Here is a 283,910-nt window from a genome sequence, read left to right as displayed (position 1 = left end):
TAGATTCACCGTGTTGATTAGTACCTTGCCAGTTTATATGAGATTAATAAAGTAACAGCTCATACTTATTTGACAGAAGTCATTTATAGAGAAGATGTAGTTTCCTTTTGGGTACTTCTCTGCTCGTATCTTCCTGTGTTACAGTAGCTGGTGAGGCAGACCGGTTAACCCTGTTGCTTCCTTGCACTGTGTCTGTGACAGTGCACCATGCAGTTTGAGATGTGAGCTCAGAATTGCAGGTGTGATTTAAAGTGTGAATGTCTAAATGTGTGATAGACTAGAAACCATAACGGTTGAAAGATTGGATGCACTCTTGATCAGTGGTGTTAGGTGTCAGCTTTGTTTGCCCCCGAACAGGAGAAGGTCAAGTGATTAAGAAAGTGGGTCGATGGCTGTTAACATATGACAAATTACTGGCCAAATCATAAAAATAAATATGCTCTTTTACCCCTCAATTAATACATAAAAATGAAATAGCTATTCACAAGCCACTGAAGCAGGTGTAAACCAAAATGTGTTACCTAAATGTAGTTCTCTGCCCGCACACAACTTGGTTCCTAGGATTTCCAGCTTTGGGGCTTTGAAGATAAGAATGTGTGTCTTCAAGTATAACTTTTAAAAGCCCTCTTCTTTTAAATCACCTCCACTTTACCTTTTCATTGTAAATTCTCTTTATATTTACTTCTAATATGCATAGTTGCTGAAGTGAAACGAGAAAAAGAATAGACAAGTCTCCTTCTGTTGGAATTTCTGTTAGGTTACCAATGATTCTGTGATTTGTTGTACTCCCTGTTATTCATTCTAAGGCCATAGGAATATTTAGAATAGAAGTGAACAGAAGCTGTATGTACATGGTACAAATACACCTTTCAAGATAATTTGTGCTGTACATTAAACCCATCTCCCTGTGGGTGAACCTTGGGCAGTGTCTGGCAAGTGTCTTGCTCAAGGACACATCTGGTGCATGGGTTGGGATTTAATCCTGGCTTCTACATCCCAGCCTGACACGCTACCTATTGAGCCATTACAGTGACGATCATCTACGTAGATCTGATGAAAGAATCTATTTATGTAAATGAATTTGAGATGTAGAAACTAGGGACTGACTTGGTGTGATTGTGATGTGTGAGTGGAAAATGGTGCTTAAATAAAAATGTAGCTTGGATATTATGTCCATGTAAATATTTATTTTGTACCAGTGAACTCATTAGGGAGATTTTCTATATCGTAAAGACTTTTGGAAACAGATAAAGGCAGTGAGCACATAATTGGTTGAGCAGGCTTTAATTTACATCCTGCCTTTTATCCCCTGTGGCCTTTTCAGATTGAACTCTGATGATTCTCTTAAAGCTGTACCCCTGAAGGGAATTTAATGTTTCCATATGGTTCAGACCTGATCCACATGCTCTTTTCAGCAGCTTACACTAGTCACATTGAATGTACTTTTTTCCCCCTAATTTTTATTATTCATTATATCAAAATGTCAGTAAAAGTCATGTTTTGGACTTTTACTAAGGATGAAATACAGGTTCTAAATCCCTTTTTCCCCGCATCCTCATTCTTCCTCTGCCTTTTTTTTTTATTTCTCTTTGACAACATATTTATTTTACAAAGAACATAAATAAAAGGAATAATATAGAACATCTGGCCCATAGCCTACTATAACAGGCAGCAGAAGCTCAATTATACCAGTTTTTAAAGTAGTATCTAATTGACTGCAGTAATGTAATGTAATGTAGAAACATATAGCCTCCAGAAAGAAAAGTAATTCAGCAAAACTTTCACATTTCTTTAATGGTGCCATCTTTCGTCTTATATACTCTAATGTATGTGTGAGCACAAATGTGATTACATTTGAGTATGAGAGCCAAACAGTATTTATCTCATATTTGTAGGAGTTAGGATACATTTGATACCTTCTGCCAAGTCAATTTATGGCTGTGGATGCTCATTCAAGTGTAATTTCACTTACATACAATAGCACTGGAACCTTAGATTGAACCTCACAGGTCTGCAGGTACTTGGTTCAGACACATGATATGGATGATTTGTAAACTCACTCAGTCACATAACAACAAGTGGTTGCAGATGGAAAGCAGGCCATAACCCCCATCTCTGTTGAGAGGGAGCCACTGTCTTCTGATATGGTAAATAGCTGCTTACAGTATAAAGCGCTTTTCTTCAAATCGCTTTACAATGTTGCTTCTCATTCACCCATTCACACACACACTCACACATCGATGGCAGTGGCTTCCATGCAAGGTGCTCACCTGACTCACCTTGGGATTCAGTGTCTTGCCCAAGGACACTTCAACACGTAGCCAGGAGGGACTCCCTCGACAACTGCCTTAGCAACTGAGCTACAGCCACATACATGTGATATGTATGGGCTCTTTGAGCTTCATACTGGGTTCCAATTATGTGGACCTACAGGATCCATACACATCTGACACGTACATACTATATATGTGAAATTAATCATAAATTAGATGATGGATTTATCTTCATTCTGTTTGGATCTCAGAAGATCTCTTCAATTTCAAACATCCCACACTTCACATTTCATGAAACAGGTTTTCACGGTGCTGTACAGAAAATGTACTTTGTTTAATATCCTGAATCTATTTGAATCTGTGTTCACATGCTACACACTCACTGTGCTGACTGGCAGGCAGTCCCAGCTCTCCTGATCCAAATCTGCTCAGCAGAGGCAGTCCAGAAGGTGTCTCAGTTGCCTGACTGGAAGGATTAAAGACGCCATCAAAAAGTAATCTGAGATCTCTTCATTAAAGCTCCTCTGATAAAATGCAAAATTGGATGTAAGTTATGGAAGTTGAATGGATGAGAGAGCTTCTGAAAAGTTTAGAGGGAGTTGCACTAGCAGAAGAGTTGCACTAAATCACTGGAATCCTAATGTCTGTGGCATACAGTATTTACTCGCACAGTTAAATTGGTGACAGTGTGGCAGTCACAATAGTTTATGACAGGGAGACTTGGCCATCAAATCCCACAGTGTTATAGCCAGTGCAATGTGTTCAGGGAAGAAAAATCTTATAATGGAATGACAGAAGCAAAAACCAACTATTTTCCACAAATCATTTGCCTAAAAATGTCCTTTCTTCCAGTGCAGTAAATCGTAATACTTGGTCATTAACAACTGTCCTCCTAAAATGTATCACCTTGTTTATTTTAACAAATCTGCAAATCATTAACTTCATAAATCTGGATATTAATGTTGCCTTCATAAATGACATGATTGGTTCAGATAATATTAGTGGTGTGAGCTACATGTTTGTCGGGTTCCCAGTGAGTTTGATCAGTGCTGACAGCACTAAATTACATTTCTCACTTTGTCTATTTGTTCTTGCGCTGCCTGTCAAAGTAAATGGCTGAAACCCCTCATACTGCATGAACAGATCAATACAAATTGCATGCACAAACTAATAATTTAAGTGTTCCACAATTTTTTACCTACAACCAGAAATTATAACATTTCAAACATTCATACAACATGCAGTGTCTTAATAAGTAAGATTAAACTTAAAACTAAACTAAACTTAAATAATAAGATTAAACAAAAAAATATATGCTAGAAAAACAATTAGGTGTCTTTTACACGGAAATGAATATGAGACAGCAGAACTGTATTTCCTGTCTCCCCTTTTAGGTGAATTGAAGGCCACTGGTTGTGGCAATTCCCCTTCGTCATCCATCTGTAGTCTATATGTCTTCAAACTCTCCTTAACGGTTAACCTTTGTTGTGTACACATCCATTGGTTTATGGCAATTTCATACTTGAGGAAAAGTCTGATTGAGGACGTATTTTTGGAGGCTTAATGGCCACAGATGTGCCCCATAAATTGGCTTGTTGGATATTACTGAAAAAAAGTGAAAAATGCAGTTTTTCCTTGGCAACTAGATTATTATTATTATGTTATTATGATATTTATTATATATTTATTATTATACATTATGATTAATAAGAGTCATGTTCTCTGCTTGCCATGTGGGAGACTGTAATTTCACTGAGAAGCTGGGGGCCATCTGATGCTACTTTGTTTTCTTACTGGTTAGCTCTTACAAAAAAAGAGGTGGGTCCAACTTGAAGCGGTTCAAAAATGAAGTGCACCCATTTTCTCTAATTTGCTGTCCTAGAAGAAAGGACTGGTACTTCATGTTTTATTGAGAGAAAGAGAGACAAACTGTGTACTGGTCAACCAGAGAACACATCTGTCTGACTGCTTCAGAAAATAGGTCAGGCCTGCTGTCTGATTAGACACCATTTTGAAACCTTCCACATGCACTAATGTGCTGCCTGGGCAGAGTCTGGACTTGTTCACAAGTGAACACTGGCCAATAACCAAAGCAGATGCCCACAGACAATCGATCTGATTAGAGAACACACTGCTGTCCAAACAGCAGATGGATCAAAAGAAAGATACAGAAACTTCAGCTCCCTACAAAGCGGTGCATATGTTCAATAGATACACTGTTGTGAGCTCTTAATGCGTGAGAAATGTGTGTTTTCACATGACCTTTATACTGTATGTCTGGAAGTACTGTCAGCATTGTGTCCTAATTCGGCATTTTGTTACATGACCATGTTTACCCCACAAACTCGTCTGGAGCTCTCCTGAATAGACTTATCCCCTTTATCACACCCCATGTTTCTCTTCACCTCAATCGCATTACCATTTTCTGTAAAAGACTGTTGTATCTTATTATTCACTGGGGACTGAGCATAGGCTGTGCTTTGTACTCTCACCATGATAATGCAGTACAAATGCTAGACCTCAGAAGCGGTTACGTTTTCTTACACTATTGTTTTTAACAATTGTGCAGTGTAACAGTACCTGGCTGCCTAACCTTCCATTAGCTCTTGCTCATTAATCTGATAACTCCCACTCATTTGCAAACATAGTTTTGCCCCAGACAGCATAAAAGAATTGCATAAAGAATTACATTCAATCCACACAGGAAGAGCTAGTTTTCATCTGGTAGTGGATGTCTTTCCAAAAATCAAACAAAGGAAGGGAGTAAAGCTCTTTATTGCAAGTGTGCACAGTGTTTTTTTTTTTTTTTAGCTTGATAATCATACTCATTGTCAAATCTTTATGCTCATCTGCCAGTAAAACTATCTTCTTGCATTCTAACAAAAATCTTAACAGCACTGACAAAACAAAGCCTAGACATACACAATATTTTTCCAACTGAGTGGCAAATTCTCAGAGGTGTTAAATAACAGGACAACCTCTGCATGGCACCCAGATTTTTCTATCCATTCATGTTTTTACAACAGGAAAAAAAAGGCAGCAAAAATCAGCAAAAATGAAAAGTAAGAACAATTTGAGCTGCACTGACCCTTTCAGCTGCCTGCTTCCTTTGTAACGTTAATAAAAGTAACTACTGTTATTTCTTTCAGTTGTGTGTATTTGTGCCTGTATGTGTGACGCTGTATTCTTCTTCCCTGGTTCAATTAAACAACTTGTCAGACATCAGACATGGATCAACAGACATCAGATGACACACTTGCCATAAGCATGCTTTTGGCTACAGACAGCTAGAGGACTTTCATTTATTGGTTTGGTTTTTGATGTACTAATATAGTTCACTTTGCTACACTGAGCTTCAGGTTATGTTTGTGTCTACAATGTAGCACAGTATAGTATATAGCCGAGTATATGTATAAGATGAGTATGGGTGGAGAGTAGGGGTATTTGAATTTATGTAAACATAAAAGAAACAGTATACACTACATTGAAAATTTGTGCTTCTGTCCAATGCATCATGAACCCACATGACTGAAGAAACCAGGCTGTGAAGGATTCATAAAGATGGGAGAGGATACAAGAGCATCAATAGGCTGCTGTTGTAGCAGTGGTTAGGAGGCACAGGAGATGCCATGCAAACAATTACAAGATGGGCACATGTCACACTGACTGTTCAGACAGATTCCTGGACAGTTCAACAACCTCTACAGATGGAGACATTCATTGTCGTTGCCAAACTGCACTAACATGCTAAATCGGAATTTGCCAGGAGACATGAAAAGAAGCCTGATGAATTGGCAACATAATTATCGGTTCAGTGAAACAAAAATAAATGAGTTTGGATCCAACTGGGTTCAGCGTATTATGGTGTGAATCTGGCCGGGGCTGCAACAGTGACTGTCGTGTTCTGACTGAGACTGAGGTTTATATGAAAAGACAAATCAAAGTCTCAATGCACTTGGCTGGAGAGAGAATTTGTTAAAATTATCAGACTGCAAAGATCACAAAAGAGTCAAGACTGTGAACCCTGTGGCCTGGAGTATTTTGAAGCTGAACTATGTCCAGGAGGCTCTGTCGTCTAAGAGGTGCAGATACCCAAATTAAAATAATACTAATTATAGATTGCAATAAAGGTGATCAGCTGTTATTTAAACACGGGTCTTCCATTATAGTTTAATTTGTGTATTTTTAATTAACTTGAAATTTGTTATTTATATTTGATCTGTTTTTTTTTTTACAACACAGACGACTGTAAGGACTGCAGAAAGAAACAGCAGCGCTTCCATCCAAAAATGAAAAGTGCTTAAGCAATGTGCATAGTAAGTATGAAAATAGTAATACGTTCATTTGTGTCAAAGAAGGGTAATGTAGGAAAGAAAAATGCCTCCAGCAAGTGCAAGCAGGGTGTTTATAAGGAGTAGCTTCAGTGTGGAGATGGTGGAGAGCATGTCAAACAGACATTAAAAGCATCAACACTGCTACTTGCACCAGGGGGCACTGGAAATCTGTATGTGAAAAGACTAAAATATCTTTATAGTCACTTATCATCCAGGTACAATAAAGGGAGCAAAAAGTGATCTTTCTTCAGCAAGGGAATATTCACACAATCACAAATATTCACAGCTCGAATTATTTACTGTATGTGCTTCTACACTTTCAACAAACCACAGAAAATGTGAGTTGGACCTTTTTCATACAGTATGAAGAAATTACAAGGCTTCATTATAATATATATATATATATACAGTGTATTATAGTCTTGGTTATATTATACTAAGGGCACAATAACAAAAAAAAAAAAAGAAATTATAACTGATCATGCTTTTAAACATTCAAAATGAAAAACAAGTTGCACAAGGTTTTACGAAGTTACTCATTACTAATTTATTTTGCTTACAATCCAAAATTGGCCCCAGCCTAACTGAGAACAAAATTAAAACCCCAGTTTTTTATTTGAATAGTCACTTGATCCCATATAGAAGTTGCCTCTTACAGCTTCTCCACCCACCACTCCATCTTCCTTATCTTTGGTGTGCCTGCATATAGCCTGTATATTGGGCTTTCTTCATCCCCCATGTGCCACACTGGCTTTGGACATAAATTGTGAGGCACAGACTCATTTAGGTGTAATTGAAAGGGATACAGGACCACAGCTCACACTTCACTGTTGTGTTCAAATCCCATTTCCAGTAGATAATAGCTTGGATTGTTATGGAGACATTTGTGTTTTATGTATATCCAAATAAACATGTGCAGCCTATTTACAGTGGATGTTGCATCGGGTGCTTTCTGACTGTTCTTTACTCAACTCAATCACTGTACTACACTATGGCATGTTGTATCTGTATTTTCTGAATGGTCATGGTAAACTGCAACTGTTTGCTTTGCCATTATATAAATATATATGTAATAAATCAAATTCAGTAAGAAATTAAATATTAGGTTGGGGTTTTATAAACTCTGAATAAAAAATAGGAAATAATATATTGTACATATAAAATGACACCCAGTAATTAAACGTCAAGTCAATCAAACATCAACAGCAGTTCAGTGTACAAATGAATGAGCCTGGATAGTTGCAGCTCGTTATAGTTTATTGGGCTCATAGGTAACATAACCTAGGGCCATGTTTCATATTTTGAGAGCTCTAGGGCTTCTCTTTGCCCACCATGCGTAGCACCCACCTCTACCCTTTACCTTCCAGGTGTAAAGTCCATATGAACAATGAGTCCCCAAAACACATGGCAAGCTCATGTCACAAGTCAATGTTTTTTATTTCACAGTTTAGTCGGGATTGTGTTGCAGGAGTTTGCTGTGTTCATTAATTTCACTGCGTGTTTAAATTTGAGCATTTATTTTACATGTACATTAATTTATTGTCTATTGATTTTTATTTGCATGGTTTTGTTTTTTTGATCAGCTTCATCAGCTCATGGTTAAGGTTAGGGTATATTCACATTTCTGCATAAAGCAACTAGTATTTATTTTACTAAACTTATGAGGTAACATGTTATATTACTGCTTTACTCTGAGTAAGTAATATATATCACATAAAATGTTACTTTAATGACCTTGTCTGAGTTTTTTAGCCAGTTGAGCATTTTGAATCGTCTCAGTCCCATCAGTGTAAGAAATCATTCTGTTTGGTTTTTCAGCTTGGCAAATCAGTCAGAGCATTTACTCTCTGAGCTGACGTGGGGTGAAGATGGGGAGCAAATGCTGCTTAGTTTAGCTTTTCTATGAGTGTAGCCCTACGGCTCCCGCTTTCCCTTCCTCTCATGCAGGCACAATAAGCAAGTCCTAGTTGGCTTTTGGCTGCAGCCCTTGTGGCTTGTTGAACTGCTCCATGCAGCAAATGTCTTTGTCACTGCTAGTTCTTTGACGTTGGTTTGATGTGTCTCTGCCCTAAATCTGTGAGTATTGTTCCCTGACTCTAGCGCTTACTGTATGCTCTGTGGATATGTGTGTGTTGGCCTGTGGTCGTGTGTCTTTTTGAGAGAACTCTTGTCTTCTGAAGTGCGGAAGGATCCCTGTGTGTGGAGCGATGGCTTGAGACTGATTGGGTGAGCTGTGGCTGTGGAGTCAAACATGTGTTTGACCCAAAGGGCAATTTCATCTCTGCCATCTTCACCATAGTTGGTCTTCTCACAAAACTCCAAACTGGTTTTCACATCACCTAATTACCACCACACACTGGTAACAATCTAAGCCAACTCAAGCAAAAACAATGTAACATCTTGCTGCTTCATGACCGTTTGTGGTGTCAGTAGGTGGGTTGCTTGTATCCATAAATGTCACTAGAGCATGTTAATTACAAGTTTGGTTTTCACTGAGAATTAATTATCAAAGCATTTCAACAGCATTTCAGTCAAATAGTGGAGCTCAATACTCTGACCTTTGAACTTCATATCTGTGTGATATTTAATCTTTTTCTGAAATATAAGTGAAAGCCTAAAGGGTAATGTGTAGACATATTGATTTTTAACTACAAAGGGAAGAAAACAATGGCAATTGTGTTAAACTGTTTTGTGCTCTCTTAAAGCCCTCAGTGCTATTGTTATGTTGATTTTTTAAGAATACACAAAGGACAAATGTTGGGCCAAAGATACCTAATAAAATCATGAACTCTACATTAGCAACCAACACAGTTGTGTCATGGCCCAATATAATGGCAAAGACTGGAACAAAGAAAGCACAAAAAAAATGGCATGATTACATCTCTTGAACTTACATAACACTGTTGTCATTCATGAAGTAGGTCAGCGTTGAATCTTATTGTGCACAGTACCTTCAAGTCAGCAGCTGGCACAGTTTGGACAAAGTGGCTGTCACATAATCAGATTGAACTGAAAAAGGTTGGTCGATGATAACACCACCATTATAGTTTGCTACAGCAGTGTAATGGAAAACCTAAATTAAAGTCTCAGTCCAAACTTCCTTAGTTCAAGGCACCTTTATTAAATGCGTGGGAAACAGTACATCAGTACAAGCTTCAAAGAACAAATGAGTGAACAGGAAGTGTGTGTGTATATACGTGTGCGATTCTTATATAACTCACTCTCTTAGGTCTCACAACGTAGTCTGAGTCTTGAACACTACCAATATCTCTCTGAGGATAGAACTTTCAAACACACATTCATAATTAAAAACACACACCTTCGGCTGGTGTTCGACTCCTGAGAAATAAAGTGCCTCATCTCAGGTTAACTTGACTCGTGGTTTTCCAATCTCTGTACTACTACAAAAACAAAGCACCTCACACTTTCTGGCTGTGATTTACGCTCTCTCACAGTCTATCTACATACTGTAAGATGAAGAAATACGTTTGTTTAAATCAGGAGAGAAGTACATTTCCACTGGAGTGGTTCCAACATGTCCTCCTTTCACAGTGTCAGATGGTGACACAAATATCTTTTTTTTTTATCCTTTGGTTCCCTTTGGCATTACATTCCAGGAGCGCCACTATTTGACTATGGGATCAACAGCACTGATGTTGATGCTACAGGTCCAGTTGGCATCAGTATATGTATAATTGACGGCACAGGAAAGATTTGATATACACACAAAAAAATCAAATTTGTCAGGATCTTCACTTCCCCCTTCAGGCTTTTATTTTGCGCAACTCCTACTGCCGAATTGGTTCTGTGAGGGATCGTTCTCTATCGATTCTCTCTGTTGCCGACTATATGAATGACACTGAGGATAATGAGATTATGTATGGGCTGCCTTTCCATAAAGAATTAGGGATACAACAGACCCTTGTTACCATGTTATTTAAGGAGGACACTAACCTCGATATGTATATGTTAGATCACATGCATACGTTTAACCAAGTAATGTGAGATCCTGCCTACTGCCTGGTGTTTCAAACATGTGGCGCTCAGATGAGTGTTCACCATGTGCTCATGTAGTCAATCATTGATTTAATCAAGTGCTAAGGACCGCTCAAGTAGGAACCAAGTTAATATCACGAAAGGATTCTCATGTTTGTCCATGTTGTGAACCAAGTTAATGTCACAGAAGGATTTTCGTGTTGTGAGCCAAGTTAATTATCACGGCACGATTTTCCTGTGCACTCCTGTTTGTATCACGGGAGTGTTTAATTGGGACCCCAGAGTTGAAGGACCAATCTCTTTCTAAGTACCAGGCCTGTTTCTGTTCTACGGATCCAGACCACTGCACCTTCCAATGGGAATTTCCCACCACTGTTTCTACTGCCAAGACTATACTCCAGTTTACCCCACAATCACATGTCTTGCCTCCAGACTCTGCTCTTCTCCCCATTCACTCTAGTAGGTCTGGTTCATTCCATGCTCCATATCCCACAAGTCATTGCTGAGTCACTCACTCATGTATTCTCTCTCATAGACCAGAGCACAGCGCAATCTAGGAGGACCTACTACATCTCCATCCCGCTTTTGCCAACTACTGTATCTTCCTTTAATAAAACTTCTTAAAACTGAGCGGTTGTTTCTGGTGCATTATTGGTTCCAAACTTAAAGTTAAGGTAACATTAAGAGATAGCATGGGATTACACTAAGTCACAAAAATTTCAAGGTAAGATTAAGTTACAAGATAAATTACATAAAAAAAAAAAAAAGCTACAATCAGTGACGTCACACAGTATATTACTACATAAACCACATGTGCCACGTTGTGTTACGATCACTTCAATCACCGTGTATTGGTTCAACTGCACCGCAGTACAAAAGTTCAAGTCAACTGGATTATCAGTGGCAGCAATTGCGTTTATGTGGTCTGTACCTGAAATGCAGCAAGTAGTGAAGATAAATGTATACATTTTGCATGTACTGAGCACTTTTATTGGCATTTATTTTGTCAGCAGTGTGTCCTTAGATGTAAAACTATGCTGATGCCACCTGCCTCATATCTGTCTTTCCAGCAGACAAAGACAATTGCATTTCCACAGTTCGTCTTTTTAATTGACACACACAGTAATAATCATTTTAAAATCACACCTTTGACCCTGCAAGAAATCAATTTGCTCAAGTCGTCGCATATAGGTTAGATGGTTAGATGGTTAGATTTAAGTTGGTCAACAAGTCTTTTAAAATATGATTAAGGTAGTATGATTATGAATAAGGTGCACGTTTTGCTTAAATGTTACCCTCTGGTGTAGGAGTGATATACTGTAGGACACAGTCACTTCTGCTGGCTCACTTGTGAATGGAAAAGCCACTGTTACCAGGATTAATATGGACATTAAAGTGAATGCACCACAGTTAGGTCTTCTCTGAAGGGGCAGGTAATTTCACAACCTTTAATTTAAAGATATTAAAATGGAATGGTTTGAAATATTTCAGTATGTAATCACACCCGGTATTTATAGCAATTACATTTCATTGGTTGTACTTTTCTCTAGAGCTGTGATTCTTTGCCTGAAAAATGTAAAAACACAAGCCTGCCCAAGTAAAAACGTTTGAATGGCTTATTATTATTACTTTACCTTGATAACCTTTCATTGTTTCATGATTTGATCTTCCGTGAGGTAAAAATTAATGTTATGTTTGCATCTCTTACAAAGGGCACTTAAGTCAGAACATACATTTTTTAAATCTTAGTTCAAATTTAATTACATTTTCAAATAAAAGGTGTGGGTGCGTAGTTTGTGTCACTGAGTACAGCACGGAATCTGTGTGTGTATCTGTGTGTGTGTGAGTGAGTATGCGTGGGTCCACCTAGGGCTTATTTATAAATTTTTTCAGTCATTGAAATCCCATGAGCATCCACAGCTCCCTCAGTTGTACTTTATCAACAGCTCTAGCCCTTCTAGCTAATATTAACATGTGAGATCTGTAGTCTAATCTCCCTCAAGCCAAGTTAAATTGTCAAGAAAGACCTCACACACACATCATTTTCTGTGGAGCTGTTTACAAATCCTTTTTTTGATTTTAGAAAAAAAAAAACATAATGAAAACCCACCAATGCAGGAATTTTATAATTGATCTAACATGATACAAAATCAGTCTGGAGTCTAACAAACAGCCCTGTGCATCATTTTAAAAATCTTGCCTTAAACCAAACTTATCAACCAAAACTGATTATTTGGCATATAAAGTCATTAGTCTCTGGTAAATAAGAAAAAAATAATTCTGAGTGATATATCGCAATATAGAAATGCAGACGCAGGCAACAACATACATTATTCTCAAAATGATATCCCTGAAGGCTATTTCACCAAATGTATGCTGAAAGAGAGTCCAGTCTCCTGCGTTCTTAAACAAGATAAGCAGGTATAAAAAAACAGAGAGCTAAATATAGATAGTATATATATCTAGCCAAATTATAGTCCTAACTAAACATATCTATGTGTGTGTGCAGATTAAAAATAATATATTGTTACATGTAACAATGAAAATGGACAATATGAGAGGTGGTATAATAAACTATAAATATATAATAGAAAATCAGTAATATAAATGTGCAAAATGAACTCACTACATTTATCCATCCCACACGGGACATACTGTCTATCCATCCATTCATTATCTGTAAAGCGCTTGTCCTGTTCAGTGTCCTGTGGGTTTATCCCATTTGTCACTGGGGGAGAGGCGCTGTCCACCCTTCCATCCAAAATTGTCATAAAATAAAATTAAATGAAAGTCAACAAAGTTCAACATCAACAGGTTGTTTATGGAGATTTATTCCACTCAGAGATTAGAGGTGAAGGATAGAAGAACAGCATTATTCATTTAGGTGTAGATGTGAATTTCTAGCTTCCACACTACGTTACATTGCAAATTAATTCCTGAGTTGGTGTGGAAATATATAAAAAAACATTAATAGGAGTGTGAAGTGCCTTCTAATATCCCCCGTGGAGAGTTATATTGTGTTTTTGCTTTTTAATTCACTGAAGCCCCGCTTCTTGCCCTTAAGGACAAACAGCAATTTTTCAGGTGCTTTCAGCACGGCAACCAGTTTATGTTTGCAAATTGATTTCATTCAGCTGTAAAAACAGCTTTGATCTGTGAGAATGTCCTTCCTTTGTGATTTCATCCTATAATAATGCATCATTACACACATATTCACCAAAGTTATTTGGTGTTCTGTTAGAAGAGATTCATTTATCGCACTTTGTACCTTGAAACTAAGGAGATAAATACAACAACACTGAGGATATTCGGCTGAATGTAAATTTGAAGGCCCCCACTCTGGTGTTTTTCAATTATTGTGGTGTTTTTGTTCACTTTTGTGGCAGATTAGACTCATTCTCAAGATGACATAGGGCAGTCACCACACTGATTAAACAGAAAAAGTCTCAGGACATTAAATTGCTTCAGAAACTCATGCAAAGCCGCCACGTACTGGCAGCAGGCATCATACCTTAATCCCACATTAATCTTTGAAGCGGAGTTACTCACTGATTAATCTTAGGAGCTGTACATCATTCGGTATGTTATCTGTATCGTAACTGTGACTTTCAAAGCCCCAGCTGCAGAATGTTCCCCATGAAACGACAGGATTTCATTAAACAAAAACAAACTCATGTATGAGACATCTTATCAATTACGTCAAAGGTGTTACTGTACATTATATTATGCTTATGCTTTCTTGTCGAAAATCGTATTTATGAATCATCAAGCTTTTCATTCTTACAAAAGCAACATAACTGTATTTTCTTTTACACAGACTAATTCAGGAATTGATACGCATGCTTTCATTTGTAGGAAGTCTGACAGAGCATAAGCCATGAGCAGACCTATCGGGGGCAAAAGACATTAAACCTGTATTTCAGATCTTTGCAGGTCACTCACACTGGCTCCCAGCTTGGGGTTTCATCCTTGTTAAAATTCTTCTAAAAGTGTTACTTTTACTTACTTGTTTTCTCATGGTGCAGATTCTGATTGAACTACTAGTCTCTTGCTTATTTGAGACAAACTGCTGTTACTGCTCTTGAAAAAGCCAAATGCATTACTTCCTCTGACTCGTGGACAGTATGTCTCAGGATGTATTAAGAATTTTGATATTGAAAATAAATGCATTTGAAGATTGTTTGAAATGCTAATTGAATGAGAAGGAGTAAACATGGAGCATTTGGCCCAGCCAGTAACAGTATATTAATTAAAATGCTGACTGAAAAGTTTGAGTAAACATTTTTAATTTTATATTTAACATAGCTTGATATACATAACTTAATTGCATTGTTAGTGCAGAGTTCAACCAATGTATTTTTTTACAGCTGCTCTTTTTAAGTATAGCAGTCCACAAAGCCTATGCTACAGCAAACCTCAACCAGATGTGTTCCAAACAGGGGTGTTATACAATATGAATATGACTAATATACAGGGTTTGAAATGATGTGAAATGATAACTTGTTTTTCTTGCAGTAATAAACATATCAGACAACTTTGGTGACAGAAACAAAAGAGATAAACTCAATAACCTACTAATGTGAACTACTAAGATTTGATTTCTGTCTGGAATTAATGTCATTTGAATCAGATGAATGTTAGTCAATAACGTCCTGTACAACATCTTGTTGAAATAATTGGGCATGAATCATATGTTTTTGTAAATATGTTTTTTCTGGCAGCACTTTGCTGGAGTGGTTGGTGTTGCTGCCTCATAGGTAGAAGTTCCTTGTTATGAATCCACCTGCCGGCTGTGTCTTTTCTGTTTGTGTGTTCTCCCAGTGCTTTCCTATTTCCTCCTACAGTCCCGTATGTGTGAATGTGAGAATGGTTGTTTGTGTATGTCTCTCCGTATTGACCCTGAGATAGACTAGCAAGCTGTTCAGGGTGACAACTGAACGTTTGGCGATTGACAAACTAAAGGAAGAAATTGATGAATGATATGATAAACATAACAAATGCACAGCATGGCCCAACTGAGCAGTTAAAATCCAGTAATGCTCTATGGTATTTATAGAAATGCTTCTAGTTTTAGATTTTGAAAAACTATTGAGTTGACTTTGAAAGAGGGTTCATTGTTGGTACACAGATGACAAGGAGCTTCAGTCCCAAACACGGCTCAACTGGCTAGAGTTTCAAAAGGATGTGTGAATCTATGGGAAAGACACCAATAAAATGGGTCAGAAAATGTAGTAACCAGTGGACAATTGATAATTATGTTCCTCATGCTTGATGTGAAATGCATAAAAACAGAAGAGAAAATCTTCATCAGGTGACAGAATGTCAGTGCAGGAGATGCTTGTCTGAAGGAACCGTTCATTGACAATTTTGTGGAGATCGATATTATAGAAGGGTTGCAGTGAATAGAGTAATTCACTGTGCCCCCAGAGGCACTGGTCTAGAAAGATGTGGAGAAAAAAAAGCCAAGTGGTCAGATGAATCAGACTTTACCATTTTTCTCAACAAGTGAACAAGTGCATGTATGTTGAACACAAAGAGAACAATAAAGGCCTGATTGTGCTTGATCCCTACTGCAATAGGACTCCTATACCCTGAGGGACATTTTGGTGAAAGTCCACTTGTCCCCTTAGACGGAGGAGTCCCTGCAAATCAATACAAAGTTTTTCTCAAAGATCACCTTTATACTGTAAAGAAACCTTTTTATCCTGATGGCAGTGGTCTTTTTCACCATCCCTTGTTTATTTGTATGGCCAGTGTGTAAAGTGAAACATGGATAGCAGCAATATAGCAGTGACTATGAGGTCAGCTGTTAATGAGCGTGAAGGCCCAAAAAACAAGAAACAGTTCTGGTGTCCAATGGTTTTGGCAGACTAAACTTCATAGTACCTGCCAGAGGGGAGAAGCTGGAAGAGATTGTGTCCAGGGTCAAGTGGGGCGGGTCAGTGGTGATTTTCTTTGTCTGCCATCTGTCTCTAGATGTGTACAAGGCCTGGATACAGGGCAGAGGACTACCAGTGATTCTTTCCACACTTCTCACTGTCTGCTACAGTTTGTTCTTGTCCTGTCCGGTGGTTCCTCCTGAAATCCACTGTCATCTCCAAAGTCCTGAGCATGTTCAGATCCAGATTGTTTTGACAGCACCGAAAATGGGCAGCCAATCGACCTCCTGGCAGTGTACAGACCCATCTCGGATGTACCTTTGCTTTAGGAGCTTTTCAGTGGAGTCAAAAGGAGTAGAGGGAACAGGACTTATGCCTGGTGGTGTGCTGTCTTTCCCCAGCATTGCCTGCTGTGTCCTATTGGTTATGAAGCTGGGGATTCACTAACAAATGAAGGTGGGAGAGCTTGAGGAGAGGATTTCTGAAATGATGCTGTTGAACACTGAGCTAAAATTCACAAACAAAAGCAGTGCCTACTGTATGTCCCAGGGTCGTCCATGTGTTCGAGGACATTATGCAGCCCTTCATCAAGGATTTCGGAACCCCAGACGTCGCAGTGATCAGCCTGTAGTCATTTAGTAAGCTTTCTTAAAGACTGGCATTAGGATTGAACGTTTGAAGGTTGCAGGGACTTCACAAGTCTTGAAAATGTCATTCTGTGCCCCTGTTAAAAAAAAGTATAATTAAGAACCCTGATTAAATTCTGGCCTTCTCCTTCAGACCACATGCTGCATTTAGAGCATTTGCCAGTTTAACTGTGGAATGTTATTAGAATGAATGACTCGTGGATCAAGTCCAACTTAGGCCGCCAATTTGCATTCACTTATATTGAAAACAGGATGAGGAGATTGGACAGACCGGTTGAAGTGGAAGATATGTGTCTGCTTGCATTTCACTCACTACATTTTACTATAATAGTCTGTCACTGGTACCTCTGTCAATCAAATGTTATGCAATTCAGTATAAAATGGCTTTCTTAAGACAAATTCTCATCAAATACTCTAGTTTTTTGATGTGAAAATAGATATTATTTTATTCTGTGTTAGAAAATAGAGACATCAAAGTAACCAATTTAAGAAGAAGAATTGGGATGAACTAAACAATGGAAACATTTCACCTGAAAAGAAAAACGAGAAAGACTGTTGACACAGAGAGAGATACAAACAAGCAAGTGACAGAAAAATCCAGGTATTATATTGTAGCTGACCCTCTGATGTATGTGAGAATTACTGTTACCCACTTTGACATTGTACATCAACTAAAATCTAACAAAGGTGACAGATGCTCTCGGGGGATTTACAGCCACATAAACAGGGCCACCTCTAAGCTGGTTTACACTTTCAGGGCAAATTCTATCCACTGCTGATTATTCAAGATAGTTAGGAACTGTGCAATCGATGAGGACATTATCATTTTTACAGCTCAAACCAGAACACAGCGTCTCCCTCAGGATTTAAGCTTTCTCTTGATTTTCCTAAAATGTTGATTCTGCGCTGTTGTGATCCCTGTTAATGCACGCTCAACCTGAATAGTTAGTGTGTGTTTAAACTGCTTTGGCTAATATGACAGTAACTACGTCTGATATGTGCGTTTTTTACATTTTCATCTGCCAGGAAGTGCAAACGCTGATAGCTTCAAGCTTCCAGCTTCAAGGTGTGAACAGTAATTTTTTTAGGCCACAGCTTATGACAGAGCAGAACATATTATAGTAACAAGAGTTGCAAAGTGACCAGAGCTTAGAGGAGGAGAGGAGGTATTCTTCACTGTGAGCCTCTATATGATACTGTCTCACAGCTCATAATGAGCTGTCTAGAATCTTTATTCCATAGATGTTTAATATCTGTAAAACACAGAAATGTTTATGATGTGATAACAATGTAAATTAGATTTAAGAGGAGTGGATCCAGCTCTTATAATACAGTGCTAGTAGCCATCCGAACCTGCCTGCACTCACATCATGATATAGCCTTCATAAAACCAAAATCAAATCACATTCATGTAACACAGTAATGAAGTGTTACTTGACTTAGTGTTATGTTACCATTTCATATTTGTAATCAATTACATTAGTCATTAATGAAAAAGGTGACCTATGCAGTTAGTTGGCTCAATAGGTAGAGCATCAGGCTGGGAAGCAGAAGTCTCAGGCATTATTTTAGAGAGTAGAGGCAGACAAGGTAAGATTATTACCGTGTCTTCAGTACGTGACAAGTGAAACACACAGAGCTGAAAGAACGGATTTCTGCTGAACAACTAACTTGAGCAGCAACACTAACAGAGAAGAACAGAACAAAGAGAGGCAGATAAACAATCATCCCTGCTGCAGGGTTCATTAAGACTTATTCTCTTGCACGCAGTTAACCCAGTGGTTCATTGAGGGGGACAGCTAGATCATGCCCTTGTGGAAAAGTAGCACTGACTGTGTTTGGGGCTGCAGTTCAACAGCAAGCTTCTGTCACATTAAGACTTGTCACATGTTGCTTCCAGGGTCCATAAAACCAGAACGGCACATTCCACAGTGTCTGCAGAGGCTGGATGTTGGTTGTGCATCGTAAAGGAGGCGCTATGGATCTGCATGAGTCAGTTGTGTACTGGGCTCTGGGCAGATTTAAATGCATTTGTGAATCAACCCTTTTCAGATAGAAACTGTTCTGTTGCAGAACATGATCCTTGTGTTCTGAGTGAAGGATGTAGTTTTTGTATTTGACACAGTAAGACCAGTACTGGGCATGAATCTGGGCAAACAAAAAGCTTGACTTTCATATCTGAGATGAGGCTTCATCTCCTGGTCATGTATGTGGTGATGTTTATGCAACAATAAATTCTGAATTTCATTTAAAGAATAATAAAGTCAGCACATTGTGCATTGCGCTTCCTGTCATTGTTGACTTTTTTGATATTAAACCAAGACCACAGTCTTTCCCTGATCTTAACCAGAGGTTTTAAATCCCTGAACATGGCCTTGGAAAACAATGATTGTGATTTAGTTGCTATGAGCTGATACTGTAAGAATGATGAGATTCTGTCTTTTGTCTAACAGGAGGCTTAAAAACAACAAAACAGGTTTTGTTGCAGTCTTTTTGTATTTCGTTTTCATTTTTACAACTGGAGGATGTTGCTTGTTAAAACTGTGCTGTTGTTTGTTTTGCATGACTCAGCCTTACTGGCTTCATAAGCTGCAAACTTCCCTTTGATTAAACGATGGTTTAACCTACATTTACTAAAAGGAAAATGTTAGGGCAACAATAACAATCATCATATATTTTGATAAAAACAGAGAAGTGAGAACATTATTGGTTTTGAGTCTAGAAGTGCGTGTTTTTAATGGAATTTTCACACTCACACTCTCCTATTTCCCTCTTGCAGTGGCATCCAGCCTACAGTTTAAATGGAGCAGCCAGCTAACCAGCTGGGAGTCAGGATACACATCCACAGTCGTGCTATTTCTCAGTATGTGGATACTGGAGCTGCTGTTGCTGCTGTGCTCTACAAGCGAACTGACTGGCTGCTTGCCTGAGTGAGAACAGTGGTAGTTGCATAAGTAGGTTTTATGTGGGTAGAGGAGTCAGACGCAGATCCTCCTTTGTAATTCTGAGATGTCTAATGTGTAATGGTTTCTGACATCCCATTCGCTGTCTCTGGCAGCTTTTTAGTGATGAAGAGAGGACTTTTATTTAACTTTGTGGTTTTTGTGTTCAATCATCTGGTTCTGTATCCAGAACGTTGCGTAATAGACGAAGCATGAGATGTGTTCTTTTGTGTTTATTGGTTTGCGTCATTCCAAATATCACAAACATCAGAAAAAGGTTAATTATACTGGTGAAGACTTTGCTTTATAATTGACTTTGCGTAGGAGGGTTTGTGGCACTTTCAATTATTACAAAGTCTCAAAAACTAAACTAAAACACTGCTGAACAACCTAAGATGCTCATGCTCAAGGTTTCTGAGCAAATTGCCTGTTTTTCCACAGCCGTTAAACCTAAACAAGCCTCACTGGGCGTTTTGGGCCTTAAAACTGTGCTTGCTTTACATGGGTGCCATCTATTTTCCTAAACGGAATTTTCAATATTTAAATTGCCTTTCCATTTTCTCGTTTCACAGAGCAAAAATCATCGCACTGACCCGTCCATGACAGCGAGAGTGATTACCACCCAGGGAGTAGACAAACCGTGAAAAGTAGGTACTACAAAGTTTAAGAGAAATGGTCCTGTCAGAAGCTGCTAGCTCACTTCAAACTGTCCGAACAATTTGTTTTAAATTTTTACTTATGTGAAAAAAGTGATAGATTGAATTCAAGCCTCTACTACACACAGTGATATACCACTGGCACCTTCCAAAATTAATGTATGTATTTATTCATAGATGATCTTTTATTGCTGGCAGTCTCCTTCATTTGGACATGTAGTGCTTTAACAAAGGCTTCAGCTTAGCCATTCACTCATCTGGGCACTGAGGAAAATATATTTTACATTTTTGTTTTTAAAGTTGTTTGACTACATGATGTAAGTGGTAGCTAATTGGTGGTTATGTGCATCTTGGTTAAAGAGTAAGAATTTGGTTGATATTTAGTTTTCTTACACTCTTTAACAGTCTTGGATTAGCTTTATGTTATTAAAAAAATAATAATAATTCTTCCCAACTTCACTAAAAGCTATGTTGAAGCAGTGATTAAAATCTGTCCAAAATTTTGGACACTTTGATGTATGACTGTAACAAAGATGGTGATTTCCATTTAAAATGTGTGTTGCATACTGATGCACGCTAATAATGTAATCTGCCCACTTACAGCTCGTTTTACAATTTTTTTTAAATCCATTAACATATTTGGCCACCTCTTTTCAACATTGGACATCTTCATATTTAATTTCAAACTTAATGGAATCTGGGAATATGAGGGGATGTTAATTGTTGCCACTGAAGTGGAGATAATCATAACAGCTAATAGGAGGAGACAGTTGAAGTGAAAGAAGTAAAACAGAAATTAGACAAGAGAAATAATGAGTCATGTCTCAATGTGACTCTTTTCACTATGTTAGCATAGCAGCACCTTGTGACTGCTGCCTGGTTGGCAACTGTCATACTGGAACACAGAATCTTATTCTTCTATGTAAAAAGGGTAGAACTGTATGATTTGTCATGGTGTCATAATAACTGATGTTTATTTCTGTGAAAGTGAAGATTTTTCCTGGTTCATCATACAGTCCAATGTATTGTGTAAAACAGTTGTAAAGCTGTCTTTCAACTTGGTGTAGAAAAGTAGGAGAGTGGCGTCTGTTTCATCCACAGCTGTAAAGTAAGATGTGTGATGTGAGCAGATGGGTTAGGGTTATTTAAATTGTACAAATTCAATCATGGCACTAGTTTTAAGCAAAAGCTTTAATAGTTAGTCTAGCAATTAAGGTATTGACTTTAATGGTATTGAGTTAATGTCAATTTTTCAGATACAGTAAGGGAGCTTCTTGCTTTCTTTCTTGTTGTACTCCAAGTACAAACACTGGACACATTTGTTGTACTATGTTGTTATTTTCCAGCAAGTTGCATAACGTGTAACTTCAACACTAAAGTGGAAGTAAAGTATCTAAAGTATCTAAGTCATAATAACATTTCCAGATGCTAACGCATGATGCTTTCACACACACACACACACACTTGTGTCTGACAGTTTATTTCAGTGGGGTATTTTGTCTGTTATTATCTGTGACATTTCAGAGGGTTTACATTTTTGACAACTTGTCTGAAGACTCAGTGAACATGCACTGTAGTTTAAGATTAGCAGAGGAGGGTGCATTGATGCTAGTCACTGTAGAAGAATGGTGCCAAAAATGAAATCTAAACTAGTGATGTTGAAAATGTTGTGTGTAAAAAATAAAATGCCTGTGTGCTTTTGTGTGCACGCTTCTATGTGGGTGCTTCTTGGGTGTAGGGTACAAGTAAACAATTATCCTCCGGTGTTTTCCTTCTAGTCCAATCAAACCATAGACACATCATTTGTATGACCATGTCGATTCTCCCACTGTGTGCTTGTTATATCTGATTGTCTCTTGATATGCCCAAGTTGTTTTTCAGTGTGTAGTGGCATTAATGGCAGCGTGTGTTTTAGCAGATAACTATAATAACTGAGAGAAAAAGGGCAACGACTCATTTTACCCAGAATAAAACAGTAACACAAAAAAAACAACAACTGTGCTTTAAAACTAATGCTCTTGAGAAACTTTTCACCCAGGTTACTAGTTTGGCCTCATGTCAAGAAGTAGGAGATGAAACTTAATAGTTCACAGGTGTTCACATTGCTTTAATAGACGTATATAAAATATATATGTTGTTTCATGTATTCTGTTGTACTGCTGCTTTGTATTATTTTGTTTTCACTGAGTTTTGAGTTCCCATCCAAATGAATTGTGTCACCACTGCAAGGCTTTACCTTTATTGGAACACAACAGGGTCCTTCTGTGAAGTTCAGTTCAGTGGAGCACACCTCGGCAGAGCATCCTACAAGCGAGCATCCTAAAATAAAGGTGATGTACAGTGGGTTCAACAGTGTTTTTGTTTGTTTGTTTGTTTGTTTTGTGCTGCTGTTTTTGTTATTGAAGTTGTTGTGTAAAATAGCAGCCGACTTCCTGCTAGAAATCAGGCTGAGGAGAAAGGTGCTACCTGTTAACAATGAGCTAAATTAGGCTATACAGCTGTACTGAGCTATTAGTCTCAACTGAGACTAATTTCATTTTATAGAAATGTATTTGCTTCTTTACTATTTAATACACTCGGCCTATTTGATAGCTGTTTGATAAATTTCCCACCTGACAAGATTAGTTATTTGACATACTTACAATAAAAACAGATGTGTAGCTCCTCCTGAAGGAGCAGCTCAACAGTCAAAACACATTCCAGGGTTTAATAATAATAAATTATGACTAAATTATGACTACTAAATCCAGGTGCCTCAGGACAGTCTCCAGAGCGTTGAGTTACATTCATCTCTAATCAGTGGCTGATGTTCAAGAAAGACAACAAGTGAGTGCTGAAGTTTCTATTATTGTAAAAACAAGTTAACAGTAGAAAGAAATGAGTACAAATGTATTTATGTTGAATCTTTTGAAACAAAATCAACAGATTAAAAGCATCACAGACAAAACACACAGAAGCCCCCAAGCCCGCACTTGTACAATGCTTGAGACCATGACAAGGTTAGCAGCATCACAAACACTAGAAAACTGTTCTCTATTTTCAAATCACTTGTCTATTCTCCACCTCTCTCACTAAAGAAGACTTTAGCAGCTTCTTCATTTTCAAGGTGGCAGCTTTCAGCTGGTAGAAAACACTTTCCCAGGGTTCTCTACCAGATGGAGACTTCATCAAACAACGCATCACTCTCCTCACTCTTCACTTAGACTGAAAATGATACACTCACAGTTCGCCTCCGTTGCCATCCCACCACCTGTCCCCTGAACCTTATCCCCTGCACTCTCCTGGAAGCATTTTCAACCACACCAATCTCCTAATACATCAGTCACAGCGGCCACTTTGCCCCTCACATTTAAACAGCCCCAGGTTAGTCCACTGCTTAAGATACCAACCTTCCTGCCCTCCCTTGTGAACAATAACAGGCCTGTTTCTCTTCTGTAATTTCTGGCCAAGACCAATCTGGCTAAAGGAGTGCACATTCTCCAATACCTGTGGCCAAGTCCTCTTCCTAATCCTACTTGATCTGCCTGTACTCTCAGCTCCTGCATAACCGGGCAAGCCTTCAAGGTATAAGCAGGGGCAGGTATCAAGCACTCATTGCTTTTCCACAGGTGTCCCCCAGGGCTGACTTCTTGGCTATCTTCTCCTCCCCCGTTTATTCTACATCCGTGGGCTTTTTCATCAATTCTATGCCAATGACACACATCTCGTCTTGTACTTTCCACCAGATCATGCATTTCTGTGTCTCCCTGGCAGACCATACAGCAGAGGATCAGCCTCAAGTTAAGGTCTTCATTATTTATTACCGCAACGTCTGCCAGTAATGTGATCAACAAAGCTCGACTGCCTATATCTCTATCTTTTAGGCATGTACTCAACATCAGAGACATCAGACTTTATACCTTTCTATATATGCAACGCAACTTCTCATGCTGATGCTGATGCTGATATATCTTACTAAAGTGCCCTACAAAGAGAACCAGTTTGCAAAATGCTGGTATTAGCTTCCAGTGGCTGTCAGATAGGTTTAAAGCTTGAACATTAGCCTACTGAGCTGTAAACCCAATAGCCCCTTTCCACCTCAACAACATAATCCAGGTTTACAGTCCTTCTGGTCCACTCCATTCTGAAAACTAATGGCATCTGGAGGCCTCAACACTACACAGAAAGTGGTCCCACAACGGTGATCAACAATGTACAGCCAGCAGCATCCTTTGCAATACTCTGCAACTCTACAGCACAAAATCTAAATCTACAGTAAAATATCTCACAAAACTAAGAATTCTTCTTATAGCACTTTGCTTTCAACATCATCTCCTGGAATTTTGTGTTTTGCTTGTTTTGTATCTCATCTAAAGTTCCTTTTTTTATAAAAAAAAAACCTCAGTGTAAATCTAAGACAAATGGTGATGAAAAAAACAACACAATTTGCAAAAACACCAATTTTGAAATGCCGTCCTAATCCTAATTCAGTTGAATGAATTCATTTTGAATTTCATTTCATCAGTATTTCAACTCAAGCTAATTTAGGTTGGATGAATGGTGAGGCCTGCTGAACACTGGCTGAATGTACTGTAACATAGACCAAGAATGCACTGACTATGGCAGTATCAAATATCAACCCCGGGCCAAAGTAACCGGAAGCAGTTTACTTGTGATTTACCCCCGATTTTATTTAACTTATTGACAAAGATGGTTGGAATCAATAATGAGAAAACGTTTCAGGGGTTCTTCAGCTATCTTCAGAGCATTTATACATCAAACTGATAAAATGACTCAAAGCAAATTGTAATAAACAACAGTACATATTGATAAATGTGCAAAACCCACATTTAATGTGTGAGAGAGCAATGCTAATGCACGCAACAGTGAAAAGATAAGCATGTCTCACCCACTAGTGGAAATAAAGGACATTAGAAGAATTAAGACGAAGAGGAGAATTTTACGCCTCTCATGTATAGGAAATCTGTCTTGAAGTTATTGTTTTAGTGGCTTCACACGCTCAAAAAACAATTTTAGATATGCCACAAATAAACCGTTTTTAGCCTCTGAAGGAAATTGTCTGGATTCCATTTCTTTTGTTATGCAGAACAACAAGACAAAACATTTGTGCGTTCCAAATTTTCTCACATTCCCTATCACATTTACATTTATTCCTCCCCTTTGTTTGAAAACAATTTATTAATTATATCCAGGGGATTACCATGTCTAAGCTGGCATTTTGATGGCTTTTAAAGAACATTGATTTGCTCTGAGACAATAGTGCATCACTAAGTTTAGTTATGAGTCTTTCTGTCGGAGAGTTATGGTGAAAACTTGGTGTGACTATTGATTCATTCTGATAGAATGCTGACCAAGACAGACAATGTAAGTTTCAGAAACATAAAATCAAGTTAAATGAACAGATCTCCAACAATCTCCTGCTAGCACATGCAGTGTAAACATAATCATGAAATTATATTAAAAGGAGGAAATTATTTGCATAGAAATCTAGCGCTAAAGATTTAAATCTGCCCAAATAAACCAGTGATACATATGTGCATTTGGAATTGTATTGGTACATAAAAGCTTGAGTTTTAGGTACATTCAACATAAAAATGCTCTGTGAACAAAGAGCAGAATACGTAGTTGGAATCCTATTTACACACGAGATTTAAAAGTACAAAAATGACTTAATAATGCCAAATATATTAATGCCAATGGAAGAGAATTTAACAGATCAGAGAAAACCAAACTTCCTCATGAATCTCAGTGCCCCATAACATATGAGCCGGCAATTAGTGAGTGGTGGCCTATATGCTGCCTGATTGATGAATAAATTGAAAACAGGAGAGTGGAAAACAACTTGGCATTAGTTTTACATCACTGGTCTTTTACTTAATACATTTAGGTTTTTTTGCTTGTTGGTGTAGACTTCGCCTTGAATTCTGGCCTTCCATGCCTTTGTCTCAACTCCCACGTCTCCACGAAACTCCGTGTACTGGTGTAGAGGCAGTAAAGGCTTCACTGTGCTCGTCTCCGTAAAACCTTGTATTCTGCTTTGCTGGTTTGCTGCTCTGCTACCCGGAAATCCACATCCTGTCCACCTGGATTCCCCCTTCATCTCCTCTCTCTGCCTTCATTCCACCAACCGTTCAGCCTTTTGTTTGTTTGTAGGGTTCTTTAGTAGTATCAGTGTTAAATAAAGTTACTTCCTGCTTTAATGAAGCTTTTTTAAATTAAATTGTGAAAACACTCACATGAGATGCAAGTTAGTGAATAATCTGAAAACTATACTGTATTACTGATGATTTACTTTGAAGGTAGTAGAAGAGCTCATATGACAGACCTAACTGTCAACAATTACACAGTTGCCAAATACCTACTGCAGCTATATAAGTGAATAAATTACAATTTCAATAAAGTATGTGTTCATTAAAAATCTGGCTTCATTAATGTTCTGGTACAACTACATAATGTAGCATTGTATGTAAAATATTGTATGGAAGTTGATTTTGAACAACTGAAATAAGTTAAAGTTTAATCACTGTATGGATTATGTGATAATGCAACATTATTGAATACATTTAACATTACATTGATTAGTCCGTTTAGGATTTCGCAGAGGGTTTTGTGATCATTGCAGCCTAAAATGCCTGAGAGCTTTTTCAGATAACTTTGATGCAGGTTGTAATGTTGGGTATACAGAGTGTACAAGTGTCCCAGTTCATTTTGTTAAGGTTAGGAAAATTCTGTGTGAGTATGTGTATGTGCCTGTGTGTGTGTATATGTGTGTGTGTGTGTGTGTGTGTGTGTGTGTGTGTGTGTGTGTGTGTGTGTGTGTGTGTGTATGTGTGTGTGTGTGTGTGTGTGTGTGTGTGCATGTGTGTGTGTGCGTATCCACCACAATGGCTCTCTCAATGTGGGTCCCCTTCACTCACCCGCACTCCCACTCCCAACAATCTCCAAAACCTTTATACTTTTAGAACGTTTAAAGTTGTTCAGAGTTTGAAGTTGTTCACTATCACATAAAAGGAACAGTTCAGTGAAGGCGAAGGAGGTGAACAAAAATCACTGTAAATGTGTCATTTTCTAGATGGGTTGATTCTTTTTCTACAAAATAAGGGCAACAAAAAAAAGACTACAAAAACTTGCGTTTTGCCTTCAGTCTTGCAGTTTTCCATCATCATTTGCCATCAGTCACAGTGTGGCCCAGAGATGGTCTTTCATTAACTCTCTTCATTAAGATACAAGCTCAGTGCATGTAGTATTCTTGCTTGCCAGGTAATAATTTCAGTCATCCACAGTTTTATGTAGTCAGAACGAGATTTCCTCCTCAAAAGCCTGACGCTTGGGATTTTAATATTGGACATCAAAGATGATTTTTACTGGTGGCAGTGGGGCTCGTCACATCCTCTACACTCCTTTGTAAAAAGACTCAACTTCTGATTTTACTTCTGACCCAACTCAACTTTTATATGAAATGTGACCAGTGGTGGGTAACACAATACCATTTTTATAATATAGCAATTACATATATCAACTTACCTAATAACACTCAAACATAAGTGTCCTTCATCTTGCAGACTTGTTGGAGAATGTGTTTATCTTTGTTAAGGTCATCAAATATAATTCCTCTAAACTTACATAAGTTATATGCATGCTGTATCCATTAGCTCCGGATCACATATGCAGCTTTATTGATGCAACTGTCATGCTTAGACGGAGCAGCATAAATGAATCTCTCAGGGCTCTGGCTGGTTTGTAGTCAGACAAACCGTGCAGCCAGATTTCAATAATACATTGCCTGTAATAATCAAACTATATGCTCAAAGCTAAACCGAGCAGTAAATGTGGATAAATAGGGCTGCTGAATGTGTTTTAAAACTGGTCGCACAACCCTCTGAGGACACAAACACACACCTCAAAAACAGAAATAAATGTATAAATATATAAATCTACAGAGATGAACATGATTGTTTTGCTGCAGTATGCTGCAATGAGTGCAATTCACTGTAGGTCACAGGGGTATCCAAGGGCCCTAGAGAGTTTCAGAGCTGGCATGACCTCAGTGTGGGAAGGGCAGGGTGCACCAGCAGGTCAGAGCACTTGTTTTCTTACTGCTCACACCAAAGAGAGCAGACATAGTCTGCCTTGAGCAATCATTCATTTTCTTCATTTGTGTTTAGTTGCAAAAAAGAAAGTTCCCATTGAACTCTGTCTGAAACATCAGATGATGATGAGAAGCTATAATCATGCGTATTAGCTAAAAGCTTTATATTATGTTATCACTGTTCTTCTTGGGTCAATGAATAAAGTAGCCACAGTAATATCTGAGATTTCCATGACTACCCAGGAGAAGAGATGCTGCCCATATCAAATTGCACCAAAGTCCCCTTTCACTTTGATAAAACACTGACAGAATGCTAAATAAATAAATAAAATAAATCTCCTATTTGATAGCAGTCAATCTTCTGAGCTCAAATTAAAGTTACAAAGGTCACTAACACAATGGGACTGTAAAGTTATGTATAATTTAAATGCATTGCAAGCTCTACATTTACTGTAGCATTCATAATATATAAAAGCAGAGCTTATGATATGTAAACATGAAAAAACACTGGAAACACTATTCCTATAAAATTGTGATATCAGTGAAAGATAAAATTGTTTCTTTCTTATTAACTAATAAAATTAGTTGCTGAAAAAACATCTGCCACCCATTTATAAAACATTATCATCAACCAGTTTTATTTTAGGTGCTTGAAGATGATTTAAATAATTATCAGCCTAAAATAAAACGTGTTGCTCACTATTACTGTAGATATGAAGATGTCAGGTCTTTCGTGAAAATATTGAAACCGATTTCACAGTTTATTCTTCGAGCTGTGCCAATTGGCGATGGTCATATGAATCCATCTCTGTCAAAGCTGCAGGCAAATGATTCATCAAGAATTAATTTCTGCAATAGAAATGGACTGTTGTGACATTACTTGTCTCTAAAGAATTGGGTAAACAAATTATTTAATTAGAATAATAAATCACATTTGCCAGAACTGCTCACCCTTTATGTAATATTTCCTTTTGAGCTCTTTATCCCAGTGCAAGTGCAACAAGCTTTAAGTTGTGCTCGGAGACAGTAATCACTAACAAGTGCAGAGGACAAAGTGAAGCTGTGATCTGAAGGGCAAATATTATAAAGCAAATAAGCCATCAGAATTTTCAGGCTTTTTAAAATATAAGCAAATTAGTTGCTATATTGCAATAAATCTTTGCTTTTTTTAGTTGCTCACATTGAAAACAAGATAAACACAAATAGGAAATAGGAACTCTCCTGAGATTTGTTGTCCATTGAATATGCACCAAAACGAGGTCGAAAATAAAGCAGCCTACATGCATATTGTGACATGTTTGTTTCCAGCATGTGTCTCAGACATGCCTGTGAGAATACGGTGTATATTTTTAAATGTGCATTTTGTGCATTTGTTTGTTCTTGAAGGCACCTCACAACTCAAACTTAAAGAGTTTGAAGCCATTACAAAATAAACCTATTTATTATCAAGGGGTTTAATGCCATTAAATCGCACAAGTCTTCCAGCCTTTACTCCGAAAGGTTCAACCCATACTAAAGGAAACATTTGATGAAATAGAGTGCCCACATAGAGAGGCAACTGTCTGCTGAAATTCCCCCACTTTGCACCAAAATAGTGGATACAATCCCTTAGATTGGTGCAGAAATGCCAGCCAGTTGGCGTTGGTTGTTGTTAAAATCTTACTTTGTTGCTCCATACTGATTTGTTACTTAACTCAAATGTACGTTACCCATAGGAACATATGCATAGACGCAACATTGAATTTAACTGATTTGGTGATGATATGCAGCTTTGCGTCTCGATAAATCCTGGTACCAATGATGTATCATTTCTTACATCCTGTCTTGCAGAAATCAGAAACCCGATCCATTAATATAATGCAGCTTAATAATTCCAGATCTCCGGTAGTTATAATTACACTTTATGCACTAGCAGCTTTATTACTCTCTTGACAGCCAGTTGACTAAATTTGTCCAAGCCTGCATTGTCCAACTCCAACAGTTACACAAAATGAGTTCCATTTTCAAATTTGCAGATCTAGAAAAGGTCATTCAGGCTTTTATCTCCTTCGAACTGGACTACTGCAATACTCTTCACACAGGCATCAGCAGAGAAAATATTCAGTGACTGCAACTTATGCAAAACGCTGCTGCCAGGGTTTTAAAAGGCTCTAAGAGAAGTGATGACTTCACACCAATCCTTGCTACTCTCCACTAACTGCGAGTTATAGAATTGATTTTAAGATCTTGCTGCTAGTTTTTAAGGTCTGAACAGCCAAGCACCTGCGCACATCTTTGCCATGCTAAGTCTAAATGAGATCTTGTTATTGACCCCTGCATGAGGTCCTCTAATCGAGCCCTGATAATACAATAATCAATAGATCACTAAAGGGGACTGGGCCTTTGCTATCTGAGCCCCTGCCTGACGATATTAGGGATGTAAAATCTGTGCCATCCTTTAAATCTCTTTGTAATTACTAGTCATAAAGCAGTTTGTAACTTTGTTTTGAATGGTGCTATATAAATAAAATTATGATTATTACATACTCTTCTTTGTTGATCCATCCAACCACCCAGCCTGCTCCTAGCAAAGTTTTGTGTTGGTAAATGCAGGGTTTCTTTGCCTGTACAAATGACCAGTTCTATTTTAAAGGACAGTCTCATTAAACCTGTGCATGTTTGTGAAAGAGCATAAATATTTCAGTATTATTCATGTTTGTGCGCTTCCTCTATATGTAGTGATCTTATCAGAAATAAAGCGAGGCACTTCTCTGCTGCTAGTTAGTCTTGACTCAAATAGTAAACCTTGATAAGCACAGCGAGGATTTACATCTGTTGCAAATATCCGCTCTGCACTGATGGTTTTCACCACTAAATGACAGCAGTACATTTATGACTCACTCTGTCTGTCTGTGGCTTCCTGTAAAGATAGGTCATGTTCTGTTTCGCAGTCTTTAACCTCAGTCGTCTGTCTGTTGTATCTGTGTGAGCTAAATCCCTTACTGGATTCGACCTGATTGATCGTAATGAGTTTGGGGAGCTTGAACATGGCTGGAAGTGCACTGGGAACGACTTTCTGTCTCCTTCTCCTTGCCGCTATTACACAAGGTAATCCTGGACCACATGTTGCTCGTAGGGATATTTTCCATGGGTTTGAATTGTGTATAGGCTCCTGGTGAAAGCTCTATGAGTTTATCTGCCTGCTTCTAAACAGGCTGACGTTTGCATTTGCAAATTTGTCAAATTTTCATTCATTTGCTATGAAATTATCAAATTATCAAAGTGTTTAAAAGATGCAAGAGATTTGCCTGCTCCCTATTTTTGCTTCCAACACTGTGTTTGATGTTTTTGACAGGGTACGTGGATGATGAGGAGTCCAATTTTAAAACTATGGAAGCAGTAGTGGGCCAGAGCACTACGTTACCATGTATTTTAAAAAACAGGAGTTTTGTCAAGTTGGTCAGTGTTGAATGGGAAAAGGAAAATCGAGAAGATCGAGGCACAAAGCTTGCTGTGTTAAGCCCAAGTTTTGGTAAACACCTATTTACAACACATGTTTCTCTGATAAATGAAACCAGAGATGAAGGTAACGGCTTCCATCTACACTTTCCTCTTGTGAAGAAAAATGACAGTGGCATCTATATTTGTAACATTGCAACATTCCCGCTGGGCTCCCTCAGACGTGTAATAGAGCTAAAGGTCAAAGGTAAGAACATCCAAAGCCAATCCCACTCAACCAGATGAAGCAGTGCAGGAAGTATTTTGTACTTGGATAGAGGAGTACAACAACTTTCTGTACCTTACTGTCTATTGCACATAGCTTATGTTACTTTTGATTGCATCAGAGCACTTCCAATCTCAGCAGTTTCTTCCTACTGAGCAAATGTATGTAATAATTACAAGAAAGTATCTAAGAATCGTGTTTGCCATGAGACAACCCTGTGTTTGAAATGTTATTTGTCAGGTAGATCTGTGATGCAGATTGTATAAATGCTTACTTTTGTCTCAGCTGTAAGTCAACTGAAGGGAAGACTATCAGGAACTGCTAATGTGCATTGACTTTGAAACCGTGGTCCAGTAATCTTCAGTTGATGTCATCCTTTGTTATAATTTGTTTCATTTCACATACGCAAATGTTCTGTTCTTCTGCTGTGAAGATTTATTTTACTCACGCATTTTCTTTCTGTTAGATATTGATAAAATAGTGTGTGATGTGGAGGGCACTGTTGAGGTCCATAGTGGAGAAAATGTGATTATACGCTGCCAAGTCTTGCCTAATGCCCATTATAATTGGACCAAGGTAACAGAAACCTGATAAACAATTAAAAAAAAACCTTTCTGCCATTCTAATGAATTTCAATTATTTAATCATGTAAAATTCTACAGTATACTAAAATACACATTTTATATAAAATCCTGTTTTGCCCCAGGACAAGATGCTGGTCTCAGAAAAGGAATCTTTGGAGCTCTGGCAGGTGACAGATGTGCATGCAGGGGTTTATACACTGACTGTCAACACAGGAAATAATATTCTGCAAAGGGAGTTTAACATCAACGTACTAACAGTGACCACAAGCCAGACAGGTGAGCTTATCCATTTCTTGGATGCTGTTTCTCTCCTTGAATTGTTGGTAATCTCAGCATATCCTCAGGGCTGGATTAAAAATCCAGACGAGGCCCTGAGAGACTGAATGACTTAATAAACTGCACTGGATCCGAGCGCTGATACTTGACTTTTGTTATTATAGCGTAGCTGAGTCACTTACAATTTTGAATTAGCTGAAAGGTAACAAGAGAGAAGCCCTGAGATAGACTGGTGACCTGTCCAAGGTGCACCCTGCCTCTCGCTCGATGACAGCTGGGATAGGCTCCAGCTTTTTTCAGGCACCAATTTTGAAAGTCATGTGATAAGAATGTTCCAGTAACTGTAAAAGGAATTAGGAATGATTAAACAATTAATTGTTTGCTGCAAACCAAGTGGGTCATGGGATTAGGGTAAGAACTGAACGAAGCTGCATTTAAATGCTGGCCCCAGTTTTGAATTACCAAACAACCAAGCTGCATTTTATGTTCCCCCTCACTGGTGATCAGTGTTGTGCAGTAATATAATACTCTTTAGAGTAATGTAAAGGGTCAAAATTCCTAAACAGTAATAATATTGCAGTAAAAATTCAAGAAATGCTGCATTACCCTACTTGAAGGTGATTTGATATTTGTACTAGTGTAAATACCAGGTGCAGATAACAGTATTAGCAGTAATTACAAAGAGCAACAATAAGCTGCCAAACAGAAATATATATGAAAAACAATATGTGTTTATGACCACTGTTTACTGGATGTTTCCAACAGTTCACTGAATTAACATTTGGACTTTGGATTACAAAAAAGGTGCAGTGGCAGGTGAAAGGGAACCTGCCACTAGTGTAACGAACAATGCTTCAAACTGGCTGATTCCTGCAGAAGTGCTGCATGGTCATGAAGCCACTTACAGCCAGAGATAACTGCACCTATGGGATGCAACCCCCAACCCGTAAAGTCCCCTATGTCAATGACGGTTGTTTTAATGGCTGAGTAATTGAGTAATTCCTGAGTAATAAGTAATGTAACGTCACTGCTATTTTAAGAAATAATAGGTAAAGAGTAATTGATTATTCTGCCTGTGTAACTTCCTCTGTTGGTGATATAGCTTGGTATAGTGCAGGAAAGTCCACCCTGGTTGTGTGCTTTCTCTTCCTGCATACATATTTTCATGATGTGAAAAAAAAAAAAAAAAAAAACGTGAACCACACAGATGTCAAAAGTCACTTCCTGTTCTCCCAGTCTACATTCAAACCACAACCCCACAAACCTCTTAAGCAGAAACTCAACAGTGTCTGTGAATCTTGACATGGGGTGAGAGCACAGTCTGTTGGACAGACTGGAGCATTACAGACTTGTTGAAGGGTTAAAATCTGAGAAGAGCTTTTGAAATTACATCCCATTGCACCATTGGATTGAATTGAATGTGCTTGTAGAATTTGCCCCACACCTATGACTCAAAGTCTGTTAGCCCTATTTTACAGTGTTCATAAATGCCAACTCGTTGAATGTTTTTGTATCCATTACTGTCCACTATTTCTTATTGCATTACTTGCTGTCCATCGTCTTCATCCAGTTCATTAAGGTAATTTTTTTGGAACAAAATATATACAAAATATACATATAAAAAAGATAACTTGTTTTATGTGGGGCTTTGTGTTCGGATGTGCTGACTAGTGACCAGCTGTAGCAAGACGTTTCTGGTCCTGATAAAGTATTTAGTAACTAATAACTATTTACATAATAATTTGATGCTGCTAACACGTACAAACCGATGCCCATGTGATGGATGAGCTGTACTTTGTTCTACTGGGTAAGTTGAACAAGTGAGCGCTGTGGGGCTTCAAGGAAGGATGTTTGTCAAAGAAGGATTGTTGCAGGCAGCATTTCTACCTTCCTTCCTCCTTTACTTACCTTCCTTGTTGTGCTACTTTCAGATCTTGTGAAAGTGTCACCACAATCTAATGTAACCAGAGAGGGTTTGACCGACTCGGCAGACAGCAGCTTCACGACGTCACCACCCACGGGGCTACTGGCCACTGACACCAGCGTAACTTGGACCGTGCGCACAAGCCCTGATGTGACAGATGGTTTTTCCAGCCCCAACAATGTTACAGTCACAGCTGGAGATTATATAAGCTCTTTTACAAATGATACGGACCTTAGTGTCCCATCATCCCCTGCCACACACCCTGACCCCTATCACGTCCCCAACTCTACTGCATTAAGTTATGATAGCACAGTGTTTAGCCCAACATGGAACTTTTCCAGTGATGACACGAGGGACAAGTCCACGCCATATGCAGTGCATCCCAATGATGATTTCTCAGTCACACCAGAGGAGTTCAGCACCACGGGAAACCTTACAGAAACCTATGGAAATCTTTTAAAAAAAAAGGATCCTAATAACCCAAGAGACGTTGAAGGTAATAATTTCTTACTATTTGGAGATAATTGTTTTTCTTTATTTTTCTCCAGGATTGCGACATTTCAAGGAAGTAATCTTTAACTAGTATCGTGCCGTGCCCCCGCAAACAACAGGTCCAATCTAAAGGAGGGACATTTATGCAATCAGCCACTACAAGTTGGTTTCTAGCTGAAACCCTTTCCCTATTTTCCTTTCTCACCTGAAATTGGCTTTTTGGTGACTGCTTGACTTTAGTGATGCTCTCAGACTGTTTAGTGCGAATCATTGTGTCTGGGACTGCAAAAACTGTGGTTGGCGACTGTTGTGGTGTAATGAGGCAAGCAGGCGTACAACCAAAACATAAACAGAAACATTTTAATATAGGTTGTTTAGTTTAGTTATTAACTCGGACATAAAGAAAACATCATAAAGGATCTTAAAAAAGCTACAGCCGACTTCACCACCTGCATCTTCATGACATGTGGAGGCTTTATAAATTCTAGTTTTCCTTGCAGCCTCAGGCTAGATGCCTTTTCAAAGTAATAAACTCATTAACAAGAGAGTCAGCTTCGGGGTTGTTGCACGTCCAGCTGTGAGGGAGAACTGCAAGGCACACGGTTTAGCCTCAAGGCAAAGAGTTTCACATCGATGTTTTACATTTATTATCCATATTCATTTGGAGTCTTGTGGGTTTCACCAGGAAAAACCAATCAATGTCTTTGAAACGCATCTCAAGCTGTGGCTGTCCTCAAAAAAATGACACTTTCCCCATCTTTGATTTAAAACCTTAGATAATGCAAAGAGTCATCTGTGGGCGCTAATAATTATCCCAGTGGTGGCATTGATCGTCCTGGGCAGCATTGTCTACAGGAGATACGTCATAAAACAGAGGTAAAATTATACTTCCTCTTGGTAATAAATATGCACTGGATGACTTCCAAAGTCATGAAAACCATTGATACAGCTTTTGTGATAATTAAGACATGAGCTAGAGCTTAGTGTGACTAATTTTTGTCGCAATATCACATGTCAAAATTTGTGCTCTCCTCCATTTTCTGTAGGATGGATCTACCACCTCCGTTCAAACCCCCTCCTCCTCCAGTCAAGTATGTAGCTGTAGGACAAAGTGAGATTTCAGCAAAGTCTTACCCTGTTTCAAGATGTGAATCAGTGACATATCTTTACTGACTTTACACAAGGACAGTTGATAAATTACATACAGTACATGGAGTAATTCTTACAAACGTGTACAATTGTTTTGTGTTTTGTTTACATGCAAAATTACAAATGACTTTCAGTTGGGTTCACTACAGTTACCATCACAGGCAACTGTGAAAATGTGGGTTGTACATCAGGAGTGGGTTTGAGCCTATTGTGTATAAAATTATTTTCTTGCTCACTTTTACAGAAAATGTTTTACATGTCTTTTTTTTAAGAAATGCATTACTACTCATTATAAAGTTTGTAACATTTGAAAACAAAATATGATTTGACTCTGAATTGTCTCTAAACTAAAGTTTAGTTGACACTCTTGTAATATTACTGTATATTAATTCAAATACAGCATTCTACAGTATTTGTACAGTATATTAACAACAATGTACATAAACATGTGCAGTTAATTTACTACAAAATGTGCTGCTTCTATCATAAACCTGTGATTCTGACTTTTATCTCTTAAAGTAAATAATGTTGAATTCTAAAAATCTAGCGTTTACATTTTTAAGGATGTATTGTTTTTTTATGACTGCATTGTGTTAATTTCTGTCCTGAAATGGTATTACAAAATTTCGTTTTGCAGACAAATATAGATACAGTTTCCCCGCCCCCCCCCCCCCCCACACACACACACACACACACACACACACACAAACGACTACACATGAGAACAACACTTTGTTCTTCTCATTTTCCAACCACAGTAGCAAAACCACAGTGTACTGTGCTTATGCAAAATCCACAGCTCTAAAGCCTCGTGCACACAAAAAACATATATAATATTACAATGTCTATTGTATTATACTCAACATGTGATCATCATTCATGACACTGCCGGGACTCGCTTGCTGTTTTACTGCTAAGACTTGATTTGGGGCCAAGTTAGAACTTGGTTTGGGGGTTAATTTAAATAGATTTAGATATAAGAAGCAAAGGTAATCATAATAAATACATAGACACAATCAAACCTTTTCGAGTTGAGTGCTTTTTGTGCACATTTTTAAAGAGTTACACATTTTATTGAAATTAATACTTAAGCCATTGTTTTCTAATCTGTTTAACATTGTTCTGTATCTTACAGTGGTAATGAACCTGGGAGCCCAAAATGAGGTTAAATTGTTTCCTGTTTGTAACTGAAGAGCAGTCAGGTTTCAAAGCACAGGAGGGAGTCAACTAAGGAAAGTCTAAACACGGTGATACCCTGTAGCCTGAGAGCTATCGTGACAGGCAGATAGTCTGTTTTGTTCAAGACAGGTCGAATACAATGCATAAAAAAGGTAAATAGACCTTTTGAAATGTGTATGTACCCATTAATCTGACAGTGTACAAAGAGTATCCCCACTGTAAACAAACATGTTTCTAAAGCAAGTTATTTGGAAGATACAAGCAATAATGCATTGGGCTGACAATCATAACATTTATGTATTTAAGAGTATATTTAACTTTTTATTGCAGTTTAGAATCTATACATTGTATTGTTCTGTTCACAGCATGTGTGATTACCATGCCATTTGCAGCAGACTTTCAAACTATTTTTTAAATTTCACCTACAAACATATTATGTTATATTTACACCACAGCTGAGGTTACAGTAAGCAGAATGAATGTCCTATGAAATTCTTAATAACTGTTTACCTGAAATAGTTACGTGTCTCCTTTAAAGGTAAAGAGGTAAAGGAGGATTTCTAGAGTATTTCTAAAAACTCTATTTGATTATATTCTACAGTGTCACAAGGTGTGTGTCAGGTTTACAAGCCCACTTGGAAATGTATTGGCAAAACTTTCTAAAGCAATTGATGCACATTTGTCTCTCACAAGTACAAAAGTGATGACACATTGTTTAAATGTTAAATCTTTTATTATTGAGATGTACAGTGGGAATTTCTTAAGTCTGAAATACTACACACTAAGAATGTGATTCCAGAGAGATTTAGGGGCTTTAAGTTTTAACAATGAGTTTGTGTTTATCTTTTAGATTGTCAAATTAAATTAATAAGTCTGGTGCTGTTATCTCTGGCTATATTGATTTCCGTGAGTCTCAATGTCGTCTTCTGCTTCAGGCGAAGAGCCACTTTGTACAGAGGTATGATTATTTGTTCAGATTATTATATGTTTGCTATTTTACATGTAGTTATCTTAATTCCAAAACACAACGAAAACAACAAGCCATTAAATCATGTCCTCCATATTTGGTTCACACAGACACATGTGACTGCTGCTACTCACACAATATTAAAGGAGAAGGGTACGCTTTTTAATTTCTTTTTAAGAAAGATTTAAACATGTGTGGCAGCCCATTGTTACTTAATTAAATAATTTATAATAAGAAGTAATAGGTATTCCCATTACTAGTTCCATGTTCAGTCCTTTCTACAAATAGCCTCTTATTGTAAAAGAAATCTGTCAAATTGTTTCCTTATGTCTTGTTGAAGCCTGTCACGGGATGAATGGCAATATTTTCTTGATTTCAATTACCATGACAATCAGGAAAATCCCCACAATCATGAGCAACAGGAAAATCCAAACTATGGTAACATCTTGATAGAGAGAAGAGGTGAGCACAGCTCTACTGTCACAATTGGCATAACAACAATTATTCATTTTAAATTAATTCTCTTTTCCACATTATGTGATTTACAGTACAGTGTAGAATTGACAAACAGTGACTTTTATTTGTTCGGTTTCTTTCGGGGTTTGCTATGAGATGATGACCAAGCAACAACAAGAGGTCACATGAAGGTAGGGTGTTGTTTTATTATAATATTGTTGGGTGTAGTTTGGACACATGCACTGCTGTTACATACTCTGTAATTCTTGTTATTTAGCACCGTTATAACTCTGTGGTGCTAAGCTAATTGGTTTTTGTTGTCATTTGTTTTTGTTTTATTGAATATAGCTGATTTCCTTTTTGGATGAATTTAGTTGTTAAAACTTAAAACTTTGTACGAAAAAAGAAGTGATTTATGAGTTGTTTGTAGTACACTAAAAAATATTTTATTTAACCTATATCAAGGACTGTGTGTCGTGTGGTGTTGAAAGAGTCACATGCAGACCATTTGAACCAATGGTGACAACGGAAGCTAACACCATAAACACATTGTGGTCAATGAAGTAATGAACCAATTAAGCACAAACTGTTACACATATATATATGTGTATAAACACAACTTAACAACTTATGTGCTCACAACGTGAGCACATAAAACCACAAGTTTCCGATTGAGATGTAAAATGTTTTACTTGAACTGGGGCATGGTGCTGCAACATCTCTGCTACAGGAAACAACATTAGCACCTGTAAATGTATAACTATTTTTTTTCTGTTGTCTGAAACCAGCCTTCACATTGAGACCTGAATTATGCGTCACTGGATTTAAAGGTGGAAAAGAAATGGAAAAAGCCTCATTACCACCAAGGCCAGGCTCAGGAAGATCAGCTGCCTGCTCACTCACAACCTCCATTCATGATTTCTTAGAGGTGGATGGAGACATAGATGGTCCTCTTTCCTCCCAGAGACACCAGATAGACAAAATGATGGTAATAGGACTGCTTGTGCACAACTTTCAGATGATATTTAGAGTGGCACAGATCAATTCGGCAGTTTCAATCATCATAGTGACCAAAAAGATTAGATGCACATCATATTATTACTTTTTTGTTTGCATTCCCCCTTGATGAAATGGTTATTTTTTAGGGTGTTTTTGTTTTTTTAACTCAAGGATATATTATGTAGCACACTTGACAAAACACGCAGACAGGTTCTTGTGGTTTCTCTCTCTTTACTGCAAAATTCTCTCTCTTTACTGCAAAATTACAGACAACCAGTACACTGTTGTTAACATCGTTCTGTCTCGTGTCTCGTCTCAGCGCTATAAGACAGTGTGTCGGCGCTGCCTGTACACTCCCGACAGAAACGCTCGCTAAAGGGTATCTCCCTCTTGTGGCGCATATCGGTAACAACACTTATAAAAGCTCAATGTTGTCTGTGAGCAGAAGACTGAAGTGCAGATGTCTCAAAAAAAGGTAAACTAGCAAATCAAATGTGCCAAAAGAACAGTGTAGAATATGAACTAAGATACAATGGGGTTAAATAACAATATATGTGTTGGGGCTCTAACCTATTTTAATTCACTGCCCTCACAATTAGACCTGATAATGATGGAACATGGAGCATCAACTAACTAAGCCATAAAGCCTCTGCACAGAAACAGAATTTGTAGACGAATGTGCAAGAATAACACACGAGTGAAACATATGTATTTAACTATTTAATAATTATTTTTTGTCTATTGTTGTTGTTGTTGCTATTTGTGTGATGTATTGATGTTTTTTTATACTGAAACCTTGTTGGGTATTATTTTAAACTGAATTCCTGACCACCTAGAAAAACAAATAAAACCTATTGTCCATGTGCAAAAAAGAAAACTTTATTTTCAATATTCAGTAAGCTTCACAAGGTTGAGCAACTTCCGCTTTGACGCAAACAAGCTCCCTCACTGAAACAGAAGTGTATTTTTCTGTACAGAGGATGTAATAAACCTTAAGGATATAAAAAGGAAAAGGAAACGTTGTGTGTGACATTTAGATGTCAAGGGCCACGTGGAAATGTTTTCAATAGGTTCCAGAAGACAGGGAAAACATCAGATCACATAGGACACTAAAGGCTTGTCATTGTTTTGATGTCCTATACCATAGCAACAGATGTCCTATAGAAAGGTGTAGAGGGAAACACTTGCATCTGTTTCCATGCTGTAGTCAATGGCTGAGCTTCACTGGATAATATTCAATAAGTATATAAGTAAAGACATTTTATTTTCCATGTGGGCACATTGTATGTACATATCACTCAAAGAGGATTTTGTTTGTCTGATAATGGTCATTACCTTTGCGATTTACGGCACTGACTTAAAGCACCATGTCCCTTATTGCTTGTTTCTGTCTGTAGTCCCCACTAGAGAAGAATAAGTTCCTGTCCTTCAATCTGCTGAGGGACCTAAGCTCTGAATTAAACTTCCTGCAGCACACAAACCAGTTATTAGGCATTTTTCAATAGCTGACCATGACCCACCTGCCCTCTACGAATGGGTTTTTTTTCCCTCTCAGGAGTTTTGGATCTAACAGACATGTACATACAGAAGAGCGACACAAATAGTCAAACACAAATACCGCAAGTGAGCACAACAGTGACCTCACAGTGAGTAACAATCTCTTTATTGTTTATTGTTTATGAGCCCATCAGCTTGATTGGAGAGGATATTTACTTAGTAGCTTTGTGAGTCATTTTAAAAGGGAATTATTTTTATCTTGCTTAAACTTTGCCAAAGCATTTAGGTTTCCTGCAAAGGCAGATGGAAAATAATTTTCAGCTCAGTAATTTCAATAAGTAAAAGTTGTCTTATTCATTTCACATATCCCTTTGAAGGAAGTATTATACCATTGGTTCCATTGTCACATTTTCAGGTCTAGCTCTGTGTAGTCCTCCACCTGCTCACACACCTGTTCCTTCATCAGTTCTCTCAATACTTGAGCCTCTAAGAAATCATGAATGGAGGTTGTGAGTGAGCAGGCAGCTGATCTTCCTGAGCCTGGCCTTGGTGGTAATGAGGCTTTTCCATTTCTTTGCCACCTTTAAATCCAGTGACGCATAATTAAGGTCTCAATGTGAAGGCTGGTTTCAGACAATAGAGAAAAAATTGTTGAACCACAACAATGCAAACACAAAAAAACAGAAACCTGATAAAAAAATTCATGTTAAGCATCTCAATGCGGAGTTCCTTGGCCTCAGAATTGTTGTTAGATACATTGAAAGGCAACTTTTAGCTAAGCTACCTTTGGTTTGCAATGCATTTTTTAATGAACTTTTTCATGGATTCCAGAAGATTTTTCTACAGTGATGCTACATAAACTCTGCCGTGTCTTGCACAATTGATGTCCAGTATACAGCTGTGCCACAGTAAAAAGCCAAGCTCTTCTTCACACCCTATAAGATCCAGTCTTTAGAGCCAATAGCCATCCTGAGGTTACTATTCTAATTTGCCCACTTCTCCTACTTGTCTGTGGCATCCAAACCCAAGATCATTCACTTCAAAACTTTATTATTTACAGTTATTTGCAAATGTAGTACCCTTTTACTTTGAAATGGCAAAAAAGAGTAAAACTATCTTTTTTCATCAACATAATATTTAATGCATAATTAGTATATTAACTAGTATAAATGGTCATTCATCGGAAATTAAAGTTCAATTTTAATTGTCAAGGTAAAGGCAAACTTTTACACAAATTTAATTTTCATTATTTTACTAGAAGAAGCTGTTGAGGAGTGAGACGGCAAAAAGGTAAGAAAAAGAAAACTGGGGGAGTGGTCACCCATGACTGTAATCTAAATGTGTCCTGTGCTGATGGAAGATGAGGGGGCAATTATTTCTCATGTTGTATTTATTATCCTTGCGGCCAGAGTCATCACAGTTTCAATAGCAGAGAATTACCCTATTTTTAGGATACTTTCAATAACACCTCTGTAGAATGTGGTCATGATTCTTGCCTTTCTTCAGCATAGAAAGTGGAGGACGTGGACGGGCTGCTGGGTCTTCTTTGCTTGTGATGTGGTTTTCATGGTCCAGGACAGTGATCGGTGTGCACACCAGGAAATGGGTGCGGCTGACTCTCTCCACAGCAGAACCATGATTGGTTCATATGTGGTATTACAGATCCTACTGAAGTCAACCACAAGCTCTGCAGTTCATGATCAGTGGTGAAAATTTAATAAATGCCCTTTCTAGTACTGTACTGTACTTTGAGGTACTTTCTTTACTCAAATTTGTAGCAATATTGTACTTTTTACTACACTACCTTTATTTGACAGTCCCAGACCATCAGCCACAACAACATCACTTGAGTTACAGATTTCAGGGATACCACGTGTACAGGAAACCCGCTATTAGTTGCATTTGATTTTTTCGGTGGCCTCCATTTAATTCAAATTAGCTGTTCTATAGTAACATGAACATCAAAGCAAGAATTGAAGATACATATGTCGGATGAAAATCTTTCCAGCTAGTGTAGGCCAAAAACCTTGCAGTAAGAGAAGCAGAAGTTGTGTATTCTGAAATGTGACTCTACAGGTTAGTGCCAAGTACGTCATGAACACATTTATTGTTGTCCAGAGTCCAAATGTTTTGGACTTAAAAGTGCTAAGCTGTACCCACTTCTATTACCAAGGTTCTCAAAGCTTTAAAGGAGCTCTCTTTCCTCAGAGGAAAATACAGTGTAGGTCTCAATTTATAACAAAGGAATCCACATATTGTGAAAGAAATGAGGGTCAGTAACCCATGAAGACACCGTGAATGTGATCCCTGCCATGTGGCAAAAAGAGTCTCCAAAAAATGGAAACTAAAAATGGAAAGTTTTTTTGACCGTGTTTGTTTTTTAGGACAAATTATAATATTAGGCAAATCGGGATACCTGCTGTTTGGTCTGTTGCCACAACTGATGTTGCCACTGATGGTGCATGCTAATGAGAATTCAAAAAAGAGTCGAAACAATACAAAGCAACTGTTCTGACGATAACTCTGTTCATGTACTGCCTGCCTATAAAAATCTATGTGTGACAGGCAGAATATGAAAATGAATTTATTTCAGTCAACAGTCTTATTGGCTGTGAATTCCATGCACCAACTATTTTCTTACTTTTTGAGCAAAATGTCACCTTCTGGATCTTCAGCAGTTTGTTTATTAGTCAGAATGAGATGCCCTCAGTACTTAATGTACTGTACAGTATGTAAACATGTGTGGTAAATGTCTTTTATCCAAAGCTCTTTACAATGGTGGCAGTGGCTGCCATGCAAGGTGCTCAGCTGTCTTGCCCAAGGACACTTTGACATGTAGCCAGGAGCGACCAGGAGTCTAACCAATGATCCTTGGATACCAACTGAGCCGTACAGCCACCCCTGTGTGTAAACAGCAACAAACGAAGCTGCACAAATATCTGGAAAGAAGATTGGAAAAAGACAATGTAGGAGCACAAAACATTCAGCTAAATTCCATGGGATTATGAAAAACTGCCTACTGTTGTAAGGATCTGGACCTCGTTTCCGCTTCCTGCCCAGGACTTTTATTTTATGGCCACTTTTACCTGCTTCCCGCCTCATGTTTTGTTAATCATTCTGATTGTTTTCACCTGGTCCCTGGTTTATTTATCCCCAGCTCTCCCGGCAGTCCCCTGCCAGATGCTCCATTTAACTCCCGGACAGTGCACCTTGCTCCCTGGTTTGCCTGACATCTGTTTTTTGGATTCCCAATTCTTGTTTTTGAACTTTGTTGCCTGTTCCCTGTCTGAGGTTTGATTTATTTTGTTTTTTGATTCAGTTTCGTTATCTCTGCTATATATCCTCGTGTTCAATGTTTGCTACCTGTCATGTTTTTTTGTGTTAGGTTAACCCTTTAGCTTTTTGATTAATAAACTCCCTCTCACCGTCTCTTCACTTGGGTCCATCATTATACAAATTGTGACAATTTAACCTACTTTGACAGGAAAATAAGCTGCCTCTTGTAGCCCTGTGGATTTCAGCTGTACTTTATGTACTCCTGCATGTGTCAAAAAAGCCAGTCAGATTCATTGCTAAAATAATTACTAAAATACTATCTGAGCATTATTTGAAATAAAAATAAATCACATAACTATTTGTGGATAAATGTTTAATTCACGTTTAACAAAGATGCAACTGTGCCTTTAAGTGTCTACGTCATAGCAAGCCACCAATGAGGGATGACCCTGAGTTGCTAGGCAACAGGACTTGTACACAAACAACAACCTTGCACCTAGAAAACGACGTGCTCATTTGTAGATGCTACGTTCTTCACTAACTACAGGTCAAGTTAACTTTAACGGTAATCTATTCTCAACATTTCTACTTCCTGCTTAACTGTTGTTGCTCTTCCTGCAATGGCTGAAATCATGATGTGTGAGCCGCTCGAACTCTACAATCTCCTCAACCAGCGTAATTGTGTGTCAAGGCTGGCAGAGATCAATTACCTCTGCTTAATTGGTGAGAGATGGGATTGGGCTCAGCTAATTATTACAAGAAGCAGGAGTCTATGTGCCATTTAATAGGCCTTAGATTTCCTTGATCGGGCTGCTTTAATTAAATGTAACTTTATTTGTACTGAGTTTTTTTCTCTTGTAGATGCTCGTGAAACCCAAGATTATGACACAAGTCACATCGTAACAGCTAAAAATGTCAAAATGGTATGGATGTCACTGTATCTACAGTTTTGTCTTTTGTGTGTGTAAATTATAGAAGAATAAAAAAATGTCCCCTTTGATGCAAATATTTCTTTTCATGACTCTTTGCTTAGAGTGGCTGTAACCATTCTCAGCTATTTTGCTTGCTGTGTACTTTCAGAAATTTTTTTTGTGTTTTGGCCATATGCAAAGTGAAAAATTGGGATTATTTTGTTTCAAATATTACAACTTTCTGAACACTTTAGAATTCAAAAGGCACATTCCTCCTGCCAGAGTCTCTGGAGTTTGACACTATGCAGCATGTGGTGGTCTATGACAGCAACACAAGTTGTTTAGAGAAAAAAGGTAATAAGTGATTTAAGCAGTACACTAAAGAAAATGGGTAGTTTATTTTCAATTCTCCTGCTTTGCTCTGGTAGATAAAAGCTAGTACAAATAGTTTCTTGCAGGCAATGCACATTTGTGTGACAAATGTTTACAGATGTTTTCTGACTGTGATTGCAGGCAGGGCAGTTAAATGTGGCCGGGCCCTGGCTAAAGTTAGTCTCCATCCGATCTACATAGTGAGAGGAGGCTTTCAGAGGTTCTCTGCTCTGTACACTTTCTTACGGACTGAGAAAATCATCTACACAATCATGGTAAAACAAACTCTTGACTGGGTGCTATTTACACTCTTAATTAGGTGTGTGAAGGTTTATCTGACTTTCAGGTCCAGGTCTAGATGTTGATCACTAAGAACACAATCTTTGAGTCCAGTGAGTATAGTTACTACAGTGGATAGTGCTGGGTCAGCAATGTATTCATTCAAAATGATGCTGCTATCCAGCTTACTTCTCTGCTAACTACACTAAATGTGACCCTTACAAATAAGTTGTAAATGTACCTTGTCATTAGTCAGTCAGATAAAAAAGAGATAAGTAGCTAAAAATAGCCTGTCCCATAGTAAACATCTTTCACAAGGGGCATTTTATGTAGAGCGAGGACTTTGACTTTTGGTAATTCCAGTTGTTTTTGCTGATAATATGTTTACATAAGTAAGCTTTATGTAGGATTTTTACCTGGAAAGGAGAATGTATACTGCTGCATTGAATATTTACTTCAAAAGAATAAAAAATCCTTGTCCTGACACAAAGGTACAATACCAACGTCACCCCCTTGCATAAAACTATTCATTTCAATTAAATTGGTATTGAATTGAATCTGAAAAAAATAAATTTCTGCTTATAAATATAATTTGATATATTTCTGGAGTATCACAGGAGCTGGAAAACCTGAAGACTTATCCCGTGGAGATCATAGAGGGACTGCTGTATATGGGTGACCAAAACCAAGGCATGGACGCCACTATCCTCAAAGACCTGAAAATCAGTGTGATCATCAACATCTCACAGACTGACTCTCTGGAGTAAGGCAGAACCGAACATTGTAAACACTGTACCTAGAAAAACATTCTGATAAACGTGTCATTGCTGTTGAATTTGTTGAATTCCTTTTCTATTAGATCCATGAAGGGGAACAGGGTCATCCTGGACATCCCTGCGGCCGACTCCGTGTCGTCGGATTTATATTCAAGTTTTGAAAGGATTTGTAGTTTTATTGGTAAGACGCGCTTACACTTCCTAAAACTTTTTAAAATCTGTGCAAATGTATATTTGCTTTTTTTGTTATTATTGTCATAAATATAGCTTGTGTCAGACATATTGGCTTAGTGCAGAAGTTCACTAGAAACAATATCTCTATTTGGTTTACAGATTCACACATCAACATAGGCTCTCGTGTCCTGGTAGTTTCCAGGCAGGGCAGAAGTCGCTGCAGCACTGTAACTACTGCCTTTCTCATGCATCACCATAAACACACAGTGGAGGCAAGTGTGGTTCATTTAGTTTGACTTCAGAAAGGGCAGAATCCAGTGTGTAACCATAAAAATTGTAGTCCTAGTTTAGCTGAGTTTGAGTAGGTTGGAATTTTGAACAGTACCAATTGTTTCCCCTCCTTTGCCCGTCTTCACACTAACACCTAACCAACCACATCCTGACACCTGAAAGCTTGTGAATATGAACGATTACGTTATAATGCTAATGGTAATGATTTATTTCCAGGATGCCTGGAAGTACATGCTGAAATGTAAACCCAGCATGAGGCCAAACACTGGGTTTTTACAGCAGCTGTCTGACTGGGAGATTCACATCATGGGAACAAAAGTGACAGATATTTCTGAACCACATTTTTAACAGTGAAACACATTTAACTGTTTGAAGCCATAAGGCAGTTGGATTGATGTTTACATGCACCAATAACAGAGCCAATGATCCAAATAAGAAAAAGACAACTGGATATCTGTAGGTTTATTGCAGTGTTGCTCTTTAATAAAATCTATTATGTTGTTTTAAATACAGCTTGCATTTTTTGTTAATGGTAAATGGCCACTTATATAGTGCTTTTATCCAAAGCACTTAACAATGTTGCTTCTCATTCACCCATTCACACACCAACGGTGGTGGTGTTCACCTGACGGTTCGGTGTCTTTCCTAAGGAAACTCTGATACATAGCCAGGAGGGACCGGGAGTCGAAACACTGACCCTGCGACCCTGAGGATAAGTTGCATATACAGTGGTGTTAGTACCAGAGGAAGTGGAAAGTGACACCTTAAGGTTTGAATGTCTATTGCTGCTGTTAACTTTTGTGTCGCCGTTCTGGTTTTTATTTTGCACCTTGTTTAATTCTTTATTTCCACTTGGCCAATTAACAGTTAACGGTCACTGGTTAGGAACAGAAAGTGCAAAAATACTATAAGTGTAATAATGCTCAGAGCTCTTTATTAATCTTATCACTATTGTCCTTGTGGACTATTTACCTTTAATGGACTGCTGGTTTTCTTAATGTCCTTTTGTCTAAATGAAGGCACATTTTGTCAGGTCTTACTTAGGTTTCACTGTAAGATTATTTCAGTAGCATTTGCTGTCTTGGTCACAATTGTACAACTTTGATACTAAATGTGGTTACTGAGTAAGGCAAAGCATCTTATTTGCACATTTTTATTTAGGATTGAGTAGTAGAAGAGTAGTCTGGCTCGGAAAGGAGATGGGGAGACAAGTCAGGAGTGTGGTTGTACTGGCCTCTATTGGTAACTCCAGGTAAAGGCAGTGAAGGGAGGTGCAACAATCTGATGAGATGACCCAAAACACCTATAGAACAGGAAGTGGAGTGGAGGGCTACAAAATAAAGGTCAGAGAAACCGGAAGTGGAGGCGGAGACTGATCCAGTGTAAGTGACGGTGGTCAACTCTACCGTCCTTGTGCCAGGTAAGTCAAGAGTTTAGGGCATCAATGCATTGCTTCGAAGTGACCACAAGGTAGAAGCATTGTATTGTCATAGCTAACCCATGGATCTAATCTATTAAAACTTCTTATTATTTGGTGAAACATCATCACACTTGTTTCCAAAGCTTGTGTTACATGGACATGAACATGGCTTTCCAAAAGCATCATGTCTGATGGGCCTGCTGTCAGGTGCTGCAGGATTCCTGAGTGATGAGGAGGTGTTGAACTGGAGTGATTACTGGCCACATGCCAGTGGGTCAATCGTTAATTACGGACTCAAAGCATCATTTCAATGTGAGAGACGTGAGAACACCTGTATAAATAGATGAGCTGTCATGACATTTAGCAAATTATCTGTCAATTGGATAATTGATGATAAAAGTCAACATGAATCTTGCCCTGCCACAATTGCTGTTCAACTGCAGTGAAAAAGTCCTCAAGTAATACCTTGCAAAGAAGTATTGTAAGTTGTTGACAATGTTAGAGGGTTCTGTGTGAGTCTCTGCAATCAGCAATTATTACACTAAACAATCAAAATCAATAAGATATGATTAAATGTTCAGTTCAGTGTATTTGAAATCGATCAGAAGCAGATGTCCCCTTTACACGTACTTCTCTTATCCATGGTTTGTTTTTGGAAGACACTGATTATATACCGGTCTTTACTGAGACACATCTAATCTAGCTCTGCTGCAGTCTATTTAACTGGACTTCAGTTTACCAAAGAGGAAACTTGTTGAATAAAACTGAATAACACTTTTCAGTGTCCAAGTGCAAGCCCTCAGTGCCTTAACCCCCCCCCCCCCCCCCCCCCTAAAGAAAAACACACAATTTAAATTATTTAAGCACCACTATGGTGCAACATCAAAGTGCAGCAACCTACCATGATATTACTTAATAAAAAAATATATCAACATTTTGCTATGATATCTTTGGCTTTGTGGGGTTTTTCATTCAAACATCAACAATGTGGAGTTTCTACCAAAAAAATACATATTCCATGAAAGTTAAAGCACAATCTGAACCCTAATTCCTGTATAAACTAAATATGACGTACATTTCCCAGCTGGATTTAAAATCTGCACAGTTGGCCTCTAAATCTTAATGTACATTGAAAGACCTCATGTTTGTAAATTTGCATCCAGAAGTAGATTAGGAAGGAACTCCCATTCTGCTTCACTGTTTCTCACTGCGACCCTCTCAAGCAAACACTGTGTGTGAGTCGTTTGCATGGGTGCAGTTCCCCACAACCCTGCATTGCTTCCCTTCCTGATCCTATTCTCAGTTTCTCATCTTGATTGCCTTTGATTTCTCACATCTTCTCTATTTCATGTCACTCCTCTTTTTAGTATTTTTCTCCTTCTACTCTTGCACTAATTCTCTTGCTTCTTCACCTTCTTCACCCTTTGCTGCCTGAGGGTTTTGAGAAAAATGTTACATAATGCAATCAAAATTATCACAATGCATGCATTATGGAATGGGGAGATACAGCAGACATTACGGTATTTGATAAGGAATAAAAGAATTAAATTAACAATTACTTGCTTTGCAGATATAATAGGTCATTTTATTTTGTTCATGGTTTTGCCAATAAAGAAAAAAATACCAAAGATTTGGTATCAAGTAAATGGATTATTCAAATCAAACTAGCAGCAGAGCCCCTGCATCTAATCCACCCCCCCACACCTTTTCTATTTGAGCTCCAGCTTAACACTCCTCTCTTCCTCCCATTCTGCCTGCTCTGTGATCTCTCCCTCTCTCTGGTTTGGAGAATGGTTTTAAACTGTGCATCAGAAATATGGGAAAGCTCTATGGAATTTGAAAAAAAAAATCGGATTGATCTGACAACCTGTTCAGCTGATTGATCTCCTGTTTTGAGTTTAATGAATTAAAATCAAACACCCAACTGCCCCCATAGCAAAAATAAATAAATCTTGGTCAGGAGGATAACTTATAGTAGAAACCAAAAAGAGCCAAGGATCTGAGAATGCCTACTGGGTCAAAGTGAAAATGAAGGGCATAACTCTGCTATAAAATCATGAGGAGGGTATTAAAATCAACTCTAAACGTTAGAGCACTGAACAGATGCTGGATCAGGGTTAGGTAACAACAGATACACAGTACTAGAATGTGACTAGAAATGTATCTTATACACCATATTTCAGCAAATCAGATATGATTTTAATGCTCCTCTGCTTTGTTGTTATTTGCAGCTGTCAAATACGCAGTGAGTGGAACCTAATTGATTATTGTTCAAAGAGGAGGAAATAAACAATGTGGAAGAGGAGTTGGTTTTAACAAGGTTTTATCCACTCATTTAAACAACTTATAACTCTTGCTAAGTTGTGTTCCAGCCTTTCCCTCTTCTCTTAGACTCCCCCCCTCCCTTACCACCACATCGAGGTGTGCGTGCCAGTAAAGATTTATCTCATTTTCCTCTGCCTATTCCCTGCGCCACCTCCATGATTCTGTCTTTGATCTCAGCACAGTACTTGGTGCTTTAAGTGTACAAACACTGTGTTGGGTCTGCACGGTCCAATCTACGATGTTGTTTTAAATACAGCTCGCATTTTTTGTTAATGCACGGTCCTGCAAGTCCAATCAGCACACTGTCACCTACAGATGAGCAACAAACACAAGGCATATTTGCTCTAATTCTGTCTCTGACATTATATACATTTAATTGGTTATGTTAATTATGTTAATACATTTTAGGGCAATAACCCTATGGAATCAAACGAAATAAAAACAATCAAAAAAAGCAGCAGCTATGAGCATCTTTTAATGACAAACACACTGCCCTGTTAATTGGACCAGTATCCTTTATCTGTGGGGGCCATTTTTGGACTGTGGCCTATGATTCAGTTTGTGCAAAGTCCAGTCAAAGCGGGTGGAGGTGGGGGTCTAAACCCTTTCATCCTTAACCTGGGTAACTGGTGGCTGGGTTGCAGTCAGACTCTCTATCAGATCCAGCACATTCATGTGTCATTGATACTGTGTGAACTTAAGTACAAACTAACACAGAGACAGAGTCTTTTCATATTTTGAAGTTAATAAATGCTGTGTCTAGGGATTCTATAAATAATAAAGGTAATAGCATTGATTCAGCCAACTTTCATGCACCGCAGGTAAAGGCATCTAGGCATATGCACATATTTCCTCTTATTCCTCCTCTTATTCTGAAAAAAGTAGAGCACATATGTCGATCTTCTCATAAAGTTAGTTTTTGATGGTGGACAAACAATGTAGTAAATGTCAAGTATAATCAGAGAGGGTCACTGCTTTGCTTTCATATATAAATAAATATTAAATATAGTTGTTTTAAACATTCGTTTCATTTAAATCCATCCCAGCCTGTCGGGGGCTCGGATCCAGTGGAGGCCCTGTTTCTTCTTGTAGCCCTCCTGGCTCTGAGTGACACCAGGTTCAGCAGTCTCTCAAGCTCATCCCCAGAACCTGTCAAACTACTGGAGCTGAGCCCCCCCACGATCCTCCTGTGATCCCCTCCACTCCCCTGGCTGTAAGTCCCAAGCCATGAGGAGGTAGCAGTTGAGCAGGGTGCAGGTCAAGGCCTGGGGGGCTCAACGGGTATCCCTCATAGGCTCGTCTGGTTGGGGGTAGCGTGTCATAAAGGCTGCCCGATTCCTCATTTTGCTCCGGGTTATGGCTGCACTCTCGGTACTCCTCATAAACAGGAGAGTTGCTGTCTTCACAGCTGTCTTGACTGTGTAACGGCTGAAGGTCTCCGTGGTCCTTGTGCACCCCTATGTCTCTGCTTCTGTTGCCTGTGTTCTTTCCTTCCCCATCGTGTCTTGTCTTTTCTTTTCTGTCAAGGATCCCTTTTCGTTCCCACTCACCAGACTGATTCCTCTCCCAGTGGAAAGTCCTCCTGCTGCTCTCCCATCCTCGTTCTCGGCCCCTGTCACTGCTGTAACCCAGCACTCTGTAGTCCAGCTGGAGAGAACGTGTGCTGCCTCCTTGCTCGATGTTTGTCTGCGTGTCCCTGAGGTCATAATGGGATCCCAGCTCAGGTGAACGTAAACATGATGGTGACAACCACCTTGAAGTCTGGCTGAAAGACTCCCAGTTGTACTCTAAAAAGAAAGCGACAAAGACAGTCAGAAAGAATAAATTGTTTGAAACAAATTGGAATAGTCTTGATGACAAATAGCTATTTTTAATGGAACAACAAGTAGAAAGATGAGCTACTTAGAAGAGTTAAGATATTGTGTTAGGATACTGATCCTTTATTCCCTGGACAAACTATTGCTACTAAGCTGGAAGTTTGTTGTTCTCACTTGGATGTGTGTGTATGTTATTACCAGCCACTTCTTGCCATTTGAGCAAGAATGAGCAAGATTATGTGACTGAAAGGATCAGCTGGCAAGAGGCGCCACATCAATAGATGGCTCCACTTCTAAAACAACAGTCACTGTGGTCTTTATCCAAAGGCCGTAGGTGAGATGAATGCTGGGAAAAATGCTGCCGTGCATCAGTTACATGAGCGACTCATCTGAAGATCTTCACAACTGCAAAAGTCACTGCAGTTTCTAACTTTGTCCTGCTATAGCCCCAGCTGACTCAGAATGTAAAAAGGATATGGAATTTACTCCCACCTGCAAACTCCTTTAGTTAAAAGGGGGAAAAAAACAATTAATGAACTGCCTGTGTGGACACTCTGGGTTGTTGTGTGTTTTTCTATTTAGTTTTTCCTCTGCTTATTATCTCCTCCCCAGATCTCTTTTCATCTTATTAGAAATGTGTTGTTTGTGATTTGTATGTGTGTTTGTGTCTCTGATGCAGAGACTGGGCCAATGAAATACACTGAGACATACAATAAAGCCAGAGTGAAACTTGTGCTTGACGTGAGGACTCTTACATTAGACTTGTTATTAAATTAAAATGATATTAACAATTTATGTACATTAGGCACTTGTGTATGATTTGTCTGTGATGGAGAACTGTTGTATCTTTATTTTAAACTAATGAATTTCTTGATTTAAAAAATTAAAAAAAACTATAGACTGTTATTCGGTATCCAGTCCACTAATTCAGTCCAAATCCTTTCAGTCATCATTTAAACCCATTTTCCTTTAGCTTTCGACAAGGTTGAAAGGTTCAATTTCAGCCTTTTCAATGCCAAATAAAACTGAAATACAGCTTTTAAGGAAATTTCAATTACAAATTAAAAGTATTTAGTCATAAGCTTGTACAGGGCACATTATCCAAGGGATAGATCAAATCTATTCAAAGAATCATCTGATTTGCAGCTATAGGGTAAAAGAACAAACTCAGTCTTTTTTTTTTCATTTGATGATTCAATATGCCCATTACATTTTTGCTAGATTTCTTGATATAAGTGGGAATTGTATCCTCAACATGGTGCAAAGAATCATATCAATTTCCTGTGCCTCAATCTGTCACATTTAAACAACTCTAACTTGAAACAGCATCTAAACCACCAACGCTGAAATGTGGTCGATTAATTACCCATGCTGGGCAGCTGTTTATGGTATCAGCTAACCGTGTCGTAGATGTAGAATAAAATTAGCACGATGTCTGTAAAATGTTGAATGCCTCTGTTTTTACAGCTTTTTTTTCTGATGGTCTGCTCTCAGTCATCCACATCTCTGATGAAGGTTGTCAAGTCCCCCTCATCTTTCTCCCTTTGGTTCCGTTTGGAATTTTATAAGTAGGTTTGTAAACAACACAAAAGCGTGTTTCTTATGCCAAGGACCGTCCCTCTCGAAGAGGTAAATGTTGGAAAATGTTGTAGCTTCACTTTCAGTCTAATCTTAGCACTGTCTCTCAGATATTGTCACATATCCATATATCATGGACTAGTTGGTCAACTGAGAAAACAAGAGGAAACCCAGGTGATTTAACAAATATAGACAACGAGGGGGTAAATATAGGATACAACTACTGCCAGAAATTCAAAGGTGGAGCATGGTTAGGGATTAATGTACATGTGTTGGTTTGTGGGTGGACGTGGCCTAGGAAAGGACAGTGCTGCTTTAACTGTGTGCATGTATTTTAGTGATGGAGTTTGTCTTTTACCAAAACAAGTAAACAAAAAAAGTAGTCCAGTGAATTGAAGCCCTGTCCCAAACACAAAACTGCTCTTTGTGGGTCTGGGCTAGGAGTGTTGAAGCACCTAGGCATGCAGACTGCTCCTACAAACATTTGTGAAAGAATGGGCCGCTCTCAGGAGCTCAGTGAATTCCAGCGTGGCACTGTGATAGGATGCCACCTGTGCAACAAGTCCAGTCGTGAAATTTCCTCGCTACTAAGTGGGGGTTAATCAATAGGCCACTTCACTCATTTTTCCCATTGCTGTGAGGGAAATTAGAGTTGAGTTTTCTTGCCGACATGAGTTGAGTTTTCTTACAGACATGAGTTGGGTTTTCTTACAGCTCGACTGACAATTTCTGTTCTAAAAAAGAGCCAGAGATGGAGTGAATGTTAGGCCAAATTTAGTAAAAATGTTCACATTACCATCCAGCGTGGGAGTAATAAGGGAGTAATATTAAATTCTACAACATATTCTAACTTCCATGTAGCACAGAGGTTTTATGAGGAGTCCTCCTTCATGAACAGCTTCAATGTGCCCATAATTACATCTGTGACAAACGCATTTAACATTAGTGAGTGAACAGGAATCATTTTCATTGTGACTGTAACTCTACAACGCTGTGGTTGTTGAGAGACTGAGTTCAGAGCTCCGTTAGATCAGACGAGGGCACATCAGCCAGCGTGGCCCCTCATTCCCACTAATATAGAGGCTTCATGGCATAATTCGTACACACCAGTCTTTGTTCCCTTGTTTTCATTTGTCTTTTTTATGTCATATCACAGAGAGCCAAAAGAGACCCGTTAAATGAAACTAAGTTAACCAAAGGTTGAAGAAGGGATTCAGTTGATCACAGAGTTTTATGAATTCACACTGGAGACTGCTGTTTCTTCAAGTTGGATCTGGATCAAAATTGGAACCGGCTGTCAGAACCCATCCCTGTTGAGATCTCTGTCCTTCTCCTGCAGCTCTGCTCTGCTGCTACTACAGCTTTCACCTTGCTTTCACCTAATAACTTTTTATGGAGTTTGATCAGAAGCTGCACAACAAGTGCTGCATTTGATTTATAGCTGTTGTTTCTTAGCTGATCACAACTGAAACTATCTGATCACGTTACTGGTGTTTATACAAACTAGTGAAATAGACAGACTTGTGTTTCTCCCTGCTTCCTGACTCTTAGTGAATTTTTAACATGTTCCAATATTCTACACTAAACTCGTTGGACTCTGCGTGTTAAAAACTGTAAGATGGAGCAGAACGTTTTCTGTGGATTTTCTTTCCATTCTCCATGTTTTTGTAGCATCCTGACTTTCTCTCTTTCTATTCAGCAGTAACTCTAGAAAATATAAAATGTCCTTCAATTTAAAATCACACAGTAACAGAAGTCAAACATGCACAGTGTTAATTAATGTCATTAGAATTGAACTAGTTAATTTAGTAGAGATAACAGAGGTTCACAGCTGGAGTTCCAGACAACGTGATGAACTAAAGGCTGATCAAACACTGATCACTTTAGACTCAGTTAAGGTCTCAGAACTAACTACTTACATTCTCATCTTTCATTTGACAGGTGACTATTTCTGATCCGGCTGTGGTTTCTTTCCAGTTTCCTCTGATTAACTCTGTGCTCCATGACAGTGCCCCCTGCAGTGTTTGCAGCCTGTCAGCCTAATCTCCAAGGGTACGTTTCTTTTCAGTTGCTAGTCTGTATTAACAGAACACCTGGCTCTGAATCAGGGATGAACTGTTAGAAAAACGAGCGCTCATACAATCTGCTGGTGATCTCTGCTTTCATACTTTGTACTTCCTGTTCTGCATGGGTGAGCTTCTTGTGAATTCTTGTGGTGCACAACTCAAATAGACCAATCCAATCTGAATTGAAGACTTTTTAAGAACCTGCAGTCGCCCTGGTAAAGTCATGTTTCTGATTAGCTTTGTGTTACCTCTACCCTGTGGACTGATGGAGTATTGCAGTGGAAGTTGATGCGAACCTCTTCCTCAGATTATAACAGATAAATGATTGTAACAAACAAATGGCTCAGTTCTGTTGAACTAAACCCCATGCAATCAAAAATGTCTTCTTTAGTGGACTTTCTGAGGAGGTATAAAATAATCAGGCTTCTGCTTCTTCATTCCTATTGGTCTCTAAGCAGCTGATGCAGCCTCACACTTCTACTTTTGTTAATGGATGAAAAATGAGTCTAAGAAACCAAAACAATCATATGAAAACTAAACATGCTGGGGTGGTGGGAAGAGAATCAAATGTTCATTGACTGTAATGTTGAGAGATTTAAGAGAGAATAACAAAGGACAAAATCTGAACATCATCATTATGATGGAAAAGCATTTAGACGTATTTCTCAAATTGGGACAACAATTAAATGTTGACAATTAGGTTTTAACAAGGTTTTGACAAAGATTTTTTTATTAAAAACAAAGTCAGGATTTAAATGTCGAAAGTGGTGGAGCTTTGTGAAGGTTTTATTCAAACAGAAAATGTAAAGATTTTTTTTTTTATCTAAATATAAAAAAGCAAGAAAGATTTAAACAGAACCAAACCTGAAAATTCAAAATGTCTCAGCATGTGAAACAATGGAGAGTAAATCAGAGTTGATAAGATTCAGCTGATATTCAACCTTACAAAACTGTACAAAACTAAAACCAATTACTAAATGTATTACCATGTATTATACCATGTGTTATTACATCTGCTGTCAGTACACATCTCTACCAGCTCTACCTTTAGCATTAGTGATTTTTACACATTAATACATCAATATTTATTATCCAATACTACAATACAAACCATTTCTAAAGAAACTATTGATCATTTAAACCCCAACAGTCGCCTGCTGTGTTAACCTGCTGCTTCATTTTATCACATAGTGCTGGGATTGTATTTTCACTGCAGACTTGTTTTCGTGTACCTCAGTGTCAGAGTCAGCATCAAATACAAGTCCCACACTTTCAATATACAGGCGTATGTCCTCGTGAATAAAACAATGTTAGCTTATAGCTTCAGTTATTGTATCTGACTTGGTGGCGTTAGCTAATGTGCTCTGAACATAGCTCCTCATACTAACACAATAGCACAGTTAACATCGTCAGCATCTTTACTTGTATTTCATTTGTACATGAGTAGCGAGGTTCATGGCTATACTTCCAGTATATTGGACACAAGCACTGCATGTTTACAGCAGATTCTGAAATACATTGAAGATAGGGTTCCTAATGCATTTAACACATTGGCATCTGAAATGCTGCTGCCTCGAGGGGGATCACAGGCAATTTTATGCCAGCAGGAAATGATAAGTAAGGCACACAGGCCACAGCACAAGAAAAGAAAAGAAAACTTGCAAAAGATTTGTCTTTGATGTCAAAATTAAAATAATGAATTCATACACAGTTTGGAATAAATCTGTGTTTTAAAAAATGCAGCTTTACACAGTTTTACATTGTTAACACACTGGTCTCTAAAGTGTCAATTGTAGTTTTTCAGGACTGATCACATGATTAGGAATTCTCTCCAGTGTGAACACGCTGGTGCCGTTTTAGATTGCAATTCTGAGAGAAAAATTTTCCACACACACCACATCCATAAGGTTTATCTCCAGTATGAACATGCTGGTGCTGTTGTAGACTGCCTTTTTGACTGAAAGTTTTTCCACACAGACCACAACCATAAGGTTTATTTGCAGTATGAACATGCTGGTGCTGTTGTAGATTGCTTTTCTGACTGAAAGTTTTTCCACACAGACCACAACCATAAGGTTTATCTCCAGTATGAACATGCTGGTGCTGTTGTAGATTGCTTTTCTGACTGAAAGTTTTTCCACACAGACCACAACCATAAGGTTTATCTCCAGTATGAACATGCTGGTGCTGTTGTAGATTGCTTTTCTGACTGAAAGTTTTTCCACACAGACCACAACCATAAGGTTTATCTCCAGTATGAACACGCTGGTGCAGTTTTAGACTGTGTTTCTGAGTAAAGGTTTTTCCACATTCACCACATGAGACTCTATGATGAATCTTCAGTGTTGATAGTGCTGGGGAGACTTGATGAAGTTTATGTGTCTTTGTTTTTCTCCATTTCTAAAGTAACGGAAAGGGAAAAAGAGAATCAGATCTTGTGAGATAGTGGGCTGTATAAAACTAATAAATGTACTAGGGATGTCACAATAATTGAATTTCCAACTTCGATACCATACCTTTAAAACATAGATATTCGATACCACAACAAAGAATTTACAGTATGGGGGGAGTATGGTCCAATTATCTGCCCAAGCGATACAAGGGCCAAAGATTGTCTTTATAAGTTAAGAGGTGTCACTCAACTCTGAACAACCAGTGGACTAAGTGTCTGTGTAGGAGTTGTAGGCCAATGAATCAGGCCAATCTCTGACATTTCTGATGAATCAACATTGGCCATTTAACAAAAATGCCTGCAGACACATCTGCAGCAGACACTGCCAGCATTTCATTTACATATGAGACTGAAAACTAGAGTTTTTGTAAAACAATATTTGGGCACATCAGCGTTAGTAACTTAACCAGATACATTTTATTGGCACTTGAAGAAAGCAATGAGTAAGATCAGCACTTTAACACTGCAACCTCCAAAGTAAATCTGCACATGTCAAACTGTTTTTTATTCATCCCATTTATCAGTTCTTTCTCTGTTCAGATTTTGTATTTGATTACATCCAATTTGAAGTCTTGAAATGCATATTTTTCGGTCATTCTTACTCATTCTGTTGATCCTTCATCCTAAAGATATACTGAATGTTAATAAACAACATTGCTGTGGTTCTGAGTATTTATTTGTCACATTTGTGTCATGATCTACAGTCAAAATCAATGAGCTGTTCAACCTGTTACTCTTTGAAACCCTGTTAAATATCATTTTTTAAAATAATAATCTGAAATTATTTTTTAAGCTCAGGAGGGTTTCATCCATTGTCCTTTTATTAGTTTAAATAATAATATACACGATGAATTTGAGCAAATAAATACGAAATTGGTAAAGAAGTTTGTGACTATCGAAAAACAAGTGGGAGTTGCCTAAATTAATGTGAGTGAAGACTTATTTCAAATTAAATTAGTATTCAATGGGAATGTGACTTTCTTTCTTTAATGCTAAAGCAATTATTAGACAATACATTAAAATATACTTTTTTTAGGTTCCTGAGTATTCGTAACAGGGTTGCACCAACAAGAGTGAATAGAAATAAAAAAACTCAATATAAGTGCAAAATTATCTGAGCTAGACCCAAATTGTTTGATGGTTTAATACCTATTTATTCTTAATTCATAACAGAAAATCAAAAAGCATACATACTTATAAAAATAATTAAGCTACTATTCTAATATTATTTTATCAATGCTGACCTCCTGAGAGTTGGAACCGGAAAAGGAGCCTGCTTTGCTCCTTTTGGTGGCCTTGTTTCTCCAGTGCTCTGTGTCCTGGTTCTTCTTCTCCATCCCGGTTGTGTTGTGGTTCTGCTCTCACCAACAGATGTATTAGAAATATCCGCTGTCTCCAAAGTGGAGTTCGGATAAAGACTAACGTCACTAACGACACTTCCCCTGTCACATGTTGTAAAGATAAGCAGCAAGAGCAGATTTACAGCAACATCAAAAAGTAACAACTGCTCATAATAGTTACATATGAGACGCTGAATGCTTCCAAAACACGTGACTCTGTCCTGTCCTTGAATGTCTCTACAAAGTAGCTAAGGCTAAGGCTTCTTTATCCTGTTGTGTCCACCATTTCTTCTGCTTGTTGACTGGAAAACCTCCAGTATAAAGATAAAAAGTAGAAAGAAGCAAATTAGACTGACTTATACAGCACCATTGTCTCGACAGCAAAATTAACAAAGAACCAACTGTTACTCAGTTATCAGTTATTTCTCACTCTCATTCCAGCTGAACTATGCACCTCTAACCCCGTCTTTGTTGTCTTCATGCTCAACGTCAGAGGCCAATATGTGAAGGATAAATAACTTTAACACAGTAAATAAAATAAACAATTTCTTAAACAATGTTTATTATGTTGTTGATGGTTAGACACATGGTGTTTCAAAGCACAAACCTTGCAATTAACAACATGTAACTCTGTGCTGTTCATTATGACCTGGACGAATGTACTGAGTAAACAGTCCCAGGATTGGATCAGAGCACTGACAGCAAACAAATGGCGAATTTGTCCAAAACAGGGGACAAACAGGATAGGGTGTGATGTGAGGAGAGGACATAAAATATCTGAAATGGGTGATACTGGGACAGAGTCAGAAGACACGCTACTGTCCTCTGGGCATCTTTCAGGCTCAATTGTAAAATGTTTAATTGAACTATATTGAACAATCCCAGTAAGACACAGTAAATAAATTTAAGATTTTAACTTTTATGAAGTGAGGACTTATTACTGGATTATTCTCAAAATTTGTAAAAATACAGTAAAGTAGTTTTATCAGATGTTCTTGTTCCTGTTCCACAAATAATATTTTATAATACAAATTAACTTTAATGTGGTACTTCAGAACCACATTAAAGTCAATTTGTATAAAATTTTAAATTTGTTATAAATTGTATTTTATGTGATGCAAAAAGAGAGAGAGAAAAACATATTGGCGTCCCTGCTCTCTCAACATTTACAAACCTATATCTGTTTGTGGTGGCATAGATAAAATCGCAGATCAATTAAGCCATTATTAGTACAAATGGTATCAGAGAAGCAGGCCTGATTCCTTAAAATTGTGAACTTATCCTCACAGTTTAAATAATAAACAGGTGGTTAATGCTATAGAAAAACTGTATTCTCATCCTGGAAAAGCATGTTTTCTGACCCATTCTTCAAACCAAACTTCCTCCTTTGCTTGTGACGTTATTACTATGACTGCCAGAGGTGGCTAACTGTTAAGAATTATACTTTGTCGTTGATACACATAAACGTCGATATGGACCTACCCAAGGAGGGAATTATGGGTAACCGTAGGTCGCAAAGGCCTGCAGAGGCCCTGACGTGCAAACCTTCCTTACATGTTGTGCGGGGATATGCATTGAACAAGCTGATTGGATAATGTCGGGAGGCATAATGGAAAGAAAACTGAAAAATAGAAGAAGAAACTTAATAGTTCACAGATGTTCACATTGCCTGTCCGGTTTCTATATTATATATAATAATAAAATTGTTTTATATATTTAGTTTTTGTACTGCTGGTTTATTCAGACCTTCTTGTATTATTCTTTTTTCACTGTTTTTTGAGTTGCCAACCAAGTGAATTGTGTCACCCCTGAAAGGCTGCACTTTTATTGGAATGCAACAGGCTCCAACTTGAGTGTTATGAGTTGTGTATTTCCATATACGACTTTTTTTTCTAAAAAGGCAATTAAATAAGAGTTGTTGTCTCTAGATGTCTATCATATACCACCGTCATCTGAGCTATGATTGCAGACAACAAAGTAACTTTCTCTTGATATTGTAATTTCTTTCTCTTTGAAATTCAGTTCGGTAGAATATTGTGTTTTCAGTTAACATGAGGTTTAGTTCTGTGATTTAAATTTCTGCAGACATAGTATTGACCAGGCATATGTAGCACAAATCTGAACTAGACTTGCACCTTGCATCATGAGTCAATAGTGTTCAAAATAGATTTGTTTAGCGACTCTGACTGATTCCCAAAGACATCAGTTTCTTAGCGGGTACCTTGTATTTATTGTAAAATTTGGAGCTGTACTTCGACTTGTATAAATAAGTGGCGCATGCACTTGTAGTGAAATGCTTTTTAAACACAGTACTCGCACTTGTACTTGATTGAGGCAACTTTATAGCGTAATCTCCGGTATATGCTCAATCTGGACCAGAAGGGTGTAGTAATGGTCCTAGAACCCTGGCTGCTGACCGGCTTCTCAAACTAAAGAAGAAGAATGCTTGCTTACGCAGTGCGGCTACGCAGAGGACCTGTCGACTGGGAGGACCTACAAACATTATTGACGTTATCCGAACTGTACACAAGGGACATTTCTCTTCAAACCTGACGTGAATTATAGAACGGAGAATGGGAATAAGTATAAGTGGTGTTCTTGAAAATGAAAGAATAGCAGTTTCCACTGAACACCGACTTTTGCTTTTCAGCGGCGTAATCACGAGGAACTAGCTTCGGGGAAAGTAAGCAGGCTAGCAGTGAAGGCTAGCTTCGCAGCGAGGCTAGCTTGCTAGCAACACTGCTCGTGTTATTGTGGCCCCGCCACAAACCACCCAGCTAGCGTCTGTCGTATGCACAGAAGGAAAAAAATGGTAAAAACTGCTTTTGTCTTGTTTCATCACATTTACTCCGTTGTTCTAGTTTTACAGTTTAATACGCGTTGGGCTAGTTTGCCACGTTGTTGTCATATATATTGGAACTGTCAAAGGGCCAGATAACGTCGAATGTTAGCTAGCTTATCGCGCTACAAGGTTGACTGCTTCTGTCAACTGGCTGGCAGCGTTTATTTTATTATTTATTTTATTAATACCAAATTCCCATTATCTGTAGAACTTGGATTAAATAGCTAATGTTTAAATTAATTGTTGCTTCTCCAATACATTCTAAATTCCTGCTTAACCTCGTTTTGTGGAGAAGGATAAATCCACAAGTAACATTACAACTCAACAACTAGTCTGGCCTGCTGCTATATTTAACGATAAAGTATATGACTTGAAGAAAATAATTGGTTTGAAGAATATGGACATAGTCATGTACCGGCAGGTAGTTATACAGTCCATTAAGCTATTGAATCAATCTCGACGAGGAGAGGACACGTCTGTTCATGTTGTTGAACATTCAGCAATAAGCTATTTGCATACATTGTTCCTACTTCTATGCTGTAGCAAAAACCCTTTAAAACTTTAACCTAACAAAGGGGGTGAACAGATGGTAAAGATTGTTTCAGTTATTATTACAATAATTTTTGTTGGTTAAACAAGTAAAGTACCTGGAACGTTTCAATGCGCACAGTCCTATTTTCTGCCTGTAATGGACCCTTATCCCTTTAACTGTTGTCCGTTCGCATACATTGGATTATATGTGTGTAAAATATTAGTCATAATAAACTCTAATATTGTGACAGTATTAGTGTAAGCAGGCATTCCATCACGTATTGTTTTTAAAAATCAGAAACTAAAATGTAACGGCAAGAATCAGAAGTTCCATTAACATATTAGGCAAATAGCACTGCTAAAGACAAAACCCTAATGTAAACCTGTTATATTCATATTGTTGGGATTAAATTTACCCAGTGACTACACATCACATGCTAAATCATGAGGCACATCTAAACAACCTGAATCAGACAAAATGTAAATCAAAAAGCAACACCCAAGTTTTCTTTGTCAAACTCTGTTGGCGTATAGTCACAACCATTGAAAATCCACAAGCAGTCATCTGATCCTGGCTTGCCTAACCATTAATTTTTGCATAATTTGTTTTAGATTGATCTAAACCACCATTTCCCGAACGTCTGACATTCATGTGTTTCATCCAGAAAGATCTGACTTTAACTAGTTTGAATACACATACACTTTAAATTATTATCTGTATATGTCCTATTATTTACCATTTCTGTTATTATTTTATAAATATTGTGTGTTTGTCCTCATGCAGGTGTACCTCCTAAATCCTATAGAGAATTTGAGAAGCTACATTAACAATCGTCCACCTCTGGTCATTTTTATGATCAGCGTCAGTGCAGTGGCCATTGCCTTCCTGACCATTGGTTATTTCTTCAAGATTAAGGAGATCAAGTCTCCAGAGTTAACAGAGGTGAGGCTCATTTTTGCAGTTTCATAAAGAGGTAAAATTATGTGGTCTGCTGCTTAAGTATCTCTCAAATACCAGCATCGTGGTCACTGCTCATTCTAAATGTCACATCATGACCTTTGTGGTCTGCATTATGCCTCAAGAAGTCATTTGCTCATTATTTTGAGCCATGTTACATTAATGCTCGGACCTGTTCAGTTTAATCTATTCTCACCTAGTTCAGTCTACATTGCTCAAAGAAGCTTGCCTCACATGTGGCCCCCGTTTCCATCTGGCTCTAAAGTACACATGACGGTAAAGACTAAAACTGGAGAAACGAAAGTCAAATTATCGAATCCATGTATATACAAGTGTGAATATAGTGACTGTCCAGTTCACACAAAGAACCATTTCTCATAAATTTGAACAGGAGAGTTTGGGATTTTTCTGAGGGTCCTTTATGATATGCAAGGGGTTGGTCCCATGATCAATAAAGGCAGCCTTAGGTGGAAGTCAGTGGTTGTTTGGTAGCCCGGCTCAACTAATTGCGGTTGTTAAAATATTGAGCCAAACACTTGACTTTAGTGGCAGTGCTTGGCATTAAAAAACCCAAATCTTTCTCGTTCTAAATTTGGTATTGAGGATTTCAAGATTGTCAAGTTCCATTAGTAATTTATCTGTAGGTGCTCACTGTAGCTTCTATCTGCACATAGCTAAAGATTGTTTATGGAGTCGTATACTCCACTGTGTATGGAGTGCTGGTGCTGTGTCAAAGGTGGTTCCATCAGGTGTGTTTCCCCTTGTCCAGCTTAACCTGGACTTAACCATACCCTAGCACGCTTGTAAAGGAGGGAATACACACTTAGACCTAATTTAATCACCATTACTGCAGGTAAATTATAGTAAATACCAGATCAGACTCGGATACCAGATATTCAAGACATGCATACATTTCATCAATAATAATTTTTTAATTACTTCTTCAAAGACTTGATACTGAGTTAACCAGTATATGATTTTTATGTATAATCTTTTTACTGCAATAAACATAAGTGAAAATAGTTTACTAATTTGCATGCTTTAGTGCTATTGCTAGATTGGCTGCCTTTCTCTGGTCATATGACTCAGCCCTCTGCATGTCAAGTAAAAGATATTTGGTTAATCACAACAGATTGTACTGAAATAAAACATCCATACTCTCTTAGGACTGGAACACCTTTCTCCTGCGTTTCAATGAGCTGGACTTTTGTGTATCAGAGAATGAAACAATAAAGCACGGCTTGAACGAGTCAACCACACCCGAGAGCCTGGTGGTGACCAGTGGCCAGGCTCGTTCTAGCACCCAAGCTCCCCTCCTGCTAGAGGAATCGGGTCCAATCAACATCTCAGTCCCCATTACCCTCACACTGGACCCACAGCGGCCTTTTGGAGGGTACTCCCGTAATATCACCCACCTCTATGCCACAGTGTTGGGGCAGCAAGTTGGCCTATCTGGTAGGTTCGCTTTGTCCTCATTGCTAGGGTTAAATGGCTCTATAGTAAAGTGTGTTGGTATTTAAAAGGATGTCAGGCACAATTTACATTTTTGGAGCCTCCAGTGGATAATTATTTAACAATTGTCCAGACAAAATCCAAATTATTAAACACAATAATGCTGCACATTAAATAAAAAATGTGATAGAATAATTGCTCGCCAGCTTGTCCTGAAAATTGACAGCAGAGATTTAGCAGTTGGTCATCTGAAACTGACCTCCTGGCCTGTCTTACCTGTGCATCTAAGTTTTGTTGGCCTTTTGCTCTTACTAAACCGAACAACCACCATAAAACTGTTATGTTGCAGTCCACAGTGAAAACAGGAAGACCCTTATTTTTATCTTTTACATCAGGAAATTAACAGTCATTAACAATAAATTGTTGATAAAAATAGTTTAAAATATTCTCATCCCAAATAATAAGTGAAAAGGTTATATGTAAGGTGAGAAATGCATACAGTATAAAGTGTATATTACTGACTTAGACTGTTGGAGGGCTACTGTAGGTAGGTTATTCTTTTTCAGCGTAGGAGTTTGTCCTTTTGATTGGTTTTAACTTACATCAGCCTCTGATGACCTAAAACAGGTGACTTAAATGTAGTAAGCAAACAGTGGAGGCTTTGTGTAACATTAGGCTGGCTAGTGTTCCTGTAAGTTTCAGACTTTGCGTTTTCATACAGTAAAGTTAAAGTGAAGTGAAAATTATTCCAAGGGATGCCCTGATACAACTTTTTTTTCCCCTATACAGGTACTAAACTGTTGCGTTTCTAGTATAACTCGCTTGACAGTAAATCCATCACTTTACTGCACAGTTAAGCTAATAAGAGACACTGGCAGACACTGTTGGTCCAAATAGCAGTGGGAACACACCTGAAGACTAACTAAGACTCTTAAAAGAATGGACAGATTACACATAAGCATTGTTGCTGCCATCAGACTGTCACATTTCTCATCTCTTACAGTCTGGAAGAGGCACACAGCTGCAGGTGTGTCCTCATGATGACTGGAAGTTCTGAGTTAGACAAACCAAATTCTTTTATAACGGGAATTCTCAGGTGGTTTTCTGCCAAAACAAATGTGGTGGTAGGCAGTGTTTGTATGAACGGAGCAACATTCATTAAAAAGAACTTGACATCCATAGTTATTCTGTTACCTAGTGGCTGAACAAAATCAAAATTTTGCTTCTCTATGTTCAGTTTAGATTATATTCTTCAGGTAAAGTCAGACAGTTTGGCTTTTTAACAGCCCTACACACTATGTGGTTTCAGCCTTCAGCCTTTAAGGATGAAATACCTCCACTGTTTCAGAGAGTACTTTGACTCCTAGTCTGATAGATAACTTGTTGTTTCTGATTGTATCACATTTTATATACCAATCATTGGAAAAACACTTTCCAAAATACATTCTCTGGATTCAAGATCTTTCACTTCAGCTTTTTGTTGACAGCATATACCATTGTCTTTGAAGATGTTAAGGTGGATGAGAAAACTCAGGATGGAGCTATGCAAATTTTGTATTGCGCTGTGCAAATTGTCCTGTCTAAACTGCTCTGAGACAGTGGAGTAGCGTGTTCCTAGGAAGTAACTTTGCTGGTTGGAGACTTGCGAAATTAATTGCTGTTCAGATGTGAGTGGCAGTGGAGCAGGTCCGCCAGCTACGTAGTCTATGGTTCAGTCCACATGTTGAAATGTCCTTGAACAAGAAACTTATCAGCATTGTGTAGTACCCAAGCATAGACTGTACAAAAGGTTATATTTTATCTCCCCTTTGTTTGTGAGAATTGAACTTAATTTAGAAATTATTTTATGTTCAACTTTGCTAATGAGAACTGCAGTTATTGTTGCTCTGAGACTCATTGTTCATGGTTTGCTGGATGTAACCATCTATCCCCAGTCGCACCCAGGAGTCCACTCAGTTTGAATGATAATCTTCTAATCCCCTTTGCAGTTTAATAAATAGTGAATAAGCCTACAAAATCAGTATGTCATTCATGATTAGAGGAGTAGCTTGGTGTGACATAGCTTGCTGTGGCTCTCCCTGGTTTCTTGCCAGTCGGAGTTGTACTCGTGCTGTTTAGACTGTTATGGGCTCTAATAAATTCCTCATATTTTAGGAGGCACCTCTTTCTAGGTCTGTAAGCTAACAAGGAGTTATAACTATGTCAACTTATCAAGTTTGAGAAATATTAATTGTGGTCATTTTGTGTGACTGGAAAATTCGAGAATTTGCAAGTCCATGAGTGAGGTGTTTTTTTTTTTTTTGTTTTTTTTTAAGGATCTGTTTTGCTGTCTTTGTATTTTAACATGTTTTTACGTGTAGGCCGGGAGGCCCATGAAGAAATAAACATCACTTTCACCCTGCCCGTATCCTGGAACTCAGACGACTGTGTGCTGCATGGCCACTGTGAGCAGGTGGTGTTCAGCACTTGCATGACCATCACAGCGGCCAGCAATATCTTCCCAGTCACAGTGTGAGTTGGACTGCCTCCCTGTTTCATGGAAAAGCACTTTATATCTCTCCCTAGAGCTGGGGGAATCTGAAATTAAATGCAATATGCCACTGTTATTATGGTCTTTTTTTGATCTCGTTAGGATATGACTATTAATGCATCCTTATAATTTAAGGAGTTACAATAGTTGGTGTTATGGTCTCTGAGAATGAGTGTGAAAATGCATAAAAAAGCAAAGCATATTTTAAGTATTGCACTAGCAGAATGTAACATTACAGATTGTAAAGCCCTCTTGCTCTGTTGGCAGCCAGCGAAGTATCTTAGTTGGATCATCTCCTATTCTGTATTGAGCTCCAAACAAGGCTATAGTTAAACTGCTAACCAAACAAGGTTAGCAGTCATTGACATTTACCAATTAAACATCAACATTAACTTAAGTCATCTTTGTAGCTGTTGATTCTAAAGTGATTTTGTGAATACTGCAAATCACCAAGACCTCTAACACCCTTCACAGATGAGCAGTAACTTATCTCCTCATTCTGTAAATGTATATTATCACTGCAGCCAAAATGGAAACAGAGATCTGTCAGCAGTGCCATATAGCTTTGTCAGATGTGACTTTGTTATTGGCAGTTTGTCATTGCTTTTAGAGTCAACCACCTCTCAGAATGCCACACAGTCGTTTCCCCGTTTCAGTGTAAAGTACTATAGGGCATTAGCTGTCTTAGACACTGCTTGTGCTCTTTTTAGACATCTGGAGGCCTAAATGTTAACAGCATAATGTGGAAACTAACGTGTATAAACAATTATCTAGAATTATCATCAGTATATAGTTTTTCATTTTATTGTTAAACATAGTCCATTGCAGGTAATTTTTGCATCTATGAAACCTTTAAACACTCCAATAACAACACAAACAATCGCATGAATAAATGAAGAGAATTGCATAAATGAATATAGTTTACTACTAGTACTTTCATTACCAACAGAATGTAAGCACCTCTACAACACCTGCCAATTCCTATCTTTGTTTTTGTTAGCAGGCAGCCACCCCACTGCATGCCAGAGACATACACCAATGCCACATCCTGGTACAAGGTGTTCACCACGGTCCGTGACTCAGACACCAAGTACAGTCAGGACTACAACCCCTTCTGGTGTTACAAAGGAGCAATTGGCAAGGTTTACCACGCACTCAACCCGAAGCTTACGGTCATCGTTCCAGATGTGAGTTACATCTTCCTTTTTTCACACAGTTTTTTTTTTTTTTTTATTTTATTTTTTTGCCTTGAAATTCAAAGTAGGGTATTACTGCAAAATACACAAAAACTGAGAGCTACTTCTTTGGTACCGATTAATGTGAAGGGCTACTAGTTTAATACGCACTTTTGAAATAACAAGTTTGCTCAATTTACTGTTAATTATATGTTAATATTAATAATTATTAAATTAATTATATTCATCTATGTGAAGACACAGATCATGTTAATATCTGTTCATGTTATATCACAGTTACTTAAAGAGAGCCTACCAAAAATGTTTTTTTATAGAAACATATAGAAAAGAAACAAACATAGTAAAGCATTAATTTTTTTTTTGGGCACCTAACATATAAATCAACGTGTAATAGATAAACAATGGAATCCAAACAAAACAAGAGAGTTGGAATAATGTTCATTTAATTTTGACAAGGCTTTTATTTTAACATTTCTCACCAGGATGACCGTTCCCTCATCAACTTGCATCTGATGCACACTAGCTACTTCCTGTTTGTCATGGTCATCACTATGTTCTGCTATGCAGTAATCAAGGGTCGACCTGGCAAAGTACGACAAACCAACCTTGACTTCTGCCCTGAGAAGGTACAACCGACACCAGCAGTGCTATATGACGTGAACAGGTAGTTTAAGCCAAAAATCAACTGACCTTTGATTGGTCAAAGACACAATCTAATCACACATAAAATATATTTGGCATTATATGTGACGTCCTGGGAAGCACAGTGGTGCACTGGGTGGTGCTGCTGCTCACAGCTAGAAGGTCCCTGGTTTATATCTACCTCCTGGCTGTACCCTTTCTATGTAGAGTTTGCATGTTCTCCTCGCGCTTGCGTGAATACATACATGTTAGGTTGATTAGTGACTCTAAATTGCCAATAGGTGTGAAGGTTATCGTAAATTGTATTTGTTGCTGTGACTGTGTTTACATGCACCTAAGTAACCGGAGTACCCAGAAATCAGCTTTCTCTGGTGATTGGGAAATGGTGTTTACATGCATTTAAGAAACCTGGTTACTGGAAATCTCTGCTTGCATGCAGCAGAAAAGTAACCTGATTTCTCCTCCACCTTGGATTTATTTTGGAAGCCAGGTGCACAGATTTGAACTATACAGTGACAGAAAACGCTGCTTTCTGACTTTTCTTTTTTGTGTGTGTGCATGTCACTGCAGTGTGGCAGTGCAGGGGGCAAGAAAGGAAAAAAAAGAGGGGAGAGACAGCTGATCTACAACAGGAACTCTGACTTTAGAAAATCGCTGAGGGAAAGTGCCTTATTTAGACTTCTTCTAGGCACTTTGGGTTAGTTGCATTATATGTCTGACCTTAGTTAGACTTTGTTTTAAAGTGGCTGTCCAGGGTTTACCTCACCTGTTGCCCAATAAAAGCTAGGGTAGGCTCCACCTGCTGTTACCATGATGTACAGGATAGGTGGTTAAAGGCAATGGATTGATTGTGTAGAGATTAGAGACTATATGGAAATGTATTGATGGTTTAAAAAAAAAAAAAGTCTTTGAGGACATTGTTATGTGCTCCTGAAGGTATTGCTTTATGCCTGGTCCCATCTTTTTCCATGGGTAAAGGAGGATTGTGCTCTTTGGTCTTATTGTTCATTGTAGTACAACACTACATGCATCACATTATCACAGCCACTGCAGAAGGAGCCAGCTCAGACTCAGAGGTTAGGGATTAAAAATTTCAGAAAGCTTTTTTCTTTTATTTTATTTTTTAAATCAGCATCCAACTTTTGACCTAATCAGTCCAAACAAATAGTTTTGTAAGCAGCTTTTGTAACCACACAGCAAAGTATACAGTGTTTAGATTAAAGCAGTAGGGGGTGGAGCCAATCTTAAATTCTGTGCAATTTAGCATCATTATTTGACACTTTGGCAAATTGCAATTCTGTACCTCACAGTGGTTATAATAGTCAGAAATCTTATTAAACTTGTTTTTTTTTTTCTTATATCTTGCCTTCATGCCATTGTATTGCTTCTGTCTATGTTAACAGTTTTTGTGGTGATGCACAGTACAAGTGTTTTGTAAGGTGTAGTAATCTGCAGTAATCTGTGTCATGAGGAAGCTGCGCTAAATCACTTTTTTCTGTTGCAGGTGGCATTGTCAGAGGGTTAAAACGGCATCAGAAAGATCTGTCAGAACGTATCTGTAACATGGACAAACTCGAAGGAAGAGAAGAAGTTAAAAAAAAATACAAGTTGCCTAATTAAGAATCTGGAATTACAATAAGGGACACAAAATCTCTCTGAATGCGTTACTCTTGCAATGTTGGGTTTCTCCAACCAAAGATAAACAAGTGCCTGTATCTATGTTGTAAATATTTGTAAGAAGTCGGATATTCTGTGCAAAACCTTTTTTTTTGTTATTTTGCCTGAGCCCCCTTGTGCCATGTCAGAAGATGCAGTACAAAAACAAAGCATAAGACCAGATCAAAGATTGACATAGCTACTGTACTAGTAGTCACTCTCATTTCATTAGGCAAGACAGCAAAAAATAACATATATTTTCAAAAAGCAGAAATGGGTTGACATTTCTAACAGATTACATATGAACTTTTGTTTTTTCACCCATGATGAAAGAGAGCATGTTGTTTAGTCGCTATGAGAGATGTTTAAGTGAACTAAATATGCTCGAATACCGGGCTTAAGATGGGTGGGGTACAGTTATAAGAACATTTACATTATAACAGGGAAGAGAAAGAATGTAGCACTTTTCTGCTCCAAATAATTTAATAGTCGAATCAAAGTTTGGATTTTCCTTAAAGTTCCTTTAACAGTAACCTTTGCACATTTGAAATATGATTGAAAATTGAGTAAAAAAACAAAAACAAACCCAGATTAAATAATGTTCTTTTTCCTTAAGTCTGCAGTGTCAGTAAACCTAGTTAAGTGTTGATTATTGTGCTGTGCACATTAATATCAGGATAGAATCAATATTCCTGTAATTTCGGTTTCTGTTCTTAATACTTTTCATTAAATTCCTTAGCAGTTAAGATGCAGAAATTCCTCTTCCTTGTGTTTAAACTATTTTTTTATTTTTTAGTTTTGTTTGTCCTTTCGGCTTATCCTGTGAGTTTAAACCATTTATCACATTTATAAAAGGGTTTTTTTGCTTTTTTCCCCCTCTCTGCTTCTTTGTCTTTCACCTGCCTCCTCTTTTATGAAGCTAAACATCTTGCCTTACCTACACTATAAAATGACTGACTTGCTTGCTTAGATTAAGCAGGGAGATGATTTTTATCTTTCCAACATTTTGTTGCCTGTTCCCTCTTCCACTGTCATCCTTCTGTGTTGTTGTATTACTTTGAGATGAGCCTGTGGTTTGAAATTAAATGTGTGATCTTTGTCCTGTTAATGTAAATATCAGATTTTACAGTGCTTTGAAATTGCTTGTGCATTTATTTTAAGCAGATCAATGAGTTGCACATATTCAAGTGTTTGCATAGTTGCAGCACCTTTGACTTCTTGCACATTTTGTGTGATTTTTCTTTTACTACCCTTTCGGTCCCATGAAGATATTTGTTTAAGATCACTTTAAATGTTGAAATACATTGTAATGATTAAACAATACAAATTTATTTGTGGTACAACAAAATGTACAGAAATTCACTTGATCTGTGCGTGTGTGATTGAGTTTGAGAAATGTTTAGATAAATGGCGGCTTTAGACTGTCTCTGACTGAAGACTCTGAAATGTTGTGTTAAGAGACCGAACATCTGGATACTTCTATGCATATTGGGACTTTGAAGCCTATATTGACTTGACTAGGCGCAGAAATTAAACAAGCTCACCTTCTTTGACATCCATGTACAAAATGAGACACAATTGGGTTGTGTCTTAACTGTAGCTTTAAGGTTGAAATTTTGGCTCTTACAGTGGTTATCTAATTCATATTTTACAAGCATGGCTGACTTTGACAATCATCAATTTTATGTCTATTGCAGTGCAGATTATATTTTTAAGCTAGGAAAAAAAAAACAGCACTCTAAATAACTTAAGTAAAGTGTCGTAAGCCGTTGTCTTGAAACAAATGTCAGATTTATCACATTTGTCTTAACTTGTGTAAAATCCTTCATTTCCTAAGAAGACTTGCTTAGTTTACCTTTACAGTCTTAAAGGAATATTAGAAAATAATCAAAGTCTGCCTGTAATTTCTTTTGACTTTTTAAAAAGGCAATTATTGATAGATTTTACTTACCTCTGTCATATTTCTGTTCCAATTCTTGATGCACCTGTTGAATGTACTTATTTTTTTAATAAGAAGCATAATCTAATCTGATGCAAGAATTCCAATTGATTTTTGTAGAAAACCCTTTTTGTTTTGTTGTCAGTTTGAAAGGCAATACTTGAATTGTGTTTGAGTGGTATTGATATAAGGTTTTTTTTCTTGTGGCAGACATGAATCTTGTCACATTGTAGTATCACACACACTTTGTACATTTATTGTTAATTTTTTGTGTGTGTGTGTTGACGGGTGAGTGAAAGGTGTTGCGTTTTGGTCCTAATTGTTGTGATATCTTTTTTTTTTTTTTCACCACATTGAGTGATGCTAGGACAAGTCTTCCTAATTCAGGCGTGAATGATAGTAGAGCATGAATCTATTGCTTTTACTATCACCGTCTCTGCTGTGATCGTTGTGGACTGATGCAGTTTTTGGAAGATCTGGCAGCTCTTACTGGACGTTTGGAGATTTTGGGTGGGAAACAGGCATGGTTTGGCGAAATACAAGTTGTGATTGGAGCATGTCATATAATTACCATATTGTCATAATTGATGTTTACTTGTGTCTTATCCCTCATTGTTTAATATACTGTTATCATTTTTGGTTAGAATTGCATCTCTGATTGCAAAATGCCTTAACATTATCTAGATGTTTCACTTATCACATATTGTATTGGCTTTTCAGACTCAAATCCAAACCCAGAACTCGTGTCATCGTTTCCAAACTACAAGAAGCTCAAATGACCATGATTGTAAGGTGAAATGGATCTTTGAGGAGAAGGTGCTTGCTGTCTTAGTATGAATCTACTCCACTGTATTCTTAAGGACTGAAGTAAAAACAGTGGAGCCACATTCTCCTTAGTTGCAACGTCCACCCCTTTGTTTTTGGGTTTACGTCAAGCAAAACACATTCTTCAATATGAGGTTGCCATTTCACCTTGTTATCCTTTATTAGCAGCGCTTACAGGCAAATTAAGCCAACTCTGTGCCTTCTGCACTATCCAGCTGCATCCTCTTCCCTGTACATACAGTAGATAGAACCATAGGTTTAATGTGACTAGGATGTTATTCAAACCCTTTTCCTCTCCCGTGGAACTGCTGTAAATGAATACAAAGTTAAATAAACTGTCTCTAAAGTTCAATCTCAGTTTGTTCCTGACCTTCCTTCTATCCATTGCCATAGTTCTTATCTTTGTTTTTGTGTTTTTCTCTACACAGAGATTTATGCTGTGCCAGTGGAAATAAAGTAATTTGCTGGCACTGGAAGTCAAATACTGTGCAAATATTTTGTACTGAAACTGGGAAGCGATGAGATAAATCACATGTTTTTGCTAATTTTATTCAGACACAAATAAATAGTGATACTGTATCACACACCAACACTGGCTCACCAATGTGTATTTTAGTCTACATGTTTTGGACAACAGGAAGATCAAACTATAGAGGATGCTTGTAATGGATTTATCATTTATGGTTTGATACTATTAAGTTAAAAGCGTTGAAACTCCGGATCTCGAAAGCAATTCTCAAGCCAGTAGTTTTTACATCAGGATTTGAGTTTCAATCACATTGTGTAGTTGGAAGAAATGTTAAATGTTCCTCACACAAACTATCAGTGTGACTCAAAGGGCAAATATGGAAGCAGGGCAAAATTACCAAGCAGGCCTAACCACTGCAGACCTTGATGAAGAAAGGTCAAAACAGACCTGGGGACCCAAAACCCCCACGCGAATCCATCTGCCTCTGTGGCAGGCCCTGAAAGAGTGACTAGGGTGAGGGTCTCTCCCAGAATGTTTCAATCAGAACTGGAGGTGAACTACAGGCAATTATCATCACAGTGGTCATGTAAATGCCATAAAAGAAACTTCAGACACAAGCAAACTAAAAACACCAGAATTATTCTTTAAGAAAGAGCCAAGCAGGCAGAAGATCAAACGCTACACACGCTATTTAGCTTTTATAAAAACCAAGAGAGGAGTCATTTGCAACATCAAGTAGAATCCACTAAAACACCTGTGCAGGCAAGAGTAGCTAAAGATTATCCCATCTGACTGATTTATTCATATGATGGTGTGCAATTGGGTGTAATTTCAGAGCATGATATGTGACAATACAGCTTGTAGCTATGTGGGAGGAGGTAAAGAGGACCTGGAGGCAGCGAGGGAGGACATTAGGACCTTTATGCCAGACCAAGGCTGCTCTGTGAACCATTTTTTGTTACTTTTAAAAATGTATCAAACATCAAGCCAGCAGGCAGTGATTCACATAACTTGCACAAAGATAAGGGGAAAAGCCGTTAAGCCAAAGACTTGTAGGAGCCAAATATGTTATCAGTGTTGCTGTGCTGTCTTTAAACTGCTAATAATTTGAGCTGGTACAGTTTCAAAGATGGTACAGGCCACAACAGGCTAGTACAGGCCTGTAAGTAAAGGCAAATTGGCGTGTGTTGAATGTGCACAAACACAATAGCAAATAATTTAATAAGCCCTCTTTTTGGTTTGTAGAATAATCACATTAAATCTGCACTAATTATGTTCTTAAATTAGAAATGGATGTAGAAAAGAATATATAATATAAATGGTCCATTCGCAGCTGTAGACCTACAGAAACTTAATACCCTCAGCTCCATGCAGCCTTTGAGACTCTTTCAGCTCATTGCTTTGGTTTCCAAGTCCACACTTTGGTTCTTATCAGCAGCTAAACAGCTAGTATTAATAAATTGCAAATTCCAAAAATGAAAGGTAATGCTGCTTTGTCTCTGCTAGATGTGAAAATATGCAATTTTTGCAAATGTTAGCCCTAACACTTTTAAGAGGTGATACAATGTCGTTTTTTTTTTTTGTTTTCAGCTTATTACAAATAAAATCTTCCAACAGAGCCTTAACTACTTTAGGTAATATCGTTAATGTCTTCCCTGTGCCCCGTGGCTGAGATAATAGTGAGGAAGGTGATGAAGTGCAGCTAATCCGCATTCATGACCCGCATTAATTCTATGACATTGAAATATTCAAAATCTTAGTCTGATGAAATTTGATATAAACAGAGCGGGTAGATGGAAGAGAGGGAGCACTGCTTATACTAACCTGTGAAGCTCCAGTCTCCACCTGTGAAAGCTTTGGACAGGCAACCTGTTACTCTCAGTGAACAGGTCAGCAGTAATTCATCACTTTTGCACACACGCACACACACACACACACACACACACTGATTAGGATAATCAGTCTTCCAAGTGCTTATTGGAGGAAACACACTAGTCAGCCACAACTTTAATACCACCATGTGATTTTCCACTGCCGGCTCACTCATACTGCTGACTGAAACCTAAATTGAACTCAGTGTTGCTAATAACACCTGTGTTTACTCAGTAGGCACAGAACTCTACTAGGACAATATTTTCCTAAAGACATGATAGCACATTACACTATTCAATACATCACAATATACAAATACATTTGATATACTTACAGAGATGAATATTTGTTGTTTTAAGCTTTTGGTTACTTTTTAAAACCCACCTCACCAGGAACAACATCTGCCTAAATTGATGGAACAAAGATGATGTCAGATGTTTCAATCGTCATTTAATTTTTACTGGAATTACGGGTACATTTAGAATTGTGTGGAGGGAAAACTTCACCGTGTGAATACTAAAATTTCATCTGCTCGTTGAAGCGAAGTCTTTCAGTTTCACCACCAGAGGGCAGGGCTGACAGTCGTATAGATCAGGCAGAAGCCAACTGTTGCGAAGGGCTTCTGTACCTGTCTCTTAAATTTCCAATACACAGCTGGGACAGATGATGGAGCTATCACTGGCAGTGGGTGAAATGTTGCATTTCGTGTTTTGTCCAAAGAGTTAAAGCCTAATACCACTCTCCACCATTTTGGCACCCAATTAAATCCATGGGTGCAATTGGTTCCATGTAAAATCTGTTGTCATGTTTCCTTTGAGTCAATAGAAACATCTTAATCATATTTCTTTGATTACTGCAGTCTGGCCTCCAAATAGTTTTTCAGTGCTGAACCTTCAATACATGATTCTTGTGAAATGTGTGAGAGGTTTCTTTATTTTGTGTTTGTGTGCCAGAACTGTGTGCAGCTACAATTAATGGCAGAATTTCATGCGTCTGTATGGGCCATTATGAACAAGCATTTCTGAAAAGGTCACTCTTACGCTGAATTCCCGGGTGACGGGAGTGGCAGAGCCTCCTTGGAGCGCTTGTTAAGCGACCATTAATCAGATTTCTCCAGACATGGCATGCAATTTGGCAGACGTTGTTGATCCCTTTTTTTATGTGTGCTGCTGCTCTGAATAATAACAACAAAAACAAAGACGGATTTAGGAGCCTGTTGCGTACAAAGCTGCTTGTTAGTGGCCAGTAGCTAGGTGAAAGTCTTTTAGCAGAGGCAGTCGGGAGGATGTTGGCGTTAACACAGTCAGGTCCAGTGGATATTTACTTCTCTTTCTCTGCAGCTACATGCTTAAGGACACAACTGAAAAAACGATGGCAACAGCTCATTCACCAAATTGTTGTCAGGGAAAACAAGGTGCATTTGATCAAAATCATCAGGCCTACTGTCTCCTGTCTACTTTTTCAACTGACTATTTCTTCTTCTTGTCCTATATACCGACTGTTTACTTAACTTTACTTCTAACATTTGCTCTTTTTCACCTCCCTTTTGTTTGAACTTTGTCACAGTCAGTGATCAGAAATTTCCCAAAAACCTCCTTTTGTGGTACACACAGATATTCTTTGCCACATTAAAAAAAAAACATCTTGTTTTTCAGCACATCCACTGTGGGCATCTCTGACTGTCAACATGGTAATTTTGTCTTGCACAAGTGCTTTTTTCCTCATTTGGTAATTTCATGGTACATCCTGTCATCGTTTGCACTGAAATGAATGCTTGAGGGGAGAGAAAATACAAATTGGGTGACGCGGTGTAATTTTGGTGTCCCTCTTTTTTAGCGTAGCTGCAGATGTTGTGTGCATTAGGAGCAGCTTAACTTGGTAGAGACAAACAAACATGCACACACTGTACAGTTTGAATATGATTAAAGCGGTAAGAGTCTTTTGCATCAGTGATTTCTGGCCCACACTGTATCTGTCAGGATGTAAAGTACTTTTCTGGGCCGAGTAGATCTATGTAGTTGACAGGTAGTGTTCTATGTTCAACCTGATTTAAAAGTCACTTTTAAAATGCTGCAGCAAGTGAAATAGTCTCAAAATAAATGGACTGTTGGGCTGTTACCTGGTACTATATAAAAAATTTCTATAGTGCATTTTGGCAGTTGGAGTGGAGACATCCTCACGGTGACCTGATGAAAACAATCACATGCTGTAGTTCTGTACAAAACGTCTTTCTCTGCTCTACATTACTAAACCTCTACAGGATTCTGTAGATTTCCAATTACTGAATATTGGAAAATGTTTTGTTGTATGGATACAAATGCATAACTCAACCCATTCATTCACAGGAAATTTAACAGAATTGAATAGGAAACATTTTATAGATTTGGATATGTACACCTCATTATTTCTAATAAATGTAAACAGACATTTTTTCTATCATTCAGATGCTACAGTTCCAATGAGGCTGTGACATGCCATCAATATACAAAATGAAATTGTTTGGTGCCTCATTACCCACAGAAAACATGGTCACCACACAGTTTGTATTTTCCAGAGACTGTTTCAAAAAATAAAGTCAACTTCAGAGGGAAAATCATCTGCCCTGGGTGGCATATTTTGTGGGCGGTGTATTCAGATTTCAGATGTTATATATTGAAGCCTCTGGACCCCAACAATATTCATTTCCTTGCATGAGATCTGTGTCTCCATGACAAATCTGTCAATAATGCAGCGTTGACACAATGTCGGCAAAATAGGAAAAACAAATAAAACAATCCCTATTGGTGTTTACACATTATTCCAAGGTGGTTAGTCCCAACCTGTAGTCACAAAACATATTGTACATAGCCTAAATTACTTATTTTTGTTGTGCTATTATCTGAATCAGTTTGTTACTTACTCAAACTAGACACAAATAGACGTTATAGCTCTATAGTAAATGGATTCAATTTGTGTTGATATTAGACTTTACTCTGGCGCAGCAGCCAGTACTGGTGCATTTGCAGCCACAGTGCAAACAGATTGTTGACATATCTGTAGTTCTGAAACCTCTGACGGTAAAGTGAATGATTTTTGCCACTAGGTTGCTCATAATTACAATTTAAAATGATGTGACATGAGCCTAGTATCAGTGATACAACAAACATTTCTGCTATATCTCTGTGAAGCTCTCAGTGTGCTGACGCCCCTATCAGCAACATTTCCCCATAATAAAACACGACAAACTCTCACTTTTTTTGACAGTCACAACAAACAACTCCACTGCTTTGTTGTTGGATGTGAACATGGGTGTATAAATGATGAATTGTTTAAAATTGTTTAAATCATAACAATTTTATGAAGTCTATTAATTCTATTGAGATTTCTTGACTTTTCAGATATAAATAAACAGATCGAATGGACCTGACATGTCACTGTGTATCATACTACCTTCTTCACTTCTAAAGACAGCCAGAGTCCATTATATGACATGTCCTGTTAAGACAGAAATATGGAGAGCTCTGGCACACTGCTGGAAATAGGAAACCTATAACGGATCAAGGTCTTCAACTTGTAGTGAATTATCTTATGAAATACATACAACCACCTGTTAGTTCAGGTACGTGCTATGAATTTCCACTTTACAAAGCTGCAACTTTTTGCTAACAACACAGGGGGGAGCTGCATCATCTGAAGATGTTCTGTTTGTGAATGAGAAGTGATGACAGATCTGTTACAATGGTTACATCCTCTACAGGAAAACTGGGAGTTAAATAAGAAGTGTAAGGAGGTAGAGCACCTGCTGCCTTAGTATGCTTGGGAGAAATTGGTGTTGACATAATTTGAGTAAACAATATATTAATAAATAGCTTACAATTGTGGTTGTGTGCATCTTCAGCAAAAGGAATAATGTATGTTTTATAACATTCTTTAAATCCTGTAATTAATGTGATTAAACATATTTTTTTCCATTTGTGTAAATTTCTATTAAATAATCAGTGGATCAATTAACATAGTTGTACAATGAGAGGACAGGTGTAATTTTACATAATAGTCTCATGTAGCGCAGCTTTGCCTGAACTATGCACAATGGCTCAAATGTCGAAACATGTTTATTAAACAAGTGTGAAAGTGTACAGCATCGCAGACTTTCACTGCCACCTACAAAATTGCAACAGATGGTAAGCAATTAAGAAATGTGTGATAACATCAGGGTGCAAATTGGTACGTGGGGAAGTGGAAATAGTCTGCGCATTTAAACTGACAAGTTTGCATGAACAGAAGAATGAATGAATGTGTGTGTTGATTAATATCCAAGGGGAGTGAAAAGAGGTAAAATCAAGGTGTGGTGGTGAAAAACAGGCAGCAAGTCGCATTGGCATTAGATCATTTGAGGCACTGAGGGAGATTTAGCTGTGGGCATTTGCATCTTTTCTCTTTGGATTTGTTTTATTTTTTTTTTATTGTAAGTGGACATCTATAGGAAGTGTTCAGAAATGTAAGAAATAAACTGAAATCACTTCCTTAAATTTACAAAAACGCAAATGAAAAAGATCCTGAAGAGAAGAAGTCTGTAAGACTGTTTTTTAGTGCAAAAGCATACTGGAGGTGAAACACAAATACACATCATTTCATGGCTCATTGTCCAGGTTATCATCACACCAGTGGCACGCACACACGCGCACATAGGCACACACTTGCACGTGCGTGTGTCTGGCACAGTGCTGGATCTTCCATCCTAAAGACAGATGGATCGGGTTAATATCATAATTAAGCACCTCGGCCGACGGTTCCTGTTTACCGCTCGGTTGCTAGGCAGTGACATCAGCTGATCCCTCCCTCTTTTCTCTCTAATCCCTTCCCTCTCCCTCACACACACACACACACACACACACACACACACCACTCTCTCTCTCTCAGATAGGCAGCGCAGACGTGGGCACAGTGTGGGGGTATAGGAAGAGGAGAGAGCGGGAGGGTAGGTAGTAATGTGTGTGAGGCTGTCAGACAGAATGGTCTGGGTCTGAGGACAGCACGGGAAAACGCAGCAGCAGCTCCAGATCTTCTTGTTGACCAGTGTGGTGACATCCACGGATCACCTGGACCTGTCCACCCATCAGACACCCACCCAGGACAACACCCACCTCTACCAAGGAGGCAAAAGGAGGAGGACAAGGGGGTGGCTCTGTTTATCTTCTTTTTTTTTCTTTTCTCAGGTTTAGGTTTTGGCAGTAGGCTCTGGTCTGGACCGCATGCATGACACAACGCAAAGGCGAGAAACCCACCATCAGCATCCAGGAGCACATGGCCATTGACGTGTGCCCTGGCCCCATCCAACCCATCAAGCAGATCTCTGACTACTTCCCCCGTTATCCGCGGGGCCTTCCCCCTTCTGTACCCCACCAAGTGGGCCACACTGGGCCCCTGCGCTCTGCCCTCTCCACCTCTTTGGCCACCACCTCTGCCACAGCCGTTGCTGAAAGTGACCGCCCCAATGAGGACAACCCGGACCGGGCTTGTGCCGGAGCCTCTGCCTCCTTACAGGCCACCAAGAAAGATGAAGATCCTGATGTGGAGGGTTATGACTCAGATGACTCCAGTGAGTGATGATTTCCCCTGTTGTCGTCTCCGTCCTCCTGTTTGCCATGGTGTTTTCCAACATGTCTTCATGTGTGCATCTATCCCTTTTAGTTCTTCCTCTCCCTCTCCCTTTCTCTTATTACTGCATCTCCATTTTTGCCATCGGTTGCCAGGCATCCCTCCAGCCGTGTGGCTTTTTGGCTTTATCTGTCACCTTTTCTTCCCTCGGCTCCCCCGACCATCTCTTTCTGTTTCTGATTGCCTGGCTTTGGCTGTGTGTGTATGTGTTTTTGTGTGCGTACATGCATGTTGTGTGTCCCCATGTGTGTATCTATGTGCTGCAGCTAACTCTTTGCCTCTCAGTCGACAGCCAACTGTTGCTGCTGCATAGAATACAGCTCCCCCCTTCTCCTCCATCTCTACTCTCCTTCAACTGAATGGATGATATGTATGATTTTATTGAAGCAAATGACTGTATGTGGCTGTCAGCGAACATATGGGTGCATTTTTCATATTCCCAGTGTCTACAGGGTGCATTGTCTCATTCTCACCGGGCTGAATGATTCACGGCTTCTTGGTGAAGCTTTAAATTAGTCACAGTTTTGCGCTCAGTGGAGTTACTGCATCTGTACGCTCATCCACATGCTGTAGCACTTATTAGCAAGGCAGGCAAGTTGCAGTTATATGAGCATGTGGATTCTCTGTTTTTGTGTTTCCAAAGCATAAAGATGTGTGTGTGTGTGTCTCCGTCTGTCTTCAACACAGAAGGGAGGGTCCTTTCGAGAAAGCCTTTTCAGAATGTCATTCCTTTAATCTAACAGGTCTCAGAGGCTGAATTATAATGGAAATTAAAATCATACCGCACAGCTATTGGGGAAATAACACAGGGATTGAGTAAGATTTATACACCTTGCAAAGCCATTTTTACTTCAAGCACATATCTTCATGTACAGGTGATACAGCAGTTTGCACCAGCGCTGAGAAACCAAGTAAACATAGTTATGCTACTGACATCATTTTTACAAACCTTAGGATTTGTATGGGGATTCGCTGAAACGGTGAAGGCAACTGATTTGGTTGCTGCTGGACATGTTCTGTGCACACAACAGTGCAAATGCTTCCCAGCGTGTTTCTGTCAGACTCTAACTACCCCTTCCAGAGGTCTGTCGAGAGCTTTCCCTGCACAAGAGACTTGTGATTGCAGGTTAATGTGTGACAGCAGTGCAGCTCCTCCAAGAGTTAATCCATGCAGAGTGCCATGGGGGTGGGGGGGGGAGTTTAGTCCATCTCTAATCCAGAACTGGACTGGAGGGGGGATGGTACAGAGAAGGGGAGGCATGTCGGGCTGGCAGATGTTGCTCTATGACCTCTGCCAGGCAACCAGGATTTTGATCGGTGGGGAAAAGAGATGAAGAGATGCATTCTCCTAATTTGCAAAAGCTCCTCACTCAGTAAGAGACTTAATTTTTGTGTTAAAATATGACTTTATGAGGGTGAGGGTGTTTCCTCTTGAAGTATCTCTTGCAACATAGTTTTTTAAAAAGTTCATACTGATGCAGTGCACATTGTGTAGGAATTTTGTGTCTCTAAGATTAAAAGCTTACAGTTGACTCCGAATATAGCAGCAGCAGCAGCAGCAGAAGGTTTTTTGTTTGTTTGTTTGGTTCAAACAGTTGATCAATTCAGTCCAGAGAAAATCTTCTAAATCAGTGGAATCCATGTTTGTTTCTCCACATGTTATGATGTTTTATTCCTTTTAAACCTGACGGTTTATAATCGTGGTAGCTATTTGAACTGCCCAAGGTGCATGAAATATTGTGGTATAAATGTGGTTGGTTGGGATTATGCAACAGGTGTCGTGATGCTGTAATGTATCCTTGATGGTTATTAACTTACTTGTTTTTAAGGTCTCAGTCGAGGAACAGATACACTTACTTCATGCAAACACCAACCCACAGCTTCTCTACATCCTCTCTGCAAATAAGCCAGTTAGACATCAAACATCAGCCAGAGGATCATCTTAATAATTTGACAATCAACTAAACAGTCATCAGTGATGCAGGATAATTAAAATTCACCCCTGCACCACTATCACAAGAAAATGGGATGAGTTATCTATCATCTGACGCATCCGCATCCTCAACCAGCATTAACTACACCCTAACTTTTACTAAAGAAGGCAGGTAGTTAACCCATCAGCCACAACATTACCATTTGTCTTGATGGGAAGAATCTAATGCTGAACAAGATCGACAGGTGTCAGTTCACACGGTGCTTTGCAGCTTGCTCATTATGAGCTGTTTGGCCCAATAAGCAGCAAACTGCAAACAACATTAACACCATGTTCTGTTAATGTTGTGGCTGGTGTGTGTGTGTAAGATAAATACATAAATAACAAGTAGCTCTTTGTCTCTGATGCAACATCCCAAATGCTGCTGCTATGGAGTAGGTTGAAGCATATAAACAAAATGCTGCGGCCGTATCTGCAGTATTGTGTATGTGTGTGTTGTTGATTAAGGAAAAACATGACATAAAAAAACACTGAGAAATCTATTTAAAGTTATATTAGATGAAAATATATTTCTGATGTCGAGACTTTGTAAATTCAACAACTGAAAGAACATTGCTTACTTGAAATGTGCTTAAGTTAAAAAAAGGAAGTTTTAAATAAATGCTGGAATATGAACAAACATCGGGTACATGGTGTGCAGCACTGTAAAAGGATTTCTTCCTTCGGAAACAATATGAGTTGCACTGTTGAAGCATTTTCTGAAGGACACCTGAAAGTAAAGCTGTTTGAAAACACAGTTTGAAGAACGAGCTTATAAAACAGCAAAAAAAAAAACAGGCTTTCTAACTACTTCTATCACCTTCGCATGTGTGTGGGTTAGTAAGGTTTTGACCCCCTTGCGAGGCAGATGTGATAAGCTTGGCCTCATAATTGTGAGTCACATACTGAGGTGAAGTATTTTCTTCCTCCTGGCGAAGCAGCAAGCGGCGCTGTGGTCTGAGTGAAAAAAAACCCTCACTTTGAATTCATTTGGTCACCTTTTGTAAACTGCTTTATCATGTTCACTCTGTTCCTGACTAAAACTGGAGGAGAGAGAAACTTTCTCCTGCCTGCTGTTTGTGATTTAAAAGAGCCAGCGCTGCCCCAAATTGGGTGTTCATAGTCCCGTGGGACTTAATCCAGTGTGTGCATGCTACCTCCGGGGGAGTGAGGGAGGAGTTTTCTCCCTTATGAACCAAATCACAGAGGGACATTGCAACTCAGGCTACAAGCTCATTGCCTCCTCTGCATAACTGTAGAATGTTCTGATTTATTGTGACTCAAACTTGATTTTAATTGAAACCGAAAAGTGCATCACCCACCAAGTGTCCCAGCTCCCCTGTGATGGGTGGTAATGAAAACCAGTTGGACTTCCAGATTGCTGACACATCAATTAATAGCTGTTTGTAGTGTGTGTAAAGGGCCATGTCCCTGCCAGGGCCAGGAGAAATACCCAGTGTGACCCACATGACAGAGCGGGCGCTTGTGTTTTGTGAGCGATAAGCCTCCGAGCCATATGTGTTGACAGGACTAGTGTGGGGTTGGTTGGGGGGGGAAGAGTTGGTAACATATGCAAACACAGGTCTCCCCTGAGATGTCTCGCTCTGGCAGTAGTGCTGTCACCTCAGCACAAGAGTTGAGCTACAGTGTTTGCTTGTATTTGTCAGCCAGTGAGGAGAGATGCAGTCAGAGCAGACGTGTCTTAAACAAAGCAAAATAATCTGTTTGAAATGTGTAATTAACTCCACGAAACATTTAGTTGTTGTTACTTGGCGTTTGATACTTTGACTTACGTGAGATGAATGTAGATACAATTGTACAAACTGTTAAAAAGCAATGTGTTGTCAGCTTCAATGCAACAGTTGTCAGTGAAGTACTTCAGAAAAGGTTAACAGTACATTTACATGTGTTAAACATTAGCACAAACTTTAGAACTCTTATACCCTGAGGAAGTTTTCTGAAGTTCAGCAACACTCTCTAGCATTCTGCCATGTGGTGCCTTGTAGTTAATTAAGACATTTTCTAAATTGATTTACAAAAAACAGGGAATGTGAGTACTTCTTTGTAACCCTTGAATCTTCTCAACAGCCCTGTGAGAACACCTATCCATGAAAACTTTATGAAGTCAAAGAAAGAAATAGCAGCACCATTGTTGGGCAGAAGTGAAGAATACTTTAATATTTCCCTGTGCACCAACCCAATTTACGGTCGGAATAGGAAGATTAGTCACATATATTTCATATTTTCTGAGTAATGTCAGTGCAAGACCTGTGGCACCACATCAGAGACTAAGTTGCCAAAACCGTTCATGTTTCAACAGTGGGTGACCGCCGCTGATTCTTTTCATAACGTTTGGCATTCTTCTCAGTGATGAAGCATTTTCCAAAGTTAAAACTGATGCTGTTGCAGCGAAGGAGCGATGCTCACGTGTAGCTGTTAGCATAGCAAGCCGTGTATTTGGTATTTGACCAATGGGGTAACCTCATAAAAACCTCTGTGTTTTCCTTTAAGGCAGACAGAAAAATAGGAAGTGCATGTTGAACCATCTGTTGCCTCTCCCAGACCTAAAGCCATTTCCAGACCTTTGCAAAACAGAGGGCTGCATCAATCCACTTGAAAACCTCCCCTGAGTCTTATAATGCTTAGTTTAAGGTAAAGAGTGATTTCAGCACCACCATGCCCAGCATAGTAGAATCCTATTAAGAGACTATGTGCAAGCTGTCATGCAGTAGTAATGACTCACTGTAGTGTCCCATGTTTTCCTGTGACTAACCCAGCACTAACAAAGTGGGCCAGATTGTCAGCCTCTTCACATTATAGGTTATTATTAGTGGTGCTGTCTCTCAACAGGAGCCATTGAGTGTTTTAAGTTAGCGGCAGTTCTGCTTCATCTGATACAAACTGTGCCTCCGCCTTCCCTTCATCCCCGTAAGCACATTATGTAATGATAATGCCAGCTATTACACACAACCATTTGGGGTCTGTGATTGTCATCAGTGGGGGGATATTTTGTTTGTCTCTAGTTTGTCACATGTACACACCGAGGGAGTGTGTTTAAATACTGCTGGTGATACACAGGCTCTCAAAAGAGTCAGTATTTTAAAAAGCAAAATCCACCAGTTTGTTGCCAGCTTAAACCTCAGAGTGTCTCATGCCCCCTACTGAGAGGCCAAGGACTCACTCCATTTGCTTAAATTAAATCCTAGAGTCTAATCGCTCCTCTGCCCACCAAGTGATGAATCAAAACTTAACTAACTTAACCACAGTTTTATAGAGTGGGCACTCTGTCCACAGAGAGCTCAGATCACCAGTATTAGATTTTTAGCTTCTGATCTCTCGGGTGTGAGAGCATGATGGTGCTGTGTGCAGCTTAATGAGGCCACATTACAGGATATCTGGATATGAAAGCTGCCAAATTGCTACTACTGGCAGCCATTTACAGTTAAGGACATAGATATGCAAAGTACTTCATGTTCGTATTTGCAGTGCATTTCTTCAGGAATTACCTAAGGTTCATATTTAAATTGGTTAAGGTTGATAAAGTTGTAAATAATAAAAAAATAAATAAAAATATAAGCAGCAATTGTTGAAATTTTTGAATTTTGTTTTCAATTTATAAGTGTCACACTGGCAGCTGCTGGATCCAGAAAATTCCAAAATTCAGTAAAAGGGAGGACGTCTGGCTGAAGCTGAGGTTGGACAAGTTTAGTTGTTAAATTTTAACACCTGATTCATTTGCTGTATCAAGTCATTTTCATTATGGCAGCATAAGATTGTCACCTATAGCAAACAATTGCCCATAAACCCACAGCACACTACCTGCTCTGCACCAGTGAAGTCAGACAAAGTTAGCAAACTGGTTAAGAAGTCAGCATCAAGCTATTATTTGGCTGTACTTTACTGAAATGGGCCACTCCACCCAGCAAATGTTAGTCACTTAAAGTAAAAACCCTTTACCAGAGGAAAACCTACTAAAGTTATAATTGTCTATACCAAACTTTGTGGCAAAATTCTGCAGTAGTAACAAGCCAAAAAAGTTTAAACAAATTGACTTTCTAGTTATTTTCTCTTGGGCTTATGATCAGAAGGTCATTTTGTTATTCAGAACCCAACACTTGGTTGCTTCCTTTCTTTGCACTGTGTGCCTCCTGTTACTCCCAGAAAAGATGCTGAACTCGCGTTCTCTCAATGCTTCTGCTCCCCAGCTTAGCCCGATCAATAAAAGGTCTCTCCCTGCTATGCTTCTTTGGACTGTTGGAAGCCACAACTTAGTATTTTATTCTTTCAGTCTCTTCTACTGCTAGAGAGAGAATACAGTGAATAGTACACTATAGCTCTGCCATATAGGCTGCAATGCCTGGCCCCATAGTGGAGTGTTAGGATGAAAATACTTTCCCAGATCACCTGGATTAATACCAGCCTCACAGGAGGATTTCCTTGTGTAGGCGTTTTGTGTATTTCCTTTATTGTCGGCTAAAGTGGATTTGATTTCCTTGGGGTGGGAGTGTCTGTCTTGCCAGATGGCATCCAGACAACTGCAGGCTTAAAGATTATGTATGTAATCTCTATTAATACTATCCTATAGTTACAAACAAATGGCCCTGTCATGGTAAATTAATAGATAAAAAAAATGTGAATAGGATGTCACACAAGGTAAGTGAGCACAGAAGTTGTCCATCCAACTATGTATACCACTTAACCCGTAAGGGGTCATGAAGGGTCTAGAGCTGATCCCAGCTGTCACTGGGCAAGAGGCAGGGTGCAGCCTGGATCGATTACCGGTCCACAGGCAGCCATTCACACAGGCAATTGAGTGTCTCAAGTTAACCTAACTACGTGTCTTTGGACTGTGGGAGGAAACTGGTGGAAAGTCCCACAGGCACAGAACCGGGACCTTCTTTCTGTGTGGCGAGACTGCTGACCACTCTGCCACTCTGTCATCCAAGTAATAGAGGAGAAGCCATGGTGTTGTCAGCAAAATGTACATGATCCATCCATTAGGGAGCATGAATGTGCAGTCTTAAATCTGTCTCTTAGAAAGATTCAGAGAATTTATAGTCCTACAGCCACTATTCCCCTCAGTTACAAGTTTAGTTTCATAGAACACTTAGACAAATTAATACATAAGGCAAACTGCCATGTTTCCATCCTCTTTTCTGTGTGTTCCACCACTTGAGGGTTCACAGAAACCACCTGGCTGTTGACAAAGATCCGAGACTGACAACGGGATGGTCACATCCATTAATTTGAAACTCTGGGGCTTGTTGCCTAGACCAATGGCTTTTCTTAACCCTAACCACCTTTCTACTAAGGTCCATCTTCTGCTGAGATGAATAACTTCCAGATAATTTCCAATACTTCCTGCCAACGTCATTAGTCTGCCATCTTTGTCTGCAACCAGATACCGCTGGATTTGACTGGTGCTTTATTACATCTGTTCATTGTGCCCTCTTTTTCTGCACTGGTTTAATGTCAGGAGAATTAGTGCCACCAGCTGTTAATCTCCATGCATTCAAATCCTCTAATATTCGCAGCAGTGGATGGAAACATGCAACAACTACATTTTCTTTTGCTATAATTTCGGGAAACACGGCTAAAATTTGTGCTACATTTACTTACCTTACTGATGTGATCCCTATCAAGACTATGCTCTGCAGAATCTTTTTCAGTAAGTTGATGTTTTGACCTGAAGGTAGCTGAAAGCAAAGGGAAGTGAAAAGTACAAAATAGACAATTTTCATCCTCTGCAGTGCATGACTGAGCTCATTAAATGTGTGCCAAAAGTAAAAGTCCTACCACTTTGATTGAAATTGAGACTTATTATTATGACAGGAGGGGATTACAAAGGTAAAACTATGATAGAAATATCTTTAGCGGATTTCACCAAGGCCATAACCTGCCTCAGCTACAAGAAGAAGTGAAACAAATAATTCTCATATTGCGGAGTTTAACTGTCATATGGAGAATTAAAAGCCCAATTAGTATGCATGTTGTGCCTTCAATATAATTCGTTAAAATATCATTTCAGAGAAGCTTACATAAAGAGTAATGACTCGTCTGCTCCTGGCAGCCCCACATAGTAGCAGTACTTGAGTCATCTTTTTATGGTAACATGGATCTCAGAAAACCTAGAAGGTCAAAAATTAAATTTTTCTGTGGAAGTCCACTTTTATCACTAAATGTAGGGGCATTCCTCCAACCTCCATTTTGGGTGAAGAGGGAAAGGAGGAGTAGGTGTAACTGTAGCTCATAACCGATAAAAGGTTGGTTGGAGGTTCAAATTGGAGGTTCTTCAGTGTAAAATGTGTGTTAGAAGTATGTTTTAGTGCTTTATGTAGCTTTTAGAGCAGCGTTTACTGACAACTCGCATTTTGTCTACCCATGAAGCAGAAAAAGACTGTTAATGAGCCATGTGAAGACTCTCGGTAAGCCTCGACTTAATTGCTTTTACATTCTCACATGCATCTTGAAAAAATCACTTGAGCAATGGTTAAGTGCACCCTGTCCTTTAGTCACCAATGATGAATTCACACAGCGATGAGTGGTCTAAAAAAAGCACTGAAATGCACTATTAGTATTTGAACCTTACGTACATTCTTCTTTAACATCAAACACTGTATTTGATTATGGGACTATTCATCAATTAATTATAGATATTCTAACTGCACCTTTACATTAAGACGATTACACATCCTACATTCTGTATATCCGATTTTATTCTGACTTAAACTGGATGGATGGATGGAAGTCTATGATGGGCAGCTCCATACGTCGCACTTCACAAAGAGACTTTGAGGTGTCTGCATTACTGTTGCTTTCCTTTATGGACTCTAAAGTTTAATGTGATAATGAAGTATAGTACTTGAAGCCCTTGAATTATTCTTTAGTGCATTAACAGGAGCAGTCAGCTTGAGTGTGTGAGTCATTAAAAACGCATCAATAACCCTTTAAAATGTAAATCCCTAGTCTTGAGTGTAAACACTAAATTTGTAGTAGATCCGCTGTGGTACTGAGTGGATTTTTGATGGAACTTAGTGTTGTGTGTGGGGGGGACACTCCATAAAGAAATCTCTGGCTCTATACATTCATTTGCCAAATACAAAAAGCTCCATTACTGATGAAGGTCTACAACAATGCCACAATGCCATGTAAATTCTAATTTTTCCCTATTTGATCCCATTGCAATACTTTAGCCTCCAGACACCTTATTAGCTTCAATGATTTCAAGCTATGTTAAAGTATTTGGTGGTAAACAGCCATCACAGGGCCAAGGTGTGGTTGCACAGAGCTGTTTTTTTTTTTTTTTTATTGTGCTGACAACAACCGCAGTAGAGTAAGGATGGGGACAATGTAACTATTGTTTTGTGTCCCAGTGAGTTGGTACTTTACGTCCAAGTGCTGTCATTACAGGATGGCCCATGTTTTGACGGGAATGCAGGAAAAGAACAAAGTGTGTTGCATCAGGCACTCTGGGTTCTCAGAGGACAATCCGCCGTGACCTAGAACATCTGTGTAGTCTCACTCTTTTTAAATATTTCTAGTCAAAGAAAGCCAGGGAACAAGTGCATTTCCTCCAAAACGAAGGAGCCAAAGAAAATTTGTACAAAAACTTTTGCATTTAGTATTTGTATTTTACGATAAAAAAATTATAATGACATTATTAACATAATAAAACATTTATGTAACATTTTATTGTTGTTGTTGGAGCAGGTCCCTCTCAAATGTCTCTCTCTCACACACACAAAGAAATGAAAACAGAGATGAGATTATTATTGGAGTAGAAAAGTAGAAAAAAACAGAACAAAACACATTTGTATTTTTTTCTATTTAGTCTTTGCTTTTTGGTGTGAAATGTCAGATATAGTAAATGACTGTTTTAATCTATGATACATTTAACAGATAAATATAGTAATAAATGAAGTAAGTAATAAGTACATTAGGTAAAAAAAAAAGGACACAAATAATCAAAACAAAAACTAAAAGAGACGCTTATGTAAAGTACATTACTCATGTACTAACTTTCCACAGCTGCTTAAAAGTAAATTTTGTAAAAAAAAAAAAAGAAAGAAAGAAAGAAAGAAAAAAAAAACTTGCAGCTCATTTGCACTCTTTTAGCATTTGTTCTCATCCCACCAGGTAGAAATCATGTCTTACTAAATAGAACAGCAGAACACAAATCCCACACAGTGCTGCAGACAGTAATTCAGAAAACAGCTCCATCACACAATTTCCAAGAACTGATGCTGTGACTTTCAAAGGTTTGACTCCCTGCAGGTTTCTTTCTCTGTGTACTCTGACTCATGATGTCTCTGCAAGTCTCTTAGTTTATCTTCAACTGGTAGTTTTAAATCCACAGTAAATACACCTGCAAACAAAGCGGAAAGATTTTTTTTCTGTCTTAGGGATGCGCTTTTACCTAATAGCAATTATAAATAGAAACCCCTCAGTGTTCTGTTTTAAGTTGTGTGTGGATGAAAGTGGTTTAACTTTAAGCCAAATAAATACCACTTCTCACAGTGGTATTTAAATATGAGTCTTAGCAGAGAACCAGAGGAGTATTTACATAAAATAGAGCCAAAGTGGAAATGGGAATGCTGCCTCATATTCTGTAGGTGGAAAAAACTGACAAAAAGATAAAAATACATACAGGATGTGTATAACATTTTATAATATAAAATATGTCAAAGAGGATGGAAAACACTAGGCTAGAACATTTGTTATGGGGTTTTAGCCTGATTGCTATGCAAATGTTGTTGAACAAACTCTCATTTTCTCTTATATAAACCTTTTCATCGAAGAGAGGAGGACTAGAGAATTGTGTAATATGTTTTTTTATTTTACAGCCAGAGGGTTTCACTTTACAGTACAGGCCAAGTTACTGAAAAACAGACTCATCAGCAGAAATCAATATTTGTGGCAAGCACAGCGCTTAAGTGAGGTTACGTCTAGTTCCTGTAATGACATTAAAATGAAAAAACACACACACACACACAAGTGGGCAGCAAACATTCAATGACTCTGTAAAGAAAGGAGAGAAAAACTTTCATTTCCTACCCACCTGGGTCTTTCAAGGACCCTTATTACAGTCTAGGATAGACAAGTTTGTGTCATTGGTGATAACATACAGCAGAGGAGTGAGGAGTAATATATTTTATTACCCGGTGCTGTGTGTGCGTATAGCTCAAACCAACAAGCTGATTTATCTTGTAAGCAAATCAGAGTTCGGTTGAGTGTGCAGTGATTCTGGGAGAATATTTGATTGCAAGAACATGAAGTGTGATAAATAAAAACCTCACTCAGTCTGAAGCATTGAATTTAAGCCTGCCCTGAACAAGCGGGCCTTTGTTTGCTAACAGACATGCCAGGTGATGCCTTGCGAATGAGACTGGGCTGTCAGTCTGTATGAAGGTGAAAATGTGTCTGCCCTGGGTGCTGATTTCCTGAGGGCATCAGCCAATCAGAAAGCACTCTCTCTCTGACCTCACTGGCCGCCAGTCCCACTTACAGTAACTACAGTCATCCCTGTCAAACATCCCCTCACCCAAAATACAAATAAATAATAACAAATCTACAATCACCTGCATGTGATTCCACTATCACTACCACAATATCATTTGACTTTGCCTTGAAAATCTTATACATAACTGTTAAAAACAATTACATTTTATGTAACAATGGCTATGCTTTGAATGAGTCTAGCCAAATATTCTTGGTTTGTACCAGGATTAAACGAAGTACTTCGTTACCTTCTAATCTTTTTTGTGTCGGTCCTTCATGCTGCCTCTTGGTCAGATTGTTATTGTAAAAGACAATTGGTTCTCAATTAACTCACCTGGTTAAACAAAATAAATAAATAAACAAACAAACAAATAAATAAATAAACTTCATTACCATGGTTACAATGATGCACACTCACTTTGACTATAAAAAAAGAGAAACTACAACTCCCCACGAGTACTCAAATTGTTTGTAGTCGGACATTTTCACCTACCCTGACCCTTCTCCCTCTGTGGAGTTTGTCACTTTTATGTCACCTGGCCTGACCTGGTCCCTTAACAACTCTCACTGATCCTTTGCCATCATGGAAACAATTATTAACACCTGGTTGTGATTATGGAACCATCAAAGTTTGGTCATGTGGAGCTTCGTTAGGTTTAGGCACCAAAATCAACTAACAACTAATTGTCATTGTCATTATATTTCAGACGGGACTGCATATAGGACTGCAATGAATGAATGAATGCATTCACCGTGACCTCCTCCCCATGTGGACATTTTGGTTCTGTAATCACAGTACATCACCTATTACAGAGCAACACCTACCATAATTACTAGCACTATTGTAGCACATCCTGGGCCTCTTTTCTGTTGGTAATGCCTGTTATAGAAAATGGCACACTAATGGCCAGTTAAAAAAATCATTGTGCTTTGCAGCATAGCTTTGTTGTGAAACAGTTTTACTATCACTTATTAAGGTCGAACCTTCCGCCTGCACATCCACTGTGGAGATCACAGTTTCTCTGAAAAGCCCCATTTGTATAGATCTGAGTGCATTTTTGATCGAATCCTTCTGGCTCTAATGAGTCGGCAACACCTTTGTGAGTTGCCCCTTGATCACTCCAGAGACACCAACTAAGGTCCAAAAGTGGCACAACTGTGCCGTGCTGTTGTTTGACTGAGGTTTTAGGACCTGTGATCGTCCAGTTTCATTTCTGTTAGTGCGGTCATGTTTTGTTTTATTGAATTAATACAGGGAAACATAATTAAACCTTATTTGTCTTGTCTACAGATCAATGGCTTTCGGCTTGTCCCTTCAGGTGTTGACACAGTGGAACGTGTTCCGCACGTTGATTTGGAATTTGTTTTTATGCTAGATGCCCTTCCTGCCATAACCATCCCGTTTTATTCAGGCTTGGGACCGGCACCAAGGTTACCCTTGATGGCTGGGTGGGGCCACCCTGGTGGGGTGGGATTCAATCCTGTGGCCTTCTTTATCCCAACATGATGCATTGAGCCATCAGGCCCCCTCTTATTTGTCTTGTCTGGTGTTCCGATTATGTTGCCATATGAAAACAAAGAGAAAACAACGTGCACACATTACTAATATGGTTATAAAAGAAAAAAGGGTGTGGCTTTGCATTTCTCAGTGCTTTGTGTTTCAAAGGGGCTTGGTAAATGAAGAGATGAATCGATGAAATCATGAAATGTTTTTCTTGGTTTGTCAGAACACAGATTGTTTATATGCTGCGTTCTCTGACCCGCCCCCATGACCTTTACAGTTTTTATAGTTCGCAAATTAGGTAAGAAATGTGGATTAAGTCCTTTGGTATTCCATCAGCCAGCCAAACCTGATGCATGAGCCGCCTCACTACAGGAGGCTCAGTACAAGCAGGATTTCAGGAAAAGTCATGTACAGGCTGTGTGACATTTAAAATCAAAGCAAACAGACTCAGCAGCAGTATGCCAGGGCTTATTTCATAAAGGTAGAGTGATTGCCCAGAAGATTCATTTAACTAATTTAATTAATTTAGTATATTGTAAGGCATATTTAATGAAAGGGCATGCTGATTTTTGCTTAACATTATAAATTTAAATTTTGAGCATCATTTCTGATTAAATGCACATTTTATTTGTTAAATGTAGCAGATCAGTGTTCTTGTTCAAAATTAAGTTTAATTTATAAAATTGTAAAATGTAAATAGCCAATAGCTTAATATTGATATTTTATATTTTTCTTTGTCAAACAATTGACAAACGAACAACAGAGAGAAAATATGAGCAATGTTATAATCCCCTCTCATCCAGTTAATTGTCAGTTGGATTCATTTTTCTACTGACCAGTGTAAAAACAACTGTATAACAAATGCACGTCCCTTAAAATAGCTCAGTTTGATTTACCCGTTACCTTTCGTTAATAACATACAGTGTGATCCAGAGGTGGCACAGCCCATTTACTTTACATACCACTGGGTAGCTTGTAAATTTCTGATTTGGAAATATAACTATAAATATAATGTAGTTATTAAATAAGTGTCAAAGTATATTTCCTTATGTTATGTTATGTTATGTAATGTTATGTTGTAAAGTCAAAGTATGATGTAATAGAAAATGAAAAAGGTTGAGAATAAATACCTCAAAATATACTTAAGTACAGTACTTAAGTAACTGTAGTTACTTTCCAACCACTGGTGAAAGCAATAATCTCAGTACATTTAAGCGTGTCATATTAAAGTATGCCTGTCCTTATGGACCAGCAGAAGTGTTGCAATGTTTTCTGAAGTTTAAGTTTAGCTCTAAAATACAATTCCTGATCAGCCCTTGTTGATGAATGCTGGCTTAATAGTCTATTTAGACTAAAGAGTAACTGTATTGTGTGTGGTGCTGGTGGGTTACTACTGATGTATTGTGGAATCATCAGCTAGAAAGAACTCCCATGCCCTGGAAACCAGAAAGTCACTCATGCTTATGGATTATATCTTATCTCTGAAGCACTTATCAACCAATAATAAAGCTATTAGTTTCATTTTATAGACCCCTTGTTAGAGGGGCCTTATTAGAGAGTGGGACAGTATGACAAAACATGCAAAGAGGCAGGGAGGAAATCCCGTGTAACTCAGAGAACAAATACTATCTTCTAGCATCAAGCCAGCCTCTTCAATCAGGGACATGAAAAGGCAGAATGAGCATTTCACAGTGTGCAGCTCACTGTCTTGCTTGAACGCACTTCATGATGAAGCCCAGACTCTAAATGCTCTCACAGGGTTCATGTGTCTAAGGAATGTCTGTGTGCTGTGGCATTGTCTTGCTTTTATTGCTGCTATGGTGCCTGTGTTTATGTCATGTTTTTTTTAATCAATGAAAGTGCTATCTCACAGCCTGTTTTCCATCATTACTGGTGCTCAGTTTATGGTCGATATGTCCTGGGTGAGTGGATTTTTCAAACGAGAAACTACACGTTCTGCAATCTATACCCAATCTGTTCTTCGTTGAGCCTCACTGGCCCACTGAATTTCTTTCTGGCATTTTAGCTTCTTTTTCTGTAGTTCACTGTGTGAAGAAAGAGAGAGAGAGAGAGAGAGAGAGAGAGAGAGAGAGAGAGAGAGAGAGGGAGAGAGAACATTATGAGACAGAGACAAAGGAGTACATGGGGGAGGGGGCATGTAGCCAAGCCCTGGGAAGGACACAAACCAAGGATGTCATGTTTACATCCCCTCAGGCATCAGGAGTTAAAAAATATAACCCAGACCCCTTTTAAAAACCAAGGGCTAACATTGCACAGTCAGAAACCACATTTAACCGTGCGACACATCACATGGATAATGGTAAGATTATTTTTAAAACACTGACCTTACAATAAGAACATCGACTTACATTTTTATACCGTCAGGTGGTTTGTCAGTCCACCAGTTTGGACATTTACCACCAGCAGGTCTAATTGACACAAAATCGATACCCAGACATCTGTAATCACCGGATGATTAGTAAAATCCTAAATTAAGCCATAACGTTAATATTTTATGTCATATTAAATGTCTTGATGAACACTGGATTGATTGCCATGAACTTTAATACAGATATTTCGGGTCCCACGGGTGCGATAATTCAGTGATCCCTGAACTTTTCATCTAGTTCAGTGACATTGTGCAACCACCTGGTAAATTACTAATTTGTCCAATTCTCTTATTTATGAAAATTAATGACGTTACCATCAGCGTCAACTACACTTTCTGTTTAGTGCTAATTACCAAATGTCAGTGGCTTTGTTATATCAGCTAAACATCAGTATTTTAGAATTTACATGTGAGCATGTTAGTTGACTGACACTAGTCTTTAGTTAAAAGCACTGCTTTGCCTGAATATAGTCTCACAGAGCCACAGAGATACAGCTGTAGGCTTGTTTAAATACCTTCTGAACACATTTTTCTCTATTAGCTGACTTATATTACTGGGAGTCATTCTTATTTTATTCAAAACTTTTGGTATGTAATTTTTATATAATCAAAACAAATTCTAATCTTAAACTTGAATACCTTGAATAGTTGAAAAAAACATAAATGTGAAGTGCTTACATTTTTTTATTGTCTGGGGAAAACCTTGAATCGTCAACGTGCTTCTGGATGAGCAATTAGAAAACTGAACTTTTAGATTGAGAACAGTGACAAGAAGTTATCCCACATTTATGTGGGTTATCCCACATTTCAGAGTGTGTAGAACATAATGTGCGGTAAAACTGTCCATCTTTTTTGCTCCACCATTTTCTTAGCCATGATATCTGCCAAAATGTTGCCTTGGGCTGAAAGGGGTGCTATGTTAACACACACCTGCCTACTGTACGTGGTGACGCTATTTCAAATTCACTGGGTTGGACGAGAGGATAGAAATAAACTAGCTATATTGGCATTAACAGTTTGCATAAAACATAGCTTTTAAACTGATTTTACAGTTTTTTATCACAGCATTATTGACAGGAAGCAATAAGAGATGTCCTAAAAGGTAGTGTACAACATGTTGTAATTACTGAACTTGCAAGGTTCTTTTCTAAGCAAATATCAATTTTAATACTTGTGCGACATTCAGCCAATTAGACAACTGGTAGCTAGCTACCTGTCTAAAAATGATGCAATGAGATTGGATGAGGCTAGATTTCTTTTTAGCATCACAGAGTGCCTGTTCTCAAATAGAAACTATTTTTGACAGATTTGAAATATCAAGGACACTAGCATCCAGAGATCATATTACATTATATATATATTATATTATTTTCATTGTCTATTTAAGCTAAATCAAAGAACTGTATTATTAGCTAAAGGTGATGAAATTTAATGGCAACCGTGAAATGCTGGAGTGATTAACATTATACAGCCATTAGGGAATAAAACTTGTCAGTAGAAAGTGAATCGATGGCATTGCCCCCATGGATGGATTTCTGGCTGAGGCCCAGGTCTGAGAGGTCAAGGGGCCCCAGGGAGAGCCTGTCTGTTTGAAATAACTCAGCTAGAAGACACAAAATGATAAAGAGACACACAAAAACCTCAAAACGATGCAGCACAGCTAAAATATTATGAGCATGATCTAAAAATATCCAAAAGGTGCGAAAAACGACCAATAACAGAATAAAAACATTCACATGTAGACACGTGAATGGTCAAAAACAAAAATCAAATGACCACTAACACACAAAGCAACAAAAAACAGACACACAAAATAACAAAACACAGAAACCAAATGTCAAATGTCCACAAATGGCACAAATTGGAAAAATCAGACGCAAAATGTTCAAAAACAAACACAAACAGACTAAAGGATGCCATTTTCCTTTTATTCGTCCGTGCATTCAGCTTTTGACTTTTATCTCTTTAGCCACTTTTGTTGACGTAAGGACTGTAGTTCTTGTGATGTAATACATTAATTCTGCCATCACATTGACAGTTTGGTAACATGTAGGCTACTACCTCAGTACCACCATATGTGGAAACAAATCACTATGTGACTGCATTCTTATTGCTTTTTCTCTATCTCATGAGCACTTGCCAGAGCTGCCACAGCATCTTTTTATTTCATTTCCACTCCTGAGAATCTAATCCAGCAGTGTCCATCAGCGGCACATTTAATAACTGGTTTTTAGCATTTTCAGGTGTCATTCATTTTGTCATATTTACATATACATTACAAAGTATACAGTAAAGATTGTTAGTATAGAATGTTTCAAATGGTTTACAGTAAGAATATTTCGTATCACAGGTAGAGCTTCAGTCCAGGATGTGAGTCAGTACATCCACTTATGAACTCTACATGTTGTCAGAGATTGTATCTTATGGCGGGTTGTGCCTTTTCAGTGCAAATTCAATAAAGTGTGGCACTGATGGCTCCATCTTCACAGTGTAGGCTTGGTGAGCAGCAGCATCAGTCAAAAAGCACACAGAAGTAAGAAATGTGTCCAGAGGATAAAAGCAATTAGAGGTAACATTTTTTTTGTCATCTTGAATGACTCTGATTCTCTCTTTTGTTCATAGTGGAAGAATAATCTTTTACAAATCCCCTCCTGATTTCTCACTTTCTGGAAGATGAATTGTGCTATTAATTGGAATTGAAATGCCGAACATTCTAATGAGCCCCTGCATACATTTAGTTGCGTGTGCTCATTTTTCATGCTAAAGCGCTTTTTACATTTTAACCAAGTGGCCATTTCCAATTAATCCCAGGTCTCTTTGTAATTGGCTCCCACATCCAGACTGTCACATGAAAATACATAATTTATTTTCCATACTGTCCTCTTGCAGGCTCTTCTGTCATCTGCCAATAATTGACCACATATGGTTTATTACAAGTGAGGGGAAAAACAATTAATAATCATAAGTCATGCCCCCAGTTTTTCACCCCATTCCATTTGCTCCCTCAATGTTGTCACCCGCCATCAGATATGCAGGACTTATGTCAAAAGAGAGTTGATGATCTGATGGACCAAACTGCTTTTTTCCCACATTCATAAGCAAATTGAAAGCTTTTATGTCCTATAAATTTGCATCCGTCCTGGACTTGCAACGCAATCATGTTTGATCAAGTTGGGCCAACATTTAGACTGCATTAAGTTAGATAAAATTCTTTAAGTTCCTTCCCATTTACTTTGCATGTACAGCAACCATGCATCTGCACTCATATTAAAACAAACATAATAATACGCAATTAGATCCCATATGGGAGAAACTTTCTATTAGAGTCTACATGCATGAAAGAAAATACAATTCAGTTTGTGTATCTGTGGTGAAAATCTGGTACAGCTCTGCCGAAGCACTCAGCAGGCGTTTTCCTACTGGCTTATACAAAACAGTATCTGACCACAGGCTCCTGCTGGCTAACATAATGTAATCCGTCTGTCTCTTCCTCTCTATGCTATCAAGAAACAAAAAAGCTTCTTCCTCTCTTATTTGATAAGAAGATGTTAAAACAAGCAGTTATCTCTTTCTACATTACTGCACATACTCAATAAAGCACAGATGTCTCTTCCTTAAACTTATAGTCAAGAAATACTGAACAGCTCATAACGTAAATACAAGACCGATGGTTGATAGAGCAACAGGTTTACTAGACTGATGTTTAAAATAAATGCAGTTGTCCATGTATTCTGGGGTACCAAAATACTGTAGGTTGTCTAAAGCTCAGATCATCTACAGAAAATGTTGTGGTGTTTGATATAATCTCACTCAGTAATGGCAGACATTCTGAGCTGGACCTTGATAATCAAATGTATGCTTGGATAAAAAGGTGACATGTGAAACACACATCTGGACATGGGTACTTTTTGTTTCTTAGAGCAGACTGGACTTGCGTCCTCCACAATGGCAAACACTCTTCCCGTCATGAGCCATTTGGCTCTGTGCATCACTCATATCCCTTGTGGTTGGATGTGTGACTGAGGATGCTGAGTCTGAATTGAATCAAATGGAAATGAATTGGGAAAGCCAGCTAAATTATTATTAGCAGCTAGATTTGAGACTTCAAATTGAATTCCCAGGCGATGCCTGTGAATCATATGTCCACTGACTTTATTAATACAAGATTTGTATTTCACAATCATTACAAAATATAATGTAAAGTTAAAAATGGGCAATGTCATTTTAAAATCCAGATCTTCAGAAAAAGACAAAATTTTTTAATTTTCCTAATTTCCCAATTAATTTAATTACATCAGAAATATTTTTCAGACGAATAACCTGTCAACAAGCCATTTCACATGAGTATGAGAATAACTTTTGCTGTGTGAAAATTATTTATTTTTTGTCCCCAGTTCAATTTTTCCAGTTTTTTGTCAGCGACAGCTGATTTGGTAATACTAATAATACATTTAATTTATAAGGCACTTTTCATTTAACAACGAATCTCAAAGTGCTACAAGAGAAAGGAGCATAAAACATATAACCATTAATACTAAACAAACAGTTACAGTCTGTGGGGCCTTCAGATGTTCATGAAGGGAGTAGCACAGGCGGGGGGTGGCTGAGCAGAAAGCTTGATCTCCAACAGTCTGTAACTTAGTTCTGGGGGAATGTGTGGTATCTGTGGGCGCTTGTACAACAGAGATTGCGGGATGACGTTCGCTGAGTGATAAGCCCCTTGAGGTAGGCCGGGGCGTTGCCATGGATGCAATGATACAGTATGTTACTAACGCAATTTTATATTGAATTCTAGAAGAGACCGGGAGCCAAGGAAGGGACTTGAGGATAGGAGTGATATGCTCACATTTACCCACACTGATCAGGATCCTGGCAGCGCTGTTTTGTATGTGCTGGAGCTTTTGAAGACTCTTGCCAGGAATCGCGATGAGCAGTGCATTGCAATAGTCAAGCCTGGAAGATACAAAGGCATGGAAATGCTTTTCTGCATCAGATAGTATGAGAATGGGACAGAGTTTGGTGATGCGTTTGGATGCGGTGGAAAAAAGATGATGACTTACACAGATGTTTAATGTGGTTGTTAAATGTTAACTGTAGGTTGGTAACTGTAGCTGAGAGGGGAAAACCAGTATGGCTTCAGTTTTGAACTGTTTAATTGGAGGAAGTTGTGGCTCATCCATGCCTTTATTTCCTCCAGGTAATTGGTCAGGGTGGACAGGGGTGATGACAGTGATGAAGATGACAGGGCAGCAGGACTTTATATCCTACTGTTGCTAGGCAGAATACTCTTTACCTCTCCCGGCTGCTGCCTCCAGCTTTCTCCTTTTATGGTAACTTTTCCAACAAATGTTAAGCGTATAAGAATCTGGTGTAACTTGGAGACATCTCTGTGTGGCCAGTCTACCACATAGCTGACCTTGAGCACTTCTACAGACACTTATCAGAACAAAAACGTGTAAATGAAAGCAAGTGTCACAACATCCCTATGAAACATCCTGCATAAGTACAATGAGTACATTTTATCATTACAACTAAACAAAACAAATTATTCATACTTGATTTTCCATCACAGTCGGTCTTGATGTAAAGCTGTCTGTCATAAGCATAGCAATGGAAAGGGATTTCACAGAAAAACATTCAATGTGGTTAGATCTACAGGGGTAGATAGATGCATTAAAAGAACTCTCAAAATACATGAATGAGGTAAACCTGCTAACAAGTGAACCTGGGTGCATAGTGGAAATATGTCAAATGTGTTTGATTTACAGTAACGTCATCACACAGACTGATCACCCTCAGAGTTATTGTTTCATAGTGTTTTCAAATGCACAGTGGTGCACATGTGAGTTATTATTTATTTATCAAAATGCAATATTTTACCTCAGACACATGTCCAGGTGCTGTTGTAGATTGATTGGCTCCCTTGTTGTTTATTCGTATCATTTCTAATATGTAAAGACCAGGAATGCTGGCAGTCCTGTCAGGCTGGAGCGACAGTATATAGTAAAGTCTGCGGGTTCTGTACATAGGCCATGACAACATGCAATATTGAGCCTGTTTATTTTGTTTAACAACACAAATTTTAACTTTGACTGATGAGAAAGCATTCATTTGTTTTTTGAAGATATTTCACTTTCTTGATACATGATGGCAACAGATTCAAAGGATTATACCCTGTTGGGGAACCAGTGGTTCCCAAACGGGAGGGGGCACCTAAATGTAAACAGTGTTTGGTAGCCCTGCCACACCAATGCAGCTTCAAAGGCTCCAGGTACCAAAACATAGACGAGAAAATAAGATAAGGGCTTAAGCATATCTTGCTCTCGCTTTTACCAGCACGACAGTTGGTAATGAGGAGGGTCCACAGTGGGTTGTGTGTCTCAAAATATTAGCTTCTGATGTTATGAAGCAATTATAACGAAAAAAAAAACACGTTCTAATTGCCATGTGCCGTGCCCAGCAAAGTCAAAGTCACAGCTGAACTCACGTCTTATAAAGTAGCGTACAGAGTCGCACAATGCAAAAAACTGCACCTTATAGCTGAAGAATTAACACCGCCTGCCGCTACTGATATGGTTTCAACCATGATTGATGAACCAACATTAAAAAAATTAAGAACATCTGTTGAAAGCAAAGCTGTTACACAGTAAAACAGTACAATGTTCATAACTTGTTGTTAACCTCTATTTAAGATCCAAAATACCAAGTAATTCTGATAAATATATGTAAACTCACTGTGGAGTGATATTTTATTTTGGTTTTTCATAATTCTTCTGGGTTCTTTATAAATTGCAGGCAACATTTAAATAAAGATTTGCAATAAATTCTGTATGTACAGAAAATAGTAGAGCAACAGTAAAGGGGTCATTTAAGTCTGTAGGATATATCCTCTAGAAACCACGTACGCCATGTTGACATATTTCCTTGACCCCTTGGGACGACACATTTTAATGTTATAATGCCCTTCAACAAGCATTGGACTATGGTCCATTTTTTTGGAAACTTGAATTTATTCAGGAACACCTAGATCACATTCACACAGCTGTACTTCTATCCCTAGAAGCTGCCCAGTACAATGACACTCTGACCTGTAGAACAGTCTGGGTTTAGGGTCTCCCTCAAGGGTCCCACTGTGATGTTGATGATAGAGAAAACAAGTGCTGTATTTTCACTTGTCCCACACAGATTTTATCCTGCCAATCTGTGGGGCTGAAAAAAGACTTGCTTCTTTAACTTTTATTCACCATTTGCTCCACTTCCTATTAGTAGGTCATCATCATGTGATATTATGTGCTGCAATGCTGTTTGGCAGAAAAATACATGCTCATGTTTAGGGAAAGCTCATGGGTTGGGATAAAATGTAGAAACAACATTGAGTAACAAATTTAAACTGGACTTTTAACTAAAAGTCATGTGTTTTGTCACCCACCCAAGTATTCTGACCTCCTCCCCACAAAAACTTAAACATGATATGTTAAAAAATTTAATTCTAAATTTGATCACCAAATGCAACTCTGGCCCCAGTTATAATTACTATGGCTGATAGAAGTCAAGTATTTTTTTTTTTTTTCGACCAGTAAAGTGAATTAAATTTTGTCCATCAGAGTGTTGGTGTTGGTTCAGTCTGGACTAAAGTGAAGGACAGACTGAGTGACCACCTAAACAAACATTATTGCCATCCCCAGAGCAATGCTGAAAGCATTGGCTAAAACCACATAATCATGACACTATTGTCTCATAACTGTTAGTTAAAACAAAGACACATTTAATAATGTTGTTTCCTTCTATCACTTCTGCCTGTTTCTTCATTCAATATATCTTATTTTAAATCTGTTGTAAGGCTCATGTGTTTCTGAAGTGATTTTTTTTCCTTACCTCAGCAGCACGATGCCTGCTGAATGGAACATTACAGCTAAACAGAAACACCCATTTTTTTCTGGGTTATGAACGTGGATAACTAATTAACTTTATGATTTCTCCAGAGGAAGCTGATTTAAACCATCACTAATGGCATACTGAGCAGAAGAAAAGTTTCACATTTTGGTATAATAAGGCGTTTCAAACTGTGCCTCAAGCAGCAGAGGTTTGTGTATTATTCCAGTGTTAGCTGTGAAAACAGAATTATTTTAACTAGTTATTTTTTGAGCTTTTTATGTACTTAACTTCCATTATTGTTATATTATTATTGTTGAGGATGAATGAAAACTTCTTGCTCCATAGAAAGTAAACGCATGCAAAATGACATAGTGATATAGCCAGTAATGATTTGATATAGTCAGGGCCATTCAGGGAACAATCTATGAGTGATTAAACTTCTGGTCTGTTAAGCCTGTTAGTTAGAAGCAGTTTTGTCGTGGCTGCAGGGTACGGTCAGTTGTTTTCCTTGTCCCATAAAAATATTCTTTCATCTCAGATTTTGGTGTTATAGACCAACAAATCGACCGACAATAGTTCATCCAACCCAAAAAGCCCACTGATTTCAAACTCTTCCTTGTTGCTGATGTGTTTGACATTTTAAAACGAGCAAATAAAAATGCTATAAATTTGCTCAGTTCCTCCTCACGATTTCAGTGTGCTGAGACGATGAAAGTAGCATTAGTGACAAAAAGGGGGGGGCGAGGGCAATTCTGCAGGGGATTGCCATGATGCAAAGCATTAGCATGCAAACTATTAAGTAAGGAACCAAATACTCCTTTTAGGTTGCATCATCTCTGGGAAAAAAGTCAACAATCGGGGGAAAGGACACTTTTAGGCTTTAATTTGTCTTGAACATCTCACTGCATTAAGTCCTTTTTTTAACCAGGACTCGCATTTTATAACTGTGGCCTTGAGGAAGAAACACACTCTGTTGTTTTCAGGGCTGTGTGATGTGAACACTTGAAAGAGGTGGGAGAAAAAGAAGATTTTTAGCCTCGTTGTTTGCCTGGTACATTTCGTTGTTGAGTCAGAAGTCATTGACGCAAATGATTATTTTATTTTCAGGCTGAGGGGGTCAGAGAGAAGATGACACCTTTATTTTGTGGTATCATATGAAAAACATTAGTTCTGTTGCAGGGAAGACTTTACTTCTTACTGATTCAAGAATTAGATTTTAATCTTGAAATAATCTTTCAATAGGCCAGAGAAACGAGATTATTATGCCTTATATGACAACAGCAGCTCAGTCAAGCTAAACTAGTGAACGTGTTCAGTCTTTTTTCAAGTGAAAGATAATCATAATATCTATATTTTTCCAATACAACCATGGATGAAGTCCTTTTCCTGAAACATCAGTTTTGTTTTTTTTTGCTGAAAGCCCACTGGGGGCTTTGAAGCAAGTGGAATCTTGCAATTCTTCTTGCAAAGTCCCCACTGAGCCAACGTTTCCAAAGATTTGTCCAATTATCTGAAAGCCAAACTTGGATGGACAAGGGCCAATCAAATAATCAGTCTGAAGGACACTTGTGCACTTTAATTTTTGCCTGAGGATCACACCTATTGCCTTTTCAACATGAGAGACTTTCTGAAGGGGCAATTTCACATTTTATAACAGTGGCCTTGAGAGACACAGACATTCCTTTTGATGGGTATTTTTCAAGACTTGAGTGATGAAAAGCTGTGGTTGGCCTGTCAGCATACACACAGAGGATGTAGTGGCGACAGGTCCTATCATTTCACTATACATGACCGTTATACCATATTACACATTTACAGCCTGCCACTTTACAGCCCGTTTAGTTCCAATCTGATTAGTGCACAACTCAGGATTTGACCTCAACCCTGTCATCAAGAAAGATACACCGATCGATTGCCTGGAGATTAGAATGAGTTGGTTTTTAAATTGATCGGCCTTGACTGGAGACCGACCCATTAGTCTGAGATGTCAAATTTACATGTATAACAGTTTATGTTGCACACATAATGACAGCCTGTAATGTCACAGCCAGACACACAACATGTCATTGGTTTAGAAGTTTTTTACTGTGACACAAAGCCTGCAATTGTAATACATGTAAGGCCAAATTACAGTGAGTGAAAGAGCAGAGCCAGTCACAAGCCAGGACCCTCTGCCAACTTTTATCAACAGGGAAAAGACCAGTGCATTTACAAGGAAAATCATGGACACAGGTGACCAGCCATTTTCTGTAGTTGAGGATTCTGGTTTTAGAAATTTCATACAATAGCCGATCACACAATTCCATTACACAATGAATTTTTAGAAGTTGCAGTACCAGAATAAGTTTAAGGCATTTCACACCACGCAGCCTGTTGCAATGTTGTCCACTGCTTTCAGTACATGACAGCACTGAGGGATAATTCTGAGGTAGAGCAACTGCTGGCCAGGCCTTCATCTGCAGGTGCAGCATTACCTGTCTGAGTTGCCCATTAGCAGAAACAAACAAAGCTTTGACCTACTGAAGAATTCATCAAAATCATTTCCTTGCTCTTACTTTGCTTCACTTGCACAAACCTACCTCTCTGCCTGCGTACAAGCGTTGACAGTGAGCAGTCGTTTAGCTTGGCTGAACATGTGGTGGACGAGAGAAGAAACAGACTACCTGGTGATAGAGATGCTTGTTTCCGAAGAAACTTGTCATTAATGTTGAAGTGATTGCATTACGCCCAGACATGTGTTGACAAAGGTGCCCTGTTATATCCCTGTTTCTGTAACACGTTGCACCTATTTACATTTAGAAAAGTACAAATATCACACGTTTTACACATTTTCACATTTTTAGTTAGGGATTTGGATTAAGATTTTTTTTAATTTGTTTGAATAGGAGAAAGACCTATCCATTATCTTTAACCTCTTATTCTATTCAGGGTCGCTAGTGGCTAGAGCTTATCCCAGCTGTCATTGAGTGAGAGGTGGGGTACACCGTGGACAGGTCACGAGACTATCTGAGGGCCAACGCACAGAGAATATAAAGACAGACAACCTTCCAGAACACGTTCACACCCCGGTTAACAAGCATGTCTTGGACTGTGGGAGGAAACCTGTGTGAGCACGGGGAGACCTTCAAGCTGTGAGGTCTCAGCGCTAACTACGCTTACACCCTGCTGCTTGTGACAGAAGGAGAAGAACGTTTTAAAATTATTATAATTATTGATACTTTTTATTGCAATTAAAAGTTTGAATACAAAAATTTAAATGGTTTGTGTATGCCAACAACTATAGAAAATCAGAATCAGCCAAAATCGGAATTGGCATATGAAAAATAGGCAACAAAATTCCGACATGTAATAATCATGTTAATCAAACCTGACTGAACAACTGTTTCCATACAGATCAGTTTACAGTACATGGGTGTCTCACTCCCTCCTTTAAACTAATGGCCCAGGTAACATTAAGACTGTTGCAGAAAAGTTTCATTACAGTGATAATTATAGCTCTATAAATAACTAAACTCACTCACTGCCCACTGTATTATTAGCATTAACATAGCTGACATATTGGAATGGCAAAGCTGTATTATCATCATAATATCATTTTAAGTCACTTTTGTTTTGAAATGCCAAAATGCTTTTTCTTTTTTAAATTGTACAACAATATTTAAAAAATATAAAATCTAAGATTGCATACCCCATGTGATTAGTTCCTACCTGATTTTAGTTACTGCTTTTAAATTGTTCTCAGACATTCTGCAGCCTTTCTTAAGCGGGTACAAATATCAGCAGATCATGTTTATACACTTCCACAGACATTTATAAAATAATACCATGTGTACATATCATTTGAATAACCTTATGAAAATCATACTTCTGTCCTTTTGCGTACACACAGTTTCGGTGAGTCAACATTTTATGGGGGATACAGTATACTGTAGGCCACTGCCCAGCAGACGGTGCAGCAAGCTGTAACGAGAGCTTCACTGGTGTAGTTATGAGCCTTGTCACTGTTGTCATGAACATTTTCAACAGTTTTCTACACTTGTCCAACATGATAGAGAAAGTGTCTTTAGATAAGACACTGTGTAGCTGGTCTTTCGCCACAGGGAACAGTTGTACTGATCCTCTATATTGGGCTCCAAACAATATTGCATTATATACTGTAGTTATGAATATATATCACACGCGGATTATATAAACAATAATAACAGAGTCCACAGGAAGAAGATTGGAAGGGTTTTTAGAGGGTTATTAAACTTGCAGATATAAAATCTCTGCTGTATATTTTTCTTTCCTGTGAGTTGCTGATAAAACCTCAGCATAAGTGCATCAGTGTTTTCTCTTTATTGTCTACTCACCCCCCTTTTTACTTAATACAAAAACACATTGTTTGTCTTAATTATGTTGATTGTCATAGACCTATAATCCGCCTTTAAAAATCTGCCTACACAATGAAAGCAAGACAGAAGGGGTGACCAAAAATAACAGCCTAATATCACAACCTGATAGAAGGACTCACACAGTATACAAGTGGGACACAACATTTCGTATTTCTTTCTTGTTTCATCAAAGATTTTTAGATGTTAATTCAAATGGAATGGCGTTATGAATTCTTTAAGGCTTGTTGGAGCAGAATTTCTATTGGTGCTCATAAAAAAGCAGTAGCTCATTAACATTGATGGACACTCCTCTGTTGTTACATATGTTAGTGGCAGGATAAGATAAGAAATTGCTTTAGGATACTAAAATTGTATTTCATGCTACCTTTATCTGTCTACCGAGACACTGAATTATCCGTTCATTTTGAATATTAAAACCTCGTAAATTTACTACATTATAAATGTATTACTAGTTATGCTTCAGAAGAGGCAATCTACACTATCCAGTAGGACAGAAGGTGTCAATCATTGATACGTGTAACAATTAGATGTAGTAACGTTGACAGGAGCAAAAGTCACCATTGGTGACGTGGTAAAAAGAACGTCAAAGTCTGTGGGGGGGAGGAAGTGGATGAGTGGGACAACAAAATGAGAGACAGCAGTTTGTTTTCCATTTCAGATGATTGTTTTACTTTTTTTTTGAATTTTTACCCAAACCATGACTAATATTTCCCAAAACCTAGCCATGTTTTTTAATGTGCCTTAATGTGATGAGTAGTTTTAGTGCCTAAATCTGGCACACTCCACTTTTATTAGGGTAACCATGGCAATGTTTGACTATGAGCAACATGATCAACTGAGACTAGGAGGTGGAGTAGGGTCCTACTCACCCACATACTGTATGGACCGATTGTCAATAGAGTCATTGGGACAGTGAAGTGATAGCATTTGAAGCAGGTAAAATGATTTCATATAATGACACATTAAAGTACTGAATGTCTTTTTTACAGACCGCACAAATCTGCTGGTAAGAGAATGTTGATGACATCCAGGGTTGATTTTTTTGCTTTCATGCAGCATGTTGTTGCTGTGTGTTGGTGGGTTGGAGTCTGTGTTTTAACTTTCAATCATGAATCTGAAAAGCATTGCCAATGGAGGTCAGTAGAGTAGCTCATGGTCTCTGTATTTAGACTTTTTAGCTAAACAAAACAAAAGGAATGCAGGTAACCCACAGTAACCACTATAGAACGCTGAGCGCAAACTTCACGAAATGGTTTACAAACCCTATTAATTTCCTATAAATCACATGTCTTGTGCTTAGGTTAGTCAGTCATCATACACTTATTGCGTTAGGTGACAGTGACACAGCTTAATGGGCTGCTCACACAAAAAAGCCAAAAAGGTTCAGCCACACGACGTCAGTCATGTGTGCATCTGTATCAGTCAATGCTGATAACAGTCCCTGTAACTGCCCTGCCTGCTGACCTCTCTGCAGCTCGTGCAGTTACCTTAGGAGGCTGGGAGGGGGTGGAACTAAAACTACCAAGTCTGTTCTCGTTCCAGAGGTGTCAAATAGCGCAGCTTTGCCCAGTGTCCCACTTCTGCGTTGCATGGTGATACTTAAGCTACCGGTTTGTGTCCATGATTGATGCTCTGAGTTTTTAGTGTGACATAATGGACGCTTCAATATTTGACATCTAAAACAATAACATAGTATATAAAGTGAAAAAATCACATAGGGAGGAGGTGGAAGGGATGGTGATGTTATAACAAGACACAGGATTTTTCCACAGAGGATCAGGGTTCAACTGTAGTGCGCACATGGTTGCTATAGTAATGAATCATATGTGCTCTGCTGTCACTGTCGGTTGCATTTTGTATTTATGTAATTTATCTTGTAACGTAACCCTGAAGTTTTTGTGCCTAACCCTAACTCTAACTGTTTTTTAACCTTATCCCCCCAATTTGACGTTTAGGCAGCGGCAATATCTAATGCTGTGGGTTGACAATGTGTTGACACAACCTACTGATGCTGTCTTTACACATTCAAGGTAAACAGGTCACAGTGGCAACGTTTTTAAACACTTAATGTATAGAATAATTACAATCTAATTCTGCAGTGAGTTGGTAAAGGCTTGGGTGTGACCACACATACAACCTGCGACGATAAGTAAACTTGTCTGCTGTAAAAAAGTATTCAGCATCACCTGAGGCTAACAGAGCTTTTCTTGGGGTTCTACAAAGACCTTTTTTATTCAGTAAAATATTAATACGTTTGCAACAACAAACCCTCTTTATCACAAGAGGGTTTGATGAGAAACTGTGATTTCAGATGCTCTGCTAGTTATTTCATAAGATAACAGAACCTGTTAATATCATTGTTATCAGAAATTCATGCATTTCCCAGTTTTAACAAGGGAAAAATTGTCTCATTTGCTCGTGCTCTAACTCATTACTCTTCATACAGCAGGCAACCATTCGGGAAAAAAACAAGGTCACACAAGGATAACACAGTCCACCAAAACACATGTATTGTCACCCCCTCCCTAAATTCCCCCCTATTCTTGACAAGGGGCATCTGTAGGCCGGCTCAGTCTACCATGAGATGTTTTGATATTCAACCCAGGGATAAGAGCAAAATCACTTAAGTCATGTCTGACAGCAGGCTATTGATCTTGAGGCAATTTTACTCCTGCATCAGAAACGAACAGCCCGTCTAATTCGCCGTGTGACCAAATCCTATCGCTCCTGTGCATCTGTAATCTGCTGGATGGCTGGCAGATTGGCTGGAGGCTGAAAACCATATAGATGTGAATGCAGTTTTTGTCATTATCTTTTACAGCTGCTGGGCTGATACACTGAACATCTTCATTCCTTCATAAATCTCTGCTTTATGAGTTGACCCTTGGTGGATTCCACCTGCAGCAGTCAAACACACAACCTTTAGCTTTCTGATGTCTCATTTTTACTTAGGACCTTTAACTTCTGCCATGAAAGATTTATACAGCTTTCATTATTTTCACATCCATTTATCTGAAGGCTTTTTGTGATGTCAATTTAATCATTAGTCTAATGCGCAAACAACCTTCATAACTGAAATTGCTCTCAGCAATGGCTTGAGAAAGTCTAAATTAGAACTGTCTGTACATTAGTTGGTCTGAACCAGTTAAAATGTTACGTCCTATCTTCAGCCCCCATAAAGTCTTTCCTCGTCCTCGCTAAAGGACGAGAATACTGTAGCCTGCATCCAAAACAGGAAAAAGTGTCTGTCATCAGTCGGTGAACGAAGGCAGGTCACAGCCAGTTAAAACAGCGTCACTAATTATATCAGCAGAGTTGTTGTTGTGTTGTTTATTTGTAGATGCCTGCTAGCTGCTAATACAGTGGTGCAGTAAGCAGCCTGCAGGAGATTTCCATGCTGACTTGATGACAACCTCAATTACAGATCTCTTTTTTTTTTACCTGCCTCTTTTTTTACCAACTCTATCCATAACACTATGCTGTTCTTTTGAAACTTGTACATAGTCATAAAAAGCTGTGTTTATATTTGTGCATTCAAATGTGCATCACCAAAATAGATGATCCTCTAAGTAGCCAGAGAATGGGGAAAACCTACAGGTCAAGAAGTTCTGGTAGCTCCAAGGTTTATTTGTGCATGTGAAACTCTATGTACACACCAATGATTGCCCTTTACGAACAGCACTTCATGTTTAATTAAAGTAGCTTGCTGCTAATTATTAGTTAGTTAGATGTGAGTCCTCATCCTTCCTCTTAAATACTTAAATGAATTGCTCAATATACAATATGATACTCTAATGTGTATAAAGAGTATAATTACTTGTCATTGGAAAACTTCCCTTTTTTCTTCCACAACAAACCTCGAACTGTTTTTATCTGGTTTGATTGCTTATGTTTAAAGTTTTGCAACTCTGCAGGGATTTTGCACTAATGGCATGATTAGATGAGATGAACTGTGAAAAGACTAACAACAAATGAGGTACAGAACAGTGGCTAAGCCACTACATTTCCAAGACAAGAGAAACTCTTAGTCACAGACCCTAACTAAGGGTGTAAATTAAACAAATGTTTTATCGTCTCTGTGTTATGTTTGTTTCTTCAGTGATTATAAATATAACCTATAGTGAACTGAATTTCACATTAAAAAAAGAAGTTGGACTCAGTTGGGTTTGGAGGAGGAAATCCTCTCATAAATGTCATGTGAGAGCTGTATGGCTGAGGACATACAGGGAGGGATATTTTAGACAGAATGATCGACCATTGACAGTTGTGTGTAATGAGACACAGTAGGACAGTTGATATTTGAGAAACAAGACACTGCCTTTATAAAATCTGTCAGCCAGGTAGGAAGAAGGCCACTGTATATAGCACTTTGTCAGAAACCTCAGCATATGTAGGTATGTAAGAGTAGGTGGTGGTTTACTGAGAATGTGTAAGCAGCCTGAGAAATCCTGAAACTGTCACCGTCACAGCTGAAGAGATAAAAACCTGACTGAGCCAGTGCCACACATAAGTAAACGTACGGTAGTTTGTCGTGTGGAGTCATTGCTGTTTTATCTACAAATGTAGACTAAGTTTCAGTTTCTCCATTTTTAATCCATCTCTCAGCAGAAAAGGGGTTTAAATTAAGAACAGATTATGGCCATGGATATATTTATGTAAACAGAGTTATGATTGTGCCAGGACATCTTAGTTTTTTTTTTTTTTACATTTTAGAAAACCACAATTTTTATTACATTATTATTAAAAAGTTAACATCAAGAATAATCAGTAATCAGTTACATATCCCCTTCAAATGTATTTGGCAAAATAAATTTTTAATACAATTAACAGATTGACAGTCTGGCAAACATGCTTTTGAAACCCAACCTCCATAGACCTCTGGTCAAGGTAAGTTAGATAAGTCTAGCATATAGATATTGGAGTGAAGATAATAATTCCCAGTAGATTTTTTTTTTATATAATAGGAGGATTATCATTCAGTAACCAGTATGCAGCTAACAAACCGTCTTTCAAATTCAGTGTATATCAGCTGCAACCAACAGAAACGTTTTAGAAAATCCAGCAGCAAAAGCAATTAGAGTTTATCATTTATGCCTTTGAATTCTACATTAGAAAAAAACTTCCATTGGCAAAAAAATGAAAGCTTTGCTTGTTTGTTTAACGATCTGCCTCTTAGTTCTACCAGGTGACCTCTTGGAGGAGGGTGGGTTATAAAAAAATAAAAAAGATTTAAAGAGCGTTATGTTACTGTATGTAAAATTGTCTAACCTATTGATACACTTTTGCTGTGAGATTTATTTTCTGTGATTTCTTTCGGCCTTTAGATAAATTATATAAAAGATAAAAACTGTTGTTATATAATGTATTTTGTGCCAACAACAAATTGGATTCAGTGGCATTTAACACTTAAACTGTATATTGACTACGGTGCTGCAGCCTGTTGCATCCAAATCTTTATGCACCAAAAGCATCCATACAAATGTTTATGGAAATCTCTTGGAACATCCATGAAAATTAATAAATGTAATATTTGTCTCAATATTGTTGTCAGGGACAAAACAATTTCTTTGTTCATCTCTTTGCAACTCTTGACCCATACTAGACTTAAATCATTCCACAAACAATGACCACATGCAGCCACTGCACTCTACATTTTCTAATACAATTGTTTCCAGGCAAATGTATATCCCTCTGCCACAACCACCCATTTATTTTCCCCTTGATATTAAATCAAGTCTAGCTCAATGTGGTAAGCTATTTGATGGGGATACAGAATTGTCTGCCCCATCCATTCTCCAGCTTGCCCAGTTCCTAGCAACCAACAAGATTAGACTGTCTGTTTCGCAGTGGTTTGGAAAGACCCAGAGTGCAGGCAGATACCATAATCACATCATACAGACTTAATGCATGCATGAAAGCACACCAGATAAACACATACACAAACCCAACCAAACACACACACTACTGATAACTCAGTTATTCAAAAGAAGATCTGGATATGGACACAATTCACTGAAATAATCATTTTCATAAAAAAAAAAAAACCTGTAAACCCCTGTAACAATTTACTTTACTCCTAAATTTATATATAATTTATGTGAAGTATAATCCAGCAATAAACAATTGTGTTTGGTCAACGTACAATTTTAGATAAGCCTTTTTTCAAATACAAAAATATTGCTAAGGTGAACCAGTTGGCCCCACCCTTCCTTTTTTCCCCTTTGTTGCAAAAGTGCAAAAGCTTAAAACCATAGAATTCCACCACATCACAACATAACACAACAGACAAACAGTCACAGGCAACGTTCTGTAATTTGTGGCTCTGTGAGTAGAGCATTATTTATTTTGCAGCGTCTGGGCAGGTGATTTACTGCTAAGGCCTAGTCACAACAGACAGCGGCACAGGGAAATTCATCATTTGGTTCCAAAGGTTTGTTTTCATGGGGAATTATAGAGGCAATCAGGTAGGGGGGATGTGTGAGGAAAAGCTGCTCAAACACTGATTAAAGTTAGCTTTATAATTAGTACTTGGACACATGTCTTACCCATCGGTCTGCATGATATTTTATGGCCTTTGTTGCCGTCCTTCTCCCTCAAACGTCAAGGTCTAACATTTTCTGTGCAAAATTATTCATTCATGCATCCATCCATAAACATTGGGATACATATTTACTGTTGAACAGGGTGCTAAGATGCTCAGTTTCCCTTCTCGCATTTATGTATTTTATTAAAAGTTATTATCAGTTCAATCTTAAAATGGATAAAGAACTTAACTTAAAACCAGACTGCTGGCTAGGTCAGTAGATTACTTAATCATGTTGCCTCTCACTAACATGTCGTTCTGTCTTAGCTCATTTTTTCCTGTGATTAATGGTTCATTAGCTGTGTGTAGGAAGCCTTAGTTCTTGAAGGCATGTTTTTGATGAAGGCCTATAAATGCAAATAAACTTGTAATTAAAACCACCATCCAGTCAAGTGAGTGTTCAGACGTAGGTTCCCATCAACAACCCTCGCAGATACTACATCAGGGAGCCTGTTGTTCAATGGGGCAGCCAGGGAAATGACAGGGCTCAGCAACATTCAACCTGAAGAAACTCCAAGCTGAGCCCAGGATGTTGTAGCTGCAGGGACAACACGGCATAATGGACAATGACACGGACAGCGATGGTGAGATAAAAAAACAAGGCAGAGACAAAGCAACGTAATGAAAGATTGATGGGAGTACTGTCGAATAAGCTGATACACCACTAGGTAAAAACACCGTGTGAAAAGTGCCTGACAGAGAAAGGACAGACAGCTGCGCACACACACACACACACACACACAAAGAAGATATATTCTGCAATGCAAAATACAAAGTCGACTTTTTTCTTTTTTTAAATATGTGTGATGTTTATGTTGGATTTAGTTTTTTGTTCTGCTTATATTTGGCAGGTGTTATATGTTATACATACTGTACAATAGTAAAATCTGTTCTGTGTTTCCTGAAACAGCTACAATAGACACAGTTAGAAAGAAACAAAAAACTCATCACATGAAGATTCTAGATGCATTTGTCCCTGATCCACACTGACAAGGCGCCTGCTCTTTGTTCTGCTCCTACTGTATCTGCACAGACCTTAGTTGTGGTGACACAATACGTATCTAGGCAGGTGCTTCACACTGGCTGTGCAGCACTGATCAGACATAAAGATTAGGCACTGAATCAATCAATCATGCAGTGCTCCAGCACACAGGCTTGGCCTGTCTGCACTCTAATGCATCTTTCTATAGTTAAGGCCTGGCCAGAAAATTGGCACGGTGGATGTCATTATTTGGCACCAGAGGTTTGGTTACACAGGGACTGTTTGCGAGACTAGTTAGCTGAACAGGTTAGTCAGCCTCAGTGACTTTTAAGCAGCTAATCCCTCTTTGTGGTGGTGTTTAGGCCAGCCTGAATTCTCTCTTTTGTTTGTTTCTTTGTTTTGTAATAATTATTTTGTATTATTAGTATAGTAGGAACGTGACAAATAACTACATAAGCAGCGTGTTATGATCTGATGCTCCTATCTGACAAAATCTGTGGCTTCCAAACCATTTAATTTGGGCACTTTTAAGAAAAGATCATTAATTGAATCAAAACAAGTACTTAATTTCTCTTAGCGATAATTTGTACTCCTGACTAAAGACTAACACAATTGACCATGGTGCAAAAAGATGATGTAAATGGCTGCATATGGAAGCACTATTTTATACCCTGACCACTATAGTAAAACGCCAACTCGGGGATATCAAATCAACCCACTGTTGTATAATGGCAAAATCATATTTTATTACACAAACTGTGAAGTATAAGGCATAAATTGTAATTTACGGAAACTAAGAATTTAGTTTGGATTTTTAAAAATTATCCTGTTATCACGAGAAAACAAAGATAATTATTCCGTTATCACTAGATATTGGCATGAAAAGGAAATTATAGCATGGCTTTTCTCAGCTTCCCCAAAGGTCAGTACAGTCTGTTTCAGTTCATCAGATGTGTAACAGTACTAGCATTTTAAAATGCACTGTACTGTTCGGTCAAGCCTTTCTTACTAAAACTGATGGCAATATCATCAGGTGTGTTAACACCTGACTGGAGCGTAAGATGTGAAATTACTGTGAACCAACTTTACTCTAAATATTTACAGTCTTGTCAAGGTGATTTTTGGTAGACAATCAGAGTTGTTCAAGTCTCTAAATCACAGTCACAGTCACAGTATGGCAGTATGTCTTTAGGCTCTACTGCAATGCCATTAAGCTTGAAAGCTAAATGTAAATCCAGTGTTGGCCCCACCTCTGGATGTGTCGTAAGAATAATCAATCGTTTATTTCCAACTGTATGTATGTTTGGCTTTGAAGTCAGTAGAAAAACTGTGGGCTTTTATTTTCGTTCTGCCATTTCATTTGACCTCAAACGGAAGACATTGCTAGGAGAGCTGAAGCACGCTATCATATTTTCCCTATAGCCAAATATACTTTTTGGTGATTTTCTTTATGTTAAGCTTCTCATTACACATTTTGACATCAAAGACTTGCCCACAACCTACAGTGAAAAACATAACAGACAAATGAATCATCCATCATCAGTATCTGCTGTGTTGCTCTGTAACGTCAGGAGCTATTTTGCTTTGAAATAGTTTCAACAGTTTTATACAGTATGGACTATGTAAAATCTTTTTATACCTACAGCATTTTATATACACATTACTCAACTCTGTAATGTCAACAGGGTGCTATTACAACCTAAAATGAAACTCATAGGATATGCTGGGTTCAGCAAACATACATTTTCTCAGACTACAAAAGGCAAAAACAGCTTGTGTGTGCTGGGTGTGATTTATTATCAAAGAGTCTATTTTGACAGAATTTCGTATCACAGGCGAGGGGGGAGAAAAGGAAAAGCACTCTTACTGTCTAATCCAATGGGCTGCAACAGTGAATGTACAGCAGAGTGGAAAAGATAACTTCTCTCTGGGAGTCTGCCAGCCACAACTCCCAATCACCTCCTTCCTTCATCTTTGTTCTCTCAAAAGTGTGAATAAAAATGCTGTTTGCCCAGTAGCTAAACAATGTTTTTTCTGTTGCAGCTTATGCTGGAACTTTGACTTTTAACTTAAAAGCATGATGGACTGTCTACTTGCCAACATAAGTGGATTAACATAGTGTGTGACAACAGTATCATAGACATGTTGTACAGGCTAGTGTCTTCAAAGTCACCTTTTGTTCTAGCAAGCCGAAAGACAACCTGTCGGCTTAATCCTCCTAAAGGAATTGCTAGTTAAATTTTATTGAAAGACTGAAATACAGAGAAAGGCACAAAAAGACAGTTGATTGTTTCCCCAACAGGTGTTAATTTTAACCATAGATAAAATCCAACCAACAAATAAAAAATCAAAAGGAAATGTGTCTTTATAACAGAATTTGACGGTTTTATGTATAGTAGAATAACATAAAATAAATCAGCCTTTGCAAGTTTAGACTTAATGGTTTTTTAAATGTTTATGTTGTCTTCCAAATTCATTATCCTCTTTAAGTGTAGTAATTTATTTGTAGTTATATTAGTGAATGTAGTACTTTGGCTGATCTCTAGACTACTGCCAGAACTCATAATTTTTTTTCTGCTGTAGAGGTAAAATGATTTATAAGAAGAAAATAAAAATAAAATATTTATTGATTAATCTGCTAAATTGCATCCACCCAGTGTGAATACCTCACTGGGCAAAAAATATGGCGTGCCAAAGGTTTATGATGTTCACGTTCACAAATTGAAAAATGATCCAATTTATAAAATGGGGACAGTGTCTTGTCTACCAAGGTCTTACTGAAAATCAGAACAAGAACATTGGCTGACAATTTGTAAAAATATTAGTCAACTGTATAAAAAATGTAAAGAGCTGTGTATTTTTAAAGGACCCAAATAAACAAAAAGATTTTATTAAGAAAAAGCTAACAAATGGAAATTCATTCCAGGAGGAGGACAGGAAAATGCACTAACTAGTGACTAACTGAGCAAACAAGAAAGAAGGATAAACCGAAGTCGGGGTGAGCATGTACTAATCAACTGATGAGAAACAGTAAACCATATAACTAAACAAACACGGATTAACACACTAGGATAGATGGGATACTAACACAGAGACTGGCAAACAAATTACTAAGCAAAGTGTTTAAACAGAAACGGAAAATCAAATCTCACCCTGGAAAGTGGATAAAACAAACAGGGACAAGTGGACAACCAAACCAAATGCTAAACAAGCTGACAGACGGGAATAATACAAAGGACGAGACCTAAATAGTAGGACAGAAACTAACAAACTGAGATAGACAGAACAACAAACAGGTTTCTTTAGAACTAACACGGAGCTCACTGTCCATGAACACAGGTGAGTGATAACAGACAAACTGGCAGTAAACTGGGGGGAGAGCCAAGTTTGAATGAACTGGGGAACAGGTGAGTAATCACAGCCGGCGAGACCAAAACACTAGAAACAGAAAGTGAGGCTGAGGTGCTACAAAATAAATGTCCGTGACAGGAAGCGGAGAGAGAAAAGAAAACAAAGAATCATGACAAAAATTGTTTAAAGCTGTAGTTCATTAGTTTCACATCCAATTTAAGAATGTTCAGGTATCATATAACATGTTTGTAACATATTTTGTGTGACCAGTGTTATGATTTTTCTTTACAACATTCATTATTACAACAGCATTATTAAAGTTTTTTAGGGGTATTTATGGGCACTCACAGCATGTGCTGAAGGTTAGGCAAAGACAGTCAGTCGCTTTACACAAGTGTTTGTTAGCATTCTAGACAGAAACAGTCTTTTTCTAACCTTCACCACAGAGCTTTTCATGCTTAAGCTTAACCACAAACTGGACTCTGGAGTCAGACTTGGATCTGTGATGTGACAGTTGTACACTTTGTATGCCCAGTATCCAACCTTCTCTTTCAGCTTGCTTTTAGTTAGTAAAATGTACGTGACGATGTCTCTTCAAAAACATAGCAACGTCTGCACTTTAGTGGCATAGGAACGTAATTTGTGGAGCTGAGGAGGCTCATGTTACTCATTGAGCAATGGCTGTTGCCTCTGCAACGCTGCTTGAGTGTCGAGCTTTCTTTAATACAGCTAATGATCAGTGGTTGTGAGCAAAGACTATAGATTGTGTGTGTTTCTAGCCTGAGTTGTGTTGATGCTTTGACTACAGACAGAGTACTGAGTGAATTTGTCTTTTTGCAGCATAGCTAGTGTAGAGTATGTGCACATTTTGGTGGCATGACATCACTGCCACTCATTAAGGAATAGCCGCTGTTTCCTCTGGCAAATCTAGCAGTAATTCTCTGTTGAGCTCATTTGAGCCTTTAGTTGCAAATTTCTTAACTATCGTCCATGTGCCCCGTGGTACTGCACTGATCTCACTCATCTTCTCACACACTCACAGCAGTCGGATCCTCCCACTCAGAGATTTTAATGCTTGTTAGGTTCACTTTCAGTGGCACTGGATCACACTATGGCAAGACATTTTTCATAAATAAAGACAAAATCTGAAATGATTGATTAAGTATCCTGGCAGCCAGTTTTACTTAGAGCTGTCAACATTTTAGAAAAATGTAGAAAGAACAATGTATCATAACGACAGGACAATTAAATTAAGTTTGCTTTTCACACTCTACTCAACTTTATGTTTCAAGTGTTCAATCAGTGTATAAAATCAACAGATTCATTAAAATGAGCAATCCAGCCTCAACTTGGACTTGGTTTCCAATCAAAGAAAGAGTATTTTGGATTTGTCTGATTTATTATAACAAGATATCCAGGATACTTTGGATAATTGGTACTATTATCAGCCTCTATCTAAATGCATAATTAGCTGACCTTTGTTACAAACTTGCCTGCAGCTAAAATCCATGTGAAGTATTGATGGTGCTGGGTCTGAGCTTTGTCAAAACAACAGAAAAGCAATTTTAGAAAAAAAGACAGATTAAACAAGTCTTTACAGAGGTACTGTGTGATGTATGACAAAAACAAAGGCAACGGGAAATTTCACCCTGAGAAAGACAATGTGATCCAGAAAATGAATTTTTTTAAAAAGGCAGGGATATTATTTGTAGGAGACAGAATGTGGACAGGGTTTTTCTTTTTTTCATCACCTTGTACAGCCACCCAGCCACTTCACCTCTGTCCTACAAAATTTTCACCAGTTTGCACAAAAAAAAGAATATGCACAACTAGTAGAAAAATGCTACTGTTTCCTCAACATAATTGATGCTACAGTACAGATGGTGTTAACACAGCTCGTGACTTGAGGTTAAACTGGCATGAGTCAGAGTATCCGTGGTTGTGTGCTTCCATGGTCTGTATACAGTGAAGCGACGTAAGACGAAGAGCTGATACCTAGAGATTTGGCAATGGATGCGAAGTGAGACAGGAGACTTACAGGTTGACAGAGTTATTACTCCAAAAGGTGTGTGGTGATACATCCAGAGGTAACGGTACATTCAGTATTTGGATCAGAGAACATTACAAATTCAGCCATATAATTTATCTTCTGTAGACAGAAACCCTTCTGCTAGCTTTTTAGCTTAATGAAGAACATTGAAGTTTCCCACAGCGCTGTGAGGAAATAACCATTTAAATATTTTGTATACAGTCTGTAACACTGCTGTCTCATTTTGTTTTCCTAAAGTGATAGTTGGCAAAGATTGGACTTAATTATGTAAAAGGGACATGTAGACACTGTTCAAACACTGCATGATGATTAAGAAAGGAGCCTCAGTGGTGCAGGTCATTTATTATCCTCACAGTAGTGGCAGCACTAGTAGTAGTAGTAGATTTAACAAACAAGTGGATGAGAATAAAAACAACATACATTCTATGGTGTATTATTGTACCTCTGTGGCGAATAGAAGGCAATAAGGTCTTTAAAGAATAGGATGTAAATGCTATATATATGTAAATGCTTATATAGCACTTTTATCCAAAGCGCTTTACAATGTTGATTCCTGTTCACCCATTCACACACACACTCACACACACGACAGAGAATGTCATGCACGGTGCTCACCTGACCCACCGGGAGCAACTTGGGGTTCAGTGTCTTGTCTAAGTACACTTCGACATGTAGCCGGGATGTGGTCCATTGTCAACTGCCTTACCAACGGAGCTACAGTCGCCCCATCTGTGAGGAGGTGTAATGGGGTTCAGAGTTAAAACAAGTCAATTTTCTGCAGACTTTCAGTTCCGTGGCTTGGATTTTCATACAACTTTGTCAGTTCAAAAATTTGAACAAAGGGTGAGAAACAGCATTAGAAGTTTACTAGTTTGCTGATTAAAATATTTCTGCTCTTAAAGAAAGTACTGGGGAAGCTAATAATTAGGCTTTGTAGGAAACTAATGATATAAACTGCAAATGTTAGTGCTTTTCTTTAACGTCAGAAACATTCTGTTTATTGGCATTTTGCATTAAGAGTATTACTTATACTTTTCCATATTGATGACAGCACAGGTTTACATGATTTATGTGGTATGGTATGCTCTATAAAACTGAATATATATAAAATATATATGTACAATACCATACAATATCAAATTAATTAATTAAAACATGATCTTTAACACTGAGATACATAAAACTGATGCTAATATAGACATAACACAGGCAGTAATACAATCATAGATTCAAATTTGCTATCTGGCTCTGCCTGGCTGGGTTTACTCCAGGTGCTCTGGTTACTAGGGGTGATCCTAGACCCTGGGGGGAGCCAGCAAAGAAGCCCATTTAGGCCTCCCAATAGCAAGAAGAGGCCCCAGTTTTTGTTTTGGGGGTTTTTTTGGCAATGGCTGTGCACTGTAAGGTGCCTTTATGCAAGTTGTAGTTACCAATATACCAACTGAAGTAGCCATTGGGGGGGCCCTCTTTTCCAAAATTTGATCGGCTCCCGATTCCCCCCCCCCCCCCCCCCGCATCAAGTTTGTTTGACAGTAAAATTGAATATGGTAGTATGTAAAATGTAATTATGCCAGAATGGTAAATGTATTATGCTGCTAGTATAAGGAAGCACAGGAGACGCAATTAATATGCCTGTTGACTCAGGAAACACAATTATATTTGCTTACATCTGTGAAGGTGGCTTTGTTTATCACGCCTCGTAGTTACAACCTTGAATAAAAAGAATAGATAGCAATAGGAAATAATAAAACATGGTCCAGAATCACAACACAGTTCATAAGACACCACAAGTCAGAATCCTATTTTACCCTTCATCAGACATGAAATCAGCTCTGTGATCAAAAGCACGACAAATAATGTCTTTTAAAGAACCTGCCATTCCTTGTGATGTTTTCTGCTGGCTGCACATAATGGGATGCTGAAGCAAAGCCGGCAATCTACAGTAACTGTTCGTTCAACCACTACATAAGCAGACAAATTAACACGTGGGCAATTTGTTCCTTTACTACAGTAGTGTAAGGTGCCTGGTGAGATTTGCATAAACTGCACTGTACACTGTAAGTTTATACCAACTGTTTCATTTTTAGATTTTATTAGTCATCTAGCAAGTGAATCTCCAAACATTTGCCTGTATTACAATCTAATTACATTGTCCTGATGAATCAGTGTACAGACACTGCTGGACCATTTAGGCTGCAAGATGTTCAACATTTCTTGCCGAGCGGTAGATAAAAAACTAGTAAATATGATTGTTGACCTTCAAGAAGCATTCCTGCTGGTTATAGCAGGCATTTTAACACCAATGTCATGACCTCTGATATTTAGAGAATGTGAAGCTGACGTCACACCATGTTAACTGCTGCCAACTGTTGGGGGACTTGTGAGGATTCCCCTGTGTTTTTGGTTGGGGGTTGGAGCTGTGTTCTGATTTTGTCGCGATTGTGAAAAGTGTCGCTTTTCTGATCGGACTAGTGCAGCAGACAGCAGCAGACCACTTCATCTTTATCTTTCCCTTTCCATCAAATTTGAAAATTTTTTTGTACCATAAAAGATATGAAGTAACCCATTTTAACCATTGTAGCATGCACAGAAAAATAGACTGCATTGATTATAAGATGCTGCCCCTGTCCCCCAACAGTTACAGACAGTAACAGTCACATTCTCTGGGGTTAAGTGTGACACACATGAGAAACTCCCAGGTCAAACAAATTATTTTGTTGTCCTACCTTTTCTGGATGTACACACTTGTTAGCCATAGCAAATCAGTAGGTGTAGCTGAGGGCCAAAAACTGTTAGGTTGCTAAACAATGCTAAAACCAAACTAAATTAAAACTAAAGTGAATCCACAATACAAAGTTATTTATTAGAATTTATCAATTATTTTACATTTGTTTAGGGCATGCTCATTTGTTTTATTAAGTTTGCAGGATGCATTGCATTGCACCAAGTCTATGCAATTTGACTTGAAGCTACTGTAGTACGAATAGCACCCTAATTACACTTTCACTCCACCTGAATGAGCTCAAAAAGTAAGTGACGGTGGTTTTCACAGTGTGTTCCAGCAGACGCTTTGCTCAGCAGCTGCCTGTTGAGCAGCATTCAAAGTCAAAGAAAGATTTGCTTAACTGTAGTCAATTCATTTCACATCTCTGAATGAATATTTTTGCACAGAGAAAGTCAAAGGTGTGTGTGTGTGTGTGTGTTTGTGTATCAGAGATACAATGTACAGCATTACACTGTAGCATGAACCTGGTTCTCTGCTGGGAGGTGACTGTCTGGTCAGCCTCCCTCAGTGGGAATTGCCTGTGCAGTTTTTTTCCTGGGGGAAAGTAATGGAGCTGGTGTGGTGTGGCTTCACTGAGCATTGTGGTGGCCACTCTGACAGCAGTCATCACTCAGAAAACCTCTTGTTCCTGTCAGCTGCGTCTCCTCCATTAGATCTTTTAACAGTATAATGGCTGAGAAAGTGGACTATTACTATAAAAAGCCCCCATCACATGCAACAAATACTCACATCAAACACAAATGTGTGAATGTGTAATTTAAGCTGTTTCACTTCCCTTCACCTTTTCAAAGTAGTGGACGCCATTTTTCCCAAAGCCTTTTCAGTGCTTGTTTTTAGATCAGATATGTAATGACAGGTCAATTGATGCGTCTGTATTTAATCCGAGCCAAGACTTACTTCAGAATTTGTTCAGGTTAATGTAACCTTGAGTTTACTGTGCAATAGACGCTACTACTGCTACTCACTGTAGGATGTGGAGCTTTCCAACAGGCTTTTCAACTCACTTCTTTTTTTTAACTTTTAGTAAATCAACTCATAAAGAAGACTAGAAACTAAACGGATGCATATATTTAACTTTCATTTTTTGGTGGCTAATCAGAAAATCTGAAATAACTATTTCAAGGATTGAAAGTTGTAAACAAATTGACTAATTGGTTTATAGACATTCTGAACTATGTGATACACATTGTACAAACGAATTTGAATCAATGGCCTGCCCAACAAATGTTTCACCTTTAGATGTTCATGTCACCGCACAGGTTCAATTTATGATTTCCAAAAGGTGGTAAATGTGCCGCCTTCGTGATGTTGCTTCAAGCAATAACTGGGATAATGGGAAGTGAATTCCCTCAACACATGAATAACACATCAGGAAAATTATTTGTGCAAGAAATGATGACATTGTACACATTTTAACAACTTTACTTCCCCTGGAGGAAAAAAAAAATCACATCATCTTTGATTTTCTCTTTTGATAAGAGTTATTTTTATTACAAAAATCTTGCTATCAACACTGTTAAATAGCCACTTATAATTGATTTAGACCTACCACCTTTTTCCAGCGAGACACAGAAATCAGGCTGCACAGCAAGACTGGAATCTGACTGTGCTCCTGAATAAAGGACGTTTCTTTATTAAACTGCTATAGGGTTCCCAGCACTGTTGCACCTTATTGGGCTGCACCCGACAGCTATCCAGATGGCTCGTGCATCTGCAGTGAAAAATAGTTATAAGGTAGCATAAAATTGAATCTTACTCGTGCCCTAAATACAGATTTTAAAAATGGCAATGTTACAGTAAATTAAATAGTAATGTTGAGAAGTAGATCATAGCAGAACAAAGTATTTGTTGTTTGTTTCTCCTTAAATGCTTTTCTTAAGAATACTTCTGTTTATCATTCCTACATCAGTGTAAAAAAAACACATCTAATTAAACCTGTCAATTTCTTTTTAATGGGCAGGCGTGACACTCTATTTTACCCTTACCCATGCACAAAGACCCCGAGATACTTCCACTCCCTCTATTTGGGCAACAATTCATTACAAACTCGAAGAGAGCAATCTAATGTTTTCTTGCCAGAACCAACACCTAGAATTCCTTTTAACCTGATGATTATGCAGGAGGTCACCAAAACCATTATTCTCTGGGTAGCATTCATCTCCAAATTGCTGAAATCTGCCCAGCAGTTAAGACATTTTACTGTGGAGCTACTGCAACAGCCTTAGCTACGTACATCCTTAGTTCTTGCTGTTAGCAAGGCAAAAAGTCATTAGCCATGCTGCACTAACACATGTCTCTAGTTTTTCAAAGCATATCTGGTTTTAGGCTTAGGTTAAGTTGTGATCTACAGCCAGGGTCATCACTGGCCAGGGATTATGATTGGCTCAGGCAGGCTAAGGTAAAGTTCTCCATCAATCCATTATCTTAACCACTTATCCTGTTCTTGGTTGCGTGGGTGGGGGGCCTGGTGCCTTGGCAGGGTAACCCCTGGACAGGTCGCCAGTCTATCCCAGGGCACGTGGCAAAGTGCATTTTAAACTGTCACCTTGGCAACCAAACAACAAGGTATTATAAAACAATAACAACACAATAATTAATCATGTACCAGAACATCAGCAAACTGGGAGGCAAACTAAAGTGTGTACTGGAGGTGAATGAGTGAAACAGGTTCAGTCATTGTTAATGAGCTCAGCTTTCCCTGGAGAAACATTTATTCGCTGCTGTTCAGCAGACTCTGGGCTACACTGATCACAAATAGATACTTAATTTCAAATTTAACGCTGTGGAAGTTTGCCAACTATTGACACTGTGTCTTTTTAAGGGACACTAACTTTGATGGAGGTCCTAGTTATCTCCATCCCATCCTTAGAATTTAAGAATTAGCTTTACATAGCACATTCCGTTCATTCAAGCCAAAACTTTCTAGGTTTACAAAGGAAAACAGAATCTGAGAGTTTCTTGTCCCTTCTAATTTGAAATAAGAAAAATGATGACATAAGGGATTTTAGTTCACAGACACATGACCCATGTTTAAAAAATCAAGTGAAAGCTTAGTTTCTAAAAGAATACTTAAATATAAACGATGTCTTAATTTAGTCAGTTTATGTATTGTAATGATGGAGCTGCTCATCTTAAAGGTGCAATTTGGTGGCAAATAGACCTGCTTACAGTTCTTGTAGGTGTTTTCCCTTTCATCCAAAAGGCTTCATAAGGTTGTTTTCTACCTTGTGTCAGAATTAATGCCTCAGTATTGTCAGCTTAGAGCAGGACAACATATTTCCAGATTTGTGCCGGTTCTCCTGATGCCTACTATGATGCACCCAACAGATTGAGAAACATTCTGATGGAAATTCCCTTCACCATTTTTACTTTGTAAATATCAATTTCTTGTGTGTTTATTTTGATTTGGATTATTTGGGTTATAATTACTTGTCACTGCTAATAACACAGTGAGATTTCCCATTAGTGCTGTTTGGAGGGAGGCAGCACTGGAGCTCTTCTCTCCCAAGTGAGGGTGTTGAGTGCCACCAAGACGTCTTTTTCAGCAAGTAATTTTCCTCTCTCTCTCTCTCTCTCTCTCTCCTTTCTTTACAGCTACATTGGGCACTTTGGAATTCAGTTTGCAGTATGACCAGGAGAACAATGCACTGCACTGCACCATTAACAAAGCCAAGGTGAGCAACTGCAACGATGATGATGACAACAATTACATGTTTTGTTCAACATTTAAGTTCACATTACAATGATTAATCTGAATAATTGTTTTTTTTTTCTTTGAAAGACATTTAATCATGAATAGATTGTACAAACAACACCTCGTAACAAAGCAATAAAGAGCAGAACAATAGAAATGTTTCTATTATTTTTTTTTTTATTTAAAGATGAATATTTTTGTAGCAGCCTAATCATGTCAACCTACACATACTGGCAAAAAGGCAATTGAATAGCAACACATCCCACTGTTCTCTGTGAGGGAGATATTTACATCTATTTTCATCTCAGAAGACAATAATTATTTCTCAAGCATATTGCAAACAAACAGAGAGAATGTGGACCCAAGCAATGTGGATTCTAAGACAAAATCTGTAGGTTTTATATGAATCTGGAAACCTGGAAAAGTGGACAGCGATAACTGAACCAAGTCAGACTTTCAAAAAAAAAAAAAAGATCCAATAAGCAATGCATACTATATGACTCCATGTTTCCTGTGATGGGAAGAAGAGGTGGTTCTTATAGCCATGGCAGCCGTCAGCAGCTATAACTCTTCCTATCTGTCTGCTTGAAAAGAGGAGCCAGTCTTGGCAGGAGTGTTGGACGGCAAAGCAGGCAGCAGGCCATCTTGATTTATGGTGGTTATTTCCTATACTGTTCTGCCCCTGGACTTCAGCTGCTGCCTAGCCAAGCAAAATGCCTTTTCTCTCTTGGAAATTGCATATACCAATTTTCATGATTTACTTTGTTTACTAAATCCATTATTGCTCTTTCTAACCATGAGATTTTGTTGCTGTTTCTGCCAACCCTGCAGTTGCTTGACTGGAACTGACGTACTTCTGTTGAACATTTAAATAATGAGATCCTATTGATATTTGTTCACTGATGAATGGGATAAAGTTAAACACTGACTTCTGGGGAGAGTTGGCATTTAACAGCATTAACTCACCATTTTAACTCACCAGTTAAAAATAGTCTCCTCTTGACTGTATATGCCGTTATCTGAGCGGTTTACTTGATGTAAACTTCATCTTTGACAAAATAGACTAAATCCTGAGTGACACACATCCCTAATGAGACCATTTCAACCACCTCTGCTATAGCTAAAAATCATGAAAACCAATAAAAATTGGTTATGGGCAATTTAATGACCATGTGTCCCTTTTAAAACATGTCATTAAAACTAATTTGTACAGGACCTCTTAGCTTTTGCCTTTAAATAACTACATGTTTTTTTATGTTCAATTTCATTGACTGTGTGTTCTGATGATTACTGGATAGGACCCATTTTGACCGTGCTATGCTGAAAGCACACACAAGTTGAGTTCTCCAGCTTGATCCATCTGAGAGAAATCTTTTCTGCATCTTACTGCATCTTAACAGAGAGAAACCTTTTCTGCATCTTACTGCATCTTAACAGACAGAAACCTTTTCTGCATCTTACTGCATCTTAACACAGAGAAACCTTTTCTCATTCTTACTGCATCTTAACAGAGAGAAACCTTTCTGTATCTTACTGTATATATTTTAATGTGTCTCGGGCCCATAATTCCCCCTTTATTCACCCATCCATCAATTAAGCTGCCAATCAGGTTGTCAGCATTTTTATTTTTTCTCCTTTTTCTTTCTGCTCTATTATTACGAAGCTAATGATACACTATTTTCAGTTGCTTTGTGTATTTTATTTTTTAGTTATTTGGATGTTTTTAAAAGAAGGGATGAATAATTTACTGTTCCTTTATTATCGTAGACAAAAATAACAAAAGCCAGACTGAAATACGAAGGCACTATGTTGCCTACTGTACAGTAATTTCCAAATAAGTCACCCATTAATGTTTAATGTTGAACGAACTGGATGGTGGTAAAATCTCTTTTCATTTTTATTGTGTCTTACTAATGCATTTGACATACTGAATTTCCAATTGAAATTGGATGCTGTGGTGACGACTGCTTATTGTGGACTCTCATTTGCACTATTTAACTATCAACCTAGTCTCACATCAACTTGAACACAGTGACTCTCTGAACACACTGACTACTGCTCATTTCATGTACATAAGTATTGCCCGAAGCAGAACATGATGTTTCAAATGACACACTGCAATGTTAACAGTTGAAGTTGTGGAGACTTGTTCTCCTCTAAAGCATGGCTTGAAAGACCTTTAGATAAACTACAAAATATTGTATGTTGTTGGTTCACATTCACAGCAACACACTGTTTCCCTGAACCAGCACCAAATTAACAGGACAACAAGACAGTTTCGAAATTTTTAATTTAACCAGAGCTTACACTAGGTCTATGGTTAAGGGATTTCAATAAAATTAAAAGTTGCACATTTACACTATTGTTCAATGTAATAGATTCATATTTTTACTTTTATAGTAGATATTGTTTTCACTAGGAAAATGCTGTGGTAGAATTTCTTAAAGGTATGTACATGAAGTACTATATTGTACATGCTGTGCAATCTAGAAAAACTCAACCTTTGTAATGGGTAACACAAATGATTGTATCAGCTTTGTCAATATTAAATACATTGTTCAAACATTCACGGGGTACAAGGGGAAATCGATCCTCTACATGAACAAAAGTTAATTGAAGACAGGGGTTAGCAAACCTGAAATCCAATCAGTGAGACAAGATTAGATTGCTATTCACTAGAAGCATCTGCTGATGTTAACCATGTTCTGAAAAAAGAGATCTCAGGGGACCTATCACGAATTGTTGATTGCATCACGCTGAAAATCTTTGCCTTCAGATGTCACAGTGTAGGTATTCATCAGTCCACAGTCAGACAAACGGTCTTTAAATGGAGATTTAGTTTTGGGGCTATTTTCTTTAGAAGTGAGCGTCCAGCTAAGACGACCCAAAAAGCAGCCAGCAGATTGCTAAATTAGGTTAATTGCAATCGCTCAATGAAAAAATAATCAGCAGAGCCAAAAAGTTAAATTAATACTTGAACCTATTTATAGGTCCACTGTATGCAAATCAGGATGCATGAAGTATGGGCAATGCCATGAAGAAAGTTACTATTCTAAAAAAAAAAGTTTGCTAAAGAGCACCTTTATGTTTCAGCGGTACAGGGAGAATGTGTGGCAATGAAAATGATTATTGATGGCTAAATTATTTGGGAAGTACTTAGCATGATGTAGGATATAAACAGACCAAAGCATCATATCATCATGAAAACATGATACCAATAGTGAAATGTGGTGAGGGGAGCATCATTATTTAGGCTGCATAAAGCCTTGGAGAGTTTGTCAGGCCATCAGATGAAGAAAATTGTCCTTTTTGGTACCATCCACTCAGAGCTAAGATCTTTACTAAGCTAAAAATACTGACCTATGTCACTCACAATAAACACTCAATAATTATGGCAAAATTCCTTCTCGTTTGAAGGGCAGCTGCACCTGCTAGAGAAAAAACATTCACCTTTTTACTTTACTTGATGTAAAATAATTCTATTTTGCAGCATTTCAAATCTCACTAACACCCTGCCACTTTCTGTAGCTTTGGCTGCATCAGCTGAGTGAAGAAATCTTCATTCCTTTATGTGATAACATTGTAGGCAAAAGAAGGTAGTCCCCAGTATTGTACTTCAGTTCTACTGCTGGTGTTCTTAGAGATCGTTGTGCCTCACCACACCATCACACAACCATAAAACTATTAAAAGAGCAGGAGGCCCATTTGTATGGAAAGATGTGCTCTTTACACCTCTGCCATTGTTCTGTTACTGAGCTTCATAAGAGCTGAAAAATACCAAGCCAATTTATACCTTTAACCCTCTCTATTAAACAACTGCCAAATGTTGTAGTTCACTCACTCTAAATTTCAACACTCCCCCAAGCCTCACTGAACACTAGGAAGAACCTATTAGTCCCTGACAAGTGCTCTGTGTCAGCCTTCAATCTCCTGGAGCCCGGGAACAGAAGCTTGTAACACTTCGTTGACGTCAACATTACTGCTCCTAAGTGACTTTACTCACACCTGACTTTTCCAATTTCTTTTCTTAGCTGGTAACAGGTCATAGCAGAGCTGAGTCCTATTTTACATCTCCCAGTGTTCACATCTAATGGGTTTTTACTGCTGTTTGTTTATCATCTACAATGACCCGTTTTAACAGCAGTAAAGCAGGAACCCTGCCTGCTCACCGTTTAAAGATGAGCAACCTTCTCTGTTGCTTTAGCTCCTGTTTTTGTCCCCTGTTGCAGCATGACTTGACAATGATCTGTCTGTCAGCCTGTTTATATCAACAGTTTGGAGCAGTAAGATATTTCAACAACTGCTGGTGAAATCACTGTAGACAAGCATTAGTCACGATACTAATGCTTGTCTACTGTCAGAACACGTTTTGTTTTGTTCGTGTCCAGCACACACTTGTTGATTGTGTTTACTGGAAGTGGAAATTCTTTTTTTCTGTATAATATTTTATTAACCTCATTCCCTGAATGCTTATTAGCATGGCAAGTCGAGAAATACGATGAAGCATACTTCATCATATCCTTCTCAATCATCCCACACATAGTAAATAGCTACGTGTGTGCTGTTCAAAGGCAGCACCACCTCTATAGAAAGGTTTGCTGCCCATATCAGTGAATCAGACACTGTCTCCCTATTCAATTGCACATCCTCAGACCTGTTTATTCAGCACTGTCTACAGTACATCGTATCTTAACACTCTGCTGCAGTCTTTCATTCTCTTTCTTCTCCTACAGCCTGCCCTTTTGTTGCTCGATACACCCACACTCATGTGTGGGAGCAAACACACACGTACACACTGGCTCTGGTTTCTTAAAGATGTTTTGGCTCTTTTGTATGCATTATTCTTGTTTTTATCTGTTTTTGAACTTCTGCTTTTACATAAAAAGGCTTCATAAAACATCTTGCCTTCATCTGTAATCCCTGCATTAGAGTAAATGAAAGCACATTTGAAATATCTGCGAAATGCTTCATTGTTATTGTCCAACTTGCCACATTTTAGGTCTAAATATTGATGAAATGTCAAACAGATGTTTTCACAGGGCTTTTCACAAAGGATGAAGTGAGTAGCTGCTGGCTGCAGTGAAAATCAATTGTCATTCGTATCTTAACAGATAATACCGGTGCTGTCAAGCCTTGGACATAAAGTGTCTGAAAGATACAGTAAACAACAAATTACCAGTGCGGTTTGTGCAAAACCCAAAATGCCTTTTGTTTAGATAGTTAATTGTAAAAATTTAGGAATACCGGCTTAAAAGGAAAGGTAAATGTTTGGGGAACTATGCTCAGTATTAATGTTACGATTTATTGTCTTGTTAAGCACAGTACAAGAGTCAGCACCTAAAGACTAGGTGAGGTCTACAACAAATTGCCAGTTCATGCTTCGACTGTTTCTAACAGCTCTCACAGAGTCTTAGTCTTTGACAGTCTCTAAATGGACAGACACCTGATGAATGGACATTGCAATGCATGCTTTTATGTTCTGGCAGTGGAAAAACCTGCAAATACTGCTTGTATGGAATTCACACATTGTTCTTCTGTCAAAACAAATCTGGACAGACAGCAAGTGGCAGGTTTCAAAGATATCTGAATCACCATACAATCTGAAAAATGTGATCATTATTTACTTTATAAAACTGTGGCAACAGAGTAAAAAAATAATATAACTGAGTAGATTTTAAACAATAAAAGATTGGGTCAAATGTATTAAAGATGAGCTGATCTAATCAATATATATAGTAAATAAATTAACAAACTAAATCTGTTTACATTCTGTACCTAATATACATACTAAAATGTGTTTTTGTTTATTAAATACAATAAAAAAATTAAAAATCAAATGTATTTGCATTTTACACTATATACACTTTTATGTTTTCATTTACTATGTCAAGTAATATTTCAAGGCCTGAGTTTTTGTACACAGCTTTGACATATGTCTCTTTCAGCAACAAATGCATTATTTTCAACAACAGTCAGAGTCAGAAAGTGCTGTATTGCCTAAACTTCGTAATTCTTTCATTATGTCTGTGTGTTTGCTTTTGAAATGCAGCCCTGAGACAACCAGTTCAAACAGTTCAGATAAGAGATGTCTGAACAGAAGTTAGTGGGCTGACACAGGCCAGAAACAAGCAGGCAAAAACCTCAGTCAATCAAGATACAAAGGCAAGGAAAGGGACTAAAACTAAACTAAAAAGGAACTAAAATAAATAAATAAAATTAGTAACGAACAACTTAGATGGTGCAAACAATGTGAAAGAGCACAAGCAGTTGTGTGTTGGTATTTATAGTGTGGAGCTAACAAGGGAGAGGGAACAGGTGCACAGATGGGTTTTGGGGAGTCGGGTGACAGCGAAATGTGGAACTGGGTTTTCTACAGCATCTACGTTCTTCAGGCAGCCTAAGGCTCTTTGGATCTGTTAAACCTCTGATCTAAAGATCCATCATAGACAGCTTAACTTCAACGCTAATTTTAACGGCACAGTCTCATGAACATGTGACATTTATCAGGGTGACATGAATAATTTACTACAGGTTTGTCCAGTTAATATAGTTGAGTAAACCTGACTCATGCAAAAACACTTTTGTATAAAAATATGAACAAGGTTTTTTGCACAAGGGTAAAGAGCTAATCACTGAGCTTTTAAGGTGTTAGTAGCTGCATTTTGTCATGCCACACATGCTGTTTGCCCCCGCTTCAGTGTGAGCGAACGTCGACCACTAACTATATGTAAGTGTTAGCCGTGTTAAGGTTTTGTGTGTTGAAACTTGTGCTTCGGTTCGCGAATAGTGTTAAACTTATTTTGGCAAACAATAACTGTTGTCTGGCTGAAGTTCTCGGAATATTTTGAAGAAGGTTTTTGCAACTCAGACTAGTTTATAGTAACAAACCATAAACATGGACACTAACTGTAGTTTTAAACTCATTAATTAAAAGTCAAAATTTAGAGCACAAAACCGTTTCCAATTCAATGTGATGTTTCATTTTATGCAGTTAATATAAGTCACATAACAAGAGGTTAAAAGAAAATGTTTTAGCAGCTGTACAAAGTGACTACCTGTAATCAGAAGCTCATCACAACATTCACTCTAATTATATGTAGTATACATATTCTAACTACACACACATTTAACAAAATAAAAAACGACATAATGATAAAAACATCTAATGAACGCTATTCCAGATGCTTGGGATCTCAAAGAAACTTCCATCGTGACACCTAGTGGCACTTCTGTGTACTGTTTACGTTCTGAGAAACAAAGGCAGGTTTTAAATTAAAAAAAAATCAATGGATAAAGTTGTGGCTCAGAAGACAAAATCACCACGTTGTATTGTAGTTGAAAATACAGTTTTATTCCCAGTCTCAAATTGGGTTTGTGCTGCTTCTGCTTCAAGTTCACGGCATCCAGTAGGTGGCGCTTTCCGATCAGCTTGTGCTCATTGGCTGTTGCTGGTTTCTGTTTAATGAGCTCTTTTCATGCTACAGGATTTCCAGTCATAAATGTCATATTTTGGAATAATATTGGGTTCTAACTGGCCTCAGCCAATTGGAACTCAACTGATTTCATCTTTGGCCTAGTTTCATTGTAGGTGACCACCTAATTTATAGAGAATGATTTATGAATTGACTCTTGTATGTATCTCTTATGAACTGTCACTCACTCTTGTCATGATTCTAAGCCACTTGTTCAGTTAACCTCAAGAGTAGAATTAGTTTACGAGAGACTTGGCTTGTCTTTGAAACTCTTCCTTGTATAGTAAATCTTCGATCAAAAATGTCATGCTAGTATAAATTATCCTGTTTATGAAGACAAAAAGACTTCTCTATAAAACAAGGTGACTGTCCTCTTGTCTTTAATGTATCTAAACCAATATTTCATGTGAGATTATTATTAGAAATGTGATGTAGCCGTAGCCAGAAACAGCCGTAGACAGAAACAAATGAATTACAAAGTGTTTAATGAAGTTTACTTAAAAAAATGTTCAAACATTTTTTATATTTTCTTATTTTTTCAGACTGTTTCCACTGAAAGCATCCCAGATCTAAGCTGTTTAAACAAAACCATTTCTAAAAAAAACACAAACTGCTTGTATTTGTTTTTGTTTCTATCACCATTTCTTTGCCTTATTTTTATTTGCATGTAAAATTAACATCTTCATTTTTAAGTTCACATTATCAATGTTACTTTCCTTTTTCTCTTCCACCTTATTCTCTTTGCATGCTCTCATCGTTTCTTTATGTTGGTGCTTTATGTTTGGTGGAAAAACAGCTTCCTGTCCCCAGATACAAGAAGGTAAGACACTAAGTATACCCAATGCCCCTTACAAACCTGCTCAAATCCCAACCAGTCCCTGCCACTCAATAAGTCTTATCCAATCAATATCCAGACCCAGTAATCCCTGATTGAAACCATTGCATCCTCTGAGCTCCCTCTCATTAACATTGTGATTGGATTCCATTACAAAAAACAATGTGATGGTTCTTGCATATAACTGCTTTGGCTGTGTTGGTATGTTGCTCTCATTCTTTTTTGGTTGTATAGCAGTGCATATTGCAAATCATTTCCCATAAAGACAAGTTATCTGATTAAAATGGACAGTAAACTAAAACTGACGGGAGAAAAGCACGTGGTGATTGACTACGCTGGACCGAAAGGTCAACCAATTTACAGGAAGTATTGTAGAGGCACTCGTTTGTAATTAGGTGTTATTTATCTTTATGTTGAACCCACTTACCCTGAATCAAGCATCCCTTTCTTCTGCTTGGTTTTGCAAAAACTGCAGGTAATGCACACCTGAGATACAAACTTAATAATAAGAAAATCCTGACATGCAGTGTAAAATCAATCAATTCACTTAACTCAACTGAGAAGAAGTTAAACTGTGAGAGTTGTGCAAATTCTCTGGCACCAACTTGAAATAAAGACAGAATCATCAAACACTTTGTTCTTGAGCGTAACAAATTGATATTAGCAGCAGTTTATACATTCAAAATTGACTGATAGCTGTTGGCACAAACACTGTTAACCACAGTTGTACTGACACATCTCCACCACATGCCAAAATAATGCACTGTCAACATCATGACACGAGCTGTGTCACCAACCCCCACTACACTGTATGCCAACACTAGCAGTGTCTTAATTCAGGGGCCTCATACTTGGAATGACACAGTATATGAAGGCCATGCCCATGTAGACTACAAAGAACTGAAATGACACAGTGTGGTCTATAGAGAATTATCTATATCACCAACAGTCCCCGGTTGGATGTGGCCACCGTATCTGTTGAGCTGGTGGCTCCATTTACATTTGGTAAGTGCAGGCAGTGCGCCGTGCACTTCCTGGGCACCTCTTCCAACATGATTTTGAGAAGCAGTAGTAGTCATGTATTCACACCCTGTGGTTGTAGCTGGGTAGTCCCTGCAACACTTTCATCTAATACGTTGGAGTGACAACCACATAGTTATTAATACATTTTTCTTGATATCACTGTCATTGTCAATAACAGTATAGGCCTATTGTGAGACACTAGTTAGTATACAACATGTTGATATGTTCAACATTTGATCACAACTGCAGACAGTCAAACTGCAGCTTCAACTTTAAAAACATCTCTGAATAAAATTTTCCATTGCAGACATACACACTTATTGGCCACTTCATTAGGTACTCCTGTAAAATCTAATGCAATTCAATACAGGAGTTCTGTCATGAATTCTCCTTTACCAACGTTACAATTTCTCTAAAGTTTATAAGTTGGAACTGTCACATGAACTAACAGTAGATTAACGTTGTGTTCAAACCCAGGTTTTGGCCCTGCACTCTCAAACAGCTTTTGTCCAGCACAGCAGTTACAGCAATGAAAATGAAATATCTGGTTCTAATAGTTTGGTCCCCTCATTTATTCTTGTTTCTTTTAAATAGGGTGACCCAAATAGTGGACATGGTATGAGCTTTGTCAAATTACATGAATTGCAGTGGGACACAGATGCTGATGGTCTCTTGTTTTTGAGAAATTAGTGTTTCTGTAATCAAAACCGATAACACAGCAACTGTGTTGCATTCAGGTCTACTGAGCTAATGCAGCAACAGTGTAGTGACAAGCAAGTAACTTTTCACCAGCTGTTTAAATGCTAGTTTAGTTTGTCTGATTTACAACAAAGATCACAAATAAGCCAGCACAACCCCCACCACCTCCACCGCTTTCCTCCCTAAGGCTTTCAGGGTTAGCTCTGACATTTATTGGTGATGAATTAAACACACCTGCCAGCTTTCCATATTGCCTACTCGCCCCAGGATTGTTTCAAGTTGTCATGACCTCGGCACCTTCACTGGTCCCAGGTGGTATCTGAAGCCTTAACCCCTTCTTTAGCGTAACTGCAGATCAGCTGTAACTGGATGAGATCAATGCCTGTCTAATCCATCCTGTTATATGCAGCTCCCAGTGATTGATGTTTCCTCTACCTGCTTGTTACCTGGCCAGTCAGATATGATAATGAAGACATATGCCCTGGCTGGTGGAGTGGCTGATAGCCCTGTGGAAAATAAGGGACATATAGCTTAGAAAATATATATAGACTGTATTTATTCAAAGTAAGCTCGAATGTTTTAAGGCTTCATATAAAAATGAAAAAACCTGATTAATAAAAATAATAAAATAATACAGTGAAAAATTATAACAGCAATCAAAACTGGATGAATTATGACCAAAGACAAATAGCTATTGCGTTGATTTTACTGTGCCAATATCAGCAGCTGTGTCCACACTCCCATTAGAAAAAGCATTTTAGCTGAGGTTAGAGCAAAAGTGAACAAGTATAATTACCTGAACAAAATGATATAAAAGTTAAATTATGTTGTCAACATGTTTGCAATTTGGCATATGTATAAACTACAAACATATCCTCAGTACCTTTCACTGTTATATTTCCTTTAAAATGTATTTATATAAATTAGTTTTAGCCTATAAAAAGGAATACATTGTTGAGCAGAGTTAAGTGGTCATGACACTTCGGGGCACAGCCCTAGGACCCTAAAGGGGTTTGTTGTCAACTTTCCTAAATGAGTTCTGATCTTAATTTGATAAAATGCAGAAAAAGGGAAGTGATGACCCTAAGAATTCCTTAAGGTCCACATTGCAACATGCAGCTGCTGATGAGTGCGTGATTGATGAGGCACTTGTGATCGACACCATTGTTTTGACCATTTTGAAAAGACAGAGTTGTACCACTGCAGATAGTTTTATGGTTATGGATAACAAATTGAAATGACATTATATATACTAAAATTGTCACCTGTAAATGTTGTGTTGTGCTAAGGCACCTACAGACAATTTCAGAAATCTTATATTCATTAAAGGCCACATTGTGCAACATTGATTGAATAACTGACATCAACTTTGATGGATGTAGACCTGTCAACAGCATGTGTCATCCATGTTCTCTGCCAGTTGTTAAGTTAATAATAACTTAATAATTGAGGCCTTAATGTACCTGCAGAAGTGTTGTTTTTATGTTTGTATGGAAAACAATCCAAGAAGGAAGAGAATGTTGTCCACTATAAGAAGTCATATTTATTGAGTGATTTCCATGGAAAACAAATTATGATTAACAGTGATTTTAATACTATGTGAAATAATTCTAATAACTTTAATTTCTTTTTATTTCATTCAAACTAATCAGAGAACATCATTAATTTCTGCATTAAGTTTAGTTTCTATAAGTTTTGCAACTCTTCATTTACTCTTTATTTCCCCCCATTATAGTACTTAAAGAGCTATGCAAAGCGTAGCACAGAGTAAGAGAGTATAGAACAAGCTGGGAGAGGTAATGCTGGTTGGAGTAGAGTGGATTGATTTTAAGAAACAAATTGCGTAATGTAAATGTAAGTGAATAAAGTTGCATGTATGCTGTTTGTAGTGCTTGATTGCGAAATCAGTAGACAGGCACTGTTTCTATTCAATCTGATGTTTTCGGTTCAAATCCAGCTCCAAGCCAATACCACCACAGATGCCAGGCCCCACTACACCCAACACTTCCCCTAAAAGATGTCAAGGAAGCTCATAATGCCCAAAACAAAGAAAACTCAACTTCATTTCACAGTATTTACAAGCTGTTGTACGAGGGAGCCGTTATGAATGAGTATAGGAGAGATGGGAGGTGTGGAGACACTGGTGCATGGTCATTTATCTCCAGCCCTTGGTAATTATGATCAACTGAGTATTCACAGTGTGCTTGCGCAATCAGAAACAGGACGCAGCTGTCTGTTCTTCCCAATCCAACCCCACATAATGTGCACCTAAATGGAAGCTCAGGTGTTTGTAGAAGGCAGCAATCGAGGGAGATGAAGACAGCACATTAACCTCTCTAATCGTCTCCCATAGAGCCTCTCAATAACTGTATTCAAGCTTTACGGGAAAGACTGTCAAAGTTTTGACAGTATGGCTAAATATCAGCAAAACATTTCGGCCAGAAAAGTAACATTTGAACATTTAAAGGTGAATTTAATGGTTAGAAATCAAAGACATTACACCAGCAGTAGCAATTTGAGCACCAGGATAAGCCTTGATCTATTTTTTAGACTTCACATTTAGCAAGTTACAGTACAGTAAGTGAAAATTTTACATGTTTAGTTCACCCAGGCTGCTCCTCAGATGAGGAGAGAGAAAATAAGAAACATGATTGAAGAAAAAGGGTCACAGCTTGCACAGAGATTAGGGTTGCAAAGTGATTGTTGACTGTGCTGCATTGCTTCATTTTTACTAGGCACAGTAGACAACAGAGTCCCTCTGCCTCTTCCTTTTGTCTTGCTTTTGTCTTTGTAAATTGTCTTGCTGTAGGGAGGGCTACAAACATCACTAAACATTACTGTGCATTTTAATTTAACACAAGGGACAAGGTGGTAGCCACTTTAAAAATTATAACTTATTACAACAGGTTGTATTTTAATAATGCTAGTGGTTGACTGTATGGAGCTGGAGAATAAACATGGACTGGACACTACTCAGGGCTGGAAAACGTACTCCCACCTCACTCCCACCTCACCTGCATGTTTCTAAGTTATTTCACCACTTTTATTCAGAATGTTTGCTTAAATTGATACTTATGATTCTTAATCCTTTATTGGGAGGCAATACTTGTGCCTTAATTCAAATACAGTAAGTCAATAGTGCAACAACAAACTTCAGAGGGCACTGTACATAGACGTACTGTAAACAAGAAAGATCCAGAGAAAATACAACTCATCTAGTTAGGCTTACATTTGAAATGGATTTTGTTGTGTAGTTATCATGTCCAGTTGTCTCTTCAGTACGGACATTCGGTCTGACACACTTTTATTATCAAAATGTAACATGAGAGTCAGCTAAGACATTGCTGTTGCTGCAGCTCGTTTTTGTGCAGACAGGATCTAAAACTGTAGTGTGGCCTTTCGCTGTCAGTGCTGGGCTTTGCACCAAGCTCCTCCATGAAGTGTAACAACTGTAGGTGAATAGACTTCATGTTGGTTTTGTTTTGTTCTTTTGGGTCTATTACTGGAAGAATGATATACACAATAAGGAACAATTAAAATATTGCCACTGGTTATGATTTTTTTCTTCATGCTTTCTTTCAGTCATGTGAAATATTTGTTTTCCATGAAGACGTATTTTGAAATTACGAAGCCATGAGGGATTCAAGACTTATTGTTTGTTTATTTAGTTTTATTATTCACACGGTCAAAGTTTGCTGTGGGTGTTCCTATCTGTAAAATGTGGTCATATTTTAAAGCCAAACATTCACGACATTTCTTTCCCCCCACCAACACTCGGATTCACTGTATTACGCCCTCAGGTCAAGGTGGAAGTGTACACAGTACACTCCACAGTATGCAGAGATTATAATTTCAATATTACCTTAAACTTACTTTTTTACTTTATTAATGACACATTAATATAGATGAATGTGAACATGAACGTGTTGCTGCTTGCTTTACCTCCTCTACCTGTTCTGTCGACATATCCACACTCTGTAGCGTCATTCACAGCTCACAGAATCACCCACATCTTTTTGTGTTCTAAATAGTGTCTGTTCTTTGCAGCATCCTATTGTGATACATATAGTGTGATGTTCTGTTTCTGTTGACTAAATAAGGAAAGGGAGAACAAAAGAGAGCCTGCGTTACACACTGGAGCTGTTGTTTTGAATGAAGTGGGCCTTTAGCAGGCAGGAGTGGTTTGCTGAAAGGTTAGAGCTAAAATGCTTAGTTAATTAGTTTGTCAATGTAAATATTCATAACTGATTATTAAAAAAAGAAGTCATATTCACTTCCTCTTGTTCTTAAAATGTGATTACCTCCATTTTTCCATTACCTGCTGTTTTGTATCATTAGTCTTTTTATCAGATGAATTGAATTTTGCTTTAATAAGAGGGAACTCAATACTTACAAAACATAAATAGTCATTAGGGTGCTGGTTGGAAAGTTTGAATGGGTCAACATCTCATCTTATATTTGCATTAACTGCTGCAATTTAGATTTTTTAGGTGTGTTCAGTCCATCACACCCTCTCCCCCCAATACATATTAAGTGTTTCAGTTGGCTTTTGATTTGTATGTAGTCGTATTTTACTGCCATTCCATCTTTTTCACGTTCCTTTTTTTTGTTTTTTCCATGGTGTACCTCCCCCTCACTCGCTGCCTTCCTCCTTTCTTACTCACTATCCTTATATCTCTCTCTGTTTTACTCTTTCTCTTCCCCCCTCTCACAGAACAAAGTGTAAATTCACCTGGTACAAAGCATGCTTTCACACAAACACACACACACACACACAGAGACCTACAAACACTGTATACAACTACATACACGTTTGCTTTCTTTTGTTTTATGCCATGTCCTTTAATTTCCCCTTGTTGCAATTTTTAAAAAAGGCTGAGAAATCTCAATCCACCCTCATCTAAGATGTAATCTTCCAACTTCTGATTGACTGAACACACCTGCAGGTGAAACAAGCAGGACAGCAGCTGTAAAGGACCCAAAATGACATTCATATTTTTGTAGTTGATTCTGGCTTACAGCAATTTATCACATCAAACATCATCTCTTTGGCTTATGAAAAATCCTTGCACATTCAGGTGTCAAAAATTGCCACCTGACAGTGATGATACGATAATAAATAGCTTTCCTCAGCGGTGACTGGAAAACACGTTTGATCGTACACCAAATACAATTTAAACCTTTACCTGATCTCACCACGGCATGAGGTCAAAGAAAAGCAAACAAAAACTTTAAGTGCACTCTGTGCTGTATACGTGGATATTTTCCCCACATTTCAGTTTACGGTTCATTCGTGCTGAATTAGTCTGTATAGCCTATATTAAGGTCCTTTCATTTTACTTAGTGAGAACTCCAGTGGTGTTATTTTATTTGGTTATTGTATGAGTGACCTTTACATCCTGTTCCCTGGATGAGACTCATTGATTTGCTCTTCAGTGGAAGGTAGAACCTTTGTATTTTTTAGCTACAGCCTCAATTCACTACCATGTTTTTAATGGAGAGTCATTCCAGCTGAGGTGGTACCGTACTAAATGTTTCAAACATTCAATTTAACGATCTAAACAAATAAAGGAAACCAATGTGGTCGGGTAAAATAGAAAAAGGACAAAACTTCCGATGTTTTAAATGGATGTTAAAACATAGTTTTTGATATTATGATATTGCTTCAGATATTATCATTCCATTCAGTCGCCATTATCTGTTGTTCTTAGTATCATATGGGACAACCTTGTCCCTAAGACCTTTAAGGGGATAGTTAAAATAAAATGTTGTTTGGTTGAGACTGACATGCTTATAGTTAGGTTTGAGCACCACAACAAGTTGGTTAGACTTACTGCAGGGTAAAAATGCTTTGAGTACCAATAAATAAACAGCAATTACTAAAGTAAGACTGACTAATAGTTTGAAATGGAAAACAAACTGGTGTTCAAACTCTTTTTTACTCACTCGTCAATGTCGGCTTTGTGGCTTATGTTACATTATCCCTCCTCTCATGTTTACTACAATCACTGAATATTATAAAGTTTTAACTCAATAATTGTGATTTTTTATTGGTAGGTACCTAGTGAAACATGGCTATGGGTTTGATGATGACTAATAGCAACCATTGAATGGCATGTTAACATTCAAATCAGCTGTTTGTCTTACATCAGCCAAACAAATATTAAACTTAACTGGTCCTGAGCAAAGCTGTTTTGCTCTGTTGGTCAGGTACCAGCCATGCAGAATTTTCTGCAAAATAATATCCAAAGTAACAAGTTTAAAGTGCTCTAGTAATATGTTTATCTGTGTTTTTTTCCAAGGGGCTCAAACCGATGGACCACAATGGGCTGTCAGACCCCTATGTCAAGTTGCACCTACTGCCTGGTGCCAGTAAGGTATGTTAACTATTCATTCTGTGGTGCATTTTCGGCATTTCTGACTGTATCTCTAGTATCACGAAGAGCTCGTAAAGCTTTTATTTACATGAATTACCCATCTTAAGCTTGACTTATCGTCCTGCGTTGAATGGAGAGATGCATGTTAGGCCGATGCAGTACACAAGTAGTCTGCGGTTATGCAGTACCTTGGCTCTCATCATGAAGCTGTAAACCAGCTTTGATCTGCTCATTGTGCACTAGATGTGGACACACAGAGAGTTCTAACTTATCTTGGATAAGGGCTATTGAAGCTCTTATGGGTCTCTATACGTCAGACCCCAGTCATTACTTTTTAACTAACATGATACACAAAATACACAAATTAGTCACTGATAGAAATGTATCTTACATTTCAAGGACACAAATGATTCACTGGCTTCTTTCTAAAGGAAAGTGAATTCTTTAATTTGCTTCCATTTGACTGAGAGCCTTGAGGTTGATTTAATCCTTTCATTAAAGTTCTCTAATGCAGATCTTGTGAATGAGCGCATTCCACCAAAGCAGCTTATTGAAAGCTAAATCTATGTGATTATCCATCTACCTGACTCACATCACCCTTTCTTCTAAACCCTTTTCTAACTCATCTGATTTCTTCTTTTGATCTGAACTTTGTAATTATTTAATTCCCACTCCTGCCAACGTCAGCTTTGACTTCAGACCACTCTAATGTGTGCAGCCTGCCAGTTATTTAAGGCTGATTAAACTGGTATTTACTCATTGCAATTTTACAATTTACTGCTTAAAAAAATACCAAAAAAAATCCACTTTGAAGGAAAAAATGTGAATGAACAAAACAAAAACGAAAAAAAAAGATGCCCATGCCACTAAAAGAGTCAAGATTTTAATCCTCACCACAGTCCAGAAATAGTGTTGGATGGAGGAAATAATTAGGGGCATGGGCTCAAACATACAAAGCAACTATATTTAAGTGTAAGATTGATGGTAAGGTAGAAACATATATATATATATATAACAGAATGGAAATAGTGGGTTAATTAAAATGCGTTCGAAACAGTTTTTTTTTTTTTTATTATCACGATGATGGGCAAAGATGCTGCAAATATTGAGATATTCAAGAATGTTTGTGCTTGTCTGCATCTGCCATCTGTATGAAAACTGAATGCATAGCAACGCCTTCGCCTCATGGCAACAAGGTGTCTTATGACAGAGCTAAGGCCAATAAACAGGGGGCATTCTTCCACTTTCATAGGATGCATTTGCTGCTGTTTTGTGTATGTTTATTTATAATCCAATGCATGTAGTTTTATTAATTCATCAATTCATTCATTCATTATTTGTAACCGCTTATACTATTTAGGGTTGCTGGCGGGGGGCAAGGGCAGAAACTTGAGTCCCCAGATCTCTGGATGATGATTTCTTATTGTATGGTAACATGCAGAAACATTTTCCCTTAAACTGTCCTTCTTTTCAAATTACAGCAGGAGCCCTCAGCCATTTGTTTCACTCACAAAGGTCGGCACAGCCCCGGTCAAAGTTCAACAGATTTGGATAGTGGGAGCCACTCTGCTCACTAGACCGAAGACATTAGCATAAAACTGTTGTATCTCATCACATACACAATAGTGGAGGAGAGGAATACACAGGCTGTTGGAGTTGGAAGCAATAGCCATCGTGATCGACCATGCATATGCTACCCTTTATTAACTCTGCTACTTTGCCCACTGTAGGCTTAGACAGAGAAGGCACAGTGGCTTTTAGTGGGCCGATTATGTACAAAACTCTGTCTCTCTTAATATGTGACTGAAATAAATTACTGACTGTTTCCCGTGTGTAGACACTGATGTTGCTTTGTTGTGACACAACTAAGTTTCCCTGAAATTTAAAAATGGACTAATTAGCAGCAATGCAAAGTAAGATGAGTTGTAATTATTAGCATGAGAATGTGTAATTAGCCATTCAGTAAGTGAGAAAGCCCGGAGCCTGATGACTGTAATGAAACAGTAGCATAATATTTGTCTCAGAACACACTGAATATAGGCTCATAAAATAAATCGGCACTCCGCCTGCTGTTGCTCCTCCCTTATAATCCCTCCAGTTAAAGGAGCAATCCGTCAACTGTAGATATCATCTGTGATCATATCTGTCCAACAGATTGCTGTAGCACAAGATAGCTCAAAAACTAGCAACCAGACAGCTGTGTGGGGATTTGATCCTTGCAGCTAAGTCAGTGTGTTTCTACTGAAAGACTATTCACAGGCTATTGTTTCCTCAGTAAAAATCTACTGTAAACTGCCTATTTTATCTGAGATAATTTAGAGAATGTTTGTATGATCTTCCTACACCAGAGAATGTAAATAGTGGCAGCACTTTACATTATAGATCAGTAATAAAAGTAGTAATAGCAAGTCAGTAATAGTGGGATAATATTTTGGATATCAGATAATAGGTCAGTAACTTGGTGGTAAAAAGGTAATGGGGTAATAACTATGGCAACAACATAACCCCATCAATAATGTGGGTAGTATTTTGGTAATAACAATGGAACAGGTGTAAAATTATCACAATATAAAAATAATATCACAGTATTTCTTTAAGTAATAACTCATAACAGCTTGTCATAAGTAAAGGATAAATCAAGGTAATAGTAGATCAGAAACACATGGGTTACAATGTGGACATCAAGCAAAATTTGCCAAAGTAATTATCTGGAAATTGTTGGCGTAGTGTTGACATGATGGCCCAGATTACTATGAATACAGAATTAACTATATATACTATAAAATCCCCAAATATAATTTTAAAGTTGAAGCAATATTTCACACCAATCCAGAACCATATGCATGACACTAAAAAGAAACACAGATTACCGTGCAAGCCAAAACGCAGCACTGCTGTGGAGATTATTAAAAAGAAGCTTCTCGGCCATGACCAGTAAATGCTGCTATAAAACGCAACATGCATTTTTCTAACAAATATATCAAAATGAATTAATTCAGGTGCCTCATTGCTGTTTAAGGCACTGTGCCCCTCAACCATGAAGGTCAAGGTGTAGCTTGTATAAGTAATACCTTGTTTAAAATGTTGTGCTTGGCAGTTAAGCGGATTGTTGGCAGGATGGCGAAAAGCAAGAACAATGGGCATGAATGTCAATAAATCATAAAGGAATCTGGCTTTGACATGACAAGTAGTTAATTAAAGGGTTACTAAGCCTTGAATGGTTCAGAGCCACGAAACAACTGGTTTTATCAAAGCTTATGAAGGCAGCGATTTTAATGAATAATGAAGAGTGAACCTGCAGAAGAGATCGAGCTCTGTCTTATACACGTGTGATTAGATGGTATTAAGGCAGAAATAATTCACCACCTGTTCACAGATGGATCACCGTGCAACAAATGAGCAACCAGTATCACAAGTCGTTTCAGCTGCAGAGGCCAAACAGCCTCAGTCTCAAGTCCATTACTGCAGTATTTTTGCATGAACCTCTGAATCTCTGTTCTAACTAGTTTTAGTTTAAAAGGTCTCCAGTTCCTGTAGGAGATGGAGGGAGAGTGGGGCTGAATCGCATGCAGTACTTGTGTAGGAGGGACTTTTAGATATTTAGCTGCAGGTGCACACATTGCAGTTTTGTTCAGTAACCCAAATGAAATTACAGCAGGTCCATTTAAAAATATCTTTAACCCAGCCAACCAAAAACTCCTGGTCAATGACTAAAAGAGAGAGATTAATAAAAGACTGGGTAAAAATCTACATAGCGGGGGGGGGGAAATATCTTGACTTTTATTGCCCACTTAAGGATCAAGCTTTAGAAGTCCAAATGTTACCAACTGACCACAGGCATCACATTTTAGCACAGATCCTATTCCAATCTTCTAAAGTTTTTGTGGTTTATAATAGAAGGAAAAAGCGTAGCTTTTCATGGGCTAACTTAAATTCTCAGTTTAATTTCTCAGGCAAATGTTAGCTATTAAAATAAAGTTAAAACTTATTTATTATATTATTAGCCACTGATTGCATAACATTTTACCACCATCATATCACACAATTATTAGCCATTTCTTAGTTTTCCATAAAAATCTAAACTATTAAACGATATATGGTTTAAATTCTGCTATTACTGCTGTTTGCCAAAAACATCACTGAACGAGTCAATCACCTTTTGGTCCTGTGAAAACATTATCATTTTACAGTATTTAATCCCTTTCAGTAATTGACAGTTTAATCTGGAATAATTACAGGCATTTTATTGTGTTTGATTGTGGTCTGGTAGGAGATGAAAGTGTGATCTGGCTTTGCAGCAGAGCGTGAAACTTCACTTCTGATTACAGTGGAAGCAGAACTTATCACCTCTTTAGTGGGTCTTAATGAAGCTCTGAGACCGAGCCAAATGATTATTTTGAGATAGAGATGAGAGAATATCAGAGAAGAGAAAAGGTGACAGTAGTTGTTTTATTGGCAGCATTCTGCAAAGGCCTTTGTGAGGTCTCCTACTGAGACAGGAGGCAAAACCCCAGAATTCACATGCGTTACTGGACCATTTTGTTTCACTACGACTCAAATAATCCCTGTCCTTTCCATATAAATAAATGTCTTTTCTGCCTCTGTCCAAACTAAGAATAAAAATGCCGGGTGGTTGGCCACGACATCAGGACAGATAATTAATGCAGACCTCTTACATAAATGAATCCTTAACAACACTGAGTTTCCAAATGTCGGTACTTGATGTGTAAACTTGGGGACGAACGTAGAGAGAGACAGCTGGCTTTGTCCAAAATAGGAAAATACACTTGTTAGCATGTTCGACACATACTAATGAACCCCTATCTCACTAACTTAAAGAAATGTAAGAATGACGATTAAGTACGTGTTCTATTGTTAGGGTTAGCATAATCATACCAAACCTTCATCTGCCCAATGAATTAATCACACCCCGAAAAAGTTGTTTTCACATTTGTATATCTTGAATAAACAATTCAAATATTATTAGATCACAAATTAATGTCATATGATTCTTTCATCCAAAACAATGAATATATTGGAACAACTTTGTTGAATAGTCAACAACCAATATTAAAACTTTGGGGGCAAAATCAAATTTCAAACAGCAATGAAATTTCTGTTTTGAAGAAATAAAGTAACGAATTACTAACATAACTGTTATTTACTTTCAACGGTTTAGAGTCATTTAATGTCAAACCACATCAGCAAAGTTGCATTACTGTAAATGAATCTGTAAAACTAATTCAGTTAAAATTTACAGCTCTGTAATAATAGATGACATTAGAAATGGCTCTAAAAAAACCTGACTATTTGAAAGCTGTAATATCTCCACATTATCCTAAGACGGAAAGGTGCAATTGTCAATTGTCATCCTGTAATACAAACAGAATTGGACAGGCTGCTAGTTGGTAGTGTTTATAGAAAAAAGAAATAAATGTGGAAATTGAACTCTTAACTTCAGCTTACTGTAAGTAATAGCCCATATCTGGGCTATGGAGAGTTCAATTTCCTGATTAGGCAAAATTTGTCTGCTTTTATTTGATACAAATTAATCGATTCTTGAAGGCAAGGAAAGTGAACACAGAAAGAAAATGTAGTATCATGCAACAATGTCCATGACTGATGTCACCCAATCAGAATAATTTTATTACAACATTTTACTAATAGACATAATTTCAATTAATAAGTTCACTGTCTTATGCACTAATGTAAATACTGTTTCTGAGGCATTTTATTCGGAAAAAAAACATTTGTGATGTAGGAAAAAGGGATGGGGAAAGTTAATAATCAATGGAAAGCGTGCAATATTCACATTTAATAATTAAATTAAAATATAGAACAGAAATATAAAAGGGGGTTATCAGTCTTAAAAGCCACATCATTTTGAATGCTCTTAGTGTGTGTGTGTGTGTGTGTGTGTGTGTGTGTGTGTGTGTGTGTGTGTGTGTGTGTGTGTGTTTCTGTAGGTGTGCTTGTTTAACACCCTTCCTGTAGGAATCAACCACTGATTGAGGAAGAAACAATCAGCGAGAGCCCCGTTGCATGGATCCCTGCCATTAGACTTGCAAATACTCACACCTGCTAATTGATTAAATTCAACAGAATCACACGTCTTCACTTATGACTGATGATGAACACAGTATCATCATCCTCATCTTGTAAAGCTCAGCTCTGGCCTCTGAGGATTTCCCCGCACAAAATTGTACTGATAAAGATGAGACGCATGTCGCAGTAGTTTTCATCACCTCGCTAGATTAGGATTGATGTTACTCTGTAAAAGTAAGTGAGTGAAAATGTCACAGTATGTAACAGTCTGCTTTAATATTTTTTGATGCTGGTCTCCACTAGTCAGGTATTTAATAATTTATCATCAATTAATCACAAATTATCCTTTAATGTGATATGATAACATGATTGTTTCATTTTTTGGAACCTAAATTTACAATTTGTCTGCAGAGATTGTCCTGTGAAATATGAGAAAGTGTGTCATTTGCAGCATCCAAGAAAAATAAAGTTTATGTCATAAACATATGACATAAAATTATGTCTCTGACGCATCTAGGGGCTGTAGTCAACGTGATAACATAAACTTCTTTCCACCCACACGCCCCTAGATTTTTTTTTTCACATAAACGTATTGTTAACAAATCAGATGTTGACTGAAGTGCCATTATTTAAAGTGAATTATCCCAATTCAGACAATTCCATCTGTAGCTACCCAATATTTTCTGCAACTTTCTTTTATACAAACATAGCACCCTCTCCTTCAGTCATCAGATATACTTGCTGTTAACTACGCATATGCCTGTGCAAAACGGTCCCCTATTGTAGCCTGTGCTGATTTGGAGTTCCGGTTGTGCATGTTGTCAGAAAATCAAGCCAAGATAATGCCAATTTTCTTTGCTGTAAACTTCAACCTCTTCTTCTGAGTGACCCCATTGCTTCGGTTTATGTTGTGGAAAAGCAGAGGTTCAAACGAAAAGAATTGTAGTCGAGGAGGATGAGGCCTCAAGACTGCTCCCTTGTGGCTAACCTTCTACACAGACAAACCCAAACTATGCAAAGACGTGTGTGAATATTGATGCTAATGATGCTGCCCTGTGTACAGTGATAAAGATCAAGTATATGTTGGTCCCAAGAGTGTAATGCATGTAAAATCGGTCAACTTCCCCTTAAAGGTTCTCTATCAATGCTGGTTTTGCTTTAACCTATAATGCTTTGTCTGACTTACATCATTGTGTACGTTGGGGCTTTTGTAGGTAAAGCTACATTATGTAACTTTTCAAAAATATTTTTTAGTACAGATCTTGTCTGTACCTTATATTTTGGTGGAAATGTACTGTTCACACTTCCTGTGACGCAGTGTCACAGAACAACCTTGACAGTGGCACTGATTCATTCCTAAAGGCTCACTTTCGTAACCAGAGAAGGACAAAACAAAAGATACCTGGCATGTAAGATGCCATAAGCTTTGACACAGCATCAGTATTGGAAACCCTGGCTAATAAGCCTTATACTGCAGCAGCTTAATTTCCAATAGTTGCATGCTTTTTGCTTGTTTGCCTTTATTATTAACCTTGCAAAATATTAAATTAATTGGTTTTATGTTAAGTGAGATATTCACACATTGTTTTCAGTTTAATAATAAGTGACCAAGATCAATTTCATGTCTATGAGAAAGAGGTTGTAGTCAGGATGTGTTTAACTGAGTTCAGCAGAAAGACTACAATTGGTCCAATCTAGTGACACTACAGCTTATTAAACATAAAAGCATTTAGAGGTTGCGTGAACAACTGGAGTCTTGTCACAGTGAGGTTGCCGGGGTTGGTGTCATCATGTTTGTACAGAAACTGCAATAAAGACCTGTGCTCACCGACTATTTCTAAAAATGTGCACTTAAGCCAGAGAAAGACATTTCACAGAAATACTGAGTGGGTTGATAAACTATTGCGCGGCAAGACACTGTCTCAGCACATAACTCCCTGTATTTGATGTGAATCCTGTGTTATTCCATTACTGTTACATCATGGCTCATGCAAAAGATGTGTATTGTTTTATATGGTGAATTGAATGCCTGACAAAGGTCCGTGACTAGAACACCAAATTCTCATAAATGCTGTTGTAACAGAGACATAATTATAAATATCTTGGACTTGATGCACTCGCTGCATTTCTTTGATTATTACAGTCACTTTTCTGTAAATGCCGTCTGCTGTTACATCTCATTCCTGACAACATTCAATGTGCAGTAATGAGCTTGGTTTTCAATGTGCGTCAATTCATTTTTCACCAGGGCAAAAAGGTTTTGTATGTTCTCAAGGATATTTTTATTCAATAAATTACACCTGAAGGATGAGCTCTCTTGACCTGTAGGAGGGCAGCAGCAGTTAGTCAGTCAGAATGTCAATTCTGCTCCATAGTCAATTTCTCCATTTGTCTTTCAGGCCAATAAACTTAGAACCAAGACTCTGCACAACACACTCAACCCTGTCTGGAGCGAGACCCTGACCTACTATGGCATTACAGATGAGGATATGGTCCGAAAAACACTCAGGTACTATTAATTTTATGCCTTGTTCGTGCCCAGACAGAAGGGGAAGACAGGAAATGGAAGAGGGAAAAAAAGATGGGAATAAAAGAGGAAGGGAAGTGAAGATGGAAGGATGGGAAGAAAACAATATATAGGTAATAATATAAGAAATATGAATCCATTTGTTTAGGCAAGTTTTAGCCTAAGCAGTTGTGGATCTTTTTTGAAAGAGCTTGGAATTTTTAGGGAGCAGTGATGTTTGACAGTTTCTTTTCTTCCTGGTTCCTGAGTTAAATCACTTTATTACTGGCTTTATTTGGAAACAGACATTTAACACATAAATAACTGATGTTATTTGCCCTCTGTATTCCTATTCACTCCAATTTATGATGCACATTTGCATGCCAGGGTGAACCGGAGCGTGTGATAGCCTGACGGATCAGAATGGGAATAGTTGGGAAATCCCTTGTCTGTGTAATTTCCAAACTTGTTTGAGTAAAAGTACTTCCTGTTTTGTTAAACAACACCTGAGAACAGTCTAAAACCCAGAACAGAAATCTCAACTTCCTATGGTAAATGTGATATGGTTATGCAATGCAAGGGTTACTTCACTGTTCTTTGCTCACCTATTTTTACCAAAGTGCTAACGCTGTGCAATCAAGTGGTGAAAGTAGGTTATGTAATGATATGCATAATCAATTTGGTAGCTCGAGTGTACGTATATCTGGGCTGTTTGCGGTGGAGTTTTCTTTAGTTTTCAATTTCAGCCCAAGCATCTCAGTAACAACTGTGTGTGTGTGTGTGTGTGTGTGTGTGTGTGTGTGTGTGTGTGTGTGTGTGTGTGTGTGTGTGTGTGTGTGTGTGTGTGTGTGTGTGTGTGTGTGTCCAATGAATATTAAAGTGTTTAGTCCTACCTGTAGTTGTGCCACGGGGCTCATTATACCTAGTCCACCTGAATGTTAGCTATAAACAGAGATAAACAGATGGCAAAGTATGGTACTAATTGGCTGTAGTGGCCATTTTTAGGCAATTTCAGTCAACATTGTTCTGTTGGTCTGCCAGCTGTCTGCCAGACTGAAATATCTCAATAAGTATTAAGTGGAGTGAGCTGAAATTTTTAAACATTTATGTGTAAAATTCCAAAAGGATGCAGCCTGCTGACTTTTACAACCCAAATTCCAAAAAACTAGGGAAGATGTGATACATAAACAACATAAATAAGAACAGAATTGAACAAGATATAACCCTATTTTAAATGCATGGTAAGAAGAATGATAAATAAGAACAGAATGATTTGCAAATCTGATCAACCCATATTTTATTCACAATAGAACATAAACAACATATCAGAAACTGAGACATTTTACCATTTCATGGAAAATATTTGCTCATTTTGAATTTGATGGCAGCAACACATCTCAAGAAAGTTGGAAGAGGGGCAACAAAAGGCTGGGAAAGTAATTGCTGCAAATCAAAAACAAATGAAGGAGCATTTCACACCTAATTAGGTTAATTGGCAACAGGTCAGTAACATGACTGAGTATAAAGGGAGCATTGCAGAGAGGCAGAGCCTCTCGAATGTAAAGGTAGGCAGAGGTTCACCAATCTGCATCAAACAGTCCCAAAATAATTGTTCCTCAAAGTAAAATTGCAATTACTTTGAAGAGCCCACTAGTCCAGACCTTTCACCAATAGAAAACATTTGGTGCATCATAAAACAAACAAATCCAGTGACAAAAGCCCAGGACTGTTGAGCAGCTAGAATCCTACATAAGACAAGAATGGGTCTTGGTACATTCCTCTCCTAAAAGGCTCTTAATTCAAGTCCACACAGTATGGCTTCAGGTTTTACTTTCCAGAGTGGAGGAGATCTATATTATATTTACATTTAAAATGAAAATCAATTATTGCTGTAGGTCAAAGCTGCTTTCAGATGACTTTTGTCTTTGGTAAATGCAGACAGTATAAGCACTCACAGTGCAGACATAACATGATTCACACTTATGACTACATCAGGCTCAAACTCTTTGTTTCAAGTGCTCTTTTCTGCATAATCAGCCACCATATGGAGGAAAACTGGTACCCTTTCTGCACCCCATGACGATATATTATATTTATTTGCACAGTTGCTTGTTGAGATGCAGCATAATCAGAATAACAATGAAACTCAAGGGATAAAGAAATAACTTATCTGTCAAAACGACAGGTGGTGCTGAATTCCAATTTCAATTTACAGAAAAAAATGAGTGTTGTTTGGAAATGTAGAGGTCTTTGTAACCATGTAGTGTTTCTAAAAAAATAGTTCATTACAGTAGGGCACTGTTATGGGAATTCCTTTTGGTTTGACAAATGTCTATCAGAATCTGAGTGTGAGTGGTTTTCTATCTGTGTATGTCTCACTGTGTTGACCCTGAGATAGACTGGCCATTTAGCTTTAATGAAATGGAGATTTGTTTTTGGTAAAAAAAAACAAAAGTTGTGAAGAATGGTTTTCTTAGTAACCAAACTTTAAGCTGAGTGTCCCTTCATTTGTGTTGTATGACTGATCTGTGCTTCTCCTCTCAGGATTTCAGTGTGTGATGAGGACAAATTCCGCCACAATGAGTTCATCGGGGAAACACGAATTCCTCTCAAGAAGCTCAAGCCCAACCAAATCAAAAATTTCAACAACTGCCTGGAGAAACAGTTGCCTGTAAGTCATTTCTGCCACACACAGAAAGTACTTGTACTTTTTGAAGTTATTGTAAATATTTCATGTTGAGGTTTTTTTCACAGCTTAACTTCATGATCAACCGTCAGCAGTAGACAATGGTATTGCACATCATAGTTTATTTAGTATACTTTCTAAATTCTACAGTGGTTTACTCTTGTATTTACCATTCATTACTATATTATACCAAACTACCCTATACTCCAACATGTACTGTAGATTACCGAAACCGAGTATGTGATGTATTTTATACAACTCCTACAACTACATACCAAATAGTTCTACATCACTTTTCTATACTAAACTATGCTCTAATGTAGACTAACACATTTGTCCATATTGTACATATACGATATGTTTGCTTTAATATATACTACTTCTGTACACACCACCTTGAATACATTGATTGTTATTGCCCACTAATAGTCTGTTTTGTACCACATATCAAAACGACATCTTTACTCTGTGTTGCTTGATTAACCTAATTACAAACTAGTGTGTTTTTATAATAAATGTTAAACTAAAAAACCTACAATCAGGAAAGTAGTGTACAGGAAATTGGACAATAAAGAAACTACTTGAGCATGTGGCTGCCCTACAGTGTGTGAATAGCTCCATCAGTGCACTGAACTGTATTTTTCTCAAATTCCATTTGAGAATATAGTGTAAAACCATGAATTTTAAATACCCGTGGTTTATATTAACTATGAACAGATTTTTCACAGACAATTTATTTTTTAGAACTGATGATATGACATCAACTGATCCCTGTGACTTCCACACAGGAAGTGCAGGAGAGCAGGTGTGAGCTTCTTTGGAGACACTGCATAATACTAAAGAAAGAAACAATGCACAAAGAAACAACAGTATCCATAGGGATTCAATTTAAACCACATGACAGGTTAGAGCACTGGATTTTGAGCACATGAGTGCTATGCGGGAGTGGATTATGTGTTATGAGAGCATGGGAGTGGAGTGGAGTGTCATTGAACTGTGACTGAATATCCTTTTCAAATTGCCTACACAGTTTATGGTTTAAAAGAATAATACAGTGTAATTTTGGGCCATCCATATTTGGAATATGGAGCTCTTGTGCTTGGAGAGACAAATTCCTGTTGCTCCTCTCATATGCTTTGTTGTCAATGTGTGAAATAGCATCCAGAAATACAAAATACGCTCGTGTAAAACTGGTAGCAAACAGCCACGGTGCATTCACCATTCAAAGCCCTGATTTTGTCAAGGTTTATTTAATGTAAGTACATGCTCTGCTTTCAATATAACCCTGTTTTAAATGCATACGGTGGATATAATTTGTCGTGCGATGATTATAGAGTGCTGGTGCCAGCAGAAATCACAGACACAGTGTTGATGTTAAACCTTTTATTGCTATTTTTCGACATAAAATTGTGACTAGAGGGTAAAGCTGTGTAGTTTACAATTTGCAACATTACCTCCCTAAACTTTTGATAAACAAGTATTTCCATAGCTTCCACTATAAAAAAAAGCACATCATGACGATAGACACGCACAACATGCACATTTATAACTAAATCATTACCTTCCCCATCCAAATCAAAGCTAGAACTGCTTGGTTATGTGTTAACATCGTCTACAGTTCATGCTCCGTAATTCAAATTTTGCACATTCCTTTAGACAATTATAAAAATGGATGAGGTTTTAGTAGATTTGGTAGGTCAGAAAACTGGAGCATGCGCAAGCTTTGAGCCCAGCAAATGTTTGTTTTCAGCTAAACTGTCTTTTCTCTCTCAGCTTGGTTGTTTTGCTCTTTTGGGCCACCCTGCCTTAGGTCTCACCCTAGCAAGACAATTGGGCCATTTTCACATAGAAATGCTTCAAGGCAAAGTGTGGCTATAACTGGTGCAGGTTACAGAGAGCTCAAAGCAGGAAGCTTTCTGCTCTGCTTGCTCTTGACATAGCGGATAAGGAGTTCTCTCTGAGCACAGGATGCTTTTTTGCTGTGCTGGGAGGAATAGAGCACCAACCATTTAATCATTTCATCCAGCAGCTGGCAGTGCCTGTCTTATTGATAGTTTTGGCCCAACAGTGAAGCATTTCAACCGACTTGTCTGTCTCATAAACACTTCACTCAGCCAGCAAACCTGTGGAATGGACCTGTCCAAAGGTAGAAATATAGTTAAAGAAACACAGAAAATGCTGCTTTTTTTTTTACAATTTATTTTCTTATCAGTAAATCACCCAAGCACTCATGCCGGCAGCCGTGAACGAATATGGACCTGAAAGGCAAAAAACTATTCAATGTTAAACAGAAACAAGATAGTGCTTCTCTTGCCACAACAGATAGTCACCACCATGAAGATGAAGAGTCTACGCGTGTTGACATAAAGGCCTTGAAACGACAGAACAACTGCTCTGCTAATGTCACGCATGGTGCCTGGACAGTTGAGACTTTGCTAACACTGTGACCAATCACCCATGTCTATGTAATGGATGTGTCTGCCAGCCTTGACTTGGGATCTGCCCCTAGCACTGGCACCGGTAGACAGCAAGAGGGCTGAGCAGCAGTGCAAAAGCCAGCAGCCTAATCTGGCAATGAATCTTGGATCAGTGTCACTGTGTGATACATTTCTCCATTCCCTCAGCGCTGTTGGACAATGGCTTAACTGCGATGACCAGAATTTTGTTGCCCACCACGTTGCCAGTTTTAAAAATGGCAGGTTGTCATTCTTGTTTTGGATAGCACCATTTTGTTATTATCTTTGCAAGACAGTGTTTAAAGGCTATTATTTTTTATGCCATAGAGCACCATGTTATTCCAACCAACGGCCACATTTCCATAATATTCACAGTTACATTCATGATAAATAAAATGATAAATCCTCATTTTTCCTTCAGCACCACTATGATTCCCTTTTGTGCACAATGGAAATCTGTAAGTTCACTGTAACATTGATTTGATTTCTGCTCCTCTGAGACTGAAGAGCATCCTTCCTCTTGTGCCATGCTCAGTCATTGATAGAGTCATTTCTTTAATAGCACCCTCAGAGAAAACTTACAAACATAGTGGCCTGGGGCCTGTGTTGCACATCATAGCTGTGGGCCATAATAAGCACTGCACCATCCACAAACATTCACTCACATTGCATCCGAACACAAAAGATGAGGGACCATAATATTCTACAAGGGAGCCACAAAATCCCAGTTTAGCCTCTGAGCAGTCACCAGTTTCTCTTATCTGATTTACCTCCTGTGTTATCAGCATTGCTTTCTCTACTGTCCCTGTATTTGATGTGTTTGCGTATGAATGCCAGTGCCCACTGAGCAACAGTCTCTTCTCTTGCATCAGCACAATAGTCAGCGCCCCACTGCTCTCTGAGAGGTGTTGATCTGTGGGAACCTACTAGGACATTGGCAGGAGATGCATTTTGGCCTGGCTTCCTCACACACAGTTACAGCCTTATATCCTGGACTACCCACGCATTGTTTCAAAGACATGTAGTCATGACACGTGGCACAGGAGCTGGTAGTTTCTTTGGTTGGGCTGCTACCTCTGTGCTACTTTAGTGCCAGTCTGTGGAGCTGAAGCAGGTACTGGGAGTGATGTATACCTCACTTGATTATTTAGCACTGCACCAACATTAACTAAGAATGATGTTCAGACAGTCACATCAGAGGTGTCCGGTTGTACTGTGCCTTAAATTCAATTAATGGATATTCTCTAGCCAATCTTAATTGAGTTTCCCCCCCAGGCTATGGCCCAATTAGCTGGTAAATGTTAAGCAAACACTAATGCACAGCAGTGTGTTTATGTAAGTTGATTTAATGTTTGAGCAAATGGATGGAAAGAGGAAGAGGAGACAGAAAGCAGGGAGAGACTTTAATCTTTAAAGGGCAGAAGCCGTGCAGCTGGAGACAACTGTGTTTTATTACCAGATGATGATGTTACATCGCATTTGGTATATATTGTTTGTATGCCATCTAAACAATCTGTTGCTAGAGGAGGACGGTTAGCCAAGGTAATTGGATGGTCTACAAGTGTGAAATAGAGAAGAAGGCACTGAGTGCATTAATGATGTCTGAGCTAGTCAGGCAAACAGATCTAGATACCTTCCTAGCAGCCCGCGGTTTGTGCTTCCATACTCACTTTCTGTCTTGATACTGTTGTCTTCCTGTCAGCCCCTTGGTTTGTCAAACATTTGCAAGTGCATCTTGTTTAAGTGAGAAAAAAAGGCTGAGACAACAGTGTGAGGTCCTGAAAATGGCTAAACGACAGAAAAAGAGAAAGGACTGAATGCATAAACTGAGGAGGTGGCTGAAGTATGTTGGCATGCCAGACAAAAAGGATGGCTAGTCCACAAGTCCAGTGAGATGTCTTCTAAAAGTCATTTGTGATTCATGTGGAGAGAATCAGTTCCCTGGAGATATCTGATTAGTATCCTGCTGTGGACCCTGTTGCTGGATAACACTGTCTCCTACACGCAAAGACTGTGGAGGAGACAGAAGTCTGTGTGTGCACATGTTCTTTTTCCTGCCTGTTTTTTTTTTTTTTTTTATTTCTCTTACTCTTATATTTTGGTACCTAAGTTTGTAGCAGTGTTTGAATGCTGTGAGGACATGATTACTTGAAGCAGCAAACCAGATCATTAGTGTTCATTCATGTACATGGGGATACATTTGAAAGTAGTGTTAATGAGCTACAACCAGCTACTACCAGCTATTTTAAATAACATTTATAGATATTCGGTAATGTGTTATTTCTTCCTTTTGTGATAGATGACAGAGAACGTTTATCTGGAGCCCACCTTTGTTATGTGCCATTAATTAATATGTTCTGGTTAATCAATGGTTAACTGGTATTGACAAAGCCATCATGTCCTATTACTGATATGGTGCTGTATTTCATTTTTAATTTTTTGTCCTTTTGGCTTATACCGTGAGTTCAGGGTCGCCACAGTGTATCATTTTTGTCCTCATGTTGATTTGGCACAGTTTTTTTTTTTTTATGCCCTTCCTAACGCAACACCCTCTAATTTCTTTTTTTTACTGGGCTTGGGACAGGCCCTGCAAAGATAGGGACGGGGATGGGGATAGGTTCAGTGTCGTTCTGAGGGAAACCTTGTGGTCGCAAGGAGCGGTGCGTTAACCTCCAACCCTATGGTCGGCTACTCTACCAACTGAGCCACTGATGGTGCTGTATAACGAGGATACATGAATTATTCATTATTGTGCATATTTGCTACATATGTTTATTCCCAGAGCGAGGCCTATTAAAATAGTAATATTAATGACTAATGTTGCTACATAGTTTTGTGTCTACTACTAGCAGCACAGAACTAGGTGACTGGCACAGTCTTACATGTTTCACTACGAGACATTTTTAAAATGCAAATGTGAATCTGAATCAAATCTTCGGTTTGTTTTACCAACTTTACACATCAAAGACTGTGTACAGGTCTTAAGGACAATTGCTGCACATGTGTATAAAGCTTAGAGAGATATGCATAAAGTTCAACAAACCGCATAAAGTAAATGGTTAATGGTCTGCCTCCTGCAACACACTCACCCCAAAGTGATCACGGAAGTTTGAAAATAAAAACCTTCATAGACCCCTGATGAAAAATTCTTGGTTTTGTTTGATGATATAGTGGCTCAAGGCTATGTTGACCACTATTGGCATAACAATGTACTTTGTTGTAACAAAAAAAAATCAGCACGATGGTTTCAGGTCTAGCTTGGGCCTGGTAGCACCAAAGCCATAAATGTTCAAATCTTATTGGGCTATAGTGTACTGCAGCAAGTTATTATGATGGACTGATCATTGGTATTTTTGATTTGGATTATAATATTGCAAAAGCAAGAGTATTCCCACTTACGTTGTTCATAACAAAAATTTTCTTAAGTTGAGTTTTAAAACATTCTTCTACTGTAAAATTTGTCATAAATCAGACATACAGAGGCAGAATGAGACAGAAAAAGGGATGAATTTCAATTTGAAATACCAAATTGGGAGAAAAAAAAAATCCCATTCCTAGTGCCAACATTTTTACAGGCCTATGCACCCTTCAAGTAGCTTTTGATAAACCTAAAGTTGTTAAGCCTCTCTGAATTTGCCGTGCTGATATGGATGGTCTCATATGTGGTGGCAAATAAATGCTGAGTAATGGGAAAGACCCGTACATACTCACACAATCAGCAACTACTGGAATGTTGCAAGCAAATTGCATTTCTAAGTCATTGGTCATGGCAATGGGAAAAAAGAAAGCTCAGATAGCTTTTTAAAGAGTTGGGGTGTATTTCTGAAAAAAAGAGCCTTGTGCTTAACTATTGCTGTGGGGATACTATAACTGTGGGATAACTATAGCAGCTATTTATTCATGAAACAAACAACCACGAATGACTCACTTAGTCATAAAGTGGGCTACATTTTTTAAATGACATAGCCTGTCATGTCAATCAGTAGATATGAGAAAAAAAGTGGTGGAGTATAAATAAATATGGAATTTTTGTTTTTTTACACTTTTACACAAAATATATGAGCTTAAATGTTTTTTAAAACCTTCACCACTAATATTGTTATATTCAATACTTCAAATCCTATAAGGTAACACACCTTTTGAGTGTTCCACTATTTAGAAACCACAACAGCAAATGGAATCCATCTAGATTAAATTCTTTATTGATATGAGGAGAAAATGTTTAATATATATATATATAGATAGATAGATATATATGCAAGTTGCAAAAAGTTCATATGGAGCTGATTAGTGAAATCCCCAATAAAATCTCTGTTTGTTATCAGAGTATCCAACCTTGCAATACTATATAATATTAATATGAATTCAAGTATTTTATTACAATAAATTTTACAGAATTTATTGTAATAAAGAATTTTACAATCTTTGAAGAATTCTTTGCTTCTCTCGGATTGGTCAGAAAGGCACAGCTCACTCACACTTTTAGAATTAAAAATCTCTGCACTGCTGCCAGTGTTGTTCTGTGAGTCTGTGTCACAATGAGTTTCCACCACCACTCATCTCTTCATAAGATAAGTGTTGAAGCATATTTCTATTAATTATGTGTTTTAAAAAGGGTAAAAGAAAAGTCTTTGTGCCAAGTGAAATAATCTTTATTGGTATAAATGTTACATTTGACAATGTTAGATTTTGAAAGAAAAAACTCAAACAGTACAAACTGTGTGAATTATAATGTGAGTAGAGAATTATGAATGAAGGAGAAAATCATTTCTCTTACATTGTGGCCTACAAGCACATAAATATTTAGCAGAAACACAGCCAGAGGTTTCCTTCCTTCTAGTGAACCAGTTGAAATTTTTAGGCTGTAAAACACTGTTTAGCTTCTCTGTGTCTCACTGTGGGTGAGAAAAGTTGTAACTTTGCCTCTTGTGTCAGTTATTGTTGTGCTTTCAGTGTTTTTATCTGCTCATTCTTATCGTGGTTAAGGTCAATAAATATGTGTGCCAACTGTGGACTGAGGTGACTGGTGTTGATAGCACAGAGATTATCTGTCATGACTGATACAGATGCTGGAGATGAATCAGCTGAATTGGGGAAGCTGACATTTTCAGATGATTGTCTCCTTCTGGGCTTAAATTGAGCCTTGGCCATATCACATTTAATAGTAAATCATCCAAACAGACAAACATTTTTTAATTGATTTCATGTCGTGACCTGAATAGTTGCTTCTCTGGTCGGTGCGGTGCTCATCAGGAAGAAGGAGATGCGTGGTGTTTGGAATGAAAACAGGGACACATGTCATGTGTCAGTTCAGATGTTTATCTTGTCTCTAAAGAATATGGCCAATTAATTTTGATGAGGCTATTAACATCTACAACGGAGATGGCATCAGTCAGAGAATCAGTGTATGGCTGTCTGTCAAAAAGACAACGACTATAGGCTTTAAATAATATCAACTTTAACAAATCTCTTTTTTTGCATAAAAGTACTGAAAAGTTTTTTAATCTATGTTTAAGAAAGCAGTCTTCAGGTAATTGTTTTTTTTTGTCACGGTGGATTTATAGCATTGTGGAAATGAAAATATTACATATTTCCAAATGATGATGATGATGATCTATGGAAAACAGAACAAATGTAAAAATCTTGTCATTTTCTCCACTGCAGGTCAACAAAACAGAAGACAAGTCGCTGGAGGAACGAGGACGCATCATGATTTCTCTTAAGTATAACACCCAGAAGTCTTGCCTGGTAGTGGGCATCATACGCTGTGCTCACCTCGCTGCTATGGATGCCAATGGCTTCTCGGACCCCTATGTCAAAACGTTAGTATTGATTGCAAACACACAATGCAAAATACACTTGAACAGAATCCTATAAAAGTATAAATGACGGCACATGTGGTATATTTGTTTATGCAATACTGTAAAACCTTTAGCAATTGTTACAGCTTATTTACAACTTGGAACCACAAGAACACAAAATGACCACAAAAATAGCAAAATGTCAGCAGTGAAATTATATAAAAAAACGTTTTATTTTGTCCTGTCTTGGGTTAGGGGCCTTTTTCTGTTTCATAAAACATCCGTGGCTGTAGGCTTGGCATTGTTGCCCTCTGATTACAACTTGGATTATTCCTATTATAAGAGTAAGACTGTACTCATGTATAGCACAGTGTTCAGTACTTTAGTGAGTGCACTGAGGGAGCTTTGCAGTGATAAATGTTTTTCCATTAAAACATTTCATTTACAATTTATATCAAAAGTAAATAAAAAAGAAGATATTAACATAAGAAAATGTAGGAGTGAGGCTTTAAACATGCAATTTTCAGTTAACATTATGAAACAGCAACAGCAAATAAAATCACAGATAACTCGATTTTGTTAATATGGTGGCTTTCTGAAATATGAGAGTGGTGTGAAAAAAAACTTAAAAACTGCTGGAGTTAACTATAAATAAAAAGATACAAAATTAAATTGACAATGCACTTTCAGTGTGATTCTTGATCAATATTTCTCCTCAAAACATTAAATGCGCACTACTATTTTCAGTGATGCACTATAGGAGTGCTGAAATGGATTATGTGGCAGTGTTGATGTTTTAGCAGAAAAATAGGTACAGCAACCGTGGTTATCAGTAGCAGAAAAGACACCCAGCATGAGAGGCCATCCGCAGCGCTGCAATTTGAAGGAGAGTCCTATTTATCACACCTGAACATTTCCCAAGTCTTTCATCTGGCTGAGCAATGAAAGTGCAATTAATTTCCGACTCTGCTTCGCACACCTTGAGAACAAAAGCAACTTGTTCAGAGGAGAGAGACCGGCAACAATTTTCCAACAGTCGAGAAAATTTTCCTAAGGCTTGAAGGACATACTGGCAGATAATAGATTTACTGACTGGCTCCTGTGAGAGAGAATAAAAGAAATGTATACTCTGTCAGATAGACATGATTGGCTGCATGATTTTCCTCCCTTTTTCACCAGCCGATGTCTAGCACATCACGTCACAGCTGTCATCAAGTGGTTTGCTCTGTTGTGTTGGTAATGTTGGCAATATTTTTGAGATACATGCAGTATGAATGTAAAAACACGAACACAGTTGTCAGTGAGAGTAGAGCATGTCATGAGAAATAACAGATTAAATGTCCCACTTAATGACAAGTCAATGACAAGCTCTAATGCACAAATGCAGGAAATAAACAATTATAACATTTCTGCACAACTGCAATAGCTTAAACAATCAACTAACATACACAAAAAGAACATTGTTTTGTGCAATAGTATAATTTATTTATTTATTTTTTTGCCCCTTTTACTCTTAGCTTGTTTTGCCTGGGGGTCAGTAGTCTCATTACATGACAACAATTAGGTTCACTGCAACAGTATCCTCATCAAGAACAATTTCAGCCCCCACACCCTTGGGGTAAGTTTGTGAGCAATAACCCACTTAGCTTTCCTTTAAGTATCTGTGTTACCTTGGCAAATTGAAGCCTCTGTGGGTCCAGTAAGCACATAAAAGGAAAATGGGATGTGACAAGCTACTGTAATTGAAATATACCACATCAGAATGAGTGTTATTGCCCAAAACCGCTATTTGCCAAATGGACAGAGGCACTAAACAACATCCAGCATGCAGAGGCTGATATAAGTACAGGCTGCAATTTGCATCACTCATTAAGTCAAAGTATGCACACAGATACTGGCTGTACATTTATGAATACTAATAATCTGTTTTTAAAACAGACTCAGAGACTGCAAGCTGAAATACAGAAGTAAAAACATTGCTACAAATGTAAATGGTACACATTTGGGAATAATGACATATATTTTGCAACATACACTGAGTGCAGAGTATGTACATACTCTAATACAGTGGATCTGCAAATACTTAGTTTTTGTTAAAACAGTTATAGGGTGTTGTAAATTCACCTTGTGATCCTATGAAAGATGTTTCTACTGCTTTGTCAGCCTTAAATATGTATGAATCTGGGTAGAATACTTGTTTCAATAAGTATAGTGCAACTCAATTGAACAGCTTCCATAATGACCATATAAACAGTGTAAAAAAGAACTTTCACCTAAATATATAAAATGAAACCCAATAACAGAAAACACAACAAGAACAGATTGTTTTTGTTCAGACTATGACAGGATTGTTACCAGAACAACCACATAAACCTCAAAATTAGAAAAGTTACAATTAAGGTTTTATGTGAACTACATTTCATGTGTAACATACTGTGAACTATTAGGATTATCAGCTAACTTTGACATTTCCTATTGTTATGACACGATGTGCCTTCAACTCTGTAATCTCGTCAAAAACACACTAAAATGACATTAAACTAAGCATGTATTGGACATCAATCCTGATAGAGAAGAAGTGCTTCAAGAGGTGGTGACACCACATTTCTGTATTGCCAGCTGAAAATGTTTTTTTAATAAAACACAGTTTGCGCCTATTAAAGTCAAATGTAATGTAGTGTGATTAATGTAATAAGCCGGGTGGTTGAATGTAGGGCAGTACCACAGCACCCTCTGGAGGACAGAACAATATAGCACCTGAGAAACATACAATATATGAGGCTTTTACACGTATACTGTACCTGATAGGGGGCTCACAGAATTTGTGTAATAAATCAAACACATCTTTTGTACAGGGATGTGTATTTTCGTTTTTCTGTTCCATCCCCAGTTAAACCATTTAGGGAAGTACTACTAAGCCTTCCTGCCTGTCTGCTCTGCTCTTCTACAGGTACCTGAAGCCCGATGAGAACAAAAAGTCAAAGCACAAGACTGCTGTAAAGAAGAAGACGCTCAATCCTGAGTTTAATGAGGTATAAACCGCAGCTACTGCACTAAAACCCTGCAGTTCCATTTTTCCTTTTATTTTTTACGAGTCTTCCTGTACCTGAGCAGCAGTGCCTTTATGTGCAATGAATTCCATAACACAAGGACCATCAAAACTGTCAAGAGATGGCTGTCAGATTGTACAGAAAGCCTTTTTTTCTTCTTAATTTGCAGCAAAGGGACAGCAAAACTGAATCTGCTTCTGGATGCTGGTGAAATATGTCACAAAACACATAATTAGCCAAATGATTGTCTCTGAATACATACCTCAGGAGTTATTTTTGGCAATGCACAAATTCTTGTGGCACCCACTGTAAATCTTGATTAAGATGCAAAGACTAAGATGCAAAATAAAATAATAACAATTGATGAGTGTATCAATCAATGTTTTAGTTTTAGCAAACAAATGTTTTTATTTGAACTAACTTTCTGAATGTGCCAAACCCACAGGGAATTATTGCCAACTCTGCTGTGCAACTCAGCTGTTATGTTCGCTTTATCATCTCCCAGCTCATAGTTTTGGCTCACTTTCATTGAGGTTTTAAGAAAAAAACAGACATGCTGCCCCGTTCTTTGCAGAATAAAATCTGCTATATGCATGCATAAAATATATAATGCATAAAATCAACCATAACGTAATAATGTTTTAGCTTGTTGTGCAATAAAATGGCTATAAAAATCAGTTAATGCATGTTTAAAACAGGGGGTTAACGTATTATGACATAAGACCAGTTATCAACCATAATTGTCTTCCAAACTGAGCCAGAGCTGCCTAATCTCACAGCTGCACACTTCTAACTAAAATGATTGATTGGAAATACTACAGAAATCAGAAATGTATTTCCAAAGTCCACAAAGACCCAGCCATGTTAAACGGAGGGATGCCAAATATGTTTTCAGAGTTGAGTGGGCCCCCCAGTTCTTCATGGCACAGGTTAGCTTGGCTCGGAAGTATCTGCCTGAATACAAGTGGATGGCTGTGGCCAAACACTCACACAGGCCAGTGGCTTGACATTTCCTCTGACATTTTTTCGCACCCATATTTTTCGATCACTTCTTGGCCTTTATTCAGAGATGAGCTATGATGTCTTTTTCCATATAAAGGCCCCAATTTCATTAAGGTGGAGTAGCAACCTTGATGGAACCGCAGATTGAAATGCAAAAAGAATGCTCCCACTCTGCAAGGTGAAAATTGATAAGTGAAAAAAGGCTTGTTTCATTTAATGGACAGTGTACTTTATTTATTACAGTGTCATTCCAGTGTCCTAGTATGCATTTCACATTATATTTCCAAAGACTTTTGACATTTGTAGTGCACTAAATGGGTCTAGGCAAGTGTCTTGAACTAATAGGTTTGGCTGAATGTTACGTATGCAGCAAATTAGTTCCTGGGAGTGAAAAAGGAAGCATCAACATTAACCTGCAAATTATTTTTGGGCACTAACAAAAAAATTAAAACTCAATGAGGCACTCAGAATTACTTTATGTGAATCAATTTTACCAGAAATGAAACTAATGTCAACTGCATTCAGGTTTGTAATGATAATTATACAAACCCAGCACCATGCCGAGAAGAGGTTTCTGCTAAAGGTGGTGAAGCAGAATTAACTCTTATTCAATGTGTTCAAGACTTTTAATCCCACATTTTAGCTTTTATCCTTTGTGTAATCTGAAAAGCTGAGATGTGTGCTTGTGGGCGTACTTTATGTGATTATACTGCAGAGAGGAACTGCTGGAGCTCTTATTTTCTGCTGTTTTGTTCTCTGTAGGAGTTCTGTTATGACATAAAATATGCAGACCTCACCAAAAAGACGCTGGAGGTGACCGTGTGGGACTATGACATCGGGAAGTCCAATGATTTTATAGGTAAGCACAGGTGGGCCATGCTAGACCAGCTCTGCTTACATCAGAGATGACAGTGTGGGACCAGTTTAAATAGCTTGACAGATATTTATCAGTGTCAGCAGCACCGTTGGACTTCTGTCTGCCATCTGTCAAGTCCTTTCTTGGACTGGAGGCTGCAAAGAAGCATCACTAAAGTAATATGTCAGAAAAAATTAAAAGACTGGGAGAGAAACTCCATATTTGAGCATGAACGTTACTTCAGACAGTCTGTCTGCTGTTGAAGAACAACCTAGTGAGTGGGTGTTCAGACAAAGTTCTTTGACACCAAGACTGATGTTATGTCATTTCATGCATTCATTCTGACAGTGTTGATATTAGGTTGCATACATTTTTTTTTGTTGTGCCTAAACCAGGTATTAGTGATTCACATGCATTATGTGCTTCACCATTGTCATTTTCAGTAATCACAGCAGGTATCAGTTGATAGAGGCAATCGTATTTTCTATAGTAAAGACACAATCCCCTTGAAAAGTACTGGAACAGGAAGGCTATTTTTTGCTCTTGCTCCAAAATGGAGGCATTTGGGTGTAAATAAAAAAAATATCAGCTCTCATAGAGGCGATACAACAAGATGCAAACCCCTCATCAGTAGTGAGAATCAAAAAGGGACAGGGTGGAATTTGCAAAAACGTACAGAGATGAGCCAAGACAGTTCTACAACAAAGCTTTACTGACTACTGAGACCACATTTATATATTTTAAAAAGACATTTGATATATAAACTAGCCAAATATTTTAGTTTTTATTTTTTTTACTTTACAGTTTTGATACATTGGAACAGATCCAGTCTGGGATATCTGACACAAAAGATGAGGAGTCTTATGTAGAGTAACATATCGAGGTGTAATGAAGTTTTCTTGGTAAAATGTTTTAATGATACAAAAACCCTTTGGAGAATGGTGTTTAATGTTAAATACTTGATGCCATACGTGTTCTGTGCTGTTTCTACAGTAATGATATTTTAATGTGACACATAGCAGAACTCATCACACGAATACCGTTACCTTCTTTTGTAGGTGGAGTGTCTCTGGGTATCAATGCAAATGGAGAGAGGCTCAAACACTGGTTTGACTGCCTCAAAAACAAGGACAAGAAAATTGAGCGCTGGCACACATTAACCAATGAATTACCTGGTTCATTAAATGACTGAAAACCCACTTCCTGTCATCCAACCTGTTGGACACCGCCCCTCCCTGGCTGCACTGGATAAGACTCCTGCCTTCATATTCCTAACTCCTTTACCCAGCTTTCCTCTCTGGAATACTTCTCAAGTTGGCCACAGTGACCTGCGACACCTCTCTTTAGGAATATATTTCCTCTCAACAGGGCTTTAAATATCTAATACTTTATGCTTGTGTTTAACCAGCCTTTCTCATGCACGACCGGGGTTGCATAGCTGCTTGTTGATTTTTCCATCAGTCACAGAGGTTGTAATGTGGAATTGTTAAACGTCATAATTCTCATTTCTTTTGTGATCTGTGAAATGTTTTTTTTTTGTAAAAAAAAGACATATTCTCTATTTAATTAGATCTTTGACAGCAGTTAATTATTTTGTCAGTCCCCGATCAACACAAATAAAGCCTTTACACTGTCACCTTTGTTGCTGTAAGTAGAAAAGAACTCTAGGAGACTGGCGTGAAAGAGTGGAGAATCTAACTAAAGATGTAGCATAACTAGAGGAACAGTTTTCATCTTCTTAGTAAAAGTTAACCTCCCACATTCCGTGTGCATCACACTAATAGCTCTACAGAGAAGCTGAAGTTGAAGATGGTGCACTTTGAACATGATTGATAAAGTTTTGGGTAGTGCAGGTCCTGCTATCTTTCACTGATGTATATTGCTGTCGCACATTAGGCCAAAAACAAGACGTTTTAGAAATCTGGCAGTTTTCCTTGTAGTCTTTTGACCAGTTGAGAGATATATTACAGGCAAACAGAAGCTCCTTAATATAAACTAAAATTTAGGGCCTCAAATGAACCAATGTTGTACCATGTGCTATCTTATTGGGACTATCCTCCAAGCATCCGCCAACGTCCAGATATGACATCTATCAAAGTAACATATACCAAGCAGCTGTATGAATCATGACTCTTGTCTACTAAGAGCAGGAGTAATAATGACAAAGGCACAAAGTCCATGAAGGGATAAGGTCAGGATGGTTGATGGATCAGCAGAAAGATTGGACTTTTACACAGGAGACTGCACTGTATAGTTGACTTGACGTTTTACGCCTAAACCAACCAACCCTTAATTCTCATCATTAAATGAGAAAATAGTTTATAGAATTTTGATAGACATTTCAAATTATATTGCACTGCCAACGTCCCTGTTGTCCCTATCAGATTAAACTGTACTAATGCAAGCAAGTGGCAAAAATGATTTGGTCATTAAATTTGAAGGAGTTTGGCAGCCCATGTGAATCATACAAACTTTCAGTAGATTCTTTTTTTTAATGGATTTATATTTGACACAAAAGGTTAATGGGGGGCCTACCATTGATGACCAGAGTTTTTTCGTATTTTGTTTTTTATAGATTTAGAATCAGAATCTGTTTGATTAGCCAAGGATGCAAACATACACAGAATGTGTCTTGCTGTTACTGCAGCCTGTCAAATACAGCATCTAAGATAAGAATTACATTTTAAAAAAAAACAAAGAGAAATTAATATAAATCCGAACAGAAAAAAGTGATGTGTGCATAAGCAAACAAAAACGTATGATTTGTTAAAATTAGAAACTATGTACATTGGCAGTCGTGATAAATTTATAGTTTAGAAGGTACATGTTCAGCTGGGTTCAGGTCATTACTGAATAGGAGTCTGCTGTTTGCTATATTTACGCTTTTTTTACTCACTGTGATAGCAATGATCACATTGAGTAAAAGAGTTAGTGTTAGGCAATGGCTTTGTTCAATGTGAGCTTCCAAAATAAAAGACAATCCAGGCATTCGTTATATGGTATGTCCATAGCATATGCGCTACATTTTTAGGAGGCACACATCAGCTGCATGTCTGTTTGCAGCTATGTTATAACCCAGCAGCAATACCTTTAGATGATACAGCAACCACTTTGACTGAGGTATACTGAGGCTTTTACTCTTCTTCCAAGGAAAAAGAATGCAGTTTGTTGGAAGGGAGAAAGTCGCATAACCAAGACAAAAGCACAAAACACCTTCAAAATGCAAGTAGATAAATTAAGATAAATGTAGTGTGCTTTTTGTTACCTGTCATTTGGCATGTTGACAGGTCACAGTCTGTCCAGTAAGCAAATTAAAGAAACAACACGGCAAAAATCAACTTTATCTTAATACATTAAGGCTACAGCATGCATTCCTGACATGACGAACGCTGAGACAGCAGTGTAATGGTGCCACCTACCAAGCTTTTTTCTGTGTTTTTCTGTGTCTCCAGAGCTGCTTACTTTTATGATGATCCTTATGTTCCACAAGTGTTTCAGTCCAAATGGAATGGATAGCTAAATCTAATATGCATTTTGAAATTTAAGTAAAAGTGGGACATAAAACATGAGTAGAAGTCCACAGTTCTGTTTGCAATCAGCTGGCTGCCTGTCTGTGGTCAAAAGTGGTTTAGCAGATTTCCTAAGAGTGGAAGCTTAAAAGGACTTTCATGGCTAGAGGAAGCTTCTTTCAAATTGTCGTGGTGGGTTTTAGCAGAAGTGTCACTGAGTCAAATGTGAACATATGGTTAGTGCAATAAGAGCGTAATCACGTAATAGCTCCTGTGAGCCTGTAGTCATGAGCTAAAGAGGGTCATGGGTGTAAAAGTAGATCACATATGCACCTGATAATTCTGTTGGTCTGTAGATAAATTCATTGCAGAGGTAGAAACACTCACAGTCACTGTGCACAGTCCCTCCCACAGCCTTACTTCACTGTGTGGAAGGTTGAGAACCTGCTTGATAGAGGCCAGCTGTAATCAACGACAGAATGGATTTCAGTGGGTGACCTGCCTCCCGAAAATCACTCGTCAAACCACAATACCACCTGACTGGGCAGCCCTGTGGTGTGTGTGCAGCTTATTGTTTACACTGCAGAAAATGAGTTTCCACAAAAACCCACTGAAAACATCTTCAGCTGTAATGTGGATGAAAATGTACCTGCTGTATGTCAAAAGGGCAGAATTTTAAAACCGAAAGTTTACGTCAAAAATGAGAAAAATCACACTAATACTAAAAGCATGTATTGTTTACAAAAGTCTATTCTTGCTGAAATTCAAGTTTGCTGCTGAAAGGGCAAACATGCCCTGGCTAAAGTCACTGCAATTGTTCAGTCGTGCATTGCAAGCTTTGCTAAGACAGGCCGGGGTGAGAAGGGCAACATTTTTAATATACTAGCCCTGTATATATATATATTGTTACTATGTTGTTGCATAAGGTTTTTATGTACACAACTCCACTATAAATGTATCCAACAGAATGTATGTTTAACCCTTTCTATTCCACAGTAAGTCCTCAGAGATTGTGCACGTCTGTGTTGTTGATATAGTTCAAATTTTGTCAAATTTTGCCAAATTTTGGCATATTGAACATTTTTAATGTGATATATAAAGGTCAAATCCAAAATCTGCTCTGCAGTTGGGCTCATATATCTGGGAATAGAGATGGTTGAACTCATGGCCAAGGAGCAAACCACCAGGGGTTCAGTCATTGAGGTCATATGGTCATATGGAGTCTTTATTGGCTTTTACATTAATTATATATTTTTTTCTTAATGTATTATGTTCAGGTTTAATAACAATTCAGCAACAGGACTGAAAAGTTGCTCTCATGGATCAGAAGGCATGGATGCAGTCCATGTACAGTATATGTGATTTCATGAGTTTGATTCCACACCCACCACGTACTGATTGCTAACACAGAAACACCATTACAACCAGTCCTCACCAGTCCTCAGAATTCCTATCAGACTCACAAACCAGCTGACAGCTTTTTGCCATTTTCTCTTCTCTCTGACCAGACATATTTGTTTTTGTCAGCATGTCGACTCTGTCAGTGTGGCGTCAATAACCTCATCTTTGAAGCTCACTAATCACAGCTCGTGAATAGTAACAAAGAGCCCTTATGTCCCTTTGTCATATTATTAAGCCATAGTTTAATTTGGAAATGTTATTATGTTATTCAAACTATTAAACTCCTGCCATAGTACATTTCACACCTTAGGAGGGAAAGTTGATTTGATAGATCTTGCACTACAACACCCTCAAAGATGGGGGAACAAAATGTTTAGTGCATCAAATCAGGCCTCTTATCTCCACTCTATCTAAGTTGCTACATTGGTTTGTGAGGCCCAAACTGACAGCAAAACCTTGTTGGCATCCCAATATACTCTTTGACACAACCGTGATCCCTCTCTCTCTGATGAATATGTAATGAATACAATCGAGATGTGATTATGATTTTGTAACCTGTCTGCCTTTGAATGCAAGCTCAATATTATGAAAAAAAAAAACCTAAACTGCATGCGTATGTTCTTGGTTTTGTCATGAGATGACTTTGCCTAATGTTTGATACTGTTTTCTGTATAAAAAAAAAAAAAACTAAATACACAACTGTGGATGCTCTAAGATTATTCTGTAAGTCAGTCTTTCTTCTGGACAACATTTTGTACCTTTGAACACTATCGCATTGCCTGTTTGGCTGCTGTATTGACTATCTGGAAGCGTGACTTGATGTGAATTAAAATTTCTCCTTTGCTGTTTTGTTTCCTTTTTAACACTCAGGCACTTGTTTGCATTATTCTGGTTTGTTGAATGTATGATTATAAATGCATTGTCCCAAAATTATATTTGAGTCCTATGACAAATGGACAGATTATGGTGGCTTTCCTTTTTTGTGTTCTGTAGTGGTTTGTCTTCTGGCATGTGTTTTCCAGTGCACTAAGTGCGTCATGATATTTTCTGTCACAATGTTGAAGGCTCAGTAATTTATGCACACACACACACACACTGATATGATATAAGACAGTGTTAGATTGCACTAGTAGCTGTGTTTGTGTGTGTGTGTGTGTTAACAGACTAAAGTATTAGTTTAGTTAAAACACTTCAGTAGTGCCAGTGTTTGCCTTTGACTGGGAAGCAAGAGGAAGCTAAATTACTGCTGTGTTTCTTGTTCCTACAAGGCCAGTGTGATCAGTCATGTTCTCTGCAACCTAGGATAGATTTATCGCTGACTGTGTGTTAGGTTTTCCTGCATTTACTATCAACAGAATGAATCTAAATGACTGATGGTAAATTCTTCTCCTAGAGCAAAAGTCTTAAAATACTTAAAATGTTTTGGTCTTGTCCAAAGTGGTGGACCAACCAGTGTCTGAAATATATTTTAGCTGTGTAAATACATAAATTAGCAATCATCAATCATCCTCAATAAGTAGAAATATACATATGGTGTTAACCCAGTGGATTTTGGCATTGCACATTGCACTATTTATTTGACAAAAAAAAGTTCCCACACAGCTTCATTACATAGATATTATTATATTATTATTGGTAATACATACTTCTATGATTAGCATACTGATGTTTTAAACCAGAGTTTCCTTTTAAAGAAGTTGGAACATGGAAGAAAGTTTTATTTGTGATTCACTGCTTCTGACTTCTGTAGTGACCGTATAAATAAAATAAAATCATCTAGCTAAAGCACAGTTTTATCCAGATGTTACATTACACTGTGAGACATATTGGGACACCTCAGTATCTGGGCAGCAGGTTTCCTTTCTAGTCTTCGTACTACTACTCTCTCTGAGAGTTCTTTCCATCCAGGCCCCTGCTGCATTGTACATAGCCATTGAAAACACATTATTTCTCAAGTGGATTTCTTGCAACGACATTGCTGTTCAAAAGGATAAAGATGTGCTTTTTTGTGCCTTCAGACTTGCAGAAAGCCATCTGGCTGCACAGTTCTGATTCAGGTGGAGAGAACAAAGGAAAATCAATTAGCTGTGCGACTGCCTGTTTCTTTGTGCCCTCGTCCCCTAATGCACCCATTGATCAGCATCAATCTGAACTCTCTGTCAGCAACTTCACGCACTAATATTCTCTATCTTACCTTATGCAATCATTTGAACTTTAGGCACAGTATGTTGAACTAATCAATATTTGTTGCATGAATAATAAATCAAATAATTACATGTTTTAGCCAATGCCATCACAAGGATTGGAAGAAGAATAAAACATTAGGTAAAACACCTGAAGCCCAAAATGACAAGTTCTTTAATAAAATATCAAAGTGCTTATCTATGAACATAACATGTCATACGAGCACAGCACAATTTCTGCCTGACACATCTATTTACTTAATAGAGGTTTGTTTTGTGCCAAATTAACAGAAGACAGTATTGTTTCTGTAGAAAACATACAGCAGCGTTTGGATTTAGGGTCAATTTTAGAAAAAAATTGGCAACAGTGGTGCTGTGCATGCTTTCCAATTTCAAAGCCAAATTGTTGTCAAGTTTCTACTACACACATTTTTACCCCCTCTGGCCTTTACCTCACTCGCACCCACTGCTAAGGATGCTCTGTATCATTTTATCTAGAGCTATACCGAAGTGATGGAGGGTAAATAAAGCAATTTCTCAGAAACCAAGCAGCATAAAAAAACATATAGTATGATTAAATTACTTGATTTGACATTTTTCCTTATTTTCCATGTAGCTTTTCACAATTACCAGGGCATTTTCCAGCTGTGCATTAGCTCCCCAGCATCAAATGGTGGACCAACAAAGCTACAGCAGCCGGCTTGTAAGCGTAGGGGAATATTTAGCTGCTAAGAGAGTGACCACTAAAGTTAAATTTAGCATGTGGCCAAAACACAGCTCCTAATGATTGATAATGTTTTTCTGCTAGATTTGTAAATTGGCAAGTTGTTTGCTAATTCATTAAGACAACAGCTGTGTGTCATTGAGTTCTGCCCCCCATGGCCAACAAATCATTTAGTCCAGCTTTTAAGAAAATCACTTGGTAATTTACTCATTGCGCTGTGTTTTACTTGCTGATTATGACGATCCAATTTGTTTTAGCTGATGATGACAGACTAGGAGAAGAAAAAAACAGATACTGTACAGAGCGATAGAGCTAGACAGTTTTTTTTTTCTGCTCCCCAGTTTTCACAACTAGAAAAACATTCCTCGTTCCTTTCATTCATTTAATCAGCTGGCGGAGATTTGAGGTCCATCATATCACAAAATGAGGCTGGGCTTTAATCTACTTACTACCAAAGCCTCTGCAAATACTACATGAAAAGTCGACAGTTAAGAAAATAATGTAGTCAACTTTATGGAACAGAGCCAAAAGCAAAAATAAATACATTTTGAAAGCCACAACAGAAGAATATTTTAGGTATACATACAGAAGCACGGAGCATGCAACAGAAAATAAGGAAATGTGGACTTTTTCTGTATCTAACAAATGGAAAATAAAAATGATAGACGTGTGACTCTGGTGGCTCTTAAAATCATGCAGCTACAAAAGAAAAAGAAGAAAATCCACAACAGACAAGTTTGATTAAATTGAGGTGATCCAAGTTAAATTTGAAACTGGTGCTAACAAGTTCATTTTCTTGGAAGCCTGGATTACATAAGCAGGGGTTTCTTTGCGGTCAGTGGTCGCACCTGATCTGATGATCTCCGCTGTAACAACAAAAATCACACTCTCTAGTCAAAATACCATGCTGCATTTTTAAATTTGCTGAAAGGAAGCCATCTGGCAGAAATATAAGGTGATGAAAAGGTGTTAAGATGTGTAGTGCAGGAATAATAGCAGAGTTATTACAATGCAGCAGGGCAAAAAAAATAATAATTTCATTTCCTGTATGAACAAAATCCATGACTCATTCAGACCTGCTGCACAATTCAAGTACAAGCAGTGCTCAGCTATGACTTCATCAGCTAAACCTACAAGAGTCCTTCAATAAATGGACCAGCTTCATGAAAAGCAGAAATGAGCTTTTTGCAGGACTAAGACAACATAAAGTTTAGCTAGTTGTACCTGATAAACTGCCAACTAAAAACACAAACCTTTCTGTTTAAAATATATTGTTTTTACTGCTGTATTTCAACAACAAAATGTGATGTAATAGTTCTTCAAATTTTCTCACTGTGTAAGTTTGCATCAACCTCTTGTGGCTACAACTGATGTAACAGGTTTTAACCAATTTGTTTGTTGTAATTTTTTCGAACTCAGTGTTTCTCGATGAACAGTTCCAGCTGATGCTTAAACAACCAGTTGGCTTTGGTATTTTGTCAGTGTACAAAGTCCATTCAGCCATGAACAATGGTGTTTGCACAGATCACAGTTATGTGGACTGGTGGAGGGAGGTACTTCTAAGACGTAGGCTGAGCTGTGCCAACACCCTGGTTGTTTTCGGGATAGATCATGGGGAACAGATTATAGCTTTCCTCCGTCCTCTTCGTGTGTGTGTGTGTGTGTGTGTGTGTGTGCCAGTTTTTAACAAACCCGAGCAGCAGCACAGAAACTCATGGGTACAGAATGCTTTAAGAATTCATTCAGTGCTCACATATTCAAAGGTGAATTTTACAATTTAGCGATGAATATGTCACACACCAACAATAAGAAAAAAAGACAAAAAAGAAAAAACAAATCAATTTAATCTAAGATTGCAAGATAGCTATTAGAATCTTTGAGAAAAGGACAAATGTGTGATTTTCTGCACCTAATTACAGCAAATCATTCCTGGAAAACATCTGATGATTCACACACCCAAAGTAGACTCACATATTCATTATGAATAAAAAATGAAAAGCACAAAACAAAGACTTGTTTCTGCTCATTGGCAGCTTTTCAAAATCTGCATTTGCTCAGTGCAACAAGAGTCTTAATACAGAAAGCACTTTCCGATCAAATCTCCATGAGTAAGATAACCAGATGGTCTGTTTTTAGCACACATTACCTTAGGTGCTAATTAGCAGAGGTGTTAAATGAGACCGACACACACATTTCTCTAAATTATGAATACAAAATGACAAAATTCATTACCTAAAACAAATACGTACATATATAAAGCCCATATCTATGACTCACGTTAATGCATGCAGGCTATGTACATTGCCAACATTCAGTGCAAACCAGGAAGTGTTGTGTTTGTAAGGAGGGAAGGAGGCAGAAAGTAAATCCTTGATCATAATTCAGGACGGATGCAGATGTAGCCAGTTATGGATGAGCACCGGGAGAGTGGCATATACTGCTAAATATACTACAAAAGGTGGTCCACAGACATGTTCCATCTGTGTCCACAGGAAAGCAGTTGTTCAGATGGTAGGCTGAGCTCATTATTTTTTTGTATTTAGCTTAACAATGTGAAAGAGTTAAAGATGTCTTGTCTTTTAGATGGAGCTGGACTGCTGAGTCTTGCCCAGAGGAGCTGGCTCTTCTATGTTTGGGAAGTTCTGTTTCTCCAATGTGCAAAACTATGCATTCATCACTGCATTTAGCTGCGTATACTCTGCTTATGTCAGGGGATTTGTCTTTAGGATGGACAACTTTTTGCCTTAATGTGTTGCAGGGTTGGAAATGGACAGGAAAACCAATCTTCTCTGCCCAGCAGCTATTTATTCTGCAGGTCTGAAATTTGCTGTGAGATTGCATTTTATACTCAGATATCACATTTCTGTACTCATACATTACACAAATGGCCGTGGCATGGACTGTTAATTTTCATGAGACTTTCTGTAGGACGGAATATTTCTCTGCGGTCCTTTGCTGGTGTGATATGGTGACAAGCCCCTGTGATGAGTAGTGGAAGTGTTTCCACATATCATCACAATGTGTTCTTAGAAATCGGGAGAGGGAACATTTCATGCAGCCACCAGGGTTTTCTCGATTATTCGGTTTGGCCAGGTCCTGTTTTCATGGCACATGGGTGTTTCATCTAAAATTTGTCATTTTAGTTCAGTTCTACAAACATTGTCTACACATTAGACATTCACATAGGATACTCCTAACAGCTAATACACAAATAAAAAATTCAGTGTAGGTATTGTAACCTTGTTCCAAGTTGTCTGGGCATGGATGACCTTCACATTCTGAACCAATTCTTTCTTCTTTTAGACAGTCTGTGTGTTTGACATTACACATCTGTCCCCTGAAGACTTCAGACCTGCTCAGCCATGATGTATCATTTCAAGCACTGAATCCTGCGGCTTTTTTTCTACTTGATGCTCATATTTTCTACAGTGCAAGCTGAACTAGTGAGGAAGTTTACAGTCCATTCTGCCATCTCCTTATTGTTAATCTGAATCTAGAGAGTTAGACAAAATATAAAATCAGTGAGTCACTATAGCTCTGTTTTAGTGTCCACCATTTTTAACCCTGAACCTCGCAGACACCATCAGCTTTGACTTCCCCATTACCGCTCGAGTGCAGGAGGGTTTGAGGGCTCCAAAAGCTGCATGAGGAATAGGCTCTTTGTGAAATCACATTACATAAACAAGAGTATTTCTATCAAAGTGATATTTTACACGGTATGAAATGACAAACAGAAATGTTTGTTAAATGCTCCATGTAGATTACATTAAGTCATTTTGCAGAAGCTTTCATGTTAGTACGGGACATACAGTCCCAGCAGGAGCAACTTGGGGTTTGAGCCCGGAATTAAACAAACCATCCAACCTGCAATTAGTGGACAAGGTACTTAATGACCTGCTGATAGCAGAGCATTACTCTAAACTTGAACGTACTGTATGACGTTTACAATCATGAATGGTTTGGCTGGCTAATAGGCAAACTAGCACAAGCAGACTTTGTTTGCTTTAAGCCTAGCATTTGTTAAAACATTTGTCATTGTAGACACATTTTTAAACAAGTTTCTTTAATTTCTTTGAGAAACACTTTTTTACAGAGAAGGTTTTAAGGAAGTGTACTAACCAAAATAAATTTGTCTGCCCAATGAAAAAAATGGACCGGGGCTTTGAAAACAATTTGCCAGGTTTAAGAAGAGGAAGTTGAAGGGAAGCAGAGTGGAGCAGCTGGATCCTGGATCATTTTCTAGCATACTAAGACCTTTATGTTTTCAATGGAAGGGTAACTCACAAGTTACCCAACTCATAAATGTGTCAAATTAATGACCAATGGGTAATGACTTAACAGTAAAAGTCCCAGGAACCAATTAGTGAACCTATTAAAGCTGTAATAGTGCACTGGTGTCAAGGGGAAGTGTATTTAATCACTTAGAGGCACAATGCCACAAAATAGCCCCTTCTAACCCTCTCTAAATAATATTTTGCAAATCATGCGGGAGAGGTAGGTGGAGAGGTGTAACCGACCAAGTTCCCTAAAGGTATTAATCATTGCATTATTGGCTGGTAAGTCTACTGTCTGTAAGAAATAAAGAATACTATATCATAAATTGTATAATATATTAACATTTTCCAGTCTGGCACACACACAAGAAAATGTTTTGTTTGCACTTGGTTTAATATATTAACAATTGTTATGAGCTCATAAATAATAATGGGTGATAAATATTTATGAGGTGTCTGTCAAGAAACAAACTGAGAATTTTAGGTTTACCTCTGTGGGGTGTTATTATTCAAGTGGACCACAAAAAAGAAATCACCAGTTACTAACTGTCATCTGATATATGTATCTAGAGTCTAGCACAATCAAACATTTTTATTATCTTCCTTTTGGGACTTCTACTATCTCAGTGGTACAAAATGGTATGTAATGTCCTTGTGTTATTGTGTATGTGTTTATTTGCACAGGGACCTTCTGTATTTGCCTTTAATTCCCATCTGAAAATTAGCACTGCAATGTTTGTCATAAGGGAAATACATTTTTCCAACACAAATATGTGGACACTCTCAATCTCAATTATCTCTCCGTTGGGACAGCAGGTCTTCTGTCCTTGTTTGCTTAATTAATGGTTTGTTGTGGGCTGTTACAAATAATTGTTTTGCCAATTAACATGTGGGTTATAGCAGCAGTGGCCTTCAGAATTAACACCATAGTGCTGCTGGGATTAACAGTATGAGACAAAGGTATACTGTACCTGTCAGGGATATGATGATGGTGGACGGCAGGGGTATTAGTTGTGCCTGCTTATGTGATAAAATCAACTTTAACATGTTTAACTGAACAAAAAGGCAGAATTTTGGCGATATTCTCAATCTGGTATTCAGAAATAAAATTGGGATTAAAAGTATAAAAATACTGGCTTGGAGCTTGACCAGCTTTGACCAACATGACCAAATTATTCTACCATAACATACCGTTAACCCCTGCCGAACACTCAGCCTCCTTCCCTCGGTGCCTGCTCTTTGTAATCTTTGTAAAGGTTCCACGATTCACAATGCACTGAACTATGGCCGCAAGTTAACAGTGCAGTCTGATAATCTGATTACATTTAGCCTCATTTAGGAATACAGACTTCGAAAGGACAATATCAACTGAATAACAGTCATTGTGACTCACTGTGATTGAGTCTCTTAAAAGTTGTACCATTTTACTGACACCAAGTACCAATTAATAGGAAATTTGAAACTCCAAACTATGCTGAGCAGTTGGACATGGGGAAGTTGATAAAAAAAAAAACTTATGCAAATGAGACTACATGAAATACTTGTTGGTGAAATGTGGTTTGTGGGAAAGCAAAGGTTACACGCTGTCATCAAACAGTGATGTTTGTATTGATTCCCTCGTGTGGCAGGAGAACATACAGTTTTTTATATATACGACATACATACATCATTTTCTAACAAAGTGGTGGCTGATTGGTGGCATTACTACATTGCAGCTATAGGTTACGTAAAATAAATACTGGATATTTGCTGTGTTTGTTTTCTCTACTCTCGTATGAGCTACCTGTAGGCCTGTATACATTGGCTAGAAAACCACACTTCCCATGACGCCCCGCTATATTGCAGACCCGCCCCTTTTAGTTTGAATGGCAAGTTGTTTGTTTCACTCCGACCAGCTGCTAACTATTCCAGTCGGAAAGCCAACATGGGGACGAGCGGTCCTCTGCTTCCCCGTTTAAAGGTCTGACAAACGGTGGCAGACTAGTAAGAAAGGGACTTCCGCTTTCACATCGTTCTTCAAAATAAAAACACCGGGCCATAGCGGACATGCCCATGTATGCTAGCGCCACGACTTTTTTTCTTTATGTTTAATTACCAAGCTGTTAAAATAATGGTTTTATTTAAATAAATCAAAGATTATATGTATTGATTGTTACAGTCATACATTACGTAATAGGAGCACAAAATCCAGTATGCAGATGTGTAGTTTCTGGGATCAACGTGGTGTCACATTACAGAGAAGCTATTAAAAAAATGACAATTTGTTGTCTTTTTTTGCTTGTTTTTGGTCTTAGAATGAAGCAAAACTTTCTGGAGTTTTTAAAATTGCTACTTTTCTTTTAGACTAGAAAATTTTGCTCTCTGTTATTACAGTATTACACAATTACACAGAAGCATGGGACATAGTTGTTTGTACACATTTGTTTGTTAGGGGACTTAAACAAACACATACATGAGCTTTGTGGGCAGATCATTTTTTTTGCATTTGTCTTCGAGAAAACGAATACGTTTATTTGTTTTTTTTTTTGTTTTGTTTTTTGTTTTTTTAGCAGTTTGCTCTAAATGTCCCGTCTTATTTCAAAAAGTGGTCAGTAACTGTTGGAAACCTTTATTTTGAAAACACAAAACCGGAGGTACAATGGGTTCCGCTGCAAATTTGACAGCGGGTCCGTTTTTACCTCTTTGCTTTCTTTATACCACCCTGCCGCCCCCTTTCTTTCTGTTCAATACGCCTTAAGCCTGCCGTGTGCGTGTATTTATTTATCTATGCATCTCATTTAAGAGTATTTAGGTTTTCCATTTTAGCCGTTCCTCAAATGAGAAGACGTAAAAAATGGAGCTCCACATTTTAGAGCACAGCTTGAAAGTGGCGAGTATAGAAAAAGAGGGGATTCAGATTTGTACTCACGGATTAATAAAACTCGCCTTCTTGGCCTCCAAAACAAGGTATGGAACTTCTTAATCGTGCCAGCTAAATGAAAATATACTGTGTCGTTTGTGTGCTGTTCGTGTTTACTGTGAGAGCGCAGCTGTTGTTAACATTATTGCAAACTAACGCCGGGGGCTGCACCTACTTCTCTGCCTGTGATGAAAGGTAGAGATGCTCCTTCGTGCTCCGTCCAGTCCCTGTAGTTGTGTTAATGCTTTCAAATGCAGCTAGGTCTCTGCCAACCAGTTTCCAGGCCTGTCCCTTGTTCACTAGTGTCATTTTGTAGCTTTGTGCCATCTGTAGCTGGGTCGACGCCAGGCGGGATGTGTGAGTGTATTTGCAGCTTGTTTTCCCCTTCTGCCGGGGGAAATTCGAGCATGTTTTCTACCTAAACTAGACAGGCAGCGCAGGACATTCACAGTCAATAAAAGCGGAGACCCACTGTGAGCCACGAAGCCTGAGGGAACTTTGATTCAAAGCAGGCCTTTGCACTTGTCATTGCTCTGTTGTGCAGTTTTTATTACTATCACGGTCTATTCATGTTAGTCTCAGCAAAATAGTTCACTTTACTTTGTCTACCTTGGTTATTTTACAGAAGGAAAAGTCCGTCGGACTCTTGCCAGAGATTCTCTAATCAACTCTTTCTCTGCTGCTGATAAAACACAGTGCCCTCACATTACCCAATAACTGATGCAATTAAAATGACCAGTTGGATTTCACTGATTAACCTTTCATTATTGATTAACCCGCTGATGAGTTTTGTCCTGCCAAGAATCAAAATCCCAGAGTGTTTTTAGTCATGTGAAACCGAGAAAAGCAACCAAGCCTCCGAAGAAGCTGGAAGCAGAGACCGTTTGGACTTTTTGCTAAAAGAGTCTGCAGAAGTTGCAATAGATGTCAGCTGTATTGTGTGATTTGAAACCTGTTCATCTGTCTTATCCTTTCAATGTGTGCACAGTGCAATAATCTTTTTAATGTTTTCCAACCTCATCAGCAACAGTAGTTGCCACTTCCAGGTAGTTTTTAGCATTTCTAGCAGCTGAGATTGTTGGAAAGTTTTGGGCCATTTCCCAGCCTTGCTCACCACCAGCAAAACAAATGAGTTCACACTAATTTGCGAACTGATTTGTTTTGCTGCTTGCAAAAAAGCCAGCCACAGCTGCTACTGCCATTGCACAAGTCCATAGTAACAGGAGCTGTGGGACTACATGTTGTTACATCAGCCTATAGCATATTTTTGCGTGGTCACACACAGCTTTTGGCAGCAGACATAAGCCTGGTTTCTCCTAATGCTGTGCATTTTTTATTGGTTTATTTGTCAGTGACAGTGCACAGTCCTAGTCTGTCCCAGAATTAGCTACAGAGCTAAATTTCATATGCTGCCTCTTGGAAGCAATCCAACACAAAAACATATCATATTCATCAAAATATACATTTAACATTAAATCATATCATTTAAAGATTATTCAATTCATTATAACACTCAATACGAGACATAGAACCTTAATGAATTCATGTTAAAACTAGGACATAGAACCTAATGGGTTTTCGGTGTGTCCCTTCGGGGGTCGCCACAGCAGAACGTATTCAACACTTTGAGTTGAGTTTTTATTCCCTTCCCGCCGCAACCCTCCCATCCCACATCACCAAACCACTTTAAGTAATGCAAAGTTGCATATTTTGTGTAAAAAAAAAAAAAAAAAAAAAAAAAAAAAAAGAGCGGGATCAGAATTATAAAACTTACTGGATTTTTTTGGACCTCAGCATATTTTCGTGTTTATAAAAAGTGTGAAATAGGAGAAGCATGACTTAACATATCAATTTAAATAAGGAAGTAAACGCATGACTGCGGTTTTGGCATTTAAACCAACTTGTTTGTCAGTGCAGGTTACTGCAGGTTTGCTACTGTCAGGCATAAACAATCACTCAATAAGCTAGAAATCCTTTGGTGCTGTCTTTTAGGCTATCCACTATCACAGGCTTATCACTGATCTCAGATTATAAATTATGTGCCGTAAGAGCACAGGAAAAATTACATTCATCAGACTTAATCTCTCAACCGACACTGAGATATATATTTTACCTGCATACAAGGTAAATGACTTTACTTATGATTATTTCACAGATGTTTAATTTTCATTAATCTAAAATTATCCATGTATAATTAAGACAACAGGTCCTAGGCTGCATCTATATCTAAAGCACGTATGTTTGTTTAATTTAATGTTTGTGTCCAGTCTTTGGATGTGATTATCCACTGAGTTTTTATTATTTGATGGGATGGGCACAGAGAAAGCTTTTTTTTTTCTTTTCAAAAAAGCCAGTACTTGTAAACAATTGATTTTTAGTTCCTGTAATTTTAGCATGTCTGAATAATCCTTGTTGTAATTTCCTTCCTCTGATGTTCAGAGAACTAATGAATATAAAGATCGGTTGTTTGATGCTGAATATTAGGGTGTTCATAGTGGCCCCCCCATTAATGATTACTTCAGTTTATCAGAATACCTTAAGATTACACCAAGATTGGTTTTGCAGTGTGTTTTTCCTTCTAGCTGCTCTTTTGCAGTATCACTCACATCCTCTTTGATGAATCAACAACCGTGCTACATGTACACAAATTAGTGTACATCACTTATTTAAGAAGGCAATAAAGGAAATAAAAACCTCTTTACTTGCACAAAGCTGAGGAATGCTAGAAAACTCTAACCGTGTTTCAAGCAGAATTCAAACCCAGCGTGCTGTGATCATAACTCACAATTAGGCTAACTGAGGTAAATATGCACCATAGTCAACCATTATTTTGTAAAATAGATTTTCACTTGTCTGTCCAGAATGTCTTTAAATCTGAATACAGGTGGCTGGGTATTTGAAAAAACAGGTACAGTATATTTGCAATTGTGATACCTGAGTGTCTGTATGAATACAATAGTGATATGTGGGTAATAGTGCAAAACAAATTTATAATTTTAGTAAAGGAAGTATAAACATAAACCTTATTTTACATCATTGTGGCAGTGTAAAAGCTAAGCTTAATAAAAATTTTACATAAACAATGGACATAACTCAACATATACAATATAAACTAATTTAAAGACTCCCCTTGAAATGTCTTGCTTGCATACAGAATGCGAGTAATGCAGTGTTGAGCAGTCTCCACCTTGGTAAAGGGAAATATTCAGAATCTCTGTAGTGATTTGCTATTTGATTGTTGATCCAGAATCAAATGCTGTGAACGGATCATGTAAGTCATTAAGGAATGCTCATACTGACAAGGTCATGATTAGAGCAGTATTATTACCCAGGGAATGAGACGGCCACTTTCTAGCTCATCATCATAACGTCTTATCTCTTCAAAGAAAAGGGAAAATGTGACACTTGACAACTCCTTTAAATATTTTGTTGTTCCCATAGAGAACATGTTGGAATCTTTCCAGTTGTTCTTCGCACCTTACAGGCAACTGTGAAGTGCCAGCATTCAGTTGCTGGCCTGTAAAGAATGTGATTATCACAGGAGTGTTGTGAATGGTGTTTTTTCCAGTGTACTTGTTTCCTTTGACCTTAAGAAAGACTGCAAGGCATAATTATGTGCTGATTTTTACCATATGCTTTTTAATTTTAGAAACCTTTTGGTTTGGTGAATTGAACTTACAAGTAATAAGATATATTACACATATATACTTATGAAGCTATAAAATGTTGTCGCAATTGCGAACCCTCTGTTTTATTGTAGGTACCTAAACATTCTCGAAACCTGCCAAACTCAGAATTCTGTATGAAATTTCTTGTGAATCCAATCCATCCAACACTTAATTTGACTAAAAAAAGGAAGATGTTAACCTTATTGTGACCATACATAGATTTAGGGGCTTCTAAAATCAGTAGAGTTCATACACTATAAAAACACACGTCTGTTAATCAGTTCAACTAAAGTGGTTGGCTGACCAACACACTGCCATCCCTGCTGTTACATGCCTAAAAAAATATACAATTACTGGCCACTTAATTGAGTACTTTGACCACTTTGTTTCGACCACTCTATTTAAAATTAATGAGGGGGACATTAGAACCACCTCTTAGCATGATACACTCCGCTAATAACTATGACCTGAGCAATGTGCTGTTTGTGATTGCTGTAGAGTGTACAGGTGTTCCTAATGAAGTGACCAGTGAGTTTACTTATTGGTAGGAAGGTAAATGAATAATAATACTTTATCTTGATTAAAAAGTTGGGTTATATTTTTAGGTTGAAGTCCTGTGTTTTCATATTTAACACACAGCACTTGGCATCAGGGTGGTATCTTGGCAGTAGAGCAGCTCTGTGCTTTATTGATCGCTTGCTTATGAGCAACATAAAATCATAAAGACAACACTTCCAGGCATTGTGGCTGTGTTGTGTTTCCACCCTCCACTTTTTATTGTTGCGCCTGAAACTGTCTCATTAATTCCCCAAACATATAGTTTGATGTGTATATTATGAATGCTCTAATAATTGTTAGACTCAGCTAAGACGTAGCTTATGTAGTCCAGCTTTATCAAGCCTTTATGAATTCCAACATGAATTCCAACAGTAATTTATTTAGTATGATATCTATTTTATCTCTCACCTCTTTTTCTATCTTCCTAATTTCCTTTCAGATGCAAGTTTTTCAGCTTGACAGAGACTCCGGAGGACTACACCATTATTGTTGATGAGGAAGGCTTTAAAGGTGGGCCTCTTCACATTGTAGATCTTTAAAGTCACTGTGGCAACCACAGATCAGGGGCAGAAGGAAAAGATCACAGTGTGTAATCTCTGATTCTCTCCAGTATCACGTAGCTTCAACTGCTAATGTTTGAGCACACTTTGTCATTGTGGTTGTGAGGCCAAGCTGCCGTTCGCTGTGTTTTGTGGTTGGCTGAGTGAGTGAATCCATGTCATTACACACCCTCTTCCAGGGCGACCCTCCTAGGTTACCCTGGAGACTACTTGCCATTTGTTGCAAAACTGGCTCAGGTAATTTCTACTGGTGCCTGGCACTGACTTTGGTGCTCTCTGTTTTTGGGTTAACTATGTACTTCAAGTAAGCAATGCAAGACACTTTTGAGTACTTGCAAAAGAGACTGAAAAGGCAATTTTTCTGATCTTACATGATATACATTAAGTCTATAAGTATATTGGTAGGAATAAGTCTAAACACTGAATCAGTTGTTAAAAAGTTTGAGAATCATTACACAGTAAAGTCCATTTACAACATCGCATTAAGGCAAACGTGCTGTATGAATTCAGCTAAGATGTTGATATTTAAAGCAATTTGTATACTTGTTACACTGCTGTTCCATAGTAACATTTTTAAATTTGCTTTTAAATCAGTGTTGTATTTATTCCATGCTCTATTTATTTAATACTTTATTTTCATTATATAAAGATCATCATTGAGAAGCTAATAATTTGTTCGAATGGTTGATTGAATTGTCATGATTTGTTAATTAAAGCCACAATGGAAGACGGTGATAAATGTTCAAATGCAATGTAACAATAGTTTTTTTTTGTCCTCCTTTTCCTTAAATTACCTTAGGAGATTTTATTTTCCATATTGGGTCCCTCTCTTAAATCTAAGACTCTCAGTAGAGTTCACATCATATCTTAAATATTCTGACTTTTTCTTAATGCTCCTTCACTGTGCTATAATGCACATGAGTAGAAAAGGGCCTGGGAATAAGGAAGCATGAATAATATTGTATATTCTTTAAGTCCAGGTAATTAAAAAAAAACATTAGCAATAAAATGTTTAATATCTCCTAAAAAATACTTTTCTTACCTTTCTCAGGAAAGTGACACTAGCTGTCTAGAACGTCTAGTATAAAATGTTATGAGCTAGCTGGATACAGTTAAAACTTTTTTTTTCATTATTAATGATAGTAATGTCTTACCTGGTGCCAATACGCTCCTAAATCAGTGAATCATCATTTCTCAAGGTTTATAACTTAATTTTATGAGAGAGCTGTTGTAAACATGTACTTCCACTCTTTTCCTTTTTTCTCTATTCCCAGAGCTTCCCCAATCAGAGCACATCAGTGTTGCTGAAGCCACATGGTTGGCCCTTAACGTGGTATCAGGGGGTGGCAACGCCTCCAATTCACAACCCATCGGAGTCACCAAAATCGCTAAATCTGTCATTGCACCGCTGGCCGACCACAACATCTCTGTTTTTATGCTGTCGACGTATCAGACAGACTTCATTCTGGTGAGTGCTGAAAGTAACAGGCCAACTCATTTTATGGCAGTTACCTAAGATTAAAGAAAACATAACATGGAGAAATATGTATGTTTTTAGAGTTAATATTATTCATATAGTTGAGAATTCATTATGGTATGGTATATGCTGTTTTATATATTTCTGATGAAATCTAATATAAAATCCTTAAGATTTTAAATAGCATTTCAAAAATAACTCCATAGTACTTTTTATGCTTATACAATCTTGTAATACTCTAAGGAAGTACTTATTACCTAATATTAGCTTTTTCACTTGGTTCATTAAGATATTCCAGAGTTATACCTGGCGGCGTAAATATTTACTATCAAAATATCTAAAACTAGTTTGTGTGGTGCAACCTGATTTTATGTAGTCATGTGTAAAACTCAAATTAGTAAACTATAATAGTAGAACTAGGCAAAGTTTCAACATCTGTAACAGCTGGAACAATGGGTGCATCTTTTTTAATTTAGTCTAACTTTCAAATATTTGTCATTCTGATGCCAATCTGTGGGTATCGCTGACCTTGTAACTTAATGCAGCTCTGAAACTACTGTATAAAAGGGATTAGCCAGACTGATCACAAGAAAGGGAATTTGCAAACAGAAAGACTGGCTTACCTTGGATATATACAGTAACTTCTACAGGCCCACTTCCTCTGATTTAGGAAGAAATACTCTTTCATACCAAAGCCTTTTTGGCCACAGGGCGTAATTCTTTTTTTTTTTTATTGCCTTCTTCAGTGGAAAAACAAGGTCTGCTGAACAGCTCTGGCATGTTTATGAAAATGAAAGAAAAAAACAGTGTCGATGTTGATAATCTGTTACGTAAAAGGAATCAGCGGCTCAGCCTCTCTGAAATTCCAGGTATTGTACTCAAGCCTGTTTCCTGTCTCCACACTGGCTACTCCTGTCCACAATCCTAATTATCAGTACAGCAGAGAAAGCCCCAAAACCTGCGGCATTTACCCTGTTGCCCACACCCATGTTTTCTCTCTATCGTTGTCTCACACTGAACCTCTGAGCCGGCCAAAAGTCAGACGGGCTTAAGATGCTTGTTTACAGGAAGACCCACAAAGACATTATATATTGATTCAGGTTAAAATTAACCTCTAATCCATCAGTATACTAAGCTCTGTTATACTTCATGTAATGGTTAGCTACTGGCCTGGATGACAACAAAATAAAATTAAAATCTTTGTCATGGTTGCAAACCGCTCACTGTAAGTTGCTTTATATTAAAAAAATATTGAGTAACTGCATGTTGATTGTCAGAATGCAAAACCATTAAATTGAATATGAAAATGAATTCAACGTGATCAACATGGTAACAATCAGTGCATTCTTCCATTCATTTGTCCAACCCTGTAGCTCATAAGGCTACATCATGAATTCAAAATGATGAAAATGTTATTTCCATTACCATATTATGAAATGCACATTCAGCTAGTACAGATGTGTTTTTTGATTATTTTAGTGAACATTAGCAGTTTATTACTGTTCTTTAACTGCATTTCCTGGTCTGCTTGTATATTATTTCATGAGTTTCATTCTGTTAAATGTTGTTTTATTGCATTTTTTTTCTTTGAATTCCCTGTGTGTTTGAGAGGTCTTTTATAAATAAACTTGCCATATGGCCAAGCCCTATTGATGCAGGTGTTACACTGTGTGAATCCTTGTGCTGATAGAATCCTGACCCTTAAAGTGAAGCTCTTGTGTTGCAGTTAACCAGTGTTTAACAATCAAATGTATCAAAGAGATATATTTTGCATGTTGTCCACCTCAATAAATTTCTCAGTGCAGCTAAAAGCTATGATATGAGTAAAAGAATTAAACTTTTGTCTGTCCCGATGTGTTACTGTTAGTGTGCCATATATATGTTTTTCTTCAATTTTCTTTTGATCATCAAAAGCCATTTAAATGTAAATAAGCCGAGCATACGAGTGGGTGCACCAAAGTAAATTACCAAGTAAACACAATGTTGCCTCATTAAAACTTACTTACAAGTATATGAAAACAGAATTTCTCTTTAAATGCGCCTGAGTTCTTAGCAACATTACTTATTAATTCACCTAATTTGTGTGTGTTCTTAGGTTCGAGAGCGAGACCTGCCAATGGTTATGCACACACTGTCTTCCGAATTCACATTGCTTCGGGTGGTCAATGGAGAGACTGTAGCTGCTCACAATCTGGGAGTCACCAATGGATTTGTTAAACCAAAACTTGGTGGGTGTAAGCGCACATGCACTGTAGGTGTCATTGTGAAGTTTCAGATTAAATCTTGTCGGGACTAACTTTGCACTACACTAGTTTTCAACAGTGGTGAAACTGCTGCGGTTTCATCAACATCTGTTTAACATACATTTTTGTTCAGAAATTTTACTAGATATAATAATATGCAATTATCTGCATAACTTTTTCATGAGCATCCATTAGTACTTCTTGGAGTCATTTGAAATGAACTCAAGTGGAAATCCATGCATACTGCGTTGCTTTCCCCACTACTCCACTGTGAAGTGACTTTTTAAATTTGAAAGAGTGAAAAATTGGAAAAAATGAATCCAGGAAAAAACTTTGTTCATATATATATATATATATATATATATATATATATATATATATATATATATATATATATATATATATATATATATATATATATATATATATATATATATATATATATATATATATATATATATATATATATATATATATATATATATATATATATATATACACACATACACATACACATATGTAGTATTAACTAAGGTATTTTATTTAGTGCTGTTATGGCAGAAAGGGCAGCGACTACTACAGCAAGCTTTCTTAGAAAGATTTTATGTAAATGTCATGTAAATGCGAAACCTGCTTTCCATACTCTGGGCCAAGAATTTAGGAAACCGGTTTTTCGCAAGTAGATTTCTACTGGAGAATAATTATTTCTCTGCCATGTAAGCATAACTGTTCTGTTCTGTTCTGTTCACCTTTTCCAACTGCACATGTGCATAACATAAGGCTGCAGTTGAGGCAAACAGCTTAGTGAAAACCTGAGTGAAACGACATATGATAACAAGTAGTGGAGCCGCCTTGTTTTTAGTGTATGCAGAAAGGAAGAAAGAACTTGGCAACAGTACTTTGGTTAAACAAACTCAACCCAAGATCTACTTGCTAGGTTATTTTGACGTTTTCAACCATATCGCACAGTTCTTACTAGAGGATGGAGTTTTTGCTGTTGTCATGATCCTGTAGATGTGTAAACTTTCCTTTTTTCTAAGCAGCATATTAAAAAGACTTTGTGGCCATGTTAGCTTTCGAGTTGAGAATAAAGGTTCATCCTTGGAAACGAATGTTTTTAAGTTCAAACTTCAATACACAATGGGACATTAAATTATTCAGAAATACAGATTTTAACATCTGAGGTTCCATGGCAACTAATCAAACTACTTGTGCAGACTGCAGATCCACAACAAGCAAAAAAATAGACCTTTAATCCAACAAATGGATGACACCCTTCAAGTGCTCAGAAAAATCACGTCAATTACATTCTTATTATTGCCAAATAGACATGTTATTAAGAGGTTTCTTGGCTATTGCAGACTCTGAGCTTTGATCTTGTTTTTTTATCATCCTTGTTTTTCAGTGCCCCGTCCCATTATTCACCCATTATCCAGTCCTAGCAACATGTTCTGTGTGACCAGCCTGGACCCAGACACACTGCCCTCTGTAGCCACCCTGCTCATGGATGTAATGTTTTACTCTAGAGGGTAAGAATCACTTATTTTATTTCAATAATTTGTGTTGTATATCTCCCAAACACCACTCGATATTTCAGTAGCCTTTTCTCCAGTGGATGCGTAGCAGTTTTTGTAACTAGCATTACTTGAAAAGTGCCTAAACCAAGTTAGCATAGGGACCAAAATGAAATGTATTAACAACTACTGTACATGGTTTCATGGTTCCCAGATGAATTCATGACTTACACTTTGACAGTCTTGTTACCTTTAGTAAATCTGGCATCATCATCGTCTTCAACATGGTGGTTTTCATTATACATATCACTGAATAATTCTGCAAATGTTGTCCCATTTTATATATATTGTAAGCATAATATGACATGAGATAGTTTATTTAAACAGTATATGGCATTGGATTGGTGTGATTATATAAACATCTTCATGAAAATGTTATTTCTATTATTGCTGTGTGAGTCAAAGAAAAACCCACACCATCTGCCTCTGGCTGCAGATTGGCAGGCTATGTGTTCATATTGCACCACTCTACACCATGCAGACAACAATATGATTCCAACAACACTATTAGAGGCTTCTTTTCATTTGTTGATCTGTTGTTGTCTTGCATCACTGTGTTTTGAGACCAGTGCTGTGATTGGTTGAGGTTATTAATCACCACTGCCTTTTTGACATGAACCAAAATAGCAGGCATGTCTTGAGATGCCCATAAAGTCTGTGCCCCTTCCTACCATTATGCACTTTCGTGATTAAAATATTTTGTGTTGTTTTTCAAGAGCTTAACTGCTGTATAAAACAAACAGATAAGGTTGAAAATCTACCTAAGGCTCATTTCTATAACATGCAAATGTTGTTAATACCAACCTCTTAGTTTTTTCAAGGATTACATTTAATGCTGTGAAATCTAACTGGACACAACTGTAAGTGGGATCCGATGGCAGGTTTCAAAAATGGAGTTTCCCTATTAGTAGTGCAACGCCACTGAATAATGTTTTCTTTTCCAGACCTAAAGATCCCGGAGCATCCAATGAGGACTCCAGCCACATTTGGTTTTTCTCCTTCTCTCTGATTGAGGGCTACATCTCTCTGGTCATGGACGAACAGACGACTCAAAGGTTGAGTGAAAAAAAACACCTGGGTCGCACCAACTTCTTCACATTTCTGCTGTGTTATTTATCACGCTTTTGCTTTCAGTGTTTTCTTTCAGTTGAGGAATACACATTAGGGCTTTGCAAGGACAAACAAATTTATGATTGTACAATTAGTATGTTGCTAAGTGATAGCAGAGCAGCTGGGTATATACAATGTACTTAAGTCACAGTGGGTTCCAGTCTGACCCATTTATTCTCCACTGAGTCCCTGTCTTTTTCACAGTAGACTCTCTAATTAAGTAGAAAGGTCATAAAGAATCCTGAGCAGCTGCAGATCCCATGTGGTTGCTCCTCTATTAACAAATCTGATCATACATTGTCCATTCGTAAATTAGGTATCGTTTATATGGGTCAGTAATGACTTAGAGCCATATCGAGGTAAAGTAGTAATTGGACCAAACTTCTGATATTTTTATTTTTTTTTTTAAATTTTAATATTTTGTCAGTGCAGCATGTAGGTCAATCTTGTCAACGTGTTTATGGAGAACTCATGTGTTCCCTTAAAGGAATAGGTCACCCATTTGACTTTATTGTATATTACAGACTCTTATTCAGTGCAATGGGTTAAAGGGTTATATCAGAATTTACCTGCTGCTTACCTGCTCCAGTTGCTGGATAGTTAATAGTTCACTCTGCACTTCCACACAGTATCTGTAAACGATTCCAGTTGTCTGCCATTTTTTTAACTACAGCAAAACAAAGAAGTGCTTTGAACTAAAGCGGGACAGTGGTGGGCAATCATTTGTAGGTGAAGCTTTATATTCTGTGAGACACATGCTGTTTTCCCTTTACAAAAATCTAAAATCAAAAGGGAAACATTTCATTTTCTTTCCTTGTTCCTTGATCATTTTTTTATTGTTTCTCGTTTCTTGCTGGCGCCTCCTGTCTGCATCCGTGAATTTATCAGTTATATGATTCTCTTGACTATATAAACAGAGAAATTCTTTCCATTTAACCAATGAAACAATATTTTTTTTTTTACTTTATTGTTAAAACAGTAATGTAAGGTTTTTACCAGTAACAGTATTCAGACAACAGCCAGATAGTAGAAATAGCACGTCAATGCTCGTCTTGTCATGCACATTGGTTCACTGAATTAGTTGAAAATGTTATCTTTGTAGTAATTGTAGTAGATCACCATGGTATTCAACACTGTTGGGCTACAAAAGCATTGAGCTGGACTTGTACTATGTTGTCTGCACATGCACAAAGATATGTGGGTTATGGGTCAGATGTGTTTTTGTTATACTTTTGCAACAGATATGCATACCCACAATGGGGTAGTGGCATGTTTAGTAAACCTTACTGTTTCTTCATTTTCTTTATTGTTCTTGTTTTCTTTCCTTTTAAATTTCTCCGACTCCATGACATCCGCTTGGCTTGTTGACATCTGGGAGGAGTGCACGTCAGTGCAAACCTGTGTTAAAGTTACCCATAACTCCCTTCTCTGTGTAGGTCTGCATAGACATATTTGTGTGTCAATAGAGAAGCATAATTCCGACTTAGCAAATATTTTAGTAAATATTTCTATTACTTAGATTTTTGTCAGGATGATTCTTTCCATAGTGAAAAACATCATCTCAAACCCTTTCAAACATTTTTTTAGACAGCACAACAATTGAAAGCTTGTGGAGATGCACCCCATCAAAGATGAGCTGCCGCCATCATTTGGCACAGCACAGTGGGCGGGAGGGATTGTAGATCTGTATGAAGGAGTTCAGATAGGCCGGTGCTGTTGCATTGAACACTCTGGAGATAAGACTCAGAGCTTTGAACCTGATGCAGGAAGCTACTGGAAGCCAGTGTAGAGATCTTAGGAGTGGTGTGACATGAGTCCTTTTTGGGTGATTAAAAATTAGGCGTTCCACCGCATTTTGGATTATTTGGAGGTGTTTGATTGAGCATGTTAGTAGCCCCAACAACAAGGCATTGCAGTAATTAGACAAGATATGACCAGGTCCTGCACATTGAGTTGGGTTGCATGTTAAAAAACGTAGGTTCTGATCTTTCCGATGACAGAGGGCATGCCCCGGAGATTTCAGTGATGACCCCCAGATTTCTGACAGGCTTAAAGGGGAAAATCACTGGAGACCCAATGTCATGTTGATGCTGGTGTTGTGTTGTATTGAAGGTCTAGCTGGGAAGAGTAGAGCTTCAGTCTTGAAGAGGTTGAGCTGAAGATATCTTTCTCTCATCCAAGCAGAGATGTCAGTCAGGGAGAAATGGGTGATGAGACCGTGGCGTCATCAGGTATGTATTATCAGCATAGCAATGATAGGAAAAGCAATGTAAGTAGATGAAAAATTCCAGCAATATAGTATAGATGGAAAGAAGAAGAGGACCAAGAACTGAGCCCTGTGACACACCGGTAGAGAGGCTGTAAGAGTTAGTCGCCTAGATACCTTGAAAGTTCGTCCAGACAAGTAAGGCTGAAGCCAGACCAGAGCTGTTCCAGAGATGCCCAAGTCAGCGATTGGTTCACCGTGTCAAAGGCAGCAGATACATTTATTCCATCACTCTACTCAGAATAAGGAGACTGTGATAATGTCTTTCATTAGACGAAATGAGATTGGCTTTAGGAGGAATTTTCATTTACATTTTTATGGCCATCACATATTGAGAACATTGTAGTTCTTCATCATTTAGACAAAAGAGAAAGATTCTCAACAAGACCATTATAAAAATCCTGTGCTCTTTTGGTATATTCTTAACCTTTCATTAGTATTTGAAAACAAATCTACAATTTCCTGTTGTATTGTAGAAATGTGATATTAATGTTCTAAACCAGCAGAATATGATTTTATGTATTTTTTATTTTTTGCTTGCATTGTAACAAACTATTTTAAGTAATTGCACTCATCTCTTCAACCCCACATGTACTTTATTCATGGTTTTGATAATGTTACTTGTAATAAATATCCCCACCTCCTGGCATCACATAGGAAACCCAAAATTTACAGAACCCAGATAATGCCAGAACTTGCTTCGTGCTACGGCCCGTCTTAAAACTTGCTACATGCACATGTAACATCAGTTTAGACAGGAAATGCTATGATTCCTATCTTTCAATACTGACTATCTAACAAATATCAACATGTTAGCTACGGTCCAGCTGTCAATAAAGCATATAGGTCAGCAGTCTTTGAGACTAATGCTGTGTCAATGTCAGATTGTTAAAACAATACATGTATGTATGAGCTGCTGAGTGGGACGCTTCCGACTTTAATGCTGGGAATATGGGGAAGTTCCTGTTCGTGTCAGTTTTGACATCTAAACAAATTGCCATAAATCCATAATCAAGCAAAAGAAGCTAATTTTGGCATTTTATGTGATTACAAAGTTAGCACTTGGGCTAACCACCTTAGCATAATGTGGCATCATTTCCCTATACCATTACTATTTTCATCAACATTGGTTGAATGCAGCATTTACTGTAGGAGCATTTATGGTGAATTGTTTTCTTAATCTCAGCAAAAAAAATGTAGACACATTACATTTTACTGGCTTGTTTGCTGTATTTGCTATTTTACCTAAGCATAATATTTTGTGTTGACCTTTAATTTGTTGGCTCCTTTGCTCTTTTCAAGGTTTCCAAACAATGTCCTCTTCACCAGTGCTTCTGGTGAGCTCTGGAAAATGGTTCGCATTGGAGGACAACCTTTAGGATTTGGTGAGCAGCTCTCTCGTTTGTGTTATGTTTGCTTTTTTTCAGGTGTGGCTAAGACAAAGGCTCATCTGGCAAAATATATTTTTACATTATCAGAGATTAAATCTAGTAAAGCGAATGCTGTATTTTCCGTATTACAAAAAAACTCAAACTATTGATGATGATTGTACTACAGTGTTATAAAGTGAGCAGGATGTCTTCTTTTGCCATCTCCTACTCCGCACACTGTTTCCAATTTGGCAACCTTGTCAAGAATTTAAGACTCTTCAATGACTTAATCTCAACAGCTGCTAAAAAACAAATAAAAAAAATCTACTTTTATCTTCTGTCAGACTCAAGCTTTGATGCGTTGCATTTAAAAGGATATGGCACCAGATTTGTTCTGCCAGTGCTGGTTTTGCTTCACTTCAGTTGCCAAAACTAATTTTTACTAGTGGAAAAATGTTTTGTTCAATTAGTGTTTACATTTAGTCATTTGGCACTTTTTGTCAAGAGTACTTTAGAAGAGTGGGACACATATTCAAGACTGTGTTTCATCTTTTTCTGTAGATGAATGTGGTATTGTGGCTCAGATATCAGAACCCCTGGCAACAGCTGACATTCCAGCTTACTACATAAGTACCTTCAAGTTTGACCATGCCCTGGTAAGACAAGTACCTCCCAATGTAGTTAATTTAAAATACTTTATATATGGTGTACTGTTGAACTGGAACAATAATTGTTTAATTACTCTACACATAATAGTTAAACTATTTTAATAATAGATTAATCACATCTTAATGGAGAGTTTGAGTATTTACTCAAAAGAGAAATAGATTTTTGATGGCAACATTTTTTTATTACTCCTGATGTTTTATACATTAGCAGGATAATCAATAATCAAAATAAATAACTTAGTTGCAGCCCTAGCAGCTGTCAGTGCAGTATAAAGCCTTCTGTCTTCTCCAGGTTCCTGAAGAAAATATCCAAAGTGTGATCGGAGCTCTGCGGCCCGAGAGCACAGCACAGTGAAGGAAGCCAGAGGAAACCGGGAAAATGACCATTTTCAAAGTCCCTTCATTCAAACATTTATCATGTCCAAAAAGTGCCAAAAGCTTATTAGCGGACTACGGTGGATCGGCTCTGAAAGGAGGACGTGCAACTGCAGAGCGTGGGTGGTGTTCAGAGGGGAGAGTGACAGCATGTTAGAGCTGTCTTTGTTACTTGGTCATTTTCTTTTGCCTTACCGCTTCTTCCTTCCCTGCCACCTGAGGGCCTCCACTACCTGTTCTGGTAGTTGTTGTTTTAGTTTACCAGACTGAAAGTTTCTTCTTCTCTATAAAGCTGCCTCTTCCCACTCCCTGGTCCTAATGAGCACCATACTGTATTAGTTATATTATTCCCTAAAGGAAGGATGATGAATGTTTTTCCGCAGGTCATTTCCCTCAGTGCCAAGATGTCTGAATGCCTAAACTGATGCCTTTGTCAAAGTACTATACATGTGCAATTGAAGGAGACAATTTTGGAGGCAGCCAGCAATGAAACACCGCCTAGATGAGCAATATGGTGTGTTTGGTTTGTTTGTTTGTTTGTTTTGTTGTCGAACAGATTTTAATTAAAGCAAGGATCTGACTGTTGAAGTCCCTTTAGACTTGGAAATTATAATCAGATGTTTAGTCTGGTGAAACGTAAAATGAGTCCAAGATCTTGGTGTAGAAATAATCTTTTAGTGTTTTGATAAGATTGTGGATTCACACTGTGAGTAACCTGGTTGATGGGTCATTCAGAATCATCTTAAATTGTAGTTCCAATAAAGGTTCATTATTAGTAATGAATTTTTTTTCTTATTCTATATCAAGCAAGCACAATTTATGTAGAACCAATAATGTCAGCGTTGTGCAATTTTGAACATTAAAAGCACTTCAAAAAACATTTTGGCAATACATTAATACATTATATTTAGCTTTTCTGTTTGATATTCCTTATTAAATCTGTCTACTTGGTGGATTGGAATAAGATTTGATACAGGAATTCAGGGGTTCCAGATAGTTTTCCTACCAATTATCCTGTGGTTTAAGACCTGATATCTCATGACGTTGGCATCATATTTATTCAACTATTTAACTTGCAATTTGGTTTTCATTACAAAGAGCAATACAGCCACAAAAAGGCACCAGAGTGGAAAAAAATTTATAATATATTGCAGAGCGAGCAGTCTGGCTTAGCATAAAGCCTTGAAGTAGGAGGAACAGTTTACTATTTTGAATTTAAGCATACGCCTACCAACACCTCTAAACTAATTAACATGCATCTGTTAAATCCGATCACAAACAGAAGTGTAAACAACGTTTTGTTTTGTTTACTGAAAGTTCAAAATTCTGGCTAAATGCTTGCTGAGAGTAGTGACTAGATTATTAATCACGAAACACGTACACTACCTATAAGCTTTGATAGAAATGCCCAATTCCTCTATAGTCAGGTCAACCACAGGCCACAGCCTCAGTCTTGAAGCTGATCACTGATTTGATGTTCATGTTTCTCACAGTGTGAAGCCACAATATAACCTGGTCATAAATGTTTGCATCTAAAGTAGTAATACATTGCTGAGCCACTTTGACAGTGTACTAGAATAATAAAAGTGCAAGCGTGCTAAACATAAGCTATAGTTCACACGGGGAGGGAACATTTCCCTATAAGTCCTGGTGTCTATTTAGGTCCTGAAGCTGCCCCTCCCCTGCCTCCAATGTGCACTTTAATGCAGGTTTCACCTCCACAGGCCTGCTGTACTGATGTGAAAATGGGGAGGACCATTTACTTTAGAAAGATCCTAGATGGAGAGATTTCTGTTGGTCTTAAGCCTTTAGTGATAATGTTAATCCTTTACTTTTTTCACAACTCTTTGCACCTAACATTTCTTCTGATCAGATTTGATTAGCGGGAACCCTGTATTTATCAGTGTTAAGACATGAGCAAGGTGACTTTCATTCTGATTCTGTTTCAAAGAAAATGTTAGGAGCTTTTCATTTGGAGCTTCTTGTGTGGGAATAAAAATAAACAATCTTTTTTTTTTTTTTTGAGCTTGTTGCGCATTCAGTTTACACCCATGTGTCCTTTTACTCTCTTCACTTCGTAGTGGGGATTGTCCACTCACTGCTGTTGTCAGATGTCTAATTTAAACAATAAACTGGTGACGTCTCGGTCTGATCTGGTCTTCAGACTCCCCGGGTTAACTTGTAAATCTGAATTAAAACTCAAAAAACGACTGCAATAAAATAAATGTACATGTTATTTGTTATCCAGTAACAAGAATATCATCCAGCAAACAATTTCTTTTATACAAGGGCATTTGCAGTCATAAAATATTAACCAGCTAATATACAGTATACTCTGGTTTCCTACATAATTCCAAAACTAGAACTTATTATATGTAAAGAAATTCTAATACTGCTGATCCTATGTCATCACCTGGACCAGACTTCTACTTAATCAAAATCTTGCTTCATGACCAGGTAACTTAAAAAATAATTTTCAGATGTCAATCAATTTATTTTCAAATATTCATGGTACCCAGAGATTGACCCCAGTGTTTCTGATGACGCTTCATCCTTTTCTCTAAAGCCAAAATTTGTGCGTTAAGAAAATATTCATCTCAATGGGCCGAATGGCCCAATGGACATTTACTGGCTTTCAACCAGGTTAGCTGTGGTTATTTTTGCAGAAGTAATTAGTTGGTGTTGGCGCTTAAGTAAGGGGAAATTACTTAAACACAATATGTATTTTTTCAATTTCAGAGGAACAGTGGCGTGTGTTGAGGGAACCATTTCTGATTTTAAAACAAGCCCTAATGTTTGTACAGCAGTTGCTGCAACCACAAGAAGCAAATGATAATGATTTTGTGCAACAGTAGCACAAATTTGTTAGAGTCATGAAGTCAGGTAGATTGCTTTATGACTTACAATAAAGCAATATCTAATGTTGCAATCTTTAACTATCATTGGCAGGTGGCTTTTAGTCATATCTGACCACGTATGGTTGTAGTTTCACAGTCAAATATGCAGTGTTGTCTTTCAAACACTCATACTGTGCAATAGGGTTTTAAACATTTAAACATAATCTGATCATATCTAAATGTGAAAATACATGGCTGTGATGACACCCTCCTTCCACTCTGGTTTGCAGCAAATAGATGACAGCAGGGAAGCCTGCATATGTATCAGTTGCCTGTATTATTTGAACTGTGTAAACAAAGAACAGAACAGCCTGGTCCTTGTAGCTCTGCGCAAGTACCTTTTCTCTGCTTCAGCTCACTTAACCACACAAATTGGTGGGGAGGGGGGAGGGGGGGGTCATTTTGTAGAGTGAGGTTAAAGAAGCAGAGATGGTATGTTGTTCTTTTCACCTATCAGGATCATCTTTCTTGTTACATGATGCCCCTGCTGTTTAGCTTGTGGCTCACTGATGTGTCTACTTACTGCACCTTTCAGTTCCTACTCACCACAATTAAAGTTACAAGTCAAGGCCGTAACATCTCAGCACTGCTAATTGAAATGCACCGCTTCGCCCTGTTTGATCGATTTATGTTCTGTTGACTTGCAAGGTCACTGGTGGAGAATCTCCACCCACAGAAATAAGAAATCAAAACTTTACGAGAGACAGCAGTGAGTCAGCATTTCATCCAGCATTGTTTTCAACTGCAGGTGTTTAATACAGCTGCTTTAAACACAAGACACCAATCTCAACCTTCAAGTCTGGAGTCATTTCAATCATTTCTGTTAACTTGATTTTTTTGATGAGCGCTTTCACCCGTATTACACAGTCTTCATCCGTCAAGCTCATACAATTTGCTGATCTCCATGACAACTGAGGAAACCTCAGCTGCTGAGGGAGACAGGAGCCAAGTTTATATGGCATTTATGTTTCATGTGAGTAACTTTACAGCCCACACACATATTTTTTTCGTGATGATATTAAAAGTAAGGCTTTGGTGGACAGTTATGATCTGCTTTCTTGTTAAAATTCGAGTTGTCTGTGTGTTTTTCATACATAAAACGAAAGTGCCTGAGTGGAGAAAGACGTGTATTGTGATACAGAAGCAAGCTTCAGATAAAGTTGGTAAGTGGACCTTAAACTGGGATTTCTTCAGTCCCACATCAGTTTAACCGAAACAATAGGAATGGTATTTTTGAGTGTAAAGTGCACTTTATTTACATTTGGAGATCATGGGGATATTACATCAGAATCTTCCTTTGCTCACAAAGTATAGACAATAGAGACACAATCGTTGGGACTGACCTACAAATGAAGCTTCATTAAAACAGGCTTTGCTCTCAAGGAATGTTCGCCAAAAATGTCTGTCAATGTGACTCTGAGAAAGTGACAAAAGAGCTGCAGAAAATGTGAATAAACTGAACTGTGTATGAGTGTGTGTGTGTGTGCGTGCGTGTGCGTGTGTGTTCTTACATTCTGCCCGACAGAATAATCACAGGTGGTATGTTTTATACTCACGCAGTAGTGGTGTCATAAATATGTTACCGTGCGGCTTTTGAACTGTCACAATGATGAATGGCCCAAAATATAAGAGCTCAGTGGGGAGTGTATTGCACAACCGTAAAAACCCATGCAAATGCACCGTTTGTGAGTTTAGGCCTCGCAGTACTAAACTCACAATCTATTACAGTCTGTTTAATATCAATAAAACTCAAACGTCAGTCAAAGTTAGAGTCAATGTTACATTCAAGCTCAGCTTCACGCAGCTGCAAAGTTCCATCTCTAGATGTGTTTAACATCATTTAGAAATAATTAGGTAAGAAATAATGAATTAGAATTTATGTGAGTTAGCTGATATTAAAAGCAGTTATTGACTTATAGAGAAACAAAATAAACATTTATTATTGGAAGAAAACACATTTACAACAAGTAGGCGTATTGTGCACAAACTGTGGGAGAAATTAAGTGGTTTTAATTATAGTGCTTTACAATTGTTTTAGCTGAATTTTTACTGTTAAATCTCTTGGAAATTCACAACTTTAAACCCAAATTGCTGGTCCTCGCCTTCAGATGTCATTGAATTGAGTCTGTGGATTGAGCATCACAGGCCAGTTTCTCTATTACCCTGGTAAAAGCATTCCATTACTTTGCCAGCACCCCACCAAACGTTTTTGATCTCTGTGAAAGTACTACAAGATAAATTACTTACGGTTGATGTCCTGAGCTGAACAAAATAAATTGGTGCAGTCACAATCACATTAACTCACTCAACCCCAATTCCAAAAAAGTTGGAAGCATAAATGTAAATAAAAAGATCATGCACATCTAGTTTTGACCTTCGGCCTTGTCCCTTGCGCACAGAGAGATTTTATGATTAAGAACATTTTTTTGAAATTGTTCCATAATTTTAGACGCAGTTTGTCAACCTGTGACAGAGGCTCTGCCTCTCTGAAATGCTCCTTTTATACCTAGTCATGTTACTTTTGATTTGAAAACAAACCAAAACATCTACTTGGTAATTCATTTATTTATTTAATAGAAAAACATCTTTCAATCATCTTTTTAATAAAGAAACACTTCACCATTTAGCATATGGCAATAAATGTCAGTGCAACTTAGTCCCGTTAGAGGGTCAGGGATGCTGTGATTGTAGCTTTCTGATGCTCCGACTAAGATTTTACATGCACACAGTGTAGATAAAACACAACTTGTGTCATGTTGTTATTTGAATGGTGATGAAAATGTTTTTAAGCCTAAAAGCAAAACAAGAATGTGTCTCTGCTCTGGCAAAGTGAATTCACTTCTATTCGCCGTTGGCAGGAAGGTAATAATTTTTTGTGGAAAAACATTTCATAGGCTTCCAGAGATTTTAATTGTTACGACATATTGCTTGAGATAATCCCAAACCATATGGTACTACAGTATATTACTTCATTCACCGAATATTTTTCTGTCACAGAAAATAATTTTGTTTTGTGGCAAGTCAGCAACATGCCAAGAAAGAAAAAAACATTATTTTTTAGTAATATCTACTGTCACTGCAATATGTGATCTGGTGGAAACCATATTTATTGCAAGTCTGTTCTGAATTTTAGAGTTTTGGCCTTTGTTTAAATAAGTCATGTTACACTGTACTTCCAGATTACAGTTACCAGATGTCTGCAATTAATTTGGTGGATATCATAACAGATATAAATGATGATATAAAGCATTTAACTGCCTTGTTTTTCCAATGAGCAGTCCAAACAATATTCAGAGAAAAACTGCAAATCATCACATTGAAGAAGCTCCAACCATAAATTGATTTGAATTTTTTTTTTTGAAAAATTACTCCATCCTTAATCACCTAAATGTTTAATTGACTGTCGTTTTAGCTCTAAATGTAACAAAGTGAAATTGTCCTCGGATGAAGGTTTCATCCTGTATGAGTGTCATAAAGCATAAAGTGACACTGTTCTGCAGTCCTTGCTCATTGCTTGACGTCACCACAGGACGGAGGGACATGAGTCGCCTGTGGAGAGCAGCTGGCTTCAAGACACTAGAGCAGTCCCCATCCACTCCCGGGGGTCAGTCAGGGTTCAAGGGGGCTTAGCAATATGTCCAGCCTTTCATCCTCTGCTGGGAAAAACAAGAGCTCACAAGAGGGACTTGACCAGCGCCACCATGTGGTCAACACCGCACGCCACGTCCACCACTTGACCTGGGACAGTAACCTGACAAAAATAAGTTTAAAAAAAAAAAAAAATCACACAAACAAACTTTGCTTATATGAGCAATGAGCAATTGTTTTAATTCTATCTGTGATGATCATGTTTAAGAAAAATGTATTTGGTTTCTTTTTCTGACAGTGTCTACTAATGACACTTTCAAGTCGTGTTAAAGTGTCCTCTGGGAATGTGGAGGCTATAAGGAACAAATTATTTCCTTTTTTATCTAAATACAAAATACAATCTACCACCAACTATTATTATACTACTATAAACATTGTGTTAGTTTAGTTACTTTATTACATCTTGTGGATTGATAAGAAAAATGGCTTTAACCCCCATTTTTAGCCTTCACTGTTTCTTTTTTCTAATACTACAACATAGGTACAGCACATTTGCACATTTTATCTTGATTAAAAAATAAAATATGGTATTTCAGCTGCATGTTTGACTCTGTATTTGCGCGACTAATATTGAATCAGTGTTGTCTTACTCGCCATGGGAAGTACTGGTCGTCTCTCTTCCCGATGCCCAAACAACCTCTCACATTCTTCCCCCAGACGAAGAGCTCACCACGATCTGCAATGAACCATCCAACATTAGCATGCTGTGGGCCTGAGCTCCTGCTGAGCCTCAACACAAAGCAGCTGCAGTCTTTTACTGAGATGACGTGTGAAACACACAGAAATTCATATAATTCTTAAGGGCCTACGTTAAGAACTATGTTTTACTACACAGCGCCTTGTGATTTGACCACTGACTACTCTGAGACAAGGTTTCCAAAAAACCTAACTACACAAAATTAAATTTACAGTTAATTTGAAAAATACACAAAAGGCAAAAATGATAAGTTTAACATTTTTAAATTGATCTTTTTCCACTTCCACTTTCCACCGCAAAAGTTGTGCAATGAGACTTTATGTAAGATACAAAATCAATGTAAGCAAATATGATCATGTGTGTCTATATCAAAAGAACATCTGAACACACTGCAAACATTTCTGCTACCCCTCAAAACCAAAGAACCAATCAATGACATCTGAAGTTGTGTAACAGAGAACGACTATATCTGTCAGGGTTTTTTTTTTTTTTTTTATGTTGTTGGCTGGTTTTAGTAGTTTGAGTCTGACTAGTAAAAAGTGGCTAAAGGGGATTTTAGTCTCACATCATCCACTCCCATGACGAGAACCTTCTTTGTCCAAGGCCAAAAATAGACGAAATTACCGGACGACTTTGCGGTTTATGAGTTTTATGTTTTATGTTATTTTTCCTTGCAGAAATCAAAAAACCTCAGGAGAGCAATATTCAAAAACATCAATAAACCTGGTCTGTAGCTGACAGAGGTCTCAGCTAGTACGGTTTTTGGTGGAAATGTATTATTAATGGCTGTGTACAAACATTCCTACCTGTTACTGCAGCAAAATGGTTAAGGCCACATCTGATCCTTGCAACGGCGACTGAAGGGCTGAACTCTGAGCGTCCAAACAGTGTGGGAGGAATCTTCTCTGGAAGTGAGGTTTCAGATAAGTTCGGGCCTTTCCCGAGAATCCCATATCCCCAGACAAATACCTCTCCATCTTCTAAAAGGAGTGGACACACAGACAGGCTCAAGTTGGCATTTACATTTAAAGAAATACAGTGAAATTGAAGTATGTGAATTATTATACATCCTCGATATAATTACAACTCTATAGAGAGATTATTATTATTAATAATAATAATAATAACAAAACTCACAGACATGCTAGCAGCTCTGTGAGGCTTCACAGCTGAACTTTGAGTGAAATGCTGCCATTTGGATGTTTAAAAAAGTATACATTTTACTATGTTCACCAGGTTTTGCATTTTAGCAAACTAATCCACCAATTAGCACCAAACTCAAACTACAACTGAGGCTCATGTTGGCCATAAACCATTGTGACCAGGTTTTGAAAGGACCTTTACCCACCCCAGCTTTCCCTAACACCTAATACTACTTTACCCGCCCTTATTTTGAAGATGGCCCCAAATAAAGTCCCTTCTTTCATTTTACAGTATAAAGAAGGTCTAATTTCTTTGAACTGAACCTTAATACTATTTGGATTCACTTCTGCTATTTTCTGGCTTTGTGAGCATTCAGTCACACCTCAACATTTTTAGTTTTATGCTTTCATGCTTTTATTTCTCTGTGCATGTGACATATTTAGCTCATGTGCCATGTTGGTTTTGAATTTAGGAGTATATTAAAAGCCAAGAAATGTAACAGTCAACAACTAATTTATTTTGAATTTTAATTTATTAGGACCTGTCTACCTACATTAATACGAACATTATTTAAATTGGCACTTTTCTTTACTGTCCTGAAATGTATGATCTGGATTTTGTAAAGCAATGACCAGATGCTGCAGAGAATGATACTAAAATGTAACTTAAATAGTTATTAATGATGCTTCCTACACACATTTTGCTGAAGCAAGATTGTGACATAACTGTTTAGGTATTAAAAGTAAAAGTTAGCATTTCAGATTGGAGTACAAGTACAAATAAGTTTATGTGAAAAAGAAAAAAGATGATCAAATTGAGCTGAAATGTCGCATTTACCAGTAAACCATTTGCATGGTGATAAAAATGTTTTTAAGCCTAAAAGCAAAACAAGAATGTGTCACTGATTATTTTGGGAAGGTTGAGAGTCGTTTTCTGCTCCTGCTTGATGAATACAACCTCTAGAGGATGCAGAGGTGGTTTAAGGAAATTAGTTTGCTTGCTGGCTGACTAAGAGCTCATTTATAAACGGCACTGAAACAAACGAAACAAAAAGATTGAGGATACAGATGTTTACTTCAAAAACTTAAAGACTGTCTCCAACAGGCAAAACCTTGGTGATGTCACCAAGAGGAAGTATACAGATTCACTGCTTTGAATCAAACTAATTTTAAAACAATTCAAACTTAGTATCCACATGTACATAATCTGCTTACTGTATATGTACCATTGAGAATGGCCACCTGCGTGCCTCCACATGCTGCCTGAGCCACCTTTCCACAGCCTTTTAGAGGAAGATGCCGAGGGGAGCTGATCTGAAAGATAATTATATAAATGATTGAGGGTAAATACATGCTGCAAGATAAGTTTGCTGCTCATCCCTCTAATATTTCTAAATAATATAACCTACCTATAGTATGCTGTATGTAGTATTTGCCCTGAAATGTGGTGACTGTCCATTTGGAGCATCCAGTCATCCAACTAACTGACTTCTTTACACTTCTATGAGGAAATTTGTGTTGGTTAAATTTTCTGTCTGCAGACTTGGTCTTAAAAAACCAGGCAGCATTGCCCCAATAACGAGATTTCCTTTCATTCATTCTTTCACTCAGCTTACGCGTTTGTGCAGTTGGGGAAAGGTGATTAGAAACCTGGTTACATGTACACAGGGCAGAGAAATCAGCGTTGTGCAACAGAAATGTAACTGGGGAAACCGGGTTTCCCTAATCCTCTACCGTGATTTCGGAAACCAGCTTTCCCGTTTACACGACGCTTACGAAATCAGCTTTCCCGAGAAAGCCGACTCGAACCTGGTTACTTAAGTCCACGTAAACACACTCATATTTAGAGTCAGACATGAAGGAATTTCACCTGTAGCATGAGCTATGTACAGATGTACAACTTCTGATGCTCAGCAGTATAATGAAGTAATAATATGTAGTTCTATGTATTATGTTCTATGTATTATGTTGCCAGTTTATCATAGTCTGAGTCGTGGACTGTTTAGCCTTTAGTACTTTCATCTAACTTAATGTCAAACAGATATGCAGATATGCTATAGCTCTGCCGTGACATGGCGTTAACCACTATAATATTTCTTCATTTATTTAGATCTATTCATATCACTTTATATATTTGTTATGCTTTCATGTGGTGGTTTGTAGATTTTAGACAGGTGGAAATAGAATCTTACAGGACTATCAGAAGGCTTCTGAAACACAGTAATACAACTCTTTGTGTCATATGAGCAGACATAAAGAAGTATACCCACAATTCAGAAGATACAATAGTATTCTAGCATTTTTGTAGTCAGATCCAGGTGCATACACTGTTTTTACCTGTGTGGCCTCAGTGACAGAGGCCAGCTGCAGGTACTCAGAGTTGCCCCATCCATACAGCTGTCCATCTGTGGACACTGCCAGGCTGCAGTCTCCATATGTGCTGATCTGCTGCACCTCCACGCCTGCCAGGTCCCCACCCAGTTCCACTGGACTGGAGCAGATGTTGTTGTGTCCCAGACCTAAAGACAAGAAACTGCAGTGATCAAACTGCTACAAGTTAAATCTTCAGCCTCAAGTTAAAATAGATGACTTTTAGTTATACTCACCAATATACAATTATTTTTTTTCTTAAGACTTTTAATGACTTTTTTTAAAGAAAAGCTCCAGATGTCTCCTAAGTTGATTAATATTAGATCCTACATCTGTGTATGAGTGCAGTACATAAACAAAGGAGACTTCATACCTTCTGTGACATGTTTTGGAGTGACTGTACAAAATATCGATGTCTAAGAAAGAAAGTTACCCAACTTTTGTATCTTGCACTTCTCAGGAATGTTAAGAAAATATTAAATTTGATGTCATGATACAAAAACATTATTATTGGTCTTACAGTATATATTGTGTGGTCTCATTACATGTGCTTCCATTTTATTTTTCCCTTCTTGATTACAGAAGTCATTAGCCAAGTCAACCATGTTTTCCTTGGAGAATATATACTCAAGGCAAGAATTGTTCAATCTACACTGAAGTCATACGTGTGGCAATATCATGGCTTTCCTCTAGTGTAAAGTCTGAAAAGTAAATCTAATATGATTTGATGATAAAGAACCTGTAAGCTGTTTAAGCCAATAAGGCCAAACACCACAGCTAACACACATCATGACTGCTCAGCTTCTGCAAAAAAAACATACATTCAACCCCTTTTTACAATCCAGTGTGTGAGCTAAAGGAATAATTCAAGTAAATTTGAAAACAATTACTTCAGAATGTTTCTCACAGTGCTGCAATGCATATTTTCATCAAGAAAACACAAATGTCCACAGTTACACAGCCATGATTAATTTGTCCAACATCTGTATCTTGTGTCACCTCAGCTAATTGCAACTCCGAAGACAACAGGATATGCTAATTCTGAGATACCTTTGGAGTATGGAATTTGGTCACAGAGGCAATGGTAAAATTAAGTGAACCCAAAAACCAGTGTGCATGTTAAGTGCATTGGATTTGTGAGTGTGCTGTTAGTGTTCCCCAGCATCCCACAATGCAGTGCTCACGTCTACCAATGAAGAAAGTGGTTGTGGAAGAACTTGAGGAAGATCTTGAAAAATAAAAATAAGAAATATAAGAAATGTTTAGAAAAATCTTTTGCCTTTTTAAAGTTTAATTAGTATGACTCTATAAAAGCTGCCATACTGTGATGTCCTTCTAGTATAAAATGCAATGCGCATTGAAACTTTTCTTTGATGTTGATAAGACAAAATTTGTTTTTTTTTTTTCTTTCTGCCATCCATTCAAATGATAAAAACTAAATTAATTTGGAGCTGCTCAATCATCTGGAAATTTGGGTTGATAGCATGCTTAATTTTAAACCTTGTCTGGAACAACTGGCAGACAATTTTAAGATAAAAATGGATTTCTCTCTTTTTCTCTAAATGACAGATAAACACTTCTTAAAATCACCCATCATTACTGTGCTTGATTGTGGAGATGATGTGTACTCTCATGCTCACTTAAAGCACCGATAATGAGTTTAACATTGTCTTATACATTGTAAATATACATATTTCTGTACTATATATAGAAATAGTCTGTGTGACTGTGTGATGTTTGTGCCTTATCTCTGTTCTGCTTCTGTACTCAGGTCCCTCTTGCAAACGAGGTCTTCAACACAGCGAGACTACCTGATTATACAAATCTTAATAGTTTTCTATGAAACAGATGATGCTGCACATAATATATTTAGCTATATAGAGCAAAGTAGAGAACAGTTTTCATCTAACAAGGAGAGTGACTGAGCCCAATACAAAAATTGTCTCTTTTCTTTGAAGTGCACTGACCCGTCTGTCCATCTGCACCCCATCCACATGCAAACACTTTTCCTGTCTCAGTGAGGAAAAGGCTGTGATCCTGTCCACATGCCACCTGGGGGGAAAAAAACAACTGCATCTTTAGACCAGATTTCATTCAGCAGTAAAAGAAATGTGTAGAAATACAGCCAATGAAACTTTATTGTGTACACTTTACAAGTGTAAGAGTAATTCAGCTAATTAATATGTTTAAAAACACAATCTGTGTGGGTCTCCAACAAAAATTTTCACAGCTCAGGAAAAGGCTGCACTCACCTGGACAACCCTGCTGTCGAAGCCTTCTATCTTGTGAATGATGTGACTGCCACTGTTTGAACATGAGACAGAGAAATAAATGATCCATCCATCCACGACAGCAGCATTGGCATTTCTCTTTCAGCCTTCCTCTGACCTCCCACAAGAAGATGACTCACAGATAAACAATACATCTAATGCAAGATGCCTATAAGGTGATTGACACTTTTCTGTTCATGCTTTCTTATGAAATCAGCTCAGCTGTTGATAGACGTTTAGAAACAAATATTTTGTTTAAAATTTCAAGGGCAAAAAAATTACTTATTTTCAGTCTTGGCAGCAATTTCCATGGGTAACATAGTTCTACTTTCATGAACTGCTGAGATATGGGATATGCTGTGACTCGTATTATTATCCAAACTGTACACAACTGTTAAACTTTATAGGCTGAACTTCCTAATAAAAGTTGACATACTTTGCATATTTTCTAATGCACATCATGAGGACTGCACATGATTGCTAGTTTTCTACTTGCAAATGCTTCTATTCTACATCCAAGTCATAAATACAATAACGGCCAGTCCAAAACTGGAGTCTGAGAAACTGCCAAAGATTTATCAGCCACTACTTGTTTTTGGGGCATTAACAAATAACAAAGACTAAGTCTTCTGAGCATACACAGAACATATTACTGCATATGTGACTTCACTGTAGAGATTTTTCTCTGCTCCCACATCTCAGGAACATAATCACTGCCCATACAAATGACTGCTAAAACTTTTTAATGAAGCAAGACCTAAGTTGTCATAAAACAGACACTGAGTAAACTAATCTTTTGACATCAGACTAAGCTGTGTTGTGTGCGTCAGAACAGACCTGTAGACTTCATCTTCAACTATCCGCCTTCCACACTGGCCATACGCATTGTTGCCCATGCTGAAAACTTGAAAGAGACAAACAGAAGTCAGTTAGCAACCAATTATCACTACGGTTAAATGTTAATGTGATGCCTTTGTTATCCAAACGAGTAACTTAAGTACGACTCAGTAAATACACAACAATGATGTCAGAGCTTCAGAACTGATTTACAAATTAGATTATTTAAAGAGGTTTTCAAGAGAATGCAAAGATCTGTGTTAAATTAAAATGTCTACAGATTGTTGTGACCAAAGGATAGTAATTCACACACACAATAAAGGTTTCTTCTGAGTACAGTATAGAGTCCTGTGCTTCCAAAGTTCTGTATTGATAATGTGCCACGCTGGGCCAGTTAAGACATGAAATGCACAGGTAAAGGCCCGTAAACACACCCGTAAAAAAAAAAATATATAATTTAGATGAACAAAAGTCACTATGCCATTCTTAGTAAACAATTTAGAAATAGATATTTTACTGACTTATAATTTTTTTTTAAATGATGCTTGTTTAAACATTAAGAAATTAGCAAAAGACCCTGTTGGGCTTTTCATATGAGATGTAACAGCTGGCTTATAATTATTTATTTTAAGTGACGAATGGGTGGAGGATGTAAAGGACACAATTGGTAGGTAACAACAGATGTGAATGAATATACAGGTGGGCTTTCTCTTCCCACAAATTGTGACAAACTCTCAGTCTCCTCTAAATAGTCTTCAGTGATTCATAGCACAGCTTAAGATGGAGTTCTTTCTGCAAAACGTGAACAACTTTATTCCCCCGTGGGTCTGGATTCATGCTGATATAAGAGGTCCGTGTCTCTTACCTCCCTCTTGATCAGTGAGGACCAAGGAATGAGCCCGGCCACATGCTACCTGTACAACTCTGGTTTGCAGAGGCTCAACAAGTGGCAGAGGCACCAGGGATGGCTCCAAGATAAAGTCATAACTCCGAACTACAGTCAGGAAAACACAAGGGTTAGCAATGTTTTCATGAGGCAGACTGCTAACAGGACAAAGAGACAGAAAACTGTTTACCACGCGGATACTATAAGTAAAATCATTAACATTCAGGACATATTCATAGTTGTCAGGGCCTAAAGTACCTTATTTCACATCAGTTTTGTATACTAAATTGCTAATACTGTTTTTTGTTATTTTATGCCAATCAAGTATCAAGTTCTAAGATATGAACTGGACAGAATAGCAATGTTGACTATTTCAAATGATGTTTTGAAACTAATGTATTCTGTGCGAGTAAAAAAGCATCAAACTGACCATATGTGTAAAAAAGCAGGTCACCTGCTCTGTCTGGCTGCTTGTGAGCACCAGAAATCTTCAAAAGCATAAGTTTCACCAATTAGTGTTGCAAAATAACTGTATGTTGTATGTTTACTTTATGTTGACTGACATACAGTTAAAGGATTTTACCAAAAAAAAGGTTTCATTAATGACTGTGGCCACATAGGGGCAGCAGAGCAAGGTAAAATTACACTCTGCACCTATTACTGCCATATAAAGTCGATGTAGCAAACAGCTGAACGTTCCTGGGGACATTAAACGTTATTAGCAGTTATTTAAAATGTCAAGCTTCATAAAGGCTGACAACTGTTAAGTATAATATTCTTCATCCTTTTAGCTTTAATTTTATCTTGGCCACCACCTGCTTGGGTTTCTCAGGAGGCTTTATCTGAAAATCAATGCTGGCTGTGACTTAAGTTAATTCTCTTTGTCACTACAAAAGATCGTTTACACATTGTGCATAATCTCAGGTCCCATTGTTCAGACAATAATCATTAACTAGTGCAGCTTCTAATTACACATTTTCAGAGCAAGTAATGCGGAGCAGAGAGAATCAGTATTTCTTCTTGTGTATTTACAGAAAGGCTTTCCTTACGGCGACTTTGCTGGGTGCGTTGGAAGCCTAGCTGAGAGTCCTTGTTCAGACCCATTCCCCACAGCTTGGACACATCTTTGGTTGAGGAGGCAATGAGAGTGAAGCCATAACCACAAGCAGCTGAAGTGATCTACAACACAAGCAGAGTTCAGCTTTATAAACTAAGTTTTGTAATAAGATTAATATGATCCTTATCAACCCAGTCCTGCAGGTTAGGATTGTTTACCAAATAAGTTTCTTTAATGTCAATATTCATATTAGTATTATTGAAATATTTATAATGCCAAGACTATAATATCAGTAACTGAATTAGTTATACACTATTTCTGAATACATAATATGTTTCTACTGTAAGGAAATGGTTTTTGCAGAGTGACTGTTTAATACATGTAGCTCTATACATTTAAAATCATATATGCATCTTATTCAAGGTGTAATCACCTCTAAAATAATAACGGCACATTCACAATGTTTTTTTCATATGTTACAGTAATTAAAGGATATATGTCATTCTTATTACTCGAGTGGCTGAAAGATTGCATGCACACACAGGCTTTAAAACCCCTAACCAGCAAATTTAACACATTTCTGTAATCGAATCTCAACCTGGCCCCTTCAAAACAATCCCTCACTGTGTTTAAGGCTTAATTTTTGCCAAACAACTCTGAGGGAATGAATAGTTCAATTTAATTTAAAAAGCAATAAAACTCATAAAAACAAATGCATTCTAACTTATTGATTAAATCATATTAACCAAGCAACAATTTCCTCCAGCTTGATCAAGCCACACTGCAGTTATTAACAGGGGTGGAGGGCACAAAATACTGCAATACTGCAGTAATTTTCCAGGCTACAACAATGCAGCACTTAAAATGCATAATTTCACTGACTTGTTCAAGAAAAAAAATGAAAAAAATGTTTTACTGTCATAAATCATCAAGAGTAAGATGGTTTTACCTGCTCTGCGGTCTCCAGGCGGTAAGGAGTGAGCTGGTATTTGCGAGGCTTCTTCCGACCACTGTCAGGCACTACAAAGCTGGGAATACCCAGAGCACCAGTAAAGCTAAAGCCCCAGACAAACACTTTGTGACTGGGCCTTTTGTGTTGGCCAACATACTGAAAGACCGGATCACTGCTGCTTTTCTCCTGAGGTCTGGATACTTTGAGTGTCGCGTAACCACACACTTGAAGCTTCTTGCTCACATGTCGAGTGCACAGACGTACACATGGAAAAGCCATCCTTTAGTAAAGGTGGACAAGACAGTGCAAAACAATTAGTTCCATTAGTGGACAGATATAGTTTTCATAAAAATGAATTCAGTGTAAAGGACAAAGGAACCAGCACTAAAGCAAATGTTGTTGGCCTGATAATGACGAGTGCAGCTAATGTCAATCAAAATGAGCTCTGTTCTTAATGATTTATAACACAAATTTCCCTCTCATAATACAATACTAGAACGGTAATTGTTTTATTATGTATGATTTAATATGATCATTCATAGAATTTGTTTGGATAAGATAGTTGAAAAATGAAAATGTTGAATAAAATGGCACTAATGAATAATAAAGTAATATTTGAATAGCACCATCACATCTCGTCGGGTTAGAAATCATTACTTTATTTCTTTGACACCTGATATCCATCCACCTTACCGGCATCGCAGGAACGTACATTTTACGGCAACATGTGTCCACGTTAGCTGCCTAACGTTAGCGTTGAAACAACCGATTCAGATTAGATTTAACGTCTAATCAACGATGCTTGTTATTGATCTGACAACGCCGAATAAGACAAAGGCCTGTTATGACGAGTATAAATGAGTTAGCGGTGTTTCTCACGACAAAACACGTTTAAAATACTTACGGAAAGATACAAATCTGAGCGATGCGAGCAGAATTTCGCCTCGTGTTCTATCCCCGCATGTAACCAATGAACTCACACATGTTCCACGTGTTACAGGCTAATGTGCCGTTAAGGAACTTTGTTACGTTAACGTTACAAGCTGAGAACCTTTTTATTTCAATGTCGTCTTAGCCTGTTTGTTTTGCTCACATTTACTTTGGTGGTGGTGGTGGGGGGGGGGGGGGGGGGGGCACGTTTCTTCTTCCGCTCTGTTGTTCTTTAAAAGTTAGTTACATAAACATGGCGCCACCTACTGTGCGGGGGCGTAATGACTCCATGTCAGTGTTCTGTTTTTTATCCTGTAAATTTCCTCTAAAAAGGAAAAGTAGATCAGTGATTTCCAATCTTCCTTTATATTTAGCTTATGTTCATTCTGTCGCGTCTTGATTGTACCTCTTGGCATTTGTCTCATCTTTCCAATTAGTATTTTTATGTATTGTGTTTGAAGTGTCTGTGTAGAGCTATTATTTTATAGTATCTCTTCTTCAGGTCTTCATTTAAAGAACTGTGTACTTTGTACTTCACAGTCAACAAAGTGCTCAAGTGGTGAAAATCAAGAAATAAAATTTAAAAAAGGCAGTTTGACTTAATAAAAGCAGCTTGCCTATTGTACTGTGTTTAAGCATAAGGGCTTTGACAGGATATGTTTAGTAAAGCTATTTTTACATTTATATTTTCTAAAATATGTGAAGTAAAATTATAGACTTACATTTTATCTTCAGATAGATTTGTTATAAACTCTTATGTAATAGAAATCAGACAGCAAGCACTGACCAATAATCTCTGGAAATGGGTTAATGCTGCTGAAGTGTCAGGTGAGGCCCTAGATCATTGATCTGCAGTTGCAGAGGAGTATGAAGATCTTGTTGTGTGAGTTGAAAACCTATTGGCTGTACAGTATGTAGCATGGATGGAGATTCTCACAAATATCAGTCTAATTTTTATTTATTTATTTGTCCTTTTGGCTTATCCCATGAGTTCAGGGTCACCACAGTGGATCATTGTCGGCATGTTGAGTTGGCACAGTTTTTACACCTCCCCAATTTCTACCGGGCTTGGACGGGCAGTGCAGGGGAATGGGCTGTTACCGGTTCAGTGTCTTGTCCAGAGACACTTCAACATATAGCGGGGACCATGGATCGAACCACTGACCCTGTGGTCCGTGGACGACTGCCTTACCACCTGAGCTACAGCCAAACATCAGTCAAATATTTATTTCTTCTTTAGTCCAGTCACTCACTCACTTATTTGCTGAGAATTAGCTTGTCTGTGATAACATGTTGTCCCTGGGCTTGTATGAGTTTCCTCCCGAAGTCCAAAGACATGCATGTTAGGTTAATTAGTGACCCTCACAGGTGCTCGCAGGTGTGAATTGTTGGATGTCTGTGTCTGTCTCTTTGCGTTGTCCCTGAGATAGAGTGGCGACCTGTTCAGCATGAACAGCGTGAAATTTCTAATTTCATATTTCAATTCTGCCAATTACCTCACTAATTTTGTTTGTTCTTTCTGAGGTTTCACACATTACTTGTTTTTTTTTTTTCAATTTAATTCGCTGATTTAATTGCGAAGTGCTGGTTTCATTATATCATGCACACGTGCATACAAGTATCTTACCCCAACACGTATTCATTAAATCTGCATCAGCCAAAACAACTAGTGTTATACAATCAAACTTCAGCATGATAGTTTGGGATAGTGTGGCAGAGCTGTGGGTCTGCAACCAAACCACCCATCCTGTCTAAAAGCAGGTATCGGCAGAGATGTAGAGACCATAATCCCTTAAGAGGATTAAGTCTGAGATCCGTGGTGGAGAGGGATACAGGATCCAACTACTCTTGATAGTAGTCTACACATGGTATTTCTGTCATCTTGTCAGAGTGAACATGTGTTCTTTTCGAAGTTGCTGACTTTTTGGGACTTTTTTCCCATCAATTCCGATGAAGGACAAGGCTGTGTATGATAGTTGGGGTTATTTTTCACATGTATCCTGAAATTGGGGACAACTGAGAGGAGGAGGAGTCAAGGTAAACCAGAGTATTTGAATTAGACTGGCTCCATGCAAGTATGTCCCTGTAATAGTTGGATGAAATAACTTATAAAACAGAATAGTTGTTTTGACCCAATATTAGTTTTAGTGTTATTTATACTGTAACACTGTTGAATTGTTTAACCACATGTAAAATGTCATATGGGTTATTGCGTTAATTTGTTCTATAGCTCCACAACAAGTACTTTGTATTTAAAAGCAGATATGTGGGCATTTTTAAGTAGCTACACTATATTTCAGGATTAGATGGCATATTTGATATAATTACGTATAATATATAATAATACCATGTGTCTATTTACAGTTAGACTGCTTACTGCTTCAAATGTTAAATGTGATATATTCTTTGCAGTTTTGTCATAAATGCACATTGTGTGTGTAATACTTGTTCGTGTCTGTGTCATTTATTATTATGGAAAGAAGTTGGTCAAAAACTAATATAAATAATATAAAAAATAATATAAATATAAATACAAATAAATCATTGTTGGATTAAATGCACATTAAAACACACAGGCTGAGGAAATACATTCAATGTATGATATTGACATTATTTCAGCTGTTCCATAGAGACAGCCATGCCAACATTGGAGGTGATGTGCAGCCTGATTGGCTGGCTCTGTCTCTACTCCTTGTTCTGCTGTACCTTCACTAAACGGGGGCCTGAGTGGAACTGCCGCCTGGTTACTTTGTCCCACGGGGTCCTCATAGTGCTACTAACAGCATATGTTGTCTTCATAGATGGACCCTGGCCTCTCACACATGCAGGTCAGTGTTGTAAAGTAAGGATTGTGATGAGAACAAAAACAACTATTATGCCACATTATTATTTGCCACATCTGGGGACTATAAATGCTGATTAAAAATATATTTTAGTAACGTTGGTTTTAATACATATACATTCAGGTTCTTGAATGGCGGAACAATGGTATGTTTAATGGCATTTGGCCTCTGCACACCACCACACTGAATTTCAAATCAAAGTATAATGTATAATGAGTAAAGTTTTTTGAAGTGTTTTTTCACTCCATACACCTTGGATCATATGGTTTGTGCAGCTTATCTGAACTTTGACCTTCAATTTTAGTTTGTGCGTAGTATTATGTCACTGTAAGACCTTTAAAAGTCTTTATATCTTTGCAAAATAAAGTACAGTTTAATAACTAGAGAATACACTTTCCCTTTGAAATATTAAACGCTTGTTATACACTTGCAACCTTTAGCTCATCTAACTGTCTATTCCAGGTACAGAGAACACTGAGCTCCAGGTTTCCGCCCTGGCGATTTGCCTCGGGTACTTCTTCTTTGATATTGGCTGGTGTGTCTGCTACAGCACAGAGGGCCCCGTCATGCTGGCCCACCACGCTGCAAGCATCTTGGGCATCCTGCTGGCTCTGCTCTTGGGAGAATCAGGGTGCGAGACTTGCGCCGTTATCTTTGGCAGTGAGATCACCAATCCCCTGCTGCAGACCCGCTGGTTCCTCCGCCAGGTCGGCTTGTATGACAGCCTGCTGGGTGACGCAGTAGACCTCCTTTTCATTTTATTGTTTGCAACTGTGCGTGTGGGAGTTGGCACAGTGATGTTTTACTGTGAGCTCACTTCCCCCAGGACCTCAGTGATAATGAAGCTCGGTGGTGTGGTTATGTATGGACTTGCCTGGGTCTTCATGGTGGACATTGCCAGATTTTGCTACAAAAAAAGTATAGCCAAGTACAAAAGATGGATAGAAAACCACAAGTTGAAAAAAATCAACTCACAAAAACTGGATGGACATTCAGACAAGAGTGGCTGAAGGATTCAACTTTAACATAGGTAAACTCACAACAATGCTGAGTGCTTATGTGGTGCATCCATCGGCTTCAGCTTTGAAGGTGTTATAGACTGTGGCATCTGACATTTGTGACTCTTAGCAACATATTTTCATTGTATACAATTGTTTCCATTTCTTATTTCCACCACGTACCAGGCTTCCCATTGGATATTACACCATGCCCTGCTTGTCTGAAAATGTCTTAGATTACTTTCTGATAAAATGCCTTTCTCTGTACAGTCTATTAAATACCAGACTAAGCCCTGCATTAAAGTGCAGAGGTCTGTATGTTGTTTAAAGTGCAGACTGCTCTTAGACGGATATGTGGTTTAAGTCACTTTTTGAGTGAGAAGTGAGTTAAAAATTTGAAAAGTCGTGAGGCCTGTTTGAAGAATGCGGCACACATGACAGATGTACTATAGCGGAACCAAATTTTAGTCATTCACTTTTTCTTGAGGCCATCGGCCATAATTTGCTACGGTTTACCTCAATCGAAAAAAATCCGTACTCACGTATGTTTTACAAAAATGTTTTCAGCTGTTTAACAAAGCTATATTTATATGTTTTTCTTTTCAGTAAATCAGTAAATGCTTGCTAAAGCTGTGGTTGCAAATTCACGTGAGATAATTTCTTCACAAATGGCAAAAAACTATTTCATCATGTTTGCAGGCCTGAAGATTAACTGATCAATCAACAATCCAGGTCTTTAGAATAAGAAAATAAAGACAAAAGTTTGTGGAACAACATTTTATTTGGATACTCTTCCTAACTTCCAGCGTCAATCATCTCACTGCATGAGTGGACCATATGTATAGGATACAAGTCCACTATAAAACTGTACAATCTCTAATACATTTTATGAACACTAACCATAGACAGGGTAGTGAAGTAGGTAAACACTAACACTAACTAATTTGAGGGGGCAGTTGATGCTGTCTTGGGATTTCTTAGAATATATATATATAAAAAAAGAATAGAATAAGACCAGCCTTATCATTCAACTGTTAGCTGATGAAATAAAAAAAAAATTAAAAAACAGTGGTGGTTGACTGTTTGAAAACTGGCTTGAAAACTTGTCCTTGTTCTTTGCAGATTTTGGCAAGTTCATTTTAAAATCCCACATATAATTGAACTGAATACCTCTTTCCAAAATACATACCATAAAGTATAAAATGATGATAGTTCTACTTCCTAGAAGTATGTTCCAACCATTTTAATGAAATAATTGAGCAAATTAAAGCATCTTCTGCCCGGGAAAGCAGTCAAAATTGAACTAATGGAACTAATGCAGCTAGCGTGGTTTGGAAATTATTAACTAATCTCCTGTACGAATAATCCACTGTAAGAGGTTTTTAGTGTCTAAAGACATTTTGTAACAATCATTTAAACCCTTTTTCCAATCCAGGGTCATTTTCATTATTAGCCCTTACCTGCAGACACAGTACCATGTATATGTATATGAACTAAATTGTATTATTTCAGAGTGGACGTTTGTTGACTGCTGCTCAAGGACACACCCCAGCCACTAATTAAGCCTTTAATACGCTGACGATACTATGGAACTCTGGTGTCGTTTTCCACAGGTCTAAACCTACCTGCAACCCTTTGTTCAAATTTTAACACCAGATTAGCTTTTAGTCTCTCCTCTAAAACCAGCCATTTTGTCTTCACGTTGAAAGGGTCAATAGAAATGTATTAAAATATAACATTTTGACAAACACAATGAAAAGGTTTTTATGAATGCTTTAAAATCTTAACTAATTATGTTAAAACTTCATAATTGTGATTGTACTGTGTAAAAACACGGCAAGTAAAACAGCACACAAACATGCAGTCATAATTGTAAACTATAGCTTTGCATTAATTATCCTTTATGTTTCATTATAGGTTTTAGGCTTGTCTGATCAATTATTTTATATCCAGTCCAAGGCCCTCATCTGTGCAGTCTGGTGGCCTGTGAACATTTCATTTTTTTCATCTTTTTATTCAAACCATAAAAATGAAATGCAGAGGTCTAATCTTGTACTAAGGCAAAGAGCTGAGAATAAAATGTATAACAGATGGTGTTGGAAGCTGGGGGAGGATTTAATGAAAACTTGTTGCAGACACAGAAACAATCCTGAAGATATTTTTGTACAAGAGGGAAAAAGTGCTCCTAGGCTAGTCAGTAACCTCACTGTGCACACTATCATGTACGTGAGAATAAAGTTTAATTCATTAAACGTGCACAACATCCTAAAAACCTTGTACTGCATCTATTGTGTAATGGGCTGCATGCGGTATCTGAAAAGTACCAGTTGGGCACTTGCTGTAGTCTAAAACAAACATTTCAACAAGTTTCTGTTTTTACCCTTATCTGTCTTTACATATTTCAGTTTTTTTATTAGTTAGCAAAACATGTTGATTTGGGCTGATATTTGATGGGTCTCCTGTCCGAGTATATGACACTTCTGCAGTGACTAAGGCTTTCCTCATTAGGCCTTTCTCATTTGTTTTCCATATGTTACATTTAAGGGCTTAACAAAAATTAGGGACTTTAAATTTAGCTGCTGAACTGCATTATGTTTTTGTGTTATTTGCTCAGGAAGACAAACCAAGAAGAGAAACAGTGGAAAGTACCAACTAATACTGTCAGTAGCTGGAGGTTTGCAAGTAGGACAATAATTTGCGTGCCTAGTTAATAAAACTGACCTATCAATCTAAACCCAAAGTGTGGATTTCAAAGTCATTTGATTTCATGTTTTCAAAGGAGCAGTTTACAGCTCCGATTATCTGGTTTCTTTCCAAGCATAAGACAAGACTGTGGAGTTAAAGGCTCACATCTCTTTGTTGTTCCAAAATATGACGGCCACGGGTAGTTTAATTCCAAGTTAGCGATATCACAAATTTTAAGGTTAAAATTTGTCCCGCGTGGTGAAGAAAACTACAGACATGTATCAATACACTAATAAAGTTATATAAAGAAAGACATATTCACCTATGTCGGGTGCTGGGCGATACTGTATATAGAGAGGTTATATCTTATTTCTTATTACTGATAATTACATCAAGCTTACAGCAGTGCTCTGATACCTGAACATATCAATCCTATTTGATCCACAGAGAATCATTCGAGTCAAAGTCACAGTCTTCACATCTCCTTTCTGAAGCTTTGTGACAGTATATCTGTGTAACTTCAAGTCCTTCCATTTCCATTTCAAATATCCAGTGTTTAAGATAAGTTATGCATTTGATTATTTTTGTAGCAAAATGTGACTGAAGTATCCTCCGGTAATTCCACGGTGTCTTGTGCAGAGCACATCTGCTCCTGCTGATCATGATGATGACATCAGCCATTAAATGTCACGCATGTCTAAAGTGGGAGATCAGACATCATTAAGACCAGTGTTCAGTGGTTGAGGATTTATCCAGAAAAAAGTGATCGCAAAGTAATATGAGCAGGAGGTCTTTCTTCACTGAATCCCATCTAAAAAATATCAGAGAAGAGGTGTTTTAAATGCATACACAAAAGATCAATGTGTATTTGAGGTAAAATAAAATTAATTGTTCCAAGTGATTGAGAGATGTGAAACACACCATTGTTGTCATCTGAGTCAGTGGCCATGTTGCTGTGCATTTGTCGCAGTTCGTTGTACTTCATCTCTACCTCCTGGAAACAGATTATTACTTATTACACAAAATAAGGAGAATGTACCAATAAAAAATTTAATTTGCTAAAATGTAGGAGTTAACAGATAAATAAGGCAAAATGTCAACAATTTAAAGTGAAAGAAAGCCAATAACCTAAATGTGTGTCTTTCAGAAACAAAGGGTCAAGTCAGAAGAACTGAGAAATACTGTGAAATACTGTGATCTTAAATTCTAACATTTAACTCTAGTCTTGCTGGCCACTTAAACCCATTCAAACCTGTTGGTTAAATTGCCATCATGATGGCTTAAATGTTTGGTTGCACACGCTCATCTTGTGGGGTAATTCAATATCTCTGACTTGGTAAAACAAACGACGGTCTTTGTTAGGTTTGACATCATAAAGCGAACTACTTCTACCATTGCTACTTTTCCACCACACTCTGTTTTAGCAGTAGTGCCAGCCGTTTTTCAACCAAGAATGGCAGTAGAGTAGAGTGTCTTGTACCTTCAGATACTGCAGGTCTGCCTGTAGGAGGCGCAGGTGGGTCATGAGCTGTCGACTAAGGTTGGGGCCACCCCCCCCTGATTGCGAGGAGGAGGATAGCAGTTTACTCATGTCAATCCCTACATCAATTCCGGGCCCCCCATCATATTCAGCGTTGCTCTCCTCAGAGCCCAAGCTGCAATCCAGAACCACAAACCCACCTGGATGGAGGGGTAAAGCAGGTGGATTGGTTCAACAAATGTGCGTTTGATAAGCTAATGAATAATTATTCAGAATAACAAGCAAATATTGACACAGAGTTCCTCTTTAAATGATTCCTCACCATTAGGTTCAGTTGTATCAGACTGGCCTGTGTGTCCTGAAAGGAGCAGTGGGTCGTCCTTCTGTAAACTAGCAGTTGCTTGGCTCTCATCACACGGGGCAGAAAGTCCCTGTGGGCTCAGAGGCAAAGAGACACTCAGCTGACACCCGGGAGCACCAGACAGTTTTTTCTCCTCTGTGTCCTCTTTATCCTGCTCTGCCTCTCTGCTCATCATGTGGTTGAAAAGGACTTGCTTCAGCATTGTCACTATGAGAGAAGAACGTGGTTATTCATTTATATGTCATCTTATGGGCTTCTAATATCCCAAGAATATAACAGATATCTGAAAGCCTAAAGCAGATAACACCACTAAGTGTATGGTGTAAGTTTAATTTGGGAACTTACATGTCCGTAGAGCATCTTCAGCTTTGGAGCAAGGTATGCTGAAAGCATGGGGCTCTTGGTTTTCAATGGCGATGCCCTGACGTGACCCTTCTTGCTGCAGGAACGGGTGGCTGTCTGCCAGCTGCCCATCCAGGAAGGCCTCTAGTTCAGCTTCATCCACCTCTTCATCCTCCACTTCTTCCACATGTCTGTCTACCCGAGTCAGCTCTTCTTCCTCATCTTCTGACTTCATGCCATCGAAGGGGTTGATGCATGTTGGTGTAGCTTGAATGTCTGGTGAAGAGGTGGCATCTTTATCTGGGATGCATTGAGATTTGAAAATTTGTTCACGTCCTGCAAACAAGCACATTTTAACTTAAAGTATGTAATCAATTAAAGTTTCTGCTGATTTTGAACATCTTACTGATCACCAAAATAAACCAATGGAGCAGGGCTGCAACCATTACATGCAGTAAATTATTGGCAATTTTACTTAATAAATTATATTAATGAATATCAAAATTGTGGTTAAATTACACTCTTGACTTACTCTGGCATCTTTTTACATTTTGATGCTCACTGAACCAGTTGTGTGTAAAGGGTTTTAATAATATGCCTACATGTTCTCAATAGAGCCATTGTTGTTCTTCAGGAAATCTCTTATGTACATCACCAATAAATCTACTTTGTAATCATAAAAACTATTAAAACATTATACCTTTTATTGGTCAGAAATCCAGTGATAATTCCTACAAACAGGAATTGCTAATAGCTAATGTGGCAAACCTGTTGTGCCAATAATCCATATTTATTAATCATTTCTAGCATTTACATGAAAAGTTAGTCCACCGACACTACTACCTTTAGATCGGATACCTCCACTTGATGTCTCGTTAGGTTCTTTGCTCTGCCCAGGCATCCCACAGCTGATGATCTCAACTGCATCCTGCTCAACACTGAAATACACTTGAATTACAACCTTTTTCTTTTTTTTTTAAATAAAACAATGCCAATGTTCAAATCCACCATGTTAGTGGACCTACTCAGATTGAGCTGTCTTGCTGTGAGGTTTTGCTTTCATGGCCTCAGCACATTGTGTAATCAAACACTGCCACCTGGAAAACAGATGTCATACACCAAGATGAGACAGGAGGAAACAAATGATATGCTGCCGTGTCTGTGGTGCATGACTCACATTCTTTGATCGGACACTGTCTGAGCTGTCAACTCATAGATCTGAGCTCCGTTTTCCGACATGGACAGCACAAAAAAAGACTTGTTGTCTGATGGGAACAGAAATGCAAGCAATGAACATGTATTTCATAATACTTAATTTGCACATAATTAATGAACACTAAATACACTAAATACAGTAGTATTTAGTGACAACAGACACAAAACAGGCACCCTAGCTGCTCAGCTAAATGTTAATATCAGTGTATCTAAGCTAAGCTGTAGCTAAGGGTCATTAAGGTCACTAGGGTTCATCCAAGATTTCATATTTGTACAAAATAGTTATCTTTTATAGATGATGAAATATTACACTGGGCTAATGAAAACTTGCCTCCACTTACTTGTGGAGCTAGAGGAAAAAGTCAGGAGATCGCTCTTTGTCTGTACCAAAACTGTGGACTGACAATTCCTACCAAGAGCCATGCCACAAGAATCCTTTTGACAAAGACTCATTCATTCAATGCAAAAAAGGTTCCACAATTTTTTTTGTCACTGTAGCTCTCACCAGTTGCTACTGGACGAACCAAGACAGTGTTGAGTTTGATGACAGGGCTGAAGATGTTCTTGGGGTCATTGGCACTGACCGGACCCCTCCCGTGGAATCTGAGGACCAGACGCTCATCTTGTTTCTGCAGTAAAACCAAAATGTCCTCCAGGAGGATTGTGTACAGCTCTGGAAAGAAGACATTGGTGATAAAAAAACTGTGTGTGTGTGTGTGAGAATAGAACTGCTTTACCTGGGTTGTTGTATTGTCAAGACTTTCACTCTTGGACTGTCAGTTTATGAATCATTTCATTATGTCACAAACTCACAAAAGACCAGATGCTTGCTAATGGTTAAACTGTTACTGTGACTATAATTTTTTTTTAATGTGTGTGACAAATGTGTGACTCTTTTGTAGTCAATGGTGGAACGATTATGCTGCTAATTTGTGGTATTTTTCTAAATACTAATGTATTAACATACCAATCGCCTTATCTTTATTGACTTTCCAGGAGAGAGGTCCCTCGTGTATCATCTTCCTCTTGGTCAGGTCGAGGTTCTATATAATACAAGATTAATTTTTATTGTAAAGACACCAAAGCTACAATTATATACACAACAATGAATAACTTTATGATGAGTTCATAGCCTACACCATCATACTGTTAACGTGATGTTAGGAGCATTAGGGTTAGAAAAGTTTCACCTTCAGCTCCAGGATCATGGGGTTTTCACTCTGTTTGATTGATGAGAGCTCTAACCGTCTCTGATACTCCTCCAGCCTCTGTGGAGAAAGGACACCCCTTCTTAAATCCTGCTCATCCCCAGAAAATGTTTAGTTGGTGTTAAGTTTTGAAAGCCTCAAACTTTCCCAACTTCTTCTTGAATTAAATATCACTTTGGTCCCAACTGAAACATATTTGACAATATTCCACCTGTTTATTCTCAGCCTCTTTGACAGCCTGGTTAACATGGTTGAGGATCTTCTTGCAACATTCTCCAGCCTTCTTCACCTTTTCTGTCTCCTCCCCACCCTCTGTTGAAAGATAAACAAGCAAAACCAACAACTGCATTATAAAACAAAATAATAATTATATTGTCCTTAGTAAATTACACACTTAAAACTAAAATTATGAGTAAAAATGCTTACAGACAAATTTTTACCTGTGTACTTAGCAATGTTGTCCAGTAGGAGAGGGTATTTGGTCACTCTCTGCATTTCTACAGGGATGATGTCTTTAAGTTGCAGCCTGCGACACAGACGGTTGCTCTCAGCTTCCTGAACAAAGACAACAAGGGTTTATGTTTATAATCTATATCATATTTTTTTAAAGTAAGATATAAATACTGAGCTATTTAGTTACTGCTGACTAGCAATCAAATAATCCCATTGTATGTTATAGTTATGAACATTAGAAGTCAAAAATACAAAGAAGCATTATAACTATTCACAGAAAAAATACAGGTCAAATATGTATTTCACAGGTGCCTTTTTTTACTACATGAGGAGTAAAGTTATTTAACATTACACATATTACAATTTAACCTTGACACTGATAATAGTAGTAAGTTGACAAATAAATAAATAAATAAATAAATAAATAAATACCTACCTACCTAAGTCAGGGCCTCATGTGGTCTTTATGTGCAGACTTTGTAACTTGAAAACTATAGATTAATGATTGATTTCCCCTAATGGTTGATTTCCTTACTCATTGTCCCAACATTAAACCAAAGGACTGATCTCATTTCAAAAAAATGCAATACCTCAAAAAGGTCTATTTTTCTGAATGGAAAAATCCAAGGTACAATGATGGGAGAAAGTACAGAAGTTCCTATCATCTGGGTTCAAATACTTTCACTATTTCCACATGAACAGTTTGCAAAACTAGCTAAATTCCTCTCACATGTGTCATTCTCTGCTGTTTAATTTGTCCCTGTCCTGTCCTGTCCCACCACACAAATAAACTCCCATGCTGACAGTGGAAACGTAGTGTACTGACCTGAAGAAATAAGTTGAACCTCTGGTCTTTCTTCTGCCTGTTCTTGATGAGCTCAAGTGCAGATGGCTGGTTGCTACAGAAAGTGCCGACCCGTATTTTGATCTTTTCTTCTTCCTCCCCACTAAACTAAAATTAACAACAATAAGATTGACATTTGAGATATGTTCTGTAGCTAACATTATCGAGAGGAATGTATAGGCATGTAATGGTATAAATATTTATCATTTTAGAGCAGTTTTTTATCTTCACATTAGAAACACGTGAAAGTCACAATCCCTGTGGAAGTACAACAAGTATCACTGATTGCAGTTATCCAATAAATAAAAAGTAAAGTAGAAGCAAGCGGATGTGAAAGAATTAATAACAAGAAGAAACTGAATGGAAAGAATAAAGTTCTCGATATTACATTAACATTAAAATATTCTATGTTGAAGCTTTTTATTTGTCTTCTGCATGAACTGAAACAGGTCTCACCCATGCCAGGAGATCATCTCCAATCGGGCCGATCACCGATGTCTCACTCCTCTTCCTGATTGCTGTCATTTGTTCCGTTATAAAAACTGTGGGGCACAGTACACACACAGAAAGTCTGAAATACAAACATTCAGTAAATCATTGTTCTAACTGTTCAATATTTTTGTTTTCCAATAATTGATTATGAAATCTCATTTAATAAAAACATTAACTTAAGCCTCACACCTAAGATACTTACAATAAATGAATACCTTATCCACTTCTCATGGATGAAGGTCAACAAACACCAATTTTTTTGCTGACAGGGAATCGTTGGAATATTATCAATGATAATATTATGTGTAGTTAACATTGTCTAGCAGTGAGGTTGCGCTTTGCTTTAACCGTTATTTCTTATCTTCCCATCTGTGTGACATTGAGCCAATCTTGTGATAATATATCAGTTTCTGCCGTGTTTATCTTTAGGTCATGGCAAGTTTTTAAATTCAAACACCACACTGTGGATGACCAAGGGGCTAATTTCAAGAGAGGGCAGATCACCGTTGATCCCTCTTTCAACTTCTTACACACAAATTGAAGTGATTGCCACCAATTGATGTTTGGCGATATGTGATATATTCTTTCTGTAAACAATTCAAATTAAAGAGTTAGGACTCTATGCTTTGTACTCAGTCTTCTGCAGAGTGGTAGGGTTTGTGAATGATGTTACCATGCAGCTGAATGATTTCTTCCAGGTTAACAAAGATGTGTTTGATGTCTTCTGGAGGAAGGATACCATCTCTATTCAGCCTCTGGTTGAAAACACAGTCCAACACCTTCAGCATTCGCAAGTGAGCACGCTCAGTGTAGAACAGCTCTGAGGGTGGATAGACACATACAAATAAACTGTACGCATGTATGGTTACTTTAATTTCCAGTTTTGAAATATGTGGCGTGTTGACGACTCACCATTAATGACTTCCTGCCGTTTGATCTCTTGTGGCGTTAAGCTTGCCAGGACACCTCGACTGACCAAACTTTGCCAGTTTAGAGGGTCTTCCTCACACTCCACCTCACCGCCCTGGTCGTCCTCACTATGGATGTCAGCAGAACTCACCGCACACTGCACCTCCATCTTGCTGCCAATCAATGACAGAGAGTGAGACGGCTTTTAAAAACATTACTGTAGTATTCATCTGAGGACTTTAGTGCAAAAAATGAACAAAAATACTCAAATGCAAGGATTTGCAGCTTCTATTTGTTTTACACTATAATTGGAATTTAACTCTAAAATGTGTCTGCCGTGTCACTTTTCACGCAGACATTTTCAGAGCAATTTTACGTTCATGATAAACTCATTAATGCTGTTCAGCATGTAGTAAACTATATAGTAGCTGTCTCTCAAAAATCCAAACTGCAGGTACCTGAATGTCTCCTGATCCTCCTCCTGTAACTGCTCCAGGTTGTAGGGGATAAAGTCAAACTGGGTGCTGGTTGGACTGAATACACTGTCCTGTTGTTCACCAGGCTGTGGACCCTCACCCAGCTTGGTCTGGATACAGAATGGAGACAAATCTGTGGAGAAAATGGGAGAGAGCTCACGTATATATTAATGTATTTCAAATTTTACTTTTTTTTGCCATTAAAACAATTTGAAATCCTCGAATACTTACTGGAGTCTGAATCGTGTCCACTATTATCTGAGGCCTGACCAATAGGGGAGCTCTGCATAGGGGATGTGTTTGAAGGCAAAACATTGGAACTGGTGTCGGAACTCTCGCTTTGCTGGCTTCCACGGATCCGCCCAGAATTTGAGGCAGCAGAGTCAAGCTGCTCGAGGATGCTGAAGGTCGGCTGAGAGAGCTGCTTCGGTGACCGCTGCTTGTTTATCTCCCCAGCTTTACTGACTGCCAGAAATCCATTTGCACAAATATTTACTGTATTTGCAGCATATAAGGGCAGAGAAAACACTAATACTAACATTTAAATATATGTGACAAGCCAATGCTTCCCTGCTCTTTTCTGCCTCTAGTAAAAGTATTTAGATTTGTTTTGGTAGTATGCTTAGCAGTACAGGATTTGACTTTTATTTTAATATTGATTACAGTTGCAATAATTTCTGCCCTAACTTTGCATTACAAATGATCAGTTGTGTGTCATCGGTAATGTTATAAAATAATAAAACTTAAAAGGATAGACTGTAGTTTTGTTCTCACCTGAAGTTGAATCGACTCTGCTCAGGCGCCTAGGTGGAACGAGGATGTTGGGAAACCGAGGCTTTTTCACCTTTTCCTCACCCTCCTTCTCAGGCTTGATAGTTTTCTGCTTGTTAAAATAACATATCACAAATCACATTTGTGTCTTTCATACCTTTCCCATGTAATGGAAATATTGAAACAATGTACTTTTATAGTATCAAATTGATGAACAATGTTTCCAAAGATAGGATCAAACCTTAATCTTGGGTAGAAAATTGATTCGCACTCGTTTATGCTCAAGGCCACGGGGCTCCTTTACTTTTACCCCGAGGTGCTTCATATAGTTGAGAATCACATATTGCATCATTTGGCTGCAACAAAAGAAACAGATTGACTTTTTGCAGATATTTCAGTTCAAATCTAAAGTTTAACTAAATTCTACCATTACTACACAAACATAGTTTTATAATACACAACTATTTTACATACATACTACCACTGCCATGCTGTCGTCTTTCATGTATTTTCATGCAACATGGTTCACATGACGTTATATTTTTTACTATGACTACATGTTCTTATCCTAGTCCAACAAGTTAGTACCACAGTAAAATAAGTGAACTGAAATTTATGATGTACAATAGAAAAACTCCACCCTCGTACCACTTCTCCTCTTCTGAGGGCTGTGATGTCAACCTGCAATAAGCAACTTTCGGTCACTACACACACACAAATGTACATGGAAAGTAAGAACTGAATATACACATGTACTGTACATCTCTTTGTGTTGGCGTGCGTGCTCGGTGACTCACAGGATATCCTCTATTTTAGAGAGGATGTGTTCAGCACAGAGGCATTCTTTCTCCTGTTGGTCTTTTTGGCGTTCTGTTTCCAGCTTAGATAGCTCATCTTCAGCCAGAGTGAGACCCATACTGCGCTTTTGTCTACACACGTAAACACAAGTGCACAAAATACATCATATAAAGAAGTTATATTTGGACAGGTGTTCTGTAAGAGATTCCTTTGAGTAAGTCAGAACAATTATTACAGTTAATAAGACTCTTACCTGAAGTCTTCCAGGTTCTTGTGCAGGTCTGGTAGAAGTGAATCCTGCAACACTTGAACGTACTGTTTGCAGATCTCCTCTGGGATTAACTCCAGCCTTCGCTTATCTGTGTAAACAATCCCAAAACAGTTGATCTTATTGCAACTCCTAACTCTGACAAGTTGAACAACAATCTTATTTTATTTAGGAACCTAGGAGAGTGAGCACAATAAAACTGTATGGATCAGCCTGTCAAGATTCCTTATCTGTATTCATTTTTTGTAGAGATTAACCAGCTGAATACAGTATGTTAAAATGGTACCAGCGATATTTGCTTACAATTTAGCTTTTTACTGGTAGAGCTCACATTAAAACTTTCTATATGTCACACTGTGGTTTGCAACAGCAGCTGAAGCATCCATTAGATACCCGAGAGGGTAGTCTGATTATCTGATGCTATCAACAATTTCCTCAGGGATATAATTTGTTTATTATCAATCATTTGTGCATATCTTTGTGAAAGTAACTGTATACACTGTAAGTCAGTGACATTATGGATAAAACTATTAAAACAGTTAAAGTATAAAGCAGTTATCTAAAGATGACCTACATGGGATCACAAGTCTGAATGTTCATGCATCTCTAGCTGATTGACTTAGATGAACTAGGCAGAATCACAAGCATTACATTTTGTTACCGTAGTTATCCTCAGTATAAGAAAGCTTTATCCCCGAAACGTTTGACGATTGTAAATTAGAGAAAGAGCTTAAACTTGAGTATAATGTGGTTCAAAATTATAAGAATTACATGTGATAATTTCATGAGCTTTAAATTAGTTCACCAAAAAAAATAAATAAATCAGAGGTAAGTTTTAGAAAAATTTTGTGACATACCCAGTTCAGCTGAAATAGTCTCTGGCACTGGTACTTTAAGATTCTGGAAAAAGAAGAAACAAAAAAAGAAGAGTTTCAAAGAATAAGAGTTACATTAACAACCAAGTCAATAAATCAAAACCTGATCATGAAAAAGTAAAGAGCTCACTGCTGTTCTTTCTATGAAGAGTGAATGGAATTCCATGAAGAATCGTCTGCTTTCTTTAGAGCTGGTTTGCTTGTGCATATCAGCGTAGAGATAACAGAGCTAACAGAGGGAAGACAGAAGGAGATTTGTGAGAGTTTGTCATCTTGTTTATGTTTATCTTATGAGAATATTCAGTTTCTTTTAGATCATTGAAGCCATTACACAAATCTCAATCTCTGTACCACTTACAATAATATCCTTGCATTTCTTATCGTTTTCTTAAGCATAGAACTATACAGTTTAACTATAAATAAATAGTATTTGTATTTTTGATATTTATCATAGTTACCCACACAATGCAGACCAAATGGTAATGTAAATGATATTATTCAACCTCAGTTTACATCTTGTGTGTGTGTGTGTTTAAATATGTACCAGAGGCGTAGGATCAAACTGTGAGACAACATGATGAAGGAAGACAGCGAGATGAGCAGGCCGAGACTTCAGTAAGTCTATACTCTGGAAACAGCTGCACTCTCCATTAATCTGACAGAAGGAGAGAGACCAATTCATTTTAGAAAGCCAGTCCGAAACAGGTTCATTAGTAGTGTCATAAACATAATAATTAAAAATTATTCATTAATTAATTATTAAAATTAAAATTAATAAATGAACACCACATTTTGATCAGTCTTTTTAATACTGTCTGCAAAAAAAATCTTATTTAACTTTATTTTGCTCTTGCACAAAACAATGGATCTGTAGTGAAACTGTACCTCAGCAGACTTTGTAGCAGAATTTGAGTAAATCTCCAACACAAAAGATGACCGCATCATTCACTGTTTTCTTATTTTCAAATTTACAAAATGAGGATAATGTGCCAAGTCCACTTCTATGGCAGTTGTTTCTCTACTTTTAAAATACCTGCTCTTGTTGAGAGTCAAAGTAGTCATCTTCTGCGCCGATGATCTCTGGGTTGAGGAGGTAAGGAGGGTTGGCTGCAGTGCACTGGGCATTCAAGTCCTGCGTGACATATTCATTCATTAAATACACTGATAGACAAAGTCTCTTTTAGTATTAGCTCATTTAATCTACCAGTAACAGCTGATGGTCATTGGCTATAGGTCTGTCTACCTCCATCTTCAATCAAGTACCTGTTTTTTTGGCATTGTTAGCATGGGTCCAGTAATGCTAAAAGTTAATCTGTTGGACCACTGAATATTTTTGGTTTAGCGAAGCAATCCCTGCTTATAATCTAAAATTACCAGATGCAAATTATATACATTAACACATGTTAGAGATCTCCTTCTCTCTACTACTCACTGCTGACTACATCCATCAGGTGTGTTTAGCCAACCAGAAGATGGAAGATTGCATCAGGGTGTGGAAAGACAAAGTGAATTGTTATCTTCCAGCTTCTGATTGAGTGAACTCACCTGATCCAGGTAATTAACAGTGAGGCCAGTCTAGATTTGTTTATTGTGACCTACACAGCCAAAGATCCCACAGTTATAGTTACAGTTAGTCATTTTGCAGGCACTTTTATCCAAAGCGACTTACATGTAAGTAGGATGCACTAGTGTCGTACCCAGGGACACTTCGACATGGAGCCAGGAGGACCAGGTGCTGTTCTACTAACTGATCTACAGCCATTCCATCAAACCTAGCTACACTTTAGCTGATTTGCAATTTGACAGTGTTTTCAAAAAGACAATATCATTGCAAAATAAATGTGACTTCATCTGTGCGTGCGTGTGTGTGTGTATGAGAGCATCTCTTACAGTGCCAGGGGTGTCCTCGCTCTCAGGTAAAGGACAGATGCTGAGTCCCTCTCGCCGGCTGATGTTCGGACTCTGACAGGGTGTCTCTCTTTTGCCAGGACTCTCTGGGAGGGAGCTGCTGTGCATCTAGCACACACAGAAACACATACACACACCGCATACAAGTTACACAACACTTAAGCCAAATTGATTGTTTAGTCTAAAGCTGAATAATGGGAAATCCCCAGAGATTGGAAAGTAGGACCATTTCATCCCTATTTATAGAAGTTGTGATAAAAAGATTATTTGTTATTACAAAGACAGTTGTGTGAGTAGTAATGTCAGAGAGGTTACAATAGATTTTGAATTTACAAATTATATTATACGAACATACACAAGACAAGATAAAGGACAAAATACGTCTGATTCACTCGTTAATGTTTCTGGGTTTTCTCTTTATTGACTTTATTATGTAAAGTGCCTTGAGATTATTTTTTAGTGAATTGACGCTGAATTGAAATTAAACTGAAACTAACTGATATGATCTGTCATTATACCCACAGCATTTTTAGCCAAGAGCCCATCATTGATGATGTCACCCTGTTTATACGGGGACTGTTCCCTCACAGGAGCCCCACTGTCCCCCTCCTCGCCCTCACCATTCCTGGACACAGTGGCTCCATCCTGTAACATACAGATGTGGTTATGATCTTATCAGCCCAAACAGCCTGAAGTGAGCTGTGTTAACCTGACAGAAGAGCTGAAGGTTCATTTATATTAATTATTGAATTTTTAGTTTTGACTGCAAAGGAAACCAGGATTACCATCTGTTTAGACCAGACTTATTAAAATATATAGTATGTTTACAGCAAATAACAGAGAAGGCCAAATAACTGGCTCACCATAAAATACAAATATCATATGATTTATGTCATGCATGCAGTAACACCCAGCCTGCATGTGCTTACAAGACACCACAAATTCCTGTGCCAATTGTTTCAAGCGACTGCCTTTTTCACACGTTATTTATTTATTACGTAATTTTAACCTCTTTTACTATTGATTTTCTTAGGACAATTATTATTAATTAGCTAATAGCTTGTTAATGATTAGACTGCCAAATACACATGAATGAACACATGAAGACACAATATTTGTGCTTAAGTCAAATTTCTCCTCAGGGACAATAAAATATAGGACAGGAAAATTGGATTTCAGGACCAAGCTAACATTTAAATTTAAACATCATTTAAAAAGGATTCACATGATTTATGTTTTTGTTGCAGATTTAAATCTCAGCTGCTGCAACCATAGGGCATTTAGTCTAATGGTTGCTATAGCACCTAAACAACATCAGCTAACAAAATTACCATAGTGAGAAGAGGTGAAAAAATAATGTGTACAGTGTGTGTGTTACTACAGCACCTGTGGCACAGCCGCTGCTTTGCTGAGCTGCTCCTGGAGCAGAGAAATGTGCCTCCTTGCCTCTTCAATCTCTTTCAGTAGTTTAGGACGGGGACTTCTGTTGTACTCCTCCTCCCTTGCCTTAACACAAATAAATACAACTATCACGGTCAACTTTTAAGGTATAATTCCCTGTGTTAAATGAATAACTAACCTGAAGATCTCATTGTATTATGCACACACCTGTAACTCCTCTTGGTGATTGGTTAGTCTTCTTTGCAGGATGTCCACCTCGTGGTTGTGGGTAGTTTTGTTTTCATCCTAAAAGAAAAAATAGAGGAAACACTGAGCAAAAATGACGATAAAACATATCATTACATAAGTATTCCTGTAATACATGATGTGATTATAGAGAGAAAAGGTTTGAAGATAATTTTAGGACATACATGGAAAAGGAGAAGTGACTCAGACTGAAAGTAAAAAGGAAAACTGAAAACCATAGAGACATCCACTACAACAATAATGTATACTTTCAACTGTACTGCTGCTACAGTTGAAACACAATGAATGAACAGGAGAAAAATGGACTCTCACAGTTTAGATAACTGGATTATTTAAAAAAAAATCTACATTTAATACTACAAATACAAAATTTAATAAACTTAAGTTTCTAGAATGATGAATCGATTTTGATAGACAAACTTTTGTCACAGTGCAGCAGTTTTAGTAAAAGCTGGTAGTAATGGACCAAAATGATGTGACTACTTGAAAATAATCAGCCATAGGGATTGTACCAGCCAGATAAGGGGCTAATATCATGATCTTCATCTTTCAAAAACTGTTGGAGCCAGTTATATAAACTAGAATGTAAACTTTCTTGTGATCTTTATTTTGCTGTGTTGTGTTTGACTTAATCTAATTGGTGCCAATAATGTTTACAACAAGCTCTAGTCTCTGATTGGATGAAAATGTTCGGGCCTGTCAAGTTGATTTAGTTGTTTCTTGTTTTTTCTTAGAGCCTTGGAGCATAGAGGGCATATTAGTTGACCGTGCTTATGTATTGTGCCCATTTTTTTTTTTTTGTACGTGTCAGCTTAAAGTGTTAAAGTGGGCATACACCAAATTGATATAACCGTTGGTTTTCTTTAAAAAAAAGCATAATTTTGAATACATTACATTATAAATAAATTACATTCATTTTTTGTAGCTTAAAGAATAATGATCCTGTTGTATTTCCTCACCCCATCAGGCAGTGAGGAGGTGAAGTGTTGCTGAATCCTTTTTGAATCCCATTGCTCCCCACGTGGCAGCGCAGGTGAGTGGGGCACTGAGAGACATGAGGGCAAATTGACATTTCCTCCATCCTCCTTTCCTTCCTCTTCATCCTCCAGGGGAATCCGAGGAAGGCCTGGAGGCCTCCCGAGTACTGTCAGAGCTACATAGGAACCCGCTGCCAGGACGAAATCAGAGAGAGGGTGATAGCTCTGACTGCCTGAGATCAAACCCTTAACTAAACATCAATATTCATTTTTAGACCCCTATTGACATTTCCTCCTCTCTGCTTAAGTGGGAATTTTTATGGCTTAGATACCTGAAGAGCAAAGTAGCAAGTGGAAAAACCTGGGTTCTTTAGGTATAAAACACCCCTTTAAAGAGACATTTTAGTCATACAAGTCATTGTAATTCATACATGAAATTGCATTTCAAAGATAGAAGAGCATACTTACATTTTATTAGCTTCACAACCTCTATGTGGTTTGAATGTGTAACTAAGGTCCCATTAACCTGTCAGAAAACAAAAAGGTTTAGGACAGAGTTTTTGAAAACACCATGTTGTGTAAAGACTTAGGTCATTGACATACATATATACGTCTGTTATCATCAATAACCTCATATAAGAACAAGAACAACAATGAATGTAATCCACCTCTCACTTTCTGACTGTGTGTCAGTTCCTTAACCATCTGTTTCTGCAAATAATCACTTCCAGTTTGTGATTCACAATAAACACACTTTCAACTGAAGATACTAGTAGGCCTTTAGTGATGACAAAGATCATTAGCTAACTTTACCAAATGTTGGCTCAACACGAGAATTAGAATTGACATCAGGAATAAATAAATAAGGCCAACCTTAATAATCCTATCTCCTGTCTGAACTCCAGCACGCATTGCAGCTCCATCTACAATATAAAAGACAGAACAGTCAGAGATTTGCTGCTACAAGTGTACTCTGTGTGTGTGTGTGTGTGTGTGTGTGTGTGTGTGTGCGTGCATGCATGCGTGCGTGTGTGTCTGTGTCTGTGATCTTACCTTCTTTGACCAGCTGCACAAACACAGGGTTGTCTCCACTCACTGTCAGCCCAAAGCCATTTTCATCTCTCTGGATTATTACACAACGCTGGACAAGACCTGCATGCGCACACGCACACACACACACACACACACACACACACACACACACACACACACATACACACACACACACACCATTACACTGCTTGCTAAAACAAATTGTAAATTTGAAAAGGATGATGCATGTTTTTGTTTTAATTAAGCAAAAAGTATCACCACTGATGATAGTGAACATGTTGATTACTTTTGTCATAAAAGTTTTCACACTCTTCATATGATTTTTAAATCAACATGCAAGCTACAGTGCATGCACATGCTTTTACATTTCACAAACAGTATAACATCAAATGAAAATCAGTATTTACGTATGTAACTAATAAATGAAGATTTGCCTCATACTGTTCTATTAATTGCCTTACTGGCACAGAAAATCTGTAGTAGTGATTGTATGGTGGACTCGCTTGTGGGAAAATTCTCAACACAGGAAATGACAAACAGAAAAGGTTTTTAAATAGCAGCTTGTTCTTTTTCCAACAGAAATTGGCATCGGCGAAAGAGGATCTTATTACTCGTCACTTCATTGGTCATTGTATAGAAAAGTCTCCATATGAATACAAAAGGTTTTAAACAAATCTAAATTGTCCCTCTTACTCAGATTTAGGGATGCAAACCAGTATAGAGCGGCACTGCTAATTGTTGGTTGACACTGTAAATAGTTTAATATATGGTATACAGTGTCCCACAAAGTCTGGACAAAGACTAACCTCAATCACCTTGATCAGCAAATAACTACGTAAGATCTTGGAAACATTTTACAAGGGTCAAAGATTTTTACTCTGGTCAATGACCTCAGGAAGCCAGGACTTTCACTAAACAGCACTTAAATAGATGGTGTAACATGTTTTCAGTTTTTGATTGGGACACTACAATACAAATAATACAAACCACATTAGTTCAACAACCTTACGCCCTTTAGTTTAGCTACTTTACAGCAGATGTTTTGTTTTGTTTTGTTTCTTTCAGTCAAAAAAACAATTGTCAATCTCTTCGCAATTAGATAAAAATTTGAAATATTTCTCTGTGTTATAACAATGGTACTTTTTTGTATTGTACCACAAAATATGATTCAACTGATGTGTGTAAATGAGAAGATAACTGACACTGATAATGCAGCTACTGCTTTTCAAATCTGCCAAGTCGTACCACCCTGTGAAAATAGCGGCGTTTGTAAAGACAGCTGAGCCATATATATTCATAGTCCTACTTTTTGAGGTCGCCCTGAGATCTGCAAAGAACATCTGCGGAATTAAGAAAGCCCTGTTACAGATGTTCTTCCTGTAGCCACTGAGGATGTTTAGTGACTCATAAACCTTTTCCTTCTCCCAGATCAAAGTATTATCTGGGAGAGCTGAGTGGATAATTGGTTATCTTCTGGCCTTCATGAGGGAGCCTCAAGACTCCAGGGTGAGGAAAAGGCCAGGGAGGATTAATGTCAACCCTACAACCACTGCCAACTACCTTCACAACTTGTATCCGAGTACTGCCCCCCTCCAATACCTGCAGTAAAAACTGCTATAGATTGCATATATAGTAGAGTTAACTTTATTTAATAGCATGTATTCAAAAATATTTCACTTAAAGCAAAGTCTTTGTTACTTATTTAATTCAAGCTGCAAACACAGTTTTTTTTCTGATTAATGCTATAATTTATTTATATTAGTTTTTAGTTCTTAAAGCTACAACAGCAAATATGAGCTTGCAGGAGCACAGGCCCAGAAATCAATCCAATCTGATCTGCACAGTCTCCCCTTTCCCTGCTCCAACCCACATTGCCCAGAGGTTCAGGTGGTTGTCATTATAAATTACAATAAATTACAATGAATGAGAAAACTACAAAACTTAGCAATGAAGCATACATGTTTAAAATTCTCCAATAAGAAGAGTGAGCCTCAGTCATGAAAAGCAGAAAGATTGTTTAAGGGTAAAAAATACCTTAATATTTCCTTAATATTTAATTTCCTATATCCTTAATTGAGATAGTGAGCTTTGCCGTTTTGTCTGACCAACAATGCAAAGCCGAAAAACATCGAAACAAAAGCAGTAGCTGATTTGAAAAGCTGGAACCAGAAAATGACTGGTAATAAAATTTAAACAGTGAACGAAAATGTTAAAGTGTCTGACTAAACTAAAATACGTCTGCTAATCAAAAGTCTAATAGTTTAAAATCAAAGCAGACTATTAGGTTTGAAAGCAGCATGCTGCTGAAAAGTTCAGATTAGAAACATACTGCTGCTTGGTTCAGCTCCAAGATATAGAAACTCTCAAATGATTGAAAATTCTGCACTAAAAACTGAGAGTAGAAATAAACCTGTGTCTTACCTGTGGGGTCAAATTCATGTTTGAGGGAGACAGTGGATTTGTCACTCTTTAGTTTCTTGTCTGTGTGATCCTTGTTGAGAATGTTTGGGGTCCTAGAGAGACATCAGGCAAAGTAAGAACACAAATACAAAACAAAAGCATAGGAAAACCTAAAACATACCAAAATAAAGAAATATAGGGAACAACAATATGTACAGTTTCAAGATAAATTAAAGATACCTGATTACCAGATTCAATACTTTTTCCCAAAGCCCCAATTTGTTTCCTGGCTCACTGCTACCGTTTTAAAATTTACATGTAAACTTCATTAAATTTTAAAAGAAGTACAGCCATATATACAAATGTCAAAATAATGACACATAGACAGCTACACAGTTGACTGGACAGTTTCAAAGCATTGGAGCAATATCCTCCTGCCAATTTAGATTAGAGTTATGATCATACTGAAATCCCCCAAAATATACTGTACTGTAAACACTTAAGAATGATTGTGTAATTTGTCCCCCCTCGGTAGCTGAAAAAAAGAAATGCTAAGATCAGAATCCGCCATTCTTTTAATAACATGAGCTTAAGTTTTGGAGTGTTATGAAGCCTCGAACTGAAACGTCAGGTGTTGAAGAAAAAAAAAACCCATTGGACCATTGATCAAAAGCAAAAGCATGTATGTCAGTTTTTTTTGTAGCGTAATTATGTCTCTTGTCAGGAGGGTTTTTTTAATACTCTTGTTTTATGGGCATCATTATCAAAGTTTTGACTGTTTTTACATTTTATTGTCTTTGTTTGGTACACCTTTCTTTAAGATTTCAATTATTTCTTAAGCACTTGAAATTGCATTAATCTGTACAAAAGGTGGTATATAAGTGAAGTTAGTTAACAATGAATCTTCCTGAAAAAACCCTTTTATTTCTTTACCTGATACCAATTAGACTTCAATGATACCTGGATAACTGTAAAAAAAAAAAAAAAGAAAGAAGAAGACGACATGTCAGGTGACAGGGCAGAGAGTGGGGTGTTCACTTTGCTTATACTGTGTGCTACACATGCATGTCTGTTAAAGTAAACAATAACTCCATGTTTATGCTACGATGCTGATATCCAGTTTTTAATAAATTGCGAATTAAATGGCCTCAGTAAGCTCCATGTTAATTTCTGTATTAAGTAACTGTTTTAATATATATTTCCCTCTTGAGAGCTTGTGGTGGTTCATATTAATAGCAGAGTCTCTTTCTCATAGTCCCCCCCTAAGCTCCTCCTACTCTTTCCACAGAAGGGGGGGTTGTTTGTGCTGCTGTTCCTCCCTTGGACAATGGGGGCCCTGGGCTTTTAACAATGGCTCCCACGTCAGAGCCAACTTACTATACTGTGGCTTTGTGGGACAGATTCCCGGAAACGGAGACTAGGGGTTTTTGGCTGTGCTCCAGTTTCCTGAATGTGGGAGAAGGCTGGGAAAGTAATGGGAGGAGGAGGCAAACAAGTGTCTTTAAGGGGAGACAGAAGGCTGCCTGTAGGAAATTTCAACACAGCTCCCAGGGTGTTTGAACTGTGCTGTCTAAACTATCCTTACAGCGCAGAGACAAGATGAAATTAAGCAAATCCAGAGATGTCAGACAGAAGGAGGAATATTTTTCTTTGAGTCATAATGACTAAACAGGGGGAACTGATTTGACTCTCTCAGACACAACACATCTGTCAAAATTATAAATAAAGGTTAATTAAGATAATTTAAGGGGGATTTTCTAAAATAATTGTTTGCATTTATGTGGGTGGAAGGTCAAATACGAAGCCTATTACTGTGGTTGGAGAAGATTAGCAGCTGATAAGACATGACTGCATCTTGCTTAGTGGGTAGTAACTAAGTAAGAGGGAGGACCTCAGCTTTTATTTAACTGCTTTATAATATTTTTAATCAGATTGTACAAAAATCAGAACAATCTTACTGTATCAAAGCCCCTGCTGTTACTGTACATCTTTCTATTTAAATGATGCAAACTTTGTTTTTATTTTAAATTCTCTGAATGTGAAAGTCCCCTTCAGTTTCACCATAGGCAATGTTTGGTGAGTCACAGAGCTCATCTTTGGCTTCAGTAGGATCCGCATCTAAAATCTCCCTATCGAATCATTGCTACAAAAAATGATCAACCACTGAACTCCAAAAAATGGTGGGCACTTTTGTTTTAGGGAAAAGCACAAAATTGGGACTTTTTTGGTATGTGCTATTTGGTCTGAAGGGTCTTTTCACCAAGTTCAACATTGTGGCTTGGTAATATTATTTTTGACAACAATGGAGCTCTTGAAATATCAGACTTTGGCTACACATACAAAAATGTTTGTCTTGTTAGCCTTAAACTTTACATAGACAATCAATTTTCTGGTTAATAATTCATAGCACTTTATAAAATTAATAATTTTATGTCTGTTCCATTGGCAACCCATTGCAGCTTTGCATCTGAAACCCCTTGGCTCCCACTGCAATACAACCACAAACATTTAAACTCAATTAACTTGTGAACTCACAAGAGTTATGTAATAGCTCAATGTGAGCAGGAAAACATGTAAGACTCCAAATGCTGGATGAATGTTAGCACAAAATGGTCAAAATATGAATACTGGAATCTTTACAGAAGTTGATTTTATTTAATCTACAAACTGAATCACTCAACAAAATCACATTTTTGAAAGTTTTCCAGCACCACCCAGACACAACAGTCACAGTGAGCCATGTTCATTATCCAGCAGTCTGAGAACCTCAACAATCCCCTCAGACAAAGTTTAAAGCCTGACCGGGAATCATTCATCAGTAAATTAGTGAATCTGTTCCCTGAGGAGCACATGTTCCTGCCAGGTTTTGTCATACATCACAATAAAGCTTTGTTTGTCTTTAGTAATTAAGTAAGTAAGTACGTAAGTAAGTAAGTAAGTAAGTAAGTAAGTAAGCCAGGTTTATTTATGCAGCACTTTTCACCGATAAAAATCACAAAGTGCTTTATAAGTTGCAGTTATATAGAGTAAAATAATAACACAGAAATAAATATCAGATACAGAGATACAGCCATAGGCAGTGATAGGGTTCCAGAGTCTGGGGGCCACAGCCTGAAAAGACAGGTCCCTCCAGTTTATGGAACCATCAGGACGGTTTAACTTGAGGATGCTTTGAAGAGTATGGGGTCAAGAGGTCTGTAATGTACTGAAGAGCCTGTCTGTGTAGTGCTCTAAATGTTAGGAAAAAAATGTAAAAGATCAATTATAAACTTGATTGGCAGCCTGTAAAGTGTGAATAAAACCGGAGTAATAAGGGCTCTTCTAGAGGTTAATGTTAAAAGCAACGCTGCAGCATTTCGAACAATCTGGAATCGATTTAAAGTTGACTTATTACAACAAGTAAAAACGGAATTACAATAATCAAGACGAGAAGAAATAAAGGCATGAATAATAATTTCCAGATCGGCTTTTGATAACGTTTTCCCTCAGTTTAGGAATGTTCTTCTTCACATAGTTCGATGACTGAGGTAAGAAGAAAACTATTGGAGGACAGACCCAGAAATCCTCAGTTCAGACTGAAGCCAGTTTATCAAGATTCTATGATCCACAGTATCAAAATCAGATGTTAAATCAAGTAAAAGCAGGACTGTGTAGCGGCCAGAGTCCGCAGTCATTCTTACGTCATTTGAGACCTTAACTAAAGCGGTCTCAGTGGAATCCATTTTGCGAAAACCTGACTGAAATTTTAAAAACTGATTAAAATATTTCTGCTTCATAAAATGTAGTTAGAAAAAGTCTTAGCACTGGTAGCTAAGAGTTTTAACAAAAGGAAGCCTTGATGTTGGCCTGTAATTTTAAGGCTCAGAAGGGCCAAGATTTTGCTTCTTGAGAATAGGGTTAACAATAGTGTGTTTAAAATAGCTGGGGACTAATTCAGACTCAAGTGAGAGATTATTTAATTTCACAATCCAGGGAACAATCGAATCAAACACATTTAAAATCAAAGAAATAGGTGAAATATTATCAGGACTTGTGGATGGTTTAATCTCACTTATCAAAACCTTTACATCCTGAAGAATAACAGGAGTAAAGGAGAACCAAGAGTGTGCAGATGATGTATCATTTTTTAGGCCTTCTGAGCTGAGGTTAATACAAGCCCTGATGTCTTGACATTTACCTACAAAAAGGTTTATTACAGTCATCTCCCGCCTACACAGGCACAGGGGAGCTGAACGTGAAACAAGATTTGGGAGAGTGTCAAACACGACTTTGAGATATTTCTTGTTTAATGAAACCAGATGAGAGACGTATGCTGATCTAACCTGCTTTAACATTTCTTTTAGCTCTACAATTACGCTTTTAAGATGCGGTCTTTGCCCTTCTAACTTACTGCCTTTCAAAAGATGCTCTCATTTATGGCAGTCTCTCTGCAAATAGCTTCATTCATCCACGGATGGGTTTTTCTTTATTAGAAACGGAGAAAAGCTTAACCGGAGCGAAAGAGTTTAAAATTTCATAAAGGTCTGCACTCAGAAAAGGAGATGGGGTCAAAAAAGAAGAAAACCCCCCAAGCGCAGCGTGATTTATGATACGTCTTTGAGCCAGCAATTTGTTAGTATGAGACACCATATTGTCAGACAAATTAAATAAAACACAACCGTGGTCACTCATTTAAATGTCCTCAATCTGGCCAAACTAGACCTGGAAAACTAAGTATGGCCTTGTTTATGGGTGGTACCAGAGACGCGATGATTAAAATTAAAAGATTCAGTAAGGGTAAAAACTCTGCCGCCACGCAACAGGAAGGGTCATCGACGTGAAGGTTAACATTCCCGAGAATTACAATGCTCCGAAATTTTATGGTAAATTATAAAAATCAGAGAACTCATCTAGAAACATACAAGGTCAGTAAATCAAGATACAGTAGATCTCATTTGGAGCGAGTACGTGTTCATTAGCCTGCAGTGGAAATGGCTCCGGTAAAGGAGCGCAAGCCTCCTCCTCGCCGTGGGGCCCGGCGGGGTACCAAACACAGAGGAGTCCGGAGGGTACAGCTCATACAGATGGGTATATTCCTGTTCCTGCTACCAGGTCTCCATCAGGAATCCATGTGTCATTTAATTAAGAAGTCATAAAGGATGAACGCCTTGTTGGCTATGGAGTGTTACTAAAATCTTCCATATGCTCCTTAATGCAGAATAACTTGTGCCGATCATATGTCAAGACAGCTGACACACAGGCAATAATTAACAGAGCCGATATTGGCTGGGCAGTCTGTTTTAGCCCCAGTACATTCTTGCTAAATTCTTGCAAATCTTGCTAAAACTAAAACGTCCTCAACTGGAGCATTTATGGTGTCTTCAGATAACCATAACAAATCTGGGTTCTTAAACTGGTTTTCTTTTTTCCAAACAGTGGGCTTTTCAGATCGCACAACGCAATGAATATAAAAACAAAATCCATCCTCAACAATATCAATAAATCAAGAGTGGCTTTACCAGTGGTAGGTGCCAAATCATGACTGAGCCCACAAGACCCTTTGTCTTCTCTCTAACTTTAAACAATGTCCTTTAACTCAACCATTTCACATTTAAGGAGAACTCTGGAGTTACACAGCTATAAATAATAATAATTATTATATTATTATAATAATATAACATGGTAGGCTTTTCATTGTAGAGGTAAAACACTACTAATCTCAAGAGTATTGTGGTCCAGATATAGCATGACAGTAGACAGTGTCTGATTGGAAGCTGTCCTGATACCAGCAGCATTGTCAGTCAGTCAGGAAGGGCCAGTTGCCTGGTGGGCCTGAGAGACATTGTTTAACAGTGATGTCACCACTTCCCGTCAGAGCTTGGGTGGAGAGGGGAGGTCGGCAGGCGGGAAAATACACAGATCAGCAAAACTGTGTGGCAAAGAAAAAAGCACGTTCCTGGCTGGTCGGTTACGCATTTACTGTACATGTTAAATCTAAGCTTTATGCTGTCAAACTCAGAATTTCAACACAACGGATAAAACAACAGCAGGTGTGTTTAAATTTACAGCAAACTAAAGAAGACAAGTGAGAAAAAAAATCTTATCCCGACAAGGGAAGTGAAAATTGTTAATACTTAATTAAATTGCATCATGGTTCGAACATGTTGAACTGTAAAGACAAATCAATAATACCTAATGGCAAAAGCATTACGATCCGTTTCAAATGATCCAAATCAATGGCAGAGTGAAGAGCTTGCTATTGTAGCCTCCTCTCAGCTGCGTCCCACTGCCTCCCTGATCTCTACACATAAACACTGGGGGCCCAATATGCAAGTGCTTCGCTCTGCACATATTTAGCTCCTAATTTATTAATATAGCAGCTTCTTATGTAGTCAACTCCTGTGCTGTACTTGGGACTGACCTTCAAAATCACTAGAGGTCCAGCAACTCAGATCTAATAAAGATGTAATATAGATACAATTATTGAGGTAAATGTATAAGGAATTTGTTAATATTGATCCAAACTTACCTTACTTTTGCAAAATGCAGGATCTTAGTAAATCCAGGGGAATAGTAAATTGTTCTGTTAACTTTTCTCCACCTAGTATCTGTATTATCCTGCTCTAAAAGGCATGTACAATAAGGAGAAGGGTACAAAAAAAAAATACATCTCATGTTTGTTGTAGAATATGTTGCATGTGCACCTAAAAAATGGTTGCAAAAGCCTTAATAAATCTGTACAGGTGTATTGTGTGCTTTTCTATTCAAATATTGGCAAATACTTTTATAAGGTCGTTGTTAATAATCCCTGTCTTTCTCTAAGCCTCAAACACAAAGTAACCAAAGCAATGAAAGCCAAAAGTCAAACATTACTTAATTTGAATAATTCCACAACACCTGGCAAATTGTTGTGTAAAATGGGTGCAACTGTGATTGCTTGCAAAAGAACAAAATACATTTTTATAATATTCAAAGCTACTTCACATTGTTAAAAGTAATGTGTGGCCGCACAGTGGTGAAGCGGTTACCGCTGCTGCCTTTTGCATGTTCTCCCCTTACTCGCATTGGTTTCTTCCCACAGTGTGGTGTGGTGATTCTAAATCGCCTACTGGTGTGAATGTTTATCTCTCAGTGAATGTCTCTCTGCGATAGACTGGTGACCTGTCTAGGGTGTACTCGCCTCTCACCCAGTGACAGCTGGGATAGACTCTAGCCCCCATAACCCTGAACAGGATAAGCAGTTAAAGATAATGGCTGGATGGATAAAAGTAATATAACATTTGGAGAAACCTGCAGTCAAATGATCTGACAATAGCAGACGCTTTAGCCGTATTTAATATCTGAACCACTGAAATGTTGCTAATAATTCCTCACAGACAAATTATGTAGTCACAAACTTGGAAAATGGAGAGTTTGTGCAACCACACTTTATTGCCTTGATAGATTTAGTAACCTGTTGCTGAAAACTCAGCAGACCATCTGATAGACCCTGTGTTTCCTTCCCCACTGGGTCTATTTTTAGCAATGTTTCTGTGTTCCCAGATTACACTGGTGAGTACAATGTTATTGGAACTGATAAAAGCCTAGGCATCAAAAATAAATCCCATGTTGTAACAAAACTAAATTTTCCTTTAAAGGGCTAAAAGCAGCTGCTTCTAACCAAACCCCAGGGAACTGTTCTGTGCCTGTTCTGTCAGTAACTTACTCTCACTGTGAGCCCAATAAGACGTATGCAAAGGGAGAGGGGTTTTATCCCTTGAGGCCAGGCAGACCCGAGAACATGTCCCATGCTGGGGGATGTCACATCCAGACAGTGAAATATCACTAATGTTAGGAGAAACCTAGCAGGCAGCTCAAACTGAATTCTTGTCACTGAGAAACCGTTGAAAAACGTCCAATAAGTGACCTAACCACTGCTGGTGTTGGCACAAATGTTGCCAGGCAACTGGATTCTTTTTGCAGTATAGGCTTCAGTAATTACCTTCAAAATCCACAGGCAGGTGGGTTGTTTAGATGCAACGAAGCAAAATCACCGTGTTGCAATAGAGCAGAAGCATCAATCTGTATCTGAGAGATGTTCGTTTGCCAAGTGTGGAATATGTTATCATTAGGGCCACAAGATAATTCAATAGCTTTGTTTATCTAATGCAATAATATCGGTTTAAATTGTTAAAGTGATCATGTTCATATTTTCCTTTCCTAATGAGGTTATATTGATTAGCTACAATATTAATGCCACCTGGGGGGTTTTCACGTGGTGGTGGAGAGGGTTTCTTGTAAGAAACATGATCGACAGGTGTCAGAACACACACCACCTCACAGTTTGCTGCAATCAGAGTGCCCATGCAGATCACCCATTCACCACCATGAATAGGAGGCTTTGTTTTTTTTTTTACATCACTACACAAGAGGATCACCTCCATGCTTTGAGTTAATCATCAGTCATTTCTAAATGCCTGGAGCTTACACATAAACAGAGGGTACTAATTTGATTTCAAGGCACCTTCTATGTTGTCCTTTAGATGCCAAGTGACCTTCTATTTAAGAGATAAGTCAATTCAGACTAGTATAAGTAGTGGAAACAAAGGGAAAGGGCTAGCCTTCATCTCTCCAAAGGTTAAACAATGTATCTATCCACACTAAACCATCTCTTCACAACTCTTTCTTGGAAAAACAGCATGTGCACTTTGACTGTTAATGTTAAACTATCACTTTAAAAAAAATTTTGTTTAAAACTGTTTTCATTTTGGAAACTGTAAGCCAGCTAATGTTTTCTTTTATGTTATGTTAATGGACTGTCATCAGCTATCTCTTTTTGAAGTTGGAACATTCATGCTGAGAGGAAAACGGGCTAGTTCTAGTTGACACAGAATTTCATCCAAAATATGTCTGCATTTAACACAGTTATTACAGTCTACCTCAGTCATATGGAGAAAATAGCAAATCTATATCATTTGATACTGCAGATTTATCTGTGAAATTTATTTGAGAATAGATTTTTCCTTTAACCCTGTCCTGCTTTCCAGTTTCACCTAAAGAATTTTGACCTGTAAGGTTTTTTTGTTTGCAGAGAAAGGTTATTCAGAAGGAGTGCATTGTTGTAAAAAGCACCAAGGCACATGAATGGATCGAGCTTTTCTGCAGGCTGAAGGTCAAGAAATCAAATGACTATTTGACTTTCTGAGAAAGTCATGTGTGCCTTTATTCTGGCTTTTCCTCAGAGGAAACTCCTGATTACTGAGTGTAAAAATATACAAGTGAGCTATGTGGGATGGAATCTGAAAAGCTGAAAGCTAATGTTTTATACACCAATTCACATTATACGGCTCCAACTCAAGAGAAAGATGGTTCATATACAGTAGTTGTGAATTGCTACCAACACACTCAAGAGCTACAGAATGCTAAACCCAGCCACAAAATAAATGGCAACATTTGGAAAAGCATTCATGAAGGTGAATATATAGAAAGTTACACTTTTATGTTCTTTAGACTTTGTGACTCAACAAACTCTAGTTGAAATATAACAATAGACTCCCCACTTAGGTTAAATGGTTACTGAGCACATGCAGTTAAACAAAAATAACATATTTAATATTTCATATGATAAAGTCTTTCCTCCAGATACATCAACAGAGACATCTGCTGCTGATGCTCTCCCAAGACTTCACTGCAGACTCCAGTAGCTCTGACTTGTGGGGCCTCCATTCTTTTACTCTGATCCTCACGAAGTGAAATGCAGCTCAGTCAGACTAACATCAGGCAACTGACTTAGTGCAGCAAGGATACTCAACCCCCTTCACTTAGAAAAGATTTATGTTTATATGGACGTTTGTCTGGATTGTTCTCCTGCTGAATGATGAAATGTTGTCCAGTAAGCATTTGTCTGAGCCTGAGCACACTGAATGTGAATTCCTGTTTCTATCATCAGCATTGAAATCATCAAAAAATGCCGGTATGCCACTTCCACTGGCAGCCATATACATCATGGTTGTAACTGAACCACCATGTTTGAAGGATGAGGTGATGCTTTGCGCCAGGAGCTGTTCCTTTTTTCCATACTTTCCTCTTTCCATCATTTTATTAGCGTTGGATTTTCTTTCATTCATCCATAGACCTGTGTTCCACAACCCTACCGGTCTCCTTTTGTGTGTTGTTGCCACCTGACTTTTCTGTTTGAGATTTTAGGGGTTTGTATCTTTTGGTAATTCCTATGAAGTTGTGGCCATGAAGTCTTTATCATTGAAAAGAAACCCTTTAATAGCAAAGACCCTGGATGATTTTTCTTTATCATATTCACAATATTCCAGTCATCCACAGACTTGAATTCCCTGGTCTTCCACACCGGTTGCTACTTTCTAGGTTTAATTTTGCCAAAATTCAACTAAATGTACGCCACCGGAAAGTGTTGTGTAAAGGAGTGACCCTCGCGGTGACCGGCCCGTTTCAGAGTTCCAAAATAAACTCAGCCATCTCTGGTCACAGGTGTAGTTGTCAAAACGGGTAAGAGCTGTGTGTTTATGTCTCATGATAGCTAGCTCGAGACACTTGGGGTCGTGCAGTCGGGTGGGCAAAGGTTTTCTCTCTTCCGCCTGCCATTTTGGATGCCACTACATTGGTGATAGAATGAGGATCGACTGTCTAGTAGATGCCTAGATGGAGTGAAGCATCGGAGAATTATGAAGCGTGCTGCTGGATTTCCTTAAGCAGGGGACTGGGCGGAAGACCAGTGACCTGCACCGACCTGATAGCGCCATTGTGCCCCGGCTGACACACTGCTCTTTCGACTACGGGAGACACGAACCGCCGCCCTCCACGCTTTGCAGTTGGAAGCACACAGCCATGGCCCCAGCAGCCCCATCGAGACTACCGCTCCCCAGTTCGGGTCCTCGGCAGCTACTCTCTAACCCAGGCTGGCCAGGAGCGTCAACAGAGATGGCCTTGGGAGCAGCACAGCCAGGACCAGCGCACCACAACAACAACAACAAAGCTGCACCCTGAGTCACGCAGAGCACAACTACTGCGTCACTAGCCGGTGGTCCTAGCTGTACGGCACTTCAGACCCTGCCTCCTCTGCACCAGGTTCACCTTGATGACTGGCCACGCCTCTCTCGCCTGGCTGCTCAATTTCAAGCCAAGGGCCATGTAGCGAGGTGGCTGGAGGTCCTTCAGGACTATGAGATCCAGCACCGGCCGGGTTGACAACATGGCAACGCTCACGCCCTCTCCTGATGTCCTCAGGGTTATGCGGTGTATGAGGTGTTCTCTCCTCCGCCTGCCATTTTGGAAGTTTGCTCCCCTTGTAGCCTGCTAGGACTCAAGCTAGCCGCTTAGTCTTAGCCTTAGCTTGGCCACCTTCCACAGTTAGCTGCTCTGCACGAGGGCCGCTACAATACTGGAAGACAACTCCGCCATGATCTAAATGGCATCGATCAGTCAACTCAGAGCCAGTGTGTAAACTCTTAGTGCTAAGGATGTTAATGTTAAAACAAAATCTGTCAATGAAACATTTTGTAGCCAGGTTTCCAGCTACTTTTGAATATTTGCACTTTGGGCATTTTCGCCTGCATTAAAATCTCACATTTTTCAATAACTGACTAAAACCTTCTCGAATTAAAGGTGAGACTTGACACAAACAAAACAATGTGCAGAAGCTATTTATGGGAGGTAAGCTTTCAGGGGCCTCAACAGTCAAAGACAATACATTCTCCAGGGAAGAAAAACCAAGCCGCTGCCTCTTTTTGTTTATTTACTTATTAGAGGGAACAGTTGTATAACTCCTGAGAAATTTTTGTATTTGAAACTTTTACCTAACTTTCCAAACATGTACTGAACTGCTACTTTGTGGAAAGGGGGAGGCTTTATTAACTCATTTCCAAATGACCATAAGACTAAATGGAGATTTACAAGTCTCCAGTGGGGCTATTTATTTGTATTATTCATCAATAAACACGTCCTTAAGTTACTGTTATTTTGTTGTTGTTTGATTGGCAGTTAAAGCTAATTAACTTTCCATTCATAAACGAAAAAATAACGCCTTTTAAACTGACTGCTAAACCATGTGAATCTTCAACAAATACTGTTGTAAAACAGAACCTAAAGAGTAAAAAGAGAGCAGCATACCTGTCAGTGAGTGTTGACTGTGTCCCACTCATTGGGCTTTCGTTACGAGTTTCCAAGGACTTCACCCAAATAACATCTTAATAATAACGTCTAGGCCTTATTTATTAAAACGGCTCCTATAATTCGTCTCTTCTGTGTCCGTTCATGTCCAAAACTGTCGACGGAGTCGTTAAAATTAGCCCAAAGAAACTAAAATCTCTAAACTAAACTAAAAGAAAAGTTAAAAAAAAAAAAAGTTAAAGTTGTAAAAAAAAGTAAAGTTGATCATAGAAAGCGAGGGGTAATAAAGGACCCAGAGATGCACGAAATGAAAAGAGATGCAATTTTTTCCCCCTTCTGGGTGGGAATGTGTCTAATGAGCCGCTGTCTGCATCAGAGCAGACTTCTGGACACTGAAGAGAACTTGCTGTAAGTGCTTTTCCCAACTTCCACTTTCTTAAATTTCCCTTAAGTCCAAGATAAGGAAAACCCTATTTTCCACACTCCAGCCTATTCCTGATGTCCGGAAAAGAATTACGTCAAACATCGGCTGCAAAACCAAAAATGAACTTTATCGTCCTGTTTCCGCAACGTCCAGTTTCCACTGTGTTAGTTGGAAGCGTAGCATCCTCTTCCACGTCTGTTCACTTCTCATTATTTTTACACAGCTGCCATTGGGTTTTTACTCCGTGCTGTGATGCAAATGGTAAGAGGAAATGCTTTGCCCTCCCCCCCAAAAAAAAGTTAAGAGAGAGAGACGACAAAAACCCACCTTCCACCCATGTTGCGTTCATGAGCTCCGCGTACTTCACTAAACTCCTAAACCGACGTACTTTATATGCTTTTTATTTTAAATAAAACTAGCAGTAAAACAATTTAGCTAATAAAAAGTCAAGTAAAACATTTTTAAAGTATCTTCTATATTTTCACCTAAAAAACGTCGATCCAACATTATTTGGGACTCCTTTAATTAGGACTACTGTGAGTTACTTCTGTAATGGATGAGTACATTTTTGATTCAATCACCGTCATTTAGTTTTTGCTTATATTCTGTTTTAGAATCCAAATAAAATAACCTGAAAGGCTAACTAAAGTCATGAAATAATTGCAGTGGGGGGAAAGGCAATAGGCTATATGCTCCGAAACTTTATCTGTGTGAAAATATGTAGGATAGTAACAAAAAATCAAACAAACTAGTAAGGTCAACACTTTCTCATTCCACATGCATCAGAATATGAAGCTTTTTCCAGAAGTCAATGTATGTATGTACATTTTATTTTGTCCCTTGGACCTTTGGCCCCTCTGACATCAGCCCAACATAATTGGACACCCCAGGAGGGACCGTTTGGCGTCATGGTAATGATGCTTCTTGTATCGGACATCTTGTCATGAAATATGATCCCTTACTGTTGTAGGAAGATCATGTTTTGGCCGCCTTTATGCACAATCACTACTAGGATAGGGCACTCAGTATAAGCTGAGGTTAAGTTAAAAAGAAACAAAAAACGGTCAAAACGTTAAAATACCTTCTACATACTGGGAAAGCTCTAAACACATAGGTTAGTTCATTACCACAATAAACATGTGCATAACGTCATTAAAGTGCCCAATGTTTCTCACTGGAATTGAACCCTGTGGCAAAGGTCTACCAACGAATTACCCTGATCACGCCCCAAGACGACTTTTGGCATTTTAAACTATGTCATTGCTTTGGCCTTTAAAAATTGACTCCCCAGGCTTTCTGTTTGTGCGTCTCACAGATTCGCAATTGGTTACCTTTTGCATCAATATGTAAGTATATAGGCCATTTATAAATCCCTGGAAATAAAGGAAACGTACAAGTACCTCTAAACTGAGACTAGCCTAAATGTGTTATGTAAATGCACATTATTTATTTTCATCACTGGATTTAAAACTAATAAATGTGTTTTATTCAGATGTCAAAGTAATTTGATGTATGAGTAATTATTGTTTCTAACAACTGTGAATATACAATACATGTTTACACAGTCTGCAAATATTACCAAGAACAGTCCACCTCTATGAGCCAACCAAGGGTCCACAGTTTAGTTATTTGTTTTATGTAACGTGTGTCTGTGTGTAATGTAATTGTTTTATGGAATGTGTGTTTGTGATGTGTCAGTTTACTGATTATGTTATTAGTGACATCATATAGTTTTGATAGTTTGCCTTTGTTGGTTGCCTTTGTACTTTACCTTTTAAGTTTGTTGGGCAGTTGTCAAGGGAACAATGAAATGCAAAGGTTTGTGGCAAGGGATCCAGTTCAGCTCAGCTACTAAAGGGTGCAGACGTGACACGGTAACTGGAGCAAAGGAACTGACTTCAAGGTGGTGTGGACCGCAACAAGGAAGAAGAAAAAGGTTCAGTGTGTAGCTGTGGAGGCACATGGTTTCTTACAGAGTTCCACGAGTTCTGCGAGTTCAGACATACTTTGAGAAACTTGTTTGATGAAACTGCTAGTGAACGTGCTTGTGAGATTACCGAGATTAAAGTTGTATGTACAATTGATCTGTCATCGGCTAAGTTGAGAAGCAAGTACAATAAATGTTCAATGTTTGTCTAACAACGATCTCCAGAGTGAAGTATGTGCTGAAGTGTCAGGAGCATCAGATTCGAGTAAGATCACCTCTACATTAGTAAGATCTCTATACGGGCTAAACTCTCAGCTTAATGTAGCAGATGGTGCAGCAAGGGGACAGAACGTGAAAGCCTTTCTGCGAAACAAGCTGTGGGTATCTGAACCTGACTTCCTTAAACAGGCAGTCGAGAATTGGCCAAGGAACCCAGACTTGCAAGAGATTAATGTAGCCAATCCTGAGGTGAATAGAAAGGTCACAGTAAATGTTCTCATAGTTGTAGAAAGCACTGATATAATGCAAAGGTGGATAGAGTACTACTCATCATGGACACGCCTAAAGCGGGCCGTGGCGTGGCTTCTGAGATTGAAAGATATGCTTCTAACATCGTCCAGAAGAAGAAAGGAGCTGTTACAAAATACCGTCCAAGATATTCAGCTTCGAAGGAAAAGGCTGAACTACAAGACAAGAAAGAAGAACCTAACAGTGGATGAGCTCCAGGAAGCAGAGGTAGACATAATTCGTCACTGCCAGCGGAAGAGCTTTCTGGATAAAATCTCATCTCTGCTAAAAGGGGAAGCAGTGAAACAGAGCAGCCACATGCATAGACCTAATCCAGTGCTTCAGGATGGGATTCTTCGCGTAGGTGGACGGCTCAGCCGAGCTGCCATGCCTGAGGAATCCAAGCACCCTGCTGTTCTGGCTAAAGATCATCGGGTATCTCAGCTTATTCTGCAGGACATCCATGAGCGGATAGGCCATGGTGGTCGCAACCATGTCTTATCTACTTGCCGTCAAAGATACTGGATACCAAATGCAATCTGAGCAATCAGAAAGATTCTATCCAGGTGTCGCACCTGTCGAACATTACATGGAGCAACCGGGCGGCAACAAATGGCAGACCCTCCCGCATAGTAGGGTCATACCTGATGAACCACCGTTAACTAGAGCAGGTGGCCATTGCTTTGGTCCCTTTAGTATTAAACGACAAAAGAACAACTGCAAAACCGTATGGCGTCATATTCACATGTATGGCCACCAGAGCTGTTCACATAGAGGTGGCAGCGGACACGGATTCATTCATTAATGCACTTCGATGCTTTATTGCAAGAAGGGGTTAAGTTTTAAAAATACGCTCAGATAATGGAACAAACTTTGTTGGTGCTGAGCGGGAGCTCAGGAGGTCTCTGGAAGAATGGAACACATCCAAAATAGAAAGTACGCTGACTCAGTGTGGCATCAGGTGGATGTTTAATCCCCCATCTGCTTCTCATTATGGAGGGGTATGGGAGTGTTTAATACGATCCATTAGAAAGGTGCTTGGAGCTACATTGAAGGATCAGCGTTTGGATGAAGAGAGGCTGCAGACATTGCTCTGCGAGGCAGAAGCCATTTTAAATAGTCGGCCATTAACTACACCTTCTGATGATCCAAATGACTTAGAGGCTTTGACACCAAATCACCTTTTTCTCCTAAAAACCCAGCCTTCAATACCTCAGGGAGTCTTCCAGAAAGATGATCTTTACAGCCGCTGTAGATTGAGACAAGTCCAATATTGCAGATCTCTTTTGGAAACGTTGGACCAAAGAGTATCTGCCTGAGCTCCAATGGCGGCAAAAATGGACACATGCAAAGCGCAATTTTGTTCCTGGGGACATTGTGTTGATTGTTGATGAGTCAGCTCCTCGTAACTCCTGGGTGATTGGCAGGATCATCCACACAATAAAAGAGGGCGAGGTCTAGTCCGTCAAGTTCGTAACAAGACGAGGACCAACAAGTTCGATAGATGGTTGCCTTTGTAGTTTACCTTTTAAGTTTGTTGTTCAGTTGTCAAGGGAACAATGAAATGCAGGGTTTGTGGCAAGGGTATGCAGTGCAGCTCAGCTACTGAAGGGTGCAGATGTGACACGGTAACTGGAGCAAAGGAACTGACTGCAAGGTGGTGTGGACCACAACAAGGTAGAAGAAAAAGGTTCAGTGTATAGCTGTGGAGGCACATGGTTTCTTACAGAGTTCCACGCGTTCTGCGAGTTCTGTGAGTTCAGACATACTTTGAGAAACTTGTTTAATGAAACTGCTAGTGAACGTGCTTGTGAGATTACTGAGATTAAAGTTGTATGTACAAATAATCTGTCATCAGCTAAATTGAGAAGCAAGTACAATAAATGTTCAGTTTGTCAAACGACGATCTCCGGAGTGAAGTATGTGCTGCGTCAGGAGCGTCGGATTCGAGGAAGATCACCTCTACACCACCTATTTCTATGTATATTTTTGATATGGGCTAAACAACTAACTAAATTAGGCCTATCCATTCACAGCCTACCCAAAGTAAAAGGTTAAAGTTAGAGAAAACCAGTGGTAAAAGGTGGGCACAATACTGGACTTAAGTGCAATTCTGAGGTATTTTTACATTACAATATTCAGAAGCAATGTTATATTCTACTACATCTATCTGTGACACTTTCCTGCTGCCTCTTATAACCACTAGAGCTTAAAACCTGTTTATAGCCAGTACTGACAATAGTCCCCAGTAAATGCACTATTTCTTCCAGTTAGAGTAATGTTTGCAAAACCTACTTCCCAGTTGTCTTAGCATTTTCATTACTTGAAGATAATCTATATATATTTACTATGATGTTTAGAGCTACTGTTCTGCCGCATTGCCTAACTTCAGCTTACCAACAGGCCCCCGGAATTGGAAATTAATTTTACTGCTTCTGCTCTGTAATTGCATGTCGAGATTTTCATTGATTTAAGCGTTTACAGTAGCTGTTACTCTGTATGTTCCTTTCTTTCTGCATTTTGCTTCGAGTCATTTTGGCTGGACACCCACTTATTTTCAGAACTGAATTGTCTCCATATAAAGACAATTTGTATCAGCTCTACACTGATGGCTATCTAAACTCTTTATGATCCCTTGTTAACACGTTTAACACAGGCTTTTTAAAACAATTGTCGATTGTAAATCCTTCAAGCAATTCAGGTTTGTTTACCAGTTTAACATGGTATTTTTCTAACATCAACGAAAGCACTAAACGATGTATTCATGATGCACATCCCTAACAAGCACAACAATGCAATAATTTGCATTGTTTGGTAAAACAGATTAAAATAGACTGCAAGATTTTCTGAGTGATTCTGGTTCTGTCTGTCTGTCTGTCTAGCTTCCCTGTCTTTCTTTTTAAATAAATAATCTAGTCTATAATGTGGTTATTTTTACTGTTCATAACGTAAATGTCCGCCCTGTTGATTCCCTTCTCTGTTGCTCTTTCTGAGGTTTCTTCCATTTTTTTCCCATTTGAGAATTTTTGGAGGGAGTTTTTCCTTATCTGATTTGACAATTTAAGGACAGAGGATGTTGTTGTTGTTGTACAGACTATTAAGCTGCTTGAGGCAAAATTCTGACTTATCAAACTCAGCAAAAAAAATAATTGTATGTGAGCGTTCACAATTGTAATTTAGAAGAAAATCTCACAATATTATCATTTTTTTAATAGAAATCCAGGTGAGCCTGGAAATTGGAAATTCTAATCGCTAATATGACTTGTTGTAAACTGGTTACGCAGGGGTCACTGGCCTGTGGGTGGCAGCACTGCCGCACTCCAGAAGATGACGCAAAGAGCGTCAGCGTGTTTCACACGAAGAAGAACAAAATCAACACATCCTCAGGCCGGGCGTAACTAGTTAGCAGTCAACATAAACATTGCTTCATCTTTGTGGAGATTGGGTTGTTGTAGCAGTTTAGCTTTTGCGTTTGCTAGATGCAGTGGCTCGACTCTATATGTCATGCTTAGCCATGTTTGTTTGGATATCGGATTTACTAAGGCCTTGAAGTTGTCCTGCTAACGGATGGTAAGACACTGGCAGACGTTGACTCCTAGGAATAGCTAAGTTAGCTAACCAGCTAAGCGAGTGTCGTCCATTTGAAAGGCTTAAAGTAACGTTAAATGAAAATATGACATTCTGTTTAGATATTTTATCTCGCAATGAACGTTTCATGAATGCATGTTAAGGTTATTACATAGATTTTTTGCATTGTAGTGTATGAAAGAGTGTAACGTTACACATAGCAAATACGCGTTTTCCGTTGTGTTCACATATTTTGACACCAAAAACATTTAAACACCTAGGTACATGTTGGACCCACACATACCAGTTTGTGCCTGTTACGGCCGTATGTTATTCCCTTTGCATATTTGCTCTCTGCCTGCTGTATAGAATCTCAGTGTTTTTATGGTTGGGCTTGTGCTGCCACAGTGTTTTGTAGACAGTGGTGGGCGGTGCTGTCAAGGCAAACTGTTAAAAATCTTCAGTCTTTATCGTAACACATGGGGAGATAGACTTGTGGTCAAACGGCTGCTAACCTGGCTCCTTATAAATAACTTGTGCCGTAAAAATGAAATTAAATAGTTTTGTTAGTGGACGTTATTAATTTATGTTTCATAAACCTAATAGAAATCAATTGATCCGGCTATTTTGTCCAACAAGTCCTAATTTATCCAGCAAGTCTTTTCTATGTTGCCGGAGCCTGATTCAGCTCCTCTGATATATTTGCGAAAGCTCAAGTGTGCAATCATAAGATGCATTGTTCTGATAAATTTTCTAAGATGCATACATAGTGAGTTTACTCACTATGTATGCATCACTACACTACAGAAACCAGATATTATTGACATTTGAGAAACAGAAATTCTAATTTTGCCATTTTCTTAAACGATTCAGTGTATCAATTCAAGAAATCAATTGTCAACTGATCTGTCAATTTCACTTATTGGAGTTGGACTTATTGCAAAACATTGTCCTTTTTTAAAAATAAAATGGTGACTGAAGATTAACTGTGAGATCCTACAGTAATATGCAGTCGTTTCATACATTTTAAAAGTTTAGATGATTATTCATCAGGGAGTACCATCAAAATGTTTTTGATTGATTCGGAATTCATATGCAGCATGATAACAGTGACTCAGTGACTTAAATAACCTTACCTTTTGTAATATATATATGTTCAAGAGCTAAATTAGAGCTTGTAATTTTGTTAGCAAATTACCAAAACAATAAACCAAATAGATACAGTGACGAGGCTAAATTTCTGCTCTTTTTGACAATTCAAAGAGATTAGTATACTTTGACAGCAGAGCATTCACTATATAAAAACATCAATTGTTTGCACTGCCCATATGCTCTTCCCTTCTTATCCAAAGCTCAGTGAGGTATCCCTAGTCTTTTAACTGTGTTTAGCTTAAATTATGGAATAATGGTGCTATTAGCAGGGTAATGGTTCACAGTAGCTCTTGAGAGACAAGCTTCTTTATGAGCAGTAAGATTTAATTAAGTTCGAGTACACTTGATTCCAATATGTCACGAACCCCATTCAGTAAACAAAGCTCATACTACGTGTATTTTAATCATACTCATTATTATTCTATGTTGCAGATTGTTCTGGTACAGTTAGCATCTCAAAAGTGGTTACTGAGCTTAGGTTTCTGATATAACATATTTATTTCATTACAGTTTTGCCTTTCAGCTACCAGCAATGTTGGAGGAAACTACACAGATGCTGTATTAGCTATTTAAGTCCACTTTTAGTGGAGTACCATCATTTGCTTTGCATGATCAGTTTGACTCACTGCTGTGTCAAGAGTTAACCTACATTATATTATATTATTGACTCTGCTCAGCCCATGATTCAGCTGGAGAAACCGGTGCTGACTGGTACCATGCCGGTCGTGTGGCCCACCATCCTTGACCTGGGCAGAGATGAGTGCAAAAGAATTCTCCGTAAACTGGGTAAGTTCATGCAATACAAAATAAATAATGAAGGCTCTCAGATGAGCAGATCACCATTTTTGTACAGACAGGTTTATCCTGCTGAGTTGTGGCAAGAAATCTGTACTTAAGCTGATCAAACTGAACAGAAATGCCTTTCATGCTGCCGATGAAGATTTGACATTAACGCACTGAATGCTAACTAGAACACTTGACAATCAAGATGCTGCAGTGTTGGTTTTTGGTGTGTATTGATGTATCCCCCAGAGCTGGAAGCTTATGCTGGCGTTATTAGTGCCCTTCGAGCCCAAGGAGACCTGACTAAAGACAAAAAGGATTTACTGGGAGAACTCACTAAAATACTTGGGTAATTGTTCCCCTCGTATTTCAGAAGATCAAATATTTGAGCGTAGTACTTTTCCCCATGTACACAAAAAATGTCCCTTAATTTAAAAATGTGGTCTTCTCATTTGTCCACCTCTCCATTGTCCCAGTATCTCAACAGAGCGCCATCGTGCAGAAGTTCGCAGGGCTGTCAATGATGAACGCCTTACCACCATTGCATATCAGTGAGTTTACTAATTGTTTGAGAGTTTGTTTGAGTTCAGTACTTGCAATGTGTTAAAGAATCTTCCTCAGCAAATAGATCATCATACAACACTAGTAGAGTACTTAAAAATATGTACTTTTTTTCATGGATTTGTGATATTGTAAAAGTGTGTTTAAAATGTGAGGTAGTTTCCCAGGTACTCACAAGTGGACTAGGAATTGTAATTTTAAAACCCGTGACCAATGCACTAAACACTTTTCCAGTATGTCGGGTCCCAACAGCTCATCCGAGTGGTCTATTGAAGGACGTAGGCTTGTCCCCTTAATGCCAAGGCTGGTTCCTCAGACAGCATTTACTATGACTGCTAATGCTGTGGCCAGTGCCACAGCCAATCAGAATGCCTCTCTTCTGTTGCCTGCTGAAACAGGCAACAAAGAAGGTAGGACCCCAAATTACTTTGTGTGCGACCAAAGCTGTGCTGAAACACATTGAACATTGGGTGATGTAACCGATTTCCTCCCTGCAGTGGTTGTATGTTATTCCTACACAAGCACCACCTGCACCTCCACCAGCGCTACAGCAACCAGCGGAGCAACAGTGAAATCACCACGACCACCCAGCCCTTCATCAAATGTGGTAGTGCTGCCCAGTGGAAGCACTGTCTATGTGAAAAGTGAGTACAACTTAAAATAAGTCTAAATATTTCTCATTTATTTTTTTCGTATTCCAAGGATCTGAGCAATTACAGAAAAGAATTTAACCAGGGCACCCAGTTAACCATCCATTATCTCTAACCGCTTAACCTGTTCAGGGTAGTGTGGGTGCTTGACCCTATCCCAGCTCTCAATGTGGAGAGGGGGGGTACATTCTAGATAGGTCGCCAATCTATTTCGGGACTAACAACAAGAGGCATATACAGACAACCATTCACACTCACATTCACACCTACTAGAATTTTAAGTGACTAATAATTAACCTAACGTGCATGTCTGTGGATTGTGGGAGGAAACCTAAGTACCTGGAATAAACCAGCGCATGTGGAGAACAAGCAAACCTCACATAGAAAGGCTGCAGGCAGCCGGGAGGTGCAAACCCGCAATGTTCTAGTTGTGGGGCAGCGGTGCTGGGCCATTGCCTGAAATAATCATTTCCTAAGGATGAATGAATTATCACGATATATGTGTGAGAATAAAGTAAATGAGAATATCTTAAATAAGATGACTTGAATTTACTCTGGATCCAACACATTCCGCTGTGGCGATCCCTGAAGGGACAAGGTGAAAGCCCTTGATATTGGCTTACCAAAGAACAAGTGATTAAAGCTGTTTTCCCACAGTGCAGACTTTATTCTGGCTGGGATGTGAATTTCCTAAACACTTATTGAACTTATTAGACTACATTTGACAATTTCACAAGCGTTTCCTGCCAATGTGGCCATGCATATTAAACAGCTGGTATGAGCTGTGAGTGATTTTAGGAATGAAGTGAGAAATGGAAAGTTCATGATTAAGATACAATAAAAGTTACTTGGACTCAATATTTCTTGAATTACAAAACGTAGAAAAAACTTGCAAATCAGGATTTAAAATTGAAAATGTTTAAATATGTTTGTCTATAATTTTAATTCAGAAACTTTTCAACTTCTAGTTATTCTTGGTTGGATTTTAACAAGCACACATCAAAAATAACAATCAGTTATTAATTAGTTGATCTCCAGAAACTTAAAGCACATTCATTCTGATAATGGACCTGAGGTTGAAGTCAATTCTCCAGCTTCTTAAGTGGGAATTTTTACCTTTATCTTGTCTTTATTAAAATCTTAACTCTACCCTATAATACTCACAGGTGTAAGTTGTTCTGATGAAGACGAGAAACCTCGCAAGCGAAGACGGACCAACTCATCCAGCTCATCACCAGTGATGCTGAAGGAGGTTTCTAAGGTGTCCCCGCCAGTATCCAAGAACATCACAGTGCCGGTCAGTGGAAGCCCTAAGATGAGCAACATCATGCAAAGCATCGCCAACTCTCTCCCTCCCCACCTGTCCCCTGTGAAGATCACCTTCACAAAGCCCACCATCCAGACCACTAACACCACCACACAAAAGGTGAGTGCCTATTCACTTACTGTTGTTCTTTCTTGATACATATCTATATACAAGACTTGAGAGTTTTAAATGGTAATCTTCTATAGGTCATCATCGTGACCACATCTCCAAGTGCCAACTTTGTGCCCAACATCCTGTCCAAGTCTCATACCCACAACAACGCTGCTGTAGCCAAGCTGGTCTCCACCTCTGTGCTGACCACACCTACTCAGAAACAGACAGTGGTTTTTCCAGCCAGTTCCAGTCCTTCCTCTAACCCCAACACCATCGCAGTGACCACAGTGGTCTCTTCTACTCCTTCAGTAGTGATGTCAACTGTCGCACCATGTAGGTCCAATAGAAGCCAAGTGTACCTATTTTTTTTTTATTTATTTTTTTCTTCATTTGATATTTGAAAATTACAGTGATGGGCTCTAACTTGCATCATATATACAGACCATTAAAACTGTTTCTAAGAGTTTTAACATTTTTCCCTTTTTGGCCACATGGGGGCAGATGTTTACTTGATGTTTTTCTTATACAACGACCATAAAGCTTTATTATTTGATTTTTGACATGATTAATTTAAGGCAACGGGGCTTAGCCCAAACCATCACTCAGCAGAAGTTACACCGAAACACAACATGTAAAAATCCTTTTTATTTCATCCTAAAATACCAAATTATCTTCTTTTTGACCACCTATTCTTCCAAAATGGGCACCTACCTTTGTTAAAATTACAGTAAAGAGAAGTAGAGAGAGTTTGGAGCCTAGAGCCAGAATGTTAACCACGTCTTTTAATTCTTACTATTGGTGTTTACTGTTGTAGCTGCTGGTTCAGCTGGAGTGAAGGTTGCTTCAGCCAGACTCCCTTCACCTAAGACCCTTGTGGGGTCACCCACTCAGATCCTGGCCCAGTTCCCGAAACAGCAGTCACCCAAACAGCTGCAACAGAGTTCATCTTTAGGAGTCTCCAGTGTGGGTCAGACACAAACCACCACCACCCCACTTGGAGCCAAACCCACTATTCAGATCAAACAAGAGTCTGGTAACACAATTTAATTAGATGTTTGTGTTTATTTTACTTTATCTAGTTTTGTCTTTGTAGTTCTTTTTATGGTTGAGGTGCACATTAGAAAAATTGAGCAGTTATTTATCTAATTTAAATATGGCTGAAAAGGCACAACTTCACTGTCTCTTTTTTTCTGTTGCATTAAATAATAATATTTTTTGTGTGTCTTTGATTGTAGGAGTGAAGATAATCACTCAGCAGGTTCAGCCCAGCAAAATCCTGCCCAAGCCTTCATCAGTGGCTCTATCCAGCAGCAACTCCTCTCCCATCATGGTTGTCAGTAGCAATGGAGCCATCATGACCACTAAACTAGTCACTCAGCCCACAGGTGTGACATCCAAAAGTCATAGCAGCGTTACTTTCTTTTTGATGGAAGATGAAAATTAAAATAAAATGCCCATGCATGAAATATTAAGTCTCAGCTAACATCTCAATAGTGTGTCGTATCACTAAATGTTGCCAAATAGTGTTTCTTCAGTCTTCTTTACATTAAGATTGTTTTAAATCGAGTTAGAGAATTAGTGAACTTGAAAAGAATGTCACCTCGCCTTTTAGTGCCAACTTTTTGTTCTTGATTTAATCACCAGTGCTACTAACAGATTTCCATTGGTACTTAAAAACTACTGAGTTTCAACACCCTGAAATAGTAATTAATACTAATATTTGTTTGAATGTAGCTACCCAGGCGACCTATACGAGACCCACTGTTAGCCCCAACATCGGTGCTAGAATATCAGCCTCCAGTGGCGGGACCACCTATGTCAAGACCACCAGTGGCAGCATAATCACTGTTGTACCCAAATCTCTGGCCACTCTGGGTGGGAAAATCATCAGCAGCAACATTGTGTCTGGTGAGTCAGAAACATAATTTAATGAGCCTGCATGGACCTCTTCATGTCAGCAGGACAAATTGCATTAACCATCTTAGTTCAGCCCAGTTTTTGGTAATATCAAATGTATTAAATATTGTCTTCCCTCTGCCATAGGCACAACAACCAAGATAACCACCATCCCTATGACCTCTAAGCCAAACGTCATTGTTGTTCAGAAGACGACAGGGAAAGGAGCAAGCATTCAAGGACTGCCTGGCAAGAATGTGGTCACTACACTTTTAAATGCTGGGGTCAGTTAAATACCACAAAATTACCTTTTAAGCATTGGGATTGAGATTATTCATAGACCTTAGTAATTTATCCCCAAATAACCAGAATATCAGACTGGACCTTTTTTGTCTGTAAGATATTAACTTTGTCCTTTTTTTGGGGGGGGGAGAAGGTTGATTTGGAGGTGGATTTGTACAGTAATTTCAGCCATTTAGCTAAAAACTAGTAATTCAAGTAATTTCTCAAGCAAATATGGCAGGTACACCTTAGATCCTGCTTCTGTTTTTGTTTACTTCGTTATGATACAAAATTGAATACTTCCGGTTCTTTGAACTCATATTTATAAGTAAGCCTTAGTTAAATTGGTAAAATAATCAGTAGAGTAATCAATAGTAACACCTATTTAAGATTAACTAAATGATTTTGAATGTATTTCTGATGGCATAAGCAATATTTGGGGACACATTAGAACATCTTTCTAAGGTGGATATTTGTTTTCAGTCTTCATATCCATGTTTATGACTTTGTGTTTTTTAATACCACCACTTGGTGTCACCAAAGTTTGAAATGTTTAAATCCTACACATAGGTCATGTTAAATATTTTATTACATAAAATGTTCTTGAATCTGTACTTAAAAAATGTTTTAAATGCTGTTACATGTTGCAGTTCGGAATTGTTCACGGTTATAAGTAATATGCTCAGGTCAAATAAGAAGCTTTGTTTGATTTGCTGTAGTAAAGTCTCAGTTGCTGTGCCCCAGGGTGAGAAGAGCCTGCAGGCTGTTCAAGGGACCAAACCAGCAATTATCACTGCCTCGAGACCCATTACCAAGATGATTGTCACCCAGCCCAAAGGCATGAGCTCTGGATCCCAGTCCACTGCCACCAAGATTATCCCAACCAAGATTGTGTACGGCCAGCAGGGAAAGACACAAGTAAGACACATTCCCCACCTAACAATCTACAGCTCAGATTTAATCCAAATGTGAAGGCATTTTTTTAAAACATGAAATTAACATTAGCTCCCGGCTAACCAGAGGTCAGTCAAGTTATCATGTGTCTTTACACACGGATGAAGTGGACGTTCATATGACCTGTTGATAAATAAAGTTCACTAAAATGCAACTCTGAAGGCACATGTCAAAGTCTGTAGAAAAGGGACGAAACTGCTAAGAGTTCTGTGAAAATAAGAACAAATTCTTCATTTCAGTCTTCTCAAGAACGAAGACATCTTTTGTCTTCTGAGTCATGCATTCAGTCATCTGATGAAAACGGATTGTTTCCGAGAAGTGAGAGATTGTAATTAAATGCAAACAGTATGTTTAAACAGAAGAGAAGTCCCCCGTTGTAAGGCATTAAAAATCTATATGGGGGCTTTAGCACTGACCTTTCCTCTTCCTCTCTTTACTTCCCTCAATGACAGAGTGAAATGAATCTTTAACTTTAGATTCTGTAATCTGGGCTGAATATCAACAATGTCATTAATGGCTTCCTGTCTGTAACATCTGACAACTATAGATTGGTGTCTGAGTTTTGATATTTGATCATGCTTCTGGCCCATGCTTTCGTTGTTTATATTGGCCAGTTGGGGGCATAGCAACAAGCCTTGATTAAGACATCATTTACCATCATTCATCATTTACCATGGGTCAAGTAGGAATAATCCTGAAGGCAGAGTTTGCAAGGAATGTTCTAGAGGTAAAAAGAGTATATCGGACAGGTTGATGAGTCTAAAGCTGGAAATTGAAGGTGTGATGTTTAGTGTTAGTGGTTATGCCCCAAAGGTAGTGAGTTAGAAGAAAAGAAGAAATTTTGGGGTGAGTTAGATGAAGTGATGCAGAGCATCCCCAGAGGTGAGAGAGTGGTGATTGGTGCAGATTTCAGTGGACATGTTGGTGAAGGGAACAGTGATAGGGAAGTGATAAAAATGTGATGGGCTGGTTTGGTCTTCATGACAGGAACGCAGAAGGACAGATGGTGGACAGTGAATACTTTCTTCCAGAAGAGGCAGGAACATAGGGTGACACTCTGGTGGACTACATCTTGTGTCGACGTTGTAATCTGAAAGAGATCAATGACTGTAAAGTATTGGGAGGGGAGAGTGTAGCCAGACAACACAGAATGGTGGTGTGTAAAATGACTCTGGTGGTGAGGAAGATGAAGGCAGAGACAAAGGCAAAGCAGAGGACGAAGTGGTGGAAGTTGAAAAAGGAAGAATGTCGTGTAGTTTTCAGGGATTAGCGGAGACAGGCTCTGGTTTGGAGGTGCTTCCAGATGACTGGACCACTACAGCTAATGTGATCAGGGAGACAGGTAGGAGGGTACTCAGTGTGTCATCGGGAAAGAGGAAAGTGGACAAGGAGACTTGGTGGTGGAACGAGGAAGTTCAGGAGTGCATACAGAGATAGAGGTTAGCTAAGAAAAAGTGGGACACTGAGAGAACTGAAGACAGAAGACAGGAGTAGAGGGAGATGCAACATAAGGTGAAGGTAGAGATGGCAAAGGCCAAACAAAGAGCATATGAGGACTTGTATGATTGGTTGGACACTAAGGAGGGAGAGGTTGATTTGTACAAGTTGGCGAGGCGGAGTGATAGAGATGGGAAGGACGTGCAGCGGGTTAGTTTGATTAAAGATAAGGATGGAAATGCATTGATTGTGATGGGAAGATGGAAGGAGAACTTTGAAGAGTTGATGAATGAGGAAGATGAAAGAGAACGAAAAGTAGAAGATGTGACTGGTATGAAGCAGGAAGTAGCAAAGATTAATACAATTAAAGTGTTAAAGCGGACGAATAGTGGAAAGGCAGTTGGTCCTGATGACATACCTGTGGAGGTATGGAAGTGTCTAAGAGAGGTTGCAGTAGAGTTTCTGACTAGTTTGTTTAACAAAATCTTGGAGAGGAATGGAGGAGAAGTGTACTGGTGGCAATTTTTAAGAACAAGGGAGATCTGCAGAGCTGTGGCAACTAGAGAGGAATAAAGTTGATGAGCCACACAATGAAGTTGTGGGAAAGTGTAGTGGAAGCTTGGCTAAGGGCAGAGGTGAGCATTTGTAAGCAGCAATATGGATTCATGCCTAGAAAGAATCCAACAGATGCAGTATTTGCTTTACGGATGCTGATGGAGAAGTACAGAGAAGGTCATAAGGAGTTGCATTGTGTCCTCGTAAATTTAGTGAAAGGAGGCAGAGCTGGAGGTAGCAGAACTTAAAAGTTTGAGGTTATCGTTGGGAGTGACGAGGATGGACAGGATCAGGAATGAGGACATCAGAGGGACAGCTCATGTTAGATGTTTTGGAGATAAAGTCAGAGAAGCCAGATTGAGGTGGTTTGGACACATCAGACGAGAGATTGTGAAGACCAAAGAGGAATGGATGTAGTGAGAGAGGACATGAAGTTAGTAGGAGTAAGAGAAGAGGATGCAGAGGATAGAGTAAGATGGAAGCAGATGATTTGCTGTGACAAACCTTAAAATAATTATTTACAATAATGTCATGAGTTTTATTTACTTTTAACTTACCAAATAAGTTGAAGCTGCAGTCTGAATGTTCTTTATTCTATTTGCTGATACTGAGTATCATTATTAGTACTAAACTGTTTTGCTTCTAGTATGTGTTGCTGGAAAGTAAAATCCTTATCAATCCACTGCAGAGTTAAGCTGATCAGGCAGACACTGCTGGTCCAAATATTAGTGGGGAATGTCAAAGAATAGACAATTTAAACTTAAACACTGTGTCCACCAACAGTCACATATACACTATATTGGCAAAAGTATTCGCTCACCCATCCAAATAAATGAATTCAGGTGCACAAAGCAAGGTCCATAAAGACATGGATGAGTGAGTTTGGTGTGGAAGAACTTGACTGGCCTGCACAGAGTCCTGACCTCAACCCGATAGAACACCTTTGGGATGAATTAGAGGGAAGACTGCGAGCACTGTGTATTATGTATTTCATAAACACACTCCTAAACCTCGTGGAAAGCCTTACCAGAAGAGTTGAAGCTGTTATAGCTGCAAAGGGTGGGCCGACGTCATATTAAACCCTATGGACTAAGAATGGGATGTCACTAAAGTTCATATGGGTCTAAAGGCAGGTGAGCGAATACTTTTGGCAATATAGTGTATCTATTCTCTAACTATCTGGAAGGAGCAAACACTTCACAACTTGTGGCCCTAAGTTAGACAAACCTGCAAATAATGTGAGAGATATTCTTGTGTGTTCTCCTGCTAAAACCAATATGGCAGAATCCTGTGTTTTGCAAAGTGAGCAAATTCTGCTGAAAAGAACAAAAAGACTCTGAGATGTAGGTGCATAAAAAAGCACAGACAAAACACAGATTTGGCGTGAGCCAGTTGCCAATATAGTGTTTAAAATACTCTTGAGAAAAACTAGTGTGACTGGATCTGGGGTTTACTTTTGTTGTCGTCAATTATCTTAAAGCTCTACCGCAGACATTTTTCCACCTCCGCCTACCAGCAGAGGTAATTCAGTATCGGGTGCAGTACCAGAGAATGTTTACAAGTTAGTGCACAAGGTCAGGATCGGACCCGTTACCTGATACTGGTATCGACATTGGGACATCATTAGCTTAGTTAATGAGTTGGGCAGCATTTTAATTTAGTTTAATAATGACTAATACGTGAAAAGTGTGGCAGAGCATAGGACACAGTAGAAGAGCTTACCAGAGCAGAAAGAAGGAGGGATGGGCAAAGCAGAGTAAATGGATCTTTCTTTTTTCTTTATTGATTTTTTACATTTGTTGGTTAATAAAATTTTACTCTTTTTTTTTTTTTTTTTTTTTCCTTTTCTTTTTTTGGCTCATTGTAGCTGTAATTAAAAGTGCACTAAACAGTCAAAACTTTAATCAGATATTTGCTTTCAAATCGGTACGAATTAATTTTTATTTGATGGTTTTTCTAAATATCATGGAGAACTTGGATTCGGTCTCATCACCTGATCAGAGTAACTTATTATGCTAAGTTCATACATCAAAACATCTGGCTCTTTAGGTGCTTAAAACACCACCAAATTTGGCAGATAGCAGGTTACTTCATCTGTCTGTTGTGTGTTGCTGGGCAGTGTATGCTGAGGATTTCTGAACTTTTTTGCCGAAAACATGGAAAGAACATTAATGATAGAAGTTAGACTAAACCGGTAAAATGACAAGCAGAATGAGGCTAAAAATATCTGTAGAAATGAGGGGAAGTGTAGGAGAGTAGGAGAAGAATTCTGTGGGTTGTCACTAATCTCTCATTGATGCTCGTAGTAACTGATGGCTTTTCATATGTTAACATTTAGTAAAGTGAGAATAGGCTCATTAATGAAACATTGCCACCTGTGAAAGATGCATACAAAAATTCATTTTTTGCTAAGCATCAGGTATCATCTCTTGTCACAAGGTGCAGTGGGCCTGTCCAATGAAACCAGTCACCAGAAAATGTAGGTGTTTTTTGGGGATTTTTGTTTTTTGAGACTAAATGCAGAGGCGTTGGTTCTGTAAAAATTCGTATGACAAATACCACAAATGCCTAATTTTGAAAGTCTATCTAGTGATTTAAAGAAACACCCTCTGAAAGTGTTAATGTTAACTACCTCATAATCCTCTGATATTTCTTTCTAAATCTTTTGGGGAATTAGAATTTAAGTACAATGTACAATGAATAATTCTTAAAAAAAAAAAAAAAGTTGTGCATTCTTTTCAACGTTTCAAAGATTCATCCTTCAAGCACTCAGTACATGGTAAAAGTCTTGCTGTAGTCTTGATTTTAAATGTGTTATTACTATATTGATTCAATATATTAATTTCTTGTGGATTTGTATGATTAATTTGTTTGCATGGTTGGGCAACAAAGTGCTGGTGTCCGTATATGGGTGTATACACCAATCAGGTTTACCATTACACATTACACCTGTGCAATGTCCAATACAGTGGCTCTACCATGAATTTGGCCCACTCATCAATTTTAAATATGGTGGCAAAAACATTAGAAGCACTGTTTCTTACAAGTACGACTCCACTATCCACTTTGACCTCAATAATGATAACAAACACATAGTGAAATTATCACCTTTCTGAAAGTTTCAACCTAAAAAGTAGAATTTATGGCAGAGCTTAGGTCCTCTACCAGAGGCCTGGGAGCTTGAGGATTTTAGCCATTTCGAGGACTGCACTTTTCTGGACAGAGATCTCAGATGTTGTTCCTGGAATCTGCTGGAGCCACTCTTCCAGTTTGGGTTAATTATTTTTTTACTCCAGTCACTCAAATGTGTGCTGATTTGATCATGTTCATAGTTTCAGTCAAATAACCCTAGTCCTAGTTTCTGTTTTTGTTATCAGGGCAAAATTGAGGTTAGTGAGTCAGCAATACAGTCCTTCCTATATGTAATACCTGCAGTGGTGATGTGGGTTTGCAGTTTCATTAAGGCCACAGACTAGAAATGTAAAAACTGCACCACTAATCTGAAAAAAGCTCATGTCTGAAGTCTGTTTACATACCACTATTGTCAAACACTTTCCAGTGACAAACATAACATAACAAGTTTTTTCAAAAACTTTTTCCTGCATTCTGTATTTTCTTATCGATTCATTGTAAGTAATTTAAAATTATGAAATAAATCAATAAATAAATTCAAAATAAACCTGAGTAAGGTTACTAAATTGTGAACCATGGGCTTATTTGAGAAAGCGAGTTTAGTCAAAACTCAGGTTTTAACCAAAAGTTAAGGAAAACACTTCAGTTACTATGGTAATGTACTCCATGAACCTAAACTACTTGCTGGAAGGTTTTTTTGAAGAGTTCTGTCTCCTTCTCTCCTGCCAAGCCTGTTGAACTCTGACATATTTTATTTCATTTCCTTATTTTACAGAATAGTGTTTTTTTTTTTTTGTTTTTTTTGTTTCCTTTTAGGTTCTTATCAAGCCAAAGCCAGTTTTCCAGACAGCAGTATTGAGCGAACAGACCAGACAGCTGGTCACTGAGACACTGCAGCAGGTGACCCGATCTGCAGACATGGGTCAGGGGCAGAGCTCAGGCCCGGATGGGTCCGCAAAGGATGAGGTTGCTAACTTTACAGAGACCAGCAGCGTTGCTAGTGAGGCTTCCCATGGTAGTGCCCAAGGTACTGGTTTTGTTTTTTGTCATGATATAGGGTCAAAAGATTAGGAAAATAAGATACAGTTGTGAACAAAAGTTTACATACAGTTTGGTGCAAAATTTGCTTTCCCTTATTTGAAATGGGTAAAAAAAGAGTTAGAAATATATTTTTTTTTCATCAACATAATATTTAATGCCAATTGAACTTGTACAAATGTTCCTTAACAGGAATTACATCAAGTTAAGTTTATCAAGGGGGGTGCAAACTTTTGCACTGATATCATTTTTATTATTTTACTATAACTTTCTCTACCACCCCTAGACCATTGTTACTTCTGAAGATAAAAGAATCTTTGTACTATCTGAATGTGCACTATTTTAGGTTTAGGGTTAAGTTTCCATACCCTTACACAATATTTCAATGTAAGGGCATGAAAACTTAACACCAATTTTAATATTCTAATCCTAAACAAGCTTTGAGTGTTTGCGGTCATTGTCGTGTTAGAACAGTGTGCTCAGGTTTCAGCCATCTTGATTATAGTTTGAGGTAGTGCTGAAGAATTCTGAGGTAATCCCCTTTCTTGATTATTTCATTCACTCTGGGCAATGCACCAGGTCCATTGGCAGCAAAACAGCCTCAGACTCTGAAACTACCATGACTGTGCTTTACAGTACTTACAGTGTCCTTTGTGTTGAGTCTTTTACTTTTACTCCTCCAAACATGTTTATAGCCACTGTGTCCAAACAACTCAAATCTTTATCTCATCTAACAAGAGAACTACCCTCTAGATGGCTTTTTCTTTGTCCATGTGGTCAGCTAAAAACTAAAGTAGAGCTTGTAAGTTTTGATTTTGGAAGAGAGGCTTTCTTTTGGATGGCAACCTTACAATCCATGGTAACATAAAACTGTCGATAATGACACTGGTGTTCAGCTCGCAGCAGTGAGTCCTTGGCAGACCTGTGCCATGATGGTTTCTGGCTTCCTGAGAATCCTAACTAATGTCCCCTAAGCTAAGTAAGATCATCTTTTTTCAGATTTCAGATGAATGTGGCTCCTCTTCCAAATTATTTCCCAATAATTTATGATCTTTGAACTGATTAAAAAAAGTGATAAACCAAAGATATAATTCATTCATAAAGAAAATAAGGCCAATATCGTCTGTCATCCATTTTTAGTGTATGTAAACTTTTAGTGGCAACTGTAAATTAACTATAATGAATGTTTTTGTCTATATATTTATGAAAACATTAGTTTTAACCATGTGAGCTACTCATGTGAGATGTTTTCCATCATCCTTCAGAGCCACAATCTGTAGTGCATGTGGTGTCCTCCAGAGAGCAGGATTGGGCTGAGCAGGAAGTAGCCATGGAGTCTAGCCCCACTATTATTTATCAGGAGGTGTCTGCTGGGGAATCCCAGTCTGCCACTTCCACAATCAAAGCCCTGCTGGAGCTGCAGCAGACAACAGGTGAGCCTTTATGTCGCAGAAAGGCCGCAGATACAAACCAGAAAGGGAGGATTGGGAGGGGAATTTATCACCTGTACAATGTAGCAAGGTCAAGTGAACTTTTCTGCTGTAAACAAGTCAGCCCATCACACTCCAGATCTAAAAACCAGAATAAATCATCTTGTTAGGAACTTGCCAACATGCCTTCTGATTTTGTTGAAAAACCTTATATTAATCAAGCGTAAACAGCTTTTGGGGAGCTACCAGCCCATAGTAATTATGTTACTTGCCCAAGGCTTTGCTTTCACATTAAGCTCACTGTGCAACAAACTGGGAAACTGGGTTGATAAGTAGACAGGGTAGTAGCAATAAGTCTTTTGTTTCTTTGTTTGTTTACAACCTATTTTGTTTGTCACCAGAATCTTAACTGCTAGGTCGGCCACCTTTAAATTTGATTTATTTTCACATCAATCTAACAGAAAATGAGAAACTATTGGTCTTTTTTGTGAATTTTTAATAAGAGGATTTGACTGGCCTAAATCAATAGACTATGCTGAATTTGAGTGTCATTTCTCACAATAGTTAGGGATAAGGGAGAGTCTAAACTGAGGCAGCACACGATCGACCTGAGCCAGATGGCTGTGCCCATCCAGCTGGCCCAGGAGAAGAAGCCCAGTCCAGAGTCCCCCAGACCCTCCACCTCAGAGGCTGAACCCAGTACTGAGAACGTCACAGCAGGTATGCCCTTCTCATCTGCCACATGACCTACAATATGAAATTTATAAATGACACTTCCTTTTTTGGTGGGCTGCTTGTAGTTTCAGCAGAAGTAACTAAATTCAAACTAAAAACTCTGCATGTGGGTTTTAGTTGTCTGCTCTATATTCTTTCATAATTTTCTGACTGCATCACTGTTATTCCCCTGCCAGGTAAGGTCAGTAGAGTGGGAGTGTTCTCGGAGGACGATGATGTAGTAATGTCCTCCAGTCAGCAGCAGGTGAAACCTTGCAAAGCCAGCAGCCAGGTCACCGTGGTAACCAAACCAGCTGTCACCCCTTCTGCAACTACACCTTCACATATCAGCCACATGGTGAGGACACAGGAGCCTAATGCTCCTTTATATTCAGACCCTTTTTGACTGGCAGTTGTTGGACATGCTTGACAACAAAACAAATGCTTTAGATAGTGTAGTACATATTGCATAATTGCTCACAATACAAATTTATTGTTGAGATTTGAACCTAAATTTCTTGGGTCTGTTTTGTTTGTACCTATTATTCTGAGCATGGCCGAGCTCTTGACATCCTAAAAGTAGACTAAAATTATTTGTCTAAAAGTGTTGCCAAAAAAGTAACTTAAAGGTTCAGTTCACCCAAACAACTAAAGCTTTTGTTAAATTGTCCCTAGTGTTTTTTTTTTTCCATGCACATATCGTGCCATCAGAAACCACTCTGGATGATACATAGACCACAGCAGTTTTCATAGGAACTGTTTCTTCAGTGGAACGTTTCGATGAAGTCTATGGATTACTACTCGAGCTATTTAAGAAAAGATTAAATGTGAACTTATCTTTAACATAATTTAGCATTTTAAAATTTTTAATGTGTCTACCAGACACATTCTGGTTTTTCATAAAATATTTTTGTTTATGCCGTTTACTTTTGCCTAACATTATTCATTTTCCTTACTACAGTATGCTGCCATATATGTGTTTTCTGTCTGCTCATTTGCTGTTGCAATTAAATAGATTGATAGAATTATTTTACAGAAACAACATAGCTCCTATAACACTCCTGTAATCTATTTTTTAATTACCGCAAACCTTTCTAGTTAATTCAACTTTTTAATTTAGACTTTGTAATAGATTTATTAAATATCCAGCAGTGTCTTAGGACACTTTAAAAATGGAACAACCAACATTTTAAGCTTAAGAACCAGTTCTTTTGATTTTTTCAGAACCCCGCTCATCTGAATGTGGGTGGTATGTGTGCAGCACCACAGACAATCACAACAGCACTGAATCCAAATTTCATTCTGTGACTTGGAATATTTGCTTATTTTTCATTTACATTTAAATTTAGTCATTTAGCCGACGCTTTTATTTAAAGCGACTTACAAGTGAGGTACAAGGCAAGCAAAAATCTAGGTCAAGGAGAAAAACATCAAAGTCCTTTCAGAAAAGTGTTTACATTTCATGAGATGCAAGTGCAAGAAAGAGCAGAAAGTAAGTACATTGTTTTTATTCATTCATTTATTTTACTGATTTAAGTGCATAGGAAGGTTCGGAAGAGTTCTGTTTTCAGCAGTTTTTTGAATATTGGGAGTAAGTTTGCTGAGTGTGCAGACTATCATGGGATCACTGATCTGAAGAGTTTTACTTGGTGTCTTCTGTGCGGTGCTGGGACCACCAGATTTCTTTCATTGGCAGAGCACAGCAGACGGGAGGAATTGTAGACCTGAGTGAGGTAGTTCAGTTGAGGTAAGCTGGAGGTGTTGAGTTGATCACCCTGTAGGCAAGAGACAGAGCTTTGAACCTGATATGAGCAGCTACAGGAAGTTAGTGTAGAGATCTGAAGAGTGTTGTGACATGACTCAGTTTTGGCTGATTAAAAATGAGGCGTGCTGTCGTATTTCAGATCATCTGCAAAGGTTTAATTGTGGATACCAGTAACACCATTAACAGGGAATTGCAGTAATCAAGACCAGATATGACCAGCGCCTGAACAATGAATTGGGTTGTGTATTCCGTAAGGTAGGATCTGATCTTTCTGATGTTGTAGAGGGCAAATCTGTATGCTCTACAGACTGAGGAGATGTTGTCCTTAAAGCTGAATTGTTCATCGATGATGACCCCCAGATTATTGGCCAAATTAATGGGGACAAACACTGTAGATCCGATGTCGATGTTGTTGTTGTGTTGTGTCGAAGGTCTGGCTGGGAAGACAAGGACTTCGGTCTTGGAGAGGTTGAGCTGAAGATATCTCTCTCTCATCCAAGCACAGATGTCAGAGAGATGGGCAGAAATGCATGATGAGACATTGAAGTCATCCAGTGGAAAGGACAGGAATGGCTCCGTGTCATCAGCATAGCAGTGATAGGAAAAGCCATGTGAGCAGATGATAGAACCCAGGGATGTAGTATAGATGGGGAAAAAAGAAGAGGACCAAGAACTGAATCCTGCTGCACACTGGTAGAGAGGCTGTAGGAGTTAGAAACACACACCTGCCAGGTTACCTTGAAGGTTCATCCCAATATGTAAGACTGAAGCCAGGCTTTAGCTGATCCAGAGATGCCCAAGTCAGAGAGTGTGGACAAGAGGATCTGATGGTTCACAGTTTCAGTTTCTGAAATTCTGCGAAGAGAGGAGCCTCACGAACGTGAGGAGCGCCGTTTCTGTGGAGTGACCAATCTTGAAACCAGACTGGTTGACATCGAGGAGGTTGTTCTTGGAACGAAAGTCTGAGTGAAAGTCGTCGGCAGTGAGCGAGGTAGATGGAGGAGGTGGAGGTGGGTAGATGAGTGATTTGAAAGAGGAGAACCGCTTTCTGGTGTCTGTGGTGTTGCTGAGTTTCCCTTGGTAGTATTTGGTCTTTGCCCTGGTGACACTGTGAGAAAAAGGTAGATCCTGATACTCAGCAAGAGCAGATGCAGTCTTGGATTTGCGTCACTTCACATTAACTACTTATGTTATCTTAGTGCCATCACGTTTTCTTGGTATAATGAAATTCTGCCTCTGCAGAGCCTCTGATAGGGCCATGTGGAATAGTTAATTGCCACCCTCCTCTTGGTATCATATCTCATTAGTCTTCTTTGTAACTGTTTCAGCCCACTGACAGCCGCGGTAAAACTGAGACCGTGTTAGAGGCGGGAGAACTGGAGGGTGACACCTTGGATCCACAGACAGGCTTGTTTTATCGTGCCTCCCAACCAACATCAGATCCAGTGAAGCAAACCCCTCATTCTGCAGGCACTCAGGCCCCACCCATAAGTCAGGGTGAGGGTGAGCAGATCCGGCACAGCTCCACCACCAACCAGCCTGCACCGCCACAACTTCAGAGCAAACCTCAGATGAACCAGCCTTCCTCTTCCTCCACTGCCTACCCCTCCACTCCTCCTTTGACTAAGAAACTGCCTAAATTACGAGAACAAAGTCAGCTCCAGACCCTAACTCAGAGCCCCAAAGATAGGACCCTGCCTACACCGGCTCAAGCTGGGGCAAAAGTTACAGCCCCAGGCACACCCACCAAGCCTATTGTGACTCCACAGCTGCCAAAGCTCCAGCAAGCACCTACATCTCACCACAGGCCTTTGCACACGTCAATGTCCCACCCTCCTCCACTGCAAGCACATCACCCTGTCAGCACCGAAAAAACTGCATCCAGTCAGGTGAGTGGTCTCACGCCTGCATCTGTACTGCACTGGTAGGAGTAAGGATCAAGCCATTTGAAGTATTTGTTTCTCTGATTTTAGCACAGATACGTCACATCTTCAGGTGCCTTATGAAAAAAAATCCCTCAGGTAGTCCATAATCACTTTTTCTTCCTAGAGTTTACCTTGAGGCATCTGATGTAACCAGTGTATATGAATATGCTGGGTTTTCCCTACTTTGCTGCCAAGTGCAATAAATAATTTGTCGTGTTTACCTAAACAGGCTGGCGCATTAGTGCTGTCTGCAGCTGTAGATCTTCTGATTTTACATCTTATAGGAATGTTAGCTTGTGTTTCCTTTGTCTTTCCTTCTCAAGTTGTGTAGCTCAGCACCTGCCATTCAAATACAGATTCTGACAATGTCCCTACTTCTTCTGGGAGCAAAAACCTTTTGGATGTGCCCATCCAAAAAACATTTATTGCATTTTAATAAAACACACACACACACACACACACACACACACACACACACACACACACACACACACACACACACACACACATTACACTCCTTACATTCCTTGCAAACTCCTATTATTTACTCTGGTGTTTCCATCATGTTTGAAGAAAATAATTTATTTCCTA

General features: G+C 38.2%; 10 protein-coding genes across 26 annotated transcripts in view; 7 read left to right on the top strand and 3 right to left on the bottom strand.

Moving 5' to 3' along the window:
• The first annotated feature begins 31,709 nt into the window (after positions 1 to 31,709).
• Positions 31,710 to 37,273, top strand: si:ch1073-15f19.2 (T-cell surface protein tactile). The gene is made up of 7 exons (XM_067492306.1): positions 31,710 to 31,903; positions 32,151 to 32,501; positions 32,986 to 33,095; positions 33,226 to 33,379; positions 35,311 to 35,799; positions 36,572 to 36,671; positions 36,842 to 37,273. The coding sequence occupies exons 1-7, from the start codon at positions 31,822 to 31,824 to the stop codon at positions 36,966 to 36,968; spliced, it is 1,413 nt and encodes a 470-aa protein (XP_067348407.1). The 5' UTR covers positions 31,710 to 31,821; the 3' UTR covers positions 36,969 to 37,273.
• A 7,541-nt stretch (positions 37,274 to 44,814) lies between these two features.
• Positions 44,815 to 48,631, top strand: styxl1 (serine/threonine/tyrosine interacting-like 1). Of its 3 annotated transcripts, none has more exons than XM_067492305.1 (9): positions 44,816 to 45,333; positions 45,731 to 45,865; positions 46,180 to 46,241; positions 46,484 to 46,583; positions 46,743 to 46,876; positions 47,498 to 47,643; positions 47,740 to 47,837; positions 47,990 to 48,102; positions 48,338 to 48,631. In XM_067492305.1, exons 2-9 carry the CDS (start codon positions 45,841 to 45,843, stop codon positions 48,467 to 48,469), a joined length of 810 nt encoding a protein of 269 aa, XP_067348406.1. In that variant the 5' UTR covers positions 44,816 to 45,333; positions 45,731 to 45,840; the 3' UTR covers positions 48,470 to 48,631. The 3 variants fall into 3 exon arrangements, with proteins under 3 accessions (XP_067348404.1, XP_067348406.1, XP_067348405.1); XM_067492304.1 differs by having other exon boundaries at positions 44,818 to 45,333; positions 45,731 to 45,883; positions 48,338 to 48,630; XM_067492303.1 differs by having other exon boundaries at positions 44,815 to 46,041.
• Positions 48,632 to 59,145: 10,514 nt separating this feature from the next.
• LOC137108185 (zinc finger protein 239-like) lies at positions 59,146 to 61,116 on the bottom strand. Its single transcript, XM_067492545.1, has 2 exons — positions 61,024 to 61,116; positions 59,146 to 59,727 (listed from the first exon to the last, which is right to left on the bottom strand). Exons 1-2 carry the CDS (start codon positions 61,114 to 61,116, stop codon positions 59,146 to 59,148), a joined length of 675 nt encoding a protein of 224 aa, XP_067348646.1.
• Positions 61,117 to 63,574: 2,458 nt separating this feature from the next.
• Positions 63,575 to 76,042, top strand: tmem248 (transmembrane protein 248). 3 transcript variants are annotated; one of them, XM_067491836.1, is made up of 7 exons: positions 63,575 to 63,931; positions 65,277 to 65,435; positions 66,617 to 66,905; positions 69,263 to 69,413; positions 70,433 to 70,619; positions 71,111 to 71,292; positions 72,775 to 76,042. In XM_067491836.1, exons 1-7 carry the CDS (start codon positions 63,911 to 63,913, stop codon positions 72,830 to 72,832), a joined length of 1,047 nt encoding a protein of 348 aa, XP_067347937.1. In that variant the 5' UTR covers positions 63,575 to 63,910; the 3' UTR covers positions 72,833 to 76,042. The 3 variants fall into 3 exon arrangements, with proteins under 3 accessions (XP_067347937.1, XP_067347939.1, XP_067347938.1); XM_067491838.1 differs by having other exon boundaries at positions 63,576 to 63,931; positions 71,111 to 71,254; XM_067491837.1 differs by having other exon boundaries at positions 63,577 to 63,931; positions 70,436 to 70,619.
• A 6,871-nt stretch (positions 76,043 to 82,913) lies between these two features.
• On the top strand, positions 82,914 to 177,420 carry doc2b (double C2-like domains, beta). The gene is made up of 9 exons (XM_067492432.1): positions 82,914 to 83,609; positions 130,646 to 130,725; positions 147,077 to 147,151; positions 155,596 to 155,705; positions 158,247 to 158,373; positions 166,509 to 166,666; positions 169,596 to 169,677; positions 171,460 to 171,556; positions 172,612 to 177,420. The coding sequence occupies exons 1-9, from the start codon at positions 83,267 to 83,269 to the stop codon at positions 172,743 to 172,745; spliced, it is 1,206 nt and encodes a 401-aa protein (XP_067348533.1). The 5' UTR covers positions 82,914 to 83,266; the 3' UTR covers positions 172,746 to 177,420.
• Positions 177,421 to 186,286: 8,866 nt separating this feature from the next.
• On the top strand, positions 186,287 to 204,571 carry castor2 (cytosolic arginine sensor for mTORC1 subunit 2). The gene is made up of 9 exons (XM_067491887.1): positions 186,287 to 186,590; positions 191,209 to 191,279; positions 192,604 to 192,797; positions 194,902 to 195,034; positions 196,455 to 196,578; positions 197,568 to 197,678; positions 201,302 to 201,384; positions 201,931 to 202,025; positions 202,330 to 204,571. Exons 1-9 carry the CDS (start codon positions 186,478 to 186,480, stop codon positions 202,390 to 202,392), a joined length of 987 nt encoding a protein of 328 aa, XP_067347988.1. The 5' UTR covers positions 186,287 to 186,477; the 3' UTR covers positions 202,393 to 204,571.
• Positions 204,572 to 208,568: 3,997 nt separating this feature from the next.
• Positions 208,569 to 220,280, bottom strand: rcc1l (RCC1 like). 5 transcript variants are annotated; one of them, XM_067491886.1, is made up of 12 exons: positions 220,073 to 220,280; positions 219,166 to 219,448; positions 218,209 to 218,338; positions 217,139 to 217,267; positions 216,274 to 216,340; positions 215,419 to 215,470; positions 215,134 to 215,218; positions 213,134 to 213,315; positions 212,023 to 212,110; positions 210,461 to 210,634; positions 209,548 to 209,633; positions 208,569 to 209,060 (listed from the first exon to the last, which is right to left on the bottom strand). In XM_067491886.1, the coding sequence occupies exons 2-12, from the start codon at positions 219,445 to 219,447 to the stop codon at positions 208,983 to 208,985; spliced, it is 1,353 nt and encodes a 450-aa protein (XP_067347987.1). In that variant the 5' UTR covers position 219,448; positions 220,073 to 220,280; the 3' UTR covers positions 208,569 to 208,982. The 5 variants fall into 5 exon arrangements, 3 of the variants coding, with proteins under 3 accessions (XP_067347987.1, XP_067347985.1, XP_067347986.1); XM_067491884.1 differs by having other exon boundaries at positions 209,552 to 209,633; XM_067491885.1 differs by lacking the exon at positions 220,073 to 220,280 and adding an exon at positions 219,862 to 219,957 and having other exon boundaries at positions 209,552 to 209,633.
• A 2,456-nt stretch (positions 220,281 to 222,736) lies between these two features.
• tlcd5b (TLC domain containing 5b) lies at positions 222,737 to 224,097 on the top strand. The gene is made up of 2 exons (XM_067492410.1): positions 222,737 to 222,926; positions 223,404 to 224,097. The coding sequence occupies exons 1-2, from the start codon at positions 222,737 to 222,739 to the stop codon at positions 223,949 to 223,951; spliced, it is 738 nt and encodes a 245-aa protein (XP_067348511.1). The 3' UTR covers positions 223,952 to 224,097.
• A 604-nt stretch (positions 224,098 to 224,701) lies between these two features.
• On the bottom strand, positions 224,702 to 257,881 carry arhgef12b (Rho guanine nucleotide exchange factor (GEF) 12b). Of its 6 annotated transcripts, none has more exons than XM_067491790.1 (38): positions 257,201 to 257,881; positions 245,123 to 245,214; positions 242,702 to 242,800; positions 242,522 to 242,571; positions 242,117 to 242,174; positions 241,631 to 241,839; positions 240,633 to 240,710; positions 240,411 to 240,530; positions 239,547 to 239,669; positions 239,007 to 239,132; positions 238,150 to 238,248; positions 237,661 to 237,771; positions 237,247 to 237,345; positions 237,099 to 237,141; positions 236,227 to 236,332; positions 235,973 to 236,104; positions 235,824 to 235,856; positions 235,417 to 235,531; positions 235,179 to 235,284; positions 234,636 to 234,869; positions 234,387 to 234,537; positions 233,932 to 234,101; positions 233,693 to 233,839; positions 232,984 to 233,069; positions 232,510 to 232,635; positions 231,671 to 231,785; positions 231,442 to 231,542; positions 231,213 to 231,290; positions 230,990 to 231,065; positions 230,528 to 230,695; positions 229,985 to 230,072; positions 229,833 to 229,904; positions 229,651 to 229,745; positions 228,811 to 229,143; positions 228,427 to 228,672; positions 228,105 to 228,304; positions 227,546 to 227,618; positions 224,702 to 227,435 (listed from the first exon to the last, which is right to left on the bottom strand). In XM_067491790.1, exons 1-38 carry the CDS (start codon positions 257,230 to 257,232, stop codon positions 227,422 to 227,424), a joined length of 4,404 nt encoding a protein of 1,467 aa, XP_067347891.1. In that variant the 5' UTR covers positions 257,233 to 257,881; the 3' UTR covers positions 224,702 to 227,421. The 6 variants fall into 6 exon arrangements, with proteins under 6 accessions (XP_067347891.1, XP_067347893.1, XP_067347895.1 ...); XM_067491792.1 differs by having other exon boundaries at positions 228,811 to 229,107; XM_067491794.1 differs by having other exon boundaries at positions 228,811 to 229,083.
• A 5,532-nt stretch (positions 257,882 to 263,413) lies between these two features.
• emsy (EMSY transcriptional repressor, BRCA2 interacting) overlaps positions 263,414 to 283,910 on the top strand; it is a 24,460-nt gene continuing 3,963 nt past the window's right edge. The window contains exons 1-18 of one of the 4 annotated variants that reach the window (XM_067491798.1): positions 263,415 to 263,628; positions 265,455 to 265,563; positions 265,810 to 265,909; positions 266,037 to 266,111; positions 266,356 to 266,531; positions 266,619 to 266,765; positions 267,938 to 268,197; positions 268,284 to 268,524; positions 269,006 to 269,224; positions 269,427 to 269,576; positions 269,926 to 270,099; positions 270,235 to 270,371; positions 271,114 to 271,287; positions 277,264 to 277,474; positions 278,751 to 278,918; positions 279,480 to 279,635; positions 279,827 to 279,987; positions 282,723 to 283,283. In XM_067491798.1, coding sequence (XP_067347899.1) covers positions 263,626 to 263,628; positions 265,455 to 265,563; positions 265,810 to 265,909; positions 266,037 to 266,111; positions 266,356 to 266,531; positions 266,619 to 266,765; positions 267,938 to 268,197; positions 268,284 to 268,524; positions 269,006 to 269,224; positions 269,427 to 269,576; positions 269,926 to 270,099; positions 270,235 to 270,371; positions 271,114 to 271,287; positions 277,264 to 277,474; positions 278,751 to 278,918; positions 279,480 to 279,635; positions 279,827 to 279,987; positions 282,723 to 283,283 — 3,222 coding nt within the window. In that variant the 5' untranslated portion in view covers positions 263,415 to 263,625. Of the gene's footprint in view, positions 263,629 to 265,454; positions 265,564 to 265,809; positions 265,910 to 266,036; positions 266,112 to 266,355; positions 266,532 to 266,618; positions 266,766 to 267,937; positions 268,198 to 268,283; positions 268,525 to 269,005; positions 269,225 to 269,426; positions 269,577 to 269,925; positions 270,100 to 270,234; positions 270,372 to 271,113; positions 271,288 to 277,263; positions 277,475 to 278,750; positions 278,919 to 279,479; positions 279,636 to 279,826; positions 279,988 to 282,722; positions 283,284 to 283,910 lie in introns of those variants that run through there. The other 3 variants (XM_067491796.1, XM_067491800.1, XM_067491799.1) reach the window with 3 other exon arrangements.

Source organism: Channa argus, chromosome 22, assembly GCF_033026475.1.
Source record: "Channa argus isolate prfri chromosome 22, Channa argus male v1.0, whole genome shotgun sequence".
NCBI lineage: Eukaryota > Metazoa > Chordata > Actinopteri > Anabantiformes > Channidae > Channa > Channa argus.
This window is presented reverse-complemented; position numbering and strand designations above follow the sequence as displayed.

Bases quoted from the DNA above. Each gene is read 5' to 3' on its own strand.
- si:ch1073-15f19.2 (XM_067492306.1), top strand. From the start codon at position 31,822: ATGAGTTTGGGGAGCTTGAACATGGCTGGAAGTGCACTGGGAACGACT. The intron at 33,380-35,310 runs GTGAGCTTATCC...TGCTACTTTCAG, and splicing joins AGTGACCACAAGCCAGACAG to ATCTTGTGAAAGTGTCACCA. The intron at 36,672-36,841 runs GTAAAATTATAC...CATTTTCTGTAG, and splicing joins AGATACGTCATAAAACAGAG to GATGGATCTACCACCTCCGT.
- styxl1 (XM_067492303.1), top strand. From the start codon at position 45,939: ATGGCTGAAATCATGATGTGTGAGCCGCTCGAACTCTACAATCTCCTC. The intron at 47,644-47,739 runs GTAAGGCAGAAC...CTTTTCTATTAG, and splicing joins TCACAGACTGACTCTCTGGA to ATCCATGAAGGGGAACAGGG. The intron at 48,103-48,337 runs GCAAGTGTGGTT...ATTTATTTCCAG, and splicing joins ACCATAAACACACAGTGGAG to GATGCCTGGAAGTACATGCT.
- LOC137108185 (XM_067492545.1), bottom strand. From the start codon at position 61,116: ATGGAGAAGAAGAACCAGGACACAGAGCACTGGAGAAACAAGGCCACC. The intron at 59,728-61,023 runs GTCAGCATTGAT...CCGTTACTTTAG, and splicing joins CCGGTTCCAACTCTCAGGAG to AAATGGAGAAAAACAAAGAC.
- tmem248 (XM_067491836.1), top strand. From the start codon at position 63,911: ATGCACAGAAGGAAAAAAATG. The intron at 65,436-66,616 runs GTGAGGCTCATT...ATACTCTCTTAG, and splicing joins AGTCTCCAGAGTTAACAGAG to GACTGGAACACCTTTCTCCT. The intron at 71,293-72,774 runs GTAGTTTAAGCC...TTTCTGTTGCAG, and splicing joins GTGCTATATGACGTGAACAG to GTGGCATTGTCAGAGGGTTA.
- doc2b (XM_067492432.1), top strand. From the start codon at position 83,267: ATGACACAACGCAAAGGCGAGAAACCCACCATCAGCATCCAGGAGCAC. The intron at 83,610-130,645 runs GTGAGTGATGAT...CTTTCTTTACAG, and splicing joins TTATGACTCAGATGACTCCA to CTACATTGGGCACTTTGGAA. The intron at 171,557-172,611 runs GTAAGCACAGGT...CTTCTTTTGTAG, and splicing joins GAAGTCCAATGATTTTATAG to GTGGAGTGTCTCTGGGTATC.
- castor2 (XM_067491887.1), top strand. From the start codon at position 186,478: ATGGAGCTCCACATTTTAGAGCACAGCTTGAAAGTGGCGAGTATAGAA. The intron at 191,280-192,603 runs GTGGGCCTCTTC...CTCTATTCCCAG, and splicing joins TGATGAGGAAGGCTTTAAAG to AGCTTCCCCAATCAGAGCAC. The intron at 197,679-201,301 runs GTTGAGTGAAAA...GCTCTTTTCAAG, and splicing joins GACGAACAGACGACTCAAAG to GTTTCCAAACAATGTCCTCT.
- rcc1l (XM_067491884.1), bottom strand. From the start codon at position 219,447: ATGGCTTTTCCATGTGTACGTCTGTGCACTCGACATGTGAGCAAGAAG. The intron at 218,339-219,165 runs GTAAAACCATCT...CTTGTGTTGTAG, and splicing joins GCCTGGAGACCGCAGAGCAG to ATCACTTCAGCTGCTTGTGG. The intron at 213,316-215,133 runs GTCAGTGCACTT...TCTTGTCTTTAG, and splicing joins GGGTGCAGATGGACAGACGG to GTCTGGGACACAACAACATC.
- tlcd5b (XM_067492410.1), top strand. From the start codon at position 222,737: ATGCCAACATTGGAGGTGATGTGCAGCCTGATTGGCTGGCTCTGTCTC. The intron at 222,927-223,403 runs GTCAGTGTTGTA...TGTCTATTCCAG, and splicing joins CTGGCCTCTCACACATGCAG to GTACAGAGAACACTGAGCTC.
- arhgef12b (XM_067491790.1), bottom strand. From the start codon at position 257,232: ATGAGTGGGACACAGTCAACACTCACTGACAG. The intron at 245,215-257,200 runs GTATGCTGCTCT...ATGTCTCTCTAG, and splicing joins CAGTCAACACTCACTGACAG to GACCCCAAACATTCTCAACA. The intron at 237,346-237,660 runs GTACATATTTAA...TCCCTCTGTTAG, and splicing joins AGTTTGATCCTACGCCTCTG to CTCTGTTATCTCTACGCTGA.